The sequence below is a fragment of the Anomaloglossus baeobatrachus genome, chromosome 1, assembly GCF_048569485.1.
Source record: "Anomaloglossus baeobatrachus isolate aAnoBae1 chromosome 1, aAnoBae1.hap1, whole genome shotgun sequence".
Lineage (NCBI taxonomy): Eukaryota > Metazoa > Chordata > Amphibia > Anura > Aromobatidae > Anomaloglossus > Anomaloglossus baeobatrachus.
The window spans coordinates 466269029-466557386 of record NC_134353.1 but is presented as its reverse complement, the minus strand read 5'-3'; the positions used below and the strand labels follow the sequence as shown (position 1 = coordinate 466557386).

Below are 288358 nucleotides of genomic sequence, written 5' to 3'. Positions count from 1 at the left end.
CTCTCGCCCCATTCACTTGAATGGGTGCGAGAGAAAGAGTCTCACATTACAATCACAGCATGCTGCGATTGTTTTCTCAGTCCGATTAGGGCTGAGAAAATAATCGCCCATGTGTGCTGACACACAGGCTAGAATTGGTCCGAGGGGAATGCGATGTTTTATCGCACTCCACTCGCACTGTTTTTCTCGCCGTGTGGCTTAGCCCTAAGGGTGCGACCGCACTTTGCGTCTGACAAAACGCAAGTTTTATGGCTAATTGATGCTCAAGTTGCTTTTGCCTTTTTGTAGTATTTATCCAAAATAGTCATGAAAATGTATGCGTTTCCATTGCTTCTCTCCAGCGTTTTCAACGGGAAAAAGTTGCGTTTTGCTTTTGTCGTATGTGCGTTTATAATGCGTTTCCAAATATCTGCGTTTTTGATTTTTGCTTTTGGCACAATAAAGTTGAAATTGTTCTGTATCTCTCGCCCTCGTCATGTTAAAAAAAAAATACAAATAGTTCTCTACTGATGTCATTTCCTTCCCAACGCATGTTGGTTGTTACTTGGTTGTGTTCAAATCGTTTGCAACATGTCTGATAATCGATTGACGTCCAGGTTGCGCAGATCACAAAGGAACCGTTTATTATTGATTTTAATGTTGATGCATCGTCGGAGAAGATATCTGGTATTTTATTTTTGCTTTTTGTTTATTGTTTTATTTTAAACAGGTTTTTTATTTATGATAATGATAATTATTTTTTTTTATATTTATGTCAAATTGAATTTATAAAGCAAAATGAAAATATTAGATTGTGGGTGCACCCATTATTATCTGAGAGGCATCAAAAAGGGCATTTTAACGTCTTATATGCTGATTTGCGCAAGTGAGTATTGTTTGAAAGAAAATATTGTTTTTGTTTTATTGTGATTTAAAAATTTGATATTTGCAACTAACTGTGAAAATATTTTGTCATGTTTAACTTTAATAAATTTACATATTGTGGGTTTTTAATTTAATAATCTTTATGTTTTAAATTTCAATTAAATATAGGTATGAGGATAAATTGAGTTTCTGCAGATTACCAATCCAAGCCTTCGATAACTTACTGTCCCTAGTGCGAAGTCATATTAAACATGAGGATACTTTCATGCGACAGGCAATAAGTCCAGATGAGAGGCTCATTGTGACATTACGGTATAGATTTTACGTTTGTGTTTTTGAATTTTGTGTTAGAAACCTTTATTTTGATTTAAACTTCAAAATATTTTTTTTTTATAAAAAAATTCTAAAAATTAAAAAACATAACACATATTTGCATTTTAATTTAACCTTCAGGTTCCTGGCAACCGGCGAAAGCTTTGCATCTTTGAACTTGCAATTCCGGCTTGGAAAAACTACCATCTCAGAAATAGTCCATGAAACATGTGAAGTTATATGGAGAATCTTATCGCCAATAGAGATGGCAAAGCCAAATTTGGAAACATGGCTCCAGATAGCCAAAAATGTTAACACTGTTGCAAACTTCCCTAATTGCTTAGGGGCGATAGATTGGAAACATATTAGAATTTTTCAACCAAAAAAATCTGGTTCTATATTTTTTAATAATAAAAAATATTTTTCTGTTGTGTTGATGGCAGTTGCTGATTCATAATATCGTTTTATAGCAATAGATGTTGGCTCACACAGCAGCAATGGAGACTCACGCATACTTCAAAATTCACAAATCTGGAATCAATTGATTGTCAAAAATAATGATCTGCCCATGCCAACACCATTACCAGGAACTACTGTTCCAACACAATATGTTTTTGTGGCTGATGAAGCCTTCCCTCTACAGCATAATATACTCAGACCATATACACGAAGACATTTGGATAATCAAAAAATAATATTTAATTATAGACTTAGTCGTGCCCGAAGGTATGTTGAATGTACCTTCGGAATCATGACAAGTCAATGGAGGATTTTACATTCATCAATAAATTTAAAAGTAGATTCTGTTGTAAAAGTGGTTAAAGCATGTTGTATTTTACACAATTACCTAAGAAGATATAGGAAAGATATAGTGGATGGCCAGCAGCCAAATAACTTTCTCTCAGTTCTTTCAATGAGTGGCCGCCCAAATGTTTCTGGACTAGAAACGAGAGAAAAATTTGCAAATTATTTTGTTTCAAATGAAGGCTTATTACCTTGGCAAAATGCAACAGTTGGCATTGTTGACCCATGATTATATTTTCCGAACATTATTTTCAAAATGATAAAAAATTAATTGGCATAAAAATTCTTTTTTTGGTAAATAATAAGCTTTATTATGTTCAAAATCGATAATGGCAAATCTATTTTTTGAGCCTTTGCTACATTTGTAAATGATAATATATGATTAGTATCATTCTAAAATAGATGTGAAAAAGACAATTTACATCAAATTACTCAGTAAGATATTTTATGTCATATCTTTGTAAAATGCATTAATCATATAAATATATTTTTAATGAAAAACATGTTGGCATCTTTTTTCAAAAAACTTCATTATTAAATTATGGCTGTGAAAATACTTCATTTGTGAAAAAAAACAGAAATGACATCATTATGACGCAAACGTGATGTCTGACTATGGGTTAAATTTTGTTGGGGGTTTTGTATCAAAGGCTGTTGTACATTACTTTGAAACGGATGAACTACATTTTGTTCAAGATATCAAGGATGAATATGTTGGTATTGGCTTGGTTTATTGTAATTACTTGGGTTATTTATTTGTTGGGGCATTTGCACTATTTGGTTTTTTTTTGCAACAAAAACTTGATCATATAAATTCAGGACCTCAACACCAGTAGGGAATGCAATATTATCCTCAAAGTACTCCAACAAACGACAAATTGCCGTCATACATGCTGATTGTTTTTTTGGGCTATCAAGATTTCTAATGCGACTTGACATGCTCATTGAGAAATGATCTAAATAATCATCATTTGTGGTAGTTTTTAATATTTCTAAAGTCTGATTTGTTAGATGATCATTTATCATATAATTTTTCAATTGACTATTTTTTTTTTTATTGCTTGGTTTTTGATAATGCTTTTTTAATTTTTCAGCTATCGGCACTACTTCTTCAATTTCAGTTAGTAAATTTTCCTCCTCAGTGTCATTAGTTGGTTCCACATGGGCATTCAGATCTTCATTAGTTGCATTTGAGGCTTCTGAAATGCTCAATTGGTTTTCCAAATCAGGTGTGTTGTTGTTTTCTTTGCTATTTAAATTACCCTCGGTTCTGCAGATTTAAATGGAATTCACAAAAAATTTTTTATTTTTGTTCTAAACTAAAAAAGATTTTTTTTTTTTAAAAAAAAAAATAAAAATAATAATGTTTTGAAAAAACACATTTAAATTTAAAAATATACTTACTGTCGCAAATTACGTCCAAGACATAGAAATTTTAAGTCGTTATAATATATAAAGTTGGGCTTGACTGGCGATGACCCACTTTTTCCAGGATCATAACGAATCTTATTGAATCTATCACGGACCGAACGCCATCTTTTGCGAACATCAGTTTCTTTTTAAATTGATGATGCAATCAAAGATATGTGAGAAATTATTTAAAAAAAATAATAATCATTTAATTTTGTCGATAAGAAAATTTATATTGAAAAAAAACCCAAAAACATACCAATCTTGGTTTGAAGAGCTTGGTCAGCCTCATTCCATTGAGGATACAGCTCTTTAGAAATAATAAGCCAACAGTCTGCTCGCTTTAACTTTAAGGCTATGTGCGCACTTTGCTTTTTACCTGCTTTTTACCTGCTTTTTCAACTGCAGCGTTTAATGCCAAAATGGTTGTGTTCTGCTTTTCAAGCAAAGTCTATGGGATTTTGGTTTTCTTGTCCGCACTTTGCAGTTCAAACTGCAGCCTTTTTGTTGCAGAACTTTGGTCAAAAACTCAGCTTTGCAGTGCAAAACCCAAATGGCAAAAACAATTGTCATGTTTTTGTTTTTGCCATTTGGGTTTTGCCCTGCAAAGCTGAGTTTTTGACCAAAGTTCTGCAACAAAAAGGCTGCAGTTTGAACTGCAAAGTGCCGTCAAGAAAACCAAATTCCCATAGACTTTGCTTGAAAAGCAGAACACAACCATTTTGGCATTAAACGCTGCAGTTGAAAAAGCAGCAAAAAAGCAGGTAAAAAGCAAAGTGCGCACATAGCCTAAGGGTGGAAACACATCTATGCGAGTAAAATCGGTCCGACTGGGCTGAAAAAAACTCGGCTGATTTTAGTTCACGTTAGGTGCGAGTGCAACGCTAGTGCGAGGCTTTTTGCTCGCGTGTGCGACACGCGTGTGTTGCGATTGTGATGCGAGTTATCTGCAAGAGTTCACTTAATTTAAATGATCGACACATGGAATTTGCCTATTTAAATGTTCCAGCCCCCCACGTGGCTTTGGGTCTCATGTGTGCTTTGTATTCATCGCAAGACTCTGGATTTCGTTCTGCATTGAAGCATTATCCTATTGTCATCTAAAAAAGGAACAATGTCAAATCATTTGACATTCAATACGACAGAAAGAATATTACTTCATTGGGTACTTTCACGCCATTTTGGAACATACTATCATGAACCATCCCTTACATCTATGCGAAGATATTGGCTCCATCCAATTGTCCGTCGCCGTGCAACAAGAGGTCATTTTACCCGTCTTTATGAAAAATTACGCGAACACAGTGACAAGTTTTATGCCTACTGTCGCATGGATTTAACTACATTTGACTTCATCCTCACAGAAATTCGTCCTGATATAACCAGACAGAACACCCGTTTTCGAAAAAGTATATGCCCAGAGGAACGGCTATTGCTTACATTACGGTATTTATTTTTTTTTTTAGCAAATCATTTATAAATTTACATCACGATACAAATGATGCCAAATTTAAATTGATGAAATATATCAAAATGAATTAATCCATATTCTTTATATACAGATATCTCTCTACTGGACTTTCATATGCTGCTTTGCATCTTGAATTTTTACTTGGAAAGTCCACTATATGTTCGATTGTGTCAACAACCTGTGCAGCAATTTGGGATAACCTGCACAATACAATGATGCCTGAACCAACAGTCGAAATGTGGCTTCAAATATCAAAGGGCTTCACTAATAACTGCCAAATGCCAAATTGCATTGGAGCAATTGATGGCAAGCATGTCCGAGTTCGCAAGCCTCCAAACTCAGGATCGCTTTATTACAATTATAAACATTTTTTCTCTGTCGTTCTTCTGGCTGTTGCCGATGCGACATACCGATTTACTTTAATGGATGTTGGTGCCTATGGTGGTGCTGGGGATTCCCAAATTTTCTCACAATCCACTATGTGTGCACGTATGTTGCAATCTACTTTACATATTCCTTTTCCACAAATTTTAGAGGGTACTCAGGGACCTGCCATACCTTATTATTTTGTTGGTGATGAGGCATTTAAATTGTCAAGCAATATGATGCGACCATATCCCAGACGTACATTAACTCCTATGCGACGCATTTTCAATTACAGACTCTCGAGGGCCAGAAGGGTAGTTGAATGTGCTTTTGGGATAATGTGTGCTAAATGGCGAATACTGTACACACATATCCAGCTAAATGAACAAAATGTTATTAAAGTAATTAAAGCAATAGTAATTCTGCATAATGTGACACGAACAAAAGAATGTCTTGATGCAGTAAATCAAGATATTCCTTTTTTTCAAGATCCCCATTTGTTAATTCGTTCACAAAATGTTGATCAACTTTGGTCAGGGATAAGAGTGCGCAATCATCTATGTAATTACTTCAATACAGCTTCTGGATCAATTCAATGGCAACCAAACTTAAATAACGTTTAAAAAATATGATAAAAAAAAATTATGATGGTTAACCAAATAATGTTTATTTTTTATATTTTTTTTCCTTTAAAAAAAACATGAAAATCCAAATTTAAACTAATAAACGGTATCATGCAGATAATACTTCTTATCCAATAAGATACATAAGGTATAATTTTCAATTTTCCCTTAATAAACTGATTCTTGTTTTAAATAACAAATGTTTTGCTTCACCTATATGTTTTGGTATACATAAATGCATGAAGATATATTGTTTGGTTTTGTAACACAATTATTTGTTATTTTCACAAATAAATAACTAATGTTACACTCATAAATTCATGTATCTAGGTGTTACATTGGTAGATCGTTGCATCTGGCTTGCTGGGGTTTGCATCTTGTGGTCCTGATGCTGTTCAGGGCGTGTGCTGATTGGTTGAACTAGATTGTTGTCCTTGCTCGTGTAAGTGCTTGGAGTATGATGGCTGTATGCTGGTTCTGAGAAATTTCGTAATGAAATTTCTCTAGCATTGGATGATGCATGAGTATGGTCATAATGTTGTCCTCTTTGGTTAATATAATGTATATTTGAATGGATGTTTGGATTGTATGTTTGTCTTACTACATTATGGTCATTATCACCAATATTCATGTGTAGGTTGTGTGTTATTTCATTTGTATGTTCATATCCTGACATATTGTCGCGATTAGACACACAGACATTTGGTACGTGTGGTGGCTGTGGCAGGGTGTTTGATGTTATAGCATCTCTATTTGGAGTGGTATTGTCTAGTTTATTTTCTTCAGATAATTGCCAGCGTTCGATGTAATTGAAAATTAAATGTGGTGTATTGGGAGGGGTACATGCGTCAATTATGGTTTGCATACAGCTTCTTGCACGCAGCCTTACTCCACGTGGAATTTGACGCAAATATTGAGCAAGGCTGCGTGAAAATGCCTCCTCTCCATCGTCATTGATGGTTCGAGACAGGTAATCAAGTACCCCATTATCAACCTCTCTACGAGTATTGGTGACATTTTTTCCTTTGCGCCTTCTACCCCTGGTGTATGTTGGTGCCTGATGTGTCGAGATATCTAGTGCACTGTTTTGATTTGAGGTTTCAAAATCATCATCTTTTTCATTAGTTACATCATTTGTATTAAAATCATTGTTTTCCTGGGATCCAGCCACAATTGGTCCTGATGATGCTTCATTTTCAACTTCATGCATGTTATCTTGTACATCTCCATCCTCATGATTTGTCTCCCTTTGTGTGTCAGATTCTGATATTGTGTCTTTATCTGTCAAATTTGATTCAGTGCTGAAAATGTAATGTATGGAGACATTTTAATTTTTTGGACAAATTAAAACAAGGATTTTTAAAATTACTAAATTATGTTCATCACAATTAGTGCCATTTGTCATGCAGCGACATTATTAGCATTCTTTGTCTCGATGTGAAAATAATGTTTGCATGTGCTTGTGTTTGACGTTGAGTTTGGGTACAAAGATATTTTGGGCCAAAAAAAAAATAGCACTTGCGAAATTTATTTTCACAATGTCAACGAGATCGCTAACAATGTCGCAACGGCCTAATTACCAGTGAATGTTCATGATCTGAGCAATGTTTATTTTTGTTTACGATTTTTGGATTGTTTGACTAAAAATTATTTAACATCGATTTTTTTTTTTTTTTATAAAAGCAAATAAATTAATTTACAAACGCTATTTTTAACTATAAAAGAAAAAAAACACTTACGGACATAAATCAACAATTTGATGTAAGAAATTAAGGCGCTCATAATGTATATATGGCCTCTTATTAGATGCTGCTGAACCACTTGCTGCACGACTTTGCTTTTCCCTCCTGAATTGGTCCCGTACACTTCGCCATCTTTTTGTGATATCTGTAACTTTGTTTTTTTAATTTTTAGATTAGAAAAATAAATTAAAACAAAAAAAAATTAGATTTCACTAAAAACAAAAAAACCTCCAATTGTTTTAAAATAATCATTTTTACAATAAAAAATGGGAATTTAAACTATAAAAAAAAAAAAAAACTCACTCATTCGCAGTTGTGCATCTGGGGTACTATTGTTGAAATGCGGAAACATTTTGCGACAGATCCATAACCAGGAGGCATCGCGTGCAGCCCGGTCTGCATACGAATTGTCCCGCTTGTCCCATAATTCCGGACGTTCCTGAACGAGCATTATGAGCATTTCAACATTGATGTACCTAGCCATGTTGGATATGCATCCGTGGAGCAATTGCCATGTGCTTTTGGAGAGGTAATATACACAAGTGCTACATAATTAAAACAATGACGTGCGATGGCACAGACATGTGTTAATTAATTATTTAAAATAGGAGCAGCCCAACTCGCATATTTGAACGGTGTTGTGCGTGTGTGTGCCTTCAAAAAACACGCTTCCATAGGGAATCATTGAGACAAATGGTCTGAGAAACTCGCAAAAAAGCAGCATGCTGCGATTTTTTTCTCGGTCCGATTCAGACTGAGAAAAAAATCGCAAATGCGAGCAGAATCATTGACTAACATGTGTCCGATTCCGAAGCGAGTTTTTCACGCATTGCTCTACTGTGATAAACTCGCAAGTGAGAAGCAGCCCTAACAGCTAGTCTGGTGATGTAGGGTCCCATATGCAGGGCCCCATATGGTACCCTACATCACCAGACTAGCTGTTAAAGTTAAAAATAATTTACAAATAGCTATTTTATATAAAATTTGATTGAAAATTGTTTTATGCTTAAAATATAAATTAAACATAACATCTCACTGACATTATTTTTAAAATTAATTTATGATATTTTAAAATTAATAAAAAAAAAAAAACTCACCAGACTTATTAGCTTAGAAACGTCTAATTTGAGGCGCTTATACCAAGACATGTCACGATTTCTTATAATTTTTAACAAGACAAATGGATGTGCAATGCAGACGATGTGTTTTGGTCGAACAAACGATATTTTTATAGAAAAAAGGATGTGACGTTCAGCCATGATTAGCTGAGGTCACAAACAGGAGGCAAGTCCATGCGTTTCCTTTTTTGGGAAGGCATTTGATACACAATTATAATGCAGGTAAGATGCTGGAATTTCACTAATGACACAAACACATGCGTTTTTCATTGACCTCAATGTTAGCAAAACTGACCGAAAATGGCAAAAAAATTGACATGTTGCTTCTTTGAACGCATGGTTTTTGCCACAAAATATGCAAATTTTTACTTGCGTTTCGAAACGCAAAGTGCGGTCGGGAAAACTACTTTTGCCATTGATTTTAACCCCTTTAGCCCCAGGGCACTTTCCATTTTTGCGTTTTTGTTTTTTGCTCCCCTTTTTCCAAGAGCCGTAACTTTTTTATTTTTCCATCAATCTTGCCATATGAGGGCTTGTTTTTTGCGGGACAAGTTGTACTTTTAAATGAAATCATAAGTTTTACCATATGGTGTACTGGAAAACAGCAAAAAAATTCCAAATGCTGAAAAAATTGCAAAAAAAAGTGTGATGGCACAATAGGTTTTGGGATTTTTTTATTCACGGTGTTCACTGTATGGTAAAACTGATATGTGGGTATGATGCCTGAGGTCGGTGCGAGTTTGTAGACACCAAACATGTATAGGTTTACTTGTATCTAAGGGGTTAAAAAAATTCACAATTTTGTCCAATAAAAGTGGCGCACGTTTTGCGCCATTTTCCGAAACACGTAGCGCTCTTATTTTTTAGGATCTATGGCTCAGTGATGGCTTATTTTTTGCGTCTCAAGCTGCCGTTTCTACTGGTACGATTTATGCGCAGATGCTACGTTTTGGTCGCCTGTGATTGCATTTTGCGTAAAACTTGCGGCAACCAAAAAATGTAATTTTGGCGTTTGGAATTTTTTTGCCACTACGCCGTTTACCAATCAAATTAATTGATTTTATATTTTGATAGATCGGGCATTTCTGAACGCGGCGATACCAAATATGTGTATATTTATTTATTTTTAACCCTTTAATTTTCAATGGTGGGAAAGGGGGGTGATTTGAACTTTTAGGGTTTGGGGTTTTTTTTTATTTCTTAAAACTTTTTTTTTTACTTTTTTTTTATTTTACTAGTCCCCCTAGGGGGCTATAGCGATCAGCAATCCGATCGCTCTTATCTATCTGCTGATCACAGCTATTCAGCTGTAAACAGCAGATTCAGTCACTTTCTGTTTCTCTCTGCTCGCGGCCGAGGGAAAACGAAAGTGAAACTTCATAGCTGCAGGCGTCATCACATGACCCTGTGCTACGATGGCAACTACCGATAGTCACGTGATCACGCACATGACTTCCGGTGGGGGTGGCGGTAAGTAAAAAACATGGCCGCGCATATAGATCTTGCTGCCAGACTTTGGCAGCAAGATTTAAGGGGTTAATGGCCTTTTAACCCCTTAAAACCCTTTTAATGTTGAAAACATCTGATATGTGTGCCGACCGCCGCCGCCTGCCCGCGGCAGGGGGCGGGGCTTAACGGGACACGCTCCATGACGGATATATCCATCCATGGTCGTGAAGGGGTTAAAGGAAAATGGAAACGCATGCATTTTGGCATGAAAAAGGTGCTTCTGTAAACGCAACCAAAAAGCAATGGAAACGCAGGTCGAAATGCAAAGTGCGGTTGTAGCCTAAGGCCACGTGCACACATTGAGTATATGGTGAGTATTTACCTCGGTGTTTTTAAGGCCATGTACACACATTGATTATTCGGTGAGGTTTTACCTCAGTACGGTATTTGTAAGGCCATGTGCACACATTGATTATTTGGTACGTTTTTTTACCTCAGTATTTGTAAGGCCTCATGCACATGTTCAGTATTGGTGAGTTTTTACCTCAGTATTTGTAAGGCCACGTGCACACATTGGGTATTTGGCAAGGTTTTTACCTCAGTATTTGTAGCTTAAACCAGGAGTGGGTAATAATACAGAAGTCGTGCCCGTGTTTCTATGATACTTTTCCTCTGAATGTTCCACTCCTGGGTTTGGCTTACAGACAAAACACTAAAGTAAATTTTCACCAAATACTCAATGTGTGCCCATAGCCATATAGTTCAATTCCCCAGACCATGAAACATTGGTTTCTTCCCTTTACAAGAGAGTGTCAGCTGGTTGAGTAGTAAATCAGTTAATGGTGTTAGTAAGCTCTCCTCATAGATCAAAACTGTAACCTCTTCACCACCTCTGCACAATACCTCTTCAGAGCCACAGCCTAACAATAAATAGCATAAATGAGCAGAGAGCAGCCTGGATAATTTTAGTGTGCTGAGAACCTATGTGTCACTCCTGATTTAGGAACCCAACTATGGAGACCCCTATATGTTCTGTTGTTGTGTCTCTCAGTAATCACACTCAGTGGAGATCTTCAGGCTCTTTAATAGGTGGTATTGTCAGCCATAACATCTCTCTGCTGCCTGCACTCTGTGTGCAGTACCAGCGAGTTCCCACTTGCTTGTAAACGCATACAAGAAGAGAGACCCCTAGAGGCCCATAGGGGACATACAGCATATACATATTGCTACATCCTTTCTCTTTAAACAAGAATAACAATCAAACTTAATAAACACAAGTTAATCTGACCAAGTAAAAGAGAATTACAATATATACAGTTAGATATAATCCTTGAGGTGCGTAGGCTTTCTGATCATTCTGCCCGCCCTAGTAACATAAGAAGAGTCAATGTCCACCTCTGGTAGTTGTTCTGATTCTGGTAATGTGCCTTCTGATATTGCCTGTCTCTGGTTAACAGTCTCACCCTGATGGTCAGCAGTAGAGATGAGAGAACTAGCCGTGGTTCGGCTCGAGTTTGGTTCGCCGAACGGAGGTCTCGTTCGAGTTCGGTTCGTCGAACGTTCGACGAACCAGACTTGAACCTAAAGGATATAATGGGAGGCAATCACAAACACATAAAAATGCATGATAAATGTACACAAACAGTTAATAAACATTGCCATAACACTTACCGGTCCCCGCGATCCCTCCTGCACTCTGTCTCCTGCCGCTATTTCATCCGATGATCGCTGAATCCTCCCGGTGACCAGCACTGCCAGCAGTGATGCAGGACCTATCGTGACGTCAAAATAGCCATGTGACCAGTCACGTGGCTATTATCTCATTGGCTACAGACTGGTCACATGACTATGACGCTTCATGTAGGACCTGCGAGTGCATCTCTCCGGTACACGGTGCACATTTGTGTATCGCCGTGTACCGGCGACATGCTCTAGCACACGGTCGACTCCCCGTTCGGTTAGGGACCGGCTGACACAGCCGGTCATTAACGGAGATCACCGTTGCCATAGCAACGCAGTTAGTGGTGACGTCACCGCTAACCGCGGCTCCGGGAACACCGTTGCTATGGTAACGCGTCTGTCAGCGTTACCGCTGACAGCCAGCAGCACTGATCACTCACGGAGTGAAGACTGCACGCTGCTTCCCGTGCAGCCTTTACGAAGTGAAAGCTGCACGGGGAGCAGCAGCGTCTTCCCCCATGCAGCAGTGATGGAGCAGAGCTGCATTTGTTGAACGAGAAAGACAAAAGACCATGGATCGTGGAGGGCTGACAGGGGGTAATAAAGATGGAGTCTCTAATGTGTCTGTGTATTTATTTCTATTAAAGTATTTTTTCTCTGTGTGGTGTCTTTTTTTAACCCTTTATTGGAGATTCTTAATGGCCGGGTCAAACGTGCCTGACATTAAGAATCTCTGGCTTAATACTAGCTAGTAAAACAAAGCTAGTATTAACTCATTATTACCTAACAAGCCACCTTGCTTCAGGGCTGTTGGAAGAGCTGGATACAGTGCCAGATGATGGCGCTTCTATGAAAGCGCCATTTTCTGGGGCGGCTGCGGACTGCAATTCGCAGCAGAGGCGCCCAGAAACCTCGGGCTAACCTGTGCTGCGGATTCCAATCCCCAGCTGCCTAGTTGTACCCGGCTGGACACAAAAATGGGGCGAAGCCCACATCATTTGTTTTTTAATTATTTCATGAAATAAGTGAAATAATTAAAAAAAACGGGCTTCCCTATATTTTTGGTTCCCAGCCGGGTACAAATAGGCAACTGGGGGTTGGAGGCAGCCCGTAGCTGCCTGCTGTACCTGGCTAGCATACAAAAATATGGCGAAGCCCACGTCATTTTTTTGGTGGGCAAAAAACTTCTGCATACAGTCCTGGATGGAGTATGCTGAGCCTTGTAGTTCTGCAGCTGCTGTCTGCTCTTCTCCATACAGACAGACAGCAGCTGCAGAACTACAAGGCTCAGCATACTCCATCCAGGACTGTATGCAGAAGTTTTTTGCCCCCTGAAAAAATTATGTGGGTTTCGCCATATTTTTGTATGCTAGCTAGGTACAGCAGGCAGTTACGGCTGCCCCCAACCCCCAGTTGCCTATTTGTACCCGGCTGGGAACCAAAAATAAAGGGAAGCCCTTTTTTTATTATTTCATGAATTTCATGAAATAATTAGAAAACAAATGACGTAGGCTTCGCCCCATTTTTGTGTCCAGCCAGGTACAACTAGGCAGCTGGGGTTTGCAATCCGCAGCACAGGTTGGCCTGAGCTTTCTGGGCCCCACTGCTGCGAATTGCAGTCTGCAGCCGCCTCAGTAAATGGCACTTTCATACAAGCGCCATCTTCTGGCGCTGTATCCAACTCTTCCAGCACCTGCCTGCTATACCTGGCTAGCATACAAAAATATGGCGAAGCTCACGTCCTTTTTTTGTAGTTTTTTGGCAAAAAAAAATAAAAAATGCTTCCCTGGATTTTCCATTGCCAGTGAAGGTAACACCAAGCAGTGGGGGTTAGCAGCCAGTAGCTGCTTGGATTACCCCTAGCTAGCAATACAAAAATTGCAGCGGGAGCCCATATATATTTTTTTTAATTATTTATTTAAATAACTAAAAACAAAATGGGCTTCCCTGTATTTTGATTGCTGGACATCACAGTGCTGTAAAAATAAATCTTTAAAAAAAATGATGTATCGCTCCACGGTATTTTTGATTCTCAGCGCAGATAAAGCAGACAGCTATGGGTTGCCACCCCCATCTGCCTGCCGTTACCTTGGTTGGCAATCAAAATACAGGGAAGCACATTAATTTTTTCTATTTAAAAAATAGTTAAAAAAAAATGACGTTGGGTCCCCCCATTTTTGATAGCCAGCTAGGGTAAAGCAGACGACTGTAGCCTGAAAACCACACCTGGCAGCTTTACCGTGGTTGGGGATCCAATGTGGAGGTCCCCCACGCTCTTTTTTTATAATTATTTTATAAATATTAATAATTACACAATAAAAGTAGGGTCCCCCCCAAATTGGATCACCAGCTAAGGTAAAGCGGACAGCTGTGGTCTGGTATTCTCAGGGTGGGAAGGTCCATAGTTATTGGGCCTTCACAGCCTAAAAATAGCAGGCCGCAGGCACCCCAGACGTGGTGCATCCACTAGATGCGCCAATCCTGGCACTTCACCCCAGCTCATCCCGTGCCCTGGTGCAGTGGCAAACGGGGTAATAAATCGGGTTGATACTAGCTGTAAAGTCACCTGAGATCAAGCCCAGCAGTTTGTGATGTCATGGCGTCTATTAGATACCCAACATCATAAACTGTCAGTACTAACAAAAAAAAAATCGACAAAAGAAATTTATTTGAAAAAACAGTCCCCAAAACATTTCCTCTTTCACCAATTTATTGTAAGAAAAAAAATAAAGGGGTCCCACGACGACTCTGGACCGTCTAGAATATGGGGGGGAGACACTCAGGGAACGTATCCCCCATTTTCTAGGAGTGCGGACCCTTCATGTGAGGAGTGTGGGTGCAATGAATCTGCACTCACTCTCCCCGGGTCCACAGCAGCAGAGTCCATGTCGTAATGGTTGCTACCAAAGCTGCAATGCCCTGCTCATTAGGTAAGGGCATGCCTAATCAGGAGAACTATTCTACATTTCCAAATATTGGTATTTGCTGATATTATTGCTATTCCACCTACTATATATTGGTATATTGGGGATAGGATCTTGGAGATGGAATACCCCTTTAGGTCCAGTTATCCAGCTGAATGAATAACAACAGAGCTCGCTATTTAGATGTGTTTTCTTGTGGCGTATAACGAACTCTCATGTTTGGTAGTCGTTCAGCAGGGAAACTATAAAAGCAAATCCCTCCATTTGGAAATGTAGTATATAGCTCTCCTGATCAATTATGTTCCTTACCTCATGAGCAGGGCATTGCAGTAATAATAATAATTTATTCATTTATATAGCGTTATTAATTCCATAGCGCTGTATGTCTTTGGAGTGTGGGAGGAAACCGGAGTACCCGGAGGAAACCCACGCAAACACAGGGATAACATACAAACTCCTTGCAGATGGTGTCCTTGGTGAGAATTGAATCCAGGACCTCAGCGCTGCAAGACTGCAGTGCTAACCACTGAGCCACCGTGCCGCCCATTTAGCTTACAGATGCATAACCACCACTCACTGTGTCTGAACACAGGAAGCTGAGCTGACAGCCGCTCTGTGCATGCGGCAGCGTCTATTGTGAAGGAGAGGGCCGTGGGGGGATCAACGCTGCACAGGTACCGTGGGACACCAAGGAACACCGGTGGGGTTATAGGGGGTGACCTGGCAGGGCCTGGGGAGGAGTTTTCTGTCGCATGTGTCATGGCACATGTGACAGAAATCAGAGGAGTAGGGTGAATGCGGCCGGCGCGCTGCTGTGCGCGCGGCCATCTTGGATTTCTGGGAGGGCATCAGGGGGTCACTTTGGCGACACCGGGGGACTGGAGGGGACCGGGGAGGAGATATATCATGTTTGTTCATGCCAGATGGGAGATAAATAATTTTTTTACCGGCGCTGTCATTTACTGTAATGTGATCATCGGTGTACGGTGTATACCTGTGATCACGTGAGCGGGGACCGGATAAACCGTCCTGAATCATGATCTCCAGGGTCTCAGCTAGCCCTGAAACCCCGGAGATTTTCTGACGCTGGGGGGCGTTATTCACTTATTTCTGCCTGCTGTTTATAAACGGCAGATCAGAATAAGGCTACATTAACACGACCGATCCATTTTTGCAGTCTGCAAAAAACAGTCCGTTTTTTTTCACGGGTGCATCCGTGTGGCATCTTTTTCCGTTCTGTAGACGGTCCGTATGTCATCTGTTTGTCATCCGTGTGCCTTCCGTTTTTTTTGTGTACTGCAAAAAAACTGAAGGAGGGTAAATGCATAAATTTACCCAGGATCCATAGCTTCATCCTACATGAGGCGGTCACATGTTCACTCCAGTGCCATTTTCGACTGCTTTTCACAGCGTAGAGCGCTCTGGTGATTTTATTGTGCTTGTGCACTTCATATCAGTCTTTTCTGTCATTATAATGGCAGAAAGACACATAATGTCCCACTCTCCTGCATTTTGTAATTTTGCACCCTTTGGTGCCTTTCATGTGGCACTAAGGGGTGCTTAGCTTTGTATTTAGCCAAAAAAATGAAAAAAAAATGACGTAGGGTTCCCCCTATTTTTGTAGCCAGCTAGGGTAAAGCAGACGGCTGCAGCCTGAAGACCACAGCTGGCAACCTCACCTTGGCTGGTAATCCAAAACTGAGGGCACCCCACGCTGATATTTTAAATTAAATAAATAATTAAAAAAAAAAAACACGTAGGGTTCCCCCTAAAATTGGATCACCAGCCAAGGTAAAGCAGACAGCTGGGGTCTGATATTCTCAGACTAGGGAGGTCCATGGTTATTGGACTCTCCCCAGCCTAAAAATAGCAGGCCGCAGCCGCCCCAGAAGTGGCGCATCAATTAGATGTGCCAATCCTGGTGCTTCGCCCCAGCTCATCCCGCGCCCTGGTTCGGTGGAAAACGGGGTAATATATGGGGTTAATACCAGATGTGTAATGTCACCTGGCATCAAGCCCTGGGGTTGGTGAGGTCAGGCGTCTATCAGATACCCGACATCACCAACCCAGTCAGTAATAAAAAAAAATAGACGACAAACACATTTTTATTTGAAAAAATACTCCCCAATACATTCCCTCTTTAACCAATTTATTAGAAAGAAAAACAAATCCAGGTCTGGTGTAATCCAAGGGGTTTCCATGACGATCCACACTGTCCCAGTCAATGAAGAGCAGGATGTTCCCCATTGGCTGGGAGAGCAGTGCAGTGACCTGAGCTAACATCAATGGGTCAGCCCAGGTCACTGCAGGTCATGACAAGTGCTGCTGTCAGCGAGGTACATTACCTGCGCTGATCTCCTGCACTGCCGACAGCACCTGTCACTGAGTTCAATGACCACCGCCTTCACAGCCAAGTATCGCGAGAGGCCCGTGACGTCACCGCTAGTCAATCTCGGGTCGGAAGCGAGAGAAGGTGATGTGACAAGCGGCGGCCATGGAGGACAGTGACAGCGCTGAGGTCGGGACTTCATCACCGCAGGTAAGCCGAGCGGGACCATGTGTGCAGAGTGCCAGGAGGACATCAGTGTCGTGGACTGCATGGCTGGGGACGTGTGTGTGTGTGTGTGTGTATGTATGTGTACATGCCGCGGGCAGGAGGGGGCGGAGCGAGCTGAGTGGGGAAGTGTGGGCTTCCTGCACGTAACTAGGATAAACATCGGGTTACTAACCAAAGCGCTTTGCTTGGATACCCGATGTTTATCTTGGTTACCAGCTTCTGGCAGGCTGCCAGCGATGGCTCCTGCACACTGTAGCTGTAAAAAGCCCTGCTTTTTGCTGCTAGAACCGTTCTCGAACGTATCTAGAACTATCGAGCTTTAGCAAAAAGCTTGAGTTCTAGTTCTATCTAGAACAGCCCCCAAAATCACTCGAGCCGCGAACTGGAGAACCGCGAACCGCGTTCAACTCTAGTCAGCAGTCACTGTTGGTACTTGGCTTGGACTTGCTGCCTCGTTATCTTAGGTATCAGGATATTGTTCAAAAGGCCATGAATCATCTTGTTCTTGTGTTTTCCTCAAATATCTCCTATTTCTCCTTAGGCTTCTTCCGTCTTCTGTTACAATTTCGTAGGACCGAGGTCCTAGTTTCTGGACAACCTTTGCCTTTTGCCAGTGTTTGTCGTATTTGCTGCTTGGCTGCAGCCGTATGTTGTCATTCCTCTGGAGATCTGGCAGATCCTTTGCAGATTTATTGTAATAGAAAGCTTGCCTATCTTGATTTTTCATTAGTTGAGCTTTGATGTTTCCCACCAACTTTGGCTTTAACAGATGACTAGCGGTTGGTATGAGTGTCTTTGTACGTCTACTCATGAGCCTCTGTGCCGGACTGTTGTCTATGCCTTGGGTGGGTGTGTTTCTATGATCCAGTATAGACAGATATACATCAGTACCTGCCTGTTTTGCTTTTTTAAGGAGTCTTTTGGCCGTTTTTACTGCGGACTCTGCTTTGCCATTACTCTGTGGATATCTTGGAGAAGACGTCTGGTGTTCAAATTCCCATCTCTTGCTGAAAGTTTTAAACTCTTCTGAAGTAAACTGAGCAGCATTGTCAGAGAACACGATATCTGGAATGCCATACCTGGCAAAATGGGCCTTGAGTTTTCTAATCACTGTTCTCGTCCTTGTGTCCTGTAACAAATCAATCTCCCAAAAGTTAGATAAATAGTCCACTGTAATCAGGTATTCTTTGTCATTCCATGTGAACACATCTGTTCCAACTTTTGACAAAGGCCTCTGTGGAATTTCATGAGGTTGCAATGTCTCCTTTTGTTGCTTATCACTGCAGGATGCACATATTTCACATTGTGCTATATAGTTTTTAATGTGGTCATTCATTCCTGGCCAATAAATAGATTCTCTTGCTCGCCGTAGACATCCTTCCCTGCCTAAGTGCGAAGAGTGCAGTGTTTCCAGTATGTCTCTCCTGAGTGCTTCTGGTATAACAGCTCTGTCTCCTTTAAAGATGATTCCTTGCTGCACTGACTGTTCATCTCTTATGTGGAAGAATGGAGAAACTTCCCTAGGTGCATGCTGCTTGTATTTTGGCCAGCCCTGCAAGATGAAAGTCTTTAAGATCTGGAGTATTTTATCCTTCTCTGTACAAGTTTGTATTTGCTTAAACTTGTCTTTTGACACCGCCAGATAGTCACACATATTGATGGTTTCAATTTCATTCTCCTCATCATTTGTGACAGGTAGGTATGCTCTGCTTAGAGTATCTGCAATCAGTAAGTCTCTTCCTGGACAGTAACAGATGACAAAATCATATTTCTGAAGTCGTAACAGCATGCTCTGTAGTCTCTTTGGGGCATTTAGTAGTGGTTTCTTTGTAATGCTCTCCAATGGCTTGTGATCAGATTGCACTGTTACTCGTCGACCATAGGTGTACTGGTGAAACTTCTCCATCCCAAATACCACAGCCAGTAACTGCTTCTCAATCTGAGCATATCCCTGCTCTGTTGTTGTTAGGGCTCTGCTTGCAAACGTGATTGGCTGTCTGTTCTGCATTAGTGTACCTCCAAGGCCTTTTTCTGAAGCATCACATTATACCACGACTTCTCGATCTGGGTCGAAATACTTCAGGGTTGCTGCATCTGCAATAGCCTTCTTTACTGACCGGAAAGCAGTTTCCTGGTTTTCTGTCCATTCCCAGAGCACATCTTTGTGGGTTAGCTGTCTCAGTGGCTCACACATATCTGACAGATGCTTGCAAAACTTGGAGAGATAATTTACCATGCCCAGAATTCGTTGTACTCCACACACATCGGTTGGGGTTGGCAAATCTTGAATTGCTCTCACCTTTTCTGGATCCACTTTTACACCATTTGAGGTCAGAAGATGTCCAATATATGCAACTTCTGTCATTTTCAGTTTGAATTTTTCCACGTTCAGCTTTATTTGTTTTGCTCTACATCGGTCCAAAAATTGCTTCATCTTCTGATCATGATCCTTGATTGCAGATTCCATATCTTCGCCTTCTCCTACTATAAGGATATCATCTGCTATTGTTTTTACTCCAGGAAGTCCTTCCAAAGCCTGCATCAATTTCTGCTGGAACATCTCCGGAGCCGGTTTTAGTCCCATGGGCAGTCTCAGCCATTTATAGCGTCCAAATGGTGAAGAAAATGTTGTCAATAAACTTGATTCTTCAGTCAGTTCCACATGCCAGAATCCATTTTTGACATCACATACAGAAAATATTTTAGCCTTTGATAGATCTGGGAGAACATCCTCCAATGTTGGCATCGGGTAATGATTTCTTTTCAGTGCCTTGTTGAGTGGCTTCGGATCAATGCATATTCTTAACTTGCCTGATGGTTTCTGCACTATGATCAAACTGCTGATCCAATCTGTACTCTTCTGGACTGGTTCTATCATGCCTCTTTTCTGTAAATCTTGTAGCTCTACTTTCAGTGGTTGCATTAAAGCTACAGGCACCCTTCTTGTAGGTAATCTGGTAGGCTGCACGGTTTTATCAATTTCTAGCCTGTATTTACCTTCAAAACATCCATCACCTTCAAATAAATCAGCATACTCCATTTTTATTTTTTGAAAGTCCAAATTGCGCTCTGCATTTAGTTTGGGATTTGGTATATCCTGGGAAACTTCAACAGACATAATGTTCTGAGACTGTACTTTTATTAAGTCCATTGCCTGCACTGCTTTTACTCCCAGTATTGGTACATGGTTCCCACCATGCAGCACGGTAAATTCAGCTCTGTAACTTTTCCTGTTACATGGGTTCCGTATTTTGAGCTTACATGTCCCCATAGGTTTCAGAACACTTTTGCTGTATGACTCGCCCACCTCAGGGCTATGGGACACCCGGTGCCGGGCCGGACTAGTCCGGGGGTCGTCAGTGGTGGCGGGGCCCAGCTCCGTGGCCCTGGTGGGTGTCAGTTTAAATATGGCTGATGACTTGGTGATGAATAAAGTTTGTGTTCGTGACGCCACCTGTGGTATGCGGCTATTAAGCCGCCGCTGCTGTGTAAGGCCTCCGGGGTGATGATATGGCAGCAATGATGGTACTGCTCCCCACAGGTGGAGCAATGCCCCGGGGCACACTGTTGGAGCTCGTGAGAGTCTATGGTGTAATGGAAGGCTAAGCAGATAAAATAACAGAGACCACTCCAAGGGTGCAGTTTCAAGTTTTTTTTACTCACACGTCCTGGTATGCGCACACTTGTGCCCTCAGATGACTGGAACCCACTGTCAGGGACCTCCGCCGTTTCTGGGTGATTCTTGGAGTAAAAACCGGTACCTTTCTCTCTAAGGTGTCTCTATCTTCAGCTGTCTTCCTAAGCCTAGCTCTTTTAGGATGAACCTGCTCGGCCTCCACTACAGCCTCCAGGCTGGGGGATTACTTGTCGGATGATTATCCCCTTTCTAGAGGTTCTGCTGTGGGCTGTGGCCCGGGGAGTTTACAACTTTCCCTGGGCCTCGGTTTTTACTGTTTGGAGATAATTTTGCACTCCTCCGGTTTCTAGGGACCGTCCCCTGTTGCAGCTTGATCCCTCCACCGATGTTCCTGTGGAACAGGCCACCACAGCTCTACAGCTATCCGTGGCCCTGGAATCCCTTCTTCTCTCTGCTTGGTGTCACCTGGACCCTCTGAGTCCCAGGATCTTCACCAGGAAGCGTCTCTTTCTTCTTCTCAGCTCCTGACTGACTTGGAGCTCTCTTTCCTTCTCTCTTCCTTGCTTGCCTCCTGCAGACCTCCTCCTCCTTCCCCACTCTCTCTCTTTCTTCTGTTGCTTTCTCTGTGCGGACACTCTGAGCTCACAGAGCTCCTTTCTCTTTCACAGCTACATGCTGTCTTCTCACTCTCTCACTCTCTGAGGTAAACCGAAACTAACTTGGCCTTCCTTTCTCTGACTGCTCTCTGGTGGCTCCTCCCACCTCCCCAGTTGCTAAGCTGTACCCTATAGGAGCAGGGATGGGTCTTACGGCCCCTCCCAGCATGCAGCATGGGAGGGTTACTGCCACTGTCCCTGGTCCGAGTATGTACCTAACAATGGGTGTTGTGTAGATTTACCAGGGGACCGGTGTTCACTCCTTTCCTCACCCAGAATGGGGCATCACACCGCTGGATGGGGTGCAATGTCCTGTGGCGACGGAAGCCTCAGGGGCGCCACACTCCCCCACAGCGAATCCCAGCACGTCCTCGGGCTAAAAAACAACAGAAAATGTGGAAAGAAACTGCAAAAACATTTTTACATGCATGTAACAAAAACAATAAAACTTTTCTTCCCTTTATGGGAGGCACAGGTACTTGAACGTTGCAAACATTCTTATAAAGAAAAACTCTAAGTGTGCACTTCCAGTCCATTGCACGGTTTGGGCACATCCCCAATAATTCTGGTAGGGGGCACAACAGGTGCAACTATTTACATCTTGGCTACAACAAGTCCAGTAGCCTGGCAGTTCGTTCAGCTTTCTCAAGCTACAAAGGAAAAAACAAAACCAGCCACTAAGTCCAGTGGCCTGGTTACACAGGACACATTACACATTCACATTCACCGGGGACCACATTCCAGTTCCGTGGCCCGGTACACATAAACATGGGGGGTGACATCTTCAAAAAGTACAAGAGGCAGTAAGGCTGGAAAGGTGTCATCTTCAAAAAGCACATTAGGGCAGCACAAAAGGGACATCTTCACAAAGGATGAGGGGCTGACAGGGGCTATATACAGTTCAGCATCTCCTTACTTCTTTACATGTAGGGATTCTTCTCCGGCTCCCCACCTGGCAGCAGGTAGACAGCGGTCAGCACAGTCTGCATCTGCTGGTCTTGGCGGGCCGCGCCTGGCGGCGGCCTGTATTGGAGTCGCTGCTGTGACCGATTCTTGACGGGCCGCACCTGGTGTGGCTGCGGCCTGGGCTTGGCGGGCCGCATCTGCGGCGTGGATTGACGTCGCCGCTGCGGCGGGATCTTGCTGGTCCGAGCGGGGTATCGCTGCTGGGGCCTGAGCTGGATGGGCCGGGCTTGGCGTCGCTGCTGCGGTGTGGATGGGCGTCGCTCCGGCGGTGAAATCTTGGCGGGCCGCACCTGGCATGGCTGCGACCTGGATCGGCGTCGCCGTGCCGGGCGTCTCTCCAGGGACCGCAGGCATGGCAGCGGGGGTTGGGGCACTCGCGCCAGCAGGGGCAGCATGGGACTCACCCAGATCTAGGCCGGAGATGCTCTGCAGCAGGATCGGCATCGCTGGTGTGGACTCTGGATTGACGTGGGCATCACCCCCACGCAGGCCTCGCTGCACAGCCTTCTGCAGACTCCTCATGGCCAGCACCATCTCCTTCCCCCACACGGCTGTCTCCCGTCCGCTCTGCTCCTTCATCCTGTCAGCCATCCTCCCGACCTCAGCCTCCAGCTCAGCGGCGGTCACAGGCCTGATCCAGGTGAGCTCCTCCTGGCCTCCGCTTACAGGAGCCATTTTCTCTCTCCTCCGCTCTGCATAGCGGGCACTGCTTCGCGCTCTTTCTGGGCAAGGGGGCGGGGCTTCTTTTCGCACCCTTTCTGCTGGCATGCCCCCCTTCTTCCCGCGCTCAGTGGCTTCAATGGCGGCAGTTTCTCACAGTAGAACAGTCTTTTAACACCGTTTTGTCACACGGTTCTTCAGGCGCACAGTACCCGGTGGGACCGGGCACGAAATCCTGTTCGTGACGCCAAAATTGACTCGCCCACCCCAGGGCTATGGGACACCCGGTGCCGGGCCGGACTAGTCCGGGGGTCGTCAGTGGTGGCGGGGCCCGGCTCCGTGGCCCTGGTGGGTGTCAGTTTAAATATGGCTGATGACTTGGTGATGAATAAAGTTTGTGTTCGTGACGCCACCTGTGGTATGCGGCTATTAAGCCGCTGCTGCTGTGTAAGGTCTCCGGGGTGATGATATGGCAGCAATGATGGTACTGCTCCCCACAGGTGGAGCAATGCCCCGGGGCACACTGTTGGAGCTCGTGAGAGTCTATGGTGTAATGGAAGGCTAAGCAGATAAAATAACAGAGACCACTCCAAGGGTGCAGTTTCAAGTTTTTTTTACTCACACGTCCTGGTATGCACACACTTGTGCCCTCAGACGACTGGAACCCACTGTCAGGGACCTCCGCCGTTTCTGGGTGATTCTTGGAGTAAAAACCGGTACCCTTCTCTCTAAGGTGTCTCTATCTTCAGCTGTCTTCCTAAGCCTAGCTCTTTTAGGATGAACCTGCTCGGCCTCCACTACAGCCTCCAGGCTGGGGGGTCACTTGTCGGATGATTATCCCCTTTCTAGAGGTTCTGCTGTGGGCTGTGGCCCGGGGAGTTTACAACTTTCCCTGGGCCTCGGTTTTTACTGTTTGGAGATAATTTTGCACTCCTCCGGTTTCTCGGGACCGTCCCCTGTTGCAGCTTGATCCCTCCACCGATGTTCCTGTGGAACAGGCCACCACAGCTCTACAGCTATCCGTGGCCCTGGAATCCCTTCTTCTCTCTGCTTGGTGTCACCTGGACCCTCTGAGTCCCAGGATCTTCACCAGGAAGCGTCTCTTTCTTCTTCTCAGCTCCTGACTGACTTGGAGCTCTCTTTCCTTCTCTCCTCCTTGCCTGCCTCCTGCAGACCTCCTCCTCCTTCCCCACTCTCTCTCTTTCTTCTGTTGCTTTCTCTGTGCGGACACTCTGAGCTCACAGAGCTCCTTTCTCTTTCACAGCTACATGCTGTCTCCTCACTCTCTCACTCTCTCACTCTCTGAGGTAAACCGAAACTAACTTGACCTTCCTTTCTCTGACTGCTCTCTGGTGGCTCCTCCCACCTCCCCAGTTGCTAAGCTGTACCCTATAGGAGCAGGGATGGGTCTTACGGCCCCTCCCAGCATGCAGCATGGGAGGGTTATTGCCACTGTCCCTGGTCCCAGTATGTACCTAACAATGGGTGTTGTGTAGATTTACCAGGGGACCGGTGTTCACTCCTTTCCTCACCCAGAATGGGGCATCACACCGCTGGATGGGGTGCAATGTCCTGTGGCGACGGAAGCCTCAGGGGCGCCACATGTACATCACCAGTACCTTGTCCGTTGGCTCAATGGAAACCTGCTTGTTCAGCAGAGCACTTGGAATTACATTGCAGCTTGCTCCACAATCCAGCTGAAATCTAATGGGCTTCTCATCCAAGGAAGGTTGCATAGAGCTGCTTGGCATCCTTGACTATGGCTGCCTGATTACATTGACATTCTCTGTTGCAGGTTGCAGCTGTAGCCATGTAATGTCCTCTGCACTGTCAGTGTCTGGTGTCACAGTGTGGACCTGTCCATGCTGTTTGCTTGTTCCCAACCTGCAGACAGCTGAGAATCGATTCTTCTTGCCACATAACCTGCAGGTTTCGCCATATGCTGCACACTTGGTCTTGTCTCTCTCATGTCTCTTACCACAATATTTGCAGTGGATCGTGCTTATAGGGGAGCTTGGTCTTGTCTTTCCTTTCATAGATACTGCATGTACCTCATCATCATCATTATTATCACTGGTGCCTGCCATCATCTTCAGGCTGCGCTTTGTCAGCTCTGCAGCCCTGCAGATTTGCATGGATCTCTCTAAGGTCAGCTCTTCGTCTCTGAGTAAACGTTCTCTGAGTCGAGTGTCCATAATGCCACATACAATTCTGTCTCTTATGAGGCTATCCCTGATTTCCCCAAAGCCACATGTTGCAGCCAATGTCCTCAGCTCTGTCACATATCTGTCTACATTTTCACCATCCGCCTGCTGTCTTGTGAAAAACTTGTATCTCTCCACAGTCTCATTTCTCTTGGGGTCACGTGCTTATCAAATGCCTCCACAATGTCTGCTAGGACAAGGTGGTCTGTGTCTGGCAGTAAGGTCTGGGCTAGTTCTCTGCCTTTTTCCCCAATTAAGTAATAAAACAGCTTTACTTTACGTTTGTCATCACTGGGGGCCACTGTCAGATCCACATACAGAGTAAACTCCTTTTTCCAGTGTCTCCATGTCTGGGATAGATTACATTATGAGACATCCAGTTTCTGAGGGGGCTTCAGACCAGTCTCCATCTTGTATAATGACAGGAAATCTGTACTCACAGTTGCTATGATGTTCTGTACAGTCCTCGTCACACACAAGCTCTGAGGATTTGCAGATGTCACATGAAGGTTCTGTGCCCAGCTGCCACCATGTTCTGTTGTTGTGTCTCTCAGTAATCACACTCAGTGGAGATCTTCAGGCTCTTTATTAGGTGGTGGTGCTGCACACAAAAACGCAGCATGTCAATTATTTTTGCGTTTTTCACTGCGTTTTCCACCCATTGAGTTTAATGAGATGTTCAAAAATGCAATGAAAAACGCAAATTTCAAATATAGCTGCGTTTTAGTGCGTTTCTATGACTAAAAATTCAGCTATAAACGCAAGGGGTGGGTAGTAAAGTGACATGTACAGGAAGAGGATTCCTTCTGTCAGTAAACACAGAAGCATGAATCCTCCCGGTACCGCCACCGCTGCTGCTTTCACCTCCCGTAGCGTCATTATTCGCTCCCGTGCAACAACATGTGTGGGTGGGAGGTGGAGACAGCTGCGAAATCAAAAGTGAACAGTAGAAAAAAAAATGTCATACTCACCTGTCAGCAGACTCCCGGTGCCATGTCCGCTCCCAGCTCCTCTCCTGGTAACGCCGCTCCGGCTGTGTGCAGTGTCCCCGGGCACGTCCGATGGCTGCAGGATCTGGCGATGGATCACCTGATGTAAGTCTCGCGATGACGCCGGCGCCCAGCCGGCTTCACCTATCAGCTGATGCCGTTAGGAAACTTCATCCCTGATTACCGGCAGCTCCTACAGCGATTGGACGCGATCAGACTCCGCTCCAGGAGCTGGCGGTAATCAGCACATAAGTGAGTATTTTTTTTTTTTTTGCACTGATGCGTCATCTGATTGTATAAACAGCTTTTATACAATCAGCTGATGTGTGATGTGATTCACATCCTTGATCCTGACACATCATCTGATTGCTTTACCTTCCAGCAAACTGATCAGATGATATTGGATCCGGATTGGAAGGCGCGGGACCCTTGACCCAGGATTACTGCGGAGGGGGGTTCTTTATTTCAATAAAGATGGAGTCACTAATTGTGTTGTGTTTTATTTCTAATAAAAATATTTTTCTGTGTGTTGTGTTTTTTTTTATCTTTACTAGAAATTCATGGTGGCTATGCCTAATATTGGCGTGACACCATGAATTTCGGACTTAAGGCCAGCTGATAATATACAGCTAGCCCTAACCTCATTATTACCCAGCGAGCCACCCGTCACCAGGGCAGCTGGAGAGTTGGATACAGCGCCAGAAGATGGCGCTTCTATGGAAGCGCCATCTTCTGGGGTGGCTGCAGACTGCAATTCGCAGTGGGGGTGCCCAGAAAGCATGGGCACTCTGCACTGCGGATTCCAATCCACAGCTGCCTAGTTGTACCTGGCTGGACTCAAAAATTGGGCGAAGCCCGCGTTATTTTTTTAAAAAATTATTTCATGAAATTCATGAAATAATTAGAAAAAAATGGCTTCCCTATATTTTTGGTTCCCAGCCAGGTACAAATAGGCAGCTGGGGGTTGGGGGCAGCCCGTACCTACCTGCTGTACCTGACTAGAATACAAAAACATAAAGAAGCCCACGTCATTTTTTTGGGGGGCAGAAAACTCCTGCATACAGTCCTGGATGGAGCATGCTGAGCCTTGTAGTTCTACAGCTGTCTGCTCTCCTGCATACACTAGTGGAGAATGAAGAACATATTGAAGAAGGAAATGACATCAAACCTTTTTTTTTTTCAACAATCTTTAATGGCATTGTTCACTGATAAAAAACGCAAAAACCGCAGTGAGCAAAAACGCAGCAAAAAACGCACCAAATCGCAGTAAAAAACGCATAAAAACGCAGCGTAAAAAAAACGCAGAGTGTGAACCTAGCCCTACTCTGTCTCTTGGCCTCCTGGAGATTGGATTTTTGATAACAAATAAATAACAATGTTGCTTAATTTTACAACCACTTTGCAATTTTATCCATTTACGTTTGGCAACTTGTTTAAATTAGATAGTGTAAAAGCTGAAGGCTATCATAAACCTGCTGTTAACAGGCTGCACAGAAGCCATTTGGAATTTTAAGAGAACCTGTCACTTGCTATAAATACGTAATTTTGCTACTATTTTGAATCTGGCATTGTTTCTCTTTTGCTTCTGCACCTCTCCATTCCTGGAATGTGGCCCTCTCTTCCATGTTCAAGTGTAGCACCCCTTAAGCCATCAGGGTGCTACAAGGTTCTGCATCCACACCAAAATGCAGGGCCTACCCCCTAGGGACCCGGGAGACCAGTGCCGGTAACACACAAAAACTCCAGGTAATCCCAGTTTTCCCCAACAATCCCCCATTTAATGGTACAGGGCTAGGTTCGAACCCATGGATGGCCGCCTAGAGGTGGAGCCAATTCAGCCCACTAGTTGACCAGGTGGGAGGGGCGATAGTCAGATAGTTAGATAGTTTGAAAGAGTCGAGGAGTGAAGGTGGACAGGAGGAGATGTACTGACATGGGGTTAACAGTGGCCTAGTACCCAGGAGAGTAGTTGCCGGTGGAGTACTCCTGGCACTACGCACCGACTGGGTACAGGACCCTAGGACAGGAAAGAGCTCCAAGCTGACCTGTTAACACCTGCACAGCGAGGAGACCATCAAGGACCTTGCTGACTCTAAGAATCCGAAGACTCAGTAGCAAAGGGAGAACAGGGAACAGGACCAGAGACTCCAACCCCACAGGGTTCATGCTACCATCAGGCGGACAGAAGTGGACAAACCACCGGATGGGGACCCCCAGTTGCTTTACGCCACGGGGACCCATAAACAGGGACAGGTGCAGGGGAAAAAGGTACCGGATCACTACACTGGCACTAGGACGAAGGGGACCTGGAAGTGAAACCAGCCAGCCTCGGGCAACCAGTTACCATCAACCAGCAGTGAGTAAAAACCAGTTGCACAAAACCTCTATGTGGACTACCTTCTTCCGACGCCCGTCACATCACCCATCCTCTGGGGCCTCGCCCTGCTTGCGGAGAGCCTACCATCCAAGCTGCAATTAACACCAGCCCCAGTAGTGACATTCTGCAGCGGCGGCTCTATATATGTAGTCGCAACACCGCAAGTGGCGTCACGTATGAACACTAATCTAATCCCCTGTAAATAAAGCCCCTTTACAAATAGGGTCCAGGGCACGGAACCGGGCAACAGCCACCACAGTGACATCCCAAAGATAAACACTGCCCGGGACCGAGTACCCTATATCCCTGGGCGCGACACAAGTGCATCTCAATAAATTAGAATATCCTCAAAAAGTTAATTTATTTCAGTAATTAGTACAAAAAGGAACCACATATATTATATAGGGTTATTACACACAGAGGGATCTATTTAAGTGTTTATTTCTGTTAATGTTGAAGATTATGGCTTACAGACATTGAAAACCCAAAGTCATTATCTCAGAAACTTAGAATAATTAACACAAAACATCTGTAAGGGCTTCCTAAGCGTTTAAAATGGTCCCTTAGTCTGGTTCAGTAGGCTACACAATCATGGGAGAGATTGCTGACTTGACAGATGTCCGGAAGGCAGTCATTGACACACTCCACATGAAGGGTGTTATGCGCCGGAGGTGGTCTCCTGCACGGGTCAGGCTCCGGATGCCCTCTGCTTCTCATTTGCTCGAGGTTCCTTCTGCGGCTGCAGCCACTGCTCCGGCTAGGCGCCGGTCTCAACATCTGGCTCAACCTCGTCACACTCTGCAGGCTGAATCTGATTCCAAATGTAGAAAACGGGCCACTAAGGATGCACATAACGTGGCACCTTCTGATTGGCCGTGTGACATCAGCTGTTCTGATGACACAGTATCCTTGGATTTGCCGGTGGATGACACCCACGCTATCTGGGCGTGAGTTTGCTTGGGGCGGTGATTAGGTTTTATAAGGACGTCGTCGATGCCGGACGGTGATCAGTCTTTTTCAGCCTTATGGTGTGAGGGTGTCAGGCAGGTCGCTTCAATTGCGTCTTCAGTAAAACTGTGTGCGTTGGGTTAAGCATACTGCACTCTGAATAGAGGCAGGTAGTTTGAATTATACCTCTAATGTTGGTGTGTACGGTGGTTAAGCATGCTGTGCACCGTATATAAGCAGGTCGCTTGAATATGCATTAGTTTTCTGTTATTGCTTTTAGGTCTGTGTACAATTAGCACAGAACCTAGTGTGCTCTCTAATACTCAGCTTTGCTTTAATTTTCTGTTGTCCGTCCAACCCTCTGGGCTCTTAGCAGCTATATTCCATCCATAGCACAGTGGACCCCTGGTTGAATTTAGGATTGTTCACACCTTCCTTCCTAATCCGTAAACCCCGTAACAGACGGTAAGCCATAAAAGGTCATTGCTAAAGAAGCTGGCTGTCCACAGAGTGCTGTATCCAAGCATATTAATGGAAAGTTGAGTGGAAGGAAAAAGTATAGTAGAAAAAGGTTCACAAGCAATCGGGATAACCGTAACCATGATAGGATTGTTAAGCAAAGGTCATTCAAAAATGTGGGGGAGATTCACAAGGAGTGGACTGTGCTGGAGTCAGTGCTTCAATAGCCACCACACACAGACGTATCCAGGACATGGGTTACTGTGCCGCCCCCACGCCTGTAGAAGCTGGGCTGCTCGGAAACGGACCCACTGAGTGGCTCGAGGGATCCTCCGAACCCGGGATCACGCGGACACGCCAAATGAAAAGGGGGATGTAGTTGTACGGTCTTGGCCGTATTCAGTTCATGACGTCACCCACGGTGTCTGGTAAAGTGGGACACCACCGCTGCTGTTGTGGGACACCTGGGGGAAATGTAGTAGCAGCTGGATGTTAACCTCTCCGTGGGTATTGATGGTTGACCCGGGACCCAGTGTCTCTGTGCAGGGTATGGCGATTGCAGGGGCTTGCGCGCCTGGACGTACCAGGGGATGTTTGGTTACTCACAATTAAATGAATCACACAAGTCTTTTGGTAAACCAAGGTGCTGATGGCCGGCCGCCCCGGCCGGTTGTACTTTGGAACAGCCTCCTCCTGCAGCTTTCCCCCGGTCCACCACCGAACAGCAGGAGTCCCCAATGCCACCTTTGCTCATGGGTGGCACTGTCCAAAAGACTCTGTCTTCAGCTGCTGACGATGCTGGTATGTCTGCTCCTCCGGAACGGGCTCTGTCCTCCACCTGGGGCTCCGACTCCCAATGGCCTCTTCACTTTTAACTTGCAGGGGTGAAGACGTTCAACAAGAACGGAGCGCTGCATTATCTAACTTAACTGCCCTGCCACCCCCCACCTACTGTGCAGATGGCCTCCTCCGGGAACATGAGGGCGTTCAACAAGGGTGGCCGAGTTTTAACAGTTAACTTGCAACGTGAAACTTGCTGCGAGTTCTGGTCCCTTTAAGGCCGGTCACCTCCGGAGCACGCACTAGCGAAGTGCCCGGGCAAACCACAGCGCCGGCAAACTGGTATGATCACACCACCAACAGCAGACGGCGCTTCATCATCGGAGGTGGACTCTGCCTCCATCTCAAATACCTCTAGCATATGGTATGCCCGGAACGACAAATCCATTCTGCACCTGTTTCCACCGCTCCGCGGGATATACTCTGCTGTCGGGGTGCTCCTACTGAAGTTACTGTCGTCTGTCTCCTCCGACTCCGATCCCACGGCCACAAGATTCCTGGTCCGGTTGCCGCCTCCGCTGCGGCCGGTCGGACTGCCGGAGCCGACTTCATCACTGCTGGGTCCGCAGGCTCCACCGCTCATGCGACCAGAGCGGGAGCCACCATGTTTCCGTCATCTGCCACATCTGCAGGCGCCGCTACTTCAGCGGCAGGTGCTACTCCACCATCCGGATTAGGTGCGGACATCTTCCCGCTTCTCCCCCTTGGTCTTTTGCAAGCACTCCCTTGTGCGGCTGGTTAGTTTAGTTTTCAGCCTCAGGGTCTTCCTTCCAGCTGTGTTCCCAGGGGGTTGGGCTTCAGCTTTGCGCCCTTTCTCGGGGAGAAGACGCTGGGCTGTAGTTTTTTGCACCTAAAAATGGCATCAAAATGGCGACTTCTGGAAATTTTTCAACGTATCACCGCTGACTGGCAAAATCAAGGCGCACTTTCACCAGGTAGGTGGATGGGTTACAATCCTGTTTGTGACGCCAGTTTTTGGGGTGTGCCACCCCCATGGCTGTAGCAACCGGGCTGCTCAGATCCGGACCCGCTGAGTGGCTCGAGGGTTCCTCCGGACCCGAGGGTCACGCTGACACGCCAAATGAAAAGGAGATATAGTTGTACGGCCTTGGCCGTATTCAGTTCGTGACACCCCCCACGTTGTGTGGTGAAGTGGGACACCACCGCTGCTGTTGTGGGACACCCAAGGGAGATGTATTGGCAGCTGGATGTTAACCCCTCCGTGGGTAGGGATGGTTGCCCCGGGGCCCAGTGTCTCTGTGCAGGGTATGGCGATGGCAGGGGCTTGCGCGCCCCGGACATACCTGGGGATGTTTGGTTTCTCACAATTAAATGAATCACACGAGTCTTTTGGTAAACCAAGGTGCTGGTGGCCGGCCGCCACGGCCGATTGTACTCTGGTCCCCCACCCGGGCTGGTGGTCGCCGTCTTTTCCCTCTGCACTGTGTTTGCTTGTGTTGGACTTCCCGGTATAGAACACGGGAGTCCGCTCCCGGCTTGTTGTGTACCTGAGGAGCCATGCCCACTGACGCTGACCCGTGGGATCTATGGGCCCTGGCGGTTGCCCTATCCCTCTCTGTGGGTGGTTGTCTGCTTTTGGGACTTTGGTTGGGACAGGACCTATAATCCTGCCCTCAATTGGTTGATTAGCTAGGCCGTTGGTTCCGGTCCTGGCTTCAGGGTCCGAGTACCCCCTCTGTGCACGGTTTCTGGGTCGGGTCTTTGGTGTCGGTACCGACGGGCTCCAACCCTGTCCCGGTCCACCTCGGATCTCCAGCTGCCGTCTTCCCATCGCCTGCTGACGGAGACCACCGTCTGCCACCTAGCCAAGGTACCAGGGCTCCAACCCTGGCACCGCTCAACTTTAGCTTCTCCTCTGCTGGAGCTACACCTAGCCACAGCCTCCACTCCTCTCAACTTGAACTACAACTTCAATCTCTTTGTTTTCCCGCCCCGGGCTGTCTTGACCCCTAGGTGGGCGATTCCTAACCGCCTGTTCCCGCCCACTGGTGTGCCTGTCTTGCCCTGAGGGGGGTGACTAGGGTTTCAGGTCGGCTGTATGTAACCCTGTGAGGGATGGTGTTGTGTGGGGGCCTGCTGTGTGACTACCTGGTTTTGCCAGGGCGTCACACTACAACTGTCACATTCCTTGTGTCAAGCCTCTCATGATCAATAGACAACGCCAGAAGCGTCTTACCTGGGCCAAGGAGAAAAAGAACTGGACTGTTCTCTGTGGTCCAAGGTGTTGTTTTCAGATGAAAGTACATTTTGCATTTCAGTTGGAAATCAAGGTCCCAGAGTCTGGAGGAAGAGTGGAGAGGCCACAATCCAAGCTGCTGGAGGTCTATTGTGAAGTTTCCTCAGTGAGGGTTTAGGGAGCCATGTCATCTGCTGGTGTAGGTCCACTGTGTTTAATCAAGACCAAAGTCAAGTGCAGCCATCTACCAGGAAATTTTAGAGCAATTCATGCTTCCCTCTGCCGACAAGCTTTTTGGAGATGGAAATTTCCTTTTCCAGCAGGACTTAGCACCTGTCCACACTGCCAAAAGTACCAATATCTGGTTTAATAACCACTGTATCACTGTGCTTGGTTGGCCAGCAAACTTGCCTGACCTAAACCCGTAGAGAATCTATAGGGCATTGTCAAGGAGAAGATGAGACTAGAGATGAGCGAACCGGTCGCGGTTCGGCTCGAGGTCGGTTCGCCGAACGGAGCTCCCGTTCGAGTTCGGTTCGTCGAACGTTCGACGAACCGAACTCGAACCAATAGGCTATAATGGGAGGCAATCACAAACACATAAAAATGCATTATAAATGTACACATACAGTTAATAAACATTGCCATAACACTTACCGGTCCCCGCGATCCCTCCTGCACTCTGTCTCCTGCCGCTATTCCATCCGATGATCGCTGAATCCTCCCGGTGACCGGCACTGCCAGCAGAGATGCAGGACCTATCGTGACGTCAAAATAGCCATGTGACCAGTCACGTGGCTATTATCTCATTGGCTACAGACTGGGCACATGACTATGACGCGTCATGTAGGACCTGCGAGTGCATCTCTCTGGTACACGGTGCACATTAGTGTATCGCCGTGTACCGGCGACATGCTCTAGCACACGGTCGACTCCCCGTTCCGTTAGGGACCGGCTGACACAGCCGGTCATTAACGGAGATCACCGTTGCCATAGCAACGCAGTTAGCGGTGACGTCACCTCTAACCGCGGCTCGGGGAGCACCGTTGCTATGGTAACACGTCTATCAGCGTTACCGCTGTTACCGCTAGCAGCACTGATCACTCACGGAGAAAAGGCTAAACGCTGCTTCTCGTGCAGCTTTCACGGAGTGAATGCTCCACGGAAAGCAGCGTCTTCCCCCATGCAGCAGTGAAGTAGCAGAGCTGCATTTGTTGAAGGAGAAAGACAGAAGAGCAGGATCGTGGAGGGCTGACAGGGGGTAATAAAGATGGAGTCTCTAATGTGTCTGTGTATTTATTTCTATTAAAGTATTTTTTCTCTGTGTGGTGTCTTTTTTTCAACCCTTTATTGGAGATTCTTAATGGCCGGGTCAAACGTGCCTGACATTAAGAATCTCTGGCTTAATACTGGCTAGTAAAACAAAGCCAGTATTAACTCATGATTACCCAACAAGCCACCCGGCTCCAGGGCTGTTGGAAGAGTTGGATACAGCGCCAGATGATGGCGCTTCTATGAGAGCGCCATTTTCTGGGGCGGCTGCGGACTGCAATTCGCAGCAGAGGCGCCCAGAAACCTCAGGCTAACCTGTGCTGCGGATTCCAATCCCCAGCTGCCTAGTTGTACCTGGCTGGACACAAAAATGGGGCGAAGCCCACGTCATTTGTTTTTTAATTATTTCATGAAATAAGTGAAATAATTAAAAAAAACGGGCTTCCCTATATTTTGGGTTCCCAGCCGGGTACAAATAGGCAACTGAGGGTTGGAGGCAGCCCGTGGCTGCCTGCTGTACCTGGCTAGCATACAAAAATATGGCGAAGCCCACGTCATTTTTTTGGTGGGCAAAAAACTTCTGCATACAGTCCTGGATGGAGTATGCTGAGCCTTGTAATTCTGCAGCTGCTGTCTGCTCTTCTCCATACAGACAGACAGCAGCTGCAGAACTACAAGGCTCAGCATACTCCATCCAGGACTGTATGCAGAAGATTTTTGCCCCCTGAAAAAATTATGTGGGCTTCGCCATATTTTTGTATGCTAGCCAGATACAGCAGGCAGGTACGGCTGCCCCCAACCCCCAATTGCCTATTTGTATCCGGCTGGGAACCAAAAATAAAGGGAAGCCCTTTTTTTATTATTTCATGAATTTCATGAAATAATTAGAAAACAAATGACGTAGGCTTCGCCCCATTTTTGTGTCCAGCCAGGTACAACTAGGCAGCTGGGGATTGGAATCCACAGCACAGGTTGGCCTGAGCTTTCTGGGCCCCACTGCTGCGAATTGCAGTCTGCAGCCGCCTCAGAAAATGGCATTTTCATAGAAGCGCCATCTTCTGGCGCTGTATCCAACTCTTCCAGCACCTGCCTGCTATACCTGGCTAGCATACAAAAATATGGCGAAGCTCACGTCCTTTTTTTGTAGTTTTTTGGCAAAAAAAAAAAAAAATGCTTCCCTGGATTTTCCATTGCCAGTGAAGGTAACACCAAGCAGTGGGGGTTAGCAGTCAGTAGCTGCTTGGATTACCCTTAGCTAGCAATACAAAAAATGCAGCGGGAGCCCATATATATTTTTTTAATTATTTATTTAAATAACTAAAAACAAAATGGGCTTCCCTGTATTTTGATTGCTGGACATCACAGTGCTGTAAAAATAAATCTTTAAAAAAATGATGTAGCGCTCCGTGGTATTTTTGATTCTCAGCGCAGATAAAGCAGACAGCTATGGGTTGCCACCCCCATCTGCCTGCCGTTACCTTGGTTGGCAATCAAAATACAGGGAAGCCCATTAATTTTTTCTATTTAAAAAATAGTTAAAAAAAAAATGACGTTGGGTCCCCCCATTTTTGATAGCCAGCTAGGGTAAAGCAGGCGGCTGTAGCCTGAAAACCACAGCTGGCAGCTTTACCGTGGTTGGGGATCCAATGTGGAGGTCCCCTCAGGCTCCTTTTTATAATTATTTTATAAATATTAATAATTACACAATAAAAGTAGGGTCCCCCCCAAATTGGATCACCAGCCAAGGTAAAGCGGACAGCTGTGGTCTGGTATTCTCAGGGTGGGAAGGTCCATAGTTATTGGGCCTTCACAGCCTAAAAATAGCAGCTCGCAGGCACCCCAGACGTGGCGCATCCACTAGATGCGCCAATCCTGGCGCTTCACCCCAGCTCATCAGCTTCACCCCAGCTTTGAAAAAACAGTCCCCAAAACATTTCCTCTTTCACCAATTTATTGTAAGAAAAAAAAATAAAGGGGTCCCACGACGACTCTGGACCGTCTAGAATATGGGGGGGAGACACTCAGGCAACGTATCCCCCATTTTCTAGGAGTGCGGACCCTTCATATGAGGAGTGTGGGTGCAATGATCTGCACTCACTCTCCCTGGGTCCACAGCAGCAGAGTCCATGTCGTAATGGTTGCTACCAAAGCTGCAATGCCCTGCTCATGAGGTAAGGGCATGCCTAATCAGGAGAACTACTGTAGAGGAAGCTCTGCTCACTGGTATATAGGTGCTCAGAGGTAATAATAGATAAAATTAGTGAGTAACCTCGGCACTCTAAATCTCCCAGACTAAGTCAGTAAGTCACAACAGATAGTAATGCAAAATCACTCTTTATTGGTCCGTTTTAAGAAAAAAAATTTTTTCATAAGCATATATGTTTTTGTCCAAAACAAGTTACAAATGACGTTTCGGCCTGAGCCTTCGTCAGATTGGACTTATCTGCATGTAATCATGAAATATGACAATAATCAGTATCACATAAGAGTGAGAGAACAATAACATAAACTCGAACAATGTAGAAGTACAATTGGGATGCAGCAAAAAAATTGCAACACAGCAATAAATGAAACACATGATACAAATGTCATAATACAGTACATGGACAATATAGTAATGACAAATATGGTGTCAGAGTAGGCTTAGACAGCTCTGGTACGAAAGAGATGTCAATCATAAAGTAACATGTGCAGTAGGTGTAGAGCTACACTATGCATGGCAGAGCTAATGGGTAGACCGACCATAGAAAAAGAACGGAGAAAAAGTGGAGAAAAAGTGGAGAAAAAATTGAGAAAAAGTGGAGAAAAAGTGGAGAAAAAGTGGAGAAAAAATGGAGAAAATGTGGAGAAAAAATGGAGAAAATGTGGAGAAAAAATGGAGAAAAAGTGGAGAAAAAGTGGAGAAAAAGTGGAGAAGAAGTGGAGAAGAAGTGGAGAAGAAGTGTTTGTTCATGCCAGATGGGAGATAAATCATTTTTTACCGGCGCTGTCATTTACTGTAACGTGATCATCGGTGTACGGTGTATACCTGTGATCACATGAGCGGGGACCGGAAAAACCGTCCTGAATCATGATCTCCAGGGTCTCAGCTAGTCCTGAAACCCCGGAGATTTTCTGACGCCGGGGGGCGTTATTCACTTATTTCTGCCAGCTGTTTATAAACGGCAGATCAGAATAAGGCTACATTAACACGACCGATCCATTTTTGCAGTCTGCAAAAAACAGTCCGTTTTTTTTCACGGGTGCATCCGTGTGGCATCCGTTTCCGTTCCGTAGACGGTCCGTATGTCATCTGTTTGTCATCCGTGTGCCTTCCGTTTTTTTGTGTACTGCAAAAAAACTGAAGGAGGGTAAATGCATAAATTTACCCAGGATCCATAGCTTCATCCTACATGAGGCGGTCACATGTTCACTCCAGTGCCATTTTCTACTGCTTTTCACAGCGTAGAGCACTCTGGTGATTTTCTTGTGCTTGTGCACTTCATATCAGTCTTTTCTGTCATTATAATGGCAGAAAGACACATAATGTCCCACTCTCCTGCATTTTGTAATTTTGCACCCTTTGGTGCCTTTCATGTGGCACTAAGGGGTGCTTAGCTTTATATTTAGCCAAAAAAATGAAAAAAAAAATGACGTAGGGTTCCCCCTAGTTTTGTAGCCAGCTAGGGTAAAGCAGACGGCTGCAGCCTGCAGACCACAGCTGGCAACCTCACTTTGGCTGGTAATCCAAAACTGAGGGCACCCCACGCTGTTATTTTAAATTAAATAAATAATTAAAAAAAAAAACACGTAGGGGTCCCCCCAAAATTGGATCACCAGCCAAGGTAAAGCAGACAGCTGGGGTCTGATATTCTCAGACTAGGGAGGTCCATGGTTATTGGACTCTCCGCAGCCTAAAAATAGCAGGCCGCAGCCGCCCCAGAAGTGGCGCATCCATTAGATGCGCCAATCCTGGTGCTTCGCCCCAGCTCATCCCACGCCCTGGTGCGGTGGCAAACGGGGTAATATATGGGGTTAATACCAGATGTGTAATGTCACCTGGCATCAAGCCCTGGGGTTGGTGAGGTCAGGCGTCTATCAGATACCCGACATCACCAACCCAGTCAGTAATAAAAAAAAAATAGACGACAAACACATTTTTATTTGAAAAAACACTCCCCAAAACATTCCCTCTTTAACCAATTTATTAGAAAGAAAAACAAATCCAGGTCTGGTCTAATCCAAGGGGTTGCCATGACGATCCACACTGTCCCAGTCAATGAAGAGCAGAATGTTCCCCATTGGCTGGGAGAGCAATGCAGTGACCTGAGCTAACATCAATAGGTCAGCCCAGGTCACTGCAGGGCATGACAAGTGCTGCTGTCAGCGAGGTACATTACCTGCGCTGATCTCCAGCACACTGACAGCACCTGTCACTGAGTTCAATGACCGCCGCCTTCACAGCCAAGTATCGCGAGAGGCCCGTGACGTCACCGCTAGTCAGTCTCGGGTCGGAAGCGAGAGAAGGTGATGTGACAAGCGGCGGCCATGGAGGACAGTGACAGCGCTGAGGTCGGGATGGCGGGACTTCATCACCGCAGGTAAGCCGAGCGGGGCCATGTGTGCAGTGTGTGTGTGTGTGTGTGTGTGTGTGTACATGTGTACATGCCGCGGGCAGGAGGGGGCGGAGCGAGCTGAGCGGGGAAGTGTGGGCTTCCTGCACGTAACTAGGATAAACATCGGGTTACTAACCAAAGCGCTTTGGTTGGATACCCGATGTTTATCTTGGTTACCAGCTTGTGGCAGGCTGCCAGCGATGGCTCCTGCACACTGTAGCTGTAAAAAGCCCTGCTTTTGCTGCTAGAACCGTTCTCGAACGTATCTAGAACTATTGAGCTTTAGCAAAAAGCTCGAGTTCTAGTTCGATCTAGAACAGCCCCCAAAATCACTCGAGCCGCGAACTGGAGAACCTCGAACCGCGAACCGCGCTCAACTCTAGATGAGACACCAGTCCCAACAATGCAGACGAGCTGAAGGCTGCTATCAGAGCAACCTGGGCTTCCATAACACCTCAGCAGTGCCACAGGCTGATCACCTGCATGCCACGACGCATTGATGCAGTAATTCATGCAAACGGAGCCCCGACCAAGTATTGAGTGCATTTACTGTACAGACTTTTCAGTAGGCACCAACATTTCTGTGTTTATTAATAATAATAATAATAATAATTATAATAAAGTTTATTTATATAACGCCAACATATTCCGCAGCACTTTACAATCCGGTGGGGGGTTGTATAGACAAATACAAAACAAAATAGTACATAATTCAACAGCTACAGTAGGAATGAGGGCCCTGCTTGAAAGCTTACAATCTATGGGGAAGAAGGGGGACACAAGAGGTGAAGCACACTTGTAGATCTGGCCGGCCATTGTTATGCTAGTTAATTGGTTACATATAAAGATGAATGATGTGGTCTTTAGACAGTAACCTTTTGGGTGCCCTTACGTGCTATTGGTTGTATGTAGGTTGTGATGACAGACATAGGAGAGAAAAGGTTATGAGTAGAATTTAGAACAGGGGTGGGGAACCTTTTTTCTGCCGGGGGCCATTTGGAAATTTCTATCAACTTTCGGGGGCCGCACAAAATGACCTGCTATATTTGGTGAAACAATTAATTAACTGGGGGCATGCACATCACAAGAGGGTCTGGGGGCATGCACATCACAAGAGGGGCTGGGGGCATGACAATCACAAGAGGGTCTGGGGGCATGCAGATCACAAGAGGGTCTGGGGGCATGCACATCACAAGAGGGGCTGGGGGCATGCACATCACAAGAGGGGCTGGGGGCATGCACATCACAAGAGGGGCTGGGGGCATGCACATCACAAGAGGGGTTGGGGGCATGCACATCACAAGAGGGGCTGGGGGCATGCACATCACAAGAGGGGCTGGGGGCATGCACATCACAAGAGGGGTTGGGGGCATGCACATCACAAGAGGGGCTGGGGGCATGCACATTACAAGAGGGGCTGATGGCATGCACACCACAAGAGGGACTGGTGGCATGCACACCACAAGAGGGGCTGGGGCACAGACACCACAAGAGGGGCTGCGGAACAGACACCACAAGAGGGGCTGGAGCACAGACATCATGGGGGGGCTGCTCATAGGAATGGGGGGGGCTGCACACAGGAATGGGGGGTTGCACACAGGACTGGGGGATGGGCTGCACACAGGACTGGGGGATGGGCTGCACACAGGACTGGGGGATGGGCTGCACACAGGACTGGGGGATGGGCTACACACAGGACTGGGGGATGGGCTACACACAGGACTGGGGGATAGGCTGCACACAGGATTGGAAGGGTGCACACAGGACATTGGGGGGCACACTGCGCTGCGAGTTTCATGCAACTCTGGGGGAGAGGGGTTACAGAACTGGGGTGGGGAGGCACAAAGCACTGGGCAGGGCACATAGCAGCAGAGGGCCGGTGCTGGACTCACAGCAGCATCGCACTCACATCACTGGAGTGCAGGCGCCGGACACACAGAATCAGAAGGAGAAGGCAGGCACAGAGTTCTGGAGGGCAGGGGGCGGGCACAAAGCATCAGAAGAAGGCGAGCACAAAGCTCCGGAGGGCAGGGGGCGGGCACACAGCAGCGGAAGGAGAAGGCGGGCACAGAGCTCCGGAGGGCAGGAGGTGGACACACAGCATTGAAAGGAGAAGGCGGGCACAGAGCTCCGGAGGGCAGGGGGTGGACACACAGCATCAGAAGGAGAAGGCGGGCACGAAGCTCCGGAGGGCAGGGGGCGGGCACAAACCATCAGAAGGAGAAGGTGGGCACAGAGCTGCGGAGGGCAGGGGGTGGGCACACAGTATCAGAAGGAGAAGTCAGGCACAGAGCTGTGGAGGGCAGGGGGCGGGCACACAGTATCAGAAGGAGAAGGCGGGCACAGAGCTGCAGAGGGCAGGGGCGGGCACACAGCATCAGAAGGAGAAGGCGGGCACAGAGCTGCGGAGGGCAGGGGACGGGCACAGCATCAGAAGGAGAATACGGGCACAGAGCTGCGGAGGGCAGGGGCCGGGCACACAGCATCAGAGGAAGAAGGTGAGCACAGAGCTGCGGAGGGCAGGGGGTGAGCACACAGCATCAGAAGGAGAAGGTGGGCACAGAGCTGCAGAGGGCAGGGGGCGGGCACACAACGATAGAAGCTGTGAGGCTGCTGTGGGACCCGCCCACAAAGTAAGTCTTGATCATGTTGAGACTGGCCAACGGGAGAATACATTTTTATGCACAAGCAACAAAGTGTGGATTTAAAGGGCCGGCAGCCTGCAAAACTGCGGTGACAGCACAAGTACTGCCTCCCCCGGGAATCTGCCCGGGGGGCGCATAAAAGGTCATGGCGGGCTGCATGCGGCCCAAGGGCCAGAGGTTCCCCATCCCTGATTTAGAAGGTGGGACGGGGGAGAGTTAGGTTAGTAAGTTATTATGATAAGCTTGTCTGAAGAGATTTTTTTTAATGTACACTTAAAAACTTGGGGGCTGGATGGTAGTCACATTCTTTGGGGTAGTGCATTCCAGAAAATTGGCGCGGCACGAGAAAAGTCTTGGAGACAGGGGTGTGAGGTTCGTAATATGGAGGATGTTAGTCTAAGATCATTTGCGGAATGAAGGGGGCGGGTAGGATGATAGACAGAAATGAGGGATGAGATATATGGTGGTGCAGAGCTGTGGAGAGCTTTGTGGGTGAGGGATATGAGTTGTATTGTATTCTGTAGCTGATAGGTAGCCAGTGTAGTGACTGGCACAAGGTAGAGGCATCGGTGAAGTGGCTGGACAGGAATATGACCCTGGCTGCTGCATTCAAGATGGATTGGAGAGGGGAGAGTTTGGTCCGAGGGAGACCAATCAATAGAGTAATAGTAATCCAGGTGGGAGTGAATAAGAGCGACAGTAAGGGTTTTTGCAGTTTCGAAAGTAAGAAATGGTCGGATTCTGGAGATGTTTTTGAGATTGCAGGTGACAGTTGCGATTGAGTGATTGTATATGGAGAATGAAGGAGAGTTCTGAGTCAAATATGACCCCAAGACAGCGAGCATGCTGCTTGAGAATAATGATTAAATCATCGACGGTATTTGAGATGTCGGGTGTAGATTGGTTGATAGATGGAGGAAACACAAGAAACTCAGTTTTGGAGAGATTCAGTTTCAGATAGAGGGAGGACATGCTTTGAGAGGCAGCAGACAGACAATCTCTGGTATTTTGTAACAAAGCAGGTGTGATGATTGGAGATGATGTATATAATTGGGTGTCATCAGCATAGAAATTGTATTGGAAACCGAATCTGCTGATGGTTTGTCCAATAGGGGCAGTGTATTGAGAGAAAAGGAGAGGGCCCAAGACTGAGCCTTGAGGAACCCCGAAGGTGAGGGGGAGAGGAGTGGAGTAAGAGCCAGAAAAGGAAACAGTGAAGGAGCAGTCGGAGAGATAGGAGGAGAACCAGGCGATAGCGGTGTCCTTGAGGCCAATAGAGCGAAGCATGGTGAAGAGGAGTTGGTGATCCACAGTGTCAAAAGCAGCTGAGAGATCCAAGAGAAACAATAGGGAATAGTTGCCTTTAGATTTTGCTGTTAATAGATCATTTGAGACTTTGGTGATGGCCGTTTCGGTGGAGTGTAAAGAGCGGAAACCAGATTGAGAGGGAACAAGAAGTTTAAAATCATTTTCAGTTGGTCTTATATAATATTCTAATTTTCTGAGATAATGACTTTTGGGTTTTTATTAGCTGTAAGCCATAATCATCAACATTAACAGAAATAAACACGTGAAATAGATTCCTCTGTGTGTAATGACTCTATATAATATTTAATAAACACGTGAAATAGATCACTGTTTGTAATGACTCTATATAATATACACGTGAAATAGAGCACTCTGTGTGTAATGACTCTATATAATATATGTGTTTCCCTTTCTGTATTGAATTACTGAAATAAGTTCACTTTTTGGGGATATTCTAATTTATTGACATGCACTTGTATATGTCTCTGTAGTCGACTGGACAAGGACCTAAAGCCATAGAAGAGTTGAGTACTAAGCCCACTTGGCTAAAAACACTAGATACTACATAGAGGGGAGAGCAAACCATATATCATCAATAGAAAGAACAAAAGGAAAATATTCTCAGATTCAAGAGAACAGAGGCTTTTACAGCCGGTAAGACTATTATGTTTATGGCAAGTGACAGGTCCTCTTTAATCTCTTGGCTATTTTTCTGCTTTATTAATGGAGACCAAGAGTAGGTTCACTTTTTGCTCACCAAAGGTAAATCTACATTTCAGAACTAATGTCTATGGCTGTAATTATCTTCTCCGCTACCATATTTCATATTTCTTTAAAATGAATATTGGATCTCATCATAGGATAGAATGAATCACATAAGCATCTGTGCAAATGAGCCCTGAAGGCCAATTAACACAGAGATTATATGTCCATTGCGAACAATAGGCAATAAGCTCCACACGTAAATAAGACAAAATTGGATTTATTGCTTAGTAAATGGATTGAATGAGCATAAAAATGAAATAATTACACTGCTAGAATATCTCAAAATGTAAGTAGGGACAGAAATATATAATTTAGCTTTTTTAAAAATTAGTATACATAATAAGTTATTTAATCAAAGTAGAAAATTAAAGGCAGTCTGTCACACGGTAGATATATCCATGGAGATGCAGTGGTTAACTGTTGTGAATGTCATCCAAGTGGTTGCTGTTGTGGAGCTCCCTCTGGTGGCCATGAATGGTAATGAAGCTGAGTCTGAATCTGTGACTCAGACAGGTATTGGAGTTAATTGGGAATCCAGGAAATCCTATTGCAAATCAGCCTAGTGTATTTAGGAGAGCAGTTTCTGCCTGGCGGCCACCGAGGATGAATGTTTTCCTGCTGCTTCTTAAGATGGCTGGAAGTTTTCTCTTCAGTTTCTCCCATTTCTTCTGTGCCTGGATCTACTTCAGATACGTTTGCTGGTTTCTATGTTTGATTGCGGGAAATTGCACTTAAGGTTGTTTCTGCTTATTCCTTTTGGTTCTGTGTTTAGTTTCTTGTATGTGAGAATCTGTCTCTCTGCTTTTGTGAGCAGGGCAGTTCCTCTAGCAAGAAAGGGAGCTTGCTCGCTGTTCATGTTTGGATTATTTGCACTTTAGAATATTGTTTGTTCTGTGATTTTGTATCTTCCCATTATATCTGCAGTTCACTTTAACCCCTTAACGAACGCGGGTAGTAATATTACGTCCTAGCAGTCATAGTGTTACTGCCCGCGGTCTGCTACCGGCAGCATGCCGAGATCGGCGCATATCTCAGCTGATTTTCACAGCTGAGATGTGTGCCTGCTAGGTACGAGCAGAATCGTTATCTGCTCATGCCGTTTAACACCTTAAATGGCGCTGTCAATATGTTACAGCGCCATTATAACTTCATGGCGGTAAACATTTACTTACCGGCCGATACCGGAAGTCACGTGACGTAATCACGGTGGTTGTCATGGTAGCACAGGGTCATGTTATGACTCCTGCAGCTCACATGAATTACTTTCGGTTTCACTCGGCCCAGAGCCGAGTGTAGCAGAAAATGAGCATATCTGCTCAAAAAAACCCTAAAAGTTCAAATCACCCCCCTTTTGCCCCATCAAAAATTAAAGGGTTAAAAAAATAAAAATATACACACATTTGGTATTGCCGCATTCAGAAACTCCCAATATAAAATCAACTAATCTGATCAGTAAATGGCGTAGCGCAAAAAAATTCAAAATGCCAAAATTAAGTTTTTTGGTCGCCACAAATTTTGCGCAAAATGCAATAACAGGGGATCAAAATGTAGCATCTGTGCAAAAAGGGTACCGTTAAAAACGTCAGCTCGAGACACAAGACATAAGCCATCACTGAGCCATAGATCCCAAAAAATGAGAACGCTACGAGTCACGGAATATGGCGTAAAACATGCGCCACTTTTTTTGGACAAACTTTCTATTTTTTTTAACCCCTTATATAAAAGTAAACCTATACATGTTTGGTGCCCACGAACTCGCACTGACCTGAGGCATCACACCCACACATCAGTTTTACCATATAGTGAACACAGTAAATAAAATATCTCAAAAACCATAGGGCTAGCGCACTTTTTTTGCCATTTTTCTGCATTTGGAATTGTTTTGCCATTTTCCAGTACACTATATGGTAAAACGTATGGTTTCATTTAAACGTACAGCTTGTTCCTCAAAAAATGAGCCCTCACATTACCATATTGACTGAAAAATAAAAAAGGTACGTCTCTCGGAAAAATGGCAAAAAAAAAACGGAAAGCGAAAAATTGACCGGTCGTGAAGGGGTTAACGTGTCTGGCACAAGAGTACTTGATATATAGCGGGGGAAGAGCCAGTGGTCTTAGTAGTTTTTTCCTATCAGGAGTTTGGTATTTTTTGCAGGGTTTTTTTGCTGGCCGCAATCAGTTATCTGTCTGGTCCTGTCGTATCTAGTGAGTCGGGCCTCACCTTTGCTAATCTATATTTTCTATCTGTGTTTTGTGTTTTCTTACATCACCATCGCTACATGTTGGGGGCTTGCTATTCCTTTGTGGGCAGCTCCGAGGCAAGTTAGGATTCCTCATTTCTATCTTTGAGGTGTAGCTAGTTTCTCCAGCAGTGACGAAGTGTCTAGGTGTGTTAGGAACATCCCACTGCTACTTCTATTGTTGTCCGATAGATAGGGGATTGGGGTCAGCTTAGTTTCCAACTACTCTTGTGGTTTTGTTTTTTCATGATTAATGGGATTTTTTGTGATCGTCCACGGTTACCAGTTCATAACAGTTAACATTGTTTGTGTCACACAGAGTTTTACACAAAACTCACTGACTGTCATGGCGACATCAGACGCTGTTCACATTGCAGTCTCTGACACTGGGCCTGATGGTGTCTCTGGTGCTTCTGATCTACAAAGGCAGACTCGGGCATGGAAGAGCAGTGTCATAGACAGGCTAGCAAGAGATAACCTCTGCTCACCTGCTTGTTAGGCTTCTGGGATCACATATTGTAAGGAGGCCAATCACATCTGCTCCTCTCTATACCTATCTATCTATCTATCTGTTTATCTATCTATATACCTGTGTGTGTGTATATATATATATATATATATATATATATATATATATACAGTGCCTACAAGTAGTATTCAACCCCCTGCAGATTTAGCAAGTTTGATAAGATGCAAATACGTTAGAGCCTTCAAACTTCAAACAAGAGCAGGATTTATTAACAGATGCATAAATCTTACAAACCAAGAAGTTATGTTGCTCAGTTAAATTTTAATAAATTTTCAACATAAAAGTGTGGGTCAATTATTATTCAACCCCTAGGTTTAATATTTTGTGGAATAACCCTTGTTTGCAATAACAGCTAATAATCGTCTTTTATAAGACCTGATCAGGCCGGCACAGGTCTCTGGAGTTATCTTGGCCCACTCCTCCATGCAGATCTTCTCCAAGTTCTCTAGGTTCTTTGGGTGTCTCATGTGGACTTTAATCTTGAGCTCCTTCCACAAGTTTTCAATTGGGTTAAGGTCAGGAGACTGACTAGGCCACTGCAACACCTTGATTTTTTCCCTCTTGAAGCAGGCCTTGGTTTTCTTGGCTGTGTGCTTTGGGTCGTTGTCTTGTTGGAAGATGAAATGACGACCCATCTTAAGATCCTTGATGGAGGAGCGGAGGTTCTTGGCCAAAATCTCCAGGTAGGCCGTGCTATCCATCTTCCCATGGATGCGGACCAGATGGCCAGGCCCCTTGGCTGAGAAACAGCCCCACAGCATGATGCTGCCACCACCATGCTTGACTGTAGAGATGGTATTCTTGGGGTCGTATGCAGTGCCATCCAGTCTCCAAACGTCACGTGTGTGGTTGGCACCAAAGATCTCGATCTTGGTCTCATCAGACCAGAGAACCTTGAACCAGTCTGTCTCAGAGTCCTCCAAGTGATCATGAGCAAACTGTAGACGAGCCTTGACATGACGCTTTGAAAGTAAAGGTACCTTACGGGCTCGTCTGGAACGGAGACCATTGCGGTGGAGTACGTTACTTATGGTATTGACTGAAACCAATGTCCCCACTGCCATGAGATCTTCCCGGAGCTCCTTCCTTGTTGTCCTTGGGTTAGCCTTGACTCTTCAGACAAGCCTGGCCTCGGCACGGGAGGAAACTTTCAAAGGCTGTCCAGGCCGTGGAAGGCTAACAGTAGTTCCATAAGCCTTCCACTTCCGGATGATGCTCCCAACAGTGGAGACAGGTAGGCCCAACTCCTTGGAAAGGGTTTTGTACCCCTTGCCAGCCTTGTGACCCTCCACGATCTTGTGTCTGATGGCCTTGGAATGCTCCTTTGTCTTTCCCATGTTGACCATGTATGAGTGCTGTTCACAAGTTTGGGGAGGGTCTTAATTAGTCAGAAAAGGCTGGAAAAAGAGATAATTAATCCAAACATTTGAAGCTCATTGTTCTTTGTGCCTGAAATACTTCTTAATACTTTAGGGGAACTAAACAGAATTCTGGTGGTTTGAGGGGTTGAATAATAAATAACCCTCTGAATAAACTTTTCACAATTTAAAAAAAAAACCAAAAAACAAATAACATTCTTTTTTGCTGCAGTGCATTTCACACTTCCAGGCTGATCTACAGTCCAAATGTCACAATGCCAAGTTAATTCCGAATGTGTAAACCTGCTAAATCTGCAGGAGGTTGAATACTACTTGTAGGCACTGTATATATATATATATATATATATATATATATATATATATATGTGGCGCCCTGGACAAGCCAGGGGCCACAGAGAACAACACCAACGCACCCCACACTCCCGGTCAGGCACACCGAAGTCAGACAAAAACCCTTGTTGCCTTCCTCCAGGGGCTGATGTTCACACCAGGGGGTGGGCCAGGCGGTTGGCCCTGCCCACCGAGGAGTTCACAGTCCTGGAGGCGGGAAAAGTAGACAGATAGTTTTCGGAGGTGAAAGTGAGAGGAGTAAAGTGGCAGCTGAGCAGACTAAAGTTGGTCCGGGTGTGTGGCCCGGATGGATCAGCAAGGCTGGCAGACGGTGGTGACCATCTGCAGGAGTGGCCTATCGGAGTTTACCGTAAAGACCGTGGACGGGCGGTGGCCCGGCGGTACCGGACCGGTACACAAAGAGAAGTCAGCGCCATCTGGCAGGGGCTTGCGGACCCCGGCAAGGCTAGGAGTCGCCGTGAATTTGCCAAATCCGTTAGCGAAGGGAGCCTCCTGGGTTTCCCAGCAGCCAAGTCCTGACAGAAGGCAACAGTCCAACCGAGAGAGGGAAACACAGTCACCGCCAAGGCTAAAGTTCCCAGGGCCAGAGCCTGCGGGCAAAAGGGGCTCCTCCGGCCCATATCCAGGCTGGGGAGCGGGTTACCGGTGGGAACCCATTGGAACCGTTTACAGTACATAGGTGCAGGGAAAGGCAGTCACCATCAACCTGCCAGGAGAAACAACACCGCAGCCGTCTGTGGGACCCGTCCATCCAGCCGTGTGTTTTACCGAGAACTGTGTCCTCATCATTGGCTGAGTGAGTACCACCGTGCCGTGCGGCACAGCGCTGCCCTCGCGACCCTGCACCTCACCAGGCCCTGTAACCCGCCTGCCATCCATCCCTACCCCATCATTGGGCCCCGGGACAACCAACCCCCTACCCATGGAGGGGAGAACTAACAACAAAGCTGCTCCCTGTCACCGCTCCTGGGATCCCCGTCCAGAGCAGCGGTGGTGTCACCAATATCACCACAACCGTGGGTGGCGTCACAGACATTAACCAAATCCCCACAATCCAATCAATCTCCCTTTTCACTCACGGGCGAGGAACGCCGCTCGAGTCCCCGGGATCCGGACCACCGCTTGAGCCACCACCGAGCAGCGGCAGCCGCAGCGGCCGGACCCGAGCAGTAGGAGAGCGCAGCGTCCCCTCCTCCGCCCGCGACATATATATATATATATATATATATATATATGTATATGTATAATATATATAGATAGATAGATAAAATGCTATTATGTAATATATTTCTGCCACTTATTCCATGGTGCTTTACATATGAAAAGGGGTACACACAATAAGGACTAATGTTATAATCATGAACAATCCAAGGCACAGACTGGACCCTGCCCACAGGAGCTCACAGCCTAAGGTGATCTGGTCCCTTCTCTATAAGATCCTGCCTGTAGATCACCATCTTCATCATGACCAGTTATGATTAGCAGGTGAAGACATAGTCCATGGCTGTTCCTTATGCACCTGATACAAAGTGCCAAGCAATAACGAAACTGGAGCTGTAAATCGTAATATTACTGCTCGTTCCCTTCTTTCCAGCACACAATGGAACCTGTGTATACATGTACTGTGCATCCAGCCTACACTGTGTTCTATAGTCAGACCGTACTGTGGCACACTGTGGGCACTCTCCCCAGGAGAGGCTAGGTGAGGCTGGCTGTGGAGCCTCCCAGAGCTGGGAGGTGTGGGAGGAGAGGGATCCATATGGTTGGCTGGCAGGGCTGCGAGCTGTGTATATAACACAGCAGAGTCCCGGCCACTTGGGCAGACACAAACAGAACCCTGCTGCCTACAGATGCCAAGCAGGACTCTGACCTAGAGAAGTGGCTGCCAGACATAGCCAGCAGCATAGCAGTGGCAGCTCGGCACCCTGGCACCCTGCAGACCAGCGCTACAGGTGGGTGCAGACCCCGACACCCGCTCCTGATTCATCACAGTCCTGAATCCGTGGCCTCTATCATGGCTTCCCAATATCCCACACTTTACCTGGCAGCTGGGGCTTCACCCTGTATAACTGACCCACTGGGAACAGTGTGACATAATCTCATTATGCAGCAGTCACCTTCTATCTTCATCCATTTGCCTATTGTTGTATATCGCGCTGCAGCTCTGCTACATGCTATTTGCTCTATGCTATGACTTCACAATGAAGCGGATCTGAGTTTGTTATTTGGCACAACTCATCGTTCTAATATTGTGTTTCCTGTGGATTTACATAGGACTGCAGTCCATTTACTCTTAGTTTCTATCATCTTCATCCATTTGCCTATTGTATATCATGGTGAAGCTCTGCTACATGCTATTTGCTCTATGCTATGACCACAGTGAAGCAGATATGAGTTTGTTATTTGGCACAACTCATCACAGTATTACTGTGCTACCTGTGGATTTACATAGGACTGCAGTCCATTTATTCTTAGTTTCTATCATCTTCATCCATTTGCCTATTGTTGTATATCGCGCTGCAGCTCTGCTACATTGTATTTGCTCTATGCTATGACTTCACAATGAAGCGGATCTGAGATTGTTATTTGGCACAACTCATCGTTCTAATATTGTGTTTCCTGTGGATTTACATAGGACTGCAGTCCATTTATTCTTAGTTTCTATCATCTTCATCCATTTGCCTATTGTTGTATATCATGGTGAAGCTCTGCTACATGCTATTTGCTCTATGCTATGACCACAGTGAAGCAGATATGAGTTTGTTATTTGGCACATCTCATCACAGTATTACTGTGCTACCTGTGGATTTACATAGGACTGCAGTCCATTTACTCTTAGTTTCTATCATCTTCATCCATTTGCCTATTGTTGTATATCACGCTGCAGCTCTGCTACATTGTATTTGCTCTATGATATGACTGTTTACAGTGAAGCAGATCTGAGTTTGTTATGTGGCACAACTCGTCATAGTAATATTGTCTTACCTGTGGATTTACATAGGACTGCAGGTAGATCTGCTAATTCCTTACAGTCCATTTACTCTTAGTTTCCCACATAAAGCCATAATGATCAATTTGTATGCATGTCATGGATTTGTTCACAGGTCCTTCTATGAAGTATTATTATATTATTTCTGCTCATTAGCATTTTTTTTAATAATTGTAGGTGTAAGACTATGAGGGTTATTACAATGCGCAGACTGAAAGAGTTAACAGAAAAACACAGTTCTGCTCCATCTATAATCACATCATTGACAGCAGCCGAGGAGAAAATGCTGGAGCAACATTGATTAAAGTTGTCCATTGTGTATTAGTGAGCTTGGGTTGACAAGCCATCATTAGCCCTCCCTAATGGCCGGTCTTGTGGCCTGTGAATGGCAGGTGGGCACCGTACACTGCTGATATGGCGGACAGGTGGGGGCTGAGGGGAGATGGTGCCATTCACCAGAGCCAGCTTGGGCTACTTATCTATTATTTCTATTAAAAGGACTATGACCAAGCCTTGTTTATGGCCACTTGGCTGCATTGCCGTTGTATTGCAGTCCAGCTGCCCATAGACCTAATGACTCTCCCCAATTACAGGAGCCACAGGGATGACATGAAATGATATATTGCTACAATAAGGATTGTTTCATGGACTAGTGTTAAAAAAAGCATATTTTTTATTGGTTTATTTCCAGAGACCTAATAAGCACTAAAATCATCTTTATAGTTTACTACATTACTATGTGTGTGGTCAGTGTAATACTTCCTATCCAATTTACAGATTGTAATCTGAATGCTTTGGATTATTTTCAGATGATGGGTAAAACATCTTTAAAATAATAATTAGGCGTAAAACATAATAGACAATATAACAAAAGAAGATCTGTAAAAATGTTAACCAATTTGGATTCAAAATACCTAAAATTTCCCTGATTGCACAGTTATAAAGACATAAAGAAAAGATGGTGATCGAAAACCTAAAAGCAATGAAATTATGCAGACATTTTCCTGTTTAGGCTTTTTAACTCTATGTTTACTCCAATGCGTAAAAAGAAAATGAATGTCATACCGTGAAGATGAGAAAAGTACGGGAGGGTCAGAAAAGCGTTGAAGAGCTACATCTGGTACTAAAAAGAGTCCTTATCTTTAGAATATTAAAAGACTGTTATTGAAACACCTGTATATGCTTGATACAAGCACATTACAGCTAACGTTCCTATATGGCCATATTACATAACATAAGAACTGGCACTGTTTATCATCAGAGGGTTAACTTGAAGCTCCTGGGCCTAAATGTGAAATCTGAAACAATGTCTCATTCTCTTCTATGGTAAAGGAATCTTGGGCATTCTAAGATATCATAGCCCAAGGGCAACCTTAGGCTGTGATTCTACCTCTGCAGCCCCTATAGATATGCCCCAGGTCATCAGCAACTTAGAAACTTACATTTATCTATCATCATATTTCTACTTTATGTGCGGTGATGTAGACTATAGCCCCCATACACTTAACATTAGTCATCAGAACCAACATATCGGAGAAGATAAAGATTGGGCAGTTTCAGGTCATAGACCTCACCTGCTCACAGACTTGTCTATCTGCTGCTTTTTCCACTCCCCTCAATGAGAACACATGAACAAAACATTCAGTTGTTTTGGGTAGAGGTAACTGTTGACCAAATCAACATTCGGCCAACAGCTTTTGCCGGTTTAAATGACCACCCAAAAGCATGGGACCTTGTCAAGGAGGCTTCAATGCGGTTGCCAAGGTTTTTCACAAAAGTCTGCAGTCACTCTATGTGACTACAGACTTGTTAATCCTCAAATCATGCACTCTGAGAATTCTCTAGTGCTTGTGGCGAGAAAAGGCAGCAATGTGACTGCGAGAATGTGATATGCATACTCCAGGCCACATTCCGCCTACATGTGCATGGCTTCACACAATTTATTAATTTTGAGAGATGTGATGCATGTGTAGTGAAAATGTGTTCAGGAGTATGCATGTCATATACTCGTGGTCACAAGACTGCTCAGTCACATTGCCGTCACTGAATCCTCATAGGGCGTGCTGTGCGCGATGCGAGGGTTCATGGGTCTGCAATCATATAAGTGGCTGCAGACTTTTGTGAAAATCCTGAACAACCCCTTTAAGGAGCAAATTTTCTTTAGTATGTACTAAATCTGACAGTTTTTGAGTCATATTACAATTAGTACAATTTCCCATGCTCTATAATTAGGTATGTATGAGCAGAGATTTTTAATGGGCAAGAGTTGGTCACAGGTTTATTACTGAAGCTGGTCATACCTATTAGTTAACTGTCAGCTGATGATCTCAGGTGACTTCTCAATGTGTTCCATGAGAGAGCCATTGCAAGACTCGTTAGCTTGTTGCTGATCTCCTTGCTAATACAAAAGGATTGGCCATTGACATTCCAACGGCTGGATCTGTCTTCTCCCCGACATTATCTGTCAGGAAAGAAGTCAAATGGACTCCGAATTAAGTTGGGGTTTAGTCATGTTTGATCTTAAGTTAACCAAATGGAACAGTATTTTCTCTTGAATAGTTATTCCCTTCTTTAGAAGAGACTGCTGGAGATAACAGAGTAGATCACTCAGCTTTTTTCCAGAAGTCTCATAGATCATAAATGGAGAGGTGGTCCACATGCTCAGCCACTGCACCAAGCTGATGGGGCTCTGCAAAGTTCTACTCTTGTGGTTGAATTCCCACCAATCAGCAAGTTGTCATCCATTCTACAGATAGGGGATAATGTCCAAATATGTAAAAATAAACTTTTAATGCTCATAAATATAAAAGCTATTCCAGGAACAAACTTCAGTCAGACTCCTTGAATACAACTTGTCAACTAATACCAGCTGTGACTTCCACATAAAAACAAGCCATATAGAGACAAACAATCCATTTTAATGAGCACCTCTATTTTGCACTACTCCACTGTTTCTGCAACAGTTTTTCTTATTTTTTTTCGGTACCCTCCCATGCTAAACTTATCACCAAATCAATATGCTAATTTTACCTTCAATAAAATGGGTGTATACATCTAGGCTTGTACTCTGTGGGTGTTCCGTTTTCCTCCTCTACAGTATGACACAATCTAATCAAACACAGTCATATTATAGTGGGGAAAAGCAAACTCCCCAAGTTTAAGTCCCAGCTGCAGCCTGACCCAAATTGTTCTCATGAGATGAGATTTGTCTCACGTGAGCATGATGAGAACTCCACAGTTGCTGTGTTTTGTTTGGCCAATGTCGTAGATGAGAAAATTCATATGTCAACAGAGATGTTCTGTAGTAGACGCCCAGCTGATTGCACTTGGGCACACTTTATTACCGAGGAGAAGAACTTTGCAATGGAGGAACCTGAAAAAAGAGAACCTCTTCCAGAATTATTGAAACACTGGGAATTGGAATGGGTGCTCAAAAACTCAAGTGCAAATTCTTCTATGGCATGTTTTACAATATGGATAACCCTTTAACCATTAATACAAGATACCTCAACAAGTTCAAATTTCAAGAGGTACAGCAGCAGAAGAAGATGGCAAAAACAAAACTATACCATATTTACTTTAAAGGGACACTGATCCTAAAGTCTATCTTATCTACATTTGCACTGCAGGTGGATGTTATTTACTGTTGTCAGTGGTTTCAGGTTGGAGAGAAGCTGACTGTAGGGTTCTTCTGTGTGATCACTTTTGTATTCCAGAAAAGAATGTCTGGTATCAAGATTGCTAAGGTCAATATATGCGTGAGGATAAATTTGTATCATTGATGATAGAGCGAGTTGTTAATATTAAAGAGACATACTTTCATGTGTAACAATAAGGTTCTGAAACCTTGATCGTTTCTGACATTGCTCATTTTTTACTCTGTTCCTTCAGTCTCGGTCACTAATGAGTGGCAGATACCTGTGTACACGAGGGACTATAAAGCCATTTTTAGGCCAACAGAAAAAATGTAATTAACTGTATACAAGCCCATTCCTGATGATCATGCATTTGTAGCATGTGTTTACACCGAAAATAATTGCCAACCTTTACACGATTTTGTCATCAATTTTTTTTAGCCATATATAGTTGTCAACCACTAAGGACTCTTGGGCCCCAATTTATTATGACTGGTGTTTTGCACGCCAGGCTTAATAATGGGCATGCAGGAATAGGATGAGCATATTTCATTAAGAGGTACCGCACCAAAAATAATACTTTAGTCGGTGACATTTCTGGTGTAAGCTAATGAATTTGGGCGCTGACAAAACTTGCTAAATTTTTGTTGTGCAATCTTTTACAGCTGAATTCTGACGCAAACACCTTCATTAATCGGGCCCTTTGTTTTTACTTTAACATTTTCTCGATAATTTGTTAATATTAGATAATACTTTACATGAGAATCATCCCATGTAAAAGGCTGTAATTTTATCTTCCATGCCTTTAGTAATGACAACCTACATTAACATAATTATATGTTAGTAATATTAGCGGCTTTTCTTAACAGTCCCTCTAAGGCTTTGTTCACACTAATGTCACTATTTGTCTGTTGCATTTTTAACACTAGAACTACTGGACTCGTGACACCTATATAGAAATACATAGTGCAAAGTAGTCAAAATGACTACCTCAGTAGTTCTAGCGTTAATTAGAAGATAAACTAATGTAAAAAAGGATCCATTGCATAACTAGTGTAAATTGAAGCAGAATGGCCTTTTGCTTATTATGGGGTGCTTCTGGGTTCCACTATCTGTCTGATTTAGAATGAAAATAAAAGCACATAATGTAGAGCTTAACCCACACAGAAAGACCCTATAACAATCAATATGGTCCCTCTGCATCACTCATGCATTGGATCTGTTTTTTACATTAATTCCATTTGTCTGTTACTAGAAAAGGAACCGACAAGGGGAGTGTAGAAACTGCCAAAATACTGGTGTGACCAGAGCTTTAGGTTAAAGGAGTTATCCGACATACACTCCAAAAAAAATTGTAAGCTAATCTGTGCTGTATTGTCATATAAATCACCCCTACATTGTTATTTTTAGTTTTCTAACTTTTGTTCCTCTTGAATTCACCCTTTATTCTCTGCAGCACCTTGTTTACATTCAGCTCCAACAAACATGACAATTTCCTGTATTCTTGGTTGCCAAACCTCAGTCAGAGCTGGCACCACCCAGCCTCAGTGTCCAGAAACGCCCCCTGCCCGGCCTCAGTGTCCAGAAACGCCCCCTGCCCGGCCTCAGTGTCCAGAAACGCCCCCTGCCCGGCCTCAGTGTCCAGAAACGCCCCCTGCCCGGCCTCAGTGTCCAGAAACGCCCCCTGCCCGGCCTCAGTGTCCAGAAACGCCCCCTGCCCTCCCTCTGCACATTGAATCGCTGTCAGTATTCTGCCCGGCACCTGACCTCTCAGCATGTGACAGAGCAGAGATCCAGCTTCTCTCATCTGTGACACAGCAATCAGCTCACATCCCATCCACAATGGTAACAGAAAGAGTTGTTACATGTTCCTCACCCCTTATAGATAAATGAATACTGTGTAAGGCCCCTTTCACACGTCAGTGATTCTGGTACGTTTGTGCTTTTTTTTAAACGTACCGGAATCACTGACATACGCAGACCCATTATAATGAATGGGTCTGTTCACACGTAAGTGATTTTTCACTGCACGTGTCTCCGTGCAGCGTACCCGCGTGTGCGTGATTGCCGCACTGAGACATGTCCTTTTTTTTCTGGCATCACTGATGTTCCACGGACCACGCAGTGGTGTGGTCCGTGAAACACGTGCCAGAAAAAAACGTGCTTTTAAAATAAAAACATTTTAACTCACCCGGCGTCCAGCGATGTCCTCTGCAGCCCGTTCTCCCTGCTGCTTCTGAGCCGGCTCATTATTGTCGCGCATATTCATGATGCGCGACACAGCCGACCTGGAAGCAGCTACTGTGTGGCATCCGTTCCGTTCTGTATATGGTCCGTGTGTCATCTGCGTACCTTCCTATTTTTTTCATACTGCAAAAAAACGGAAGCAGCTAGATAGATAGAGGGATAGATAGAGACAGATAGCTAGAGGGATAAATAGAGGGATGGATGAATGAATCAAGGGATAGATAGAGGGATAGATAATAGATGAGAAAGACCAATATAATGTCCTACCCCCCCCTCGCATAGTCTAAGCTGGCACCCTTTAGTGCCTTTCATGTGGCACTAAAGGGTGCTTAGCCTTGTATTTAGCCAATAAATAAATAAATAATTAAAAAAAAAAACGACGTGAGGTCCCCCCTATCTTTTGTAGCCAGCTAGGGTAAAGCAGACGGCTGCAGACCACAGCTAGCAGCTTCACCTTGGCTGGTAATCCAAAACAGAGGGCACCCCACGCTATTTAAAATTAAATAAATAATTTAAAACAAAAAACGTGGGGTCCCCCCCAAATTGCATCACCAGCCAAGGTAAAGCGGACAGCTGTGGTCTGGTATTCTCAGACTAGGGAGGTCCACCGTTATTGGACACTCCCCAGCCTAAAAATAGCAGGCTACAGCTGCCCCAGAAGTGGCGCATCCATTAGATGCGCCAATCCTGGTGCTTCGCCCCAGCTCATCCCGCGCCCTGGTGCGTTGGCAAACGGGGTAATATATGGGGTTGATGCCAGATGTGTAATGTCACCTGGCATCAAGCCCTGGGGTTGGTGAGGTCAGGCGTCTATCAGATACCCGACATCACCAACCCAGTCAGTAAGAAATAAAAAATAGACAACAAAAAAAGTTTTATTTGAAAAAACACTCCCCACATTCCCTCTTTCAACAATTTATTGACAAGAACAATCCAATCCGGGTCCGGCGTAATCCAATAAGGGGGTCGCACGGCGATCCATACCATAGTCAATGAGACGCCCAGTCAATGAAGAACAAAATGTTCCCCATTGGCTGGGAGAGCCGTGCAGTGACCTGAGCTAACATCAATAGGTCAGCCCAGGTCACTGCAGGGGATGCCGAGCGCTGCCATCAGGAGGTTAGATGAGATCATTACCTGCAGTAACGATCTCCTGCTCTCCTGACGTCAGCGCTGTCACTGACTTCTATGCCCACCGCGTTCTATGCAGTATCGCGAGAGCCCGTGACGTCACTGCTAGTGACAGTCTCGGGCTGCCCGCGAGACGGGCAGAGAAGGCAGTGACCGCGGTGACGTCAGGAGGCAGGAGATCGTCACAGCAGGTAATTATCTCATCTAATCTAACCTGCAGCTACATGTGCAGAGAGCAGGGAGCCGCGCACACTGCTTAGCGCTGGCTCCCTGCTCTCCTAGCTACAGTACACATCGGGTTAATTAACCCGATGTGTACTGCAGCTACATGTCACAGTGCAGAGAGCAGGGAGCCGCGCACACTGCTTAGCGCTGGCTCATTGCTCTCCTAGCTACAGTACACATCGGGTTAATTACACGATGTGTACTGCAGCTACATGTGCAGACAGCCGGAGCCGGCGCTGGCAGCGTGAGAGCGGCGGAGGCTGGTAACGAAGGTAAATATCGGGTAACCACCTTGGTTACCCGATGTTTACCTTGGTTACAGCTTACCGCAGCTGCCGGCTCCTGCTCCCTGCTCGCTTCATTTCGTCGCTCTCTCGCTGTCACACACAGCGATCTGTGCGTCACAGCGGGAGAGCGACGACCAAAAAATGAAGCTGGACATTCAGCAATGAGCGGCAACCTCACAGCAGGGGCCAGCTCGTTGATGTCACACACAGCGACAGCGATGGGACGTCGCTGCAACGTCACAGAAAATGGTGACGTAGCAGCGACGTCGTTGTCGCTGTGTGTGATACCACCTTTAGCAGTCAGTGTCCCGCTCCCTGCCAGCCCCGCGACGTGAGAAGTGCGGGCATCCGCGGGGCTGGCGCGGGACACAGACTGATGCACATACACAGATGACCCATGATGACACTGACAGCGCGCACGGGGGGGGGCAGTTCCCAGGGCGTCAGGCAGTTAACATGATAAAGCGCTGGGGACACAGCGCTGACAGTGTATCTGACAGCAAGTGTTCCTTGCCTTATTGAACTGGACACTGAATCGGCTGGAATTCAGGGCGCACGTAGCTGGGCACAGGAGGCGGGGGAGGGAGACTACGGAGTGTGTGGGAGGTTGTGGGCAGAGTACGGGGTGCAGGGGAATGTGTGGGAGGGTGCAGGGAACGGGGGCGGTTACTCCACGCACTGTACAGCCCAGCAGGGAGGCGACATGCTGTTCCAGATTTGCATGTCAACATGGCCCTGCCCATGTAGACATGAAATGACCGGAAGCCGCAAAATCGCGGCAGGAGCGGTCACATGACCACTCTGAGCCGGGGGAGAGGGGATGACAGCGGGGCAGGTAAGTGGTCTCTATCTACTTACCTGCCCCAATGTAGCCCAATAGTGTAATAATGAAAAAAAGTCAAAAGAAGCCGGATAACCCCTTTAAGTTCGCACGCTGCAGTTTTGTGTTCACCACAAAACTGCACCCTATTGTCAGAAAAAATGCTGCCTTTGGTTACAAAAACGCATCAAAAACACATGCGTTTTCCATTCGTTTTTGACAATGCGTTTTTGAAAATGCTAATTTTTTTATTCAATGGGTGAAAAAATGGTGATGGGTGAATCAAACTGTAAAGGCACCTGAGTGCTTGGTCCAGAATTCTCAGGGAATCCGGATCTGGCACTTGGGAAATAAAAAAAATAAAAAAATAAAAAAGTGAACACGCTATACTTACTGAGTCACCGGCGCGGTTGTAACTGCTTATTTAGTTCCGGGGCCGCTCATTACCTTTATTTAATATTCACTGCTTCCACCGCCCACCAGCGTCTGTGATTGGTTGCAGTTGTATGCTCCCCACACTGTGTGACAGTGTGTCTGACACTTCTAATCACAGACCTGATCTGTGGATCTATAGAGTACAGTAAAAAAAAATGAATAACAAAAAAATTGAAGTAGGGTCCCCCATATAATGATACCCAGCACAGATAAACCATACGCCTACAGGCTGCAGCCCCAGGCCGTGTGCTTGTCTTGGCTATGCATCCAAATAGGAGGAACCACATGCGGCTCTTTTTAAAAAAAAATAAAATAATAATTTTAAAAAACGGCATGCGGCCTTCCCCCAATTTTGATATCCAGCAAAGATAAAGCCCAAGAGCTGGCGGCTGGTATACTCAGGCTGGAGAGACCCATGCTTATTGGGCTCTCTCCAGCCTAAAAATAGCAGCCTCCAGCCACCCAGTATTGCCACATCTATTAGATGGGACAATTCCAGCACTTTATCTGACTCTTCCTAATTGTCCTGATGAGGTGGCAATCGGGATAATAAGGGGTTAATGTCAGCTCATAGCTGCCACTAAGCCCTAAATTAGTAATGGGAGGTGTCTTTGAGACCCCCAATTACTAATCTGTAAGTGAAAAGAATAAACACAAACACCCAAGAAATTCTTTATTTGAAATAAAATACAAAAAAACCCCTCTTTCACCCCTTTATTAACCCCCCAAACACCCATGTCTGTCGATGTAATCCACATGAGGTCCCACGATGATTTCAGCTCCGCTACATATAAACTCACAGTGCGCAATGATTGCACATGACTGTCCGCTGTGTAATGAGATTGAGCAGCGATCAGCAGTGATGTCACTCAAGTTAGCCGCAGCCACAGTTGGAGGTTCCCACGGTCCTCCACTTGTGAACACAGGTAACTTGATCTCAGGTGACTTTAGTGATCTCACCTGAGCTCATTGAAATCCTCTGAGGTCAGGTTACCTGTGGTCACAGGTAGAGGGCCATGGGAACCTCCAGCTGTGGCCGTGGCTAACCTAAGTGACATCACTGCTGATTGTGCGGTGTTCGGTGTTGTGCAGAATTCAGATGTAGCAGTGCTGGAATCATCGTGAGACTTCGTGTAGATTACATCAGACATGGGTGTTTTGGGGTTAATAAATGGGTGAAAGAGGGTGTTTTATGTATTTTATTTGAAATAAAGGATTTTTTGGGTGTTTGTGTTAATTTATTTTTACTTACAGATTAGTAATGGGGGTCTTATAGACGCCTCCCATTACTAATCTAGGGCTTAGTGGCAGCTTTGAGCTGCCCTTAACCCCTTATTACCCTTATTACCACCCCACCAGGGCAATCGATAAGAGCCCGGTAAAGTGCCGGCATTGTTGCATCTGCAGGCTGCTATTTTTAGGCTGGGGGGAGCCCAATAAGCATGGGTCTCCCCATTCTGAGAATACCAGCCTGAAAATAACCAGCCTTTTTCTGATTATCAAAATTGGGGGAACCGCATGCCAGTTTTTTAAAGTTGTTTATTTAAAGAAATAAATATATACAGTACAGACCAAAAGGAAGTTTGGACACACCGTCTCATTCAAAGGGTTTTCTTTATTTTCATGACTCTAAAAATTGTAGTTTCACATTGAAGAGATCAAAACTATGAATGAAAACATGTGGAACTAAATGCTTAAAGTGTGAAAGAACTGAAAATATGTCTTATATTCTAGGTTCTTCCAAGTAGCCACCTTTTCCTTTGATTACTGCTTTGAACACTCTTGGCATTCTCTTGATGAGCTTCAAGACGTAGTCACCGGAAATGGTTTTCCAACAGTCTTGAAGGAGTTCCCAGAAATGCTTAGCACTTGTTGACCCTTTTGTCTTCACTCTGCGGTCCAGCTCACCCCAAACCATCTCGATTGGGTTCAGGTCTAGTGACTGTGGAGGCCAGGTCATCTGGCGTAGCATCCCATCACTCTCCTTCTTAGTCAAATAGCCCTTACACAGCCTGGAGGTATGTTTGGGGTCATTGTCCTGTTAAGAAATAAATGATGGTCCAACTAAACGCAAACCAGATGGAATAGCATGCCGTTGCAAGATGCTGTGGTAAGCATGCTGGTTTAGTATGCCTTCAATTTTGAATAAATCCCCAACATTGTCACCAGCAAAGCACCCCCACACTGTCACACCTCCTCCTCCATGCTTCACGGTGGGAACCAGGCATGTAGAGTCCATCCGTTCACCTTTTCTACAAAAACACGGTGGTTGGATCCAAAGATCTCAAATTTGGACTCATCAGACCAAAGCACAGATTTCCACTGGTCTAATGTCCATTCCTTGTGTTCTTTAGGCCAAACAAGTCTCTTCTGCTTGTTGCCTGTCCTTAGCAGTGGTTTCCTAGCAGCTATTTTACCATGAAGGCCTGCTGCACAAAGTCTCCTCTTATTAGTTGTTCTAGAGATGAGAAGGTGTGTCCAAACTTTTAATCTGTACTGTATATATTTATTTAAAAAAAAAAAAAAAAAAGAGCCTCATGCAGTTCCTCCTATTTTGATACACAGCCAAGATAAGTGTACAGTTGGGGGCAGCCACCTGTTGCCAAAGCTTTATTTGTGCTGGGTATAATAATATGGGGGGACCCTATTTTAAATGTATTTATATATTTTACTGTATGATAAACCCGCCCACCGGCATCTGTGATTACAAGTGTCAGACACAATGTCACTCAGCATGGGGGCACGTCTGACTGCAACCAATCACAGACGTTGGTTGGTGAGGGAGGCAGTACATATGCAATGAAGTGAATGAGCGGCCCCGGAAGTGAATGAGCAGCCGCGGGAGCGTACAGCCGCTCCGGTAACTCAGTAAGTATGAAGCGCTTGCTCCTACCCCTTTGTGCCGGATTCTGATCCCCATAGATTATATGCAAACTGGCATTCGGCCACATACCAGGGAATAATTCCCCGCTGACCCTGAGTTGACGGGGAATTGATCTGCAAGTCCTCCCATCACTAGTGAGAAACGCAGGGACAAAACGGCAAAAGAATTGACATGCTGCATTTTTGCGGTCACCACAAAGATGCAGCTAAAAACAGCTGCAACGTGTGCACAGCAAAATTGAAATCTCATACACTTTGTTGGGGAAGGAAATGCATGCAGTTTAGTGACCCAAACTGCACCCCAATATGCGGAAAAAAACGCAATATATGCATGTTGCACTTGTAGCCACTGTCATTAGTTTTTCTTAAGTTTAGATTGTGTATATAGTAATGCGTACAATAAAGTGCTGGACAGAAATACCAGATCATTTACGTCTTATACAAATCCAGTATATATAGCAGACGGTATATTTCAGGTTCGCGGAGAGATGGTGAAGCACAATAGTACAAGCACTGCACACTTGACAGATTTCTATGTTGCATTGTATTCATTGTTTGCTGCAAACTGTAGATCATTACTGTACGTTTAATGTTGGAAAGTACGATTTGTAAGTAGAGGCAAGTCAGCAAATCTGATCTATATAACATCATAGTGCAAGCGCTATGTACTAAAGTAGTATCAGTATTGATGAATTAGACGGGTGTGTTAGCCATATTCTGGCCCGCCTATTTTGGTGTTTGGCGTAAAATGCTAAAAGTAACATTTTTCAACATTTGAAGATATTTTGCACCAGAGAATTGGCAAAAAACTGTTGATGAATTAAGTTTTCTGGATGCCTTTAGTCATGTTTGTTTAATCAAAGGCATGAATCAAAAAAACGGACCAGGAAGGCGTTAAAGGGGTACTATCAAGTTTGGCAGTTATCCCCTATCTATAGCATTTCCTGATTGCTAGGGCCGATGGGACCCCTAGTGAACCTGAGAACCAGGGTTCTGAAGAGCCTGGTGGGAATGGAGCAGTGGTTGATCATGCTCACCTCTGCTCCATTCATTCTCATGGGAATGCTGGTGGGCAGCCGAGCGCTGTGCGCAGCTATTTCTGGTGGTCCCATTGAGCATGAGTGAAGCTACAGTGCACATGATTGACCACTGCTCCATTCCCACTTCTCTGGATCGGTAGGGTCACTGCCGAGTGACTGTTTCATGCAGATTTACATGGATTACTTATATATCTTAATACATGGCAGACTATAGAAAACAAGCTCTTGTGTCACCACTACCTTCGCACAGATTGCCAGCTTCTGAGCATTGCACTCAATCCTCTTGTTCGAATTCTTTATTATTGTCTTCCTCTATAATGTCTATTATTGTGTGTACATGAACCCTCTAAACTGTCCTTTTATATTACGTCTTGTGACTAAAAGGAGCCTTGGCGGCTGTCAGCAGGTTTTGCTTTTCTTACATTTCTTAGTATAAAATTAGATACAGTAGATGTTTGGTGCTATTTTAATACTAGTATGCAGTAAGCTTCAGATATCTTGCAGTAGCAATAGCATGCACATATGACAGGACATCGGCTGATTTTTCTGAATATGATATGTATAGAATAGATGCACTGTGCATTTAAGTATAGGTAGAGCTGTGTATGTGGAGTGTAATAAACTACCTGCAGATGTGCGGTATATATATTATATGTAAATGTGGCTTTCCTTCCAGAAAACCCTGCCAATTACACATGTTCTCCACACTGATATTTATGAGTCTTAAGCCTGCTTTACACCTTGCAATTAAGCATACGATATTGTATGCGATCGTACCCGCCCCCATCGTATGTGTGGCACGTTCAATTTGTTGAATGTGTCGCACAAACTAATAACCCTCCGTCACACGTACTTACCCGTCCATATGACCTCACTGTGGCCGGCGAACGTCCACTTCCTGGAGTGGGAGGGACGTTCGGCGTGACATCGACGTCACGCTGCAGGCGGCCAATAGAAGCGGAGGGGCGGAGATGAGCGGGACGTAAACATCCCGCTCACCTCCTTCCTTCCGCACTGCCGGCGGGAGCCGCAGGACGCAGGTAAGATCTGTTCATCGTTCACGGGGTGTCACACACTGCGATGTGTGCTACCCCGGGTACGATGAACAACCTGACGTTCAAGTTTTAGGAAATGAACGATGTGCATGCGATGAACGTTTTACCGCAATCGCACGTAGCTGTTACATGCTACAATGTAACTTACGATGCCAGATGTGCGTCACTTACGACGTGACCCCTCCAACACATCGTAAGATATATAGTAGCGTGTAAAGCGAGCTTAAGAGAAATCTATCCTGCCACTGGTGAGATTCAACAATAGAGGTGACAGTCCTGTAGTGGAAATGGGAAGAGCATTGGCTTATCCACACAATTATTTAGGGTCTCTTCTGCTGGACTTTCACATCTATGGCATCTATATCCTGGAAGAAAATCCTTTTTGTATGCAATAATTAAATTTTTTTATTACAGTAAATCTGTGGATGAATGCTACGTCTTTTAATTGTTAGGTGAGAACCTAGATTCGAATGAAGAAGTCACTAGTTTATTAATAGATAAAAAGATTATTCTTGTGCTCTGTTTACACAGAGCTTTCTCTGCAGAATTGGGCATGAAATATTTTAACTCATGGTAGGCCTGAAGATGAAGAGTATTACCGTCTCAATATTGGATTCTAATGACTGAGATATTTAGCTCAGCCTATTAGATGTTTGATAAGCAATTATAAAATCAATTTTTTTGTGACTTTTTTTTGTTTTTTGTGTTCGTTTGTTTACTTTTTGTATGGTTTAGAAAAAATAGGCTACTACTTAGAAACAATAAGTAAACAGACATTGGGGATAACTTCTAGGGTAGCAGCATAGTAGGTGCTATAAAGATTAGTAGCTAGCCTGCTTCTACTGTTAAAGGGAACCAGTCATCTGATTTATGCTGCAGGCAACATGAATTAAATGACAAGTAACTTTTAAAGATGCCTCATCGGTTAGGATGGAATTGGGTTTGTAATAACTGTCAGACATGATGAGTGCGAGAGAAAATGATAGTCCACAGAGGTAGGTGGATGAAAGAGAACATAATAATCCCAAATTTTCTATTTCCTGAATCTACATGCTGGTAATGTTGGGAGACAACCCTTATAAAGTTTTGCTGTTTGGCCTTGAGAAATAGATGAACAGCTTTTTGGGAAAGTGTAGTGGGTTAGTGATATTAGTACATCCTACAGGTTTCATAACCCAAAAGCTGGTGTTACACACCTCTCTGCTCTCAAGGCCTCGGCACCACTCCGTTCCTATATGGGTGTTGTTCTTTGCTGTGCCACATGTCAGAATTCACAAGCCACCGGTCGTTATTCAGTAACATCATCACACAAATCTTTTAAGGCCCACTTAAACATGTGTCTGAGTATTCATTTTTTTTTACACTCTTGTCACTGTAGCTTCCATTGTGTCTTGCTCTTCTTGTTTGTTTGCTGTTCAGCATAGCCCATTGTCCATATTCTTAGGCGGGCTTTACACGTTGCAACATCGGTAACAATATATCGTCGGGGTCACGACGTTAGTGTCGCACATGCGGCGCCGTTACCGACATCGCAGCGTGTAAACCCTAGGAGCGACTATCACCGGTCGCAAAAACGTCAAAAATCGTTGATCGATGACACGTCGCTCCTTTTCATAATAACGCTGCTGCTGCCGGTATGATGTTGTTTGTCGTTCCTGCAGCACCAGACATCGCTGTGTGTGACACCGCAGGAACGACAAACATCTCCTTACCTGCCCCCACTGACAATGCGGAAGGAAGGAGGTGGGCGGGATGTTATGTCCCACTCATCTCCGCCTCTCCGCTTCTATTGGCTGGCCGCTTAGTGACGTCGCCGACCAGGTATGTGCGTGAGAAGCTGCTGTAGCGATAATGTTCGCTACGGCAGCAATCACCACATATCGCATGTGCAACGGGGGCGGGTGCTATCGAGCTCAAACATCGCTAGCAATTGCTAGCGATGTCGCAGCGTGTAATGCCCACCTTAATGTTCCACTTGTCATCAGGAAAATCCAGCATGCTATGCTATTGTCCTCAGTTCATGTGTTCATACAGACTAGAGATGATTGAATATCACAAATATTCGGCAATATTCGGCTTCCCGAATATCCGACGAATACGTCGCCGCTATGCAAATATTCGATGCGCAATGTAAGTCTATGGGAAGCCCGAATAGTTGCTAATCGGCAACTATTCAGGTTTCCCATAGAGTTACATTGCGCATTGAATATTTGCAAATAGTCGAATAGCGGCGACCTATTCGGCGAATATAGGCATTGCCGAATATTTGCGGTATTCGATCATCCCTAATCCAGACCTGTGACTTAGTGAATACAACGCTTTAGGTGTCATGAGTGTGCCGCGTCCTGATGCAACCTCTGGGGGATCTGGGGTCAGGAAATCTCTGTTTTATCGATTGTAGGCCTCCTGACTGTTATCATGCTGAAGGGGTTAGGGACCCTTTCCTTGCTTGCTGAGGATTCTCAGCCTTCAGCTGCAGCTTGTTGTTATCTTTCCCTTCCACTATATCTACCCACCTCTGGCTCCACTCCATGCTGTATATAGTTAATCCCTATACTGACCACATTGAAGGAGTTTAACTCTGTATAGCTGAGGTGTCTGTTCCAATTGCAGCAGCAAAGTTCCTACTGCAGAAAATTTTATGTTTGTTTCCTTGCCTGTTTTGTCTGTACATTCCACTTGCGCTTCTGCCCCTTCACTCCCATGGGGGGAGGGGGAACATACAGATGAGTTGTATCTAGCAGTATAACAAAATACGGGACCCCAGCATCTTCGCTTTTAGATGTACTCCTGGGAACAGGGATAGCTTAGGGACCCATATATTGAGGGACAGCTCAGGTGTACACTAGTCCCTGCTTCCTACAATCTCTGGCATGACAACAGGTGAGCCCTAACAGCTAGCCATGTGAACTAGAGGCATATGGGTCAAAAAGACAGATTTCTACATGACCAGTTAACCATCTAATGTGTATGGTGACCTCCCCACTCTCCCAGATGTTAGGGAAGATAAGGGTCAGGCAACTGGCTTTCAACTGTCCAATCATTTTTTTTCTTACAGCAATAAGCCACCACCAGAGTATCTAAGGCTATGTGCACATGCTGCGTTTTATTGACGCTGCATTTTTGTGCGTTTTTGGCCGGTAAAAACGCACAAAAACGCACCCCCGGCAAAAAAACGCAGCAAAAAACGCATGCGTTTTTACCGCGATTTGGTGCGTTTTGGCTGTGTTTTTCTGCGTTTTTCCAATGCATTGCATGGGGAGAAAACGCAGAAAAACGCAGGAAAGAATTGACATGTCCATTTTTTTTTAAGCTCAAAAACGCAGCTTAAAAAAAAAAGTTGTGTGCGGACAGCAAAAATGAAAACTCATAGACTTTGCTGGGGAAGCAAAGTCATGCAGTTTTGAGGCCAAAAACGCACCCGAAAAACGCGCAGAAACGCCGCGAAAAACGCATTGTGTGAACTTACCCTAATAGTACTGAGAACTCATGCATGCCTTACCCACCTGGAGGGTGCATGTGTATGGGGGTAGGCGGGAGAGATCTGTTATCTGATCAAGCATTTAAACAACATCTATCTATTAGGTATGGCAAACCTAAGACAGCCTCTCCTGTATGGTGCTCATCCGGCTTTGATATACAGAGTTATTTTTCGTGTTTCAAGAAAACAGTAAAACTAAAGTTAAAGCATATTCACCTACCAGTTAAAGGTTCAGCTCTTCCATGATATATTTATAATTTGCCTCTTTGTGATAAAATATGTAAAATAGAAAAAAATTGTTCAGTGTTCTGACATCTAATCTCAAATACCATCTGTGTCTTTATCTCATTCTTGATGGGCTTGAGGCATAAGGATGTAAATCTTGTACTTAGAACCCACTATACTGTGAATTTTATAGTACCAGATTAAAGCAACACTGTTATGTTTTTATTGCACTGCTGGAGTGGTGCGTTAAATCTAAGTCCCATGACCACTGTCTGATATTCAACTTCTGGTGGCTTCACCTCTCACCACCGCTCTAGTCAATCTTGGTGATTTGTAACCTGCCGGTGCGGTCCAGTGTTTAATGGAGTGCGGTGGATGTCCCTCTTCAATGCATCTCTATGACAGCCATGTTCTAGCCTCCTTCTGTTTTTTAGAGATGCACTCGCCCGCCCCAGGGCCTTAGGTGACTCGGTGTCGGGCCGGACTAGTCCGGGGTAGTCAGCGGTGGCGGGGCCCGACTCCGTGACCCTGGCGGAGTCAATTTAAGTGGCAGTATGGGGGAGATGGTAATAAAGTTTATATAATATTCGTGACGCCACCTGTGGTATTTTGCGGCTATGGAGCCGCAGCTGCTGGATGGGACCTCCAGGGCTGGTGTTGTGGCAGCTGAGGTGTTTCTTGCTCCCCACAGTTGGAGTGGGTACCCCGGGGCAACCATTAGGATAAAGTCAATGCTGGATGTTGATGAGGTGAAGGGCTGACCGAGCACAGAAAGAAGTAGGCGACACAAAGGCTGCGGTTCAAGATGTCTTTACTCACTGTTTGTTATGCCCGCAGAGTGCCGGTTTCCACCATGATGGGCTCCAGGCGATCCCGAACTCCTCGGATCCCAGTGCCGGTTTTGACCCGGTGAATTCTTCTCCCATGCACCTCTCTGTTACTAGTGGGTCCCCGTAGCCTGTAGCTTTCGAAGGCCCCTGCTTGACTTTTTTGTATCCAAAAGTCCCGGTCCGTTCGCAGGCAGAGCGAACCTTTCAATGGGCTGTACCTCTGTACCAATTCCCAGGCTGTGCTTCAGACACAATGGTGGGCCGAGAAACGTGCAATCTTCTCTCCCTGTAGATTTATTAGGCGAGCCTGAAGCGTCCCCTAATCTAGGGCTCTACACCCTGATGGTGCTCGGTCCTATGAGTAATCACACTTTACTCCCCAGCGACCACACCCCTCTTTTCACCAAAGTCACTAGTGAGCTCTGACTGGAACTGAATGGGGACTGTCAGCTGTCCCCCTACTTCTCCTCAGACCGACTGACTGGACTCCCTCTCTGGACTTGACTCCTGACTCGACTAGTCTCAACTGTCCACTTTTCAAAACTAGCTCTGCCCATTATCTACTGACTCCTCCCTCTGCCAGGCCCCACCTCTACAGGACAGTGAATGTGACTTAAGACTCATAATAACTTAATAACCAAGTATACTGGTTGCTGCTTCCCAGCTTCAATGGAGTACCTGCCTTAAACCCTGTCCCATCTGGGGTGTGTCCCGACAGCTGGCGTGTGTTGAGATGTGATGTTGTGTAGAACCGACACTGATCACCTAGGAATTCAGGATGAGCACAGCACCTAAAATCAGGTGCCGTGACTTGTGATGTCTGAAGCCTCAGGGGCGCCACACTGAGACCTTGAGATATAAATTCTGACTTGCAGCCAGTCAGATGTTATTATCACAAGATTGTGCTGCGGGACTGGAGTGGCATTGGTAAAAAGTAAATCCGCTGGAAGGTGAGTATATGGCAGGGGACTTACATTTAAAGCGCCACTTCAGTGATGAAAAAAAACCCAAAATGCTGCCGTGGTACTTTAAACCCTTAACAACAAATGAGGTACGTAGCACGTCATGAGGAGGTGTCAGTTCCCACATCATGATGTTGTTGTATCCATCATGGCTTTAAACTGTCACTATATGAAAACATACAGTGACAGCTCCATACCCACAGTGGTCACTGACTGGCCAGAGATGCGGGGACCCATTTCAGTGGTCCTCGCTCTCTGATCACTGTAAACGGTAAGGCAATCTGACTGACCGATCACAGTATGATCGGCCGGAAGGTGCAGAAATGTCAACCCTCCCCGCACAATCTCCACAGGAGCTTTTCTCAGCTCCTGAAGTAACAGCCAGGGCCATTGTGCGCGCCACCCCTGGCGGATTAACGCTCTAGATGCCATAATCAAGGGTAATTGGGGTATTAAGACGGCTGTGAGAGGGAGGGAGCTTCAACAACAAAATTATGGTGAGCTGTAATCGCACCTGGAAGGGACACAGTGATTTTCTTGAGTGCCAGGTATGGTGACCTATTTGATCCAGGCATAGACAAGGTTAAACAGGCATTCTGTCAGAGTAGAGTGGTTAAAAGATAGGAAACAAAGAGTAATCATAAATGGTACATTCTCTAAATGGGCTATAGTCAGCAGTGGGGTGCCGCAGGGATCTGTGCTAGGACCGATTCTTTTTAATCTCTTTATTAATGACCTTGTGGATGGGGTTGATGGTAAAGTGTCAGTCTTTGCTGATGACACCAAACTATGTAGGATATTAAAAACTGACCTGGATAGTACAATATTACAAAAAGATCTGGATAAGATGTCAGAATGGGCAGATGCTTGGCAAATGAGATTTACTGTTGATAAATGTAAAGTAATGCACTTAGGACGGAGTAATCCTATAGCTGCGTATACATTAAATGGAAGTAAACTCGGGATTACAGAACAGGAGAAGGACTTGAGGATTCTGGTTACAAGTAAGTGTACAGCAGCACTCAATGTCAAGCAGCAGCTGCAAAAGCAAACAAAATTTTAGGCACTTGTAAGGCCACATCTGGAATATGGGATCCAGTTTTGGGCTCCACATTTTAAAAAGGACATTCAGAAGTTAGAATCAGTTCAAAGGCGACTAACTAGACTACTACAAGGAATGGAAGGCCTACCATATGATGTGAGGTTGAAAAAGTTAGATTTGTTTAGTTTAGAAAATAGACGTCTCAGAGGAGATCTCATTTATATGTATAAATACATGTGTGGTCAATATAAAGGACTGGCACATGACTTATTTCTTCCAAAGACAATACTAAGGACCAGGGGGCACTCACTGCGAATGGAAGAAAAGCGATTCCGGCAGCTAAATAGGAAAGGGTTCTTTACCGTTAGAGCAGTCAGACTGTGGAATGCCCTACCACAAGAGGTAGTAATGGCAGATATTTTAAGGGCTCATGTGCATGTAACTGCTGAATATTCTGCAGTGATTTGAAAGCACATGTGCGCATCAAATCGCTGCAGAAATACTGCAAAATTAATACAGTATTTTTATTAAAAAATGCCGATTTCATGCGCTATGGCTGCTGCTCCCACCATAGACAGAGTGGAATCTGCATCCATAGTGCATGGAATAATTGACATGCTCATTTTATGAGCGCACGGATTTGGGTCAAACTTTTAGCACCCAAATCGCTGCGTTCATAAAGCATCATGCGCACGTCTCATGCACAATCTTCATAGATTGTGCTGGGGACACAGGACGCATGCATTTACACTACAGTGCAATACGCAGCGTAAATGCATGTAATTACGCAACGTGCGCATGAGCCCTAACAGCTTTTAAACAAGGGCTGGATGATTTCCTCAGTACACACAACATTGTTGGTTATAAATGACTTAGTGACAAAATGTATAATTGGTGGAGGAAGGTTGAACTAGATGGACCTAGGTCTTTTTTCAACCTATGTAACTGTTTAATCAGTAGTAGATTATCATTAGAGGACTACTTGGCCTGCTGCCAGGTAGTCCAGCATATTCATGAATTCTGTATAATGCTAGATCTGCAGCAGAGAAAACATTGATTTTATCAAAATGACAGCAAAAAGCTCAGTAAGTGACGCATCGCTGGAATCAGGGTCTCTGTCTCTACGTTATGCTGCTCTCAAATGGGAGAGCAAAAATCTGGTGACAGATTCCCTTTAAATAACTATTTTGTGTGACATAACTATCTGGTTTAATCCTTTACGGCCTAGGATGCAGTGGTAGCTGTGCTGGGGAAGCTATGCTGGAGTGGCTGTGCTGGTGCTAGGGCATCTGTGCTGGTGCTGGGGCTGCTGCGGCGCTGAATGATCTGAGGCTGTGGGCGGTGAGGTCTTCGAAGAAATGATGCCTTGAGCTGGCGCATGCTCAGACTGAGCTCTTGGCTCAATGACAAGCCGAGATCTCATCTGCGCATGGGCCACCTCCGAGTGCCATTTTCCTTAAGTCCGCTGCTGAGAGCTCAATAGACTGGTGGTGGCGTGTGTGCAGATGAGACCATGAACTGCGAGCTCCAACCATGCATGCGCCGGCCCTGGGTGCTGTTATTTGAAGCCCTCACTGCCATAGGCCCTACACAGCCGCCGCAGTCTGTGCACAGCCGCCGAAGTCTGTGCACAGCCTCCCCAGCCCGTGCGCAGCCGCTACAGCCCATACACAGCCACCGCAGCCCATGCACAGCCGCCGCAGCTTGTGCACAGCTGCCGCAGCCCCTGCACGGCCTCCACAGACCCTTCACAGTCGCCGCAGACCCTGCACAGCCACCACAGCATTGCCCCTGCCTCCTGCTACCACTCTCTATCACCGCCCGGTAGGCTACATTCGAATTTTAAGACACACCCCTCACTTTCCTTCCAAATTTTTGCGAGGAAAAGTGCATCTTAAAATCCGAAACAAAAAGGTAGATTGCCAGCTTACCACAATCACATGTCTGGTATGATCACTGCAGGCTCTGTATGATCCGACACGGAGAAAGTGGGTGGAAGCACACATGGAGAAATCAGGGAACAAAAGAAGATTTTCATCCAGCGTATCATTCCAGGAACCAACTTTATATTTAAAACATAGCTTTTATTTTGCAAAATTTAAAATTAGCCATCATGCGTGTATCCGACAGACAGAAAGATGTCTTACTTAAGCTAGATAGCCTCAGACAACGCGTTTCAACGTATTAAATGTCTTCATCATGGCCCATAGTCCATGAGTTTTAAATATAAAGACGGTTCCTGGAGTGATGCGATATTCAGAAATGTTTGATCTATCAAAAAGTAAAATCACTTAATCTGATTAGTAAAGGGCATAGCAATAATAAAAATGAAATGCCAGAGTTACTTTTTTTGGTCACCATAACATTGCATTAAAATTCAATAACAGGCGATCAAAACATTGCATCTAACCAAAAATGGTATAATTAAAAATATCAGCTCAAGGCGCAAAAAATAAGCCATCACTGAACCCCAGATCCCAAAAAACGAGAAAGTTACAGGTCTCAGAAAATGACGATAAAATTGCAATTTTTTTTTTTGACAAATTTCTGAATTTGTTTTCACCACTTCGACAAAAGTAAACCTAGACATGTTTGGTATCTACAAACTTGTATCGACCTGAGGAATCATATTACCAGGTCTACTTTACTATAAAGGGAGAACATGCTAAATAAAATAAAGCAAAATACAAAAACAACGCTATTGCACTTTTTTTGCAATTTCACCGTACGTGGAATTTCTTACCCAATTTCCAGTACAATATGTGGCAGAATGAATGGTGTCATTCAAAGGTACAACTCGTCTCACAATAATACAAGCCCTCATATGGCTAACTTGACTGAAAAATAAAAAAAAATGTCTCTTGGAAGAAGGGGTGGAGTAAACAGAAAACTGAAAATCATCGGGTGGTAAAGTGGTTAAATGCATAAAAATTCAAAGTTTGAAAATTGTGAAATTTTCAATTTTTTTTCCAAGTTTTTGATATTTTCATAAATAAACACAAATCATAACCACAATTCATCACTAACATGAAGTGTAATTTATCATGAAAAAACAATCTCAGAATCACTGGGATATGTTGAAGCCTTGCAGAGTTATTAATACATAAAGTGACACTGGTCAGGTTTGGAAAATGAGGCTTGTCATTAACGTACAAAGTGGCTCTGTCCTTAAGGGTAAGCACACATGGCGTGTAAAACGGAGCGAGTGGAATGCAATTAAAAAATGCATTCCACCCGGAACCATGTTACTCCCATGAACAATTTTTTTCTCAGCCCTAATTGGACCGAGAAAACAATCACAGCATGCTGCAGGTGGAACCTGATTCGTTTTCACTCGCACCCATACAAGTCTATGGGTGCGAGAGAAACATCGGACTGCACTCGCATGACACCGAAGAGCAGTGCGATATACACATTAGCTGACAATAGAGGAGATGGGGAGATTAATCGCAGGATTGCAGCACATTATAATGACACTTGGCTTACACTCACAGCAGAGCAGAAGACGGGGGTCATTAGCATAACGCATCGAATGCTCTCCCATCGGATGCCATACACTCCTGTGTCCTTAGCCTAAGGGGTTAAATCTATACAACATCCAACACTCTCTTATCTAGGAATTGAAGATCTGTTATCTAGAACATAATCATAATACTCATAAATTTTCATTATCTTTTTTTTACCAAGTATATAAAATGAAAAAGCTTAAGTTGTAATATATGGTGGACAAGCAAAGCTTTTTACAAATTTGTAACTTTTTGAGAGCAATGATTTGCAATAAGAGCAAATACTCACCGTGCACACTTCCGGTTCTGTCCTTTCACCGCGCACTGACCTGCTCTGGAGGTAACTTTCTCTACATATAGTATACCATTGTACAGTACAGATACATATACAGTATATATACAGTACATATACTATACATCATGTCTATCAATTTGCATTTGTGGATACAGTAGTGTACTTTCTTTCTGATAACCAGTGCAGCACATTGCTTGTACTGTAATCAAATTCCCTGTGCAGTATTCCTAGCCCACATTTAGCTTAGTTCTGCACATGAGAATAGATTGGGGAGAATAGATTTGCGGTGTGTTTTCTTGTGTATTGTACTAGAATAAAGGTTGTCATATTTATACATTTTTTCTTTCTATAGTACCTACCGTACACCAACAATTTTATTGTAAGCTAAACGCGCAGTTTAATTTGTTTTATATGTTTTTCACTGTACAGTATTTTGTATTAGTACACTGTAATCATTTTATATGAATACAGCACATTATTTTGTATTACTGTAATAAATTTCTATTAATACAGTAAATATTTTTGAGTTGTGGAACGAAATGTCTGCATTTCAATTATTTCCTTTGGGAAAATTTGCTTTGATATAAGAATAACTTGGTTTAAGAGCATACTCTCGAATTATGCTCTTAATCCAAGGTTCCTGTATTTCTGGATATTCAGTTTTAGGCCTGCAACACACATCCGTTGAAAACGTGCGTGTTTGGTCCGTTTCCGTACATACCGGAGATACGACCAAATGTGCACATATGTTGTTCTATGTTAAAAGACACACGTGCGTGTTATTTGATCTTCCATGTGTTCGTGTGCATCCCACGTTTTTTGCTCCGTTTGGCACGGAAGCATGTTCGTTTTTGGGACGGAGCACGCACATAATGGACACACGTGGACACACGGACATAATGTTAGCCTATGGGAGTCCAAATAAAACGTTCCTTGCACGGATGTGTGGTTATATTGTCCGTGAGAAATGTCCGTGTGTGATGCAAAATGTCGTTACTACATGTCGGAAGACAGAGTAGCGGGATGAGAATGAACTCGGGTGAACTTCACCCGACTTCATTGTCATGCCGCGGCTCTGTCTGTGTGCCGTGTACTGATTAGCGGTCACCTGTGAAGGATTCACCGGTGACTGCTAATCCCCCGAGTGACTGAAGTGTCCCCCCCTCTCTCATACTCACCGATCCCCGGCGCTGCATGGTATTCACACTGCTTCGGCGGCTTTTTCTAATTTGAAAAAGCCGGCCGCTCCTTAAACAATCTCGTATTCCCTACTTTCCCCGCCCACCGGCGCCTATGATTGGTTGCAGTGAGACACACCCCCACGCTGAGTGACAGGTGTCTCACTGCACACAATCACAGCAGCTGGTGGGCGTGTCACTATGGAGTATAGAAATAAATAAATAATTTAAAAAAACGGCGTGCGGTTCCCCCCAAATTTAATACCAGCCAGATAAAGCCATACGGCTGAAGGCTGGTATTCTCAGGATGGGGAGCTCCACGTTATGGGGAGCCCCCCAGCCTAACAATATCAGTCAGCAGCCGCCCAGAATGGCAGCATACATTAGATGTGACTGTTCTGGGACTGTACCCGGCTCTTCCCGATTTGCCCTGGTGTGTTGGCAAATCGGGGTAATAAGGAGTTATTGGCAGCCCATAGCTGCTAATAACTCCTAGATTAATCATGTCAGGCGTCTCCCCGAGAAACCTTCCATGATTAATCTGTAAATTACAGTAAATAAACACACACAACTGAAAAATCCTTTATTAGAAATAAAAAACACAAACACATTCCCTGGTTCACCAATTTAATAAGCCCCAAAAAGCCCTCCATGTCCGGCAGAATCCAGGATGGTCCAGCGTCACTTCCAGCTCTGCTGCATGGAGGTGACCGGAGCTGCAGCAGACACCACTGCTCCTGTCAGCTCCATGCAGCAACTGAGGTGAGTAGCGCGATCAGCTTAGCTGTCACTGAGGTTACCCGCGGCCACCGCTGCATCCACCGCTGGATCCAGGTAACCTCAGTGACAGCTCAGCTGATCACGCGGCTCTCTTCATTTGCTGCGTGGAGGTGACAGGAGCGGATGTGTCTTCTGCTGCTCCGGTCACCTCCATGCAGCAGAGCTGGAAGCGACGCTGGACCATCCTGGATTCTGCCGGACATGGAGGGCTTTTTGGGGCTGATTAAATTGGTGAACCAGGGAATGTGTTTGTGTTTTTTATTTCTAATAAAGGATTTTTCAGTTGTGTGTGTTTATTTACTGTAATTTACAGATTAATCATGGAAGGTTTCTCGGGGAGATGCCTGACATGATTAATCTAGGATTTAGTGGCAGCTATGGGCTGCCAATAACTCCTTATTACCCTGATTTGCCAATGCACCAGGGCAAATCGGGAAGAGCCGGGTACAGTCCCAGAACAGTCGCATCTAATGTATGCGGCCATTCTGGGCGGCTGCTGACTGATATTGTTAGGCTGGGGGGCTCCCCATAACGTGGAGCTCCCCATCCTGAGAATACCAGCCTTCAGCCGTATGGCTTTATCTGGCTGGTATTAAATTTGTGGGGAACCGCACGCCGTTTTTTTTAATTTATTTATTTATTTCTATACTCCATAGTGACACGCCCACCGGCTGCTGTGATTGGGTGCAGTGAGACACCTGTCACTCAGCGTGGGGGCGTGTCTCACTGCAACCAATCATAGGCGCCGGTGGGCGGGGAAAGCAGGGAATGCGAGATTGTTTAATGAGCGGCCGGCTTTTTCAAATTAGAAAAAGCCGCCGGAGCAGTGTGAACGCCGTGCAACGCCGGTGATCGGGGATCGGTGAGTATGAGAGAGGGGGGGACACTTCAGTCACTCGGGGGATTAGCAGTCACCGGTGATTCCTTCACAGGTGACCGCTAATCAGTACACGGCACACAGACAGAGCCGCGGCATGACAATGAAGTCAGGTGAAGTTCACCCGAGTTCATTCTCATACCGCTACTCTGTCTGCCGACATGTAGTAACGACATTTTGCATCACACACGGACTTTCCACACGGACAACACAAACACATGTCAGTTAAGTTTCACACGCACACACGGACATTTCACACGCACATACGGCTAGCATACGGGATACATACGCAGGCCACACATACCATAAAAACGGACCTAAAAAACGGACCCGAAAAACGGCCCGTTTTACACGGACGTGGTTTTCACGGATGTGTGTTTTAGGCCTTATTGAAATTGATTCCCTACAATTTGCAGTGTTGAAAATCCTAAAGCCTGAAAAACATCTCCTGTGTCTAGCCGAATTTTTCACACAGAGGTGATCAATCTAGTATGGTATGTTTTCTACACATTTTGTTAGTGCCTGGTTCGCATAAAGCACCTCTGAGGGTTTTTTAGTAACTAATGTGTTTTACAGTAACAACCAGATTCATAATCTTTTTTTCATCAAAAATATATTACAAATAGGGGGTTATAATATTTTTATTAACACTAAAGTAAAAAAAACATACAAAACTTGTGCACAGTTTCATTTTGAATTTTTTAACTGAACCTAAACTATACATCTGTAAATCAAAAAGACTCACTTAAAAATCCCAGTAAAATACACACACGAAGAAAGTAGTGTGTGTATATAGTAAAATATAAAGTCTAGTGAATGAGAAATAAAGGCATACAGTGAAGGAAATAATTATTTGATCCCTTTCTTATTTTGTATTCTGCAAAGAGGAGTGGAGCAAAATTCCTCCTGACATGTGCGCAAACCTCATCATCAACTACAAAATGTCTGACTGCTGTGCATGCCAACAAGGGTTTTGCCACCAAGTATTAAGCCTTGTTTGCCAGAGGGATCAAATACTTATTTCTCTCTGCAAAATGTAAATAATTTTATATAATTTATACAATGTGATTTTCTGGATTTTATTTTGGATATTCTCTCACTGTCAAAATTAACCTACCCTTAAAATTATAGACTGTTCATGTCTTTGTCAGTGGGCAAACTTACAAAATCAGCAAGGGATCAAATATTTATTTCCTTCACTGTATATTAGAGGACCAAATGCAGAGCATCATCCATAGCAGAAGAGCAGGACTGGCGTTTGGGGGGGAGCAGACTGGGCAGTCGCCTAGGGTCCCATTCAGGAAGGGGGCCACCTACTCTTGCTGCCTTCCATGCAGTGTATAGAGGATGTACATCAGTGTAATGTACATCCTCTGTACTCCTGATACGTCTCTTTCTTTAACTCTTTCCTGACAGCGTAGAGTCAGAATTGGAAAAGGAGGGGAAAATGCAGCACAGCAATGCGCCAATGCCAGGTCAGGAAACTGCCAGCATTCCTTTTTTCCCCTCCTCCTTATCATAACTGACGCTTAACATGTGTATATATACACGCGATGAGCGGTAACTTGCCTCAATTTATTTGCGGTCACAGCTAGAACTTCCCATGGTCCTCCCCTTGTGATTGCAGGTAACCACACCTCCGGTGACCTCATTGAACTGAGTGACCTCACTGATTAATTGCAAGGGAAGGGGTGTAGGGATAGTCATCTATGTACTCAGGGAAGGTAAAAATAGTACAAATAAAAACTATGGCAACCAAACAGAGTTGCGCTGGTAAAATTCACACTGGTGTGTCCCTAATTCCTTCCCAGCCAGACAGCGGAGGTTGGCACCCTATAAGATAAAGCAACATGGTGCTCATCGTATTCTAACCCTATATATAACCAAAATATCCCTAAGACACCCACTGGGGGTCACTATAATGCTAAGTAATAAAAAAGAGAAAACAAACAAACATATCTAAAAATTTGTGTAGCTCATGCAGGCCCACGTCTTAAAGCTACAAACTCTGGATTCCGTAAACCTGTTTATTAGAGCTGATCGATCTGGCCAAAAACCGGGACCAGCGGATCAGCGGCAGATTAAATAAAGAGTCCGCTCCGCAATCCGGTGCCCATATAAGTCAATGAGGACCAGAATCCGGAGATTAAAAACAGTGGTGGAAGGGACAGGGGGGCAGGAGCATGCGTGGTATACTCACCGAGGCTGTGTCACGGCGGCAAACTCCTTCTGGGTCACGCTTTTCCCTTCCGGAGCCGACAATTCAATATTCATTGTTTTGCCCGCCCACCGGCGCGTGTAATTGGTTGCAGTTAGACGTGTCCCCACCCTGAGTGGCAGCGTGTCAGCTGACTGCAACCAATAACAGGTGTCAGGATGGCTGGTTGGCGGGGAAAGCAGTTCAAGTGTTTGCGGATCAGTATGATGAGTGTGTATGCAGACAGAAATACATACACGCTCCTGTCAGAAGTGTGCGCGGCTGTGCCGGTGATGCCTTGTCAGACTTACACAAGTCTTACATGACATCATCTGGCACAGCCTGCGCTCTCTGAACATGACGGGGACGTCGCTCCAAGGTATCACGCCCACAGGGGCGTGATACCACGGAAATATGCAGACGTCCATAGGGCAAGGCGCCGCCTCTGTGACCACATTCCCTGCTATTTACATACAAATTATGAAGGTAATAAAACTTTTTTTATTACTTTCATATTATACAATTTTACAGCACAGGAATGGGTAGGGAGGTGTAATTAGGACACACATGTGTCTGCTGATAGGTCAGAACGCATATTCTAGGTGACAGGTTCCCTTTAAAAAACTTGCTTTGTATGGGAAGCAAAGGACCAAGCTATATATGTGAAGTGAAACAAATGGCTGTGGATAGGGGCAGGGTTCTCAGACAAAAAGTGCACAGCTGCTACTAAACCCTAGGTTAGTGATGGCACAGGCGTCTATGAGTTTTCTTCATCACACTAACCTGTACATGACAGTAAATATGAACAAACACAGAGAAAAATCCTTTATTTGGAAAAAAAATACAAAAATGCACCCTCCATCACTACTTTATTAACCCCAAACACCCTGCAAGTCTGACGTAATGCACACGAAGTCCCACAAGACATCCAGCTCTGCTACATCTCACAGCTAGCAGCAGCCTTAGAGAATGACTGACAGCTGTGTGTAGCCTATGAGTGAGCCACAATGAGTGATAACTGCAGGCAGACGCTGTCACAGGCTGGGGGCGCATCTGACTGCAACCAATCACAGACGACATGACGGCCGGTGGGCGGGGAAAGCAAGGACAGCTGTGTGTATGCGATGAGCCTATTGCGCAGTACAGGAAGTAAATGCGCGACCCGGAAGCAGTGTGCCGCCATGACACCGAGTCTCGGTAAGTATGAAACGCTGTTTTAATTCTGTTTTTCTTTATTTTCCCCAGTGCCAGATCCGGATCGTGCACCTGGAAATCTTTGAAATCTTTGAGTCCGGATCCACTCAGCCCTACTGTTTATAAATCAAAGGATACAAAAGATATTAAACAGTCCTAATAGATAAAATAGCACAAAAATTCAAAACAGGGCACTGTTAAATACTGAATAGATAGTAAAAAAAAATTAAGATACCATGCTGCCCAATAGAAGGCACAAAATGAGATACAGGATGATAATGTCATTCAATAGATAAAGTACATACTGAGTCCTAAAAAGTCTGTTAACAGATGAAAACCAGAAAAAGGAATAGGATAAAAATTACTTCCTTTTTTCGTAGTCACAACATGGCCTCTACATTTTTTGACAATTTTAAAGAGAGGGACTCCTGCAGTGATAAAGCCTATGTACTAAGTGCAATGCCTAATAAAAATATAAAGGAGGAATTGCTATTGCCCTGGAAGACATGTAGAGGAGGGCCTTAGAAAACATGTTTTTGACAATTTTGAAAAGATTGGGACTCCTACACTAGCCTATGCACTAAGTGCAAGTGTTTAGTGTTTGGGCCTGTGGGTGGCTGCGTATTTCCTCTTGCATTCTAGCGCCTGGGGTAGGGACAGCTGCACACTGTGCAGGGACAAAGAACTGGTTTGGTTGCTGATGGTGGTTGCAAATGTGCAACGACATGTGCAGGGCAAGAGTCATCCGTGCCTGTGTCCTGGACAGGGGATTGGCAACCATGTAGCTCGGGGGAAAGGCTGTAGTGTCGTCCACAGACACTGATTGTGGACCCAGGCATTTAGCCCACCTACTCGGGTGCTTTTAATTAAATGCATTTAAACATGCTGATGGTTCTCAGCATGCTGATGGTGCTCAGGCTGGTAGTGGTCATTCCCCTGCTGATCTTGTTTTTTTTAATCATCTACACTTTCTTTATAATAGCGCCAGACTGGGGAATACCTAATCCTTGGCCTGGCAACGTGCCGTGTGTGTGTGTTATGGGGAACAATTGAAAGAAAAAAGTTTTTGTATTGTGTTAGCCAGTTGAAAAATGATTGATTGCTGACAGTGAGAGAAACAAAATTATAATCTTGTAGTTGTGATACCTTTTAATAGCGAACTAAAATAAAATAAGAGGATGTTGCAAAGCAAGCTTTCGAGACTTATCAGGTCCCTACATCAGATATGGTATAACAATATATCTGAAGAAACACATATATATACACAAACAGGGCAGAGGCATGGTATAATAAAAGGACATTTAAATAAACACTGAGCTTAGAAAGTGAATCCTTAATTAGCTTTGATTAGTGGTGTGAAAGTTTTATTGACCCAATATCCATGTTGGATCAGAGGCTTAGTGCCCTCGCAGTTTCTGGAGCAGACTCCTCAGATTTTCTAGTATGTCATAAATCCTCCTGACAGGTCGACTCCTGTGTGGACAGAGTTAACCATTGTAATGAATTTGTATTCTCAGACCCTTCAATGACTTTGTGATCTGAAGTTGCCTTTTAATATAACAACTTTTATGTGGTTTACGTTGAGTCCTGAAGTACAGAAATGTTTGCCACAGGTAAATGGGTTTTTTGACTGTAATTGTGTGACGGTGAGCCCTCATCCTTGCTCTCAGTCTCTGTCCTGTTTCTCCAACATAAAAAACCCCAATAGGACATATAGTACACAGGATTAAGTACACCACATTGGAGGAGGAACATGTGAATGTCCCAGAAATCTTATAGTCCTTCTGTGTGTTAGTGATCTGTATCCGGTCTTTGGTCTCTACATGAGTACAGGTTTTGCAGCTCTTTACATCGCAAGGATAAGTTCCTCTTGGTGTATCTGCTCATGATGTTTCTTTAATTAGGAGGTTGCCTGTACCATAGCAAGGGAGGATCTTTGAACATTGTTTTTAAACGGTCATCTTTGTGTAGAATATAGTCAAGTTTCTATCTGATTTTCTCAGTACCTCAAGCTGTGGGTTGTAGGTCACCACCAGAGGTACACGACTATTTTCCTTTTTGCTTGTATTGAAGCAGTTCACTTCTAGGGGTTCTTGTGGCTCTAATGATCTGATCATGAATGAAGGTGGAATGGTAGCCTTGGTTTAAAAATATCTTTTTTTAGATAGGTTAAGTGTTCATCTCTGTTTTCTGGGCTGGAACAGATACGATTATATCGGAGGACCTGGCTGTAGACAATGGACTTTTTGATATGTTTGGGGTGGAAGCTGTCCCATGTCCCATCTCAGGTATGTGCGACGGTCAATAGGTTTCTGATACACTGATGTCTAGATTGAGCCATTTTGAATTTTTATGGTAGTATCCAGGAAGTTGATTTGCGTTTTTGAGTGGTCCAATGTCAAGTTCATGGTAGGGTGAAATGCATTTAATTTGTCATGGCATTTTTGAAGTTCTTGTTTGGAATTGGTCCAGATTATTAAGATGTCATTGATGTAACGGAAATAGGCCAAGGGTTTGATGGAGCAGGATGCTAAAAAGCGATTTTCCAGTTCAAGGCTATAATCCCTGCCTAGATGCCTCTAATGCACTATCAATTCTCTAACAGCTAGCCTTACACTAAATGCAACTAACAGCAGTATTCTTCTGCAGTAGTATAGTTTATGATGCAGCAGCAAGGACTGTAAGGCAATAATCCCTTTAATACACTATCTCCACTTCAGCAGCTCTCCCTATCCTGCCTGGGATAGAGTGAGATGAGCAGTGCATCACCGTGTCTTATATACATGGCTAGGGCATTGTCATGATTGGCAGGCAATCCTGCATGTTTAGTGGCTGAAAAACATGTAGAGCGAGGACTTGAACATGGCGCTCGAGCACCAGGGCTACTCAAGCCAACATACCTGTGTGCCGCCCCTGCAGCGGTCGAACCACTCGGACTCGGGGGCAGTGTCCGTTCATGGCTCGAGGCTCTCCAGACCTGGGGGCTTAGGAACCACACTCTAAAGTAAAGAGGGATATTTTCAGCTGAGTTATAGTTCATGACGCCACCCGTGGTGTGCGATAACTGGGAGTACTGCCACTGCCGTTGGGAGTACCCGGGGTGATGGAATGGGGCAGCAAGGTGTCGTTACCCTCCACGGGTAGGGGTATGCCCCAGGACTCTGGATGATGATACGGGGTGCTGTGATGGGGAGATCACTCATGTACTCACTCAGTCAGTAAGCAGACGCTGACAACCGGGTAAAACAAGTCTCTGAGTGCCGCTGCTATTCAAAGGGAGCTCGTCTGGGTCCCGTCCCCTGCAGTGCTGCCTGACGGTCCGTGACCTGCCTCCTGGCCCAAAGTTTAAATTCACCGTAGTGGCCTGGTAGTCTGGAACTTGCCGGGCCCCGCTCCCCACTATGGCTAAGTGTGGGAGCCTGCTCTCAGGGCTCACGCTTTGGATTTTAGTGGGCTGCGTATATGGAAGGCCCTATCCCCCTCGTTGCACTAGTGCCCTGATTCTGGAGCTAGTGGGAACAGTCCATAAAGGCTCCTCTCTCCGCAGGTTAATTGCCGGGTTGCCTGAAGCTTCTCCCCGACCTAGGGTCCGTGTACCCCGCTGTGCCTTCGGTCCCGGACTGGTGATAGGACCAGGCTGCTGACCGTTCACATTAACAGGTCCAGGCACCTTGCCCCAATCCCCTGCGACCAGGGGTCCGACTCCTCTACGTCCAGACCATCGTCTGCAACCTAGACAGCAACTCTTGGGAGCCACCGCTCCCTGCTTCCTCCACTTCACTACTCCACTCTCTTTCTACTCTCCTCTCCTCTGACACTCCTCACCTCCCCTTGCTGACCCGTAGGTGGGCGACCCTATTCCGCTTAAGCCGCCCACTGGTGTGTCTTGTGAGTGTGGTGCAGGGTGTATCTAGGATTTGATTTGCTGTTGGAGGCAGCACTGTAAAATGGGGACCCAGAACCATGAGGGATTTGAATACTGCACTGAAGAGAGAGCATGCAGTACCCTGTGACGACCTGATAGTCCAGGGGCGTCACACCTGAACATGCCAATGCACGCTCGCTCATCACTCATTTGAATGTCAACAGATAGTTCATGCTGACTCTGATGCACCCTGAGCTTAAATTTCTTTGGAGCTTTATTAAGGTTGCTTATCCTTCATCCAGACTATTGTGCATTGTAACCTTTTATCAATTTTCCTCTGCTGTCCATGTCCAAGTAGATTAGTTACAGTGCCATGGGTTGCATACTTCTTGGACTTTTGACCTTGAGATTATTAATAGATTTTAAGAATTTTGGTTCTCAAATCCTCAGACAATTCTTTTCTCTTTCTGTTCTCCATGCTCATTGTGACAAACATGCTGTTTTGTGCCACACAATGCAAAGATTGAATTTTGGAAAGGTGCCACCTATTTTGTCAATTTTTGGGGCTCTCTGCAGAACTCTCTTTTCCTCTCCTGTCGCACCTCACCTCTCGTATACTCCTTCCTTCTTGGCTCTCAGTTCATCAGCATCCAAGAAGTATCTCTTACACTGTATATCCTAAAGCACTCTCTTATGCTAATACATATCTGCTAACATTCCTATGCTTTACATTATACAGTTATGATTATACTATAAAACACGCATTTTACAGTAAAAAGCAGTAAAATACAATATGCAATAAAACACTTAAAACTAGTCTCTAGTGGGCGCCGACCACTGCACTGCTCCGGCTCTGCTATATCCCCAGCTGTACACTCTAGTAGCAGCAGCAGCAGGTAAACATTAGCTTTAGTATTTATTATATGTACATCAGGAGGCACCGAAATTTCAGAACAAAAATTCTAAGAAAAAAAAAAATAAGGTCAACAATAACAATTTTCTTGATTAAAAATAATGACCACCAACCAGCAGTTTTTACAAAAGAAAGAGGGCATCACATGTAATGTAAACATGTCGAGATCAAACACACGTATTCTGCAAAAATGTAACGTGCAAAAATATGCAGGAGGGAAAAAATAGTATATAGGTACGAACAAGTCAGATATAGATGTAAAAGAGAGAGCCTAATCTTATGCATGTAAAGTATATTATATGCAAGTAATGAATGTCAGTACAACTGTGTAATGGCATGACCGTAAAGCCAGCACTATTGAGAAAGCACACAAAATGTAAAGAAAAATGAAAAAGAAGATATGCTCTAAGGGTATATGTAGGTAGCTGAACCTGACGAAGGTGACGCCGAAACGTGCGCGTCGGGATTGGCGCCACATGTACCCACAGTCCTCTCTGCCCAGGTAATTTCTCTCATGTTATTTTCAGGAGGTTATTTCTTTACCTTTTCCTGTCTACTACCTTGCTTTCTGACCCACCGCAGCAGCATATGCTATTTTCACTACTATACTATCCCCCTCTATACCATGTCTTGTGCCATAGCTATATAATCCTCTTGTTTACCATACCCTGTGCAACTCTATAACACATTAATAATATCAGTATTCCCCTTTTGCAATTCTTCGGTATATATATTTTCATTTGCAGGTTTCTGCAATATTGCTGCTTTATATACACTACAGTTCAAAAGTTTAGGGTCACTTAGATATGTCCTTTTTTTAAAGAAAAGCACATTTTTTTCTATGAAGCTAACATTAAATTAAACAGAAATACACTCTATACATTGTTAATGTGGTAAATGACTAATCTAGCTGCAAATGTCTGGTTTTGAATGCAGTATCTACATAGGTGTATAGAGGCCCATTTCCAACAACCATCACTCCAGTGTTCTAATGGTACATTGTGTTTGCTAACTGTGTTAGAGGGCTAATGGATGTTTAGAAATCCCTTGAAAACCCTTGTGCAAGTATGTTAGCACAGCTGAAAACAGTTTTAATGATCAGAGAAGCTATAAAACTGACCTTCCTTTGAGCTAGTTGAGAATCTGGAGCATTATATTTGTTGGTTCCATTAAACAATCAAAATGGCAAGAAAAAGAGAACTTTCATGTGAAACTAGACAGTCTATTCTTGTTCTTAGAAATGAAGGATATTCCATGCGAGAAATTGCCAAGAAACTGAAAATTTCCTACAACGGTGTGTACTACTCCCTTCAGAGAAAAGCACAAAGAAGCTCTAACCAGAGTAGAAAGAGAAGTGGAAGGCTCCGCTGCACAACTGACCAACAAGACAAGTACATTAGAGTCTCTAGTTTGAGAAATTGACACCTCACAGGTCCTGAACTGGCAGCTTCTTTAAACAGTACCCGCAAAACGCCAGTGTTAATGTCCATAGTGAAGAGGCGACTTCAGGATGCTGGCCTTCAGGGCAGAGTGGCAAAGAAAAAGCCATATCTGAGACTGGCTAATAAAAGGAAAAGACTAATATGGGCAAAAGAACACAGACATTAGACAGAGAAAGATTGATAAAAAGTGTTATGGACAGACGAATCGAAGTTTGAGGTGTTCGGATAACACAGAAGAACATTTGTGAGATGCAGAACTACTGAAAAGATGCTGGAAGAGTGCCTGATGCCATCTGTCAAGCATGGGGGAGGTAATGTGATGGTCTGAAGTTGCTTTGGTGCTGGTAAAGTGGGAAGTTTGTACAATCTAAAAGGGATTTTGAATAAGGAAAGCTATCACTCCATTTTGCAATGTCATGCCATACCCTGTGGACAGCGCTTGATTGGAGCCAATTTCATCCTACAACAGGACAATGACCCAAAGCACACCTCCAAATTATATATGAATTATTTAGGGAAGAAGCAGGCAGCTGGTATTATATCTGTAATGGACTGACCAGCCCAGTCACTAGATCTCAACCCTATTGAGCTGTTGTGGGAGCAGCTTGACCATATGGTACTCAAAAAGTGCCCATCAAGCCAATCCAACTTGTGGGAGGGGCTTCTGGAAGCATGGGGTGAAATATCTCCAGATTACCTCCGCAAATTAACAGCTAGAATGCCAAAGGTCTGCAAAGCTGGAACTGCTGCAAAGGAGCATTCTGTGACGAAAGAAAAGTTTGAAGGAGAAAATTATTATTTCAAGTAAAAATCATTATTTCTAACCTAGTCAATGTCTGGACTAAATTTGCTATTCATTATGCAACTCATTTGATAAATAAAAATATGATTTTTCATGGAAAAGACAAAATTGTCTGGGTGACCCCAAACCTTTGAACTGTAGTGTAATACATGGTAACACTCCACCCAGTGGTGTACTGTCAATAGAGGCAGGCCACGCCACTGCTATGGGACCCTGTGATGGCTGTCCGCTGTGTCTGCGATTTCACTCTTCTCATTCCCAGCACGGGCTGCCCGGTCACCAAGCAGCTGATTAAGGCGGCAGGGGGCCTGCACTGTTTGTACAGCTGCAGTACCGCAACACAGAGGAGCAGACACGCCCACACTGCACATCACGTGGCCTCTGCTGAAGAGGGAGTGGCCAGGCAGCATCTTCTTCCAATCAGAGAGGTGTTAGAGATGCCAGGAGAAGAACAGCCAATCAGGAGAAGGGGTGGAGCTTGTTCAGTACAGCGCGGGAGATTGAAAATATAGAAGGGCAGAAGGAGCACATACCTGAGCATTGCATGTAGAGAAAAGAGGCAGAAGGAGCAGAGAAAATGAGGAGAAGAGAGACCAGAAAGAATAGAAAAAGGATAGGATCTGAGCACAGCCAGGAGGACTGACAGGAAAAGCAGCATGAGGCCAGAGGCTGCCACTAATGAACTCTTACAGCACTGGAGCAGGTGAGTATAATAATGTACAAATGTCTGTCTGTAACACTACAGAAAGAAAGTGTCCTGTCACATCCTTGTGTGTGAACCCTGTACTGTGACATCCCTGTGTGTTAACCCTGTACTGTGATATCACTGTGTTAACCCTGTACTGTGACATCACTGTGTTAACCCTGTACTGTGACATCACTGTGTGTTATCCCTGTACTATGACATGACTGTGTGTTAACCCTGTACTGTGACATCACTGTGTTAACCCTGTAAGGTAACATCACTGTGTGTTATCCCTGTACTGTGACATGACTGTGTGTTAACCCTGTACTGTGACATCACTGTGTGTGTTAACCCTGTACTGTGACATCACTGTGTGTTATCCCTGCACTGTGACATCACTGTGTGTATTATCCATGTACTGGGACATCACTGTGTGCATTATCCCTGTACTATATGACATCACTGTGTGTTTTATCCTTGCACTGTGCAGTGATTTATTATGGTACCTAAGGCTATAAAGAGAGTCATAATCATTACTATTATATGGGAGAGACATCTGAAAATGTATAGTGTGTGTGTGTGTGTGTGTGTGTGTGTGTGTGTGTGTGTGGTGAGGGGCATGAAGGAGAACATCGCTACTTTAGGCCAAGTTCACATACTGCAGATTTTTGGGGGATTTGAGGTGTGAACCCACTGTACAGTGGCTTTTGCTCAGTAACAGGACGGTGGTTTTATTCAAATTGAGAAATAACGTATGGAACACCATTCTAAAGGCTACTTCACATGCTGCGACATCGCTAGCGATCTCATTAGCGATGTGAAATTTTGAGATCGTACATAGGTCATTTTACGCATGTGCGATCTCGACAGGTCGCACTTGCGATCTAGAATTTCACATCGCTAATGAGATCGCTAGCGATGTCGCAGCATGTAAAGTAGCCTTTAGGCTGTGTGCACACGTTGCGTTTTTTACCGCGGAAACGCTGCGTTTAGAACCGCAGCGTTTCAGTGGCAAATTGCATGCGTTCAGCTTTCCCAGCAAAGTGTATGAGAAAGCCGAAAAATCAGTGCACACGCTGCGTTTCTAAACGCAGCGTTTTGGATGCCAAAAATTGGTGCGGAAAGAAAAGCAGCATGTCACTTCTTTTGTGTGTTGTGGATACGTTCTCTTCCCCATTGAAATCAATGATGCGGGTCAGAACGCAGCTACAATGCAGCTCGCTGCTTTTTTGTTGTGGTCCGCGGGCTTTGTCGGCATACAGAACGCAGGCATTTACCTGGAAGTGAGGTCAAGAGGTTTCCTGTTGACCTCACTTCCTGGCAAAGTTCAGGAAAGCCCCCGGTGTCACCAAAGTGCCCACCCAGACCCCCGACCCCCCCTCCCGAAAATCCAACATGGCCGCGCGCACAGCAGCGCACCGGCCGCCCTACTCCTCTGTTTCTGTCGCATGTGCAATAACACATGCGACAGAAAACTGCTCCCCAGGCCCTGCCAGGTCACCCCCTATTCCCCCCGGTGTCCTCCGGTGTCCCCCGGTAACCCCCGTACCTGTCACAGCGCTGATCCCCCGCGGCCCCCTCCTCCTTCACAGTGTGCGCCAGTCACATGTGCCGAGCAGCTGACAGCTTCCTGTGTTCAGTGTGAGCTGCGCTGGCTGCTGCTGCTCGGCACTGCACAGCTGTGACCCGGGGAGAGTGGGTGCAGATTCTTTGCACCCACTCTCCTCAAATGGAGGGTCTGCACTACTAGAAAATGGAGGACACGTTCCCTGAGCATGCCCCCCATATTCTAGAAGGTCCAGGGGCGACGTGGGACGTCAAAAATGGATACTGCGGACCCAATTTTTTTTCTTTTCAATAAATTGGTGAAAGAGGATATGTTTTTGGGGAGTGTTTTTTCAAATAAATTTTTTTTTGGTTGTCAATTTTTTTTTGCTATTACTGTCAATTAGTTATGTCTGGTATCAAATAGACGCCGTGATATCACTAATTGCTGGGCTTGATGCCAGGTGACATTACACATCTGGTATCAACCCCATTTATTACCCCGTTTGCCACTGCACCAGGGCGCGGGATGAGTTGGGGCGAAGCGCCAGGATTGACGCATATAATGGATGCGCCACTTCTGGGGCGGCTGCGGCCTGCTATTTTTAGGCTGGGAAGAGTCCAATAACCATGGTTCTTCCCATCCTGAGAATACCAGACCCCAGCTGTCAGCTTCACCTTGGCTGGTGATCTAATTTGGGGGGGACCCCACGTGTTTTTTTTTTTTTTTTTAATTATTTATAAATAAAAATAAAAACAGCTTGGGGAGCCCTTCAAATTGATCACCTGACAAGATGAAGCTGTCAGCTGTGGTTTGCAGGCTACAGCTGTCTGCTTTACCCTGACTGGCTATCAAAAATAGGGAGGACCCCACGTCATTTATTTTAATTTTTTTTTTTTTTTGGCTAAATACAAGGCTAGGCACCCTTTAGTGCCACATGAAAGGCACTAAAGGGCGCCAGCTTAGAATATGCAGGAGGGGGTGGGACGTTATATATATGTTTGACATCCATTCACACATTTTAGGCTGTGTGCCCACAATCAGGGTTTGCAGCGTTATGGGCGCAGAGTGTTTTCCCTGCATCCATAACGCTGCGTTGTGCAGTAGAAGCACAGTGGAAGGAATTTTAGAAATCCCATGCCCACTGTGCTTCTCTTCTCCGCAGCATAAACCGACCTGTGGTGCAGCTTCCCGAACCTCAGCATGTCAATTTATACTGCGGAGACAAGAGTGTTCTCTGCAGGTAGCATAGCGTTCCACAGCAGCCTGAACCCAAATCGTGGTTATGGGCAGCTGCATTCTCCTGTGGACAACACTCACATCTCTGCAGGAAGGCTGACACTGTATACTAGACGTCGTGTCGCTGGATCATGTAGTCAAAAAAGCACCTGAAGAAAACGCATGGAAAACACATGAAAAACGCATGAAAAACGCATGGAAAACGCATGCGTTTTTGATGCGTTTGTTCCAAAACGCATTGTTTACAATTCTCCCCTCTGCCAGAGGGTGCGTTTTTTTCAGCGCTGAAAAAAACGCAACGTGTGCACATAGCCTAAGTCTGAACTGGGTGCAAAAACCTAAAAAACATGCACTATATAGAGAGAAGGGATGCACACCAGTGACTATGTAAAGGCAATACATGTAAAGCAGAAACTGCTGTGTGAATACTGGCCTGAAAAATATAATAGCTATATGTAAGAATGAAAATATGACAATGGTATGTACATAACTGCCATGAAATATGAATAAAGAGAAATTTAGCTATTGAATTGATCAATGCAACAGAGCCCCAACACCTTGTCACGGTATTCTCTTTATTCATATGTTCATGGCAGTTATGCAGATTCCATTGTCACATTTTCATTTTCACATATAGCTATTGTATTTTTCAGGCCAGTATTCACACAGCAGTTTCTGCATTACATGTATTTCCTCTTACATAGTCACTGGTGTGCATACCTTTTCTCTATATAGTGGTTATATTCAGACTCCATGTGGTGATGGTGTGGTGGCATTATTTTGCAATGTATAGTAGTATTATTGGTCTTGGTATGGTGGGTGCTGTTCAGTAACACTATATAATGTGTTATTTGGTAATTGTATGACTATTTTGTCACAGCATTACTCATCGAGTGTCAGGCCCTGCGGTGCTCAGCGACCGTCAGGCCTTGCGCTGACCAGCGACCGTCAGGCCTTGCGCTGACCAGCGACCGTCAGGCCTTGCGCTGATCAGCGACCGTCAGGCCCTGCGCTGCTCAGTGGATCGCACACAGTCACAAGACAGGAGCACAGGCACGCAGCACTGCTTAGACTGGTGCTCTGCAGACAAAGCCGCACCCGGTAATAGTCTACTTACTGTACTGGTAGATGTAGAGCCTGGCTAAGATAAAGATTAATTCATAATGTGTATATGCGCCCCCAGTAACTTTTATGCCCCCCCACTGGCTCCCCAATAACTTGTATGCCCCCCAGTAACATATATGCTGTTTATTATGTTGATATTTTATTGTATTTTTTTTATTGGAGGGGCCCATTCAGACTTTTGCTATGGGGCCCCATGATTTCTATGTACGCCCCTGACTCCAGCTACCTACATCTACACTTATAGCATATCTTCTTTTTCATTTTTCTTTACATTTTGTGGGCTTTCTCAATAGTGCTGGTTCTTTTGTCATGCAATTACAGTTGCACAAACAATCATTATACATTACTCTACATGCAGAAGATCAGCCTATTTTTTCCCTCCTGCATATATTTGTACCTTACATTTTTGCAGAATACCTGTGTTTGATCTCGACATGTTTTACATTACATGTGATGCTGTCCTTCTTTTGTTAAATTGCCGGTTGACGGTCATTACTTTTAATCAACAAAATTATTATTGTTGACCTAATCTATTTTTCTTAGATTTTTTGTTCAAAAATTTCAGTGCCTTCCATTAGTTTCCGTAGGTCCATCACATCAGTACAATCCACACACTACTAAGATATATTCACTTGCTTTATACACCTTATCCTCTATTTGTGTTGTGCATAGTTGTGTCTTCTTGATCTACTTCGATGTACTTGATGTACATCGTAGAGGTCTGACCACCTCCTACAGAGCCACAGCGTAGCATACAATTTTTATGGATACTTTGCAATTCTGTAGCATAGGAAATTGTAAGTGGTCCTGTAAATGATTAATTGTTGCTGCTGTAAAAAATGGATTGTGCACTGATGACAAGTGAGAAAAAAAACTATCCCACTTTTCTGGATGAAACGGTATATGTTCATGTAAACCTACTCTAACAGTGTTGTTACTATAATATTTTTCAGGATTGGGGGCCCCACTTTTAATTTTGCACAGGGTCCCAATTTGTCTAAAAGCCTGCAGAGAAAGACACTATTATAAAGCATATGTAGCTCTATAATATAATATAAAAGCAGTGCAAAAGTAATAAAACAATTCATATCAATGACAACAGTACAGGAGGTAGAGCCATGCACCTACCCATGAATGTCCTTCTTACAGGAATGGAGCCTTTGTGTAGAATACATATTATATATGCATACCATCTAATCAACACACCCCACCCAGACAACAAATCAATGAATATGTACAGTACATACCTATCCCTGTATACACTGGAGATAAAATTTAGAGAGCAACACACAATTTCCTAAATGTTGTAGTCATTGTGTCGTCCTAGGTGATTATATCCTAACATGAGTAAACTAACAGTATTTTAAGCTTATTTCATAAATTGAATTTATTCAAAAGCACATAATAAAAATGTAAATGAGATAAATGAAAATGAACACTGATCAAAATTAGAGAACACTTTCAGATACTTGCAAGTTATTGAAGATAATACAGCACGAATCATAGACGAACAGGGAATACTGGTATTTCTAAACATCACTATAATTAATACTGATTACTGACCCCTTAGTATGGAAGGCAATAGAATATGCTCCAACAGATATATGATATACACCGTGTATGAAACACGCAAGGGGACTTAATTCTCAAACTAGTATAAACTTTATTGTTAAAATTCAATATAAACAAATTTACAATGTACACAAAGTCCAATGTACATGTAATACAAAGTGCATAGGTATCGAAGGAGAGCTCAACCAATCACTCCCACAGTGTAGCAGGAATCAAGAACTACACAAAACCGCTACGTAGCATAGTTAGTAATCAAATCATTACATGGCCCCTACTTAGGGTAAAGCACACCAAAGTAAATACGTATTCGCATGCACTAATACTCAAATATACATATTTATAAATATGACCTACCCATTGTGGAGCAAAGGTTCTTGTTGCCAGCAACCAGTGGGAGGAACAGGGTCCCGAAATTATTGTTGTTAATTTGGCACCTGGGGCTAATTAATTTTCCTTAATTATCTGACAAACCCTTTGTAACTGGCAGCCTAACTTTCCAGTTTGCACTGACTTTGCAAAAATGGTGTGCCATTCCAAAGTGACTGAAACCCTCTGGCAGCAGGTTGTCCAGATGAAGGCCAAAGGGATGACCCTATCAGCAATAGCAAGATAAGTTGGTTATTCCAAGTCTGTGATTTTGAGAATATTGCTTCTTTACAACATCACAAACTCTTTCAAGTCTCCCAAGAAGGCTTGTCACCCTCAAAAGACAAATGCAAGAGAGTACAGGATAATGCAGACAACCTCCATGGGTAATTATTTCAACACTGCAGCTGAAATTGCTTGCCAGATCAGCACTGAACAAGGTATGGATCTGTCTCGTCATACAGTGTCACAATGTTTAAGAGCATTTGGACTGAAAGCCCACTCTGCAGTGACTAAACCTCTCATTAGCAGAAAGAATGAAAAAGAGCATGTTTTTTTGAACGGAAGGGAAGTGGTCCACAGTTCATTTTATTGATGAAAGCAAGTTTAATTTATATGGGTCTGATGGGAAACATGTTCGTCGAGAAACTGGAGAAAGACTGACCCCAAAGTATGTTAAGACGTCAGTGAAAAGTAGTGGAGGAAGTGTCATGGTTTGAGGAATGTTTTCAGCAGCAGGAGTTGAATTTCTCATATAGCTACATGGCAGAATGAATGCAAGTGTGTATCAGAACTTTCTTCAACAACATGTGGTTCCTTCCAACATGTGCGTTCTTCACTCAATCAGCCAGCAATTTTCAAACAGAGCAATGCCTATTGTCACACAGCAAAATGGGTAAAGCAGTTCTGTGAAACAGAAAACATTGAAACAATGAAATGACCAACCCAGAGAACAGATCTAAACCCAATAGAAAACCTCTGGAAAAACCTTGGTGACAAAGTTATGGTCAAGAAACCCACAACAGTCAAAGAATTGTGGGAGAGACTGGAAGAGGAGTGGAACAAAATCACACCAGAGCAGTGTGAGAGACTAGTGATGTCCTGTAGCCGCAGATGTGCTACTAAAGTCATTCAAAGCAAAGGCCTGTACACTTCCTACTGATTGGTGACTGTTGTTATAGAAAATGTAGTTATGTTTCTCTGTGCTACAGTCATTGTTGTTCTCTAATTATGATCATCATGTTTTGGGCAAAATAAAGGTATTATGTTGATAATCTTTGGATCTTTTGTAAAACACTGTTTTAGTGGCATGGTGCACCCTTACAAAAAACCTTCAAATGTTCACCAATGTAGATTAGATTATTTCTGAGAAAAGCAATTGATCGTACATTGTTCTCTAATTTTGATCTCCAGTGTTTGTAAACGCGGTGGACACAGACACAAGAGGGCCCCTGTGCAAGAACAATTATGGGCCCTCTGTCGTTTAATAAGTCCTCATAATGCTCAATTGAATCTGTTTTTGAGGTGGAAGTGAGAGGTCCTTTTACCTCCTGGATCCTGTGCACAGGTTGCACCAGTGGACTGTCTGTTCCTATATACATTACTCACAAAAAGATAGCGATGTTTGGCTTTATTTCATAATGATCCTAAAATACACTCTGGCCATTTCAGTTGAGCTTAATGTGACCTTCTCATGTCCAACTGTTCAATCTTTCAGTACTTTTTCCAGAACTTGTTGTTCTCTAACAAGGAGCTTAATAGCAAAATTCACAACAAATGTTTGATGAATTGGCCAATAAATTTGGGGTTCATTATGAGTCTTCAAGCAGGATGTTCTCAGACGGAAGAGGCCACTGAGCATAGAGTGTCTTCTGCAGTGTAATGCTCACCAGTGATGTTGGCAAGCGGGAGTGGACCCACAGGACCACGGGTGGGACCCAGGCCGGAACAGGTTCCAGGTGCCACTCCCAGGGCAGTGCCTTGGACTGTGGCAGCAGAGCAAAGCCAGGTGACAGCTGGACCAGGATAAGTTCACAGACAGGATGGGCACTGGCACAACAAACAGGATTGAAAAAGGGACAGAGGATAAACTGGAACATGAGCACAGATACAGGTAGGTATAGAAAGTCTTGCACAGGTCATCAGGCACAGGATATCGGGAAGGACTAAAGACATCAGCATATAGGTCATCAGGCACTCCAGCATACCTCCCAACCACCTGTCCCAGATTCAGTGGGGCAGTCCTGCTGTTCACAGCTCTTATCTCAGCTACTCTCCTCAGTGCGGTGAATAAATTAAGTCAAGAAGAGCAGTACATTATTTAAATCCTCATCTGCTTTGATTTCCCAGGACAGGGGTAAAACTCAACAGCTTTTGAGCTCTTTGTCCATAGGCAACAGCGCTATCATTGAGCCACTGCCTGCATAGAGAGGCATAGGAGGATTTGGTAATTTTGACCTGTATTGCAGGCAGAGAAGCCAGAAGCCAATTAATTATTCAGCTATATTGTGAGATAGATACATATACACTACATCTCCATGTAGCTGAAGGAAAAAGTCACATTCTTTTGTTACCATAAAACTACTATTAAAAAAATGACAAAAATATATTTTATTTTTCACCCACCTCCCTTGTAACCAAACCAGCAACTTTCAAACACATAACAGCAGCCTAATTGTCCTAGCTATTGATTGAGCCACCAGCTTTGACAATTTGAGATGAAGGATTTTACATAGATGAACCTGCATTGCAGCCTCTGATTACACAGGACACAGAGCTCCATTGTACAGAACAGTGTCTCTATGCCTGTATTCTAGAGGGTGAGGACATTTTTTTTTCCCTAAAACTTATTAAAATAATTATAAAAATAGAATAATGTAATTTTTTTTGCGTTTTAAAAAACAATAAACATCACAAATCAGCAAATAAAATCGACATATTTGGTGTCCCTGTAATTGTAACGACCCAAACAACACAGTGATCAGATTATTTATGGGGATCAGTAAATGGCAAAAAAAATGGCGCAATTGATTATTTTTCCTCTATTAAAACCCATAAAAAATGTAATAAAAATCTGTAGATCAGGAAACCCCGCTCGACATCTGCAGGACCTGGTGCCTAGGCGGGAGATGGAAAGTGACACACACATAGGCATCTGGGGACCCGCACTAAATGTAGTTAGCAGCACAGAGGAGAACACGACATATGTCTGTCTCTGTGTGAGTCTGCATGTCTCTGTCTCTGTGTGGTAATAGAAAGGGAGAGGGAGGGGGAAATTGGATCCAGCACCCACAAAATTATTTCTGAGGCATCCAGCCTGGTAAGCAGAAACTTATTTCCTTGTCTGTCTCTGTGTGTCTGTCTGTCTCGGTGTGTCTCTTGTGTATGTCTCTGTGTGTCTCTGTCTCATTGTGTCTCTGTCTCTGAGATGTGTGTGTCTCTTTGTGTCTCTGTGTGTGTCTGTGTGTGTTTGTCTCTGTGTCTGTCTCTGTGTGTATCTCTGTGTCTCTGTCTGTGTGTCTGTCTGTGTGTGTCTCTGCATCAATCTCTGTGGGTCTGTGTGTGTCTCTGTATCAGTCTCTGTGTGTCTCTGTGTGTGTGTCTCTGTATCAGTTTCTGTGTGTTTCTGTGTGTGACTGTTTTTCTCTGACTCTGTATGTCTGTGTGTGTATGTCTCTCTATGTGTGTCTGTCTGTGTCTCTCTATTTGTGTGTCTGTGTGACTCTCAGTGTGTGTGTGTATCTCTGTCTGTTTTTGTGTTTCTGTCTCTGTGTGTCTCTGACTCTGTGTGTCTGTCTCTGTGTGTCTGTGTCTCTGTGTGTGTCAGTGTGTTTGTATCTGTCTTTGTGTGTATTTGTGTGTCTCTGCATTAGTCTCTGTGTGTCTCTGTATCAGTCGCTGTGTGTGTGTGTCTCTGGCTCTGTGTCTCTGTGTGTGTGTCTCTGTTTCTGTATCAGTCTCTGTGTGTCTGTCTCTGTGTGTCTGTGTGTGTCCCTGTGAATGTCTGTGTGTCTCTGTGAATATCTCTGTGTCTGTCTCTGTGTGTCTCTGTGTCTATCTGTGTGTTTTTGTCCTTAATGATATCATTAACTGACAGATAAGCTGTCTTATACTAAGAATGTCCTTTGTTGCTTGTTAATAACCTGTAGCTCTCAGCTCCATTGACTTTAATGTAAGCAGGTTTTTTGATGAATAACTGTAAAGCATGGTGTTAAATTTTCCCCTCAAAACATAGTCTATGATGTTCCTTGAGTCAAATGAGACGTCTGTGCAAAATTTTGTGATTGTAAATGTGACGGTGTGGATTCCTTTAGCGGACATACACACATATACACATACACTCAGCTTTATATATTCAATTTTGTTTGACTTCCATGATTTTTTAGGAAAGCACCAAGTCTTCTAGGCATTGACTGAACTCATTGAATACATATTTCAACATCTCTATTCTTCCACTAGCCAGAACAAGTTCGTTTAGAGCCTTGCTGCTGAATAGAGAGTGATACTCAACTTCAGATTTGGCCAGGTCAGGATGGTGAAAACAGGCTGGGCCACTGGACTACTGGTGACATTTTTGCAGTAGCCATGCACTATGCCTTAATACCTTGTCTAACTATCACTACAAGCACAATTTATGTTCAATAATCGTGTTTCTGATGGTGATTATTGTTACGACAACATGGCCAATGATCAGTAATTATCTCTCATATTCCCCCCCCTCTTCTCTGAACAAACAGTTATATAATAATTGATCTGTGTAAATAAGCCTTTAACCCCTCCGGATTTTCTTTTCTGCACTCTTGTATTTCCTCCTCTATTTTCAAGTGACAACTTTTTTATATTTTTCTTTCAACAAAGCCATATGAGGGATTGATTTGTGTGGAACTTGTAGGTTTGAATGACACCATTCATTTTACAATATAGTGGAAATGATCCAAAAAAAAATCCAAGTACAAGTAATCCTTAATACCATACCATAATACCATCATAAATTGTTTATATCATGTTCAGCACGCTGTAAAAATGACCAGACAATATGATTCTACAGGTCAGTATGAAATACAGCGATAGCAAACTTGTAAGGTTTTAAGAAATTTAGGTAGGAAAATAATGTAGAAGTTAGTAAAAGCAAAAACAAAATTTGGTGTTTTTTTTTCATTTTTGAGACCCATAATGTTTCATTTTTAGTGTATGAGGTTCTTGTTTTTTACGTGATCAGCTGATGTCTTTTTGTTTTCTCCCACTTTGAGTAGTTACAATGATTTGATCCCTTTGAAGGGCTCTTTCAGACGTATATGTAAATTGGTCTGACCATAGACCACAATGAATGGACTGGCCGCGGCTCTCTTGACTGGAGCATCTCTGCCTCCTAGAGATATAAAGTTGTGACACTTGGGTCGGAAGACCTGCAGCCAATTTGTGCACTGCCATCTGTGCTTGGAACATCTGAATGAGCCCTAATAGCATTTTTTTGTTCAGTTGCCGAAAAAAATGCAATAAAAAATGCAATTCTGTCTTTTCTTTTTTTTTCTCTTTACAGCTATTTCTGTATGTGATTTTGATAGATTGGACGCTTACAAATACACGATTCTAAGGCCCCTTTCACATTGCGTTTTTCTCTACGTCCACAGGTCCCGTCGGGGCATCCGTCTGGACCGCCCCTCCCCCACTCTGCAAAACGTGCTCCGGACGCATGCGCCCGACAGGGCCATTCACTGTTATGGAGCGCACTGCGTTAGCGTGTGCTCTGTTTTGTGCAATTTTGTGCATATATACATTTCTGCAGACGGACACCCGAACGTAGGTGGTCTACGTTCGGGTGTCCGTCTGCAGAAACGTATATGTGCACAAAATTGCACAAAACAGAGCACACGCTAACGCAGTGTGCTCCATAACAGTGAATGGCCCTGTCGGGCGCATGCGTCCGGAGCACGTTTTGCAGAGTGGGGGAGGGGTGGTCCGGATAGATGCCCCGACGGGACCTGTGGACGTAGAGAAAAACGCAATGTGAAAGGGGCCTAAATAAAGTCATTTTTTTGCTATATTTTTTAGTCCACTTGACGAAACTGAATTTGCGATTATTAGATCTCTTGTTCTATATACAACAATTCTAAGTTACACAAAACAGCATATCGAATGTTGGGAAGGGGTTAATGGTGGTGTATTCAGGCCTAATGCCTAATGCTGTATGTACTGGAAATACTGCCTGCCTTAATCAGGAAAAATAAAAATTATTATTTACTATCTGACTTTAAATCTGGAGAACTCAAGTGATAAAACAAACACAAACCATGTATATGGAGAAGGGGGAAAGTGCTTGTCTAGCCGACTGTTTAAAAGAACCAGGGTACATGTTACTAATTGAGCTATATAAGACCTGTTTGTGCCAAATGACCAAAGGCAATAAATAATCCTATTTACAACCATACACTTAACTCCTTACAGTGCACATTAGCAAAATTACCAATGCCTTGGTGTGCTGATTACACTGTTCTACATATTTTCAAAAGTTATAACAGGAGAACAACGAGTATTGTGCAAAACAACGAATACATTTTATTGGACAAATATGTTAGTGGTGTAAAATTCAATATCTTAAAATCAAAAGTTACTAATTTTCAAACGTTGTCAGGTTCAGTTATGAAATGAGACAATTCTTTATCAGATTTGAATTCAGGAGGTCACAACCGTAATGAAAAGTTTTAGTTGGCTCTTGTGTCTGTGATATCAAAGAGTTTTCCTTTTACTGATACATATAATTAATGCATACAGGTTTCAGTACTTTGAAAAATTTCTATATTTGCAAATATAAAGATGCAGAATTTTGTTCATACCAATTTTCCGATATTTAGAGGAAACTTAGCAACAATTAAAATAACTCACAATATTGTTTAGCATGTTTTAATTAGAAACAGTTACAGAAATTACTACAAAATGTGGCCCTCATTCAGTGACAACTCTTGTTTGTTTGTTTCTTAGGCCCCCTTCACACGTCCGTGATACACGTGCGTGTTTGGTCCGTTTCCGTATATACCGGAGACACGGCCAAACGTGCACCAATGTTAATCTATGATTGTGGTCACACGTCCGTTATTTCATTATGTCCGTGTGTGCGTGTCCGTGATCCGTATGTGTTTGCGTTTGGCATGGATGCATGTCCGTTATCTGCACGGAGCACGCACACGTGGACACAATGAAAGTCTATGGGTATGTGCACACACGTTAGTAAACACGTATGCATCTACCTATAGTCCGTGTCCGTTTGGTGTTTTTATTTCTAGTGATGTCGGCTATTCTTTCTATTTCTGTGTATGTCCGTCAATCTCCCTGAGTCCGTCGGTCAGTCTCTCTGTCGGTCTCTCTGTCTGTCTGTCCCTCTCTCACAGTCTGTCGGTCAGTTTCCCCCCCTCTCTCATACTTACCGTTCCCCGATCTTCGGCGCAGCGCTGCACGGCATTCACACTGCTGCGGCGGCTTTTACTATTTTGAAAAAGCCGGCCGCCCATTAAACAATCTCCTATTCCCTGCTTTCCCCGCCCACCGGCGCCTATGATTGGCTGCGCGATCAGCTGAGTTGTCACTGAGGTTACCCGCTGTCACTGGATCCATAACGTGGAGCTCCCCATCCTGAGAATACCAGCCTTCAGCCGTATGGCTTTATCTGGCTGGCATTAAAATTGGGGGGACCGCACGCCGTTTTTTTTTAATTATTTATTTATTTATTTTACTGCACAGTATACACGCCCACCGGCTGCTGTGATTGGGTGCAGTGTGACACCTGTCACTCAGCGTGGGGGCGTGTCTCACTGTAACCAATCATAGGCGCCGGTGGGCGGGGAAAGCAGGGAATAGGAGATTGTTTAATGAGCGGCCGGCTTTTTCAAAATAGTAAAAGCCGCCGCAGCAGTGTGAATGCCGTGCAGCGCCGGTGATCGGGGATCGGTGAGTATGAGAGAGGGGGGACACTTCAGTCACTCGGGGGATTAGCGGTCACCGGTGAATCCTTCACAGGTGACCGCTAATCAGTACTCAACACAGACAGAGCCGCGGTATGAGGATGAAGTCGGGTGAAGTTCACCCGAGTTCATTCTCATCGCGCAACTCTGTCTGCTGTCAGCCGACATTTATAAACGACATTGTGCATCACACACACGGACATTACACACGGACATTACACGTACACATACACGTTAATTCCACACGCACACACGGACGTTCTGCACACAAACACGGCTAGCATACGCAATTCACACAGGTGCCACACGGACCATAAAAACGGACACAAAAACGGGACACGGACCCGAAAAACGGCCCGTAACACACGTGCGTGTTTTTCACGGACGTGTGAAGGGGGCCTTATACTCATTAGTTACCACTAGGGGTGGGAACCTATGGCTCGCCAGATGTGGCTCTTTTGATAGTTGCATCTGGCTCGCAGACAAATCTTTAATAAAAAAATACACCATATTTTCCGGTTTGTGAGATGCACTTTTTTTCCCCCAAAACTGGGGGAAAAATGGGAGTGTGTCTTACAATTCGCATATAACTTCCAGAAGCAGCAGTGGTGGTACAGGGTCGGCGATACTGTGGGCTCGTGGTGTCGCAGCAACGAGCACCATTGATCTGCCGGTGGACTATGGGCTGTTTTGAATCTCCCGCAGTTGATGAGATCGACTTCAAGAAAATGGCTACAGAGGCAGCGCGTGTGCAGATAGGACTCCACAGCCATTTTCTTGAAGTCCATTGTGTCAATCTGCGCACTCACTGAGGCCATTTTCTTGAAGTCAATCTTGTCAACTGTGGGAGATTCAAAGCAGCCCGTCGGCAGATCAATGGTCCTCACCGCCGCAATACCCCACAAGCTGGCAGTATCGCTTACCCCTCACAGCCGCACACTGAGCCACGACACCCCCTCTTCTGAGCCCGTCGGCAGATCACTGGTGCCCGCCATCATGCCACCCCACGAGCCCACAGCAGTATCGCCAACCTTCTGCACACTGACCCTCTTTAACCGCGACACCCCCTCCTCCGTGCCCGCTGCATCACCTACCCTGTCTCCTAGTACCTTCTGAGCTGCTCTACCACCGCCGCTCTCCCATAGTGAGTTAATATAAAAGGCATATTAATGGTAAGAAGTACTTTATTCATCATTGGTTATCAACAGCATAACAACATTATTAAAAATAATTCAGAGACTTATTGTACTTTAAAAGTGTTGGTCTTACATAAAATGCACACATTTACTTGTATTTAGTTTTAAACATATCGTCTGGCTCTCACGGAATTACATTTTAAAATATGTGGCTTTCATGGATCTCTCAGCCAAAAAGGTTCCTAACGCCTTGTTACCACTAAGGCCGGTTTAACACTTCCTGCATTTTGCCGCATTGCCAGATCTGTCACACTCCAGTACAGTGCAATACCGTACAATGGCATCGTGGCAAGCTTCGGTCACATGCTGTCATGTGACCGGAGCATGTGACCGGAGCTTGCCGCGATGCCATTGTACTGTATTGCACAGTACTGGAGTGTGACGGATCCCGCAAAACAGGGAAATGCCGGATGTGTGAAACCTGCCTAATGTGAATGTTTCCCATGCAGCCTTTTCTTTGCCCTACAACAAACAGAGAAACTCCTCATCTTGAAGAAGCTTACAAATCTGAGGTCCAATAAAGGCTCCTTCCTTTATCTTCACTTCACTCAACCTTGGAAATGTATCACTGAGAAACTTGAATGCTTTTGTATTTTTTTCCATTGTCTTTACAAAGTTCTTCATTAGGCTCAGCATGACGTGCTATGGTGGTAACAAAATTTTATGTGGTGAACAACTGCATGATACAGGATATTTATTTAGTCCCTGGCTTAAGTAAATGCTAGAGAGGCAAGTCTCTTTTAGGCTATGTGCACACGCTGCGTTTTTTTGACGCTGCGTTTTTGTGCGCTTTTGGCTGCTAAAAACGCGCAAAAACGCACCCGCGGCAAAAAACGCGGCATGCGTTTTTACCGCGATTTGGTGCGTTTTTGGCTGCGTTTTGCTGCGTTTTTGATCTCTGTGTTTTTCTGCGTTTTTCCAATGCATTGCGGGAAAACGCAGAAAAACGCAGGAAAGAATTGACATGTCCATTTTTTTTTAAGCTCAAAAACGCAGCTTAAAAAAAAGTTGTGTGCGGACAGCAAAAATGAAAACTCATAGACTTTGCTGGGGAAGCAAAGTCATGCAGTTTTGAGGCCAAAAACGCACCCGAAAAACGCGCAAAAATGCAGCGAAAAACGCACTGTGTGAACTTACCCTTAGGCCCTGTGCACACTTGCCGGTTTTTGCTGTGGATTTCCTGCGGTTTTGTTTCGCTGCAGAAAATGTTCATAACATCTCTGCAGTGAATCACCAGCAAAACCTGTGGGAAAAAAAAATGCTGTGCGCACTATGTGGATTTTGACAGCTGCTTGTTTTGCTGCGGGATTCCCGCAGCAAAAACAATTGCATGTCACTTTTCCGCACGTCGCTGCGGGATTTCACTCCATTGACTGCCATGTAATCGTGAAATCCTGCAGGGAATAATGCAGGCAGCAAATTCTGTGCGGTTCATTGCGTTTTCCTGCGTTATTCCCTCCGGTATTTCACGGTTTACCTGCGGTAATGTTCATCGCTGCCCTGCGGTTTGCAGGGAAGTGATGTCATTATGACAGGAAGAGGAAGCGGAGCAGAGAGTAAACACACACAGATCACAGACACAGACACATACATATAGAATACACATACAAATCAAACGGAAATATAGAAAAAAAAACACGAGGGCTCTGCTGTATTTTTACTGTCCAAGCCGAGGTAAGCACACAGCGGCGGCCCGGTATTCTCAGGCTGGGGAGGGCGAGGGGCAGGGTTAATGTCCCCTTCCCTCCCGCAGCCAAGAATAGCAGCCGCAGCTGTCCCGGGACTGTCGCATCCATTATGCGGCAGTACCGGAGTGTCCCCAGCTCTTCCTGTTGCCGTGATGCGGTGGCAGGCAGGGTAATAAGGAGTTAATGGCGGCGGATCGCCGCCACTAAGAAGTCCAGGCTTGATCATGGCAGCGTCTATGTGACAGCTGACATGATCAACCCGTAAGTAAAGTAAATAAACACACACACCGAAAAATCCTTTATTTTAAATAAAACACAAATAAGCCACCTCGTTCTCCCTTTTATTAACCCCTCCCGAAACACACAGTTCCGGCGTAATCCACGTCCTGCGATGCTTGCATCCAGCCGTGACTGACACTGACACAGCGCTGAATGCAACCTCGCAGAGAGACAGACTGCACAGAGGTAATTACAGGGCATTTCCCACGGCCGGTAATGTGAACTCACTACCGCTCGGGAGAAATGCAGCGATCTGTCCTCTGTCTATCCCTCTATCTATTCTTCTATCTATTTGTCTATTTATCTATCTATCTACTATCTATCTCAGAAGGAAATTATTTATTTTTTTCAATGTGCTTTATTGCATTGAATGCAATAAAACACATGTACCAACCCGCACGCGGCAAAACCGCGGCAATCCCGCTAACAATACCGCGGTAAAACTGCAGCAAACCGCGGCAAACCGCATGCGGTTTTCGGGTGCGGTTTGCCCCGGTTTTTACCCGTGGGTGCGGTAATCTTTCAGACCCTGCGGAATTTTCTTAAGAAAATTCCGTTTTCCAGTGCGCACAGGGCCTTATTGTAGTGATATTCTCTTGCACGCCTAACCAAGTAAGAGGGCCTTCAAGTGAACACAGAGGGGTCACAAATGTTGGTCATAGTTCAAGCACCTCAACAGCTATTTCATGTTCTCATAGTTCTCTTTCATGTGGACTGCCTAACCAACTGGAAGTGAAGGTAATGCCTTGCCATTATGCAGCAAGATGGCTTTTAGGCTTGTTTTGGATGAGTAGATGAAGAGCCTCTATTTCTCTTGATCATGATTTATCTTCAGAGCATCAATCACAAGCAATTGCTAGCGATGTCGCAGCGTGTAAAGCACCCTTTACTCTTGGGCAGATCCAAATCTGTAACAAGATCGTTCAGTTCACTTTGTGTTATAAGCAGGGCTGCTATCAGGCCATTACAATGATAACTGGTGTACGGGGGCCCGGGGCAATTACTTAGCTTTATGAAGCCCTTGAAGTGTCGCTTCAGGCACTGCACATAACTAAGGTGCAAGCAAAGCCTTTCTAGGACATCGCATGCAGATTAGCCATATGGTGCGAAGCAAGGTGAGTGGAGCAGAGCAGGGAGGCAGTGCGTCATCCCGCAGCCCAGTGTGATCAGGTCATCACTCTGCACTGGAGGGGGTGGTTATCCCAGGCCCATGACCTAGAGGGGCTCTCCTGGAGCTACTGCCACCCAGGGCCATGTTAAGACACCATTATTTTAAAAACTTAATTTCCCTTTGCTGGGTTAAGTAGCAAATCCGGCAGTTTTTTAAGGGGGAGTGTTTAATACATGAGCACTGCAGAGGTAGGGAAGCTCTAATCTTCTCCCGCCCAGATGGATGAAAATACCTGCAAGTGCTGGGACCTGCAATGACATCAAGCCCATGTGATCTGTATGGAAGGAGCCAAGAGATAAAGTAGACATGGTAGAAGATGAGGGCACATGTGACAGGTAATGAAGCAAAAGGAGGACATGTGGAGTGCAGGCTGTGACAGAGGGGTTCAAGATGTGGTGGGGGGTTAGAGTGTGAAAGAGATGTGCAGGGTGTGATGGGGGGCAGAGTGGGACAGAGGGGGGGCAGAGTGACAAAGGTGGGCAGGCTGTAACAGGAGTGCAGACTGTAAGAGGGCTGTAACAGAGGGGGGTTCAGGTTGTGTCAGAGTGATACAGGGTCACCAGAGGGGTGCAGCTTGTGACAGAGGGGTGCAGGGTGTGACAGAGGGGTGCAGAGTGTGACAGACGGGTGCAGAATGTGACAGGGGGAGCAGGGTGTGACAGAGGTGCAGACTATGCCAGAGGGGTTCAGGCTGTGACAGAGGTGGGGCACAGTGTGACTCGGGTGCAGAGTTTGATAGAGGGTTGAACGTTTTGACAGATGGGTGCAGGGTGTGACGGGCAGAGTGTGACAGAGGGGTGTAGGGTGTGACATAGGGGTGTAGGGTGTGACAGAGGGGGGCAGAGTGTGACAGAGGGGGGCAGAGTGTGACAGAGGGGGGCAGAGTGTGACGGAGGGGTTCAGGGTATGCTAGAAGAATGCAGGGTATGACAGGGGGTTGCAGAGTGTGACAGAGGGGGTGCAGGGTGTGACAAAGGTGTGCAGGGTGTGACAGCGGGGGGCAGGGTATGACAGCGGGGTTAAGGGTGTGAAAGGTGTGCAGGTTGTGACAGAGGGGGCAGAGTCTGACAAAGGGGAGGGCAGAGTGACAGTGGTGCAGGGTGTGACAGAGGGGTACAAGGTGTGACATGGGTAATGGATGTGACAGAGGGGGGCAGAGTGTGACAGAGGAGTTCAGGGTATGACAGAGGGCAGGCAGAGTGTGAAAGAGGGGGGGCAGAATGTGACAAAGGGGGGGGGCAATATGTGACAGAGGGGTACAGGCTGTGCCAGAAGAGTTCAGGTTGTGACAGAGGGCGCAGAGTGTGACATAGGGGTGCAGAGTGTGACAGGGGGTGCAGATTGTGACAGAGGGAGCAAAGTGTGACAGAGGGGGGCAGGCTGTGACAGGAGTGCAAACACTGCCAAAGGCGTGCAGGGTGTGACATGGGAGCAGGCTGTGACAGAGAGGTGCAGGCTGTGACAGAGGGTTGCAAGTTATGACAAAGGGGTGCAGGCTGTGACAGAGGGGTGCAGGTTGTGTGGGATTGGGGTTTGCAGGGTGTGTGGGATAGAGGAGTGCAGACTGTAACAGAGGGGTAAACATGGTTACCTGGTTAGGGGCTCATTCAGAAGTTTTGCCCCCCCCTTGAGTTCAACACCTAGCTACGCCTCTGCTGAGGGTGGTGGGGGCGGCCACCGTCCCCAGCTCCGGCCTTGATTCAGCTATATGCGTTGTAGGGCGCACATCCAGCTGAAATGCATTGCTGCTTAGAGAGAACGCCGTGTGACGTGGGATCAGGGAGGCTGACTAAATGTTTGTGTTTTTTTTCTTTTTGCAGCAGACAAATACGAGGAGAGGCCCAGGAAAGGGCCATATATACAAGAAGGAGAACATATATAGCAGGAAGGGGACAAAAACCAGGATGGGGGACATATATACCAAAATGTGCCCAGGAGGGGGATATACATAACAGGAGGGGCCCAAGATGCGATATACAGTGGGTACGGAAAGAATTCAGACCCTTTAAATGTTTCACTCTTTGTTTCATTGCAGCTAAATTAAATTAGAAGGTAAATTAAAAAAAGTCAATTTTTTTCTCATTAATGTACACTTTCCACCCCATCTTGACAGAAAAAAACAGAAATGTAGAATTTTTTGCAAATTTTTTAAACAAGAAAAACTGAAATATCACATGGTCATAAGTATTTAGACCCTCAGGTCAATACGAGTTCATTGACACCAAACATGTATAGGTTTACTTTTATCTAAGTGGTTAAAAAAAATAAATCTGCAATTTATCCAAAAAAAGGATGCTTTTTGGTGCACTTTTTGCATTATTTTCCGCAACCTGTAATATTCTCATTTTTTGGGATATGGTGCTTAGTGATAGCTCATTTTTTGTGTCTTGAGCTGATGTTTTTCGTGGTACTGTTTTTGTGCAGATGTTAAGTTTTGATCGCCTGTTATTGCATTTTACGAAAATTTGCAGCCACCAAAAAGCATAATTTTGGCATTTGGAAATGTTTTGCCGCTACGCCATTTACCGATCAGATTAATTGATTTTATATTTTGATTGGGCATTTCTGAATGCGGTGATAGCAAATATGTGTATTTTTTTTAACCCTTTAATTTTCAATGGAACGAATAGGGGTGATTTGAACTTTTTTATTTTTTTATTTTTTTAATTTTTTTAAAACTTTTTTTTAAATTTTGCTAGTCCTCTTAGGGGGCTATAAGAATCAGCAGTCTGATCGCTTGTGCATTTCTGTAGATCATAGCTGCATAGCTCTGATCTGTTGAAATGCTGCTTTCCTCTTACAGCTAGCGCTCTCCAGACAGTAAGAGGAAGTGAGTCATGATAGCTAAAGGAGTATGTGCTACCATCTCAACCATCAGCTCCACGTGATAATGTCATGTGACTTAGGATGGCGGCGGGTGAGTTTACTGCGACGGGCATTTACATCGCGCTTTCACATTTTCACAGCATGATCTAAGGGGTTAACAGGCGCAATTGGATAGCGGACCCACTGCCTGAAATCCGCACATGTCAGCTGTTCAAATCAGCTGACATGTGCAGAACTCACCGCCGGCTCACCCTGACACGTTCCATGACGTACCCAGCATGTCATGTGTCGTGAAGAGGACCTGAAAATCTAAACTTCAATTTTCATTTTTGGTTGTTTCACTTTAAATCAAAATAGTGTCATGCAGAGCCCAAATCATGAACATTCAGTAAGTGTCCAAATATTTTTGGACTTAACTGTATAAATTCATACACTACTGTTTGGGCACATGGCAGGGGTCAGAAGAGAAGGAATGCAGATTTTTCTGGAGTAGTTTTTGTGTGCCATTTCAAGAACCCCTAAGGTGCCAAAACAGCAATATTCCATACTAAATGATCCCATTTTTCAAATTACACTCAGGGATTTGATCTTTGAATATAGTCATTCTTTTGAGTCCTTCAATTTCTAGAAATTAGTGTCCAGTGGATGTTGTGTGAAAATGCTGAATGAAAATTGCAAATTTGCCATTTTAATGGCCAATACATAGTGCCTAGATTGTTCTCTAGAAACACATACCACATATATTGTTGAAGACATTGTCCACGACTTAGCAATTGAAGATCTATCTCAATATGAGATTGGTTGTAGTCCGACAGCCAAACAATTAGGTGAAATTTGCTCCAGTAGAGGCCAGAACTAAGTGATGTACAGGTGGAAAACAATGGATCCTCACTGATATTATATTGATGATTTATCCAACAAAAAGTTCAGCAATCATTAGGTCCTACTGTAGATTGCCTCATTTAAGTGGGTTCTCTTCCATGCAGCAATACCATACTTATAGATGTTAACTGTGGTTTGGGCATGCTCCAAGCCTCAGAAAAGGAGGCCATTAAAATTTTGGGAGCATAGAATTTCATGGTTTGTTTTTGGGAGCCATATTGCTTTTTCAGCGCCTATGAGCTACTAGGAATGTACAAAACCTTTATTTTTCTATTGATCGGAATAAGATTCTTTCTGCGATGGGCTGATATTTTTATTGGTATTATTTTTGGACACTTTTTATTCCGATTATTAAGAGACAAACAATTTTTTGTTACACAATTACAGTGCCTACAAGTAGTATTCAACCCCCTGCAGATTTAGCAGGTTTCCACATTCGGAATTAACTTGGCATTGTGACATTTGGACTGTAGATCAGCCTGGAAGTGTGAAATGCACTGCAGCAAAAAAGAATGTTATTTCTTTTTTTTTTTTTTTTTTTTTTTAATTGTGAAAGGTTTATTCAGAGGGTCATTTATTATTCAACCCTTCAAACCACCAGAATTCTGTTTGGTTCCCCTAAAGTATTAAGAAGTATTTCAGGCACAAAGAACAATGAGCTTCACATGTTTGGATTAATTATCTCTTTTTCCAGCCTTTTCTGACACAGCACTCATACTTGGTCAACATGGGAAAGACAAAGGAGCATTCCAAGGCCATCAGAGACAAGATCGTGGAGGGTCACAAGGCTGGCAAGGGGTACAAAACCCTTTCCAAGGAGTTGGGCCTACCTGTCTCCACTGTTGGGAGCATCATCCGGAAGTGGAAGGCTCATGGAACTACTGTTAGCCTTCCATGGCCTGGACAGCCTTTGAAAGTTTCCACCCGTGCCGAGGCCAGGCTTGTCCGAAGAGTCAAGGCTAACCCAAGGACAACAAGGAAGGAGCTCTGGGAAGATCTCATGGCAGTGGGGACATTGGTTTCAGTCAATACCATAAGTAAAGTACTCCACCGCAATGGTCTCCGTTCCAGACGAGCCCATAAGGTACCTTTACTTTCAAAGCGTCATGTCAAGGCTCGTCTACAGTTTGCTCATGATCACTTGGAGGCTCTGAGACAGACTGGTTCAATGTTCTCTGGTCTGATGAGACCAAGATCGAGATCTTTGGTGCCAACCACACACGTGACGTTTGGAGACTGGATGGCACTGCATACGACCCCAAGAATACCATCCCTACAGTCAAGCATGGTGGTGGCAGCATCATGCTGTGGGGCTGTTTCTCAGCCAAGGGGCCTGGCCATCTGGTCCGCATCCATGGGAAGATGGATAGCACGGCCTACCTGGAGATTTTGGCCAAGAACCTCCGCTCCTCCATCAAGGATCTTAAGATGGGTCGTCATTTCATCTTCCAACAAGACAACGACCCAAAGCACACAGCCAAGAAAACCAAGGCCTGATTCAAGAGGGAAAAAATCAAGGTGTTGCAGTGGCCTAGTCAGTCTCCTGACCTTAACCCAATTGAAAACTTGTGGAAGGAGCTCAAGATTAAAGTCCACATGAGACACAGATCTGCATGGAGGAGTGGGCCAAGATAACTCCAGAGACCTGTGCCGGCCTGATCAGGTCCTATAAAAGACGATTATTAGCTGTTATTGCAAACAAGGGTTATTCCACAAAATATTAAACCTAGGGGTTGAATAATAATTGACCCACACTTTTATGTTTAAAATTTATTAAAATTTAACTGAGCAACATAACTTGTTGGTTTGTAAGATGTATGCATCTGTTAATAAATCCTGCTCTTGTTTGAAGTTTGCAGGCTCTAACTTATTTGCATCTTATCAAACCTGCTAAATCTGCAGGGGGTTGAATACTACTTGTAGGCACTGTATATGCTGTTTGGTGTGCAGTAGAACTTTGTATAGAATTTTTACATTCTAACATTTTTGCACACTAGAATAGTTTTATACTGTATACTACTGTATATACTATACTGTATGTATATGAGTGTGAAGCATATAAGTTAAAGAGAACCTGTCATCAGGGTTATGCCTAGTGAACTAAAGGTATGCCCATAATGGCACTGGTATACTGGTTTAATACATACAATACATTCTGTGAAGAAATCATCATGGGTATAGGTATACCTTTAGTTTAATATGCATAATCTTGATGACAGATTCTCTGTAACTTATATGTTTCACCCTCATATACATACAGTATAATATATAGTATACAGTATAAAACTATTCTAGTGTGCAAAAATGTTAGACTGTAAAAATTCGATACAAAGTTCTACTGCACACCAAACAGCATATAATTGTGTAACAAAAAATTGTTTGTCTCTTAATAATCAGACTAAAAAGTGTCCAAAAATAATACCAATAAAAATATCAGCCCATTGCAGAAAGAATCTTATTCCGATCAATAGAATTCATTTTTTTTGGCAGTATGATGAAAAGCTATAGTTCTGTCTTCTTTTTTGTTTTAACAATATTCACCAGTTTTATAGGGTGTAAGCTATAGTATATACTGTATGTGCAGTGTGTATATACAGAATAATACAGTTACTAAGAATTAAATGGAGGTAGAAGTGGCACTGTGTAGTGTACAGTATATATACAAGGCAGGAGAAGTGGTACTGTGTATTGTATATATACATCACATTAGAAGTGGTACTGTGCAATGTGTATATATATATATATATATATATATATATATATATATATATATATATATATATATATATATATATATATATATATATATATATATATATATACAGAATAAAACAGATACTGAGAATTACACCCTCAAAAAGAAATTTGTATCCGCTCACTTGTAGCCGGAGGAGACCACTGCATCCAGGACTTGTGCAGGGAAAGAAAAGCTGGCAGTCTTGTACATAGAAAATCCAAAATTCCAGCAACAAAGTCCGAGAAGGTATACTTAAAAAATGTAGAATTTTATTTTAAGGCATATTAAAAAGTCCAAGCAAGGTACAGAGTGTTACAGAGAGGACGCGTTTCGAACAAAGCAGTTCTTAGTCTATCTCTCTAAGAACTGCTTTGTTCGAAACACGTCCTCTCGGTCACGCTCTGAACCTTGCTTGGACTTTTTAATATGCCTTAAAATAAAATTCTACATTTTTTAAGTATACCTTCTCGGACTTTGTTGCTGGAATTTTGGATTTTCTATCTACGAGAATTAGACCCTGTATACAGGACAGAAGAAGTGGTACTGTGCAGTGTATATACAGAATAATACAGGTACTAAGAATTACACCCAAATGGAAAAGAAAAACCAGTTCACCCTAATGCGTATAATGGATCCAGATCCAAAGCACAGTGCTTATGACTTGAGATGAGTGAACCCGACGTTTGGTGTTTGTACCGAACAGAGACTTTGCAAAAAAAACAAAACATACTTCGAGTTCGGAGTTTGTGTGCACTCATATGCTGACCACTCATGCGAGCATCGGTGTGCTCGAGTACGCTCAGTGCTCAGCCCAGTGCGAGTCACTTGCAGTGTTTGATCGGCTCACATTGGGGGTAACCACAGCATGATTTAATGTAGTGTACACAAAAGAAAAATAATGGAAAAACATCACTCACCCTCTCCCAGAAGTGATCTGTTTATAGTTGGCTGTATGTGGGCGGATACCCGAACTGCCCAATTAGTGACTTCCATTGGGGTTCAGGTTAAGTTCGGGTCCCAAACCGAACTTTATCTAAAGTCTGAACCGAACTTCCACGGCTTTACTCATGTCTACTTGTGACACCTGAAGTCGACAACAACAAAGAAACCATAGAAAATGCTTGTCCAGCAAATTGTGTCTGTGGTAATAAAATCAATCCTTTATTGATAAGTCCATAAAAAATAGCCATGCATGGATAGAGGAATAAAATACCAAATAGCTCCATGATCTTAATCATGGATTGATTTTTATTACCATGGGCATAAGTTGCTGGATAAGCAATTTTTCCTTAAGAATTACACCAAGTATACTGGACAGTAGAAGTGGTACTGTGCAGTGTGTATATATAGAATATTACATACATTGAGAATTACACACAATATACAGGATAGGAGAAGTGTTACTGTGCAGTGTATATATACTAAACAATACACATACTGAGGATTACATCCAGTATACAGGATAGAAGAAGTGGTACTGTGCAGTATATTGTGAGACTGTGACCGGGGTTATCTATGACGGCCGGTATGTCTCGCCCCGGTTGTGCTCACTCCATGATAGAAAGTAACTCCACTCCAGGGTTAATGCTGTTTCCCTACAGGCTGAAGGAAGGGTTAAAAGGAAACAGGAACAAGGGCGGGTGTGCCGGGTGTGAGGGAGTGAACACAACTCCCTGAGTTCTCTGCCGGAGAGGCACATGTGTACTGTTGTGGACTTTTGTTTGGATATTAAACCGTGTGCTGTGACCCTTGGTGCCTGGATCCCGTGTCTTCTGCTACGCAGCCGACCACGCTACCTCACATATGGTGGAGAATCGGCGGGCATGCCAGCCCGGTGAGGTGTAGCTTCCATTTCTGGTGACCCGGTAGCACATGTCCTGGATTCAAGCGGCTATACTACAGCCCAAACCCGGCGACGCCATGGAGGAAATACTAAAGCAGCAGCAACAGATCAATGCACACCTGCTCCGGTCGTTGGATCATCAGCAGCACTCTTTGAAATTGCAGGAACAAAGGCACCAAGAACAGATGGTTCTCCTGGCCAAGTCGATCCGTGCCGGACTGGCAGCAACAACCCCGGGACCGGGTGACGACGGCAGCGTCCGGAAAGCGGTGAGACAAGCGTTGCAAAAGATGACCCCGGGGGATGATGTGGAAGCGTTCCTGGCGGTGTTTGAACGGGTGGCTGAGCGGGAAAAGCTGCCGACCCCCCAGTGGGCTGAGGTATTGTCGCCCTATCTGACGGGGGAGCCCCAAAAAGCGTACCTGGACCTCTGTACCGAGGACGCCTTAGAATATGCGACCCTGAAAGCCGAAATACTTGCTCGGATGGGGGTGAATATCTATGTATGGGCTCAGCGGGTAAATCAGTGGTTCTATGAGGAAGCCAAACCCGTACGCTCCCAGGCCTATGACTTGTTGCATCTCGTAAAGAAGTGGTTGCAGCCTGACACTCTGAGCCCGGCGCAAATGGTGGAAAGGGTAGTAGTTGATCGTTTTGTGCGCACTTTACCCGTCACCATTCAACGGTGGGTAGGACAGGGCGACCCAAGTACCCTGGACCAATTAGTGGGCCTGGTAGAGTGGCATGTGGCTACGCAGGACTTGATACGGGACACTGAGACTTTGCGTACCGCTCGTCGGTCCGGCCCCTCCAAGCCTAGGGCCAAGGACCCACCGCTGACACCGGGGCAGGAGTCCGCTACCGTCCCGTCTGAGGCCGCGCCCTCCGTCCCTGAGGTCCGGAAGGCTATATACCCTAAACGACAACTCGTCAAGGGGGTTTCCTTCCCTATTAGATGTTGGCGGTGCCAGCGGGTGGGACATATGGAAGCCCAGTGTCCACTCACCACGGAGCCCATGGATTGTGGGGTTACCCGGCGGGGTTCAATGTATGCTCAGGTGGTGTGTACCGCTGACCTGGTCTCCCCAGAGACTGAGCCCCACTTGTGCCAAATACAGGTGAATGGATGTCCGGTTACAGGCTTGTTGGATTCCGGAAGCTTAGTGACCCTTGTGCGATCAACCTTGAGGGCTAATGTAAAGGCCACAGGACGTACCGTGGGGGTGGTTTGCATACATGGGGACCGCCAAGACTATCCCACGGGGATTGTCACCATCACAGCACCTTGCGGTCAGGTGCAACATGAGGTGGCACTTATTAACACTCTTCCCTATGACGTGATCCTAGGAAGGGATCTGCCCTATTTTTGGACTTTATGGAAGGGACCTCCTAAGTCCCCTCAGATATTGGTCAGTCCGGGACCTGAGCCCTACAATCCTGAATCTGGGACGCCTGCCGTAGGGGTCCCCATGATAGGGACAGAATGTGAACCCGATAGGTCGCCCCTAGAGGTATTGGCAGGAGAGGCTGAGACGGTCGAGCCCATCCCGGAGTTGGAGGCGTCCCCGGATACGTTTGGGACAGCCCAACTCCAGGACCCTTCATTAATACATGCCCGGAGTCGGGTGACAGTAGTTGACGGGGTGGCACAGCTGCCCGGTGCCCAGGAAAGGTACCCCCATTTCGCTCTTAAGCAGGATTTACTCTACCGGGTAGATGAAATACGGGGCGTGGGGGTAGAGCAGTTGGTGGTGCCCCAGCCGTATCGCCGGCGGGTCCTCGACTTGGCTCATAAACACCTGATGAGTGGCCACCTAGGGGTCAAGAAAACGCAGGAGCGAATATTGCAAAGGTTCTATTGGCCCGGGGTCTTTGGGGAGGTAAAACGGTTCTGCGAAACCTGCCCGGAGTGTCAGCTTACCGCACCCCTGACCCACTTTCGCAGTCCGTTGGTACCGTTACCCATTATAGAAATCCCTTTTGAACGGATAGGGATGGATCTGGTGGGGCCCCTCGTAAAGTCAGCTTGAGGGCACCAACACATCCTAGTGATCGTTGACTATGCCACCCGGTATCCAGAGGCGATACCTCTCAGACATACTGCGGCGAAGCTTATAGCTCGGGAGTTGTTTGCTGTGTTCTGCCGGGTGGGGTTGCCCAAGGAGATCCTTACGGATCAGGGGACCCCATTCATGTCAAAAGTAACCAAAGAGCTATGCCGGCTACTCCAGATCAAGCAGTTGCGTACGTCTGTGTATCACCCTCAGACGGATGGGTTAGTAGAACGATTCAATAAAACCCTGAAAACCATGCTCAAAAGGGTGATCTCCAAAGACGGGAAAGACTGGGATATGATGCTTCCCTATTTGATGTTTGCCATACGAGAGGTGCCACAGGCATCCACGGGGTTTTCGCCTTTTGAATTGTTATACGGGCGACATCCCCGGGGATTGTTGGACCTGGCAAAGGAAACATGGGAGCAAGAGCCCACCCCCCATAAAAGTGTGATTGAACACATTTTAGGAATGCAGAACCGCATAAGCGCGGTCATGCCAATTGTGAAGGAGCATTTACAGGAGGCTCAGGCCGCGCAAAGCGGCCGCTAAAATAGACAAGCCACCGTGCGGACCTTTAAACCCGGGGATCGGGTGTTGGTTTTAATCCCCACGGCGGAGAGTAAATTCCTGGCTCAGTGGCAAGGCCCCTACGAGATAAAGGAAAGAGTCGGGGTGGTCAACTATAAAGTATTGCAGCCCGGTAGGCGGAAACCCGAACAAATATACCATATCGACCTATTAAAACCTTGGCAGGAACGGGAAAGCCTGATGGTTGTTTTCTCCCCATCTCCCTCCTCTTCGGGTCGTTCACATCCGGCTCCAACGACCTCCGGAGAGGACGAACCGGAAGTAAGGATTGGAGAAGCCCTCACCAAGACACAGAGGCGAGAGGCCAGACGGCTGGTTCAGCAGAACCCCGATGTCTTCTCCGAGTTGCCTGGTAGGACCAGTCTGATACGACATGACATTGTCACCGAGCCTCACCTGAACGTACGCCTGAAGTCATACCGGTTGCCGGAGGCTCGAAGACAAGCCATATCAGAGGAAGTGAAGACAATGCTACGCCTGGGGGTCATCGAAAAATCCCGAAGTGAATGGGCTAGTCCCATTGTCCTAATACCAAAACCCGATGGCTCCTTAAGGTTCTGCAATGACTTTAGGAGATTGAACGAAATATCCAAGTTCGATCTCTACCCCATGCCCCGGGTGGATGAGCTGATTGATAGGCTGGGACAGGCGCGATATTTCACCACGCTCGACCTGACCAAGGGGTACTGGCAGGTGCCACTGACGGAGTCCGCCAAGGAGAAAACCGCTTTTGTTACGCCGGAGGGTCTCTTCCACTATGTTGTCTTGCCTTTTGGGTTACATGGCGCTCCGGCCACGTTCCAGAGGTTGATGGACTTGGTGCTGGAACCCCACCAGGCGTATGCATCAGCGTACCTTGATAACATCATTATTTACAGCTCTGAGTGGCAGACCCACTTGAAACAGGTACAAGCGGTGGTGAACGCGCTCCGAACAGCCGGATTGACAGCCAATCCCAAGAAATGTGCGTTGGGGCTCACGGAAGCCCGCTACTTGGGCTACGTAATAGGCCAAGGAGTGATTAAGCCTCAAATTAACAAAGTTGAGGCGATCCAGAAGTGGCCTAGACCCCTGACCACGAAGCAGGTTAGGGCCTTCCTGGGTATCGTGGGGTATTACAGGAGGTTTGTAAAAGATTTTGCGGGACTATCAGCCCCCATGACGGACCTTCTCAAAGGCAAGAAGTCCGTCATGGTGCGCTGGACTCCGCAGGCCGAGGACTCCTTCCGGGCCTTGAAGCGGGACCTGTGCGGACAGCCCGTTCTTGTCAACCCTGATTTCCGGAAGGAGTTCATAGTACAGACTGACGCCTCGGAGGTCGGCCTGGGTGCAGTGCTGTCTCAGGTAGTTCAGGGGGGGGAACACCCCGTCACCTTCTTAAGTAGGAAGCTCACCCCTCCCGAGCGGAATTATAGCGTAGTGGAGAAGGAGTGCCTGGCGATCAAGTGGGCCTTGGAGTCCCTACGCTATTACCTGCTGGGACGGCAGTTTCGCTTGGTGACGGATCACTCTCCGCTGGTCTGGATGAGGTCCGCCAAGGAACGGAATGCCCATGTTACCCGGTGGTTACTTTCTCTGCAGAACTTCCGGTTTACGGTTGATCACCGGGCCGGTAGGTTGCAGGGCAACGCCGATGCCTTGTCCCGCGGCCCGTGTTTGATGGTGGGAGTTCAAACCCGCACGCTTGAACTGAGGGGGGGGGTATGTGAGACTGTGACCGGGGTTATCTATGATGGCCGGTATGTCTCGCCCCGGTTGTGCTCACTCCATGATAGAAAGTAACTCCACTCCAGGGTTAATGCTGTTTCCCTACAGGCTGAAGGAAGGGTTAAAAGGAAACAGGAACAAGGGCGGTGTGCCGGGTGTGAGGGAGTGAACACAACTCCCTGAGTTCTCTGCCGGAGAGGCACATGTGTACTGTTGTGGACTTTTGTTTGGATATTAAACCGTGTGCTGTGACCCTTGGTGCCTGGATCCCGTGTCTTCTGCTACGCAGCCGACCACGCTACCTCACAATATATATACAGAATAATACAGATACTGTGGAATTCACCCAGTATACAGGACAGGAGAAATGGTACTGTGCAGTATATATATACAGGATAATACAGATACTGTGGATTTCACCCACTATACAGGACAGGAGAAATGGTAATGTGCAGTATATATATATACAGGATATTACAGGTACTGATAATTACAGCCAGTATACAGGACAGGAAAAGTGGTTCTCTGTAGGATATATACAAAATTATACAGATAGTGAGGAGTACACCCAATATAGAGGACAGGAGCAGTGGTACTATACAGTGTATATATACAGAATAACAGATACTGAGAACAAGGCAGGCATCACACCAGTGTATGGCAACTGTTAGGGCCAGGTGGACGGGCAGACCCAGGAGGTGGATCCACTAGGCCGAACACCTTACTGAAGGCAAGGGGTCCGGTAGCCGGATCACTACAGGTAGCAGGACAGTCCGTTCAAAAGAGTGGAGTGGAGAAGTCCCTGGGACCACGGAGTCACTGATGATAGTCCGGGTGACGGAGCTCAGGTTCGGAGGCCGAGATGTTGTCAGGCAGAGTCCGGAACCGATGGAGCGAGAGGACGGATCACCACAGGGAACAGAGATGGTACGGACTGACGAGATGGCAGACAGTCAGCGTTCGGGGTTCGGTAATCGTCAGGACCGGATGGCGAGGCAGGAGCGGCTCTAGAGGAGAGATAGGTAAGAATACCAGCAGACGCAAGGAGACCTGACTCCTAGCTTAGGAAACACGAAGAACAGGCCCCGCCCACTTGGACATTAAACCCCTTTATACCCTGTACCTGTGTGATCAATATCCTGTCAGTGGACGCTGGCCCTTTAAGAGAGGGTCAATGACCGTGCGCGCGCCCTAATGCGCATGCGCGAGGCCCGGGTGCCAGAAGCCAGGGCAGGGAGCGGTGAATAGGAAGCAGGGGAGCCGGCCTGGAGCAGAGCTGCCGACGGGCGCCGGGAGCGGGGACCGGGCCGCCTGGGGACCGCAGGTGATGGGGGCTGGAGGCTGTGGAGCGGGGGACGCCTAACAGAGGAGCCGGGGAGCGAAGCAGGGAAGCCGGGGAGCGTGGCAGGTGAGCCGGGGAGCAGGGCAGGGGACCCGGGGAGCGTGACAGCATCCGATAAGATAATAATGATGCTCGGCTCAGGCTCTCCTGTGAGTGTGAGCTGAGTGTCATAGAACTGTGATCTGATCTTGTGATTGGATCACAGGTGTAGAGGAAGGGAAGGGATTAATCTTTCCATCTCCTCCATTGTCAGCCTGTGCACATATCACACTACACTTGGATGTCATCTAAGTGCAGTCCAATGTTTCACTCACTTGCATAGATTTGTATGGGTGCAAGTGAGCTGAGACTCGCAGACAATCACAGCTTGCTGCAATTTTTTTTCCCCTCACTCCGATTAGGGCTGAGGAAAAATTTGCAGATATAAGATTCCTGATTGGTTAACATTTGGTCGAGTGCAATGTGAGATTTTCTCTGGCTAACATCAACTATACAGAACTCGAGAAGTGGTACTGTGCACTGTATAGATACACAGTGAGGGTAGAGTTATAGTTGCGCAAGAGAAATCGGTCTGATTCTCATGCCTGAGAGTCATACAAGCACTGTCCGAGTGTTAATCCGTGTACAATGTGAGTGCAATGCAAGTCTGCATTTTTTTTTTTTTTTTTTTTAAATGTGGTCTGTGATCAATCTGTATATAATCCATATGTGGTGCAATTTTCCTGCAATTTTGTGATTTGGATGCGATTTTCTCGCACAGCACATGGATGAGTGATCCATGTGAAATCTGTTGTTTTTCTTGCACCCATAGATACCTGTGCAATCGCAGCATGCTGTGATTTTTTTTCTCAATTCAATTGGAGCTGAGAAAAAAACACAGATCTGAGCTGACTCATTGATTAACATTGGTTGGGGTGGATTTTCTTGCATTGCATTCATGCGAGTCATACACCAGTGTGAGAATTACACCAAGTATATAGGACAGGAGAAGTGGTACTGTGTAGTATATAGATATACTGTACCTCACAACAATCCAAGATTCAGCAGGACTGTCCTGATTTGAGGGCTCTCTCCCGCAATCCTGCTGTTCACTGCTTTTATCCCGGTTCCTCCTCACAGTGCAGTGAATAAATTAACTCAGTTCAGTGCATAAGTTAAACACTCATCTGCTCTGGTTTCCCTGAGAGAGGCCTGGACTAGAACTCATGTACATAGGCAGCATCTCTAACATGGATCCACTGCCTGCTTTGAGAGGTATGGGATGATTTGGTAATCTTGACCTGTATTACTGGCTTACCAACCAGAAGCAGATTATTCAGTTACATAGAAATATAGATAGATATATACTGTACTTCTATGTAGCTGAAGGAAAAAGTCAGGTTCTTTTGTTCCCATAAAACTACTATAAAGAAATGAGAAAAAAAATACAAATATATATACATATATTTTTATTTTTCACTCAAACCTGGAATCAAACCAGCAACTTTTACACATGCAGGCAGCAGCCTTAACAGTTGAGCCCCAAGCTCTGATGGTGTCAGGGTAAAGATTTAATATAGTTCAAGCTGCAATGCAGCCTCTTCCTGCACAACAGATAGAAATAGAGATCCATTGTACAAAGCAGCATCTTTGTATCCTGTATCCTAGAAGGAAAGTAAAAGAGATTTTTTTTTCTTCTAATAAAATTACTAAAAGGATAAAAAAAAATAGAATATGCAATTTTTGTTGCACTTTGACAGGACAGATGAGTTTTCTGGAAACGGTGGTAAAACAATAACAAGATTTATTACCAAACTTGCCCCTGTTTGTATGGGGGAGAAAAAGAAACTAATAAAATAAACAGTTAAAATCAAACAATTTGTACAAGAGAAGTATGTTTCTAATTTTCTTACCAAGATAACAGCCACATATTCTTGGTCCCTGAAAGGGGATGTCTTCCCTGGGGCCAATAATGCCACCCCCTCCCCTAAATATGTCTGGATCTACACAGAGTTAGTTCCAAAGGGGAAGCCGTATTATGTGTCTATTCTCCTGGTTCACAATCTTATCCCTATTCCCAACCAATAAACTCCTCGGGATCCCAATATGACCAAACTCAGCTGTACAGCTAAGCAGTTTTCAACCCAAGTTTACTAACAAGAATAGCATATAAAATAATTAACCATTTTAAATTCTCATTTACAAGAAATACAAATACAGTCATATGAAAAAGTTTGGGCACCCCTATTAATGTTAACCTTTTTTCTTTATAACAATTTGGGTTTTTGCAACAGCTATTTCAGTTTCATATATCTAATAACTGATGGGCTGAGTAATATTTCTAGATTGAAAAGAGTTTATTGTACTAACAGAAAATGTGCAATCCGCATTTAAACAAAATTTGACCGGTGCAAAAGTATGGGCACCCTTATCAATTTCTTGCTTTGAACACTCCTAACTACTTTTTACTGACTTACTAAAGCACTAAATTGGTTTTGTAACGTCATTGAGCTTTGAACTTCATAGGCAGGTGTATCCAATCATGAGAAAAGGTATTTAAGGTGGCCACTTGCAAGTTGTTCTCCTATTTGAATCTCCTATGAAGAGTGGCATCATGGGCTCCTCAAAACAACTCTCAAATGATCTGAAAACAAAGATTATTCAACATAGTTGTTCAGGGGAAGGATACAAAAAGTTGTCTCAGAGATTTAAACTGTCAGTTTCCACTGTGAAGAACATAGTAAGGAAATGGAGGAACACAGGTACAGTTCTTGTTAAGGCCAGAAGTGGCTGGCCAAGAAAAATATCAGAAAGGCAGAGAAGAAGAATGGTGAGAACAGTCAAAAACAATCCACAGACCACCTCCGAAGACCTGCAGCATCATATTGCTGCAGATAGTGTCAATGTGCATCGGTCAACAATACGGCGCACTTTGCACAAGGCGAAGCTGTATGGGAGAGTGATGCAAAACAAGCCGTTTCTGCAAGCACACCACAAACAGAGTCGTCTGAGGTATGCAAAAGCACATTTGGACAAGCCAGTTACATTTTGGAAGAAGGTCCTGTGGACTGATGAAACAAAGATTGAGTTGTTTGGTCATACAAAAAGGCGTTATGCATGGAGGCAAACAAACACGGCATTCCAAGAAAAGCACTTGCTACCCACAATAAAATTTGGCGGAGGTTCCATCATGCTTTAGGGCTGTGTGGCCAATGCCGGCACCGGGAATCTTGTTAAAGTTGAGGGTCGCATGGATTCAACTCAGTATCAGCAGATTCTTGACAATAATGTGCAAGAATCAGTGACGAAGTTGAAGTTACGCAGGGGATGGATATTTCAGTAAGACAATGATCCAAAACACTGCTCCAAATCTACTCAGGCATTCATGCAGAGGAATAATTACAATGTTCTGGAATGGCCATGCCAGTCCCCAGACCTGAATATCATTGAAAATCTGAGGGATGATTTGAAGCGTGCTGTCCATGCTCAGCGACCATCAAACTTAACTAAACTGGAATTGTTTTGTAAACAGGAATGGTCAAATATACCTTCATCCAGGATCCACAAGCTCATTAAAAGCTACAGGAATCAACTGGAGGCTGTTATTTTTGCAAAAGGAGGATCTACAAAATATTAATGTCACTTTTATGTTGAGGTGCCCATACTTTTGCACTGGTCAAATTTTGTTTAAATGCGGATTGCACATTTTCTGTTAGTACAATAAACCTCATTTCAATCCAGAAATATTACTCAGTCCATCAGGTATTAGATATATGAAACTGAAATAGCTGTTGCAAAAACCCAAATTGTTATAAAGATAAAAGGTTAACATTATTAGGGGTGCCCAAACTTTTTCATATAGTTAAAAGTATAAATGGTGTGAACACTGCTTTAACAAGTAAGCGGTAGTTTGAGGTGCTAGTGAGGGGACCAAGGTCCAGACTATAGAATTTTAATTCAAAACACTGCAGTCTCATCAAGAAGAGGTAGAGGTAAAGAAATCAACAGATTCGTTTTTTTCTTATGCAAAAATATTGGTTTATTTATTTACAAATAATGCAAGTGGGAGGGACTAAGGGGACGTTTCGGCCCAGACATGGGCCTTCTTCACGCCAAGTCACACTCCATTCAAAGAAGAACTAGTTTTTTTAGAGAGTTATTGGTGCAGGGGTAGTGGTAATGAGGAATGAGGAAGTCCACCCTGGGTATACTGATTATGGTGGTCACAGAGTATAAGCCCTTACTGGTATTCTCAAATAAACCAATATTGCAGTATGACTTATAGAAGAGGGAGAGTTTTGTGGCTCGTAGTCCCTTGGATTTGCAGTGAGTAGTAAAGGTCATGTTATAGGATTTCACTTGGACATACAAGGAGCTTTTTTTCATCTGTGAGTTTCAAGATGTGTGCATAGGGGTGGATTGTAGATTCCTCTTAACGGCCGTCTTCCCAGACGTCTGCACCAAGCCACAGTCTGGGAAGACGACCGTTAAGAGAAATCTACAATCCACCCCTATGCACACATCTTGAAACTCACAGATGAAAAAAAGCTCCTTGTATGTCCAAGTGAAATCCTACAACATATGACCTTTACTACTCACTGCAAATCCAAGGGACTACGAGCCACAAAACTCTCCCTCTTCTATAAGTCATACTGCAATATTGGTTTATTTGAGAATACCAGTAAGGGCTTATACTCTGTGACCACCATAATCAGTATACCCAGGGTGGACTTCCTCATTCCTCATTACCACTACCCCTGCACCAATAACTCTCTAAAAAAACTATTAAAAAAAATTCTTCTTTGAATGGAGTGTGACTTGGCGTGAAGAAGGCCCATGTCTGGGCCGAAACGTCCCCTTAGTTCCTCCCACTTGCATTATTTGTAAATAAATACACCAATATTTTTGCATAAGAAAAAAATGAATCTGTTGATTTCTTTACCTCTACCTCTTCTTTATGAGAGTGCAGTGTTTTGAATTAACAAACTTTTTCATATGACTGTATTAACAATTTACATTTGATTAACATGCTCAGCGGGAAAATCCAATCCGAGCAGGAAGGTGCCTTGGAGAACTTCACCACGGACTGTGGTCTTTCTGAACTTCGCACCGCGATGAATACAGTTTGTGCCTCACTAACACCGTCCCATAGAGACCTGTTATTTAAGTTGGTCTAAACACCTAGCTAACCCTAGCTAAACTCATTGGAGCGGTCAAGGAGAATTTAAAATAGAACGAAAAACATGAGGTACCTCCTCCTTGTTTTGGCTATAGAGTGCTTTACCCTTCCACGGGCGTCGTGTCACATTTCACAAACTGGCCGGCTCTTTTCAATGATCTCCCGTTGTTGGTTTTCTTTCTTTTTCCACGCTCTGTACCAAACAGAAATTGAGAAATATTGACTCAGACGTCACCAGTCAAAGGAGCACCCTCAAAACACTGCTCGTCTCAGCTTCATCTCCGTGGTTACCAACCGACTTCTATTTACAACAAAACTTTATTTATTCTCTACTTGACTGACCGAGCAATGATGCAATAAAAGTATTTTATAAATCAAGCCGCAAAATTGTGTTTCCACTGCACAGTTCAGCTATTATTTACATCACAGTAGTCACAAAATTATCCCAGTATTGCTTTGTTAACTCTTAATAAAATTTAGAACAACAGTGAGTGTCGCTGACATCTAATGGCCAGATGTCATCATTACAGGTGTGCCTTTTCTTCATAGTCAAACCAACATGCATATGTCTATACACCCTCCAACATATATATATATATATACACAGAATAATACAGATATTGAGGATTACACCCAGTATACAGGACAGGAGAAGTGGTATTGTGCAGTGTATATATACAGAATACAGATACTGAGGATTACACCCAGTATACAGGACAGGAGAAGTGGTACTGTGCAGTTTGTATATATACAGAATAATACAGATACTGAGAATTATACCCAGTATACAGGACGGGAGAAGTGGTAATGTGCAGTGTATATATACAGAATAATACAGTACTGAGGATTACACCCAGTATACAGGACAGGAGAAGGAGTACTGTGCAGTGTATATATACAGAATAATACAGATACTGAGGATTACACCCAGTATACAGGACAGGAGGAGTGGTACTGTGCAGTGTATATATACAGAATAATACAGATACTGAAGATTTCACCCAGTACACAGGACAGGAGAAGTGGTACTGTGCAGTGTGTATATATACAGAATAATAGAGTCCTGAGGATTACATCCAGTATACAGGGCAGGAGAAGTGGTACTGTGCAGTGTATATACAGAATAATACAGATACTGAGGATTACACCCAGTATATGTGTCGCCCAGGGATAAGGGGTACTCAGATCCGGGCCAAAGGGTCACCTTTGTAGGTGTACGGTGGCGTGACCCGGTCTGTGATCCCAGGCTCCACAGTAAAAAGGGGATTATGTACAGGGGAATTGTCCGTGACGCCACCCGTGGGTTGTGGTGATGAGATGGTGGCACCGCCGCTGCCTCTGGGGACCGTGCCCGGGACTAGTAGTGTGGGGCAGCAAGGTGGAATCCCCTCCACGTGTAGGGCAGGTGTAGTCCAAGAATTAACCAAGTTGCTGGTAACTGTGTGTAATTCGGGTGTTTTTCTCTTGCCTGGTGTCTGTGTCTGTTTCTACTCCGTACACATGAAGCGGCTGGCCTATTCCTGAGGCCCTCACTGCCACTTCTCCTAGCCCCACACAGGGGCTGCTTTCAGAACTCTCTCCTCGTGCACTGCAGACTGACTGAAATTACACTGTGCTCTCCTCAAGCTCCTCTCTCCCCCTCCCCTTTCCTGAGGAGGGGGCGAGTGGGGCCTGATTGGCTGGTATGTATTGGTGTGGGAAACTCCCCAAGGGACAGTGAGATCTGCACCAGAAAGATGGATGCAGACCTCTGTGACACCCTGGTTTTGCCAGGGTGGCACATATACAGGACAGGAGAAGTGGTATTGTGCAGTATGTATATAGACAGAATAATACAGTACTGAGGATTACACTCAGTATACAGGACAGGAGAAGTGGTACTGTGCAGTGTATATATACAGAATAATACAGATACTGAGGATTACACCCTGTATACAGGACAGGAGGAGTGGTACTGTGCAGTGTATATATACAGAATAATACAGATACTGAGGATTACACCCTGTATACAGGACAGGAGGAGTGGTACTGTGCAGTGTATATATACAGAATAATACAGATACTGAGGATTACACCCTGTATACAGGACAGGAGGAGTGGTACTGTGCAGTGTATATATACAGAATAATAGAATAATACAGATACTGAGGATTACACCCTGTATACAGGACAGGAGGAGTGGTACTGTGCAGTGTATATATACAGAATAATACAGATACTGAGGATTACACCCAGTATACAGGACAGGAGAAGTGGTACTGTGCAGTGTGTATATATACAAAATAATACAGATACTGAGGATTACACCCTGTATACAGGACAGAAGGAGTGGTACTGTGCAGTGTATATATACAGAATAATAGAATAATACATACTGAGGATTACACCCTGTATACAGGACAGGAGGAGTGGTACTGTGCAGTGTATATATACAGAATAATACAGATACTGAGGATTACACCCAGTATACAGGACAGGAGAAGTGGCAACATGCAGTGTATATACACAGAGTAATGCAGATACTGAAAATTACACTTAGTATACAGTGTACACAGCTCCCCAGAATATACTGTAGTATTGCCCACACTGTATATAATGTATACACAGCTTCATGCAATATACTATAATATACTATAGTATATAGTGCTGTGTACTTATTATAGAGAGTGAAACTATGCCTATGTAGATAATTCATGTTGTGGAGGCCACACTGTGCACTATATACACAGCTCTTACACTTTACTACACTGCATACCTTTACATTTGTAAAATTGAAAACACCAAAATTGAAAACATGTGGAGTTATGGAAATCACAGGATGGAGATGTTACTGATCTGAAAATGATGAAAATATGTAAACAGCATTTTCAAAACATTTTAATTTAATAAGCATGTAGTTTGAGCTTTCTGCAGAAATCCCCAGCACTTGCAGCCTCATCTGCTATTAGTGATGTTACTAATGGTTATCTGAGAAATGTTCTGCCATGCTAAATGCACTTGGGCTAATCATCAAGATCCGCTGCTGGCAGCTCCTGTATAATTACTGAACAATGAGATCCTAGATGTGCTAGATGGAGACAAGTCCAGAGATGCTGCAGCCACGGGAGCACGTTTAGGCCACACACGCTGCTCACAGTAGTAAGAACAACATGTGTCCTGGAGTTGTCATGTTCAATAATGTCTCCAGAGTTAGCTTGTGAAATTGGCCCCACAACGAGTTCTACGTCCAAATCAAATTAAGTGTAATGCTGACCTGTTAGTGCACTTTGAATGAAGACTAGAGGGGTCTGGCTACAGCACCCAACACCATGATCTAAAGAGTAAAACCAATGTGACAGTCTCTCGTGAAGGCTGTAGCAATATGTTATATGCTGTATGGCCTCTAGGGGTCTCACTACTTGTATGTGTGCACCACCAAGAGGACAGAACTCGCTGGTACTGCAGACAGGGTGCAGGCAGCAGACAGATGTTATGGCTGACAACACCACTTGTAATAACCTGAATATATCCACTGAGGGTGATTTTTGAGAGACACAACAAAGAGAACATGGTGGCAGCTGGGCACAGAACCCTTATATGACGCACCTGCAAATCCCCAGAGCTTGTGTGTGAGACTGGGACTGTACAGAGCATCACAGCAACTGTAAGTACAGATTTCCTGTCATTACTACAAAATGGAGACTGGTCTGAAGCCCCTCAGAGACTGGATGTCACGTCATGTAATCTATCCCAGACGTGGAAATACTAGAAAAATTTTACTCTGTATGTGGATCTGAGGCCCCCCAGTGATGACAAGCATAAATTAAAGCTGTTTTATTACTTAATTGGGGGTAAAGGCAATGAAATAGCGCAGACATTATTCCCACACACTGACAGCCTCGTCCTAGAGATTGTGCAGGCATTTGATAAACACTGTGACCTAAAGAAAAATAAAATGGTGGAGATATACAAGTTCTTCACAAGACAGCAAAAGGATGGTAAAAATGTAGATAGATATGAGACAGAGCTGAGGACATTGGCTGCAACATGTGGCTTTGGAGAAATCAGAGCTAGTCTCATCAGAGACAGAATAGTGTGTGGCATCACAGACACTCGACTCAGAGAAAGATTACTGAGAAAGCAAGACATGACCTTAGAAAAATGCATGCAAACCTGCAGGGCTGCTGAGCTGACAAAACACAGCCTGAAGATGATGGCTACTGGCTGTGGTATTTGGGATGGAGAAATTTCACCAGTACACCTATGTTTGACGGGTAACGGCGCACTCTGATCACAAGCCATTGGAGAGCATTACAAAGAAACCACTACTAAATGCCCCAAAGAGATTACAGTGCATGCTGTTATGTCTTCAGAAATACGATTTTGACATCTGTTACTGTCCAGGAAGAGACTTACTGATTGCAGATACTCTAAGCAGAGCGTACCTACCTGTCACAAATGATGAGGAGAATGACATAGAAACCATCAATATGTGTGACTACCTGGCAGTGTCAATAGACAAGTTGAAGCAAATATAGACTTTCACAGAGGAGGATAGAATTCTCAAGATCTTGAAGACTGCCATCTTGTAGGGCTGGCCAAAGTACAAGCAACATGTGCCAAGGTAAGTTTCTCTATTCTTCCACATAAGAGATGAACGGTCAGTGCAGCAAGGAATCATCTTTAAAAGAGACAGAGCTGATATACCAGAAGCTCTCAGAAGAGACATACTGGAAACACTGCACTCTTCTCACTTGTGCAGGGAAGGATGTCTACGGCGAGCATGAGAATCTATTTATTGGCCAGGAATGAATGACCACATTAAAACCCTCTGTGTGGTATTTGTAGCCAAATCTTTTCTATATGGCAAAAGTGATATTTTGCTTGAATTATGTCTGAAAAATTAGTTTCTGAAAATTGTGCGTTAATTTTAAATTCATCATATTGGAATTAATGTAAAAAACAAAATTATCCATCTCTTGTGCAGACCCATCCCATATAAGTAGCAGGTCGTCTATAAAACAATCATACCACTTAATATGGGATGAGAAAGGACTGGAGTCTAAAAATAAATTCCTCCTCCCCCTGAGCCTTGTAAATGTTAGTATTGGAGGGGAAGAAACCTGCACCCATTGCTGCTCCTTTTTGCTGCAAAAAGACATTTCAATCAAAAGAAAAATAATTGTAATGCAACAAAAATTCTACCGCCATACACAAAACATTTTGCACAGGGACTGAGTACCTATTATACAGACAAAAATTTCATGCTAAATATGACTAAGCCAAATCGTGTGGGATGGATGGGTATAACCCAATAACATCACATGACAGCCAGGCACAAACATTTTCAAACTTTACTGAATCTAAAGAAGATATGACATGTCTGTTAGCTTTCAAATACCCATGAAGCTTCAAGACAAGCGGTTGTAGATGTAGATCTACCCAGTCTCACCAAGTCTTTCACCCAAGCTGCCTATTCCGGCAACGATGGGTCTTGTGAGTGGGGTGGAAATTGATTTTTATGTATCTTGGGGAGAGAGTGGAAAAAGGGAACAATAGGATGTTCAACATATAAATCCTCGGACATTTTATCTGTGATAGCTCCCATTTCCACTCCCTCCCGAAGAATATTTTGTAGAATTTTCTGAAATTTGCAAGTGGGATTGAAACTAAGCGGTTCATAAATTTCATTGTCATTCAACATGTCTAGATTTAATTTATGGCATAATCTTGCATAATCCCTCCACCTTTGTCCACTTGGTGGACAACTAGATCTTTGTTCAATTTGATGTGTTTTATAGCTTTTTGTTTGGTTAGAAAGGGAAAAGGAAACATTTTTGTTTTTTTCTCATGCAAGAGATTTTTATTTTTTATTTTTTTTTCTTCTCTTTATGCAAATGTCTTTTGTATCAAGTGGCTATCTGATAAGCTACCGGCCCTAAGAGGCAGGATAGGATATGAGGTAAAATACTGATTTTTTTTTCATTATGCTCATCCAATGAATAAGGATTTCTTATCCAAAGCTTGTCTGCTGCTAACTTTCTGTGATATATCCTAAAGGTTTTTTTACCTCATGCAATTTTCCATTGTGAGGATTTTAATGGTTTTGGAATAAAGTTTTTGATTTTTGTCAAGTTTTTTGGATGCTGAATTCATTTCAAACTAAATTTAGAAAATGTAGTTTCCTTATTTACATTCTGTATATATGTGTGTATATATATATATATATATATATATATATATATACATACTAGAAGGTGGCCCGATTCTAATGTATCGGGTAGTCTAGAATGTGTATGCAGGTTGGCAGATTGAATAATGAGGTAGTGAATGGACTGGATGGGTTAGGTTTAATTTAGTATTCTTATGTTTATTGGTTTTACAATGACAAACAACAGAAGGAACAGTTTTAATAGATGAGTCTAATGTTTAATGATGTCCATGGCTTGTAATGAAAGAAGGCCATGAACGGTGTAAAGTTAAGAAAAAATACACTGATGCTGTGATGTGGCCCAATGCTGGTATGTGCCCCAATCGTGGTACAGCCACCATTCTGACATGTGCCCCCATCCTGTGTGGTAGTGTGTGCGGGGGACAGAGTGCGGGGGGGTGGAGCCGAGCGGGGCCATGGCGCTGAGGATGTCAGTGCCAGGGACTGCATGGCTGGGGACAGGTGACTACCCAGGTGTGTGTGTGTATGTGTGTGTGTTCAGTGTATACATGCGGAGGGCGGAGAGGGTGGAGCCAAGTGGGGTAATGTGTGCGGGGGGCAGAGGCAACTGGTGGGTATGTGTCGGCTGGTTTGCCGGTGTGGGCTCCCGGGGGTGCAGCACTCACCTGGGAGTCAGGGCTCCGTGTGGGTGCGGGAAAAATGTCGGGTATCGTCCTGTCGGCCCATAGTTTGGGCTGTTCAGTCATCTGAGCCGTTGGTCGCAGGCTCTTTAGTGCGCGCGGTGTGACGACGGTTGTCACTGTAATGACGTCATTTTAAAGCAAGAGAGACAGAATAATGCAATTATATATATATATAGATTAGATAAACTCACCTGGTGGCTAATGAATTCTCACTCCGTTATTTCCCAATGGTCCAGAGAGTAACCAAGCACAGGGGTGGAGGGGGGATAGTAGGACTGCGTGCCGGGGACTGCATGGCTGGGGACAGGTGACTAGGTGTGTGTGTGTGTGTGTTCAGTGTATACATGCGGAGGGTGGAGTGCGGGGGGGGGGCGAAGCCGAGCGGGCTAATGTGGGAGCAGAGTTCGGGGGGATGGAGCCGAGCGGGGCCATGACGCTGGGGACGTCAGTGCCGGGGACTGCATGGCTGGGGACAGGTGACTATCCAGGTGTGTGTGTGTATTGTAAATAATTATATGAAATGAAACATCAATGATCCAAAATTATATAGCTTATTAAACTGCTAAGACAGGATCTGAAAACCGAATATGGGAAACCTCCCAAAAAATTTTTTTTTTTTTTCCTTCTTTTCCCCCCTTTTTTTTTTATTTTACTCCTTTTCTTTCTCTTAATAGATATACAGAAAATCTGTTCTCAGGTTAAATCCCTGCTCTAGTGTCCAGATCAAAAATCCATTTAGCTTCACGAATACTAACCTGTCTGTCCCAATTGCCACCCCTCCTTGTTTTATCTACTTTCTAAATGCCGAAACAGTGAACGTGAACCTCTAGAAAATGTTTTGAAACTGCAGATATTGAACTTTTGGCAGACTGGTTTAGGAGCTGTGGATCATATATACTGTATGTTCTGAAATCCGCTTTTCAAGGTTTCTAGTGGTTTTTCACGATTTATAGTTTTTTACATGCTACACATAAAACATTATATACAAAATGGCTGGTGTGACAATTGATGAAAATTGTAATATTATAATTTTTGCCAGTTGTATGTGAAGAAAGGAGTCGGGGGTGGCAGACAGCGGGAGCAGCGAAAGCGGAGCCGGGCAGGGGCCATGTGTGCGGGGGGCAGGGCTGAGCAGGGTCATGTGTGCGGGGGGAGGAGCCGAGCGTTGCCATGGCGCTGGGGACGTCAGTGCCAGGGACTGCATGGCTGGGGACAGGTGACTATCCAGGTGTGTGTGTGTGTGTGTTCGTTCGTTTAGTGTATACAGGCGGAGGGTGGAGGGGGTGGAGCCGAGTGCGGTAGTGTGTGCAGGGGGCGGTGGCGAGTGGTGGGTGTGTGTCGGCTGGGTTCCCGGTGTGGGCTCCCGCGGGTGCAGCACTACCAGGAAGTCGGGGCTCCATGTGGGTGCGGGGAAAAGTGTCAGGCGTCGTCCTGTCGGCCCGTAGTTCGGGCTATTCAGTTAGCTGAGCCGTTGGTCATATGCTCTTTAGCGCGCGCGGTGTGGCGATGGTTGTCACTGTAATGACGTCATTTTGGAGCAAGACAGACAGACAGAATAAGGCAATTATATATATAGATTATGCGGATACAGGCTGCTGGCTGTATATATATATATATATTTACATATATAAAGTGGAACCCTGGATTAAGAGTAACTTGGTTTGAGAGCAGTGCTTTGCAAGAAGAGCAAATGCTCACCATGCACACTTCTGGTTCCATCTTTTCAACACGCTCTGACGGTAACTTTCTGTACATATGTACTGTATACAGTATACAGTATACCATTGCACAGTACAGTATATACTATATAGCAAGTCTATCAATTTGCATTTGTGGATACAGTATTGTACTTTCTTTATGCTAGTCAGTACAGCACATTGTTTGTACCTCCTGCACACCAACAATTTTATTGTAAGCTGAAGTGCAGTTTAATTTGCTTTATATGCTTTTACTGTACTACACAATATTTTGTATTAGTGTACTGTAATTTTATATGAATACAGTACATTATTTTGTATTACTGTAACAAGTTTGTATAAATACAGTAAATATGTTTGGTTTGTGGAACGAATTGTCTGTGTTTCAGTTATTTCCTATGAGACAATTCGCTTTGATATAAGAGTAACTTATTATGCTCGTAATCCATATATATCTATATATACTATAGATGATACAAGCTGCGGATATATATAATATAGAGGATAGAACTGCTGGGTGCATATATATATAATATAGAAGATACAGGGGGCTGCATATATAATATAGAGGATACAGGCTGCTGTCTGCATATACAATCATGGCCAAAAGTGTTAGCACCCTTGAAATTGTTCCAGAAAATGAAGTATTTCTCCCAGAAAATTATTGCAAACAAAACATGTTTTGTCATACTCATATTTATTTCCTTTCTGTGTAGTTGAACAAAACAACAATACTGAGAAAAAAGGCAAATTGGACATGATGTTGCACAAAAATCTAAAAATGGTCCAGACAAAGTTGTTGGCACCTTCAACTTAACATTTGGTTGCACACCTTTTGGAATAAATAACTGCAATCAATAGCTTCTTACACCTCTCGGTTGAAATTTCGGACCCCTCTTCTTTTGCAAACTGCTCTATGTCTCATATTTGAAGGTGCTTTCTCCCAACAGCAATTTTAATATCACTGTACAGATGGTCAATGGAATTTAGATCTGGACTAATTGCTAGCCACTTCAGAACTCTCCAGTGCTTTGTTTCCATCCATTTTTCAGTGCTTCTTAAAGTATGTTTGTGGTCATAGTGCTGCTGAAAGACTCATGACTGCAAACCCAGCTTTCTGACACCGGGCAATACATTGCTACCCAAAATCCTTTGGTATTCTTCAGATTTCATGATGCCTTGCTCACAGTCAAGGCATCCAGTGCCAGAAGCAGCAAAGCAACCCCAAAATATCTTTGAACTTTCACCATATTTGATTGTAGATACTGTGTTCTTTTCTTTGTTGGCCTCATTGCATTTTTGGTAAAGAGTGGAATGATGTGCTTTACCAAAAAGTTATATCTTGTCTCCTCTGTCCACCAGACACTTTCCCAGAAGGATTTTGGTTTACTCATTTATATTTTGGCAAACTGTAGTCTAGCTTTTCATGTCTCTGTCAGCAGTGGGGTATTCCTGGGTCTCCTGCCATACTGTTTAATTTCACTCAAATATCGACAGATAGTTCGCTCTGACACTGATTCACCCTGAGCCTGCAGGACATCTTGAATTTCTTTGGCATTGATTGGGGCTGCTTATCCACCATCCAGACTATCCTATATGGCAACCTTTCATCAATTTATCTCTGCCGTCCACGTAAAAGGTGATTAGCTACAGTGCCATGGGTTATACACTTCTTGATTATGTTGTGCACCACGGACAAAGGAACATCAAGATCTCTGGAGATGGACTTTTAAGCTTGAGATTGAAGATATTTTTCAACCATTTTGGTTATCAAGTCCTAGCCAGTTCTCTTCTCCTCTTTCTGTTCTCCATGCTTAATGTGGGACAAACAGACACACAAAGATTGAGACTTCTTTTTTATTTGGTTTCAGGTGTGATTTTCATATTACCCATACCTGTTACTTGCCACAGGTAAGTTTGAATGAGCATTTCATGAGCAGCTCATGCATGAAAAAAAGTTGTTTACCCACAATTTTGGAAAGGTGCCATCAATTTTGTTCCCCCCAATTTTGGGTGTTTTGTGTGAAATTATATCCAATATCCCTTTTTTTGTATTGTTCCAATACACACAAAGGAAATAAACATATATAACAAAACATGTGTAATTGCACTTTTCTTGGAGAAATACTTCATTTTCTGTACAAATTGCAAGGGTGCCAACACGTTTGACCATAGCTGTATATAATATATAGGGTACGAGGTGCTTGCTGTGTATATATAATATAGAGGATACCGGCTACTGGCTGTGTATATATAGTATAGAGGATACATGCAGCTGGCTGTGTATATATAATATAGAGAATACAGGCTGCTGATTACATATATATAATATAGAAGATACAGGCTGCTGGCTGCGTATATAAAATATGGAGGCTATAGGCTACTGGTTGCGTATATATAATATAAAGGATACAAGGTGTTGGCTGTGAATATATTATAGAGGATACAGACTCCTGGCTGCGTATATATAGAGGATACAGGCTCCTGGCTGCATATATATAAAAAAAGTTCACCTGGAACTGAAACATCGCCACAGGCTTCATTAAAGCCTTTTGTCACTAAAAAGCTGGAGTGCGGCCTTTATTTTTATATTTTTGGATATATAATATAGAGCATACAGGCTGCTGATTGCATATACGGTGGGTATGGAAAGTATACAGACCCCTTTAAATTTTTCACTCTTTGTTTCATTGCAGCCACTTGGTAAATTCAAAAAAGTTCAATTTTTTCTCATTAATGTACACTCTGTACCCCATCTTGACAGAAAAAAAACAGGAATGAAGAAATTTTTGCAAATTTATTAAACAAGAAAAACTGAAATATCACATGGTCATAAGTATTCAGACCCTTTACTCAGTTTTGAGCAGAAACACCCTTTTGAGCTAGTACAGCCATGTACTATTTACTGTAAAGTAAAACAGAATTGTGTTTATGACTTTGAGCTAATATGACTGGGAAAAACAATAAAAATTATTTTAGTAATAAAAGAGAATGAATAGAATATGGTAAATGGTTGGTACCTGCAGATCTTGAAGATTGTTTGTGTTCCCTAAGGATCTGATGCAGATCGATATTGACGTACAGAGTTTCACTGGTAAGGGATAAACACAAGGAGGTATAAAATGAGTGTGAGGGAACCAGGCACCTGTTGGTAACAGGTGTAATGCACTGTCCGGATCCGTACTCACGGATTACAGCAACAGCATCAAACCCTGTTCACATTGCAGAGCATGAAAGGTAACCTGGGTTCTCTTATACGCTCAGCTCTGCCAGGTTTTGGCTGAGTTGTGTCCACTGTTCCCAGCTGTGTTAAGCTGGGTTCACACTAAGCGACAGCGACAACGACGTCGCTGTTACATCACCATTTTCGGTGACGTAACAGCGACCTTGTAAGTCGCTGTTATGATCGCTGCTTAGCTGTCAAACACAGCAGAAGCAGCGATCCTAACGTCGCTGTGCTACATGTGCAGAGAGCAGGGAGCCGCGCTTAGCGCTGGCTCCTTGCTCTCCTAGGTACAGTACACATCGGGTTAATTAACCCGATGTGTGCTGCAGCTACATGTCACAGTGCAGAGAGCAGGGAGCTGCGCTTAGCGCTGGCTCCTTGCTCTCCTAGGTACAGTACACATCGGGTTAATTAACCCGATGTGTGCTGCAGCTACATGTCACAGTGCAGAGAGCAGGGAGCCGCGCGCACTGCTTAGCGCTGGCTCCTTGCTCTCCTTGCTACAGTATACATCGGGTTAATTACCTGATGTGTACTGCAGCCACATGTGCACAGAGCAGGAGCCGGCACTGGCAGCAAGAGCGCAGGCTGGTAACGAAGGTAAATATCGGGTAACCAGGGAAATGTTTTCCCTTGGTTACCCGATGTTTACGCTGGTTACAGCTTACCGCAGCTGCCAGACGCCGGCTCCTGCTCCCTGCTCGCTTCATTTTGTCGCTCTCTCGCTGTCACACACAGCGATGTGTGTGTCACAGCGGGAGAGTGACGACCAAAAAATGAAGCTGGACATTCAGCAACGACCTCACAGCAGGGGCCAGGTCGTTGCTGGATGTCACACACAGCGACGGGACGTCGCTGCAACGTCACAGAAAATGGTGACGTAGCAGCGACGTTGTTATCATTGTCGCTGTGTGTGACACCAGCGAGTTAATCCTTCTCTGAGAGTCAGGTTGCTGATTACCATCCACAGCTGGTCTCTCCCTATTTAAGGCTGGGGAGTTTGTTAGGAAATCACCGAAGATAACATCTGCTTGTGCACTTGCAATTATCCGGTGCCCTTGGTGATCTTCTTTGGTGACGTCTATTCTGTTGCTAGTGTGGTGTGGACATGTCCCTTGGTGAACATTACTTCCACCCTTATATTTTATTTTCCCCTTGTGTCTTTATTGTCTTCCCCTTATGGTTGTTTGCAGAGTGAACAAGCTTCAGTTCATTCCCCTGTCCATGTCTTTTTGGGAGAGGGGGTTTATGGTGTCTCCTGCTCACGCTTGGGGTGGGGATGGTGTGGGAGGTTCAGGCCTCACTACCATCAATCTTACCTCTTAGTTGACGGTCAGCACAGGGATCCCAGTCTTAGGTCCAGTTCAGGTCTCACAGCTAACCTAGCCCACTCGTGACAGTAGGGCCATTTGATGAAATGAGTGTGAGGGAACCAGGGACCTGTTATCTTTGACAGTATGATCACACAAGCCATTAGGAGAATGAAATCCTATAATCCCAAATATACTGCTTCCAACCTTACTAATAAAGAAAAGCAGTCAATCAGGGCACTACAGAATAATAAGGACATTGCCATATGCCCCGCTAATAAAGGAGGAGGGATAGTGGAAATGAATACCCACATGTACCATATTGAATGACAGCATCTTCTCAGTGATTCCAAAACCTACCAAAAACATCACCAAGACCCCACTGCAACCTATGTTAAACAAGTAAGTGATTTAGCAAACTAGAAACTGAAAATCCTTAATAAAAAAGAATTTAATTTCATATATAAGAAAACTCCTTCAATTGCAGTCTTTTACCATATCCACAAGATGCACAAAGACCCCATCTCCCCACCAGGTAGACCAATCATTTCAGCGATAAACTGTCTTACAACCAATCTTTCACAATATGACGACCATCATTTACAAATATGTGTTATCCAGTTGCCCACCTACCTTAAAGATACAAGTCACATTTTATGTATTTTCTAAAATATTGAGTTTAAAAGCCATTATATATTAGACACCTTAGACATAAAATCTCTATATACAGTGATCAACCATGACAAGGGCTGCCTTTCCACATTTGGGGCTCTATACAATGAAAACCAAATTAAATTTATTATGGATGGCAGCCACTTCATTCTCACAAACAACTAATTTACTTACAATCATCAATTATAATTATATTTACAAACCTGGGGGACAACTATGGGGACCAAGTTTGACCATAACTATGCCAATATATATGTAAGCAAGTGGGAAGAATGTGCCATCTTCCCCAAGACATTTATTATCTGGCCTACAATTATGGCACCGCTTCATTGACAACATCATCTTTATTTGGGTCACTTGTAAGGGACCCCTTTCAACATCCTTAAGTGAACTCAATATTAAGGACTTTGGATTAGAATTCACCCCTAACACAAGGATTAAAAGCATACTTTTTTTAGACTTCACAATATACAAAGACATTAGCGAGCTAAGCGCACCAACAACTAAGGCTATCTTTCTGAAGCCAATCATTTAAAAAATCTTTTTATCAATAAAGGATATCAATTGGATCATCACAAGAACTCCATAAAAGAAGTAGGCCTAAGAAGCAAGCTATTGCAATATAAAAATACCATCGCTAGCAATCTGACCATCCAACAGCAGATATCGGTACTGTCCATCATAACTCAATTTCACCACAACCATAAAACATTTAAAAAAGGTTATTGGGAAATTCTGGCACATCCTAAAACAGGCCAATGGGGGAATTTTTACTACAACATTCCAGATTCATATATTGCAGAGCCCACCCCTGGGCAACCTAATTGCCCCCACAATAACTAAGGAAAAACACAACATGCACAATAGTCTACATTCCAGACTACAAGGCGGTTTCAAACCATTTGGCTTATGCTCCTGCTGTAGACAAACCGGAGCTAAAAGAACTCCTATAACCACTTTATCAAACTCTGATAACAATTTTTTTTTAAATTAGACAACACATCTCGTGCTCCACCACAGGAGTAATTTACATTATCCAATGCCTGTGTGGCAAAATATACATAGGCTGTGTAATACTATTGTATGTACTGAGGATTTCGATTGCGTTAGGGCAATGACAACCAGAGACGAGTTCTTGGTGCAAGACGTTTATAATATGCCACCGACAATATGTACATAAACGGAACAAAAACACAGTAGAACATAAACACAGGAAATACCTTCCAGGGTCGGAGCGAAAGGGAATTCCCGGGACCACGCACCGGACTCCCCCAGGGAGACCACCAAGAGCGAACCCCTATACAGGGACTGTCTGGCAATCACCCCAGAAGGCCTAAATGCGCAGCAGCCGGGACACAAAAGGGCAATAGGTATAGTCCAAAAATGTCCGTACGTGATGTGAGTCCAGAGTGGTTATGAAACGGAAGGAACCGGGCAGAAGTGCTGACCAAAGACGGCAGACGGAGTCCGGGCACAGCTAGATGAGACCAGGTGAAGTCCAGAGTCAGATTCGGTTGTTTTTCAAGAGGATCCAAATAACAATCAGGAACCAAGAGCAGCAGGGCAGGAGCACACAGGAAGCAGTATACTCAGGCACTGGACTAAGCTTAGGGGCGGCTTTTAAACAGATGGACAGGAAGTAGGGCAACAGAACAGAAAACTCCATGTTAACAAAGGGCAAGCTCTTTCAAAAGAAAACTGGAAATCCCGGAACTCTGACAGTACTCCCCCCACCAGAAATGGCCTCAGGACGGATCAGGGCCCGGCTTGTCTGGGTACCGCCGATGAAACTGAGCAACCTTCCGGGGCGCTCGAATGTTACCCACAGGTTCCCAGGAATCGTCCTCGGGGGAGTACCCCTGCCAACGTACCAGATACTGAAGCCGATGCCGATGGAGCCGGGAGTCAATAATGTCCTCAACCACGAACTGCTCCTGGCCGTCAACCATCACAGGCGGAGGAGGAGGCACGATACGACCATGAAACGTATTAGGGGAGACAGGTTTGAGTAGAGAAACATGAAAGACCGGGTGTACCTTTAAATGGTGCGGCAACCTCAGCCGACAGGCCACAGGGCTCACGATCCCGGTGATCTTAAACGGACCGATGAATTTCTGCCCCAGCTTCTGCGAAGGAACACCCAATCTCAGATTTTTGGTGGATAACCACACCGAGTCCCCTACCTTATACATGGGTGCCTGTTTCCAGTGAGTGTCTGCCGACTTCTTGTAACGCTCCTGAGCCGAAGCCATAGAGTCCTTTAAAACCTCCAGATTCTGTCATAGCTCCGTCAATCTGCCCTCCACCGCTGGCACCGAAACCGCCACCGGTGACCTAGGCAAAACATTCGGATGGTAACCCAAGTTAGCGAAAAAGGGCGTTACCTTAGTGGAGCTGCTCTGAGTGTTGTTATACGAGAACTCCGCCAAAGGAAGCAGCTTCAACCAATCGTCCTGCAGATGGCTGACATAACATCGTAGGTACCGCTCCAGGGTTTGATTAGTCCGTTCGGTTTGCCCATTTGTCTGAGGATGGTATGCAGAAGACAAACAGACATCAATATGGAGTGCCGAACAAAACCCCTTCCAGAACTTAGACGTGAACTGCACGCCCCGGTCAGAGATGATCTCATCTGGTACCCCATGCAATCGGAATATATTCTGGATAGCCAAATCCACTGTCTCTGCGGCTGAGGGAAGACCGGTACATGGAATAAAGTGAGCAGCTTTTGTCAACCGATCCACCACCACTAAAATGGTATTGTGACCGCCTGAGATTGGCAACTCCACAATAAAATCCATTGAGATGGATCCCCAAGGGCGAGATGGAACGGGTAACGGTTGAAGGAGTCCCGTAGGAGCCACACGAGGGACCTTGCACCGGGCACAAACCACACATGAGTGGACATAGTCTTTCACATCCTTTAAACAGGTTGGCCACCAGAAAAAACGACTCAGAAATTCTTGCGTCTTCTGTACCCCCCTATGACCTGCCAACACGGAGTCATGGACCAATTTGAGAACCCGAAGTCTGACGGCCTCCGGGACATAAATACGTCGCTCTCTCAACCACACACCATTCCGAAGAACAAGAGTCACATCATTCGGGGGGGCAGCAAGAAATACGTCACCATCATAGGCCAGCTTGATGTCCTTCCAAAAGTCCTGGTCCTGGATTACTCCAACGAAATTGGCATCAGATAACACGGTCTGAGACGGGGTTCCAGGCACGGAGTCCATGGCGTGGATTCGGGACAAGGCATCGGCTTTCCCATTACGTGACCCTGGACGGTATGTAACGATAAAATTGAACTGGTTAAGGAACAAGCTCCAACGGGCTTGCCGTGGAGACAGGCACCTGGCAGATTTAAGAAATTCCAGGTTACGATGATCTGTGAGAACTATCACTTGCTGTGCTGCTCCCTGTAAGTGGTGTCTCCATTCCTTAAAAGCTGAAATAATCGCCAACAATTCCTTGTCCGCAATGTCATAGTTCCATTCTGCAGGGGACAACCGGCGAGAAAAAGCACACGGATGCAAGAGACTCTTGTCCCCAGTCCTTTGGGAAAGGATAGCCCCTAATGCATAATCGGAAGCGTCGACTTCCACAATAAAGGGGAGTGCGGGATTCGGGTGTATTAGTATTGGTGCTGAGGTAAAACAAACCTTGAGACGATTGAAAGCTTCCTGGGCCTGGGCGGACCACACAAACTTCTGTCCTTTCTTCGTTAACAGAGTGATAGGACGGACGATCTCTGAAAAGTTACGGATAAAGCGTCTGTAAAAGTTGGCAAAACCGACAAAGCGTTGTACCTCCTTGATGTTTCCCGGTTCCGGCCAGTCTAGAATTGCTTGTATCTTGCCAGACTCCATGTTCAGTCCCTGAGGAGAGATGACATATCCTAAAAATTGTATTTTTGAGCAATGGAATTCGCACTTCTCAAGTTTAATAAACAGGTAGTTATCCCTCAGTCGGGTAAGTACTGTCTTGACGTGCTCCTGGTGTTCCTGTAGGGAATCAGAAAAGATATCATCCAGGTAAATCATCATGAATTGGTCTATTATATCCCTAAAAATATCGTTGACTAGGTGTTGGAAAGCCGCAGGGGCGTTACAAAGTCCAAAAGGCATCACTAGATACTCATAATGTCCATACCGACATCTGAACGCTGTTTTCCACTCGTCCCCGGGACGTATGCGGAGTAGATTATATGCCCCACGGAGATCCAATTTAGTGAATATCTTTGCCTGTTGAACTCTCTCCAATAGTTCAGGAATCAACGGTAACGGACACCGGTTCCGGATGGTTATCTTATTTAGTTCCCGGTAGCCGATACAAGGTCTCAGAGTCCCCTCTTTCTTTTTCACAAAAAAGATGGGTGCCCCTGCTGGTGAGGTAGAAGGGCGAATAAATCCCTTGGCTAGACTTTCATCGATGTAATCTTTTAGTGCTTCTAACTCAGGTGCCGCCAACGGGTAGACATGACCAAACGGGATCTCTGCCCCTGGGAGTAAGTCTATGGGACAATCATACGGTCTATGCGGGGGAAGCCGATCTTCTTTTCTTTTGTCGCATATATCAGCGAAGTCATGATAAACCGGGGGTAGAACAGGTACCTGTACAGTGCCCTCCGCATTCGGTGTTACTGGAACCGGTACAGTTGGACTAATGGTCGGACCACTCTGGGGTGGGAAGGATATTTCTTTAGTCTCCCAATCGATGACTGGATTTGTAGACCGCAGCCAAGGAATTCCTAAAATTATCGGAAAATGGGGAGAAGAAATTAACATGAAAACAAGGGTCTCCTGCTGACCTGGCTTCATCACACATTCTAGGGGCACTGTCTCCCGATCAACTGGTCCAGAAACTAATGGAGAACCGTCTACCGTCTCGATGGTAACCGGTGAGGATCTTTGTTGAGTCTGGATACCGTGTTTCCTGGCAAAAGAAGAGTCCATGAAATTTCCCCCTGCCCCAGAGTCTATCATAGCAGATGTAGGAATTAACTGTCCCTCCCACCGTATCTGAATGGGAAGCGAGCAATGGGTGTATTTCCCTTCTGAGTCCTTAGGTGAAGTTGACATTACAGTCAAGGGAAATACCGCATCCAGGTGTCCACTTGCCTCAGAGATATCGGACTCTGCGTCCGTGTTGTCACACTCTGCCATGGCTGCCAATACCTTATTTGGGCGATTTGGACGTTTTGGGCAGTCAATCAGAAAATGGTCCGATTGACCGCAATAGAAACACAAACGCTCACGGAGCCGGTGTTCACGACGTTCGTTGGTCTCTCGCTTTTGTAGAGAGTCCACTTGCATAGGAACATCCTCGGCCTCCCGTGGCGTCTTGAGAGCGGGTTCTCTAGAAGGAAACGCAAAGTTGGTTACCCGGTTCACAGCTGCCCATTTTTCCTGTCTACGTTCCGTCAAGCGGGTATCGATACGCACACAGTGTTGGAGAAACAGTTCAAAATCCCGTGGAGATTCGGAACGAGCTAACTCGTCCTTGATGGTACCGGACAAACCCTTTCTGAAAACTGACAATAACGCATTGTTTCCCCAGTCGGTGTCTACCAATAAACCTTTTGAACTCAGTGGCGTATTCGACGACAGACCGCTTTCCCTGATGTAAGGAAAGGAGAGCCGATTCAGCAGTAGCATGGCGATTAGGATCATCAAACATTTGCGCCATTGCTGTTAAAAAGTCATCCAGGTGATTTAAACGGATATCACGATTCTCTATCATAGGATTAGCCCAAGCCAGTGCTCGGGAGGTTAACAACATGATTATACATAACACTTTTGACCGGTCAGAACGGTAATAATCAGCATGTACATCAAAAAACAGTATACACTGGTTAACAAATCCACGAAACTGACTACGATCACCACTGAAACGAAATGGGGGTAACCTAGGCATACCGGCAGCTGATACGGACGTAGTGGGGGCGGCTTCCTGAGCCTCCACTCTGGTTTGCAAATCCTGAATAGCCGGACCCAGTACCTGATGATCATGGCCCAGCTGTACCTCCACATCTCTAAGCTTAGTTTGCACCGCCTCCATCTCCTGCTGTAATGAGTTAATCATGGAGAAGAGCTGATCTACTCGTGTCTCAGTCATTGCCCCAGCGAAATCCTTTTATGGCCTGAGTATAATGTAATACTATTGTATGTACTAAGGATTTCGATTGCGTTAGGGCAATGACAACCAGAGACGAGTTCTTGGTGCAAGACGTTTATAATATGCCACCGACAATATGTACATAAACGGAACAAAAACACAGTAGAACATAAACACAGGAAATACCTTCCAGGGTCGGAGCGAAAGGGAATTCCCGGGACCACGCACCGGACTCCCCCAGGGAGACCACCAAGAGCGAACCCCTATACAGGGACTGTCTGGCAATCACCCCAGAAGGCCTAAATGCGCAGCAGCCGGGACACAAAAGGGCAATAGGTATAGTCCAAAAATGTCCGTACGTGATGTGAGTCCAGAGTGGTTATGAAACAGAAGGAACCGGGCAGAAGTGCCGACCAAAGGCGGCAGACGGAGTCCGGGCACAACTAGATGAGACCAGGTGAAGTCCAGAGTCAGATTCGGTTGTTTTTCAAGAGGATCCAAATAACAATCAGGAACCAAGAGCAGCAGGGCAGGAGCACACAGGAAGCAGTATACTCAGGCACTGGACTAAGCTTAGGGGTGGCTTTTAAACAGATGGACAGGAAGTAGGGCAACAGAACAGAAAACTCCATGTTAACAAAGGGCAAGCTCTTTCAAAAGAAAACTGGAAATCCCGGAACTCTGACAGGCTGAACTATTCGCTCTCTGTCCACAAAAATAAAGGAGCACTTCAAACATATTCAAAAAGACATTATTGGCTACCCCCTCTCACGCCACTATCAAGATATACACATTAAGAAAAAAAAGGGTTCACATTTTTTGGGATCGAAATTATTCCAAAAAAATGTAGAGGGGTCAACTACATCAATAACATGTCCCGGGAAGAGTCTGAATGGATCTTTTACTCAACTCCTTAGCTCCTAAAGGCCTAAATCAGGACCTAGAACTTTTTGCCTTTTGAATTAAAAATGGCCTCCTGCCAATCTCAGGGATACTAAACATTCAATTACCATGGCACAGTATAACCCATATCAAATAGAAAAGAACAAAGAATGAACCTACTTCTTTATTCCTATGCACATCGGTTTTACAGACAATACAACAGAAACTATTAAAAACCACTAAAAGTGAAAATAAAAATATTAATGGGAGTAGTGAATATTAATATAATCACAGTAATATCCATAAGGAAACAATATTAATAATTTGCTCACAATCTGTTTTCAGTATAAACAATGACAGGAGATTTTTTAGTCGAACACACAATCTATAACAGTAATCCAAAGGAAGGAAGCGGCAGCTCACAAGGTAGGTGTCAAAGTGCTACTCATAGCGCGAAACAGGCTGTCGTCCGCTCTCCGTCCCTGCACTCCATCCTCTCCCCACTGTTCCCGAGCTTGTCTGCGATAGCAGAATAAAGTTGTTTGGCCACCTACCTTGTGAGCTGCTGCTTCCTTCCTTTGGATTACTGGAATTTTTTTCACGTTGTTCGCTGAGCACCACTCGATTTGGCATCATCAACCCAGGAACACATGAAGTCCAGAAAACAGCTGAACGCTCCAGAATTGTGAGTACGGCTCAACTGTATGGCAACATAGGCTGCAGTGCCCGACTTCCTTCCTTCACATTAACACAATCTATAACAGATTATACTGAATAAAACAAATTTAACTAAATGCAAGCATCCCCATTTTGGTTTTGTTCCTATTTTTATTTTTATACATCTACTTACATATAGATTTTTTATATATTTTGAAAATTCTCTCTGTATAATCTTTGTACAAACTTGTATATATTTTTCATTTATATATGTTCCACTTCAACATTATACGATTGTACATCTCTTATCTACATATTTTAATTTATTAAACAATAAAATATTTTAAATACCTTATTAACAGATTATCTAACCAACAGCTTCACTCTATTTCCCATGGCAATCATAAGGCTCCATTCCTAATCTGCTTGGTTTCCAATACAATTTTCCATCACCCGCTTTTTATACAACAGGCTCCTATAACCAATTAGTATCAGTGATGTGGGCATTAATTTGCAGCACTTAGACAGCTATTTAAAGATCATCCATAGGAGTGCCTATTATCCCTCATGAAGAAGGTCTAACTGCCTTTGAAACGCGTTGGATCGTGTTGCTGTTTTGCCCCTCACTGGCTAACCTCCTAGCGAGTAACGTCACCCAGTTTTCATCTTGTGCACGGTCAGTGGACGATGTGGTTTCCTGCTGGAACTCTCCTCCACATGCAATGCATTTTACCGCTCAACCCTAGCCGCCCACAGCTCTCATCAGACTCATGGTGCCTCTGAACACACCCTCATAAAATGCCTGATCCTGTGTATCTAGTGGCCACATAGCTGATCACCATTGTAAGGCAAGTGCACTTTCCTTATATATGTTTTTTCCTGCAGCAGCCAGACTCTCTAGGAATAGTAAAAAGCCTATAAACAGTTGGGTTATCTTTGTGCATTGACAGCCTGCAAACTTCTTCTGGGCACCGCATCCAATCTGGGCACCACACATTTTGGGCACCCCTACCAGACAGCCCCATGTGCCAGGTACCAATACCACTTTATTAATCTGATCTTTAATATCTAACACCTTTTTTACATTTAGTAACTGACTTCATTCCTTCTGGAAAATGTCTATTCATACAAACCCCCTGCCGCCGCACCAGAGTCCACAACCTAGGGGCAGCACAAGTCCTACCTCTACCTGGGAACCTAAAGGAAAGCCCACACAAATGGCCATTCTGTACCCAACAGGTCTCATGTTCCCTCACACTCCCTTCATATCGCCTTGTGTTTTTCCCTTACCAGTGAAACTCTGCACATCAATCTTGATCTGTATCCTCTCCTTAGGGAGCACATGAACAGTCTTTAAGACCTAGAGGTACCAATCATTAACCATATTCTATTCATGTCTTTTATTCCTAAAATTATTCTCATTGATTTTCCCAGTCCTATTAGTGCAGCAGTCATAAACACAATTCTAGGATAATGGTTAAGGCTAGATTTTGGGCTAGAATTAGGGTTAGCACTAGGGTTAGGGTTTCAGCTAGGGCTTGTACTAGAGTTGGAGTTAGGGCTTGGGTTAGGACTTAGACTACGGGCTATTGCTAGCATTTTTTGGGGTTAGGTTTTAGGCTAGGGTTAGGGCTAGTGCTAGTGGTGGGGTTAGGACTTTGGTTAGGACTTGGGCTAGATTTAGGTTTAGGGCTAGGTTTATAAGTGCTAGGACTAGAGTTACTAATAGGACAAGAGTAAAGGGCTACAGTTAAGGCTAAAATTAGTATTAGGGCTAGGTTTAAGGCTTAGGTTTTGGCTAGATTTAGGGTTAGGTCTAGTGTTAGGCGTAGAATTAGTGTTAGGGCTAAGGTTAGGGCTAAAGTTAGCACTAGGGTTAAGGTTATCATTTAACAAAAAATTATATATAAAATTAAAAATAAAAGAATGTAAAAAAATGCTGGTAGAAAAATATGTTTAGGCTTACTAGTAGTGATGAGTGGACCTGTGGCTATTTGGGTTTACCAAATTCGCACAGACTAAAAAAGAAGTAGGGTTTGGGAACCCAGACCTGAGCTTGACCCCGGATATCAAACCTTATACAAGTCAATGGCGACGAGAAATATTGTGCTGTAAAATGGTCCTAGTAAGGGCTAGGGGGCTATAAAAGGAAGCTAAATGGGTCTATGAGTAGGATAGTTATACATACTGCGTTTCCTGGAAGATAGCACTGCAGTCAGATTCTTTTCTGGGCCCGATCATTAAGCTTCATGAATATTCACTGTTTCACCCTCCCACCATTTGTGCCCGCATCTGTGATTGGAAGTAGACAACTTTGCGGTATGATTGTGTAAACAAATAAATAATTAATTTCAAAAATATTTTTTATAAGCATGGGTGAAACAGATGGCTATGGGCTGCAACCCCCAGCGGTCTGCTTTACCGTGGCTAGTTAACAAAAATAGATCTCATAATTTAAAAAACCAGTGAGGTGTTCCCCCTATTTTTGATAACCAGCCATGGTAAAGCTCTGCGAGGGAGCACTCTGAGGTTGTCGGTAAAAAATTGACAAAGGAGGTGGAATTGGGCAGGATGGGAGGCCCGTTTACGTTTCCGCCATGTGAAGGTTTGGTTGTTCTCTGCTGGGAGTGGTGCCAAAAACAGAGCCGAATAAATTTAGACTTATAAATCATTTGTCCTACCCAGAGGGTTCATCGGTGAATGATGACATTGTGCCCGAATTGTCGGTTGTGTATTATGTTTCATTTGATAGGGCTTTGAACTTTGTCAGGGCGGTTGGTCCTGAAGCATTGATGGCACCAGCTGATGTGGAGGCGGCATTTAGATTGTTGCTGGTTCATCTGGATAGTCAGCATTTATTGGGTTGTTTGTGAAACGGGGAGTATTTTGTTGATTGATGTTTGCCTAGGGGTTGCTCAATTTTTGTTCATATTCTGAAGCCTTTAGTTCATTTGTTTAGTGGGTCGTGCGGGGCGTTTTGGGTTGACTTCGATCATTCATTACTTGGATGATTTCTTCTGTGTCGGTCCGGCAAGCATAATGATTTGTGCGGGATTGTTGTTTTCATTACAGAAAGTGGTGGAAGGCTTTAGTATCCCTTTGGAGCTGGACAAGATGGAGGGTCCGGCGACGGTGATGCGGTTTTAGGGATCGAATTCGATGTGATGGCTTTGGAGTGTGGGCTTCTGGTGGAGAAGATTTTGATTTGAGGGCCACGGTAGCGGCGGTGAGGTCGGCAAAGAAAGTGCGGCTTAAGGTGGTGCAGTCTTTATTAGGTGTGCTGGTGGAATATAGTGTACTGTGTATCATACTGTGTAGACTGTGGGACTATCTACAGCTTCTCCATCCAATACAAGCATGGAAGCCAACATCAGAATGTTGATGGAGTGTCCCGGCAAATAGAACCGTAGACTATGCACAGCTGAGCAACATGGACTTAAGTGAGGTGGCCAAAGGTCTGTGTAGACCTCATGGCATACTCACTTATTCAGAATGAGGGAGAGGTTGTGATGGTGTGTGTATCATGCTGTGTAGGTTTGTATTTTACGCTTGGTTCACTGTCCATTATTTGTATTGCTTGTGTATACATTGTATTGTCTGTAGGTAATTACCCCCAATAGTGTTCCTGTCCCTACGTCTGGGGGCGCTGGCCTGGGATCCACCTACTGTAAACTCTCTGCTTACCTGGGGATTTGTCAGTCTGGCTGAGCAGGAGAAGAGAGAAAGACGAATATTGATCCTCTGAGTAGAGGGTGACAACCCAGTCAGACTGAGATACCCCGATTTGCCTGGAAAAGGACTGCTGGAGGATTGTGACTCATCCCCGGGACATTTATGCCATTATTGGAATATTTTACCCTCTGTGTAGTGCATTATTTGATGGACATTCTGGATTGCATGGAATAAATATGCTTTGGATTGCTCACTCATCTCTTGCTCTGTTGATTGTGTGATATGGGAGAAGGACCCCGTCACAACTGGTGGCAGCAGTGGGATCAACAGAGCACAGCCTAATGGAGACCCACCCACAGAGTGAGTAGAGAAACTGGACCGCATCCAGTCTAAAGGAGAGAGCCAAAAATCTGGGCCTGAACTACCAGGGACTGAATAAAGAAGCCTTAATTGATCTACTTGTGGGTGAGAGCCAGTCTACCTCCTCCCAGATGTCTGACGGACAAGCACTGGGGACGGGGATCCCTACCCCAAAAAGCCAGTGGTTGGTGTGGTTTGAAGAAGAGATGGTGGTTCTGGGCCCAGGTGTATCTCAGGAGTATAAGGAGGAGGCTGCTCGCCGAGCACAGAGGAGACAAGAAGCAATGGAGTCCGGCAGAGAGAGTAATATGTGTTGGAATGTAAACTCAGCGATGCGGGAGCCTGTACGGATCACCCGGGTAGACTTCAAGCCATTTGATGAGGCTTCCGGAGATGTGGAAGGGTTCTTCACGGACTTTGAGCAGCAGTGTGCTGTGAAGGAGGTTCCCCACTCTGGCTGGATGCGTTTGTTAATGGGACTCCTGAACGGAAGCCTGGCAGAGGCTTATTGCACCATTGACTCACAGCAGGACCGGGATTGCAACATTGTAAAGTGGACTATCCTGGATTACCATGCCATCACTCCAGACTCACATAGGGCACAGTTCTGAGATCTCCCATGCACCACGGGGGGATCATTTAGGATATATGCCCATAAGATGTCCCAGGCATGTCGGAGATGGCTGGAAGCGGAAGACGCCTTCACTGTGGAAGACATTATACAGGTATTTCTTATAGAACAATTTCTTTACAAGTGTCCCTCAGAAATACGGGAATGGGTCAGAGAGCTCACGCCACATACCTTGGATAGAGCTGCAGCCCTCGCTGATGAGGCCCTTACTATCCAACCGCAATGGATGAGGCTTCTGGACAGTAAGCCACAGTTTGATCCTCCTGTGCTTCAGCCCTCTCCAGTTATATCTGCACCTCCACCCAGCTGCAAGCTGTTGACAACCACAGCTCACAATCCTCCTGGACCCCAACAGTTCCGACCACGCCCTGTGGGAATCACAGAGAGATGTTATGGGAGCGGGCAACCTGGGCACTTGCCATCCAGTTGTCCCGCAAGGACTCGGAGGGACCCCCATGCACCTCCATCTTGTCTGGTACATTTTGTGCACTCTATCCCGCCTGAGGAAGAGTTACTACCACCTCCACCAGAGTGTACCGTTGATCCCTGAACCATAGATACCCCTGTTGGAGTGTATGGCCTCTGGCTTTGGCACCAGGTTCTCCTACTGCCTTTTCCAGAATTCACATTGGAAGGAGTATGACACAGCGCAGATATAATCGATGTGGGCAGCCTGGGCATTTGCAAAATACTTGCCCTTCTGGTCGATTGAGGAATGACCACCAAATCGACCTGTTCATTCTCTACAGCTAAACACAATGGGGGAAGAGTTCTCACCCCTTCAAGTTGACTTGCCTAATGACTCAGACACTTGTGGTCGACCACTAGGGGTTTATGGGGTGCGAGCCACAGCCCCAAGTTCCTCTTACCATCAAAGTAAGCACTTACAGGAGGTCGTGCAGGATGGACAGAGACTTATTGGATTTTGTGACTTCGGGGAATTTCTCACAATAGCTGATCCCCGAGTGGTTTGGCCAGAGGTGATACATCATAGACCAGGGATTGTTATTGAATTGGCTGGAGGACAAAGGAGGAATATCCCAAAGGCAACTGTAGATCTGGACTTTGGCTTTGAGGTCAAACAATGTGTGGTTGGGGTGATGAGCAGCCTGCCTGCAGATATTCTCCTAGGAAATGATGTGGAAGATCTACAATGTTGATTTGTGGGTGCAGGAAACACAGTTTGAGTGAAGGAGGACACAAAGGGAAGCTTGTTCTTCCAACCCTACCGCTGTACAAGGGACTATCTACAGCTTCTCCATCCAATACAAGCGTGGAAGCCAACACCAGAATGTTGATGGAGTGTCCCTGCAAATAGAATCATAGACTATCCACAGCTGAGCAACATGGATTAAGTGAGGTGGCCAGAGGTCTGTGTAGACCTCATGGCATACTCACTTATTCAGAAGGAGGGAGAGGTTGTGATGGTGTATGTATCATGCTGTGTCGGTTCGTATTTTACGCATCGTTCACTGTCCATTATTTGTATTGCTTGTGTGTACATTGTATTTTCTGTAGGTAATTACCCCCTGAAGTGTTCCTGTCGATAAATCTGGGGGGGCCTGGGACCCACCTACTGTAAACACTCTGCTTACCTGGGGGATTTGTCAGTCTGGCTGAGCAGGAGAAGAGAGAAAGACGAAAATTGATCCTCTGAGTAGAGGCTGGTACCCCAGAGAGACTGAGACACCCTGATTTGCCTGGAAAAGGACTGCTGGAGGATTGTGACTCATCCCCGAACATTTATGCTATTATAGGAATATTTTACCCACTGTGTGGTGGATTATTTGATGGACATCCTGGATTGCATGAAATAAATATGCTTTGGATTGCTCACTCATTTCTCACTCTGTTAATAGTGATGAGCGAGTACGCTTGTCACTACTCGGTACTCGCACGAGTATCAATGTACTCGGGCTACACGCGGGTACCGAGTAATCTCGCGATACTTGTGCTGTACTCGTGGTCTTCATCCCTGCATGTTGGCGCTCTTTTGAAAGCCAGCCCTCATGCAGGGATTGGCTGGCAGACCACTGCAATGCCACAGCCCTGTTAGTTGTGGAATTGCAGTGATTGGCCTGCCCGCACAGCGTGACCGAGCCTTTATACCGGCGGGCGCGCTGTGTTCTGCACACAGCCATCCAGACAATCAGTGCATGGAGACTGTTGCTGCTTCAGGGAAAGGTTTGCGGCCCTTTATAGTTATTTCCGTAGCAGGGCTGCAAACAGTGTGACCAGAAGTCCTTCTCAGGACTATTGTAGTTGTATACAGGCAGGCAGGGTATAGCCAGGAGTACAGGAGCAGAGTCCTTCTCAGGACTATTGTTGCTGTATACAGGCAGGGCAGGCAGGGTATAGCCAGGTCGGAATACAGGCTAGTGACCAGAAGAGTCCTTCTCAGGACTATTGTTGCTGTATACAGGCAGGCAGGCAGGGTATATAGCCATTCCTAGTGGTGACCGTATACTAGCCTTCATCATATCTGGGGCTGGTGTACACAGTCTAAAATAGTCCTGATAGTGTCAGACTTCTCAGTAATTGTCGCTCCTAAAAACCTGTTAGGTTCTTATTGCGTCCGTGCTTGCATTTAAAAACCGCATGTGTGTGGCAGTCGATGTCAGCGTACAGGTGCACTTGTGTGCGTTTTTCACAAACTAGTATATAACGCACAAGTCTAGTGAATAATACACGTCAGCAGTGTCTGATAGTGTCAAACTTCTCAGTAATTGTCGCTCCTAAAAACCTGTTAGGTTCTTAGTGCGTCCGTGCTTGCATTTAAAAACTGCACATGTGTGCCTGTCGGTGGCAGCGTCAGGCTCCACATTGTCCCTGGATAGAGACGTGCATGATGGCCTGTAAACCTGAAGTTCCCATTGTAAGGAAGTGGGTCTATTGTAGTGTAGCCTTTAGGCAGGGCAGCCAAAAATTGGGAGGCTCCACATTGTCCCTGGATAGAGACGTGCATGAGGCCCTGTAAACCTGAAGTGCCCATTGTAAGGAAGTGGGTCTATTGTAGTATAGCCCTTTGGCAGGGCAGCCAAAAATTGGGAGGCTCCACATTGTCCCTGGATAGAGATGTGCATGAGGGCCTGAAAACATTGTTCCAATTGCAAAGGAGCGGGTCTCCTGTCGTTGTAATGCCCATTCTGAAAGAATGGGTGAAAAAATGAACCACTGGGGGTATACCTGAAACAACGGCCTAACTATTGTAACGGTCATCATGGTGGCGCATGAGGAGAAGGAGGAGCAGTCCAGCGATTAGCCAAACTCCAGTGTGTACCCATGGGTGAGTGGAGGTACATGGCAAATTCCCGTTACAAACTTTAAATTCCGCTCTCATTTGCTGGTGGTGTGGTGAAGTCTGGCCCAATCCAACCCTTGTTCATCTTGATCAGAGTCAGCCTGTCAGCATTTTCAGTTGACAGGCGGGTGCGTTTATCTGTAATGATTCCACCTGCGGCACTAAAAACACGCTCTGACAAAACGCTAGCGGCAGGGCAGGCCAGGACTTCCAAGGCGTAGAGAGCCAATTCATGCCACGTGTCCAGCTTGGATACCCAATAATTGTAAGGCACAGAGGAATGTCGGAGTACAGTTGTTCGATCTGCAAAGTACTCCTTGAGCATCTGGGCAAACTTAGAATTTCTTGTGGCACTACCCCGCACCTCAGGGGCTGTGGTACGTGAGGGGCTGAGAAAACTGTCCCACATCTTAAAGACTGTTCTCCTACCTCTGGCGGATTGGACTTGTGCCCCTCTCGGCTGTATGCCTTGGTTGTCCACTGATTCCTGACCCATGCCGCTAGCGTTTTGTGAGGGGAATGCTTTGCCTACTTCCGTGACTATGACCTTCCGGAACTGCTGCATTTTGGCTGACCTCTCCACCTCGGGAATAAGAGACATAAAGTTCTCCTTGTAGCGTGGGTCTAACAGTGTTACCAACCAGTAATGATTGTCGGCCAAGATGTTCTTAACACGAGGGTCACGAGACAGGCAGCTTACCATTAAGTCAGCCATGTGCGCCAGACTCTTAACAGCCAGGACTTCAGTAGCCTGACCAACACGATGACTGAACATGCTGTCCTCCTCCTCCTCCTCCTCCTCATCTACCCTGTCCTCTGGCCAGCCACGCTGAACCGAGGATATGACTGGTGTGCATGTCATATCCTCAATTTGGCCGCAGAGTTGCGCCATGTCTTCATCCTCCTCCTCGTCATAGTCCTTCACTGCACGTTGTGATGAGACGAGGCTGGGCTGTGTGTTATCACCCACACCCACTACTGTTTCTTGCTCCAACTCATCGCGCTCCGCCTGCAATGCATCATGTTTGTTTTTGAGCAGAGACTGTTTTAGAAGGCAGAGAAGCGGTATGGTGACGCTAATAATGGCGTCATCGCCGCTCACCATCTTGGTGGAGTCCTCAAAGTTTTGGCGGATGGTACATAGGTTGGACATCCATCTCCACTCCTCAGGTGTTATGTGTGGAGTTTGACCCATTTCCCGACGGCTTAGGTGATGCAGGTACTCAACAACTGCCCTCTTCTGCTCACATATCCTGACCAACATGTGCAGAGTTGAATTTCAACGCGTGGGGACATCACACACCAGTCTGTGAGCCAGAAGATGCAAACGGCGCTGAAAGCCGGCAAGGCCGGCTGAAGCAGTAGGTGACTTTCGAAAATGTGCAGACAGGCGGCGAACTTTTACCAGCAGATCAGACAGCTCTGGGTATGACTTTAGAAACCGCTGAACCACGAGGTTGAGCACATGGGCCACGCATGGAACATGTGTCAGCTGGCCTCGCCTCAAAGCCACCACCAAGTTCCGGCCATTGTCACACACGACTTTTCCTGGCTTTAGGTTCAGAGGTGTGAGCCAGTGATCTGCCTGCTGTTTCAGAGCTGTCCACACCTCTTCTGCATTGTGGGGTTTGTCACCTATGCAGATTAGCTTCAGCACAGCCTGTTGCCGCTTCGCCAAGGCAGTGCTGCAGTGCTTCCATCTTGGGACTGGTGTGGAGGGTAAAGTGGATGAGGATGCGCAGGAGGAGGAGGAGGCTGAGGAGCATGACATTCCGGAGCTGTAGAGTGTGGGTGAAACCCTGACTGAGGTAGGGCCTGCAAACCTTGGCGTGGGAAGGACGTGTTCCGTCCCTCGCTCAGACTGGGTCCCAGCTTCCACAATATTAACCCAGTGTGCCGTCAACGAGATGTAGCGGCCTTGCCCACAAGCACTTGTCCACGTGTCTGTGGTTAGGTGGACTTTGGCTGAAACAGCGTTGTTCAGGGCACGAGTGATGTTTTGTGACACGTGGTTATGCAATGCGGGGACGGCACACCGGGAGAAATAGTGGCGGCTTAGGACCGAGTAACGTGGGACAGTTGCCGCCATCAGGTTGCGGAATGCTTCTGTCTCCACCAGCCTAAAAGGCAACATTTCCAGCGCAAGCAGTCGCGAAATGTTAGCATTTAGAACTGTGGCATGTGGGGCGTTGGCAGTGTATTTGCGCCTGCGTTCAAAGGTTTGCTGAATGGATAACTGAACGCTGCGCTGGGACAAGGATGTGCTTGATGATGGTGTTATTTCTACGTGGGCAACTGCAGGTGCAGGGCCGGAGGAGGCTTGTTCGCGGGCAGCATGGACAGGGGATTGGCTCGCATGCACAACAAGCGAAGATGTAGCAGTGACATCAGCAAGCACTGCTCCTCGACTCTGTTGTACATCCCACAAAGTCGGGTGCTTGGCTGACATGTGCCTGATCATGCTGGTGGTGGTCAGGCTGCTAGTTTTGGTACCCCTGCTGATGCTGGCATGGCAGGTGTTGCAAATGGCCTTTTTAGAATCATCTGGAGCCAACTTAAAAAACTGCCAGACTCGGGAAGACCTAAGATTTGTACAAGCATCCTTGTGTCGTGTTGTTGTGCCGGGGAACGGTTGCCTGACTTCTGCCTGGGGCCACCACCCTGCTTCTTACTGCCTGTTGGGATGCTACGCCTCCCTCCCCCTGTGCACTGCTGTCCTCGCTCTGCATATCCTCCTGCCAGGTTGGGTCAGTTACTGGATCATCCACCACGTCGTCTTCCTCTTCCGCACCCTGCTTCTCCTCCTGACTTCCTGACAATTGTGTCTCATCATCGTCCACCCCTTGTTGAGACACGTTGCCAACTTCGTGAGAACGTGGCTGCTCAAATATTTGGGCATCTGTACATACGATCTCGTCATGACCCACTTCAACAGGAGCTGGCGAGAGGCCAGAATGTGCGAATGGAAACGTGAACAGCGTGTCCAAGTGTTGGATCAGTAATGTCCATGGACGTGTACTCAGCCTGGTGGTAGGAAGGAGGATCAGGTTCTGAAATGTGCGGTGCAGTATCACGGCTACTGACACTTGACCGTATGGAAGACAGAGTGTTTGTGGTGGTGCCAATCTGACTGGAAGCATTATCCTCTATCCAACTAACAACCTGTTGACACTGGTCTTGGTTCAAGAGCAGTGTACTGCTGCGGTCCCCAAGAATTTGGGACAGGACGTGCGAGCGAGTAGATGTGGCCCTTTGTTGTGGCGAAATTAGAGCTTGCCCACGACCTCGGCCTCTGCCTGCACCACCATCACGTCCACTTCCTTGTTCGTTGCCAACGCCCTTGCGCATTTTGCAATGCTGTGCTGATGTGTATTCACTAGACTTGTGCGTTATATCCAAGTTTGTGCAAAACGCACACAAGTGCACCTGAACCCTGCCACCAACAGGCACACACGTGCGGTTTTTAAATGCAAGCACGGACGCACTAAGAACCTAACAGGTCTCTATCCAGGGACAATGTGGAGCCTCCCAATTTTTGGCTGCCCTGACTAAGGGCTATACTACAATAGACCCACTTCCTTACAATGGGCACTTCAGGTTTACAGGCCATTATGCACATCTCTATCCAGGGACAATGTGGAGCCTCCCAATTTTTGGCTGCCCTGACTAAGGGCTATACTACAATAGACCCACTTCCTTACAATGGGCACTTCAGGTTTACAGGCCCTTATGCACGTCTCTATCCAGGGATAATGTGGAGCCTCCCAATTTTTGGCTGCCCTGCCTAAGGGCTATACTACAATAGACCCACTTCCTTACAATGGACACTTCAGGTTTACAGGCCATCATGCACGTCTCTATCCAGGGAAAATGTGGAGCCTCCCAATTTTTGGCTGCCCTGACTAAGGGCTATACTACAATAGACCCACTTCCTTACAATGGGCACTTCAGGTTTACAGGCCATTATGCACGTCTCTATCCAGGGACAATGTGGAGCCTCCCAATTTTTGGCTGCCCTGCCTAAGGGCTTTACTACAATAGACCCACTTCCTTACAATGGGCACTTCAGGTTTACAGGCCATCATGCACGTCTCTATCCAGGGACAATGTGGAGCCTCCCAATTTTTGGCTGCCCTGCCAAAGGGCTATACTAAAATAGACCCACTTCCTTACAATGGGCTCTTCAGGTTTACAGGCCATCATGCACGTCTGTATGCAGGGGCATTGGTGAACCTCAAAATTTTGGAGTGCCCTGGCAAAGGAAAATACTACAAAGACTCACTTCCTCAAAATGGGCACATTAGACTCATGAGGCCTTCATGTACGTCTCTTCTCAGGGACATCGGAGTGCCACACAATGTTTTCACGTAAAATCTTTCATGTAATCTCAAAAAGTAACATACACCAACTCTATCCCACTATTGGGTATGTGCCCTTAACATTTCCGCCATGAAAATTCATTTTGGTGTAATTTTGGAAGTTTTCTGGCGAGTCCGAAAAAATGGCGTAAAACTCGGATAAAATTGTTCACAGCTGTGACTTTTGAGTGATAAATGCTTCAAGGGGTCTTCTCCATGCTGTTGCCATGTCATTTGAGCACTCTTCTGAGACTTTTGTGACATTTTTAGGGTTTCTACATGCTGCCTGGGGGTCATTTCATAAAAATACTCGGGTCTCCCATAGGATAACATTGGGCTCGGTGCTCAGGCCGAGTACACGAGTATCTTGGGATGCTCGGCCCGAGCCTCGAGCACCCGAGCTTTTTGGTACTCGCTCATCACTATTAATTATGTGATATGGGAGAAGAACCCTGTCACAATAGAGAAGCTGAATTTTGCATGCAGAATCATGCCGATGGGGTGTATTTTTGCTAGGTGGTTGGCGTCGGCTATGGCAGGGGTGAAGTCAATGGCTCATTTTGTGCGTGCCCCGAGGGGGATTAAGGAGGATCTCTTGGTTTGGGATGTTTTCTTGCTTCAATTTAATGGTCGTATTTTTTGGATGGATAAAGTTGTGCCCAATGGGGTGCTACAGCTGTATACGGATGCGGATGGGTCGGTGGGTTTTGGTGTGATTTTAATAGACTTTGGTGTGCTGAGAGTTGGCCTGAAAAGTGGCGCCAGGATTGTGAAAAACTTGGCCTTGCTGGAGTGTTTCCGATTGTTGTGGTAGTAGAGCTGTGGGGTCTGGAGTTTTCTGGGTGAAAGGTTTGCTTTCATTGTGTCAATCAGTCGGGGCTACATGTGATCAAAAGTTTGTCAGCAAAATTGGGCCTGTGGTTGCTTATTTGCGGCATCTGGTGCTAAAATGTTTACGGTTGAATATTCACGTGGTGGCTAAACATGTACCGGGGGTTGAAAATGGAGAGGCTGATGCTTTGCCTCGTCTTCAGTTTAACAGGTTCCGGGCTTTAGTGTCATGGACAGATGAGGTCAGAGCAGGGTGTCCGGAGAGCTTTTGGAGTCTGGTGAGGCGGTAATTGCGAGGTGACTTGGTGCTGGTATGTCAGAGTATGGGTTGAATGGCAGATGTTGTTGGGAGCAATATTTACAGAAGGGCAGGAGGATCATTTGGTGGCGTTGCTGGCATTTGTGGGTAACAATTTTGTTACTGGTCGGTCAGCATTGGCAGTGGCGCATAGAATGGCGGCCCTTTGGTTGAAGGTTAAGGGCAAGCAGAATGTCTCCAAGGATTTCTGAGTGAGGCAGGCCTTGAAAGGTTTTCACAAGGGAGCGAGTGGCAAGGATACTAGGCGGCCGATCTCTTTTTTATTGCTATAACGGTTGGTGGATTGCTTGCGGTTGATATGTGTGTCGGAGTATGAGCAGACTATTTTCAAGACGGTTTTTGTGTTAGCCGTTTATGGGGCTTTTCGAATTGGGGAGTTGGTTAGCCCATCTAGGGTTAAAGGTGGCGGTTTGTTGTTGGAGGATGTGGCAGTAGTGAAGGAGAGGGTTGAATGTCGCCTTCGTCGTTCTAAGAAGGACCAAGTAGGTTGAGATAGACTGGTGGTAATGTATGCAATTTCGGGAGATGGTTTTATTTCAGTGCGTGTGGTTGGCATGTTTTTTGGTTGCCCGGAGGGGTTGCCCGGGTACATATTATGTTATAGGGATGGTTCCCTTTTTGTCGTGGTATCAGTTTGTGGCAGTGCTGCGGAATTGATTGCTGCAAGCGGGGGGAGCGGCCGGAGGATTATGGGTCGCACTCCTTTAGAATTGGGGTGGCCACCAAGGTAGTGAGACAGATTGGAAAATGTGAGTCCCCTCATTTCTGTCGGTACGCTCGGCCCCAGCTGTTATCCCAGTAAGGGACGGCGGGGGTAAGAAGATTATGGGGATGTGGCTGTTGTAATTTGTGACGAGTAGTTGGTTTAGTAATTTGGTATGCTTCTGTTTTGTTGTGGGCGTGTGCCTAATTTGGATATTAGGTGGTTCGTTTGTGTTTTGGGGGGCCCTTTGGGCCTATGCACGTCCGGACGATTGTCAACTGGGTCATGTAGGAGGTAATGACTTTGGAGTTCGGGCGTATCTGGATCTGATACGTGATATTAAGGATCGATTTGTTGCATATAATTGTGGCATGGTCCGACATTGTGGCCCGGTTGGTGTGGAGAGGGGCTCGATCTGTCCAGTGGCTCAATCGAGCCAGGGTGAAGGTGAACAAGATGGTGGCTCCAATTTATAAAACAGAAATGGAGGTATTGCGGTGAGGCACTTGGATTTGGAGATACCAAGTTGGCAATATCGGAGGGGTGATGGGGTGCACCTTAATGACATTGGTTCTGATTTGTGGGTGTTAGGCTTGCGTGACGGTGTTGACAAGCTTTGGTGTTTGGCGGGTCCAGGCCACGTAAGGGGTCACATGCCCTGTCCTTTGGCGGAGGGGGGTAGGTCTGGTCCAGAGGCAGTTTGAAGGGATTGGTAACTGGACCGAGAGTCACTGTCTTGGTATGGTGGTCCGGGTTCTGGGAAGTTGCAGGCATGGGGTTCTGCAAAAGGTAGGGGTATTAATCCGTGGGTGATTAATACCTCATCTCTGGGTCGGTGTGTTGGAGCCAGGGATATTGGGGTAAGAAATGGTTCCTGGACTGGGCCTACCCAGGGTTATATACTGTTTTGGTATTACTGTGTTACTTATTGTTATTTGTTGGGGTCGCCCGTTGGACAGCGCCCCCTTGTATTTGAATGTAAATATCAGGTAATAAAGGCTACTGTGGCCAATTTGAACCAAGTCGCATGCAGTCCATGTATTCTTTACAAGTGGTTTGATGGTGTAGTAACACAGGCATCACGACTAGAGAATCCTTCCTCAATGGTCATGACCTTAATAAGCTGCAATATTTTTTTTATACAACTCTGTAGTTGTGCAAAAATATTGCAACTTTTGGCATTTAGATGCAATTTCCGGTGAACTATACCAATATGGAAGTAGTGCCAATGGGGCATGTTCACTAAAGTGGCATATCTTACTCCAGAAACGTATGCTAGTCTCTATCACTTGCTGGGTACCAAATTTACTCTGCCTGTCTTAATGAATTGTCTCAAGTGTGCTAGCTTGGCACAAGTAGCCATACTGCATTTTTTTTTGCAATCCTTTTTGTGAAGGGGTAAATACGGTAATTGTTTTTAAAAATGCTAAAGAAAATTGACCAAAGTCCCGACATTAAACTGTGGCTGTCTAACTCACAAAGTGTGTACTTCGCATACAATTGTTTTTTTACACATCCGTTTTACTAGGCAAATTTTACATTTTTACACGCCACAGTGATATAACACCCTGTTGCAGGTGCTGGAGTTGGGGATGTGCATCTACCTAGCATTTCTTATTTTGTCATTTTTGGAACCATTACTGAATTTTGTTGAAATAATAAAAAAGTAGACATTTACCTGTGCATGCGCACCTATTTTACTAGTCTAATTTGACAAGCCTCACCTATACTGTTGCCTGCTGACACAGTTTGCTCTGCTTTCGGTATGTCTGCCTATCTACCTACTATTTCTTTTTATAAACTTTTTTGCGAAGGTTGAATAATTGAATTTGAAAAGATTGCCAAAGTTCATTATAATGTTGAAAAAAAGGTATAGTAAAAACAAAGTGGCAATGTAAAATAGAAAATCCCATACCATTACTCCAGGTAAAAACTTACACATTTATGGAAAGTAATAGGTTTTCTTTGAGATCACCATCACTAAACAGAATTGGATATTATGACAAAGTATTTTTTCCATTAACCATTCTGTGTAAAATAAACCACAATTTATTTATTTTTTTTGCAGGTACTTCAGTTTGTATCCAGTGTCAACACAATTTAAATTTCTCATCATATAAGAAACAATGTGGCTGTTGGAGAGGATCCGAGGCACAGTGGATCATAGCAGTGGTCGACAGACAGGAGAATCTGGGGACAAACAGTCAAAAGGTGGATCATACAGCAATGTTCTGACTCCAGACAAGATTCCTGATTTTTTCATCCCACCAAAACTTAGTAATGTACCAGCAGAAGGTGGAGCTGAAGGTGCTTCAGTGGGTGAAGGAGTACAGTCTAAACCTAATATTGGGACCTCTGCTTCTGAGCAAAACTTGTCAGGTAGACGTCCACAACGTAGCCCTCGTCTACCAACCAAAACTACTTCAGAGAGCAGAAACCTTGTGAAAGCTGCTAACCGGCATATTATTCAGATTGAAAGTGCAGATGAGTGGGCTTCAGAGGAAGACTTGGGTACAAATGCAGACCCACAATCTCAAACTGCCATGTCACTTCCGTATGTTCCAAAGGCTCAGACATCATATGGCTTTGTGACTCTGATGGAAAGTCCACATACCCGTCGTAAAGAGTCTCTTTTTCACAGTGACCAGGGTTCTCTTTCCCCATGTCCATCACAGTCTAGTTCACCAAGTTCTCAGAGACGAAGTGGAACGGAAGGAGGATCCCAGCTAAATACTTCAGATTTTGGAATGTCTTTGATGAATCCATACCGGTATTTTAGTGGTGGTGAAAGTGATACCTGCTCGTCAGCGGAGTCGTCACCATTTAGTTCACCTTTACTTTCTCGCTCAGTCTCTCTCCTGAAAATATTCACACCAGACACACAGTCAAAACTCATTAAACTCAAGCACTCAGTAGCTAGAAACAGCTCACTATCTACAGATGAGTGCAGTTCTGCTGACACTAGTCCCAGCATGCCTAGAAGAAGAGTAAGAGGTGCCAAGGGAGCTGGCATAGGTTCTGGACAACAAGGTGTGCTACCTTTGGATCTTCTACAGAAGGAACACAATGTAGGACTCAGTAAAGGAGGCAGTATGAGACTATCAGCAGAGTATGATCCATCTAATGCCCGTCTTCGAGTACGGTTAATAGCAGCAGAGCATCTCTTTGACAAGCTTTGTGATCTGAAAGGAGTGAATTGCTGTGTGGTTCTCTATCTGAATCCTGGTAAAGTTCACCGCCAGAGAAGCACTATTATCAAGAATAGCCGAAACCCAGTGTTCAATGAAGACTTTTTCTTTGATGGATTGGTGGCTGGAAGTGCTAAAAAGATGTCACTTAAACTAAAGGTGCTGAACAAGGGAAGCAGCCTAAAAAGAGACACTCTTCTTGGAGAAAAGGAGATCCCACTGACCTCACTTTTGCCCTTTCTTTGAAAATGGATTGGCTAAGGTTGAATGCATGGTGTGAGAAAGCTGCTTGTGCTCTGCAGTGGAGAATGGATGTAGCTATTAGGTACCAGATGAAGTACCATCCTGTATATGATGGAGCAAAGCCCAGCACAGCACTGCACTTGAATGCAGAGGGTAACACTTCCATGCCTACAAAAACTTGCATGCCTCCATTCAGAAAATGGCATAGCGTTGAGCTTCCACTGCGGTATTGCACTGCAGAGCACTGTAAATTATTACAGCAACTTCAAGCTTTAGGGATCTTCATGTTTTGACAAATCAAACCCACATCATAGGCTTGAAGAAAAGTAAACTCAGATGTTAAAGAAACAATAATATATCTACAGAACACTAGTGCTAGATATCAAAGCCTGCAGACATCTCCTGCTTGTACAAAGAGACTTTACATTTACAATACGTTCTCATGGGCAAAACTTGGTGATTATCTTTTAGACAAAGGAGCACATTAAATATAACCTCTTGTTACAGCTGCCATATGTACTCATATTAAAGGCATGTGTTGTATGGCTGCACGAGTTGAGATTCATTCTGCGTGCTTGCATAGCAACAGTAGGCATACACCACATGTGCTTTATATGAATCCAGTTTTAACTGAATAAATTGGCAGCTTAGCCTCTGGTTATATAATATTACTTATTTTTATATTTTGTATCTTAGCAGTAGCTAACATGCAGGAATTGAAACTACAAGGCACCAAAAGTTGACCAGAGACTTTGTATCGCGTCACACCCAACAGGAAAGGACCTCTCGGAGCTTGTCACTATGGACCTATAAAAGGCACTTCTCTGGAGGATGACTTGATTTCTGTGTGTTCTGCCATGTATAATGCAGAAACATATAGTATTATGGGATAATGAATCTCTCATACAAATAATAGATGCTTCCAAAAATCCCACAGATGTCTGATGTACGTTTCAGCATCTGGATGGACAGAAGACCCAGCAATCTTCCTTTAAGCAATTGTTCTATCCCTTTGCATAGACTACATCCTTGGTTTCAGCCCTCCCACACAGAAAGAAATGTTTGCTCTTATGTGTTCTTTCTGTTTCACACCAAGAATTTAAGAAGATGCAGCGTGAGTATCTACATCATACACACACATTCTGCAGATGGTAAATTCAAAAGGTCAAACATTCCCATATGTGAAATGAGATTCGTGAAAAATGATGAACTCATATAGCACCACAGCCTTTAACTCATTTATAATAAGCTGAAAATCGAAAATCCTTGTTTGAGAATGGGTAAATGACTACTAGATAGAAATTTGGCCAGCTGGGGTCATGTACAAACATGGAAAAATGGACGTTCCTGTTTACCGTAGTTTTTTTAGCCCTTACTTATAGAACAGTATTATGTTACTTAAAGATGAACTGTTACTTGTCATAAATTTGTCTTTTTTTTAACCTCTTTATAGTTTTTGATATCCAACTGGCCATAAGAATCCCATAGAGCAGTGTTGAGGGCCATACCCACTTGCAAAAAAAACTAGATTTACATACAGGGAAAAGAGGCTATATCTCACAAATGGAGAGGCGTGGGAACAAAAGAAAATGTACTCGAGATATGCTCCAAGAGGACGGCTGCATTTAAATCTGGCAAAAAAAATTACATATTTATGGTGAGTGACAGATGTTCTTTAAAGTGGTTTTCTGTTTTCACAGTTCAATGGAGCAAAGCCTTGAACTGTTGGAAAAAAACAATCAACGTGACTTCCAACTATCCCTTCAGCGGCGCCTATCCGCTGCTCCCCATTGGTCTTTGTTAACATGGCTGCAATAGTGAGGTCAAGTCAATAGCATGTGACCTAAGGAGCCAATCACTAGGCTCAGCAGTTATGTCAAGGTAGACAAAATGAGAACAATGAGCCCAGTGATTGGCTGCGACAGTCTTGTGCCATAGATATGACATCACCTCTGAAACCTTGTCAACAATAATCGGGACTAGAGGTGCCAGAGCTACTAGGAAAGTGGAAAATGTCTTTAAAAATGTTCCACATTGAGGTGGGTTACAGGGAAAAACTGCTTCAAGAAAAATTAACCTCTGTTATCATGCTCCGTTCCGTTTACTTAAGCTAAAGGCTTTATCACTTGGTCATTAATATTGCTGTGACTAGGTCGCCCATGCATGGCAGTCCAGCACACCTCCTCCTGTGATTGACACCTCACTGTCAATGTACAATATCTATTGAGAGCCTGTTCTGGGCAAGGACAATACTCTGGGCTCAGCTACACAATTAAAGTAAAAATTCAGCTTGTGTCAGAACAGCTACATCAGATAAACTAAGTGATACATTGTTGGATTCAGAATCTCCTTGCCTACATCATGCTGCTCTCAGATGAGGTAGCAAAAACCTGCTGACAGATTTGCTATAATAAGTAATATACTGAGCACTGGTTTAATATGTTTTATGAGAGGTGGCAGTATACTTTTGAAAATTGGGCTTTCCCTCACTTATTAATAGTTCCAAATAATCTTGAACTACCTTCTAAAAATGGTGACTGTGACAAAAAGCTGCATTTATGATAACAGCTGCTATCAACAGTCACTTTAGTAAACACCGATGAGAAGTCTGCCTAAAATCATTCCAGATTTCCTCAAATCTGCAGCCCAATCAATGTCCGGACCAACAGATGGCAAACTATTGATTATGCATAGACAAAACATATTGAAATTCCTAGAATTATGCAGTCTGTATTCAGAGGCATTATTAGAACCTTAAAAAAATCTTCAGTCAAATTATGGTGTTTAAAGATAACCTAACAGTATAGAAATGTTACATAACCTATGGACAGACGAAGAAGCTGAGCAGATTCATTACAGTGGTTGCCAGTTTATCTGAGCATCTTATTCCATCAGCCACGACAGTGGTCTGTGGCTGCTGCATGACAGCTAAACAAAAGAAGAGCCACAGATCTCGGTAGGTAAGAGGCCATATTGCCGCCGTGGCCGATGGAATGGGATTTGCAAATCAACTGACTCTTACATAGGTTTGTGGGCAAAGATTCAGAATAATGTGTTTTGTTCTTTGAAATCTTGGAAGCATCCAAAAGTGCTGCAAAAACATTACAGCTTTACCGAGGTTGCTGCTAAAAAAAAAAAATCGCAACGTGTGAACACAACCAGTTATCCCATCTATGCCTGACATTTGCAAAACAAAGACATTTTACAATTTTACTGGTTCATCTTAACAAATATTATAATCTTTATTTTGGCCTGGAAATGTTCATCAGGAGAGAAGGTTGTGAATTTTCAAAGTATTAATTTTCCCATTAACTGGTTCAAACTTGGTCTCACAAAGGAATGTGGTTTTACATTTTTCCAGTTTGTATATGCCTCGCTGTATCCAAAGCAGTATTAATAAACTCTATGTAGGTACTTACATGTGAAAATGGCCAAATAAGCTAATTTGTATTCAATTTGTAAGGCAAAATGTTTAGATTTTGGGTTTTTTTTACATTCGTACCAAACAAGTGGATCTGAAGCTGCAGTGATTGAAAATATTCTATCAATTTGCAAAAATTAGAAATTTTGGGTGGTTATCCTAAGAGAAAACTCTGTTTTAGGGCTCTTACAAACATCATTATTTTTGCTGATAGATCACAACCCATTACAATCACTGTGCCTTTTCACATGTCCTTTTTTTGAGGGGGAACCAATTGCCCACCCACTCCCCCCACTTTGATCCTTGTTGCGAATGAAGTTCTCTAAAGCAAGTCAATATTCCTGGGAAAAGAAACAGATAGCATAGGAATTTCATTTCTGTGATGTTCATATTTTACTGATTAATGTTTTTCATGGGTAGCTAAAAAGGTTTGTTTCTTGGTCTGGAGAAAAATAGGTCCAGCAAGCATGGTAAAAAGTGAAAAATGGAGCAAAAATCAGTGAAGCATGTTAATATAACTTGGAACGTTCTTCACGTATGAGGAAAAAACTGATTTGAGAAACCTGACTTGGTAATAAATTGAATAATTTGGTGTTTGCATACATATCAGACTCCATGCAGCCTATTGAATCTTGCTGGAAGGCCTCATTTAGGGGGGTGTACTGTACCTGGTTAACAATAGTCTTCTACATGTTTTGACCCATTGAAGTGTTTAAATATTCTGTACCCCGTTCAGTAAGGTTCTAGCAGCAGCATGAATATGACGATAAACCATGGGCAGCGTGAATCAAAGCCTGGCTGCATGATGGCACTATTCACTGAAATGTCCTGCGCTGCCGAGAAGCCATAGTTTGAAGAGCAGACAGAAACAAGACTACTCCGAATTCTCTATTCTATGTGGGTACATTTGGAGAGACCGGTCAATCATCTAGAGTAGTGGATGGTAAAGATGGCCAGAGGCAGTTGCAGCCTAGTCTCTTCTTTCTCTATGTTGACTAGCCAGATCTTTACACTGTATTATCTCTAAAACGGCGTAGTGTTTCAGAGAAACACATGCCTGGCTGCACCTATAGTTTGGGCAGCATGAATTGAATGATAAGTTCCCTTTATTTCTGCATCCACAGCTCCTTCTGGGGTTCCCTAATGCCGGAGACCTCAGTTCTCTGCAGTACACGATCCACCTCCCTTTGCCTCTACTCTTGGGTAATGTGTTCCTGGTTGGAGGACATACATCATTTAAAGCAGACAGGGAAGTTTTGTGGAGGACACTGCAGGGAAAGTACCAGCATTAATACAGAGCAGAAAACACTTGAGGGAGTGATGTGTAGGAATAATACTTTACTTTCTCATTTATGCTGCGTATATATACTTAAGGGTCTACAGCTAAGTCTACCTATCTCCACTCTACTGTAGATCTATCAGCAGCGTTACAGGGTCAAAACTACTGCCTCCCTTTAATTGTCTATAGAACACCTGGAACACCCATAGTTTGGTTCTATAAGCCAGTAAGGGGTCCATTTTGTTTAATAGAGAATATGAGTAGTTAGACATGGGTACAATATGCATGTCTAAATGAAGTCTGAGTTTCTTTTGTCACTTTTTTTTTCTCGTGGTGTTTGTTGCATCAATATCTTAAAAATGACTCACATGGTTCAAGAATTTTGCATGAAGTCAAAAGTAGTGTTTATTTTTGTCTTTAACCTTTCAATGACTTTTAATTAAAAAAAAATACACATTTTGCACTAAAATATGTGATGTACATAAAATCAGACCAGGCAGTGATTGAAGTACCGTACTTTTGTGACTTTTCAAAAAGTTGCAAATGATGGATCAGGGAAAAAACATCTGTAAACCCTAAACGTCGAACACATATACAAGGGACAATATAACATACACCTCAAAAATGGTGAAATAGATGACTATGGCACAAATAAAAGAAAGAGGGCACAAAATTCAACAAAAAAACAGGTGCAAATGCAATAATGAATCAGACCCTATGTCTGTACAATCCCATTCTTCATCTAAGGACACAGCAGATGGATCCATTCCTTTCCTTTAAATATTCCAAATTAAAACATTTTACTGATCAGTGAATAAAAGTTTAGAGACGTTTGTTTTTTATTTTGTTTTTTTTATGTAATCTATTTGTTACTAGCAGTTATTATTGATTTGTAGCTTGAGTACCCATTGATAGCCTAGCAATACTTTGTAATCTCATTACGGACACTTAAAAATGGATTTGTAAATATAAATTATGTTATGCATGGATATGTATTTGCATTAATGTTTCTAAATTTACTTTCCTGTGTTTACATGAATTTTGTTTCGGATTATTATTCAGCGCGGATAATCATGTTAGCCTGGGATCTTCACTCCGCTGCTGTAGGAGAATATATAAAACACATCTGCACATACAACCATGACTGTGTAGTTCTCATACTGTATATATATATAAAGTAATATAAAGCTTCTCCAAAATGAACACTATGGCAATTGCTTACAAATGACATCTCCTGTTTCCAATGATGTTGAATGTTATATAGGCCCGTTTCACACATCCGGCATTTCACCAGATGCCGGATCCGGCACGCATGCAGTACAGTAGATTCATTTACAGTGGAAGCGCGACACCATGCGGTTGTGTGCTTCATACACCACTGTATTTGTCCGCATGGTGTTGCGCTTCCACTCTAAATGAATGCACTGTACTGCATGCGTGCCGGATCTGGCATCCAGCGAAATGGCGGATGTGTGAAACGGGCTATAGGGGTTTATCAGTTCTATGGAAACCAGGGTCTTGAAATTGTCATCTGCAGTTGACATACCTTTGGCCCCTTGTAAATCAAAAGAATGACTGGTGATTAAAGGATAAACATTTCCTATACAAATAATTAGTAATCTTTCCCGTCTCCTTCAATCTTTATAAAGGTTTCTGTATTAGGTATTACTACTATCTGTATAGTATTTCTATATTATATAAAGTATTCCTGATTACAAATCTTCTACATTTTGTATCTCCAGTTCCCAAATGTACCTATACTTCTTGTTTGTTATAAAGTACAGGAATATATCCTTCCATCTGTTCCTTGCTAATGTGCTCAGCATTAGCAGGTGGTAGTGGCGGGACTGAGGAGAGCAGGGCTACAGAATCAGGTTAGACAGGTTTTGTTTTATGGTCTGTAACCAGAGACACATAAACAACAGAATATTTGTAATTAAGAAAATGTATAAGTTTACTGCATTCACCTATTTAATTTTATATTTTTATTAGGGTTTGGAGCAACAAAAAAGACACGAGAATACTCATTAATGGGGGTGTCTACGATTAAAATGGGGCTGAGTTGCAATACCCGACACAACCCATTGTGACAGGTTCTTTCTTAAAGAAAGCAGCCATTTTTTTTTTAATTCTGTCCTACCCCTTTAAGTCATATAGAGTTATATGTGATATGACTAGTTCATAATTAAAAAAAACCTTTGCTATCAAAAATAATTGAGTGTCTCTCAGAAAAAAACTAAGTGGTGACATATTACACATCGTAGAAGCCCACACAATATTAAAAGTGGAAGCAAAAATCAATTTTGACAGATGTGGTTCTCTCCATTCAGTAATTATAACTGTCTTTTCTGAAGCCTAGGAGGAGATAAGTAGCGTTACAAAGCGCAATCATTTCATTGTACTCCGCATATAAATAAGACTCCGTCGATATAGACAATGTGGATTATAGCAAGATGCAAAGGTCACAGCAGAAACCATTATTTATACAGCAGAATGTAAGCTTGAATGGGGCCTGTGGCAAATTTATATATAGGGATGAGCTTGTGATTACCTACAAGTCCCTCTATAATGTACAGAAAGGGAGCGGCTCTTCTGAAACATGTAGATATACAGTATCTTAGTGTCATTGGTCAAATTTTTGTTGTAACCTTCCATTTTAAAGTGTTTCTTTGTGCACTGCGCTGTATCTTCACTTTCTAATGAATTGTAGTGAAATATTGTTACATGTGTTATGGAAATGAGCATATTGGATTTATGAATCCATTTACTTGAATGATTACTTATGTGTTTATTATATATCTCTTCTTTCATTGTCTTGTGGAACAATATGGTGCATGTCCCTGCTGTTCCAGACATGTGATGGTAATTTATTTTGGTAGGTTGATTCACCCAATCTAATATATATGACGCATGTACAATTGTGGTTTGTAAGTGATATCACCTACTTATTTCTGAATGCCCTGTAGTAAATAATAGAGAACACATTTCCTGAAAAATCAAAAATGTGTCCCAGCCATTCTGGTTGGAATCCAGCAGGTGTGGCTACGAAAACAGCGCAGAATGGTAAAGCTATGCTTTATGCTGCGAGTTATGGATGCAACATAGCTCAGCAATAGCGATGAGTGCTCGGTACTCGTAAAGAGCAGTTGGATGCTCAGATGGGTGTGACTTGAGTTCCCGAGTATAGTGGAAGTCAATGGGGAACTCAAGAATTTTTCCGGGAAATATTCCAGAAAATGCTGAAGCTCCCATTGACTTCCATTATACTTGGGTACTTGAGTCGCACCCATCCGACCATCCAGCTGCTCGTTATGAGTACCGATCACCTGAGCATGGCTCACTCATCACTACTCAGCAAATCTCACTGTTTGGCCGGTGTCACACTTGCGATTGCCTCGCGTGTACCTCGCACGAGTCTCGTGGTACATCACCCATCATGGACTCAGACTCTCCTCACAGGAGTGAGTTGGTTGCATGCATCTCTATGCAGCTGAGACATTCCTGTGAGGAGAGTGTGAGTCCGTGACGTAAACGTGAGGCAATCGCAAATGTGACACCGGCCTTTCTGTAGCTTCACCTCAAGAGGTTCACATCTGAATGCAGTTATTCCTACCTCAGATGTGACAGGCTGGGATGGGAATAACCCTTTAAGAATGGTTAACATTTCAAGGGGTTCCTCAATGCTCTTCTTTGTAGATGTGATTAGGCCGAATTATTGACTTTTTTATGCTTTTTGTATACATCCCTGCACCTTTTAACTAGATAGCATTTGTATGGTGTCATATTATATAGATTTCCTTTACCACAAGTGATGCTGCTAGAGGAAAAAACCTCTGTAGGACAGATTCCAGTGTTATTCTTTATGTCAGATTAATACAGAATCCAGCAAAAAGAAAACTCAATTTGATTCCACTTGAAATGGAAACATGTAAGTCTAAGTGCGCAGTATTTCAACTCTCTATAAGCCCTGTTTCACAAGTCAGTGAAAAACACACACGTTTTTCACTGACTTGTTAAAAACGCCTATCTCCCCCCGTGTACTGTGATTCACGGCACACGTGGGTTGTCCATGTGCAGTCTGTGATACGTGATCCGTGATTGCACATGGAGATAACTCACCTGTCCCCGCTCCTGCTGTCCGTGGTGCTGAAGTCTCTGGCTCTGCAGCGTCCGGCCACCGCTGTCTCTCACCTCTGCAGCTACTGCTGGGTCGGCATTGGCTGCATACATGAATATGCATGCCAGTAATGAGCTGGCCAGGAAGAAGCAGAGAGCAGCTGCCAAACACAGCATTGCTGGAGAATGCGAGTTGGAAATTCTTTTTATTTTCAGTGTCCATGTTCTTCTGGTACATGTTTCATGGATCCCACCACTGTGTGGTCCGTGGGACATCAGTGATGTCAGAAAAAAATGGACATGTCTCCGTGCGGCAATCACGGACATGCGTGTACGCTGCATGGAGACACGGTCAGTGAAAAATCACTGATGTGTGCGTAGACCCATTGATTATAATGGGTCTGCGTATGTCATTAATTCTGGTACGTATAAAAACTGTCACATATGTACCAGAATCACTGATGTGTGAAACAGGCCTAACTTAGAGGTTATGCAGATCTGTAATATACTCATGTGGTTGATCCCTAATAATAGCATTTATAGTATTAGTAACTTCTTGTTGTTATGTTCTTCATATTAATATACACTGTTAAAGTGAACCTTTCAGCAAGATTTAAGCCCACTGCTTATATGCCCATGTTGTTCTTTCAAAGACAGGACTAGCAATACCTTTCCATGGATAGTCCAATCCTCTGTTACTGAAAAATTAGCATTTCAACTAATATGGAAATGGCTATGGTAGATCTGAAGCCTCTGTCACTCCAGCTCTATTTCTGTCAGTCACTGCCTCCTCCTGCTTGATTGATGGTTTCTTTGCCTGAAGTTACACTGTATAGAAGCCATCAGCCAAGCAGGAGAAGGTAGTGTGTAATGGAAATAGAGCTGGAGTGACAGAGGCTTCAGATTGTCAGCCTCATTTACATATGAATTCAGTTTCTTAGTATTTGAAAGAGCTACATGTGCACATAAATATTTTCTGGTGTGAAATCCTGCTGACAGATTCCCTTTAAACTCTTTGCATCCATTTCAAGGCATGTTATTCTGGTTTCTCACACTATAGATATATGATACTGTACTTAAAATGATTAATCAATAGTAATAATTTTTACTTTATAAATTCTCCTTTGTTTACTTGCCAAAAACAAATTAGTAATAAGGAATTCTGCAAACAAGACTGCAGACTATATAACTGTGTTGGAACCAAAGTCACCTTTAAATATGCACTTACTGTCAATTATACCCTGCATTAAATGAAAACAATGCGACGATGATGTAGCAATATAAATAATTAATAAATCATGACAGCATATGGAGTGTTTACAGTAAGTAAATTAACCAGAATCAGGGCGTAGGCACACAATGTCTTTTTCAGGCGGAATCCACCTGAAATCCACATAAGGCAGCGCAACACCACTACTAAAAATGAACATAGTGCATGCACAGCCATGTAAAAATGACATTGCTCTGCACATGTTCAGTCTTTTGACATTTCTTTTAACCGCTTCAGAAAGCCACTGGTGCCACAAAAAGCAATGACAAAGCTGTCAAAAAGCCACTTCAGGAGAAGTGCTAGACTGCTATAATCTTCCTCAACTGGTCTTGCCTAAAAACAACTCTGCAGCTTCCCCGGCAGGAGAAAGACATAGAGCATACATACAGTATGAGCCCTCACATAGCCCCTATATACAGTATGAGCCTTTACATAGTACCCTATATACAGTAGAGTATGAGCCCTCACATAGCCCCTATATACAGTATGAGCCTTCACGGAGTACCCTATATACAGTAGAGTATGAGCCCTCACATAGCCCCTATATACAGTATGAGCCTTCACTGCGTACCCTATATACAGTAGAGTATGAGCCCTTACATAGCCCCTATATACAGTATGAGCCTTCACTGAGTACTCTATATACAGTACAGTCATGGCCAAAAGTTTTGAGAATGACACCAAAATTATTTTTTCACATGATCTGTTGCCCTCTGGTTTTCAATTGTGTTTGTCTGATGTTTACATCACATACAGAACTATAATTGCAATCATATTATGAGTACCAAAAGGTTATATTGACAGTTAGAATGAGTTAATGCAGCAAGTCAATATTTGCAGTGTTGACCCTTCTTCTTCAGGACCTCTGCAATTCTCCCTGGCATGCTCTCAATCAACTTCTGGACCAAATCCTGACTGATAGGTGTCCATTCTTGTATAAGCAATGCTTGCATTTTGCCAGAATTTGTTGGTTTTTGTTTGTCCACCCGTCTCTTGATGATTGCCCACAAGTTCTCAATGGGATTAAGATCTGGGGAGTTTCCAGGCCATGGACCCAAAATATCTATGTTTTGTTCCATGAGCCATTTAGTGATCACCTTTGCTTTATGGCAAAGTGCTCCATCATGCTGGAAAAGGCATTGTTGGGCGCCAAACTGCTCTTGGACAGTTGTGAGAAGTTGCTCTTGGAGGACATTCTGGTACCATTCTTTATTCATGGCTGTGTTTTTAGGCAAGACTGTGAGTGAGCCGATTCCCTTGGCTGAGAAGCAACCCCACACATGAATCGTTTCAGGATGCTTAACGGTTGGCATGAGACAAGACTGGTGGTAGCGCTCACCTCTTCTTCTCCTAATAAGCTGTTTTCCAGATGTCCCAAACAATCGAAAAGGGGATTCATCTGAGAAAATGACTTTACCCCAGTCCTCAGCAGTCCACTCCCTGTACCTTTTGCAGAATATCAGTCGGTCCCTGATGTTTTTTCTGGAGAGAAGTGGCTTCTTTGCTGCCCTCCTTGAAACCAGGCCTAACTCAAGCAGTCTCCGCCTCACAGTGCGTGCAGAAGCACTCACACCAGCCTGCTGCCATTGCTGAGCTAGCTCGGCACTGCTGGTAGTCCGATCCCGCAGCTGAAACAGTTTTAAGATACGGTCCTGGCGTTTGCTGGTCCTTCTTGGGCGCCCTGGAGCCTTTTTGGCAACAATGGAAGCTCTCTCCTTGAAGTTCTTGATGATGCGATAGATTGTTGACTGAGGTGCAATCTTTGTAGCTGCGATACTCTTTCCTGTTAGGCCATTTTTGTGCAGAGCAATGATGGCTGCAGGTGTTTCTTTAGAGATAACCATGGTTAACTGAAGAGAAACAATGATACCAAGCACCAGCCTCCTTTTAAAGTGTACAGTGGTGTCATTCTTACTTAATCATGACTGATTGATCACCAGCTCTGTCCTCATCAACACCCACACCTGCGTTAATGGAACAATCACTAAAACAATGTTAGCTGCTCCTTTTAAGGCAGGAATGCAGTGATGTTGAAATGTGTTTTGGGGGGTTAAAGTTCATTTTCTTAGCCAATATTGACTTTGCAAGTAATTGCTGTTAAGCTGATCACTCTTTATGACATTCTGGAAATATGCAAATTGCCATTAGAAAAACTGAAGCAGTAGACTTTGTAAAAATTAATATTTGTAGCATTCTCAAAACTTTTGGCCATGACTGTAGCGTATGAGCCCTCACATAGCCCCTATATAGAGTATGAGCCTTCACTGAGTACTCTATATACAGTAGAGTATGAACCCTCACATAGCCCCTATATACAGTATGAGCCTTCACATAGACCCTATATACTGCAGAGTATGAGCCCTCACATAGCCCCTATATACAGTATGAGCCTTTACATAGTACCCTATATACAGTAGGGTATGAGCCCTCACATAGCCCCTATATACAGTATGAGCCTTCACTGAGTACCCTATATACAGTAGAGCATGAGCCCTCACATAGCCCCTATATACAGTATGAGCCTTCACTGAGTACCCTATATACAGTAGAGTATGAGCCCTCACATAGCCCCTATATACAGTATGAGCCTTCACTGAGTACTCTATATACAGTAAAGTATGAGCCCTCACATAGCTCCAATATACAGTATGAGCCTTCACATAGACCCTATATACTGCAGAGTATGAGTTCTCACATAGCCCCTATATACAGTATGAGCCTTCACATAGACCCTATATACTGCAGAGTATGAGCTCTTACAAGGCCCCACATAGCTTGTCTTATTAGCCTCATTCAGACATCCATTTTCATGTACCGTACATGTTCTATCTTTATTTTTTCATGATAGAACACATACTCATTATGGACAATGGGGTTGTTCACATGTCAGTGGTTTTATTTTTGCAGACCATGTGTCCATGCTAAAACAAATCTGAGAAAATGACAGGCAGCACATGGATGGCATTAGTGTACAATTTCAGTGGGTGATTAACACTGTAATGGATAGGAGAAGGTCTGTAAAGTTTTTTTTATCTATTTATTCATTTAGCCATAAGTGAAAATCACTAACAATACACTGATGATAAAACCAGTCACACTGACCACACTTTGATGACTCTCGTACTATCTTTATGTGCACATGAAGAAACACGTGAGGCCTAAGATAGAGACAATGTCTCCGATTCATCACAATGTTTGTACCAGCTTTCTGCCAAGAAAACACTTTGAAAATTGACAAAGTTTTGTGACATGATGCATTTTAATGCAAGTCACATCTCCACCCTCTAAATTTATTACAAGTCATGCCATAAGGCTAGGTGAAAATGACTAAAATCAGGAAACCAAAAACTTTGGATCACACTTGGACCAATGTGATTGTATGGGGCAGTGCACAAATTAGATTTTTTTCAAGGCAGAAAAATCACTGCATGGCTGAGTTGCCTCCATAAAATAATCACATTTCACCATACCAGTCAATGTGTGCAGAAAAAAAAAATCACTCTGCACTCGGATGACATCCTAGTGTGGTCGATTTTCTTGGACAGACAAAATGGAGACGAAAGAGATTTTTTTTTTTTCTCCACATCCGGGAAAATCATATCATACTCTGATCAATCTCTAATTCATCCAATTTTCTCAGCTGAGAAAAAAATGGTTGTCTGACCCTAGCCTTAATGTTACTCCTGTCCCTGATTCTCTTGATGAATTTGATGCATCTTAAACCAGCACACCCTTTCATTAAGCCTGGTGAGTACAACACCAGCCCTAAGGTATTTTTTCCCATAATCTTTTGTCTTTTAAAGGGAACCTATCACTAGATTTGGGGCCTATAAACTGCAGCCACCACCACTGGGCTCTTATATACAGCATTCTAACATGCTGTATATAAGAGCCCAGGCCGCTGTGTAGAACATAAAAAAACACTTATAATACTCACCTAGGGGGTTGCTCCGGTGCAGACTGGTCGGATGGGTGGCGCTTTTCTCCGGGACTGGCGCCTCCTCTTCGGCCATCTTCTCTTTCATCCTTCTTTTGAAGTCGGCGTGCATGACGTGTCCTATGTCATACACACTCTCCGGCACTGAGGTCCTGCACAGGTGCACTTTGATCTACCCTGCTCTGGGCAGATCAAAGTATTGTAGCGCGCCTGTGCAGGACCTTAATAGCGGCCTGTGTGCATGACGTAGGACGCGTCATGCACGCCGGCTTCAGAAGAAGGAGGCCCAAGATGGCTGAAAGAGGAGGCGCCGGTCCTGGAGAACAGCGCCACCCATTTGACCAGTCTGCAGCGGAGTGACCCCCTAGGTGAGTATTAGAAAGTGTTTTTTACATTCTACACAGCGGCCTAGGCTCTTATATACAGCATGTTAGAACACTGTATACAAGAGCCTGATGGTGGTGGCCGCAGGTTATAGGCCTAAATCTGGTGACAGGTTCCCTTTAAGATAAACATACTGTATAGAAGGCTTTACTAGAACAAGCACACAGGAAAAGCTGGATGGGATCAGACATCATGGCCAGCTGTCCCAATAGGCTCTTATCTTTGATTGATTGCCTTCACTATCATTTATTAGGGTAAATTCACACACAGCAGGTTTTTACTGAATTTTTGGGTCTATATCGTGGCTCTATACTATTACAGTAATATATTCGAGATACTTTCTCTTAGAAACAATGCTTTTAGAGGAAAATACTTCCATAATACAACATGCTATGATGTATGTCATTATTTTTCTCTTTTGAAATCACACAGAATCCAACTTAAACTCTTCTACATGTTTCCTTATGTATTCATAGGCATACACTTTGCCTTGAAACAGTATTCATAACCTTTTCACATTTTCCACATTTTTTCAGGTTGCACCCACAAACTTAAAGGTATTTTATTGGGATTTTAAGTGATATACCAACACAAAGTAGTAATATTTGTGAAGTGTAAAGGAAGGGATTCATTAGTTTCCTAAATTTTAAAAATATCAATCTTAAAATTGTGATTTTATGCATTTCTATTCATGTCCTCTAAATCAATACTTTTTAGGACTACCTTTCATTGCAATTATGCTGCTAATTTTCTTTTGTATTTGCTTACCAGATTTGCACAAATAGAGGCCGCAATTTTTGCTAATTTTTCCTTGCAAAATAGCTCTATCTCAGTGAGATTGGATGCAGAGTGTCTGTGAACAGCAATTTTCAAGTCTTGCCACAAATTCTCAATGGGATGTAGGTCTGGACTGTGACTGGGCCATTCAAATACATGGCTATGCTTTTATCTAAACCATTCCATTGTAGCTCAGGTAGTATGTTTAGGGTCATTGTCCTGCTGGAAGGTGAACCCATGCCCCAGTCTCCAGTTTTTTGCAGCTTCCAACAGGTTTTCTTCCAGGATTACCCTGTATTTAGCTCCAGCCATCTTCTTATCAACCTTAACCAGCTTCCTTGTCTTTGCTGAAGAAAAGCATCCCTGCAGCATCATGCTGCCACCACTATGTTTAACAGTGGGAATGATGTTTTCTGGTTCATGTGCAGTGTTAGCTTTCCAGCACACATACTGCTTTGCATTTAGCCCAAAAGGTTCTACTTTAGTCTCATCTGATCAGAGCTCCTTCTTTCACATGCTAGCTGTGATCCATACATGTTTTTTTTGCCAACTGCAAACAGGACTCCTTATGGCTTGATTTCAAAAATGACTTTCTTCTCGCCAATGTTCCATAAAACCCAGAGTTGTGGAGTATTTAACTAATAGTTGTCCTATGAACAGATTCTCCTACCTGGGCTGTGACTCTCTGCAGCAATTCCAGAGTGACCATCGGCTTCTTGGCTACTTCTCTAATTAATGCTCTCCTTGCTTGGGATGTCAGTGTAGGTGGATGGCCATGTATTGTAAAGATTGCAGTTATGACATACTCCTTCTATTCTTAGATGATGGATTGAATAGTGCTTTGTGGGATTTTCAGAGTTTGAGCTATTTTTTTTTTTTATTACCTAACCCTGCTTTACTGTTTTCCACATTTTTATCCCTTACCTGTCTGGTGTTGTTGGCTTTTCAAGATCCTTAATGTTCGCAAACAAACCTACTGAGGTCTTCACACAATATTAAGAATAAATTACATACAGGTGGAATACATTTGCTAATTAGATGACTTCTCATGGCAATTGGTCACACTCAGCATTTTATTTAGGGGTGTCAGACTAAAAGGGGCTGACTAGAAATATACTTCATAATTTTCAATATTATATTTATAGAATATATAGATATAAATATAGAAAACCATGTATTATTATTTCTTTTACACTTCAAAATACTTGCTACTTTGTGTTGGTACATCACAAAAAATCCCAATGAAATACATTTCCGTTTGTTGGCTTAATGTGGAAAAGTGTGGAAAAATTTGAATATTTTTTAAGACACTGCATAGTTAAATTAGGGCACCATGTAACACTATTATACTTCTATACATGAGGCTTTCGACTGCCTTTAAACATTGCTGCATTGTGAGCTTTTGCTGTAAGTAGAACAGAAGAATTTTCACTGCGATTTTGGAAAAAAAAATAATGCAGTCGCAAGTGCAGCCTTAGTCACTTACAGAACTAACAATTGAAACACGTTTATCACACATTCCCTTTTGCACTAACCTGTTAAATAGGGCTTTACAAGGAGCTTTGTTCATACTTATGAACCCAGCAAGACGTAGGACGTAGCAATAGAGAATCCGGCTTTCTGTGATAGTAAAGCCATCCCTCTATGTTGTCACTAATGCACTTAATTGACTCCTCATGAATGCTGGACACTTTTGTCCCAATGTTATTTGGGTATCTAGAGAGGGGGTTTATAACCTCCTTACACAGTGTCCCTCTGTCAAATGGGGGTATATCTTCTTCCTAATAAGCCACTGTCATTTTTAAGCTTTCATAGAAATTTTGGGATTGTATTATACAATATATACATCTATATTGAATGAAGAAATAAATACTATCTAAAAATGTGTTGTATGTTTCTATATAATGAAAAGTTGCAATTTTTTTTGTGCAATAAATAATATTTCTAAGAATGTATAACTGTGGTGCTTGTTCATTTAGTGTGATTTGTTATTTCCTAATCACAATAACAAATGAAAACTTGTCTAAATTTCCAGGGAAAATAAATCACTATTATCCTGAGTGACCCCCAAGCCTCCTGCAAAGATGGTTTTCATTACTCACTGGAGCATATAGATAAGATAACCTCTATTCTTCTATTAAGATACCTATGCCCAACCCAACAGTCTCACTATCTCATTGCCTATGGGTTCATCTTGTAGCTCTTTCATGACAGTGTAATGGGGTGTAAGGCTCAGATGCCCCACACCTGCAAAACTACTGTGTATAAAATATAATGTTTAACGTTTGTGTTATGTGTAATGTGTTTAAACGGCCACTAGATGACCACAATGTGTAAGCTGCTTTCCTGGTACTCCCGGTCTAGAGGGAGTTAGTGAAGGTGGGTCTTACTTTGAAAAAGAGTAGAAGTCAGTTAGGTTGAGGAGAGTTCCTGAGGGAGAGGAAAAGGCTGTGTCTGTGAGAGGCGTAGTGGAGGAAAATGACAATAACTTTAATTTGACGTGACCTTCTGGGTCGAATCCAGGTGCTGGACATGCAATGTGGCCCAGGTGGTGGCCATTTCCTGGCAGATACCTAACAAATCCCCTCAGTCAGCGGAAGGCCAGTGGGCTCTTGAGAAAAGAGTAGGTCCTGACTGACCGGAAAGACTGTTGATGTTGATTCTGCCATAAACAATGAGGCTGAAGAAGAGGATGAGGAGCTTAAAAACCCCAACTGGTGTCTGAGTACTAGGGAAGTGGTCAGCCGGCAAAATCTACAAATTAAGAGTGACTATGGTTGCTAATAGCAGCAACCGAAGAGGAAAGCTGGAGTGTATGTCCAAAGTACGGTATTTATTAAGGATGATGTCCCCAGTAACTAGAAAGCGATGTGCCTGCCGCTGGCGAGATGTTACAAGTAAACAGATTTTTTGTTCAGAAAAGACTGTGTCTGTGTGTGGCATTTGAGGGCACTGGGACCTACTGCAACCGGCAGCTGGGAAGCGATCCTGAAGATGGAACAAGCCCTGTCCTCTGGCCTGCAAGTAAGTGCCCCGCACTACAAGTCCCAGCAACACTTCCCCTGCACTAGAGGGCTGGACGCAGTGCAAAGATCTGTTCCAGGGCTGCGCTGCAGCAAACCGGCAGTATCTGTCACAACTACCACCGCACCCCACTGCCCATCTAACAACAGGTTGTGCATGTGCATTAGGTAATAGCTAGAGATGAGCAAGTATACTTGTTACTACTCGGTACCCGCCGAGTAGTACAGTATTCGGGCTACTCGTTAGCGAGTATCCTTGCAATTACTCGTTAGGAGTAGGGAGTCCAATGTAAGTCAATGGGAAATGTGAGTAATAGTCTGCTGGACCATACAAAGCGGTCTGGTGGCTGAGTAAAAGGCTGAAATGGATGCATGATTGTTTAAAAGCCGGGCGGTAAAAAGCCGCTGGCTTTTTTAAGTAATCAGCTGATGCAAGATCCCCTCCCGGGTCCTTCACTCCCTGGTGCTGCGTTCCCCCTCCCCAGTGCCCAGTGCTTCGCTCCCCGCTCCATCGTGCTGCGCTGCCCGGTGCTTCGCTCCCTGCTCCCTGGTGCGATGCACCGGGCAGCAGGGAGGAAAGCAGCGGGGAGGGAAGCATCGGATAGGAAAGCTGTCAGTGAAGTCTCTCTCTCTCTCTCTCTCTTTGTCGGTTTCTCTCTGTTGGGCGGTCAGTCTCTCTGTCGGTCTGTCTCTGTCGGTCGGTCTCTCTCTTGGTCTCTCTCTCTGTCGGTGTCTCTTTCTCTGTCGGTCGGTTGGACTCTCTCTCTCTCTCTCTGTCGGTCGGTTGGTCTCTCCCTCTCACCCCCTCTCTCAGACTCATCGATCACCGACATGGCCCTGCATGGCTGCCACAGTGCTTCGGCGGATTCTCCTGCTTTTGAAAATGCTGGCCGCTCATTATTCCATCTCGTATTCATTGCTTCCCCCGCACACCGACGCCTATGATTGGTTGCAGTCAGACGCGCCCCCACGCAGCTGTCTCACTGCAACCAATCACAGCCGCCGGTGGGCGGGTCTATATCATGCAGTACAATAAATAAATAAATAATTTAAAAAGAATGGCATGCGGCCCCCCCAATTTTGATAGTCAACCAAGATAAAACAGACAGCTGGGGGTTGGTATTCTCCCCCTGGGGGTGGCACATAGTTATTGCCCCTCCAGGGTAAGAATAGCAACCGGTAGCCACCTCAGATTTGGCGCATCCATTAGATGTGCCATATTTGGCGCTTACCCAGCTCGTCCAGCTGCCCTACATATTACATATTGCATATTACATTAGGTGTAATGAGCGGCTCCGGAAGTAGAGGAACAGCACTGCGGACAGCAGCGGGGAGCCAGATAAGACTTCACCGTCAGCTTTCCCGTCCGATGCTTCCCTCCTCGCTGCCTCGCTCCCCTGCCTGGTGCTTCCCTCCCTGCTGCCCGGTGCTTCGCTCCCCTGTTGCCTCCCCGCCCAATCCTCAGTTAGGACTGGGCGGGGAGTGCAACACCAGGGAGTGGGGAGCGAAGGACCTGGGTGGGGAGCGTGCATCAGCTGATTGCTTAAAAATGCTGGCGGCTTTTTACCGCCCGGCTTTTAAGCAATCATGCATCCATTTCAGCCTTTTACTCAGCCCCCAGACCGCTTTGTAGGGTCTAGCAGACAATTACTCGCATTTCCCATTGACTTGCATTGGACTCACTACTCATAATGAGTAACCAAGCATTTTGACCTACTCGTTACGAGTATAGCGAGTCTGAGTATTTCACTACTCGCTCACCCCTACTAATAGCCTTCTTCTCCAATAAAGCCAAGCAAGTGCAGAAGTACCAACCAGTACATATTTGATATGATGGACACTTCCTACCTAGAAACACCCTTGTATACTGTCTTAAAGAGAAACTGTCTATATTACCTATAGAACCCAATAGAAGCTAAGTTTTAATTTTTTAAACAGCGTTCATAAAATTAATTGGATGATTGGATGCTATGGACAGCAACATCACAAATGGAGAATTATAAAGTTTACACAGCATATTAGGGACAGGCAAGAATTAGATTTATTGATATTAAAATTGAGCAAAGCACAATGAGGGCTATTGATCAGAGTGTTTTCGCTAGCAAACTTGCATAAACCACTTTGAAAAGTCACAAATTGTTTTGCCTGTTTCAAGCAGAAAATAAGTGGAGCTTTGGAGGAGCTGTGGTGGAATGAATATGGCTTCATATGGCTATGCACACCTATACAGTTCATCAGTTGTGCTGGTGCTTCTTACTAGAGATAAGCAAACCCAAGGTTCGGTGTTCGGTGTTTGTACTGAAAACAGACTTTACAAAAAAAAAAGAAAAAAAAGAGAGTTCAAATTTGGAGCTCTGGTGCTTTACTTATGGAAACGACTTGCGCAAGCAGTGCTGTGCTTGGTGCTCATCCTAGTGCGAGCCACTTGCAGTGTTTGAGCGTCACACACTTCAGTTAACATCATCGTATGTAGTGTGCACCTCCACCTCCAAAAAAAATGGAAAAACCTTGCTCGTCTGCCCCCAGAAGTGATCTGTTTATGGCTCACTGCATGTGGGCGGAGAGCCGAACTGCCCAACTAGTGACTTCCTTTGGAGTTCAGGTAACGTTCGGGTCCGAAACCGATCTTAAAGTTTGGCTGAACCTGACAAATGTTCCTGACTGGAGTAACATTTCTGATGAGGCATATGGAATCCACACCATTTAAAGGATGTGCAAATTAATTCAAGACCCTCTGTCAGGGGCAGCCAGAGAGATCACACAGATATCCCACTGCTGCCACCAAATTGTAATGAATAGAGATGAGCGAACCGGTCGTGGTTCGGCTCAAGTTCGGTTCGTCGAACGGAAGTCCCGTTCGAGTTCGGTTCGTCGAACGTTCGACGTTTCTGCATAGGAAACAATGGCAGGCATTCACAAACACATAAAAACACCTAGAAAACACCTTCAAAGGTGTCCAAAAGGTGACAAACAACTCACAACACAACACAAACACATGGGAGAGTGACAAGGACATATACTCATGCGAAAACAAAAGAGCTGGACAAGGAAAAAGAGGAGGAGACACAGATATAGGCATGGCACTCCCTTCCAAAATCATGTAAAACACCGCAAGGTGACTCCAAGCAGAGTCTCCCTTTTTTCCAAAAATTGGGCCCCACACACACCCACCCCTTCAGTGGCAGCAGTTGTGCCCCAGTTGTACACTTCACAGCTAGATTTGCATCAAGCACATTCAAAAATATGCCATACTTAACCGTCCCCAGGAGGACACCGGGGTAGGTAGCTAAGTCTTTCCTGATCCCAGCTCTGTTCATCTTGGATCATTTTTAAAAACAATGTAAGCAAGGGTTACTCCAAGCGGAGTCTCCCTTTTTTCCAAAAATTGGGCCACGCAGACACTAACCCCTTCAGTGGCAGCACTTGTGCCCTAGTTGTACACTTCACAGCTAGATTTGCTTCAAGCACATTCAAAAATATGCCATACTTAACCGTCCCCAGGAGGACACCGGGGTAGGTAGCTAAGTCTTTCCTGATCCCAGCTCTGTTTATCTTGGCTCCTTTTAAAAAACAATGTAAGCAAGGGTTACTCCAAGCGGAGTCTCCCTTTTTTCCAAAAATTGGGCCCCACACACACCCACCCCTTCAGTGGCAGCAGTTGTGCCCCAGTTGTACACGTCACAGCTAGATTTGCATCAAGCACATTCAAAAATACGCCATACTTAACCGTCCCCAGGAGGACACCGGGGTAGGTAGCTAAGTCTTTCCTGATCCCAGCTCTGTTCATCTTGGATCATTTTTAAAAACAATGTAAGCAAGGGTTACTCCAAGCGGAGTCTCCATTTTTTCCAAAAATTGGGCCACACAGACACTAACCCCTTCAGTGGCAGCACTTGTGCCCTAGTTGTACACTTCACAGGTAGATTTGCATCAAGCACATTCAAAAATATGCCATAATTAACCGTCCCCAGGAGGACACCGGGGTAGGTAGCTAAGTCTTTCCTGATCCCAGCTCTGTTCATCTTGGCTCCTTTTAAAAAACACAGCAAGCAAGGGTTACTCCAAGCGGAGTCTCCCATTTTCCCAAAATTGGGCCCCACACACCCACCCCTTCAGTGGCAGCAGTTGTGCCCCAGTTGTACACTTCACAGCTAGATTTGCATCAAGCACATTCAAAAATACGCCATCCTTAACCGTCCCCAGGATGACACCGGGGTAGGTAGATAAAGTCTTTGCTGAACCATGACTTGTTCATCTTGGCTCCTTTTAAAAAACACAGCAAGCAAGGGTTACTCCAAGCGGACTCTCCCTTTTTTTAAAAAGTTGGGCCACACAGACACCCCATCAGTGGCAGCACTTGTGCCCTAGTTGCAAACAGGATGTTTTGATTTGCATCGAGCACATTCCAAATCCACAAGCATTTACTCTCCCCAGGATGACACAGGGGTAGTAAATTCCTTGTGGATCCATGACTTGTTCATTTTGATGAACGTTAGTCTGTCCACATTGTCACTGGACAGACGCGTGCGCTTATCTGTCAGCACACACCCAGTAGCACTGAAGACACGTTCAGAGACAACGCTGGCAGCTGCACACGACAAAATCTCCAAGGCGTAACTGGAGAGCTCTGGCCATTTTTCAAGATTTGAAGCCCAAAATGAGCAAGGCTCCATTTGCAAAGTCATGGCATCAATGTTCATTTGGAGATACTCCTGTATCATCCTCTCCAGCCGTTGACTATGTGTCAGACTTGTTGTCTCTGGTGGCCTTGCAATGGACGGTCTAAAAAAATTATGAAAAGATTCCATAAAATTGCTGTTACCAGCACCAGATACGGTGCTACTTGTACGGGTAGACTGTTGAAGATGACGAGACCATCCCATGTTTGTCAAGTTACAACTGGGAGATTCACTCCGTGCAACACGGTTGTTTGGTGGAAAAGCCGAGCTAAGATCGAGTAACAGCTTCTGCTGATACTCCTGCATACGTGCGTCCCTTTCTATGGCTGGAATTATGTCACAAAATTTGGACTTGTACTGGGGATCTAATAGTGTGGCAAGCCAGTAGTCATCATCATTTCTAATTTTGACAATACGAGGGTCATGTTGGAGGTAGTGCAGCAAGAAGGCGCTCATGTGTCTTGCGCAGCCAAGCGGACCAAGTCCACGCTGTGTTTATGGCATAGAGGTGCTAACCGTTCTTTCTTCCTCTGACATCTCTCCCCAACCTCTTTCAACTGAAATTTGACCAAGGTCTCCCTCATCCGCTGAGTCTTCCATGTCCATGGACAGTTCGTCCTCCATTTCTTCATGTTCTCCTGCACCTTCCTCAACATTTCGCCTGCTACCATGCGCCCTTGTTGATCCCTGTCCCCCATGGTCCCATGCCTGCCGCATTGGTGATGATGAATGTCTGGACCTTGGTGATGTTGTTGTGTCTTGCGCATATGAATCCTCCTGTAGTTCCTCCCCTTCCTGTTGTCCCACCCCCTGACTCCGAATAGTGTTTATCGTGTGCTCGAGCATGTAAATGACTGGAATTGTCATGCTGATAATGGCATTGTCAGCGCTAAACATATTCGTCGCCATGTCGAAACTGTGCAGAACGGTACATAGGTCCTTGATCTGAGACCACTCCATCAGGGTGATCTGCCCTACCTCTGCATCTCGTTGGCCCAGGCTATACGTCATGACGTATTGCACCAGGGCTCGGCAGTGCTGCCACAGTCGCTGTAACATGTGGAGAGTCGAATTCCAGCGTGTCGGCACATCGCATTTCAGGTGATGAACCGGCAGGCCGAAAGACTTCTGGAGCGATGCAAGTCGCTCAGCTGTGGCGGTTGAACGGCGGAAGTGAGCAGACAGTTTTCGTGTCCTGGTCAGAAGGCCATCTAGGCCGGGATAGTGTGATAAAAATTGCTGGACAACAAGGTTCAACACGTGAGCCATACAAGGCACGTGTGTCACCTTGCCCAGGCGAAGGGCCGCACCCAGGTTCGCAGCATTGTCGCACACGGCCTTACCAGGCTGCAGGTTGAGTGGAGACAACCATTTAACAAACTCAGTCTCCAGAGCTGCCCACAACTCAGCCGCTGTGTGACTCTTATTCCCAAGACATGTCAAGCTAAAGACCGCCTGATGCCGTTGCGCTCTGCTGCCAGCATAGTAATGAGGGGTGCGTGATTCCTTCTGCGCAGTGAGAACGCTGGTGGCCTGACCAGGCAGGCTTGGGGTGGAGGTGAAGGACCCAGATGAGGTGGAGGAGGCAGAAGCAGTGGTGGAACTTGGACAGACAGAGGATTGACACACAAGTCGTGGGGACGGCAAGACTTGTGCAGCAGACTCTTCACCATCTATCACCATAGTTACCCAGTGCCCAGTCAGCGACATATAACGTCCCTGTCCATGCTTACTGGTCCAAGTATCGGTGGTGAAATGCACCCGTTGACACACAGAGTTTCTCAAGGAAGCGGTGATGTTGTGTGCGACATGCTGGTGTAGCGCGGGCACACCTTTCTTAGAGAAGTAGTGGCGACTGGGCATCTGGTACTGGGGCACAGCGACAGACATAAGGTCTCTAAAATCCTGTGTGTCCACCAGGTGGAAAGGCAGCATTTCGGTAGCCAAGAGCTTACAGAGGGATAAAGTCAACCTCTTAGCTTTGTCATGGGTCGCAGGAAATGGCCTTTTATTTGTCCACATCTGAGGGACAGAGATCTGGCTGCTGTGTGTAGACTGTGTTGAGTAGAGTGTCCCTGGAAAAATGCAGCTTTGTGAGGAAAGTGCAGGCGTAGACATGATGTTGCCTTCATCCAACGTTGGTGCTATCGATGTCTGAGAGAGCTGTACACACGCACTTGTTTCCCCTTCCAAACCAACTGACTACCTACCAAGCAAACTGCTTGTTGCGGTTACAGTGGTGGAAGCTGTGCGTGGAAAACCAGGTGTGACAGCTGTCCCCACAGTCCTAGAAGATGTGTCCCCACAGTCCTAGAAGAGGAAGAGCGCGCGGATGCACTAGAAGGGGCAGGCGGTGGATGGTTCGCTCCGCTAGGCCGCATTGCAGCACGGTGAGCTTCCCACCGGGACATATGATATTTATTCATGTGACGATTCATGGAAGAAGTTGTCAAACTGCTGAGGTTTTGACCTCTACTAACAGAATCATGACAAATTTTACAGATCACATAATTTGGGCGATCTTTTGCTATGTCAAAAAAGGACCAGGCTAGGCAAGTCTTAGAGGACATGCGACCTGTTGATCCACCCCGACTAGTGCTCAGAGGCAGAGTGGTGGCTGAGGATGCAGTTGTAGACATGCTACCAGTACTCCGACTCTGTCCAGGAAGGCGCAAGGTAACTTCGTCATCAGTTGCATCCTCCTCCACCACCTCTGTTGACCTCCTCGAGTGCCTGACTGTGGGTTGACAGTAGGTGGGATCTAGAACTTCCTCATCAATTGTTGTGTTTGCACTCCCCTCACCCTCAGACCGAGCCTCTTCTTGCCCTGACCGAATATTTAAGTTGTCATCCCAATCTGGTATCTGCGTCTCATCGTCATCAGTATGTTCCTCATTGTCTATAACAACAGGTGTTACAGTTGGTGAAAAAGGGTCAACATTATGCTCAGAAACTTGGTCCTCACGGACTGAATCAGAGTCACAAAGGTTCTGGGCATCACTGCAGACCATTTCCTGGTCTGTACTCACTGTAGCTTGGGAGCAGACCTCTGATTCCCAAGCTATAGTGTGACTGAACAGCTCTGCAGACTCAGCCATCGCAGTTCCACCATACTGTGCAGGGCGGATGGAGACTTCAGAGCTGGGAGAAAGCAAGTGTGATTGGGATGACAACTCTAAGGACTGGTGTTTTTTGGATGCGGTAGTTGAGGTGGCGGAGAGGGCACTTGTTGGACCACTTGAGATCCATTCAAGCATTTTCTTTTTTTGGCCATCATCTACCTTTGTTCCAGTTGTCTGTGTCCGTAAAAAAGGGAGCACATCGGATTGTCCACGGTAAGTAGTAGACATCTTACTTTTGCTGGAAGATGGTCTATCTTCAGCAGATGTTAATGGAGCTTTGCCACCTTCCCCACGGACAAACCCTTTTTTTCCTTTTCCAACACGCCTCTTACCCTTTCCACCAGCATCTGTCATTTTGCCACTCATTTTGATTGCGACAAGATTGTGCACTTAAAATGTGGTAGTAAAAATTGAGAGGTGGTGTAGATTGCAGCGGTGGTCTAGCTTTATTAACAACAGAATAAACAACAATAATTATCACTGACAATGCAACTACGGCCCTTAAACTGGCAGCAGTGTTTGCTAGTATAATGGCTTAGTAACAATGAGTTTGAGTGTGCAATGCAGGCAGAGGTGCTGCAAATATATTTGCACTAGTGGGACAATACAGAAGTCCAACAGCCACTTTTATGATGCCACTAAGTTCACTCAGTGTTTGCTAGTATAATGGCTTAATAACAATGAGTTTGAGTGTGCAATGCAGGCAGACGTGCTGCAAATATCTTTGCACTTGTGGGACGATACAGAAGTCCAACAGCCACGTTTAGGATGCCACTAAGTTCACTCAGTGTTTGCTAGTATAATGGCTTAGTAACAATGAGTTTGAGTGTGCAATGCAGGCAGACGTGCTGCAAATATCTTTGCACTAGTGGGACGATACAGAAGTCCAACAGCCTCTTTTATGATGCCACTAAGTTCACTCAGTGTTTGCTAGTATAATGGCTTAGTAACAATGAGTTTGAGTGTGCAATGCAGGCAGACGTGCTGCAAATATCTTTGCACTAGTGGGACGATACAGAAGTCCAACAGCCACTTTTATGATGCCACTAAGTTCACTTAGTGTTTGCTAGTATAATGGCTTAGTTATAATGAGTTTGAGTGTGCAATGCAGGCAGAGGTGCTGCAAATATCTTTGCACTAGTGGGACGATACAGAAGTCCAACAGCCACTTTTATGATGCCACTAAGTTCACTCAGTGTTTGCTAGTATAATGGCTTAGTAACAATGAGTTTGAGTGTGCAATGCAGGCAGAGGTGCTGCAAATACCTTTGCACTTGTGGGACGATACAGAAGTCCAAAAGCCACGTTTAGGATGCCACTAAGTTCACTCAGTGTTTGCTAGTATAATGGCTTAGTAACAATGAGTTTGAGTGTGCAATGCAGGCAGACGTGCTGCAAATATCTTTGCACTAGTGGGACGATACAGAAGTCCAACAGCCACTTTTATGATGCCACTAAGTTCACTCAGTGTTTGCTAGTATAATGGCTTAGTAACAATGAGTTTGAGTGTGCAATGCAGGCAGAGGTGCTGCAAATATCTTTGCACTTGTGGGACGATACAGAAGTCCAACAGCCACTTTTATGATGCCATTAAGTTCACTCAGTGTTTGCTAGTATAATGGCTTAGTAACAATAAGTTGTAGTGTGCAAAGGGCAGGAGGGTACAGTTGCAGGGTTGTGGGTCTCTGGGTAGAGGAAAGGAAGCCTGCCTTTCTATCCCTCCTAATGGGGATATGCAGCGAGGAAATCCCTGACCTTAGCTACACAGACGCTGTCATCTTGTGTAGCTGTTAAACTCTGTTTTCACGGACGTGTCACCTATGGCTCTGACCCTGCCGGTATGAGCCCTTAAAAGGACTGATAGAAAGTGCTATCCCTATGCTGTACAGCGCTGTGTATGGAGCATACACAGCAGTATCGGCGATAGGAGCTGCGTCAGTGATGACTGACACCAAGGACGCAGAAGGCAGATAATGGCGTGCTAGAGGAAAATGTCCGGTTTTATAATGCAGGGACATGTGACATGGACATCCTATCACACATGCCGTTGCTTCTCTGGCTAAAAGTCCACTTAGCTGTGTGTGTGTCTGGGATTGGCTGACATGCTGGCCCGCCCCACTACACGCGCGCGCTTAGGGAAGGAAGACAAGGAAAAAAAAAATGGTGATCGCCATTATCCATACAGCAGTGATCTGAATGCGCTGTTCCCGCACACTATACACTGAAATTTCATAATAGTGTGAGTCACAGAGTGACTTACACTATTACAGCGGAAAGCCAGCTAGGAATTAGCTGGTCTTTTTGCTGCTAGAACCGTTCTCGAACGTATCTAGAACTATCGAGCTTTAGCAAAAAGCTCGAGTTCTAGTTCGATCTAGAACAGCCCCCAAAATCACTCGAGCCGCGAACTGGAGAACCTCGAACCACGAACCGCGCTCAACTCTAGTAATGAACAATACTCCACTGCCTGCAACCATCAGGGTAATATGTAATTGATTGATGATTAGTGGATGAAGCCACGGCTGCTTTTTTCTACTAGGCCAATTATTGGGCACATTCACAGTGAATGTTCAGTATATACACACACGTTTCCAATACATGAAATATATATGTACTTTGGTAGGGTCACTGACAAGCTCCACAATAACCCCCAAAATATAGCTGACAACATCAATCATTTATACAGACGGACTGGACACCCATTACTGTTAACAGGGGATTAGTGGACCCAGACTTTAAAAGTCCATATCTGCGTGGTTTCAAAGGTACTCGGGATTCCAGCTGTCTGATACAGATCGAGCACTTGAGAAATGAAAAAAAGAATAAAGGAATAATAAAGAAAATAAAAGTGAAGTGAGTTCTTCATACGTACCGAGGCTCTGTCATGGCATCAAGCTGCTTCCAGGTTGTGAATTCACTTCCGATGCCGCGCATTATCTTATCGCATATGCACTGCTTTCCCTGCTTTACCCTTCCACCAGCCGTCCTGGCATCTGTGATTGGTTGCAGTCAGAGGTGCCCACAGCCTGTGTGACAGCGTCTGACTGCAACCACTCACAGACCCTGTCTGCTGGTCAGTATTGAGGTCTCAAATAAATAAGACAATTGGAGTAGGGTCCCCCCATATTATGATCTGTCTGCAGTCACAATGGGCAGTCATGCTCTATGGCCACTCGCAATGACTTGGATGTAGCAGAGATGAATCGTCGTGGGACCTCATGTGGATTACGTCAGAACTTCAGAGGTGTTTTGGGGTTAATAAAGTGATGAAAGGGTGTTTTTGTGTCTTTTATTCCAAATAAAGGATTTTTTTGGTGTTTGTGGTTTATTTGCTTTTACTTACAAATTAGTGCTGGGGTGTCTTATAGATGCTGCCATTACTAATCTAGGGCTTAGTGGTAGCTGTGGGCTGTTCTTAACCCCTCATTACCCCAATTGCCACAGCATCAGGGCAATTGGGAAGATGCAACAATCTTGGGCATCTACAGGTTGCTATTTTTAGGCTGGAGGAGATCCAATAACCATAGACCTCCCCAGTCTGAGAATACCAGACCCAGCTGTCAGGCTTTATCATGGCTGGGTATCAATATTGGGTGGGACTGCATGTCAGTTTTTTAAATTATTTATTTAAATAATAATTAAAAAAATGCATGTTGTTCCTCTTATTTTGATACACAGCCAAGATAAACGAAGGGCTGAGGCTGCAGCCCGTAGCCATATGCTTTATCTGTGCTGGATATCATAATATTGGTGGGACCCTACGATAATTCTATTTATTTATTTATTTTTAGACCTGAATACTGACCCACAGACAGGGTCTGTGAGCGGTTACAGCCAGCGTTGTCAAACAAATAAGAAATAACGTTTGGAACTCCATTCTATGTCTGAACTGGGTGAAAAAACCTAAAAAAAACATCACTATGGGGAGATAAGGTATGCACACCAGTGACTATGTAAGGGGAATACATGGAATAGCAGAAACTGCTGTGTGAATACTGACATGAAAAATTCAATAGCTATATGCAAGAGTGAATATGTGAAAAATGGAATCTGCATTACTGCCATGAATATATGAATAAAGAGAAATTTAGCTACTGAATTGATCAATGCAATAGAGCCCCAACACTACGCCAAAGTATTTCTCTACGTTGGGGTCCCTAGCTTGTGTGTGTCCTCTCATGCAGTTAAAAAACTTACCGTGTATGGGAAGCTGAGACCCAGGCTATACATACGATGTGGATTGGCAATAGGTGTGTGTGGGGAGGGTTCCCAAACGAAAAACAACTAACAAATAAGAAATAACGTTTGGAACTCCATTCTATGTCTGAACTGGGTGCAAAAACCTAAAAAAACATCACTATGGGGAAATAAGGTATGCACACCAGTGACTATGTAAGGGGAATACATGGAATAGCAGAAACTGCTGTGTGAATACTGACATGAAAAATTCAATAGCTATATGTAAGGATGAAATGTGAAAAATGGAACCTGCATTACTTAAAAACTGCATGAGAGGACACACACAAGCTAGGGACCCCAACGTAGAGAAATACTTTGGCGTAGTGTTGGGGCTCTATTGCATTGATCAATTCAGTAGCTAAATTTCTCTTTATTCATATATTCATGGCAGTAATGCAGGTTCCATTTTTCACATTTCATCCTTACATATAGCTATTGAATTTTTCATGTCAGTATTCACACAGCAGTTTCTGCTATTCCATGTATTCCCCTTACATAGTCACTGGTGTGCATACCTTATCTCCCCATAGTGATGTTTTTTTAGGTTTTTGCACCCAGTTCAGACATAGAATGGAGTTCCAAACATTATTTCTTATTTGTTAGTTGTTTTTCGTTTGTGAACCCTCCCCATACACACCTATTGCCAATCCACATTGTATATATAGCCTGGGTCTCAGCTTCCCATACACGGTAAGTTTTTTAACTGCATGAGAGGACACACACAAGCTAGGGACCCCAACGTAGAGAAATACTTTGGCGTAGTGTTGGGGCTCTATTACATTGATCAATTCAGTAGCTAAATTTCTCTTTATTCATATATTCATGGCAGTAATGCAGGTTCCATTTTTCACATTTCATCCTTACATATAGCTATTGAATTTTTCATGTCAGTATTCACACAGCAGTTTCTGCTATTTCATGTATTCCCCTTACATAGTCACTGGTGTGCATACCTTATCTCCCCATAGCGTTGTCAAACAGGCTGGGGGTACGTCTGATTGAAACTAATGACAGACACCAGGATGGTTGGTGGGCATGGAAAGCAGAGAAAGCAGTGAATATGCAATGAGATAATGTGCAGCATCGGAAGTGAATGTGTGACCTGAAAACAGTTTGCCACCATGACACGGAGCCTCGGTGAGTATACCGCACATGCTCCTAACCTTCTATCCCTTCAATCACCATTTTTAATAACTTGATTCTGGTCCCCATAGACTTATATGGGAACTAGATTCTGGATCGGAACCAGATTTTAAAAAAAAAATTAACAGAGACCCGCCGGTCCTGGTTTTCTGCGAGTTTGCTCATCTCTACTGTTAACATATGCCATCATGAGGCTTCAGGGTTTATAGAGCAAGAGGAATGACGCTATTAAATTTTATATATTTAATCTGAAAAGTAGACAGTGTTTATAAAAATATGCCAAAGATTTTACAAAGGGGATAAAACAATCAAGTATATACAATTACAGAACATGAAGTACGGATTTTGCACAAAACGCACGTGAAATTATTTAGAAGTGAGATAAAAAAAAAGCTTCATTGTAGTCAGACATGTATAGAATATTATACCTAACAATTTATTGAAATGTCATTTTGCAACTTTATTGGAAATTAATTCTTGCATATTTTCCTTTTCTCTTCAAAGCTTCTTTTGAAGCCTTTTCTGTTATAGAAGACCTACGGATCTTCTCTGTGAAGCATCCAGCAGTAGTTCCCCCATCATGTTCACATTCCATCTACCTTGATATCGTTGTTCCATATTCTTGATATCTTGATGAAATCTTTTTCCTTGCTCTTCGCAGTCAGCACCAAGATTTTCAGGAAAGTCGTCCAAATGGGAATGCAAAAAAAGGTAACTTCAAATTCATCAGACAACTTGAGGCTTTGAAACGTTTCAGCATGTTCTCCATGAAGGACTGAAATTTTGGATCTTTATTGTTACCTAGTGTTTGCAATAAAAACATTTAAAACTTGAAGGGTCCCCCCAAAATAAGAGGTATTCCTATGGAAACATACACCATAATTTAAAGATAATAATTGTGACAGCAATCGTATGTATAATAAACACTGCTGAGTATATCAAAGTGAAAGTGTGCACATGTAAAATGAGGTAACAATAAAGACGTAGGTATATCCAATGACATGTGCACATACAGTACAGACCAAAAGTTTGGACACACCTTCTCATCCAAAGAGTTTTCTTTATTTTCATGACTCTGAAAATGGTAGATTCACATTGAAGGCATCAAAACTATGAATTAATGAATGAAATACTTAACGAAAAATTGGGAAACAACTGAAAATATGTCTTATATGCTAGGTTCTTCAAAGTAGCCACCTTTTGCTTTTATTACTGCTTTGCACACTCTTGGCATTCTCTTGATGAGCTTCAAGAGGTAGTCACCGGAAATGGTTTTCACTTCACAGGTGTGCCCTGTCAGGTTTAATAAGTGGGATTTCTTGCCTTATAAATGGGGATGGGACCATCAGTTGTGATGTGTAGAAGTCTATGGATACACAGCTGATAGTCCTACTGAATAGACTGTTAGAATTTGTATTATAGCAAGAATAAAGCAGCTAAGTAAAGAAAAACGAGTGGCCATCATTACTTTAAGAAATTAAGGTCAGTCAGTCCGAAAAATTGGGAAAACTTTGAAAGTGTCCACAAGTGCAGTGTCAAAAACCATCAAACGCTACAAAGAAACTGGCTCACATGAGGACCGCCCCAGGAAACGAAGACCAAGAGTCACCTCTGCGGCAGAGGATAAGTTTATCCGAGTCACCAGCCTCAGAAATCGCAGGTTAACAGCATCTCAGATGAGAGACCAGGTCAATGCCACACAGAGTTCTAGCAGCAGACACATCTCTAGAACAACTATTAAGAGGAGACTTTGTGCAGCAGGCCTTCATGGTAAAATAGCTGCTAGGAAACCACTGCTAAGGACAGTCAACAAGCAAAACAGACTTGTTTGGGCTAAAGAACACAAGGAATGGACATTAGACCAGTGGAAATCTGTGCTTTGGTCTGAGTCCAAATTTGAGATCTTTGGATCCAACCACCGTGTCTTTGTGCGATGCAGAAAAGATGAACGGATGGACTCTACATGCTTGGTTCCCACCGTGAAGCATGGAGGATGAGGTGTGATTGTGTGGGGGTGCTTTGCTGGTGACACTGTTGGGGATTTATTCAAAATTGAAGGCATACTGAAACAGCATGGCTACCACTGCATCTTGCAGCGGCATGCTATTCCATCCGGTTTGCGTTTAAGAAAGGGAGTGATGGGGTGCTACGCCAGATGACCTGGCATTCACAGTCACCAGACCTGAACCCAATCGAGATGGTTTGGGTTGAGCTGGACCGCAGAGTGAAGGCAAAAGGGCCAACAAGTGCTAAGAATTTCTGGGAACTCCTTCAAGACTGTTGGAAGACCATTATCGGCGACTACCTCTTGAAGCTCAGAGTGTGCAAAGCAGTAATCAAAGCAGGTGGCTATTTTGAAGAACCTAGAATATAAGACATATTTTCAGTTGTTTCACAATTTTTTGTTAAGTATTTCATTCCACATGTGTTAATTCATAGTTTTGATGCCTTCAATGTGAATCTACAATTTTCAGAGTCATGAAAATAAAGAAAACTCTTTGAATGAGAAGGTATGTCCAAACGTTTGGTCTGTACTGTATATATTTATCAGATCAATAAAGGATTAAAGAAAATCTAAGGGCAATATAAGGTCACATCAAGAACATGGGTATAGAAACAGACCATCCCACATATATACTTGTATATAACCATATCAGCAGGAGATCAATCATGACCAAAAAGCAGGTAAATAGTAGCAGTGAGAATAGGTGAATAGAGAACAAGACCATACGTTATGCCAAAAGTGGCTTCCTCAGGGGTCAAGTAATGAGTGCACCATGATGGATATTTATACAAGTAATGTACATCACACTAAATGCACTACAGGTGTATACAAAAATACTAATAGAAATATAGCCAGGTATAATACCTTATAAGGAGCAGTCCACAGGCAGCATATGTGTAGTGTTGCCACCTGGTACCATGCGCATTCCAAGTGTGACACAACCCAGTGCATGCTGCTGAGTGTGGATAGCACAACGCGCACCTGGAAGTGCAGATCACACAGTCACCGGGCAAGTAGTGCAGAGCTCATGACCAGGGAGCATGGTGTGCATTCTGCTTGCAATGGGCCGTGCTTGCAAGCTTACAATGTATGGGGAAATAGGGGGACACAAAAGGTAAAGCGTGCTTGTAATGTCAGGTCGATTAAGGAGCGCAGATGGACGCATATAGAGATAAGGGGATAAATGCCCAATAGATAATCGCTCCATAAGACCAGGGGATGACTGCAAAAGAGGAACCCTACATAAGAGGTGGTCATAGACATGCATAATCATATACATATAGTACAATGATTACATGAAATGTATAATTGTTTATGAAGAAAAAAAAAAGCCAGCTCAACTCAAAAATGGCATGTATAAGATGTGCACTGCACTAAAAATTCCAAACTGTACTATTTTAAAATTTGAGATTTTTTGGCAAAAAAATTGCAATTTCTTGAGCTGCTTCGCCACGTCACAGAAAATCTGTTTGGGGCAGTCCTACTCTAAAATATTTTTATAAAATGTGCCATACGGCCTCACATATGAAAAAGTAAAACTGTTTATAGTAGCACTTTCCTGATGCTTTTCAATCCCGTACCCATGACTGAATCATGGCTGTGGGCTGGACAGGCCCAAGCAAATGCTGCTTGAAATAAATAGCTTGCAGACAGGGCCTGATGCCTGAATGTGAACAGACACCAATTGCCAAAATCAAGACAGGTGGAAAAACAAATCAAAACAAATAATTGTTTATATATAATATAATGATTACAAATAAAGATCAAACAGTGCAAAAGCACAAAATCCACTACATGTTGCCACATGTTAACATTACATACAGTACTAAGTACTGTAATAGGAACAGAAAAATATACTGTATAAACAATGAGGCAAGAGGTAGCATGGAAAATGTGGGTAGCGTAAAGAAAGGGGGGTGGGGTTATCAGGTAACCATCATAAAAAAATAGTCAGTAATCTCAAAAGGTTATACATATATGGAGACAAGCGCAAAAAGATAAATAATATGCATACAGACATAAAAAGTAGATGAAATAAGGATTTGTGGGGATAAAACATATGTAGTGAGCCCCGGACCAAAGGAATTTGTGGCCATGGCTCATTCACAGGTATCCCTCAAAGATTTGTGGTGTTTGAGGGTCACTAATGAGAAAGGCAACAGACAAATAGATGTAATAGAACCTATTGCTTATAATAGCCAGTAAATAGCAAATTCTCTTTGTTGCCCCTTTGGGGTCAGACAGTTCAACTTGTAGATCCATTAGGATTACAGTCTTAAACAGGCAATATAATATGGCCCCCCCGAATGGTAGTCTGGACATCATGACCTAGTAAAACAACCTCCGTATCTCGAATCAGCTTACAGCCTAGTTCCCTGAAATCATCTTTAAGTACCTTCCACCTATCTCTAAAGGTACCGTCACACATAACGAGATCGCTAGCGAAATCGCTGCTGAGTCACGGTTTTGGTGACGCAGTTGCGATCTCCCCAGCGATCTCGTTATGTGTGACACCTACTAGCGATCAGGCCCCTGCTGTGAGGTCGCTAATCGTAGCTGAATGGTCCAGGCCATTTCTTCAAAGGCGATGTCCTGCTGGGCAGGACACATAGCTGTGTGTGGACCTACAAACGACCTCATTGACGACAAGGAACTCAGACACAATAGGCGTGCATTATCGGTCACCTTTTCCACACCCTTCAGTTCCGATTGGTGGCCGCTAATGCATTGTAGTTGGGATCGTAGTTGTGACTCCACCCGGATCGTAGTTGTGACTCCACCCGTATCATAGTTTTTACTCAACCCAGATTAAATAAAGGTGTATTGTGCTAACTAAAGTGTTGTCATGTACTATGCTAACTGATGTACTGCAATGTTTTTAGCTGCCCATATAGTGTCACATATAATGTGCTGCCATGTTTTTTGCAAAGCAATGCTGCGCCATGCAGTGTGCTAACAGATGTGCCGCCATGTAGTGTGCTAACTGATGTGCTGTCATGTAGTGTGATAACTGATGTGCTGTCATGTCTTTTGAAAAGCAATGTGCCGCCATGTAGTGTGCTAACTGATGTGCTGTCATGTCTTTTGAAAAGCAATGTGCCGCCATGTAGTGTAATAACTGATGTGCCGCCATGTAGTGTGCAAACTGATGTGCTGCCATGTTTTTTGTAAAAAGCAATGTGCCGTCATGTAGTGTGCTAACTGATGTGCTGTCATGTCTTTTGAAAAGCAATGTTTTTACAGTTAGCACCTGTTCACATTTGTTGGATGTGCGGGTCAGTTTTTTGATATTTCTAGTGAGTCTTTTTCTGACAGAGCACTCCGCCCTAAGACCTGGCTATGTTCATAACCATTATAGCAGGAGCCTAGCTGCCCATACATGGAGGTTTGTAGTCCAAATAGTGTCATTTTTCCCAGATACGGATGTTTTTAACCTAGATAGTGGCATTTAAGTTAGGTTCCCGGATTACAGAGCTATACCTTGCCGTTGGTTTCCGGGCTTACATGCATTGGCATTCCATAAAGTAAATATCTCTCTTTTGCAGTAATACAGTGCCATATTTTCCCTTGTACATTTTTGGCTTTTCAGTGTGCAACTGTATGCATTTATAGTTACTATGTTTTTTTAGTTAGCACCTGTTCACATTTGTTGGATGTGCGGGTCAGTTTTTTGATATTTTTAGTACTAGGACCTTCTGTCCACAGGCAAATTCTCAGAGTCGGGAAGTCCGGTCATAACATCGTTTTTGCCCTTCCTGAGCCACTTCTAAATTCCCGTGGGCTAACGCCATGAGGTGCCTCATCCTTTCCCTAAACTTTTTAACATAGTCCTGTATGGGAACCTCTTCTGTTGGAAAGGTGCCCTCCCAACTCTCTCGTACCAACTCTAGGGGCCCTCGTACTTTTCGGCCGTACAGCAATTCGAAGGGGGAGAACCCAGTGGAGTCCTGCGGCACCTTCCGGTAAGCAAAAAGGAGCTGCTGCAGGTTTTTCTCCCAGTCCCCCCTCAGACTCTACATAACGGCTAATGAGCTGTTTAAGCATTCCGTTGAAGCGCTTACACAATCCATTTGTTTCAGGATGGTAGGGGGTTGTGTGCATGGGGCGGACTCCATGTTTCTCCCACTGGCTCTGAATCAGTTCAATTTGGAACTGAGCCCTCTGGTCAGTCAATACTTGTTGTAAAAACCCTATCCGACTAAAGATGTCCAGTAGAGCTTGAGCCACGTGCTCTGCATCTATGGAGGTTAAGGCAATGGCTTCTGGGTAACGGGTGGCAAAGTCTACCAGGGTGAGGATGAATCTTTTTTCACTGCGGCTGGGGATGGCTAAGGGGCCTACTATATCAATGGCAACTCTCTGGAACGTTTCTCTTATCAAGGGCATGGGTTGGAGTGGGGCACGACATGGGGCTCCCCCCATACGTTGGCACACTGGGCAAGAGGCTCTGTATTTTTGCACTTCTTGAGTGACCTTTGGCCAGAAAAAAACTACGCAACAGGCGGTCCCTGATCTTTTTGGCCCCCATGTGCCCAGCTGCAGGAACAACAGGAGCTAAACGCAATAGTTGGGGTCGGTATTGCTGGGGTACCACAAGCTGATGTACACAGGTCCAGGGTTTTTCTGGGCAGGAAGCGGGCTTTTCCCGATATAAGAGACCTTTTCCCATCTATACACCTCCCCCTAATTTCCTCCCCCAAGTTGGGCGGCCGCACTACGGATAAGCTCTAGGGTGGGGTCTGTCAGTTGGGCTTCCTTGAATTCCTTACGATCTATCTCCCCACAGTCAATGGCCACAGTTGAGTTTGATGTACTCACATTCGTTGGCTCTCATGAGGAGGCTGAAGATTGAGGAGGAGGGTTCTCCTCGGATGGGTTGGTAGAAAGACCTGCACCAGGATGGTGATTGGCTTGGCTGCGGGTGATGGCGGTGACAAACTGTCTGGAGAGTCCTTGTCCTGGTCATTTCCCAAAATAATAGGGGTGAGGAAGTCGTCTATGAGCCCCACTTCAACCTCCCCTTGGTCAGTTCCCCAGTCCAACTGCACTCGTGCCAGAGGGATGTTCGAGCGCTGGCCCCCAGCAAGGGAGATGGTCACTTGGCGGCCAGGTAAATGATGTTCTGTGGGAACAATATCTGGGCTGACCACGCTGATGGAAGATCCAGTGTCTCGAAGTCTCTGAACCTGTATCTCACCGACCTTGACCATCTGGACGTGGCGATGGAGGTTGGTTGGTGTACGGTGTCTGGCCTGCCGTAGGGTGTGGACTGGGTAAACCAATTCCTCAGCTATTGGTGTTTCTCGGGAGTAGCATTCCTCAGGTCTCGTTGGTTCATCTCGGCATATGTTGACTGGTTGGACTGGCAGACGGGCTCCAGGTATGGGGCCCTGACTTTGAAGACACTCTTTGGCCATGTGTCCAAGGCGCCCACATGTATAACAGCGCCATGGGTTAGACAAGTCACCGGCTCTGTTGATAAACCTTTGTCTTGTTGGGGCTTCTGTGGGGTAAGGAGTTAGTCCAGAACGGGAGTCTAGAGGTCCCTGGGATGCATGGTTGAGGGAGCCCCTGGGATCGGTGGGCCTATTGGGCCTCCAGCTGGGTCGCTTGGCTGTAAATTCGTCAGCCAGTCGCGCTGCTTGCTCTGTGGTGTCGGGCTTCCTGTCAGCTACATAGTCTCGGATTTCTGGGTCCATCTTCTCCAGCAGCTGTTCGAGCACCATCATATCCCGGAGGGCAGCAGCGGACTGGGCAGCCCGACCATCGAGCCAGCGGTTACAGTGTCGTCGGAGTTGACTGCCAAATTCGACGTACGAGACACCCTGGCGAGACATAGTCCTGAACTTAGTACGATGTCTCTCGGAGGTTATGGTAAAAAAAAACAACAAATTGCCCTTAATAATTCCGTAGTCCAGGCAGTCCTGATGCCCAAGTGACCGGAAAGTCTCCTGGGCCCGGACAGGCAAGCTTGTCCACAGATATTTGGACCACTCAGCTGTGGGCACCTGGTGCATATGCATTAGCACCTCAAAGTTTTGCAAGTGTTCATCTATCACAGTGCTGGAATCATTAAACACTGGCACGTCCCTGTAGCGAAGATGACTTCCTTGGTGGTGGTGAATCCTGGAGTTAGGTGCTGATGGTAAGGAAATTGGAACTCCCAACATTAATTGCAGAACACCAGCCCTCTCTTCCCTTGAAGCTTCAGGCCCCAATGCAGTCAACAATTCCTTTACTAAGTCTGCTTGGGCTTTGTTTGTTTCCAGACTGTCACTGGGTCTAGGATGAGACACACAGTTTGCATCCTCTGGTACCACATCGGCGGTGTCCTCTTCATCCTCTGCATCATTCTGGGTCTCCCAGTGGACCAATTTCCGGATCAAGTGTGACCGAGTGTCAATATTCTTGTATACAATCTTTTGCATCTGGCACAGATCCTGTAGCATCCATTTACTGCTGCGGTCGTAAACACCAGTCCTCTGCAGCTCCCTTGGAAAAACCAGACTGACTAGTATCCCACCACTGCCAACAATTGTGGAGACATGGGGGTCAGTGGGTGCTCTCGTCTGCTGGCACGGCTGCCTTTAGAAAGAAAGCATGGCCCAGGGCTCATCCCAACTGAATGCCCAACTTCCGACCGTGGGCGGAACACTACTCAGACAACACAGGATGAGGGAATCACAATATTAAGACTTTATTGGATCCCCAAACAATTAACGGCATATGGCACATAACCAGCAAAACCCTAAAATGTAACCGGTAACAGTTTCTCACCCTTCCGTTGGCTCACCAGGGATTTAGAATGTCCGTGCCTCAGAGCTTCCAGGGCTACTTACTCCAATCCAGCAGCACCCCGCGTTTGGCAGGCACCCACCGAGAATGGAATAGCGCCAGATTTTTGAAGCTGGCTGAGGGCCGCAAAGTCTGCAGTCTGGTGACTGTATTGTCCCAAGCTGTATTCCTTCCTTAAGTAGTCCTTAATATTACAGCCAAATCCTTGCATTCGATGCTGAAGTCCATGTAGTGTTATAATCCAGGTTCAGCTATGGCTTGCCAATCGGATGCGCAGGTCCTAGATTGGTATCATGTAGCTAGAGTCTACCTGGACAATGGACAGTCCTCCTTCTTATACCCCTGAGCTCTCCATTCAGACCATTGGGATCTTCACGATTGGTGGATAAGACTAGAGATGAGCAGTGTTCAAAGCGAACCTTTCACCAAATTCAAATTCGAGTTGTTTTGGGCGATGTTCGAGTCGTTCGACGAAATTGAACAATTTGCTTCATGTTCGAATTCGAGTTACCGTTCGATAACGGTTCGATCACCAAAAGCGTAGCTAGTTACCAGCTGGCTTTTCACTGTAATACTGTCAGTCACTGTTATTAATGATTTTATCAAAGTTCAGCGTATAGTGTGCGGGGGGGGTGGGAGCGTCGGGGTTTAGATCAGTGCTGCTGAGTGCTTAAAGAGTGGTGGGGCGGGCCAGGCTGTCAGCTAATCAAAAACACACAGACAGCAAAGTGGATTTTTGCCAGACAAGCAAGGGCATGTTTCATTGGCAGTGCATGTCACATGTTCTTGCCCTATAAGACCCGGCCATCTTCCCCATCGGCGCCATTAACTCAGTGCTGCAGGTGTGTGTCAGTCATCACTCCCGCTGCTGCTGCTGTGAGCGCTATAAAGTGCAATCGAGACATTGGTTTAGGGATTAGGGACTAGTTTTAATTTCAGGCCTTTTCAGGGCTAGATTAGAGCAGTTCATAGCCATTTTTGCTAGGCAGGTCTGTGCCAGCGCTGTGCAAGTGTTTTTCACAGTGTCTGTCTAAATCAGCTCAGGCAATTCTTTGGGGCATAGTATCATTGTCTGGGATAGTCAGTGACGTTCCTCTGCTGTCAAGAAAGCTACCCCACCTCTGCATTCTACACCACCTCTCCATTTCTGCTATGCAATTTTTCTGCAAAAGTGCAGGCAATTCTTTGGGGCATAGTATCAGTGTCTGGGATAGTCAGTGACGTTCCTCTGCTATCAAGAAAGCTACACCACCTCTTCATTCTACACCACCTCTCCATTTCTGCTACGCAATTTTAACTGCAACAAGTGCAGGCAATTCTTTGGGCCATAGTATCATTGTCTGTGAAAGTCAGTGATGTACCTCACCTGTCAAGAAAGCTACACCACCTCTCCATGCTACACCACCTCTCCATTTCTGCTACGCAATTTTAACTGCAAAAAGTGCAGGCAATTCTTTGGGGCATAGTATTAGTGTCTGGGATAGTCAGTGATGTACCTCAGCTGTCAAGAAAGCTACACCATCTCTCCATTCTACACAACCTCTCCATTTCTGCTACGCAATTTTTACCGCAGGTAGTCCACCCAATCTGTGAGGAAGGTGCAGGCGTAGATATAATGTTGCCTTCATCCAAAGGTGGTGCTCTCGAAGTCTGAGAGAGCTCAACACCAGCAGCTGTTTCCACTTCCAAAACAACTGACAACCTGCCAATCACGCTGCCTGTTGCGGGTAAAGAGGTGGAAGGTATGCGTCCAAAAGCATGAGTGACTGCTGTCCCCACAGTCACAGAGGATGAAGAGCACATGGATGCACTGCACTTGATGGGGCAGACGGTAGTTGCCCCACCCCGCTAGACCGCATGGCAGCACAGTGAACTTCCCACTGCGACTTCTGCTTCATTTAAAGTAATGTAAAGTGTGGGCTCCCCAGTATACAGAAAAACCACGCACCAGGAAAAGGACTCTAGGCAGTTGGGTTGATAAATGATTGTTTAACTTTACCAAAACAAACATTAACAACCATGCATAAAACAGAAAGACTATAACAATCTATTCACAAGTCCAAAAGCCTACACCCCTATGCTGTGCCACTGTAATGGCAATTTATACCCCCTTTTCACCAACCTTTGACTAACCAAGGGACTGTCTAAACAGTCGCCTAATACCTGGTAATCCCTCTGGGTAGCAGGAGTGTGTGTATGTGTGTGTGTGTGTGTGTGTGTGTGTGTGTGTGTGTGTGTGCGAACACGACCTACCAGTGGCGCAGCACAAGAGCTTACAACTTATCTACCTAAACATAGACAAAACCCATTAACCCCCCGAATACCCTTGTTTGCTGAAGCCTCACAGTTAAGGCAAACCACACAGCTCAGCAACACAGTCCTAGAAATCTTGTAAAGCAACAGTCAATGCAAACGTGTCGCTGTCCCTTTAGGATTTTAACTGTAACTGACAAACTGACAGAGCAGAGGCAGCAAGTCTTATTGTCTATATAGTCGGCCTAAGCAGAACAGATATGTTTTGTTACCAAAACAAAGTGTTGCATGCACGCAGTCCTGGCTAGGCCCAGCCTACCGTACCCGGGTACTGTGGTGTCCAGATGCCATAAATACAGACTTGACGATCCTCTCACAGTAATCAGTATAGCCAGCAACTGAAGAATGCCGGTCTCCGGCACAGGATGCTGCTCACATGCGTTACAGTCCTCCTCACCAAACACCAACACGAGTCTTCTCACAATCCACCTAAGTGTTTCTGCGGCGGCTCCTTTCTGTTATGCACACCTTTCGCTTTTCCTTCAGCTCACATGCAGATCGGAGGAGGTGCTGTAAGTCCACAGCCTAAGACCGTTTTGCTTTTGCTATAGTGACCAAACAATCAAAGGCAGATGAAAAACAGCGGCCCCTTGTGGGTGGTCAGCAACAATGCATACAAAAGACAGTAAATAAGCATTCTGCATTTACAGTGAAGGTAATTTATACACTCTTACCCTTTTACATGTGAATAACAATGCATACAATGAACGGCAAATAAGCATCTTGCATTCACAGTGGATAAAGGTCATCAATAGAGATGAGCGAACCGGTCCCGGTTCGGCTCGAGGCCGGTTCGCCGAACGGGGGTCCCGTTCGAGTTCAGGTCGTCGAACGTTCGACGAACCAAACTCGAACGTATAGGCTATAATGGGAGGCAATCACAAACACATAAAAATGCATTATAAATGTACACAAACAGTTAATAAACATTGCCATAACACTTACCGGTCCCTGCGATCCCTTCTGCACTCTGTCTCCTGCCGCTATTCCATCCGATGATCGCTTAATCCTCCCGGTGACCTGCACTGCCAGCAGAGATGCAGGACCTATCGTGACGTCAAAATAGCCATGTGACCAGTCACGTGGCTATTATCTCATTGGCTACAGACTGGTCACATGACTATGACACGTCATGTAGGACCTGCGAGTGCATCTCTCCGGTACACGGTGCACATATGTGTATCGCCGTGTACCGGCGACATGCTCTAGCACATGGTCGACTCCCCGTTCCGTTAGGGACCGGCTGACACAGCCGGTCATTAACGGAGATCACCGTTGCCATAGCAACGCAGTTAGCGGTGACGTCACCGCTAACCGCGGCTCCGAGAGCACCATTGCTATGGTAACGCGTCTGTCAGCGTTACCACTGTTACCGCTGACAGCCAGCACTGATCACTCACGGAGTGAAGGCTGCACGCTGCTGCACGATTGTAGTGAGGATTGTAGTGAGGATGAGGTTCCCCAGCCCCAAGTGATGAGCTGGTGAATCTCATCCTTCCTCACTACAATCGTCACTACTACTACACTAGTGAGGATGAGATGCCCCAGCCCCAAGTGATGGGCTGGTGCACCTCATCCTTCCTCACTACAATCGTCACTACTACTACACTAGTGAGGATTGTAGTGAGGATGAGATGCCTCAGCCCATGATGGGCTGGTGAACCTCATCCTCACTACAATCGTCACTACTACTACACTAGAAAGAAAGAAGACAGAAGAGCAGGATCGTGGAGGGGTGACAGGGGGTAATAAAGATGGAGTCTCTAATGTGTCTGTGTATTTATTTCTATTAAAGTATTTTTTCTCTGTGTGGTGTCTTTTTTTTAACCCTTTATTGGAGATTCTTAATGGCCGGGTCAAACGTGCCTGACATTAAGAATCTCTGGCTTAATACTGGCTAGTAAAACAAAGCCAGTATTAACTCATGATTACCCAACAAGCCACCCGGCTCCAGGGCTGTTGGAAGAGTTGGATACAGCGCCAGATGATGGCGCTTCTATGAGAGCGCCATTTTCTGGGACGGCTGCGGACTAACCTGTGCTGCGGATTCCAATCCCCAGCTGCCTAGTTGTACCCGGCTGGACACAAAAATGGGGCGAAGCCCACGTCATTTGTTTTTTAATTATTTCATGAAATAAGTGAAATAATTAAAAAAAACGGGCTTCCCTATATTTTTGGTTCCCAGCCGGGTACAAATAGGCAACTGGGGGTTGGAGGCAGCCCGTGGCTGCCTGCTGTACCTGGCTAGCATACAAAAATATGGCGAAGCCCACGTCATTTTTTTGGTGGGCAAAAAAATTCTGCATACAGTCCTGGATGGAGTATGCTGAGCCTTGTAGTTCTGCAGCTGCTGTCTGCTCTTCTCCATACAGATAGACAGCAGCTGCAGAACTACAAGGCTCAGCATACTCCATCCAGGACTGTATGCAGAAGTTTTTTGCCCCCTGAAAAAATTATGTGGGCTTCGCCATATTTTTGTATGCTAGCCAGGTACAGCAGGCAGGTACGGCTGCCCCCAACCCCCAGTTGCCTATTTGTACCCGGCTGGGAACCAAAAATAAAGGGAAGACCTTTTTTTATTATTTCATGAATTTCATGAAATAATTAGAAAACAAATGACGTAGGCTTCGCCCCATTTTTGTGTCCAGCCAGGTACAACTAGGCAGCTGGGGATTGGAATCCGCAGCACAGGTTGGCCTGAGCTTTCTGGGCCCCACTGCTGCGAATTGCAGTCTGCAGCCGCCTCAGAAAATGGCATTTTCATAGAAGCGCCATATTCTGGCGCTGTATCCAACTCTTCCAGCACCTGCCTGCTATACCTGGCTAGCATACAAAAATATGGCGAAGCTCACGTCCTTTTTTTGTAGTTTTTTGGCAAAAAAAATAAAAAATGCTTCCCTGGATTTTCCATTGCCAGTGAAGGTAACACCAAGCAGTGGGGGTTAGCAGCCAGTAGCTGCTTGGATTACCCTTAGCTAGCAATACAAAAAATGCAGCGGGAGCCCATATATATTTTTTTTAATTATTTATTTAAATAACTAAAAATAAAATGGGCTTCCCTGTATTTTGATTGCTGGACATCACAGTGCTGTAAAAATAAATCTTTAAAAAAATGACGTAGCGCTCCGCGGTATTTTTGATTCTCAGCGCAGATAAAGCAGACAGCTATGGGTTGCCACCCCCATCTGCCTGCCGTTACCTTGGTTGGCAATCAAAATACAGGGAAGCCCATTATTTTTTTCTATTTAAAAAATAGTTAAAAAAAAAAATGACGTTGGGTCCCCCCATTTTTGATAGCCAGCTAGGGTAAAGCAGACGGCTGTAGCCTGAAAACCACAGCTGGCAGCTTTACCGTGGTTGGGGATCCAATGTGGAGATCCCCTCAGGCTCTTTTTTATAATTATTGTATAAATATTAATAATTACACAATAAAAGTAGGGTCCCCCCCAAATTGGATCACCACCCAAGGTAAAGCGGACAGCTGTGGTCTGGTATTCTCAGGGTGGGAAGGTCCATAGTTATTGGGCCTTCACAGCCTAAAAATAGCAGGCCGCAGGCACCCCAGACGTGGCGCATCCACTAGATGCGCCAATCCTGGCGCTTCACCCCAGCTCATCCCGTGCCCTGGTGCAGTGGCAAACGGGGTAATAAATCGGGTTGATACTAGCTGTAAAGTAACCTGACATCAAGCCCAGCAGTTTGTGATGTCATGGCGTCTATTAGATACTCAACATCATAAACTTTCAGCACTAACAAAAAAAAAAAAATCGACAAAAGAAATTTATTTGAAAAAATAGTCCCCAAAACATTTCCTCTTTCACCAATTTATTGTAAGAAAAAAAATAAAGGGGTCCCACGACGACTCTGGACCGTCTAGAATATGGGGGGGAGACACTCAGGGAACGTATCCCCCATTTTCTAGGAGTGCGGACCCTTCATGTGAGGAGTGTGGGTGCAATGAATCTGCACTCACTCTTCTCGGGTCCACAGCAGCAGAGTCCATGTCGTAATGGTTGCTACCAAAGCTGCAATGCCCTGCTCATGAGGTAAGGGCATGCCTAATCAGGAGAACTTCTGTAGAGGAAGCTCTGCTCACTGGTATATAGGTGCTCAGAGGTAATAATAGATAAAATTAGTGAGTAACTTCGGCACTCTAAATCTCCCAGACTAAGTCAGTAAGTCACAACGGATAGTAATGCAAAATCACTCTTTATTGGTCCGTATTAAGAAAAAAAAAATTTTCATAAGCATATATGTTTTTGTCCAAAACAAGTTACAAATGACGTTTCGGCCTGAGCCTTCGTCAGATTGGACTTATCTGCATGAAAAAGTGGAAAAAAAGTGGAGAAAAAGTGGAGAAAAAGTGGAAAAAAAATGGAGAAAAAGTGGAGAAAAAGTGGAGAAAAAAGTGGAGAAAAAGTGGAGAAAAAGTGGAGAAAAAGTGGAGAAAAAGTGGAGAAAAAAATGGAGAAAAAGTGGAGAAAAAAATGGAGAAAAAGAGGAGAAAAAGTGGAGAAAAAGTGGAGAAAAAGTGGAGAAAAAGTGGAGAAAAAGTGGAGAAAAAATGTAGAAAAAGTGGAGAAAAAATGGAGAAAAAGTGGAGCACCCTTTGGTGCCTTTCATGTGGCACTAAGGGGTGCTTAGCTTTGTATTTAGCCAAAAAAATGAAAAAAAAAATGACGTAGGGTTCCCCCTAGTTTTGTAGCCAGCTAGGGTAAAGCAGACGGCTGCAGCCTGCAGACCACAGCTGGCAACCTCACCTTGGCTGGTAATCCAAAACTGAGGGCACCCCACGCTGTTATTTTAAATTAAATAAATAATTTTAAAAAAAAACACGTAGGGGTCCCCCAAAATTGGATCACCAGCCAAGGTAAAGCAGACAGCTGGGGCCTGATATTCTCAGACTAGGGAGATCCATGGTTATTGGACTCTCCCCAGCCTAAAAATAGCAGGCCGCAGCCGCCCCAGAAGTGGCGCATCCATTAGATGCACCAATCCTGGTGCTTCGCCCCAGCTCATCCCGCGCCCTGGTGCGGTGGCAAACGGGGTAATATATGGGGTTAATACCAGATGTGTAAGTCACCTGGCATCAAGCCCTGGGGTTGGTGAGGTCAGGCGTCTATCAGATACCCGACATCACCAACCCAGTCAGTAATAAAAAAAAATAGACGACAAACACATTTTTATTTGAAAAAACACTCCCCAAAACATTCCCTCTTTAACCAATTTATTAGAAAGAAAAACAAATCCAGGTCTGGTGTAATCCAAGGGGTTGCCATGACGATCCACACTGTCCCAGTCAATGAAGAGCAGGATGTTCCCCATTGGCTGGGAGAGCAATGCAGTGACCTGAGCTAACATCAATGGGTCAGCCCAGGTCACTGCAGGGCATGACAAGTGCTGCTGTCAGCGAGGTACATTACCTGCGCTGATCTCCAGCACTGCCGACAGCCCCTGTCACTGAGCTCAATGACCGGCTTCACACCAAGTATCGCGAGAGGTCCGTGACGTCACCGCTAGTCAGTCTCGGGTCGGAAGCGAGAGGTGATGTGACAAGCGGCGGCCATGGAGGACAGTGACAGCGCTGAGGTCGGATGGCGGGACTTCATCACCGCAGGTAAGCCGAGCGGGGCCATGTGTGTGTGTGTGTGTGTGTGTGTGTGTGTGTGTGTATGTATGTGTACATGCCGCGGGCAGGAGGGGGCGGAGCGAGCTGAGCGGGGAAGTGTGGGCTTCCTGCACGTAACTAAGATAAACATCGGGTTACTAACCAAAGCGCTTTGCTTGGATACCCGATGTTTATCTTGGTTACCAGCTTCTGGCAGGCTGCCAGCGATGGCTCCTGCACACTGTAGCTGTAAAAAGCCCTGCTTTTTGCTGCTAGAACCGTTCTCGAACGTATCTAGAACTATCGAGCTTTTGCAAAAAGCTCGAGTTCTAGTTCAATCTCGAACAGCCCCCAAAATCACTCGAGCCCCGAACTGGAGAACCTCGAACCACGAACCGCGCTCAACTCTAGTCATCAATACACCCTCACCCTATCACTTCATATCCATGTGACGGTTCATGGACGAAGTACTCAAACTAGTGAGTTTTTGGCCTCTACTTAGAGATTGTTGACAAATCTTACAGATGACATGAGTTGGGTGATCCTTTGCGATGTCAAAAAAGGCCCAGACTAGGCAAGGCTTACAGCCCATGTGGCCTGCAGAGCCACCACGAGTTCTCCTCAGAAGCAGAGTTGTGGCTGAGGATGCACTTGTTGACATGCTTCCAGTACTCCGCCTCTGTCCAGGAAGACGCAACCTAACCTCGTCGTCAGTCGCATCCTCCTCCACCGTCTCTGCTGACCTCATTGACTGGCTGACTGTGGGTTGACAGTAAGTGGGGTCTCCAACCTCATCATTACCTTGTGTGTTCTCACTCCCCTCGTCCTGACTCCTCAGAGTCAACCTCTTCCTGCCCTGATCGAATAGTAAAGTTGTCTATTATGATCCGGAACCATGGAAGACCACAACAAATCATTGGTAAAAGGTGACAAGAGCATTGGCAACTAATCTGGCCGCCATCCCCTTACTAACCATCAACACTAGAAGTAGCCGAGGGGTGAATTAACATGCTGTGCACCGCGAACCCAGCCGGAGAACTAGCTATCCTAAAGGAAGGAAAGATGAATAACTCTCTGCCTCAGAAAATAGACAAAGAATAGCAAGCCCCCCACATTCAAAGACTGCGGTGATATAGGAAAACACAACACACAGATAGATTATAGGATTAGCAAAAGGTGAGGCCCCCACTGACTAAAATAGGAAAATACAGGAAAGGGGCTGATGGTGCCCAGAGAAAAACCCTGCAAAATTCCAAATTCCTGATAGTACAAAAAGGCCCTCGTGCGATCTGAACTCCATCCTATATCAGGTGCTCTTGTCATACCAATGAACAGAAAACAAGAATCATTACAAATTCAAAAAGCCACAAACACATGGACTTAAAGGAGCTATACTCCAAACATAACTGCAGGGAGTTTCCCAGCTAAGCAACTGAAAGGGAAAATCCCTGCATGTAAATAAACAGAAAACAACCACAGCAAATGACAAATTCAGATAAGAGTAAAAGAACCAACCAACAAATAAAGAGCAAAGCACTTATCTGGGGTAGATGTGGTGTGGAGCAGAATGATGCAGGCTGGTGAACAAAGACCAACTGACATCCAGCATAGCCTGCTAGCAGACCAGGAATTAAATAAGCAGAGAGTTAGCAATGGAAACGCCCATTGCTCAACACACCTGGTCTATGTCCAAACCATTCCTGGCCACAAGAGGGAGCCTCCCAGCAGCCAAAGCATAACTGACATTCACAACGGTACCCCACCCTTGAGCCCCCCCTTGAGGAGGGGTCACCAAACCCTCACCAATGCCTCAAGCTGCCCCGAGAGGAACCTGTGGTGATACACAAAATTACAGAAAAAGGGGCATAGCAATGTGGTAGAGCTAGCTCTAATGTTAAGGGCAAATTCAGCCAAAGGCAAAAACGAAACCCAGTCATCCTGATCCGCAGAAACAAAACACTGTAAATAGGTCTCCAGGGTCTGGTTATCCCTTTCAGTCTGACCGTTGGTCTGAGGATGAACAGTTTCCCTGTAGGACATCTCTCAGGTTTATCCCCCTGAAATTCCGCCAGTGCCAACCGTAGATCAGGCGAAATGGCCGAGAAAACTACACCATCATTCAGTATAGTAGATGGCTCGACAACCTCCAAAGAGTAAGCACCGAAACTCCTGGAAAGATGAATAACTCTCTGCTGCAGAAAATAGACAAAGAATAGCAAGCCCCCCACACTCAAAGACTGCGGTAATGTAGGAAAACACAACACACAGATAGATGAGAGGATTAGCAAAAGGTGAGGCCCCCACTGACTAAAATAGGAAAGGACAGGAAAGGGGCTGATGGTGGCCAGAGAAAAACCCTGCAAAATTTCAAATTCCTGATAGTACAAAAAGGCCCTCAGATCGCACGATCTGCACTCCGTCCTATACCAGGCGCTCTTGTCATACCAATGAACAGAAAACAAGAATCATTACAAATTCAAAAAGCCACAAACACTTGGACTTAAAGGAGCTATACTCCAAACATAACTGCAGGGAGTTTCCCAGCTAAGCAACTGAGAGGGAAAATCCCTGCATGCAAATAAACAGAAAACAACCACAGCAAATGACAAACTCAGATAAGAGTAAAAGAACCAAACAACAAATAAAGAGCAAAGCACTTATCTGGGGTAGATGTGGTGTAGAGCAGAATGATGCAGGCTGGTGAACAAAGAACAACTTATATCCGGCATAGCCTGCCAGCAGACCAGGAATTAAATAAGCAGAGAGTTAGCAATGGAAATGCCCATTGCTCAACACACCTGGTCTATGTCCAAACCATTCCTGGCCACAAGAGGGAGCCTCCCAGCAGCCAAAGCATAACTGACATTCACAACAGTTGTCATTCCAATCAGGTATCTGAGTCTCATCAGCATGTTCCCCAATGTCTCCACCAAGAGGAGTTACAGTCTGTAAATGAGGGTCTACATTATGCTCAGAACCTTCTTCATCTGGGCCTGGATCTGACTCACAAAGCTTCTGGGCATCTGTGCACATATTTTCCTTGTCTAGACTCACTGTAGCTTTTGAGAAGACCTCTGATTCCCAGGCTATAGTGGGACTTAACAGCTCTGCAGACTCCACCATTTCTGTTACCCCATACTCAGCAGGGCGGGTGGAAACTTGAGAGCTGGTAGGAAGCAAGTGCGATTGGGGTGACACCTCAGAGGAATGGAGTATTTGGGATATTGAAGTTGAGGTGGAGGAGAGGCCACTTGATGGAGCACTTGAGATCCGTTCAAGCACTTGCTCTTTTGGTGCCTCATCTACATTTGGTAGCGAATGTCGTGTCCGTAAACAAAGGGATCATATCAGATTATCCACAGGAAGAAGTAGACATCTTATTTTGACTGGAAGTTGGTGTTACGAATCTGTGCCACCGTCGCCGCAAGCAGCCTGCTGCGGTTCCAGACTGTGCCATTCTTGAGGCTAAGTCCTCAATTTGGGCTACTGAGCATGCTCCCACACTTAGTGTGAAAAGCCTCTCTGCACAGGTACTTGGACTCCGTGCCGTGTCTAAGTCCTGTGTTGTGCCTACTGAGCATGCTCAAGCTGATAGTCTGTTTTCTGAGACTGTTGTTCAGGCTACTGAGCATGCTCAGGCACTTAGTGCATCAGAGGCTAGCTCCGGTAAGGACCCCACTGGCCATGTCCATGAGGTGGCAGGCCCTGATAGCTCAGAGGGCATCAGGTGTAATGATGATGTGGCCACTCCGGACTGGCTCGCAGAGGCCTGCCCCTATGACTTGGCACCTCATCATTTTTCGTCAGACGATGACTGGTGAGGTGTTTGGGGTGTGGCTGCTGATAAGGCCTTAATTTAGGTTGATGCAATCTAATCATGCATCCCTCTTAAATCCCTCTTAAACTGTCTGTAGTCCAAATTATGAGTCACTCGTGGTAGCATGCATAACCACTATCTTTCACACACACCAGAGAGACGTACTCGGATATGAATAGAAAGCAATAAACAGAGCAGTGGCTGTAGCTGCTGAAACAAAAATGGGGAACTGGGTGTCGGCTGGACTAAAATGGCGTCTAAAGATGAACTATGTAGTGTCTGAGTTAAAACGTCCACTAAAGATAATTACCGATAAGAAACAGCCGCTAAAAGAGGAAGTAGGTGTTGGCCAAAAATGGCGTCTGAAGAGTCCTGGGAGGGAGTGACATGTATTGTGACATCTACATTCAGGAGGTATTCAATCTGTCACCGGGAATATGGATTATATAGGGACCCCTGGGCTGACCCTGTAACTAGGGACCCTGTACTCGCCCTCATCTCGACGGTAGACCTGATGGTGGTCAGGGCCGAGCCTCCAGCGTATCCCTATCTCCTGTCAGACCCTGATAACTATCCCCATACCATACCCCACCCAGGGCTGAGTGACAGAAAGAAATCTACATTCAGAACAGAAAATAATTTCACAGGACTGAAATAGAAACTAACACTTCCCTGTTTTTTTTTTTGTTTGTTTTTTTTTTCAACTCTCCTACGGTGTTTCACACCAAAAACTGCGTACATTATACATAAAACATCTTCCAGTGTCACTTGGGTGATAAGGTACACGCACCCTCACTGTAATCCTGCAAACCTGGCTTCATTACTGGCCAGAAAGAATCCCCAGCTTTAATCTGGGTGAGCCTATACAAATCAGTTCTGGTGGTGGGGTGAATCATTGTTAAATCATTGTCATCTTCCTGACACCCCTCGGTGTCTTCTGCTGCTCCAGCAACAAATAGGCCAGTGGCCTTGGGACTGAAGTTGGCTGGAAAAGGGAACTAGGTGCGGCCCAACCTGAAATGACGTCTGGGCAGGCTAGGGAGGGCGTTTGGTGGGCAGGGGGACAACTACACAAGTCCAACCCTCTGGGGACGACTTATTAGGAGGGGGGGCGTTGTTTCCTAATGGGCTTGGCCACTTCCTGAGGTGCCATTTTCTGATCTGGTGCAATATGCAATATAGAAATATCTTTTAACATCTTTTGACGTTCTATACCATGCCTCAGCATCCATAAGGAGATCTTTATCTTTCAAGATCCCTCGCTTATTTAACAAAACATCTTTCCATTCCTGCTCCTCTAATCTCCCTTTCTTGGCAGTGATTCCTGCCACCTTCAAGAGCGACTTCATATTTTTAACATACTTCCTTCCTTCTCGTTCGCTTACTAATTCTTCTGCCGTTAACTTGACAGGTGTGGACTGATTAGACCCCATGCTTCAAGGGTACACGACTTAAAACTAACACGTCAACCTGGATGTCTGATGCTCTACCGACTGAGCTAGCCACTTTCTCTCCTAGACCAGCGACTATACACATCCACAGAATACACAGAATTTCTACCTCAGTCCACAAACCACAACACAAACGGGTTGTCCTACCAGGAAGTAGTGTCACGCGGGTGATAGAAACTAAGTTCACCCTCACTATCTCTTACTTCATGTACTAGTAACCTCTGTTCACACTATATACACCTTATTTGAACAAATCCGTCCAGAACATCAATACTCAATGATTAAGCCTAAACTCAAGGGTTTTCCCCAGTATATTCAATTCCTAGGTAAGAATACACTGACATCCACTAAAACAAGACCAATGAGTACAACTTCAACTCACTGCTTAGCAGGAACACCGTACCAGGTAACAGCCAGGGTCAGTCCCCCACTTTTGTAACTTTATACAAGACTGCACCTGTACATAGAAAACCCTTCCAAATCTTCTATCCCCGAAGATCAGGTCCGTCCAAGGCCTTATCAAACATCAACTATCGACCGGACACGTCACACACACCAGTGTATACACCATATACGTAAACAGTTAAGTTTTCCAAATTTCTCCTTCACTCATAGAAGAGACAGGTTCAATATATCAAAGTACGTTCCCGTGACACAACTTCCTCTTTTTCAGCCAGCCTTGCTGCAAACACAGTGATTAGAGCGATACATACCAGCAAGTACTCCACCTGCTGCAAATAGACAGACATCTCAACAGGTAGACACAGGTCAACACAATGACATAACAATAAGGACACTATATACACCATCCAGGTGGCTGATCTCACCTGCAGATATAACCATATATCTCCATATATGGAGCGTATATAACAACTTCCTCATTTTCCCTTGCAGTTAAGCCAGAGAAAAATAAAACATAGAACTTCTGCTTTTCTCCTAGAGCAGACAAAAAACCTCAAACCACATTACATTTCATGTGATTTACAATTACATTACATAAATTACAGACAGCGTAAGGTGAACCTGACCACCTTGGTGTGAGATCTCTTAGGACGGCTTATCTCATGCGAGATGGCGGTCATTAGGTGTCTAGACTGGGACAGCCCAACCCCCCCTTCGAAATCCAAGTACACGCAGGAGGTTTGCAAGGTGAGATTATACAAATGTTCTCACCTGCAGCTGGAGTTGCGCAATTCTCCACCTCTCGCGTAGTTGCCTTTCGACTGAAGGTGTCAGCACGGCCGTCCGCCATCCAGAGCTCCGTCCTAAGGTTCGTTGGGTGCCAAATGATAAGGCCTTAATTTAGGTTGCTGCAATCTAATCATGCATCCCTCTTAAATCCCTCTTAAACTGTCTGTAGTCCAAATTATGAGTCACTCGTGGTAGCATGCATAACCACTATCTTTCACACACACCAGAGAGACGTACTCGGATATGAATAGAAAGCAAGACTGATTTTAATACGGAAGTTGTACGGATATATATAATCTTATTGGCTAGATGCCAAGAATACGTAACACGTCTCCTATTGGATAAAGTAGAAAAGCTTATTCTGTGATATACAATTTACTGTAATGTGCTTGGTTCCTCATTTATATTAAGCAATGTCAGCGTGATTCACTGGTCACAAGAATAGCCCAGACTGTCTGAGTTTGATGTCCAAATACAGAACTAGGTGGGATGCACAGTCTGAAACAGCATCTTAAGTCTTGTTCTTTATGGATATCTCCATATAATTCTTATATACTTATATACTCATAATCGCATCCCTAACACTGCCATGAGGTCATAACTGAAGTGGCAGTTACGGATAGGCCGCTGGTTATGTCACTGATGATGTGGCACTCTGCTATTGGCTCCTGGAGGTGCATTGTGGTCCACCCAGGGTTAGGGCGGACTTAGGTAATAAAAGGGTCTGGAAACAATATGGAGGTGTGCAGTCTTCTATTATGCTCAGACAGAGCACACCTCCATGTGTTGAACCCATTGCGGCTTTAGGACAGAGGTGGGCAGGGATAGGGCGTCAGTGCTGGATGACAGCAAGCTTGTTAACACGGCATGGTTACGGCCAGCTCCTGTCCTACCAGTCCTGCTAGTGCAGCCCAGTGGCATTAACTGGGCTGCTGCTGCGCCTGCTGTCCACAGGTGTGCACCCTACGCACACGGACAGCGTACTTCAGGGCCCCTGTGTTGTTAAAAGGGAGTTCCTGGGCTGAGTGTGTGGACCCTGTGATGCTAACAGGGTTCACAGTGTCCTGATCCGAGTGTCCTCTAACTCGGGTCAGACTCCTATTAGTTTCAGAGCCACCCAGATCTGTATCCAACGCCTAACCTTCAGGTTGCCAGCATCTCCTTTTCCATCTGGGAGCACGGTGGACCCCGACTGGCGATTGGGATATATACCACCTTAGCCTAATCTGCCAGTCCCCCCGTAACAGATGGTGTTTCTTCAGCAGATGTTACTGTTGCTTTACCACCAATCCCAAGGGCACAAACTTTTTTCCCCTTTCCAACAGCATCTGTCCTTTTTCCACTCATTTTGTATATGACCAAATTTGCAACTCAGCAAACTTATTTCCTACTCAATGCCGTCTCAGCACAGCAGCCAGCCCCCGGTCCCTCAGATGTGGACAAGTAAAAGACCATTTCCTCCTAGCCATAACAAAGCGGTGAGATTCATTCTGTGCACCACTGGTGTTTAGTAGAAAAGCTGATCTTAAATTGTGTAACAGCTTCTGCTGATACTCCTGCATATGTGCGTCCCTTTCTATGGCACAAATTATTTTGCCAAATTTGGCCACAGACACCACTTAAGTGGCATCAATTTTCCCACAGTTGCAAAATGTTGATTTGCATGAAGCACAATCAAAAATCCACAAGCCTTTTCTCTCCCCAGGATGACACAGAGATTGAAATGTCCTTGCGGATCCATGACTTGTTCATCTTGATGAACGATCATCTAAAACACAGCAAGGGGACTCCAAGCAGAGTCTCCCTTTTTTCCAAAAATTGGGCCAAACAGACACTACTTCAGTGGCATCACTTGTGCCCCAGTTGCAAACTGGACATGTTGATTTGCATCAAGCACATTCAAAAGTACACCAGCCTTAACTGTCCCCAGGATGACACCGGGGTAGGTAGCAAAGTACTTGCTGAAACATGACTTGTTCATCTTGGCTCATTTTTAAAAATCATTGAAGGGAGGAGGGGATGGGAAACAAACCAGCACTGATGTCTGTAAAATTCTTCTTTATTTGTTACAAAATCATCTTAAAATCGAGATGGAACAATCCTTCCAGAAGCCCCAATTCCGCCTTACGCGTTTCAGAGAAAAAAACTCCTTAATCATAGGCAAATGTGCCTATCACATTTGCCTATGATTAAGGAGTTTTTTTTCTGAAACACGTAAGGCGGAATTGGGGCTTCTGGAAGGATTGTTCCATCTTGATTTTAAGATGATTTTGTAACAAATAAAGAAGAATTTTACAGACATCAGTGCTGGTTTGTTTTCCATCCCCTCCTCCCTTCAATGATTGCTACACCTGTGGAAGCCAACCACAGATACCATGTACTGGCCCGAATGGACGTCTAGATCTTCAGACTGGTGAGCTGAAAAACATCTATTTTCTTTGTGTTTTTTCTCATTTTTAAAAACACACCAAGGGGACTCCAAGCAGAGTCTCCCTTTTTTCCAAAAATTGGGCCACACACCACTTCAGTGGCATCAGTTGTCCCCCAGTTGCAAACTTGACAGGTTGATTTGCATGAATCACATTCCAAAATACACCAGCCTTTACTCTCCCCAGGATGACACAGGGGTAGTAAAGTCCATGTGGATCCATGACTTGTTCATCTTGATGAACGTTAGTCTGTCCACATTGTCACTGGACAGACGTGTGCACTTATCTGTCAGCACACACCCAGCAGCATTGAAGACATGTTCCTAGAGTACACTGACTGTGGGACACAACAAGATTTCCAAGGCGTAAGTGGCGAGCTCAGGCCATTTTTCTAGATTGGAAGCCCAAAATGAGCAAGGCACCAGTTGCACAGTCATGGCATCGATGTTCATGTGGAGATACTACTACATCTGTGTCTCCTCCTCCTTTTACTCGTCCAGCTCTTTTCTTTCAGCATGAGTATATGTCACTTTTCCATGTATTTGTGGTGTCTTCTGAGTTGTTTGTCACCTTTTGGACACCTTAGAGGTGTTTTCTAGGTGTTTGTATGTGTTTGTGTTTGCCTGCCATTGTTTTCAATGGGGTTCGAAGGTGTTTGTCAAACATTCGACGAACACACCCGCCGTTTGACGAACCGAACTCGAACACTAGGGGATGGCCCATCTGTAGTACAGACTGCACTAGCAATTTTGTTAAAGAAGACAGACGGAGAAAAACCGCTCACCACTGCAGAGACAAGCTTGTATAGGTCCTCCAGGTAAATCCCATGGAGAGCACGGATCACGGCAGCAAGCCAAATGGACAATAGTACAAGGTAATGGAAAAGATCCAGCTGAACTCCAACAGATAAATAAAAATTCTTCTTTATTTCGTCTTGGATTAAAAAATTTTCATGTTACAGATAATGACATCGGCTTGTACACACTGGTAGATGGTGGATAATTACCACACTACGCGTTTCGGCGGGGCGCCTTCCTCCTGTGGTCAAGGACGCTGTGACGTCGGAAACGTTTCTTCTGTGTGGTTTACACCATGCCATATTTATGGCTTTTTTACTGCTGCTTCAATAAAGACACAACATTTTTTTTTTATTCTACAATCGGACTGGATGCTGGATTATTTTCCTTACCTGTTGCAACCAATCACAGAAAACAGGACGTCTGGTAGGTGGGGAAAGCAGTGCATATGAAATCAGCCTAATGTGCGGCACAGGAAGTAAATGCGCAACCTGGAAGTGTTAAGGAGAAATTCTACAGTTTCGGAAATCTTCTTCCTAAGAGTGAATGTCTGCTGAAATCTCAAATTGAAGGTCACTGAGCGCCGGCAGAGAAATTCAGACCACACAAATACTGCTGGTATAAATTACTTTCTCAGTGAAAAAGAGGTGCACATGTGACATACTTTATTTTTACAAACCTTTTTATAGAACAGTAATAGGTGAATTTTTTAACAAAATTCCTCCATATGCCATTGGTTATATTAAAAGCATATGCAGAAAGCATGTGATATTTGCCCATATTTAGGACTTCCTCTCCAGTGCCTCCTGTTTTCCACCATAACTCACAGGGTTTTTGTCATGTAACTCGCACTCATAAATTTGGGCTCATGCAGATGCAGCCAGTCATTGTTGTCAACATCTTCACTCTGTTCCCTTGTCTCATGACATCAGCTGCTGACCTTGGTGTACACATGCTTACAGGCTCTATCTTCTTACTCATAAAGAAAAAGAAAGCTTGGTTATAGAAAAGAATATAGAAAAATATATTGTATTCTCACAGAACCAGTGTGCCGCCATGACGAAGCTTCAGTATGTATGAAGCGCTCACTTCATTCTTATTTTCTTTCTTTTTTTTTTTAATTTCTTGAGTGCCGAATCCGGATGAAACACCCGAGTACCTATGAAACTGCGCAGATCCGGACTTTTACAGTCTGGGACCGCCCATCCTTAATCAACAATAATACGTGGATAGAACCAGAACCGGTCTTTTAAATTTTTCTAAAGGCAATTCAAATTGCTAACATGCAGTGTGTACAGACTGCACTAACAATTTTTTTAAGACCACCAATAATACGTGGATACAACCAGAGCGGTGTTTTAAAGATTTTTCTAAAGGCAATTAAAATTGCCAACATACAGTGTGTACAGTAAAAATGCTTATTAATGTGCTGGCCTATGTAATTTGGAGCACGCAGGAAGACCTTTGGATACCTCACTGGCAACTGTTTTTCATGCACTACACGTACCTGCAATCTCTATTTCTATGATTTCTTGTGCAGATTTCTGACCCAACACCTTTCCCTACAGTGCATGTCCCTATTCTAAACTATCGCTGTCCTATCTAGCTAAACTGGCTAGCATTAAATCCCTAATCTCACTGTCTACCAGAAACACCTTCCCTGACGAACAACAATCAGAAAATTAAGCCCACGCAAAATGGCCGTTATTTATATGCAAACTGACATGTGACTTAGCAAGTCAATCACAGAAGCCTTTCTGTCTCCACCCTTGGAGAATGTTTGCTGCTGCATAATTGGCTGCAGGAACATCAGCAGATAAAGTGACAAAATAAAAAGAAATGGTGCCGCGCACATCTGGCTTCTCCCGCTCCAGAGTTCCCACCTCTTCCACTGATTTTTCACATCAAACAGCACTACAATCCTATCCAAAACCAGAAAATCCTATTAAAAAAGCATTTTTGGAAACGTGGCCAACATTCGGGAGCGGCAAACAAACATAAACTAACATTACCAACTTTTGGGGGAAGGGCTCAGGTTTGCAGGGCCAAACAAACAAGGTCAGGCTCGTATCAAATCTGACTTTGGCGAACCTTTATCGAACATCTTTAGTCTTGATATTTAAAAACCTTTCAGGCAGACAACAGGATAGCAGGATAGTGGCATCAATCCCCCACCATCTCCACATAGTCTGCTTGAATACCAGTAAAGTATGGTCCATGCAACACACAGAATTTGGGCTGGCATTTTAATTTAAAAAAAATCAAGAGGTGCATGAGTGACAGGTGTAGGCCTCTTGCTCACAGAAGCTTGGCACTACAGACAAAACACAAATTGGAGACCCTGCTTGTTTTAATTAAGGTCAGTCAACAGGAAATGTGGCAGCAATTAACACAGACTACGAATAGTCCAACAAAGCAGCATGGATGTTTGGGACTGACCCTGTAACAAGGCCTGAACCAACATTTCTGCTTTCACCAGAGACAGCGAGAAGACACAATTTGGAGTCTTGATCTTTACAAAGCCTTCAGGCTGACAGCAGGGCAGAGGCATCAATTCCCCCCTCATTTCCCCATAGTGTGTTTGCACAGCAGGGAGGTATCGTACATGCAACACACAGGATGTGGCCTTGGTGTCTCACAGGGGTCAAAAACACCAGGCATTGTCACTTCCATAACAGCTGGCTCTCAGTCTCACTAATTGTAGCAGGTAAGTGGAGGTTATGTGGTTGGACACATGTGTGAGAATGGTTTTTACAATGATGCAGGAGGAGAAAGAAGCAGCAGACATTGTTGATTTGGCAGCTGGTGGTTCGGTAGGCTCGGCAGTATGCATTTTAGTGCAGTAAGATTCCCACAGTAAGGCATGTTGCTTGTGCATGTGCCGGTTCATGCATGTAGTACTCAAATGATTTTAATTATTGCCTCTACTGACTCGTTTACAATGTTAGCTGATAACGAAAGTTGTGTCATCCTTTGCAGTCTCAAAATTGGCCCAGGCTAGGTCATCCTTCTTGCAAACTGCAGACCCATGACCGCTGCTGGCCATAACCACAGTTGTGGCTGAGGATGCTGTGCTTCTCATGGTCGCATCAGTACGTGTTTGTATTGGAATTCCAAACTTAACATTCTCAGCTTCCTCCTCTTCCTTATCTGTTGAGTTACACAGCTGCATGCCTCTGGGTTCACACCAAGTGGGATCTACAACTTCATTGTCAGGTTCTTTTGTTCCACTCCTCCTCTTCCTGACCTGGCATCATATAACAGTAGGTGTCTGCCTCAGGTATCTGAGTCTCATTATCATCACCTCCACCCCCGGGGGTTAACATGAGTTGATAAGGGTCGGGATCCTGCTCGGACCCTTCTTTGTCCAGGCCAGGATCCAACTAAAAAAGATTTTTTGCATCAGTGCAGATGCTTTCCTCCTCTTGAGTCTGGGGTTCTTTAGAGCAGAACTCTGATGCCCATGGGATACAATCTATGAACAGCTCTACAGACTCACCCATGTGTTGTTCCCCACAGTCAGTTTGTCGTTTAGAGATTGTTGATGCAGGGGAAACCAGTGTAATTGGGTTGGCCCCTCTGAAGTATATGAACTGTTTGTGATGTTGAGGTGGAGGAAGAGGAGAGGCTACTTGATGCAGCACTTGCCATCACCTCTAGCACATGCTGTTTATCAGTCTCATTTGGATGTTGAAATAATATGCGGCTACCAAAGAAATCTAGTGGAGTAGGCTATACAGTAACATAAGTTGTTCTCATATCTCTTGGGATGGGATGCTCCAGTGTTGACTCACTAGAGCTTTGACTAACAGAATTTCCCAATGTACACGTCGAACATGCTACCTATTCACTCTTCCACCTCAAACCTCATTGTGATTAACCACTCATGGTTTATGTAACCTTCCCCTTTCAAACAGATGTTTTGCAACCCTACGGCCATACATGTCAGATACCTGACACAAAAGATAAATTACTTATTTGCTGCCTGAGTTGGCAATATTGTGAAAGCACTGAAATGTACCAATAACTTCAAATATGGTTCACTACACAATTTTGAACAGACACTGAAAACTGCCAAGACCTTTTTAGCTACTTCACTAGCAAATTTACAGCAGGCAGTACTAACTAAGGCTATGTGCGCACATTGCGTAGTGTCCATGCTCAAAATTCTGCAGCGATTTGGCAGTGCATGTGCACTTCAAATCGCTGCAGAAACACTATGTAATGGATGCAGTGTGTCTGCATAATAGATGCCGATTTCATGTGCTCTGGATGCTGCCTCTCCCATAGACAGGGTGGGAGTAGCATCCAAAGCGCATAAAATAAGTGACATGTTGCTTTTTTGAGAGCAGCGATTTGGATCAAAATTTCAGCATGCAAATCGCTGCGCTCTCAAACACAACATGCGGATGGATTATGCACAATCTTCATAGATAGGGGACGCAGGACGCATGCGTTTACGTTGCAGTGCAATATGCAGCATAAACGCATGAGATTACGCAACATGCGCACATAGCCTTACAATACTTACAAATGTGAATGACTGCATAATTTTAAGCAGGCAATGAAAAGTGCCAAGATCTTTTTACCTAGTTCACAAGCAAATATACAGCAGGCACAACTAAATAACAATACCTAGAACACTTTTTAGTTAAGAGAGAAAGGCATCATGGATCCTGAAGTTAGAAAATAGACATCCATGTGGTTTTAATTTGAAAACACATTTGTTTGTTCTCTTTTAAAATTTTCCATGTCTGCAAAATTGTAGGTTTATGCCTTGCAGGTTTTTTTGTTTATAATTTTTTTTTGCGGGGGCATTTTATTTTATTTTCTGTGTCATTATTTAGTAACTTCTAGGATGACAGCATTTACTATGTACTCTGTAATGATGATGTATCTGTTTTTCGATCCACAATCTGTGAGTAAAGCGGGCTTTACACGCTACAACAAATCTAACGATGTGACGGTGGGGTCACGTCGTAAGTGACGCACATCCGGCATCGTTAGTGTTGTTGCAGCATGTGACAGCTACGTGCGATTGCGATTGAACGTTCATCGCATACACGTCGTTCAAAACCTAAAAATTGAACGTCGGATTGTTCAATGTTCCTGAGGCAGCACACATCGCAGTGTGTGACACCCCGGGAACGATGAACAGATCTTATCTGCGTCCCGCGGCTTCCGCCGGAAATGCAAAAAGAAGGAGGTGGGCGGGATGTTTACGTCCCACTCATCTCCGCCCCTCCACTTCTATTAGCCAGCTGCCGTGTGACGTCGCTGTGACGCTGAACGTCCCTCCCACTCCAGGAAGTGGATGTTCGCCGCCCACATCGAGGGCGTATGGAAAGATAAGTACGCGTGACAGCAATTAATCGTTTTTGCGACACGGTCAACAAATTGAACGTGTCGCACATACGATGGGGGCGTGTCACATCGCATACGATATCGTATGCAGAATTGAAAGGTGTAAAGCAGGCTTAAGACTGTCAGATTTCCTGCATCTAATTGTTTATTCTATATTACAATAGTTTACCTTCATTCAAGCAACGCTCGTCTGTTAGTATGTACTTTAGATTCCGCTACACACTCATAATGAGGTGTTTCAATATTTCATTATTATTTCCATTCCAGTGGACTATTTATAATAATCCTTGAACTTAGGTTTGATGATTTTTTGTTTTTATATTTATTTACCTTGTTTGGATGGTCTATGAGCTTTCACATACCTGGACGAACTTTGCCTGCTGATCCATCCTATGTGATGATATTAAAGACACCTTGTTTCAATATCCATGAGCTTTCCTGGACTAGCAATGCCTGCTAATCCCTCTACTTGGAGTAAATATACTCAAGACACTTTGTTTGAATACCTATAAGCTTTCCTGGATTAAATTTGCCGGCTGATTCATTATCTTGAATGTCTATGAGTTTTCTTGGGCAAATTTTGCCTGCTGAGTAATCTACCTCATGATACTGAAGACACTTTGTTTGAATGTCTATGAGGTTTCCCTGACTGAATTTGGCCGTTCATTTATTATTTGATGTCATTGAAGACCGTTGTCCTGTGTTTGTCCATGGCTTTGAATAGATACCCTGTGTTAGTTTAGCCACTTTTATAAACCATTCATGGACTTTTTTATTATTTATTTGGCCTTTTTTGAGTTTTCTATTTATTGAATTAGATGTGCTTTTTATATTTGCCCGTTTGTACTGCATTTGTATTTTTCCCTGTGTGTTTATTATTGTTATGGATATATAATGTGGATATATGTTGTAGACATACACAGATAAATGCATTTATGTCTACATATACTTTTTTTGAAAAAGGTTTTGTTTTCTATAATTTTTTTTTTTTTTCCATTAGAACAATGATTCCAACTACTGTTTGTTTATACCAACTATGTTCCCTGGTGATGTAATGGTTAATATTGGTTGTAAGAGTTTTCTCACTTTTTGTGTATTTGTCTAATTAAGCATTTAATATCTAATGCTTTCTAACATGTAGAGATATGTTAGGATTAAGAGTGGTTTTCTACTCGAAACGCGTAGACCTCTGTCTACACTGCTGTTTTAACGTTTTGGTTTTTTTAATGGATTTTTAAAAAAGTTTTGCTTTTCAATATACTCTTTATTTGGATGCTGCTAAGACTTTCTTTTTTTATCACTAACTAACAATACCTATAAATGTGATTGACTGTGTAATTTCGAGCAGGCTATAAAAACTGACAATACTCGAATGTATAATCAATTTGTTCATTTATTTCAAAGATTGGATAGAAAAAAAGTCCGCATGAGTGAGACGTTTCAACCGAACCCGGTCTTCGTCAGACAGGACTTATCTGTACATGAACAGGAAAGCAAAAGTTATTAACTGAAATTCTCAGGTACGATGTAATAAAAATCATAGAGGAGGAGAACAATAGGAGGCAACACATGGGGGATACAAAATTACAAAATAAATCAAATATGAAGACCTCCGTGGTCAAAGGATTGGTGATATCTCTCAGTGAAGAGAAGTTGCAAATGCAGGAGAGTGTGTAGCTGGAAAAAGTAAATTAATTACCTCAGTGCAAAAGAAGGATTACTGGGTATACAGTTAGAGATGCAGCACAATAGATGGACATGGATCCTTGTAATGAGGATCTGCGAGGTAAGGCTTGACGTACTGACCAAGGGAATAGTGGGACAATCTATTGTAGCCATTATTTGACAATACGAAAAAAGGGGGTATTCCCACCATGTGAAATCCCTATCATAAAATTAATGATGTGACTTACTATTTGCAGGAGGGGGTCATCAAATATATATCATCATGATAAGGTACAAAAATCAAAATCCTAAACGGACATAGGAACGGTCAGCTACAAGTGCCCTATTCAAGATAAATGTAGTCAGTGTCAGAGATCATATGACACATTGTATACGTAGAGTGGGTAAGACATACCTATGAGGCCAGAGGGAAATGCCAAAAGAATATAGTGCTAGAGGCCTGGTGCTGTAAGATAAATAAATTCAGTTGGTAAGTAAGGTGGTCTAATGTAAGACAAAAGACTAATGTGAGAGGATGACAGAAAAAGTATAAATAACATACCACTATTGTTTCATTGTGGCTGTGAGTACCAGGCACCCATAGAAATAATGGTGAGTATATGGCAGGTATGTTGGCTTAATAGTATGTGGTTCCGGTATGCCTGTATAGAAGTGGGATAGGAAGTAACAAGATATAAAGGTAGTACTTAATCAGACTGGTATAGGGCAGGATAGAATCATGGCATACCTGAAGAAAAACCGCCTCTGGCTGTAATGGGAAAAGGAGATCCCCCACGGGTATATGCCTGCACCAAAAATGAAGGTGGTATGAGTCAAATTAGGGACATATAGAACTGTTGTGCTGCATCTCCAAAGTACTTACCAAAGCGCGCGTATGTGCAGAGGGATAAGCTCCGTGGGACTCACAGTGAGCAAGGTGACTGGGGGGAGTATATAACAGGTTACCTATTAGGGAGGAACCGCCCCGTCTGTTGCAGGAAGTGTGTGAGTGGAACGCAAGTGACGCTGTATTCCGTGCGTCACGTGTCCACTGACACACCCCGGGTCACATTGCGTAACGTCACTTCCGGTTAGCGCTACTAGGGATCCAGTGAGTGTGGCGCGCATGAACGGAAGTGGGGTGTGGGAACGCTAAATGGAGCCCTTGCTCCTGGTGTCATGTGACCACTGGTGCAACTCCTAAAGTGTAAGCGTAACATCATATCCGGTATCCATAGAAAATAAGGTAGTATGTGAGAGGAGTGGTTTATATTAAAGGGGCGCTTCTTTCTATATAACGTAGGTGGAATATCAGTGAGCGACTAATGCTACTCCAGTGACTTCATGACTCCTAGGCAGATGACAGTGCTCAAGTGAGTGCACACTCAGTAATTCTGCAAAAGAGAGAAAAAAATATTGTTACTACCCTGATAATCATCAGTAATATAGGAATAGTATGTATCATCCAACCTGCATTGCAACTCTATATTAGTAGAAATGTTTAGACATACATGTATAGTAAGAAGAACATGTAAATAAATAGAATGATAGAAATAGTAAGTAATCCGTAGCCATAGTATTAGTATTCCACAAGAAATATAATAATAACCAATATGAAATAGGAATCCTGTTCAGTCAGGATAGCGGAGGAACAAATAAGTTCTCATAGATAGATGCACTTAGTACTGCTGACCGCTGATGAAAGGAGCTGTCATAGGTATTGCATGAACACTTAAATAAAGAGAACTGAGTGGTAACTATGCAATTAATGGGGTCCTGATTCGTACCTACGGTTTAACCTGTAGGGCTCCATTGTATTGAGCGTAAGGATCCACCTGGCTTCCACTTCCCGCAAACGTTTAATCCTGTCACCCCTTCTACGGATTACGTCAACTTGATCAATAACTTGAAAACGTAATTGTGAGGTAGTGGCCCTTTGATATGAAGTGCTGGGGGATTGGTAATAAGACTCGTCCACAACGGATGTCTGACTTGTGTTTATTTATGCGGTCTTGGATATGCTGGGTAGTCTCACCAACATATCCGAGACCGCAGGGGCATTTTATAAGATAGATCACATATGTACTATTACAGGTGAAAAAACCTTTTATCTGGAAGATTTTTCCAGTTCTGGGATGTGTAAAGGTGGCACCTTTTATGACATTAGAACACTGCGCGCATCCCAGACACGGGAATGTGCCATGTTGCTGTGTGTTAAGAAACGATTGACGCAATTTCTGAAGATTCGATCCAACATCAGCACGGACCAAGTGGTTCCTAAGGTTATTAGACCGTTTAAAACAGGATAGGGAATGGTTTTTAAACTCCTTGATTTGTGGATAAGCCGTAGATAAGAGGGGCCAGTGTTGTAGTAGAATAATGTGTTTCAACATAGGCGAGATAACGTAAACATAAACGTAAACATCCCGCCCACCTCCTTCCTTCTGCATTGCCGGCGGGTGCCGCGTGATGCAGGTAAGATATGTTGATCGTTCCCAGGGTGTCACACACTGCGATGTGTGCTGCCCCGGGTACGATGAACAATCAGCGCCATTGAAATGAAACGATGATATGGAACTGAGCGACGCGTACACGACTCATGATTTGTGAGCGATACTGCGTCGCTCAGAGGTGTTACATGAGATGACGTCGTGTACAATGCCGGATGTACGTCTTGAAATCCGTGTCCCCAACGATGCATCGCACGATAGTTTGTCTCGTGTAAAGCACCCTTTTGGCCACTACTCCCACTATGAATATTGTTTTGACATTGCATATTTTCTGCACTTATTAGTTAACCCCTTCATGACTGGGCGATTTTCCACTTTTCATTTTTGTTTTTTTTTTTTGCTTCCCTTCTTCCAAGAGCCATAACAATTTTCAAATTGTTTAATTTTCAATGGAACAAATGGGGGATGATTTGAACTTTTAGGTTTTTTAATTCTTTAATTTTTTACAACTCTTTTTTTAACCTTATTTTTTATTTTACACGCCCTCCTAGGGGGCAAAAAGGATCAGCAGTCTGATCGCTCATTTATTTCTGTTGATCAGAGCTGCACAGTTCTGATCAGCAGACATGCAGCATTCCTATAAGGCTATGTGCGCACATTGCGTCGTGTCCCTGCAGAAATTTCTGCAGGGATTTGACAGCACATGTGCGCTTCAAATCGCTGCAGAAACACTGCGTAATGGATGCAGTGTTTCTGCAGAAAAAAGCCGATTTCATGCGCTCTGGATGCAACCTCTCCCATAGACAGATTTGGAGCTGCATCCAAACCGCACGGAATAATTGACATGTTGCTTTTTGGAACGCAGCGATTTGGAACAAAATTTTGGCATCCAAATTGCTGCGCTCTCAAACGCAACGTGCACATGGATTATGCACAATCTCACAATCTTCATTGTGCTGGGGATGCAGGACGCATGCATTTACGCTGCGGTGCAATACACAGCGTAAATGCATGAAATTCGGCAACGTGCACACACAGCCTTAGAGCTGCTCTCTTGTGGGCTCTATGTCATGATAGTGAAGGAGTTATCACATGACCCATTGCCACCATGGCAACTTTTGGCTCCTCGTGATCGCATCACAAGGCCTCCAATGGCGGTATAGAAAGGCAGTTTTGATAGCATGATCTAAGGGGTTACCAGGCGTGGGTGGATTGCAGATCCACCTGAGCCTGTTAGACACACATGTCTGCTGTTCAAATCAGTAGACATGTGCAAGGATCGCTGCCGACTCACCGCAGCAGCCGATAGTGATAACCCTGACATGATCTAGGACATACCAGTATGTCGTAGGTCGTGAAAGGGTTAAATTAGGTTACTTGCATTTTTTTCATTGCGTTTTTTAGTTCATGTTTTACATGCTTTTTTTTTTTGCTTCTTTAGACATTGCGGTTTTGGTGTCTTTTTGGTGTGTCATGTTTTATATAAAATCATGTAAAGGCCAAGTAGAGTACTACAAATCCCTCACCAACTAGTACATGCCCTGTAATTAGCCATTAGGAAGTTGTAGCTGTTCTCAGATAGTTGAAGGAATGTTGTATGTTGTGTGTGTGTGAATATAACAGTGGTTGTAAATGTATGTCCATTGGTTGTAAATTGTATGAAATGGTGAGATAATAAGCTGCTAGTAGTTACAATGATAATACAAATATAATACATTGATATAGTAGTTATTGAACTCCACTGAAACAGTTTATAGCTAAGAATGCAGCATATTTCTTAGTTCATATGCTCACAATAAGGATGTAGCTTACACAATCATAAAACTTCACAGCAAACAACATGAATCTTAATATAAATAGGTACCGTATATATATCTTTAGCTTTTATTTTTTCCATAATTACTAAAACAGAAGCAGTCTACAGCATATACTGCTATAATGATATCCCAATAGGATTCATTAACAAGACCTAATGTTTATGGACCAAGATCTCATTGGGCACCATAATTCACAACACTATGGCTCAGGAACTATTAACACGCTGGTTTTTGTGCACTTTATTAAAACTAAGTGCAAGTGCTATTTTGTTCCATTTTTGCGGACAGGAATTGGCTATTCAAATCTATGGGGATCTGTTAAGAATGGATGAGAAATGGAAGAAATCCATTTTCAAACCATTTGCATCCATTTTTTTAAATTGATCCATTGCTAAGTGACAAATAAAAATATTCAGTTTTTAAAAACGTAAACAATAGATCCAAAAAGGAAACAAAATGGATCCCACATAGAAGAAAAGTAGTCAGTTTTATGTGGATAAAATAAAGCAGAAACTAATGTACCCTCAGGCTGATTTGTTCTCAGGCTGAATTTACAGGTCCATATTATAGAGTCCATGGATAGACAACATTTCTGATATGACTGTTGGTCGCCCCAGGTTTTGCAGCCTGAGCATGGGCGGTATAATATGGACACTTGAATTGAGCTTGCTACATTATGCGCAACCTGGTTTTATATTGTGAATATATTTGCGCTCAACACAACAAGAATAACAATCCCATCAGGTATGATCATATGTAATGATTACATGTGTGTCATGTAAGTGACAAAACAATGTAACTATGTTTATATGTTTGAATTACTACAAGAAATAAATAAATATATATATATATATATATATATATATATAAAAATATACAGTGCATATATCTATATATATAATTGCCTTATTCTGTCTGTCTGTCTTGCTCCAAAATTCTGTCCTTACCGCGACAAGCGTCTCATTGGCCGCTCGCCTCGCCTCCGCCCCCCCGCACGGATTGGCCGCTCGCCCAGGCTCCGCCCCCCACACGGATTGGCCTCTCGCCCCGGCCCCCTGCACGCATTGGCAACTCGGCCACGCCCCGCTCCCCTCACGCATTGCACGCTCGCTCTGGCCCCACCCCCCACACGCATTCCATGAACCGACACGGAGCCCCGACTCCCAGGTGAGTGCTGTACCCCCGGGAGCCCACATTAGCGTACGCCGGCAACCCAGCCGACACATACCCTCGCATTGCTGAAGTTGCCAGCGTACGCTGGTGTGGGCTCCCGTGCGAGCGGGGGTGGGGTACGCTTGTGACCATGGTACACATTGAGTAATATTGTGTAGCATGGTTACCAGCGTACACCGGCTCCCAGGTGAGCGCATCAAGGTCCTGCAGCGGCGGAACACACACACACGCACACACATAAGAACAGACACACGCACACACATCAGATCACACTCACTCTCACACACACCTCACACACACATCAGATCACATCCACACACTCACAACTTCCAGTGATATCGCTTGCTTCTCGGCGGCGATACTGTGCGTGCAGTGACCTTCCAGGACCTGCCAGAAGATCACATGGCCAGAAGCATGTGATATCTCCGGATGTTGTGAGTGTGAGCGCGTATGTGCAATATCGTCAATGTGTGTGTGCGTGTATGCGATCGGGTGTGTGCGTGTATGCGATCGGGTGTGCGCGTGTATGCAATCGGGTGTGTGTATGTATGCGATCGGGTGTGTGCGTGTCGGCAGAAGGCAGAGGAACACTGCGTGCAGCACAGCTGCTGGGACCGCACACAGGAGGGCACAGGCAGAAGTGGGGTGTGAGTGTATGCGATCACATGTGTGCGTGTATACTGTCTGATGTGTGACTGTGGAGCACGATGGGGGGTGCACAGCATGCGGGATGGAGTACGATGGGGAGTGCGCAGCATGGGGGATGGAGCATGATGGGGAGTGCACAGCATGGGGGATGGAGCACGATGGGGGATGCGCAGCATGGGGGATGGAGCACGATGGGGAGTGCGCAGCAAAGGGGATGGAGCACGATGGGGGTGCGCAGCATGGGGCATGGAGCACGATGGGGAGTGCGCAGCATGGGGGATGGAGCACGTTTGGGAGTGCGCAGCATGGGGGATGGAGCACGTTTGGGAGTGCGCAGCATGGGGGATGGAGCACGATGGGGAGTGCGCAGCATGGGGATGGAGCACGATGGGGGTTGCGCAGCATGGGGGATGGAGCATGATGGGGGGTGCGCAGCATGGGGGATGGAGCACGATGGGGGGTGCGCAGCATGGGGGATGGAGCACGATGGGGGGTGCGCAGCACGTTTGGGAGTGCGCAGCATGGGGGATGGAGCACGTTTGGGAGTGTGCAGCATGGGGGATGGAGCACGATGGGGAATGCGCAGCATGGGGGATGGAGCACGATGGGGAGTGCGCAGCATGGGGGATGGAGCACGATGGGGAGTGCGCAGCATGGGGAATGGAGCACGATGGGGGGTGCGCAGCATGGGGGATGGAGCACGATGGGGGGTGTGCAGCATGGGGGATGGAGCACGATGGGGGGTGCGCAGCATGGGGATGGAGCACGATGGGGGGTGCGCAGCATGGGGGATGGAACACGATGGGGGGTGCGCAGCATGGGGGATGGAGCACGATGGGGAGTACATATGTCGCGGGCGAAGGAGGGGACGCTGCGCTCTCCCACTGCTTGGGTCCGGCTGCTGCTGCTCGGTGGTGGCTCGAGCGGTGGGCCGGATCCCGGGGACTCGAGCGGCGCTCCTCGCCCGTGAGTGAAAAGGGGGGTTTGATTGTGGGGATTTGATTTTGTCCGTGAAGCCACCCACGGTTGTGGTGAGGTTGGTGACACCACCGCTGCTCTGGATGGGGATCCCAGGAGCGATGGCAGGGAGCAGCCTGGATGTTAGTTCTCCCCTCCGTGGGTAGGGGGTTGGTTGTCCCGGGGCCCGGTGATGGGGTAGGGATGGATGGCAGTCGGTTTACGGGGCCTAGTGAGGTGCAGGGTCGCGGGGGCAGCGCTGTGCCACACGGCACGGTAGTACTCACTCAGCCAATGATAAACACAGAGTCTCCGGTAAAACGAACAGCTGGATGGACGGGTCCCACAGACGGCTGTGGTGTTTCTCTTCCCGGCAGGTTGATGGTGACTGCCTTTCCCTGCACCTGTGTAGTGTAGACGGTTCCAAGGGGTTCCCACCGGTAACCCGCTCCTCCAGCTTGAAGGTTGCTGAAGGAGCCCCTTTTGCCCGCAGGCTCTGGCCCTGGGAACTTTAGCCTTGGCGGTGACTGTGTTTCCCTCTAACGGTTGGACTGTTGCCTTCTGTCGGGACTTGGTTGCTGGGAAACCCAGGAGGTTCCCTTCGCTAACGGATTTGACAAATTGCACGGCGACTCCTAGCCTTGTCGGGGTCCGTAAGCCCCTGCCGGATGGTGCTGGCTTCTCTTTGCGTACCGGTCCGGTACCACCGGGCCACCGCCCGTCCACGGTCCTTACGGCTCACTCCAATCGGCCTCTCCTGCAGACGGTCACCACCGTCTGCCAACCTTGCTGTTCCGTCCGGGCCACACACCCGGACCACTTTCTGTCAGCTCCTCTACCACTTCACTCCTTCCACTTCAAACTCTAAAACTCAACTCTTTCCTTTTCCTGCCTCCAGGACTGTGCACTCCTCGGTTGGCGGAACCAACCGCCTGGCCCACCCCCTGGTGTGAGCATCAGCCCCTGGAGGGAGGCAACAAGGGTTTTTGTCTGACTTTGGTGTGCCTGACTGTTACGGGGGGCTGTCTGATAAAAACCTAAAGGAGTATCAGACAGTCAGGGTCCACCGTGCAAAGACTCTGCTGCAGACTATGGCAGAGTGCAATACCTCTGTTAACTCACAGATGGATATAATAAGTAAGTAAAGCAATTCCTCCCTTACTTGGAGGGTGTGTGGAATGATCTCTGTTAATAATCACAGAGACAAAGGCAATGTGTGCGAAATGGCACCTACCTAGGTCCGCTCTTCTAGTGGTGCAAAAGAGACGAACAGCAGCGTAAGCCGCACAAAGCTCCTACCTGCGTTCGCTCCACTAGTGTGCGAGGACACGAACCACTAGATATGGTACCTGCCTAAGTCCGCTCTTCTAGTGGTGCAAAAGAGACGAACAGCAGCGTAAGCCGCACAAAGCTCCTACCTCTGTTCGCTCCCCTAGTGTGCGAGGATGCGAACAACTGCCAGACGCAGTATAAGGAACGTTACCCTAGCGGCAACGTCCACCTACGAGTCGAACCACAAGGCCCAGCCAGACCATGTGCCTCAGGCACCTGCCTATGTCCGCTCCCCTAAGAGGTAAGGATACGGACAGCAGCCGAAGCTGTAAGGTATAAGAACGCTACCCTTCCGGTAGCGCTCACCTAGCATAGACAGAGGAATGCCTAGAGGAACGCGCACAGAGCATCTACTCTTATGCATGAACCAAGAGGACTGAGCGCCATGCGGCGTGTGTCAGGGTCTTATACAGACTCTGTGCCTCATCCAAGATGGAGGACACCAGAGCCAATCCGCTGCCAGAACGACAGGAGTGACGTCATGCTGGCCTATCACTGAGCAAGGCATCACAAGCACATGACCAGCGACCAATCGGCATAGAAGGTGTCAGAGACATGTGACCTCGTGTCAGCGATGATGTCACCCGCACATGTGCAATGGCTCCAAGATAGGACTTAGGCGGGCTTTGCACGTTGCAACATCGGTAACAATGTGTTACCGATGCTGCAGCGATAGTCCCGCCCCCGTCGCACGTTCGATATATAGTGAAAGCTGCCGTAGCGATTATTATCGCTACGGCAGCTTTACACGCACATACCTGCCGTGCGACGTCCCTCTGGCCGGCGACCCGCCTCCTTCCTTAGGGGGCGGGTCGTGCGGCGTGACAGTGACGTCACACGGCAGGCGGCCAATTGAAGTGGAGGGGCGGAGACGAGCAGGATGTAAACATCCCGCCCACCTCCATCCTTCTCATTGCAGCCGGCGGCAGGTAAGGTGAAGTTCCTCGCTCCTGCGGCTTCACACACAGCGATGTGTGCTGCCGCAGGAGCGAGGAACTACATCGTACCTGTCGCTCCCCCGGCATTATGGAAATGTCGGAGGCTGCAGCGATGATACGATGACGACGATTTTGCGCTCGTTCATCGTATCATCTAGGATTTACACACTACGACATCGCAAGTGACGCCGGATGTGCGTCACTTTCGATTTGACCCCACCGACATCGCACCTGCGATGTCGTAGTGTGCAAAGCCCGCCTTAGTCTCTGGCGCTCGCACATGTGCAGTAGCAAGAAATCTGGACTTAGTCTCCAGCGCTCGCACATGTGCAGTAGCAAGAAATCTGGACATAGTCTCCAGTGCTCGCAGCAACCGTAACAGTACCTCCCCCTCAAGGGCCCCCCTCCCGGCGACGCAGGTAATCGGCAACTAAGTCGGGAGCATGGACAGCCTCCTCAGGCTCCCAAGAGCGATGTTCCGGTCCGTAACCCTCCCAATCTATCAAGAAGAACCTGCGCCCTCTAACCATCTTAGAACCAACTATGGCTCGTACCTCATAGCTAGAGCGAGAGGAATCAGAGGCAGGAGAGTGCACTTCACGAGCGTGAGGTAAAATAGCCGACTTTAGCAGTGAGACATGGAATTTGTCATGAATCCTAAGATGGACGGGTAACTTCAATTGGTAGACTACAGGATTTACCTGTCGAAGAACCTCATAAGGACCCAGGAAGCGAGGAGCAAATTTGACAGAGCTCACTCTAAGTCTCACGTGTTTTGCAGAGAGCCACACAAAGTCCCCTGGAGAAAAGACAGGAGCCGGGCGACGAAACCGATCGGACACCGTCTTCATACGGTCCTTAGCTGCTTGGATCGACTCTTGAGTCCGATCCCAAACCTCTCTGGCATTAGTTGTCCAGTCGGCCACAAGAGGAGGAGGTGCAGCAGCAGGAAACGGTACCGGTACCCTAGGGTGTTGCCCATTATTGAGTACGAACGGTGTCTGCCCAGTGGCCTCAGCCAGCGAATTGTTAAGGGCAAATTCTGCCCAGGGTAGGAGGGAGGACCAGTTATCGTGGTTCTCAGCAACAAAGTGTCGAAGGTATATAATCATAGATTGATTGGTACGCTCAACCAAACCATTGGTCTCCGGATGGTACGCCGAAGAGAGATTCAACTCAATTTGCAGAAGGCTACAAAGATCTCGCCAGAAACGGGAAGTAAATTGAGGGCCTCTATCACAAATGATACGATCTGGCATCCCGTGAAGCCTAAAAACATGCTTGAGGAATAGTTTGGCTAGTACCCTGGAACATGGGATTCTCGATAACGGTACGAGATGAACCATCCGGGAGAAATGGTCCGTAATGACCCACACAAATCTATGTCCCTGTGAACATGGAAGATCACCCACAAAGTCCATGCCTACCACCTCCCATGGTCTATCTGGCACTGGTAAAGGATGCAAGAGCCCAGCCGGTCTCTGCCGTAATGGACGGTTGCGAGCACACGAGTAGCAGGAACTGACATATCTCTTGACGTGGCTGGCTAAGTGTGGCCACCAATACCACCTCTCCAGTAACTCTCGTGTCCGCCTAATACCAAAATGCCCACCCACCTTTGAGGTGTGGGCCCATGACAGTATATCATTCTGTCGATCAGGCGGAACAAAGGTCTTGCCCGGTGGGATTTGGTCTAACGTCACAGGGGAGAGCGTATGAAAAACCCTGGAGGGAAGGATAAGACGAGGTTCGTCAATCTCTTCCTGGGTAGAAAGCATAGAGCGAGACAGGGCGTCTGCCTTGTTATTCTTACTCCCAGACAGATAGTTGATGGAGAAGTGAAAGCGGGAGAAAAACAAGGACCAGCGGGCTTGGCGAGGATTCAGACGCTGAGCGGTTTGTAAGTACGTCAGATTCTTATGGTCTGTATAGACCTGGAAAGGATGTTTCGCTCCTTCCAGCAAGTGACGCCACTCCTCCAAGGCTAATCTCAAGGCGAGCAGTTCCCTATCCCCAATGGTATAGTTTCTCTCTGCCGGTGAAAAGGTTTTCGCAAAGAAGAAACACGGCCTTTTTCTACCTGCACCGTTCTTTTGATACAAGACCGCACCAGCACCCACTGAAGAGGCATCAACCTCTAAGAGGAAGGGCTTACTCTCATCGGGTCTTTGAAGAACGGGAGCAGTTGAAAAGTGTCTTTTTACTGCCTCAAAAGCCTGAGATGTCTCAGTAGACCAGGCTTTGGGATTAGCACCTTTCTTAATCAAGGCCACCAAAGGGGCCACCAAAGTAGAAAAATGGGGTATGAACTGCCTGTAATAATTTATAAATCCTAAGAAGCGTTGCACCGCCTTCAAGGAATGAGGTTCGGACCATTGCAGGACAGCAGAGAGCTTCGCAGGATCCATAGCCAGGCCCTCTTGTGAGATAATGTAACCCAAAAAAGGCAATGAGGACTGCACGAATACACATTTCTCGAGTTTAGCAAACAATGAGTGCTCCCTTAAACGGGAAAGGACACGAACGACATCCTGGCGATGAGTCTCCAGATCAGGAGAAAAAATCAGGATGTCGTCCAGATACACCACTACTGAGGATAACAGTAAATCCCTGAACACATCATTTACGAAGTCCTGAAATACTGCGGGTGCATTACATAACCCAAAAGGCATGACGAGGTATTCATAGTGACCGTCTCGGGTGTTAAAAGCGGTCTTCCATTCGTCACCCTCTCGAATTCGTACCAAGTTATACGCACCCCGCAGATCCAACTTCGTAAAAACTTGAGCTCCTCTCAGTCTGTCAAAGAGCTCCGAAATTAAAGGTAATGGGTATTTGTTCTTTACTGTGATTGCGTTGAGACCTCTGTAATCTATGCAGGGACGCAAATCACCCTCTTTCTTCCGAACAAAGAAAAACCCAGCTCCCGCGGGAGAGACAGACTTACGAATGAACCCCTTCTCTAAACTCTCTCTTATATAGGTCGACATGGCCTCCGACTCAGGTATCGACAAGGGGTAAACCCTGCCTTTAGGTGGAACCGAACCTGGGATAAGGTCTATGGCACAGTCATACGGCCTATGGGGTGGAAGAACCTCAGCACCCTGTTTGGAGAACACGTCAGCGAAATCCAAATAGGGTGTAGGTATGGGAGAGAGATCAGTAGATGCAACCGCAATGACCTTAGGTGGTAAGGGAAGACATCGGGACTGACATTTCGAACCCCAACTAATAATTCTGTCAGACTCCCAGTCAATGTGAGGAGCATGAGTCCGAAGCCATGGGAGACCCAGAAGGATGTCGTCTATACCCTCAGGCAAAACAAGAAAAGAAATCTCCTCTATGTGACCCTGAGACAGGGAAAGGCGCAAGGGAACTGTCCTCAATGTAATGGAGTCAGACAACATAGTTCCATTAACAACACGGACAGGAATAGGCGCCTCTAACATGATAGAGGGAATATTGTGTCCCTTTACAAATCCTGAGGACACAAAAGTCCCGTCAGCTCCGGAATCCACAAAAGCCATAATAGGCCATGTATTCTCAGATAACGAGAGCTGACCTGGGATACAACACTTAGAGGGTGCAGAAGACGTCTCTAGTAACCCCCCTCTAATGGTTACTAGGCCAGGGAGTTTCCCTGATGACTAGGACACATGTTGGCATAGTGCCCAGCCTGACGACATATGTAACATATAGGAGGACCAGACTTGCGTAATCTGGAAGACGTATGACCTAACTCGATAGGAGTGGGAGATGTTTCAGATGCTGAGGAAGATGGTAGTGGACCCTCAACAACTGGAATAGCCCGATGCTTAGGGCGTGAGGAAGAGACCTCGAGTCTACGTTCCTTATGGCGTACATCGATCCTCGTTGCTACTGTGATCAAGTCCTCCAGAGAAGCAGGGACTTCACGAGTAGCAAGAGCATCCTTGACATAGCCTGCCAACCCTCTCCAGAAGATAGGAATCAACACCTTCTCTGGCCAATCTAGTTCTGCCACCAGAGTTCTAAAAGCAATGGCATAAGAACTAGTGGATACCGAACCCTGAGATAGATCTAACAGTCTCAGGGCCGCATCATGGGTAACCTGCGGACCCATGAATACCGCCTTAAGAGCATCAAGAAAGTCTTGATGTCTCAGAGTAACCACATCAGAGCGCTCCCATAGGGGAGTCGCCCATTCTAAGGCTTTGTCCTGAAGTAAGGAGATGATAAAGCCTACTCTGGACCTCTCCGTAGAGAAGCAAGAAGAGTTGACCTCTAGGTGTATCTGACACTGACTAATGAAACCACGACATGATCTGGCATCGCCAGAATATCTGTTTGGCAGAGCAAGTCAAGGATCATGTGCAGATGTCACCATGGTCTGAGGTTTATCCTCTATACTCTTGAGCCGTGACTCAAGTACTTGTATGTAACGGTGTAACTGCTGATATTCTGCCATAACTGCCAGACCCTTGGCTCAGTCCTAATGTTACGGGGGGCTGTCTGATAATAAAACCTAAAGGAATGTCAGACAGTCAGGGTCCACCGTGCAAAGACTCTGCTGCAGACTATGGCAGAGTGCAATACCTCTGTTAACTCACAGATGGATATAATAAGTAAGTAAAGCAATTCCTCCCTTACTTGGAGGGTGTGTGGAATGATCTCTGTTAATAATCACAGAGACAAAGGCAATGTGTGCGAAATGGCACCTACCTAGGTCCGCTCTTCTAGTGGTGCAAAAGAGACGAACAGCAGCGTAAGCCGCACAAAGCTCCTACCTGCGTTCGCTCCACTAGTGTGCGAGGACACGAACCACTAGATATGGCACCTGCCTAGGTCCGCTCTTCTAGTGGTGCAAAAGAGACGAACAGCAGCGTAAGCCGCACAAAGCTCCTACCTCTGTTCGCTCCCCTAGTGTGCGAGGATACGAACAACTGCCAGACGCAGTATAAGGAACGTTACCCTAGCGGCAACGTCCACCTACGAGTCGAACCACAAGGCCCAGCCAGACCATGTGCCTCAGGCACCTGCCTATGTCCGCTCCCCTAAGAGGTAAGGATACGGACAGCAGCCGAAGCTGTAAGGTATAAGAACGCTACCCTGCCGGTAGCGCTCACCTAGCATAGACAGAGGAATGCCTAGAGGAACGCGCACAGAGCGTCTACTCTTATGCATAAACCAAGAGGACTGAGCGCCATGCGGCGTGTGCCAGGGTCTTATATAGACTCTGTGCCTCATCCAAGATGGAGGACACCAGAGCCAATCCGCTGCCAGAACGACAGGAGTGACGTCATGCTGGCCTATCACAGAGCAAGGCATCACAAGCACATGACCAGCGACCAATCGGCATAGAAGGTGTCAGAGACATGTGACCTCGTGTCAGCGATGATGTCACCCACACATGTGCAATGGCTCCAAGATAGGACTTAGTCTCTGGCGCTCGCACATGTGCAGTAGCAAGAAATCTGGACTTAGTCTCCAGCGCTCGCACATGTGCAGTAGCAAGAAATCTGGACTTAGTCTCCAGCGCTCGCACATGTTCAGTAGCAAGAAATCTGGACTTGGTCTCCAGCGCTCGCAGCAACCGTAACACTGACCGGGAGTATGGGGTGTGTTGGTGTAGTGCTTGTGACGTCCTGGCTTGCCCAGGGCGCCACACACACCTCCCCCCAAAACACACACACACCGCCACACACGCACCTCACAACACCACACACACACTGGGAACCACAAACACCGCCCTACACAGACAACGCCGCACACACACAACACCCAACACACAAACACCGCGGCACACACAAATATACGCACATACCGCACAACACACACATTGCACAAAACATACCTCCCACCAAAACACACACACACCCACACAAACCGCGCAACACACACACACAACGCTACAGACACACAGCGCTCCACAAACAATGCAACACACAACGCAACACACAAATAACACCGCTCTCACCCCCCGCCACACCCAGACAACACCCAGAACATGTACAGCGCCCTACACAAACACTTGGTAACTACACACAACAACATCTATATATATATATATATATATATATATATATAACAAAAATCATACATTAACTACACAATACGTAAATTCTAGAATACCCGATGCGTAGAATCGGGCCACCTTCTAGTATATATATATATATATATATATATATATATATATACATACACTGGGCTTTGATCCAGAGAGCTATTCTGAATTTTCCCCTTGGATCAACATGTTAGGCTATAGATTGAACGTGACAGACTTATCTGATGAATCCTTTATGAAAAAAATCTGATAAAACTGATATGAAAATCACTCATGAATCTCAATCTGTTTTTCTCCTATGTAAAATAAACTAACTTCTGAATGGGGGGGTGTATATTAATTCATTTTGCAGCTGTTACAGTGGATTTCACCCCTAATAACCAAAGACTGAAATGTGCAGTTTACCTGTACCATAGCTATACCTCCCAACTATTGAAGAACGGAAAGAGGGACAAATTATGCAGCGCACATAGCACAGTGAGGCAAAATTTGACCACACCCCAAGCCACACCCAATTGTCAGTGAGGGGCGTTTACCAGATGCCCAGGATTGTTCGTTCATTCATTCATAGTTATAGTAGCCAGAACTTTCTCATATGTATATAAGCGCCACTATATGACATGTTGCTTTTTTGTGTCTATAAGGCCGTGATCACATGCTGCATAAATCCTGTTGGTTTTTGTTTCTGCAGGATCTGCACCAAACTATACAATAACAATCTTCTCTGATTATTGCATCTTTGCTGCATTTTTTTATGCCTTTTCCCCAATATTTCTTGCACTTTGGTGCAGATGTGAATCTGCATTTTTAATTGTTTTTATACCACAGAAAAGCTTTCATTCTGCCCTTATAAAAGTATCTGCAGTTTTTCCATACGTTTTTTTAAGCTCCACATAGAAACCTCTAGATAATAAAAAAAAAAACGTGTCAAAATCGCAGATTTCAGCGGCGTCTTTTCATAAAATCACATCCACTTTGCTTGGACAATTAAACACAGCAGAATTTATGTGCAAAAAAAAAAAAAAGAAAAAACTCAACATTTACACTACATGTGAACACGGACTAAATGTCCAGGCAGAGTGGATGAGATGTCATGAAATCTCCGGCCACTTAGCATCTAAGGCCAGAGTCACACTTGCGAGTGCCTCGCGTGTAACTCGCACGAGTCTCTCATTGAATCACCCGGCATGGCTGCACGCTCTCCTGACAGGAGTGTCTCAGCTGCATATGTGACGCCCTGGACTAGCCAGGTAGTCACAGACATACCAACATACACCCCCCCCACCCTAGACAGTTACAACAGTCAGACAAAAACCCTTGTTGCCTCCCTCCAGGGTCTGATGTCCACACCAGGTGGGGCGGAGCCAGGCGGTTGGCCCTCCCACCGAGGAGCTCACAGGCCTGGAGGCGGGATAAGGAGACAGATCGGTTTAGGAGGGGAAAATGAGAGGAGTAAAACGTCTGCGTGTGCCTGGGTAGGAGCCCAGGCACTGACAGCAAGGTTGGCAGATGGTGGTAGCCATCTGCAGGAGTTGGTGGAACTCTGCAAAGCCGTAAGGACTGGGGCTGGGCGTTGGCCCACCGGTACCGAACCAGGTAGCGGAGTGAAGCTAAGCAAACACAGGCAGGGCCATCGGACCCCGACCAGGCTTGGAGCCACCGTCAATAGTCAAATCCGAGTGTGACAGGAGCCCCAGGGGTTCCCCAACAACCAAGTCCCGACAGAAGTCAACAGTCCACACCGTGAGGATATACAGCCACCTCCAAAGGCTAGAGATCCAAGGGCCAGCGCCTGCGGGCAAAACGGGCTCCTACGGCACCTATACGCCGGGGAGCGGACTACCGGTGGGCAACCACAGGAGTCAGAACATTTCTAACAGGTGCAGGGAAAGACAGCCACCATCAGCCGTCCGAGGAGAGCACAACAACACTGCAGCCGGCTGCGGGACCCGTCCATCCGGCCGTTTTGGTTTACCAGAGACTCTGTCAGTAATTGTCTGAGTGAGTACACCAGTGCCGTCCGGCACCGCGCCGCACTGTCCCTGCAACCCTGCACCCCAGCCATCCAGCCTCCCCATTACACCATCGGGCCCCGGGATCACCAACTGTTACACCTTGTGGCGAGGAATGAGACAGTCTCCTTGCCTGCCACGAGCGCTCCTGCTCAGCAGCGCCGAAGGTCTGCCAGACTGCGCAGAGTGTAGGAGAAACCTCCTCAGAGAGGCAGCACGAGGGTGACACCTAGTGGTACTCCTGTTGCAAGAAATGAGGCGGTCTCCCATTCCTTGCCTGCCGCAGCTCCTCCTGCTCAGCAGCCTCGAAGGTCTGTGAGGTTGCGCAATGTGCAGAGGTTTGCTGTTCAGGGAAGCAGTGAGACTCCCGTTATCTCTACACATTGTGAGACCGAGGATCCCGCCTCTATTTCCCAGAGGCAGGAGGGTGAGCATGTGCTATGCTTGGTGGATCCTGATTCGCCCACTGATGTCACACGGCTTGATGACAAGGCTGGTTACGTGGTGAATCCTGACTGGCCAGGCTGGGATGTCGTGGATCCTGATTGGGTCAAGTCCGTCATCTCCGCCTCGCGCCCGCCCTTGGCTGGAGCTACACCTCCTTAAAAGCTCCTCCTGCCATCATGGCGGCGCGCAACCGTCCTTCTATGTTTGGATGTCTGGCAGCGTGCTGCCACGCCACTGCTCAGGCATTATCGTCTTCTGTGGGCTTGGCCCTTGCTGCTTAGGCAGTACCTGGTTTGCAGGCCGTGTCCCTGCCTTGCTGCTCCGGCAGTAGCTCCCTCAACAGGCCGTGTTCCTGTCCCAGGTGAGCTCCTCGAGTTTCCACCGGACTCACCTGGTTATTGAAAGCACACGTGCATGGGCACCTCTGTGCTACCCTCGTGCCATATTCTCGTGACTTCCACTGGCACACGTGCGTGGGCACCTCTGTGCTTCCCCGTGCAACAGGTACACCGAGCTGTGTGATCCCTGCCATACAACCCACACGGGTTAGGGCAGACCGGTGTACATAGATCGTCTGTGACATTCCAGACGATCGCTAGCAGCAACCCGCTCACTCTTCACCCACCATAGCAGCGGTCCCTTACACCGCACAGTGGACCTTGACCGGCGGAAGCTGTCCATTCCCCATCTTGGCACGCTTCCCCGGGTCCCCCTCGTAACATTACGGTCGCGCCAAAGGTCTGGCTATGGCTGAAGAGCAGCAGCAGTTGCTGCGTTATGTGCAGCAGTTGGAATCACATTTGGCAGCAGTGGAGCAGTCTTCCTCCGACAAGACTACTCTGACGACAGACGCCACCCAGGCGGCTACCCAGGCTGTGCTATTGGGCAGAAGGTCTCCTCGCCTTGCGCTTCCAGAGCGCTTTAGCGGGGACAGCTCCGAGTGCCGTGGGTTTATAAACCAGGTCACCACCTACTTAGAGCTGTCCGCGACTCTTTACGCTACCGAAAAGGCGAAGGTAGCCTTCGTCCAGTCCCTGCTCACAGGGAGAGCGCTGAAGTGGTCCACGCCGTTGTGGGAGCGCGGAGATCGTGTGGTGAATAACTTAGCATCTTATCTTGGGGCCATGAGAATGGTGTTCCTCGGGCCTCAAGTCACCCACGACTCCGCGCTGCGCCTCCTACGACTTCGGCAAGGGTCCGCTTCAGTCGGGGACTTTGCCGTACACTTTAGGACACTTGCCGCAGAGCTGGACTGGCCCGATAAGGTCCTTGTCCCTGTGTTCTGGGAGGGCCTGGCAGGGTTCGTCAAAGACGCACTGGCCACGCGTGAGGTGCCTGCTACTTTAGAGTCCTTGATTGAGGTTGCCTCTCGCATAGACATCCGCCAGGCGGAGCGGAGGCTCGAGGTCTCTTCAGCACCCACGTCCTCACGGCCTAAAAAGCGTCTGGCTCCCGTCTTCCACCAGACAGGTCTCCCAGCCAGCTCTGTAGGCGACTCCGTGGAGTCAATGGAGGTGTCCAAAGCGGTCTCCTCTACCCCAGGTTCTCGGTCTGGTGTCATCTGCTTTTCCTGTGGGCAGAGGGGACACATAGCTACCCGATGTCCCAAACCGTCGGGAAAAGACAGCGTCTAGTTTCCATCAGAGGGGGGTTCCTAGACGCTGCTTCTCCCTCTAGGTTGACTATCAGCGCCCAGTTGCAGTTTGGCACTGCTCTCTTCTCTGCTCTGGCCTGCCTGGACTCAGGCGCTGATGGCAATTTCATTTCGACCTCCCTGGCAACCCGATACTCAGTTCCCCTGGTTCTCTTGCCCAAGCCACTCAGGGTTCGGGTAGTCAACGGGTCCCTACTAGTCGATCCCATCACCCAGATCACCATCCCTCTCAGGATGGAAGTACCACCAGGACACCATGAGCAGGTGTCCTTCCTGGTGCTTCCAGAGGGGACGGATGAGATCCTACTGGGTCTCCCCTGGTTGAGACAGCATGCTCCTATACTCAACTGGGCAACAGGGGAGATCTCATCCTGGGCAGGATCCTGTAGGGAGCACCTCGTGACTACCGAACCACCCGCTACCATTAGGTCGGTTGGGTCCTCAGGGAATACAGGGGAGCCAGGTTTACCGACACCTTACGAGGCCTACAGGGACGTCTTCTCCAAGAGGGCCGCAGATACCCTTCCTCCCCACCGGCCATACGATTGCCGAATAGACCTGAAGCCAGGCTCCGAGCCCCCTAGGGGCAGAGTGTATCCCCTCTCTGCTCCAGAGACGGAGGCTATGTCCAAATATATTCAGGACAGCCTGGCAAAAGGGTTCATTCGCAAGTCTATTTCACCGGCCGGTGCGGGGTTCTTCTTCGTGCAAAAGAAGGATGGGGATCTACGCCCTTGTATCGATTACAGGGGATTAAATGCAATCACGATCAAAAACAAATACCCTTTGCCCCTCATTACGGAGTTATTTGATCGATTCCGCGGGGCAAAGATCTTCACGAAGCTGGATCTATGCGGGGCGTATAATCTACTGCGAGTCCGAGAGGGCGATGAGTGGAAGACCGCCTTCAACACCAGGGACGGTCACTACGAGTATCTCGTAATGCCCTTCGGACTCTGCACTGCCCCCGCCGTATTTCAAGACTTTGTGAATGATGTTTTCCGGGATTTGTATCTTTCCGTGGTTGCATACCTGGATGATATCCTTATCTTCTCCCCCGATCTTGCCACCCATCGGAGGGATGTCATCCGAGTACTTAAGAGGCTCCGCACTCATTCGTTATATGCTAAGCTAGAAAAGTGCGTTTTTGAACGTGAATCCTTGCCGTTTCTGGGGTATATCGTGTCCAGTCAGGGGTTAGCAATGGATCCGGGGAAGTTGGAGACAGTGATGAAATGGCCTGAGCCCCGCTCGCTGAAAGCGATCCAGCGTTTCTTGGGGTTTATCAATTATTATCGCCAGTTCATTCCCAACTTCTCGACGGTGGCAGCACCCATCATTGCCCTTACCCGCAAGGGCGCTAATCCCAAAGCATGGACACGGGAAACGGTAGAGGCATTTCACACTCTCAAAACTTACTTCTCCAGAGCTCCCATCCTTCATCGTCCAGACATCTCCAAACCCTTCCTACTAGAGGTAGACGCCTCTTTGGTCGGTGCTGGTGCAGTCCTGTACCAGAAAGACGAACGAGGAAGGAAGCATCCATGTTTCTTTTTCTCCAAAACCTTTTCTCCGGCCGAGAGGAACTACTCCATAGGGGATAGGGAGTTACTGGCGATGAAACTAGCATTGCAGAAATGGCGGCATCTCCTGGAGGGTGCGAAGCATCCATTTGAAGTATTTTCCGATCATAAAAATCTCACATACCTCCAGACAGCACAATGCCTGAACCCAAGGCAGGCCCGTTGGTCCTTGTTCTTCTCCCGGTTCTGCTTTATTATCCGCCACCTGGCCGGTGAGAAGAACGTACGGGCCGATGCCTTGTCACGTTGTATGGTTGTGTTGGAGGAGGACGAGGAGGAGCCTCGTCTTATACTACCCCCGGACAGCTTGAGGATGGTCACTCCCACTTCTTTGGACCAGGTGCCACCTGGCAAGACCCTCGTTCCCCCTGAACTACGGAATGAGGTGCTATCGTGGGCCCATGCCTCCAAGGTCGGGGGTCACTTTGGGGTCAAAAGGACCAGAGACCTTGTGACTAGGCACTATTGGTGGCCGAGACTACCCCAGGACATACAGGAGTATGTGGGAGCCTGTATTTCGTGTGCACGGAATAAGCCGTCCCGGCAGAGACCGGCAGGTCTTCTTCACCCACTGCCAGTGCCGGATCGTCCCTGGGAAGTGGTGGGAATGGACTTCCTGGGAGATCTGCCCAAGTCAGCAGGTCACAAGGTCGTATGGGTCATCACGGATCACTTCTCTAAAATGGTCCACTTGGTGCCTCTCCCACGACTCCCGACGTCACGTGCTCTCGCCACCTTATTCATTAGGCATGTATTTAGGCTGCATGGCATGCCTGACAAGGTGGTGAGCGACAGGGGTCCCCAGTTCGCGTCTCGCTTCTGGAGAGAGCTCTGTAAGCTCCTGTAGATAGAGCTGAACATCTCCTCCGCATACCATCCCGAAACCAATGGACTGGTAGAGAGGACCAATCAGACCTTGGTAACGTACCTCCGCCATTTTATCTCCGCGCACCACGACAACTGGGCTAAGCTCCTTCCTTGGGCCGAATTTGCCATTAATAATTCGGTCCATGAATCCTCTGGTCAGACTCCATTCCTGCTCAATAACGGACAACATCCCCGAATCCTGGTTCCGATGCCCATTACGTCACCCGATCCTAGAGTGGAGGATTGGGCGACCGAGGCCCGGGAGATCTGGGATAACACCCAAGAGGCCCTTAAGAGGGCTAAAGACCGGATGGTGACAACGGCTGATGAGCGCCGCCGCCCTGCACCATCCTTCGCCCCTGGTGACCTAGTGTGGCTGTCCTCTAAGAATGTTAACCTACGGGTACAGGCAGCCAAGTTCGCCCCTAGGTACCTGGGTCCGTTTAAAGTACTAGAGCAGGTGAACCCGGTGGCATACCGACTCCAGCTCCCTCCACGCTGGGCTATAGCCAACACCTTTCACGTGTCCCTTCTGAAACCCGTACGACTTAAGTTCTCGGGGTCCCTGACGCCTCAAACCGACTCCCCGCCCGACGACTCTGAGGTGGCGAAGCTTGTGGAGACAAAAGTCATACGGGGCAGGAGGTACTACCTCGTGGAGTGGGTCGGCCGTGGTCCGGAGCATAGATCCTGGGAATTGGAGGATCATATCCACGCCCCGGGTTTGATAGCGGCCTTCGAGCACGGGTAGGGGGGGGGGCCTAGACGGGGGGGTAATGTTACACCTCGTGGCTCTCCTGTGGCAAGAAATGAGACAGTCTCCTTGCCTGCCACGAGCGCTCCTGCTCAGCAGCGCCGAAGGTCTGCCAGACTGCGCAGAGTGCAGGAGAAACCTCCTCAGAGAGGCAGCACGAGGGTGACACCTAGTGGTACTCCTGTTGCAAGAAATGAGGCGGTCTCCCATTCCTTGCCTGCCGCAGCTCCTCCTGCTCAGCAGCCTCGAAGGTCTGTGAGGTTGCGCAATGTGCAGAGGTTTGCTGTTCAGGGAAGCAGTGAGACTCCCGTTATCTCTACACATTGTGAGACCGAAGATCCCGCCTCTATTTCCCAGAGGCAGGAGGGTGAGCATGTGCTATGCTTGGTGGATCCTGATTCGCCCACTGACGTCACACGGCTTGATGACAAGGCTGGTGACGTGGTGAATCCTGACTGGCCAGGCTGGGATGTCGTGGATCCTGATTGGGTCAAGTCCGTCATCTCCACCTCGCGCCCGCCCTTGGCTGGAGCTACACCTCCTTAAAAGCTCCTCCTGCCATCATGGCGGCGCGCGACCGTCCTTCTATGTTTGGATGTCTGGCAGCGTGCTGCCACGCCACTGCTCAGGCATTATCGTCTTCTGTGGGCTTGGCCCTTGCTGCTTAGGCAGTACCTGGTTTGCAGGCCGTGTCCCTGCCTTGCTGCTCCGGCAGTAGCTCCTTCAACAGGCCGTGTTCCTGTCCCAGGTGAGCTCCTCGAGTCTCCACCGGACTCACCTGGTTATTGAAAGCACACGTGCGTGGGCACCTCTGTGCTACCCTCGTGCCATATTCTCGTGACTTCCACTGGCACACGTGCGTGGGCACCTCTGTGCTTCCCCGTGCAACAGGTACACCGAGCTGTGTGATCCCTGCCATACAACCCACACGGGTTAGGGCAGACCGGTGTACATAGATCGTCTGTGACATTCCAGACGATCGCTAGCAACAACCCGCTCACTCTTCACCCACCATAGCAGCGGTCCCTTACACCGCACAGTGGACCTTGACCGGCGGAAGCTGTCCATTCCCCATCTTGGCATGCTTCCCCGGGTCCCCCTCGTAACAACCAACCCCCTACCCACGGAGGGGACAACATCCTAGCTGCTCCCTACCATCTCTCCCGGGATCCCCGTCACCAGCAGCGGTGGTGCCATCATCACCACGTCCCATGGGTGGCGTCACGAACAATCTCCCCCACCCAAACTATCCCTTTTCACTCACGGTTGAGGAGCGCTGCTCGAGTCTCCGGGTCCGGCCCACCGCTCGAGCCACCGAGCAGCAGCAGCAGAAGCCCCGGATCCGAGCGTGGCGAGCGCGTCCCTCCGCCCGCGACACATAGACATACATGCAACCGACCCGCTCCTGTCAGGAGAGTGTGAGTCCGTGCCGGGTGATTCAATGAGAGACTCGCGCGAGTTACACACGAGGCACTCGCAAGTGTGACTCTGGACTAAAGATGCTGCTGAATTGTGCAGTTTTTGTGGTTTGTTTTTCTGTATAGGCTTCTTTTAGAGCATAAAAAAATGCAAGTGAAAAAAAAAGTGCTGTTGTATGTTTAATCGCAGAATCAATGCATCAAAACCCGGATTTACATCTGTACCAAACATGTATCAAATATCATGGAAAACGCATAAAAAATGCAGCAAACACGTATAATCAGAGATCATTGTTGTTGTGCTCGTGGTACGGATCCTGCAGAAAAAAACGCAGCATTTACACTATGTGTGAACACGGCCTCAGCGATACATTTTTATTATATTTTTATGGGTTTAATAGAGAAAAAAAATCAATTGCTCCATTTTTTTCACTGTTTACCGATCCCCATAAATAATCTGATCGCTGTGTTGTTCAGGCTGGTATGATTACAGGGACACTAAATATGTTCATGTTACTCGCTGATTTGTGATGTTTATTATTTTTTTAAAACTAATTAAAATTACATTATTTTTATTTTTCAATTTGTTTTTAGTAATTTTATTAGAAAGAAAAAAAAAATATTCAAATGTACAACTTATCCAGACAAAAATATGCCCTCATACATCTGCAAGAAGATAAAATATAAAAGGAAAAGACGAAAATGCAAAAATGGAAATTTGCCACTTTAGGTAGGAGTTAAAGAGAACTTGTCAGCACAATGTTGTAATGTACTGTAAAGTCATAGCTGTAATAATGACACTAGTACAGATTCAGTTTATACCTTTGTTGTTCCTCTTAAATCACTATTTGAAGTTTTCTGCTAAATAGATTAAGGGGCACTTTGCACACTGCGACATCGCAGGTGCGATGTCGGTGGGGTCAAATTGAAAATGACGCACTTCCGGCATCGCATGCGACATCGCAGTGTGTAAAGGCTGGATGATACGATTAACGAGCGCAAAAGCGTCGTAATCGTATCATCGGTGCAGCGTCGGCGTAATCCATGATTACGCTGACGCGACGGTCCGATGTTGTTCCTCGCTCCTGCGGCAGCACACATCGCTGTGTGTGAAGTCGCAGGAGCGAGGAACGTCTCCTACCGGCCTCACTGCGGCTTCCGTAGGATATGCGGAAGGAAGGAGGTGGGCAGGATGTTGACATCCTGCTCATCTCCGCCCCTCCGCTCTGATTGGCCGCCTGCCGTGTGACGTCGCAGTGACGCCGCACGACCCGCCCCCTTAACAAGGAGGCGGGTCGCCGGCCACAGGGACGTTGCACGGCAGGTGAGTGTGTGTGTGAAGCTGGCGTAGCGATAACTTTCGCTACGCCAGCTATCACCACATATCGCTGCTGCGACGGGGGCGGGGACTATCACACTCGGCATCGCAGCATCGGGCTGCGATGTCGCAGTGTGCAAAGTGCCCCTAAGAATCGGAGCCAGACTCTACACTAGGTCTTCTCCTCCCTATCTGTGTTTCCCTACTATTTCATTATTTTACAAAATCACCTTGACAGGTTCGCTTTAACTCCTTCATCCCCAGGCAATTTTCCTTTTGTCATTTTCGTTTTTCCCTCCCCTTCTTCCAAGAGCCATAACTTTTTTATTTTTTTGTCAATCTTGCTATATGAGGGCTTGATTTTTTGCACGATGAGTTGTGCTTTTGAATAAAACTATTAGTTTTACCATATAGTGTGCTGGAAAATGGGAAAACAAATTCCACGTTTGGTGAAATTGCAAACAAATTGCAATTCTACAATTGGTTTTGGGGTCTTTTATTCATCCTGATCACTATATGGTAAAACTAACATGTTAGTATGATGCCTCAGGTCGGTACGAGTTTGTAGATACCAAACATGTATACTTTTACTTTTATCTAAGGGGTTAAAAAACGTTCAGAATTTTGTCCAAAAAAAAAAATGCGCTTTTGTCGCCATTTTCCAAGACCCATAGCGTTCTCATTTTTTGGGATCTGTGGCTTAGTGATGGATTTTTTTGTGCGACTTGAGCTGACGTTTTTATTTATGCTATTTTTTAGCAGATGTTATGTTTTGATCACCTGTCATTGCATTTTAAAACTTTTGTGGAGACCAAAAAACGTAATATTGGCATTTGGATTTTTTTCTTGCCTTGCCATTTACCGATCTGATTAATTGATTTTATATTTTGATTGACTGGCCATTTCTGAACACAGCAGTACCAAATATGTGCTTATTTTTTAATTTTTTTATTATTTTATTTTCAATGGGGCAAAAGGGGGTGATTTGAACTTTTAGGGGTTTTATAACATTTTTATTTATTTTACTAGTTCCACTAGGAAACTTTATCACTGTACAGTCTGATCCCTTGTGCATTTCTGCTGATCAGAGTAGCATCACTCTGATCAGGAGAAATGCTCATCTCCTGTGGAAATATGTCATACTAGCGTTAGTGGCCATCAGCTGACCCCGTACTACCATGCAACCAATTGGCGCCTGTGATGGCGTTACAAGGCCACCAATGGTGGTGGGGAAAAGCATGATCGCTGCTGCGGGCATTTAAATTGCACTGTCATTATTTGACAGCGCGATCTAAGTGGTAAGCAGGTGCTGGTGGATCTCTGATCCACCTTCGCCTGTTAGCTGCACATGTCTGCTGATCTGATCAACAGACATTTGTGTGGATTACCACAAGCCACCGGAGCCTGCCCATAATGGGAGAACACGATCTGGTTCATATATATACAGGAAACGTCATGAAGGGGTTAAATGTTTGACCACACCACAATGCAACATGCACCTGTACTTTATCACTTCAAATCATCCCATATTTTTACCAAAATACGTCCATATAGGTGCCCATATACATTTAAGCATAACTACCAACCAGCTAGATACAGCGGGACTGTTCCAGATGGTCAGGGCTATGTCCCAATTTCCTCTTACACCTCATTCACACTTCAGTATTTTTGATCAGTATTTGTATGTCAATGTCACCAAATTGAGAACAAGTATCCATCTTTTAATTCTAGCTTTTCTCTGTAAGTTCCACTCCTTACTTTGGCATACAAACACTGGTGCAAAAATACTGACGTGTGAATAAAGCCTTAGGCTGGAGTCACACTGGCATATGGCATCCGATGTGAGAGCATCGGATGTGATATGCTAATGATCCCCGGCTCAGGCTTTTCTGCGAGCCGAGTTTCATGCGACTGTGACCGGATCTTGCAATTGTGTAACAGCTGCGAAGCTGAGGACGGGCGTTGCGGAGGAGAGGGAAGGGTTAATCCCCCCATCTCTTCCATTGTCATCCTGTGCGTATATTGCACTGCACTGGGATAACATCCAAATGCAGTCCGATGTATCTCTTGCACCCATCCACTTGAATGGGTGTGAGTGATACAGCTCTCGCATAAAATCGCAGCATGTTGAAAAGCTGACTAACTGCTCTCCCTCATTGACTAACATTGGTCAGAGTGCAATGCGAGATTTTCTTGCATTGCACTTGTGACGCCCTGGACTATCCAGGTCGTCCCAGGTAGACACAACAACACTACGCACTCCTTCCCAGTTAGGTAACATCAGTCAAACTTAAAGCCTTGTCACCACCCTCCAGGTTTGATGTCCACACCTGGGGGGGTGGGGGCAGGTGGTTGGCTCCACCCACTGAGGAGTTCAAAGGCCTGGAGGCGGGAAAACAGTGTGGGGAGTCGAGCTGAGAAAGGAGAGAGTTGAGGTGGGAGTGAGAGCAGACAAGTTCACGGGCAGTCCGGTGTCCAGGCACAGGAGTCAAGATTCAAACACAGAGGTGCAGGAGAAAAGCGGTCACCATCAACATATCCTGGGAAAAGCTGCAGCTGGCTGCGGGCCCCGTTCATCACTCCGTTTGGTTTACCAGTGACTCCAGTGTTTTGTGTCAGAGTGAGTACACCAGTGCCCTCTGGCACCGCACTGCACCGCAACCGCCGGACCCCGGGACCACCATCCCCTACCCACGGAGGGGTCAACACCTAGCTGCGCTACTACACCGCTCCCGGGGGTCCGCATACCTTCACCGCAGCGGTGGTGTCCACAATCACCACAACCCGTGGGTGGCGTCACAAACTATCATTTCAAACCAAACACCCAAATCCCCGCGTGTAGCGCCAACTCCCTTGCAGAGCGACATGACCCCCGGGTCCGTGAGAGGCTCGAGCCACCACCCGCAGCGTGAGCACGGATCCGAGCGCCTCGGCGGTCGCAGCCGAGCCGGCGGGGCGGTACACACTCATCCGTTTTTCACACTCAGGTGAGCGTGCCCTTACTCTGAGTTATGTCTCTTCCACAGGGAATAGAGTCAGCATCTATACTCAGCACAATTACATCAATTAAACAAACAATTCTCATATTTTGTTGAGTCTGTTCTCACCAGGAATCAAACCCACAACCTGGATCATGGTAAATAGCAGCAGAAGCTTTAAGCCAAAATCTGCATACATTTGTATATGTCAGTAGATCTTGTTGACCTGTTTTCTAGAGGGAAAAGAAAAGTCAGATTTTTTTCTTACTGTGGAATTACTAAAAAGTAATGAAAAACAATTACAATAATGCAATTTTTAATGCAATTTCTTTTAAAAAACAGAATAAACATCACAAATCAGTAAATACTAAACACTATGTATTGCATATTGTAATGATACTTACCCGTGTAATACAGTGATCAGATTGTTTACGGTGATTGGTTAATGGTATGATTGATTCTTTTCTCCATTAAATCCATAACATTTTTAAGAAAAATGTAACGTTGAGGCCGTACTTACATGTAGTGCAATTACTGCAGTTTCTTTCTTCTGCTTTTTTTCTGCAAATTTTCTTCAGCTGCCCAGACCATGTAACGCCATAACAATCTGATCTCATTATTGCTTTTTAGCTGTATTTTTATGCATTTTCTTACTTATTCAAAGTTTTCTTGGTGCAGATTTGAATCAGCATTTTTATATACTTTTTTAATAGTGCAGAGAAGCTATGATTCTACACTTCACCCCTTCACCCTGGGCGATTTCCCATTTTTCGATCAGATTAATTTACTTTATATTTTGATAGATTGGACATTTGTGGACATGGTGATACTGAATGTATTCTTTAATTTTTAAACTGTTGCGGATTTTTTTTACATTTTTTTTTTAATATCAGTAACATCAGCAGATCCTGTGGCTCAAAGGTTTAACTGCTACCGGCAACAGTAGAGGCTTTGCGTTCAAGTCCGAGGGACAGTCACAAAAAAAGAGAAAATGGCATTTTTCAATTGTTTTAGTATTTTATAGAAACAAACCAATGTGCTTATTTTTTTACCTCTAGAGTACAGGTACATAAAAATACACTTGCATGTAAAGATGTATCTCTATGTACCTGTATAATCTGCTTCTGGGTTCCCTAATTACACTACTGGTGAGGATTACTAAATTTTCCTATCTCTCAGTTGTGTCTGTGGCTCATTGGTAGAGCTGCTGCCTAAGGACAATGAGTTCCCCAAGAGAAGGCAATTTTTTATTTAGTTTATCTGTATGCAGAGCTGTGATGGCCCCGGCGAGGTGGAGCTATGCATCTAGAGAGGAGGTCGTGACTGAATCCTGCAATAGGGACAGTCCCGCTGAATCCAGGAAGGTTGGGAGCTACGGCCATGGGTCCCTATGACCTCCTGTCAGGGTTGAAAGAAATGGTAAATGTGGTGTGGCTAGGGAAACAATTTGTACCTCTTTCTGTTCTCTAAAAATTGGAGGTATGCCTTAATCTAATCAATATATTTGGAGTTTCTGCAGCAAGCACTTGGAATTCTATAGTCCCTATTTAGATATATTCATCTGTCAGCAACAGATCGGCTATTTGTGAACATACCAAAATTAAATTTAGGTGTGTTAATCAGAATGAATAAAATCTAAGGTTTAATTTAATATGAAAAGAAATAGGAAAGCACCAATGTAATTGTGGCCACTGGTGCACTTGCTCTTTCAATCTGTTGCTCTGTATCTCTCCGTGTCAGACATTTTCTACAGCTGAAATGATATTCCCAGTGTGAACCAGCAGGATGTAAGACTCCACTGACTAATGAATGGTTACCCAGGCTGCTCTGCGAACAGATCAAACATGCCTTGTCTCTGCCATCATTGAGGTCAGAAGGTGGTCTAGCTAAATCGGATTCTTGTGCTTAAAATACTGTTTTATCCGCACAATGATGTGGATTCTGTGCTAGCCAAAATCAATTCTTCTTATTATTACTGAACCTATTTCTGTATTACGATCTGCACATCAAATGCAGGTTTAGTTCTTCTTCTTTGTCACTCTGTTTAACAATAAGAATACATTTGCATCTTACTGAGTTTGTCTTTATGATGTGTTTTTTACATATACACAATAATATTTGACCACCCACACAGTCAACCCCTCTGAATTTAGCATACATTTACTGGCTTGCAGAAAACAATTGCACATTTTAGTCTGCAGGGGTACAGATTCACAACACCGCCTATGTTTTAGAACTCAAAACATTGATGCAATTAAAAATTACTGGTGTAACCACATTTTATTTGATATGAGTGCATTTACCAGGAAGAAGGATACCTGCTAATGTATGCCACTTATGTTTTCTTAAGGAATCTGTAGCCAATTCAGTTTTGGAAAATCATTGTGCACATCCCATAATGCTCAATGCACAGGAACTAGCTCACTCCCTAAACAAATTTCACTTATGACGCTTCATATCAGGGAGGAGGCAGAAGCTGCAGCACTGACTGCAGCCTCTGCCCACTTATGACGCTTCAATTGTGTATCCATTTCATGCACTGGGAGTCCCATATGAGTCATCATCAAAAAGGAAGCAGGGAAAAAAATAGAATAGCAGTTAGATAGTGTAGTTAGGGAAGGATAGGAAATTTTGAATGCAAATATATAAGAAAGTAGTTTAGATTTTGGCACTAAATAGATAGGGAATTAGAATGAAAATTACAGTGGCATTCAGACCACCTCTTTAATGATATGCAAAGGATGAATCAATATAAACAACATTTTAAAACATTTCAAAGGATTTAGTATTGAGTATGGGCGTCATGTGCAGAAATACACATACTAATGTGGCACCCCTGAGGGTCCAGTCCCCACAGAGGTACTGCACCTCAGCCAGAGGTGTGGGACCCCATTCCCTGGTAAGGAAGAGCACATAGACCACAGTACACACGCACTCTTACATATGGTGTAGTATAGCTACACCACTTCAGGCCATGGTTAGGGGGAGATTGCTCCTTTGGGAGAGCACAGTCCTGGAGCTAGTCTGGGAGTAGGGTTAGTTTGTGGGTCAACACTTACAACAGAGTGCAGAACGACGTAGGATGCAGAGGGGAGAAGTCCTGAGGACTGGAGCTGGAGGAGCTTGTCATAGGACAAGGAGGAAGAAAGTGAGAAGAGGTCCTAGAGCCACGGGATGTAAGAGATCCACCCAACATACCAGTGTGGAGGGACTTAGCTGCAAAGGGGACCGGCCCCTAGACTAATGGATAACAACCAGGCTCAGGTAGCAAAACCGGAGGTTGAGGTAACTTCATGTGCCGAATCCACAACCACATGCATGTCCACTGAAAAGGTGACCACACAGGGCCAGGGGATTAGGCAGAAGAGCCTCCCAAACAGTGTCCATGGACACCGGCTTAGGGCACTGTGTGTGAGACGCAGAGCAGGAGGGCAAAGCCAGCGTAGGAAGACAACCAGGAAAGGAACACAGAAAGGGACACCAGTCTTGTGCCTCCGAATTACCTGGGGATTGGCTGGATCTCACCACCACAGAACTCAGCACTCCAAGGACAGCATTTGACCGTCCGGACATGATAATCTGGATCTGACAACTGTGAGTAAAGAACTAATGACTGCAGCCCGCTGTATCCTGGACTCATTGCCTGCACCACCATCCCCGCGCTATTCCAATATCCCACTGGCTAAGAACTGCCTATGGTTGCCCTGGAGTTCCAGCTCCACCTGTGGGGAGCTGTACCATCTCAGCTGCGTCTCCACAGCGGTCCAGTCTAAGCAGCGTCAGCCATACCTGCCCGAAGACCACAGGTGGCGTCACGACATATCCCCTGTAAATATAATCCCCTCATCATTTTTAATGACACCGCCAGGGTCTCGGAGTCGGGCCCTGCCGCCGTGACCTCCTGCACTGAACCGCGGCCTGGTTCTGAGTGCCTCCCAAACAGGCCTGGTGGAGCGTGTAACTAACATGCTATCAATGTGGTTATCAATGGTTGCTTGAGGTCCACTGCGGGCAGCCTTCATTGCAATTGTTGACCATGGACATCCTAGATGTGCTCAATGGGAGACAAGTCCAGTGAAGCTGCAGGCCATATTAGCATGTTTAGGCCCTGCAGGCTGCTTACAATAGAATGAGCAACAGAAGACCTGGCATTGTTGTATTGAAAAACAGATCCAGAAACACTTTCTAAAAACGAACATATCACTGATTGTATGACCAAATCAATGTTATACTGAGCTGTCAGTGTACCTGGGTGAAGATAAGAGTGGTCTGTCCAATATATATTTCATCACTCCACAACATAATCCCAAGAGTAGGAATGGTGGGCCGTTCCATCATGGAGGCATGTTAGCTCCATCATGGCATTGCCCATGTGATCTTGTCATATTCAAAGAAAGACATATAGTGATACAATGTCATGAATAGAACAGAATGAATGTCACATGCCAAGCATAATGCATCAAACAGTGTATACACAAACCATGAGAAGGTGTTTTCACAACATTCGGCTACGAGCCAGGTAACCAGTTACAGATATGCATTGACCTCATGTCCCCACTTTCAAAGGTTATCACGGCGCAGAGCGAGATGGACGGTAATAGTGGGTAGAGAAAAAGGTCTATCTTCAGCGTTGAGTCCTGCTTTCATTTTGCATTCAATGATAGCTGGAGATTGGTCTGGATACCGCATGGTCAACATGATGAAGAGGCCTTATGGAATATCACACAATTCCTATTCCCAGGATTATGGCGTGGGGTGGCATAATTTACAGGAACCAGACCGATCTAGTCTTCATTTCAGGTACACTAACAGTCTGGCAATACATTTAATTTTGTTGCGGAACCAGTGGTATGCCCATTTCTTCAAGATTTCCCTTGAGCTGTTTTTAAACACCACAACAACAGGCTGCATATTGCTTTTTCTACTTTGAGCAGTCTGCTTAGCCTAAATGTGCTACCATGGCTTGTAAAATCTCTGGACTTGTCTCCCATCCAGCACCCAATTTTGCTACCCAGCCAAGATAAAGCCTGACATCTGGGGCCTGGTATTCTCAGGCTGAGAAGACCCGTGTATACTGAGCCCCCTAACCTAAAAATAGCAGCCTGCAGCCACCCAGAATTGTTGCATCCATTAGATATGACAATCCCAGCACTTTACCTGCCTCGGCACGGTGGCTCAGTGCTTAGCACTGGAGCCTTGCAGCGCTGGGGTCCTGGGTTCAAATCCCACCAAGGACACCATCTGCAAGCAGTTTGTATGTTTGCGTGGGTTTCCTCCGGGTACTCCGGTTTCCTCCCACACTCCAAAGACATACAGATAGGGACTCTAGATTGTGAATTAATAGCGCTATATAAATGAATAAAATTATTATTATTACTCTGGTGTGGTAGCAAACGGGGTAGTAAGGGGTTAATAACAGCCTACAGCTGGCACTAAGCGCTAGATGAGTAATGGGGAGGGTCTATGAAACCCCTCCATTAGGCTGCTTTCACACATCAGTTTTTTGGCATCAGGCACAATCCGGCAAAAAAACTGATGCGAAGGATCCGGCGAAAAAACAGATCAGTTGCATCAGTTTTTTTCCATCAGTTCCTTCAGTTTTTTGATAGATCCGGTGTGATACTGAGCATGCTCAGTTAAAAAAAAATGGATCCGGCGTCCGGATCCGTTTTTTTGCCGCATTACGCCGGATCCGGCGTCCATAGGCTTCCATTATAAAACATGCCGTACGGCACCGGATCTGACGTGATCCATTTTTTTTGCCGGACACAAAAACGTTGACTTCAACGTTTCACCCGGCTGCCGGACAAGTACATTTTGCCGGATCCGGCAAAAAACGGATGAAACGCAAGACCATCCGGCGCTAATGAAAGTCTATGGGGGAAAAAACGGATCCAGTGTCAACAGACACCGGATCCGTTTTTTCATGTTTTTGCCGGATAGTGCGTGATGGCAAAAAACTGATGTGTGAAAGCAGCCTTACTAATCTGTATGTGAAAGTAAAGAAACACAAACCCTGAAATACCCTTTATTTGGGATAAAGGACCAAAAAGCACCCTCTTTCATTCCTTTATTAACCCCAAAACACCCCTGAAGGTACAACATAATCCACACAAGGTCCCATGACAATTCAGCTCTGCTACATCTGAAAATTCAGTGCGGGATCATGGAACATGTCCGCGTGCTGTAACTGCAGGCAGAGAATAAGCCGCGATCAGTGGTGACTTCACTCAGGTTAGTTGTGGTCACAGCTGGAGGTTCCCACAGTCCTCCACCTGTGACCGCAGTTAACCTGACCTCGGGATACTTCATTAAACTCAGTGACTCCACCTGTGGTCAGGTTAGTTGCGGTCACAGTTGCAGGACCGTGGAAGGGGAAAGCATTGCATATGCATGAAGGCTATTGCGCAGCCCTGGAAGTGAATGAGCAGCCACAGGAGTAGGTACAGCTGGGCCGGTGACTCGGTAAATATAGCATGCTTGCTCCTATCCCCCTATCCCTTCTACCACCATTATTAATTGCTGGCTTCTGGTCCCCATAGACTTATATGGGGACCAGTGTCCGACCAGATGCCCGGGTTCAATTCCGGCCAGAAACAGATTATTTTTTTAATCTGGTGAGATCCACTGGTCCCGGTTATCTGCGAGTCCACCCATCACTATTTATTTACATTTATGTAATTCCACAGCTTTTCCTTCATGTTGGAATTTTAATGTTAACAGTGTATATACACAACTATGCAAAGTAATAACATCCTTTTGTATATGCTATTCCAGATTAGTATCTGGTTGACAGTTAGGCTGGGGTATCTGTTACAAATTTTTAATTGGTTTATAGGATTTTAAAGATACATTTCTAAACCTACCCATTTATACCATCATTTGTCTGCAGTAAATTGCAATAAATGTACTTAAACTGCAAAACTTAGTCAGAAATGTGTATAACAGAGGAAAAAAAAGAGAAGGGTTATGATGCCGCGCCAATGATCACTTATGGAACCGTAAGATTAACGTATCTTTATTGGCATAGGTCTACGCGTTTCAGGAGCTCTGCTCCCTTCCTTAGGACTGTAAAGAACCAAGAAACATCAAATCTAAAATTGTGCATGCTGACATACATTAAATAGCCATATTGACGTCACAAGGACCATCCCTCTTGAAAAAAACGAGCGGGAAACGAGACTGCAGTGAAACATGACGTACTAAAAACATTTGCATGTCTACAAGACATTGATATATGTATATAAAAATCATATAAAGAAATAAACAAAATAAACCAATATGCAATCAATAAACATTAAATTCGATCAAAAATTGTGATGTATAATAAATAGAAGTGTACTATATTTAAGGGTAAGTCCCACTAAGCAAATGCGTGGGGGCCAGAACTCACCCATTTTTGTGACAGTGCAGAACATTAGAAACTACCAGAGAGATACACCATAGCCACCACGGCATGTGTGAGTTTTCTGTTTCAATAATGAAGAGTGGGACACCTTTATTAGAGAATAAAAATATAAGAATGTGGGTGAAATAACCCATAAAAGAATGTGAAAACGAGTGAATATGTGTATATTGTTTAACTAAAACCGAAGTAACATAAGTGAGATTGGTATGTGAAATCGCTACAGATCTTCACATACTGATGGCGGTTCACAGGAGTTCAATAGCGTGAGAAAAAATGAAACCGCGCCTGCGTCAAGGATCTGTATCAGGAGCCGACAGGTCACAGAAGTTCAGAACTGTGGGAAACTAAAACAGAGCGCATGCGTCCCATCCGAGTCAAAAAACCAGTGTCCGTGCTACTATATAGAAGCACCCATACATATGTAGAAAATGTACGGGATCAGGTGAAAGTGAAAATCATATTTACAAGTAATGATGCATCTAATCAAACCTGTAGTGATGGATTTGATTAGATGCATCACTACTTGTAAATATGATTTTCACTTTCACCTGATCCCGTACATTTTCTACATATGTATGGGTGCTTCTATATAGTAGCACGGACACTGGTTTTTTGACTCGGATGGGACGCATGCGCTCTGTTTTAGTTTCCCACGGTTCTGAACTTCTGTGACCTGTCGGCTCCTGATACAGATCCTTGACGCAGGCGCGGTTTCATTTTTTCTCACGCTATTGAACTCTTGTGAACCGCCGTCCGTATGTGAAGATCTGTAGCGATTTCACATACCAATCTCACTTATGTTACTTCGGTTTTAGTTAAACAATATACACATATTCACTCGTTTTCACATTCTTTTATGGGTTATTTCACCCACATTCTTATATTTTTATTCTCTAATAAAGGTGTCCCACTCTTCATTATTGAAACAGAAAACTCACACATGCCGTGGTGGCTATGGTGTATCTCTCTGGTAGTTTCTAATGTTCTGCACTGTCACAAAAATGGGTGAGTTCTGGCCCCCACACATTTGTTTAGTGGGACTTACCCTTAAATATAGTACACTTCTATTTATTATACATCACAATTTTTGATCGAATTTAATGTTTATTGATTGCATATTGGTTTATTTTGTTTATTTCTTTATATGATTTTTATATACATATATCAATGTCTTGTAGACATGCAAATGTTTTTAGTACGTCATGTTTCACTGCAGTCTCGTTTCCCGCTCGTTTTTTTCAAGAGGGATGGTCCTTGTGACGTCAATGTGGCTATTTAATGTATGTCAGCATGCACAATTTTAGATTTGATGTTTCTTGGTTCTTTACGGTCCTGAGGAAGGGAGCAGAGCTCCTGAAACGCGTAGACCTATGCCAATAAAGATGTGTTAATCTTACGGTTCCATAAGTGATCATTGGCATGGCATCATCACCCTTCTCTTTTTTTTCCTCTGTTATCTGCCATCGGGTGGCTGCAGCCGGGATCATTGCTATACATGCGAGTAAAGGGGTTGTGACTTGCACAACTATATCTGGTGAGTATTCACTCCCCCCTCCTTACCCCACATTATTGGGGTAATACCCTATCTGCGCTTTTTGTCCACAGCTTCGTACATTCAGAAATGTGTATGGAATAGTAGTAATAACATGACAGTCCCAGACAATTAGCAGTGTGGAATGGAAGACAACAGAAAAAACTTTAGTTGATCAATTTGGAAAAAATAAAATATCAGTTGAATAAGATCACAACAGTTAGGTGGGCTTTACACGCTGCGATATCGATAACAATTTATCGTCGGGGTCACAGTGTTGGTGACACACATCCGGCGACATCGCAGCGTGTGACACGTATGAGTGACCTTAAACAATCGCAAAAGAGACAAAAATCGTTGTTTTTGGAGAGGTCGTCCAAAAACCGTTGTCTCGTACGTTACAATGTTGTTCATCGTTCCTGCGGCATCACACATCGCTATGTGTGACACCGCAAGAGCGACAATAATCTCCTTACCTCCACCGGCAATGAGGAAGGAAGGAGGTGGGCGGGATGTTACGTCCCGCTCATCTCCGCCCCTCCATTTCTATTGGCTAGCCGCTTACGCCGCAGTGACGTTGCTATGACGCCGAACGCACCTCCCCCTTGAAGGAGGGATTGTTCGGCGGTCACAGCGACGTCGCTGATAAGGTTTGTGCGTGTGACGCTGCCATAGCGATAATGTTTGCTACGGCAGCGATCACCAAATGTCGCACGAACGACGGGGCAGGTGCTATCGCGCACGACATCACTAGCTATCGCTAGCGACGACGCAGCATGTAAAGTACCCCTTAGAAGGGGGTTGTTCCCCCTCCCCTGATTGCCACACTGCAAGCTGTAGTGTTTTTATCCCTACTGCTGGACGGCTCAGTTTTCAGCATTATAGAACACATTTGTCCATATTTTTATTCGCAAACAGGATTTTTTTCTGTGGTAGAAAGCACTGAGCAATCACACTTCAAGCCACCTATCAAGGTGCTCATCTCTGTAAACTTTGGGGAAAACAATGCCAGATTCAGCACAGAGAAAAAATCATTCTTATTATTCTTGTAATTGAAATGCTGAAAAAAAATGTATATTCATCTACATTATACTAAATGAATACATATATGCTGGAGTATTAAAAAGTTATACTCCCAACTAATGATTGGCACAGATATAGCGACTGCCCTCAGCTGATCAAAAGTATAATAGTTTTAAATTCAAAATGGTCTATGATGTTTTTCTTATAAGAATGTGGCAAAGAGGACATTGATTCTATGTTCTTGGCCCCGTTATCGCTGCTGCAGTAACTTGTCAACCTGAAAAACTCAATACTACAAAAATTCAATATGTGACTTATTACATGCAATTATGTACAAATGTATAAAAGAGATGAGAATCAATCAGTTTCCTAATTACATCTCCATATTGGCACTAAACTCTCAGTCCAGCTATTTGAATGGTATGAGCACATCATTGACAGCATTCTGATGCAGCCAGTGGGATGCTTTTATCCCAATAATTCTGATAAACAGGGAAAGACATACCGTAAGTAAAGTCAATATCATAACAATGCTACCATGGGAACATCCTACATTTATATAAATGTAACAAAGGTAGAATGTGTTTCAGATCATTTTAAGTGTAAGTGGCATACCAGCCTGTCAGCTCGAGTTTATCAAAAATGTATTAATATTTAGATGTGGCTAGAGGAATTTGTCTTAGTCTGCATTGCAACGCTTGCATAAAAACAATGGTTTTACTGGTTTTGGTTAGTGTGGCTATTGTGGGCAGAATGATCGCAACCAGGCCCTGGCTTGCAGGGGGCCCACCAGCCCCAGCCAATGCTTCAGCTGGATGTTCATCTGAGTCTGCACATCCAGCTAAAATGCATTGCGGTGCAGAGGCCCATTGGATCCCTGTTCTGCGATACATGCTGCAAGCCAAACATAAGCTGGCAGCTTTTATCTGTGTCCCAGTGACTGAAGGCGGTGCATGGCAATGACATCATGTGTCGCAATATCACCGACACCGATGAAAGCTGCAGGCAACTATGCGCTGGCTACACAGGAGGATGCTGTGGGAGCCAGGGACAAGGAGAACAATATTATTGTTTTTTGCATTAGACAGAATGGAGACATATTTACTAGGAGGGGGACAGTAGATACCAGGAAGAGGACAGGATATACCAGGAGGGGGGCAGTATATAACAGGAGAGGCCCAGTAGGAGGACAGTATACACCAGGAGGGTCCCAGGAGGGGGACAGTAGATACTGTGGCGCCTCTGACCTGGTCAGGCACTAATGAGTACTGCAGCCATGCTGGGTCAGTACAAACAGGTAATCCCAAAGGCTTAGGGTGTGTACGCACAGACACAAAGTAACCAGAACACACACACAGCTTAGAGGGGACCCCTGGTCAGACCCAGGAAGGGGGCGTAGCCCTCGCGTCCCAGCTTGTGGTGGGTAGTGGAACTGGAGCTAGGGAGTTGTGCAGTGGCAGTCAGAGGAGTAGGAGTGGAGCAGCCATGCCTGAAGGGTAGAGCTGAAGAGCAAGTCACTGTCAGACCCTGCACCTGTAGTGGCTGCTGACGGGGGAGGACATTACCACCAAGTCAGACTGAAAGAGACCCGAAGAGAGATAGAGAGCAGTAAGGAGTTGAGTACGAGGACTCCTGGTAATGAATGCACACATGGGGAAACAGGTCCCCAGAGCAGAAATCTATTTACTGGAGCTGCTAAATCCTGCAGGCGGTGGGGACTAGAGGTACCACGCCAACCAATACAGAACCCGCAGCATCAACAGCAATGAGGGGGCCCATAAGGAGGATCGAGCCTTGAGCCACCTTATCCTTGGCCCACGCTGTCAGCAAACGGGTCAGAAATGGGAGAAAGGCAGTAGCGACTTCCCTGGAAGCACCCCACGATATACTTCAAGTCAGGGGTGGTCCGAAAGAAAGGTGCAGGAAGGCGAGTCAGCAGTCACCCCTATATCAGCCTGAGGGATACCTGGTTCTACCTGGTTCATCATAGCATCGCCCGGGTTGCCTCACTCTACCAGCAAAAAGTGAGTAAAAACCCTGAAAGACATTGCTGTCTGTGTGTGAGTTCTTCTGCGACCTGTGGTACTACACACTTACACTGTATTACGGTTGCTGTGGCTCTGAGGACTATGTCCAGATTTCTTGCTACTGTACATGTGCAAGCGCTGGAGACTGAGTCCTATCTTGGAGCCATTGCACATGTGCGGGTGACATCATCGCTGACACGAGGTCACATGTCTCTGACACCTTCTAAGCTGATTGGCCACTGGTCATGTGCTTGTGACACGTGGTCACATGTCTGTGACACCTTCTATGCCGATTGGTCGCTGGTCAAGTGCTTGTGACGCTTTGCTCGGTGATAGGCCAGCGTGACGTCATTGCTGTCATTCTGGCAGCGGATTGGCTCTGGTGTCCTCCATCTTGGATGAGGCACAGATTCTATATAAGACCCTGACGCACGCCGCCCGGCGCTCAGTCCTCTTGGTTCATGCATGAGGGTAGACGCCCTGTGCACGTCCCTCTAGGCATCTCTCTGTCTATGTTAGGTGAGCGCTACCGGCAGGGTAGCGTTCTTATACCTTACAGCTTCCGCTGCAGTCCGTATCCTTACCTCTTAGTGGAGCGGACATAGGCAGGTGCCTGAGGCACATGGTCCGGCTGGGCCTTGTGATTCTACTCGAAGGTGGACATTGCCGCTAGGGTAACGTTCCTTATACTGCGTCTGGCAGTTGTTCATATCCTCGCACACTAGGGGAGCGAACAGAGGTAGGAGCTTTGTGCGGCTTATGCTGCTGTCCATCTCTTTTGCACCACTAGAAGAGCGGACCTAGGCAGGTGCCATAACTAGTGGTTCGTGTCCTCGAACACTAGTGTAGCGAACGCAGTTAGGAGCTTTGTGCGGCTTACGCTGCTGTCCGTCTCTTTTTGCACCACTAGAAGAGCGGACCTAGGCAGGTGCCATATCTAGTGGTTCGTGTCCTCGCACACTAGTGGAGCGAACGCAGGTAGGAGCTTTGTGCGGCTTATGCTGCTGTCCATCTCCTGGCACCACTAGAGGAACGGACCTAGGTAGGTGCCATTTCACACTCACTGCTTTTGTCTCTGTGATCTTTAACAGAGACCATTCCACACACCCTCCAAGTAAGGGAGGAATTGCTTTATTTTCTAATTATATTCCTCTGTGAGTTTAACAGAGGTATTGCACTCTGCACTTGTGCTATTATTTTTTACAGTGGCACACTTATATACCCCTTATCCTCTGCCATAGTCTGCAGCAGAGTCTTTGCACGGTGGACCCTGACTGTCTGACATTCCTTTAGGTTTTATTATCAGACAGCCCCCCGTAACATTAGGACTGAGCCAAGGGTCTGGCAGTTATGGCAGAATATCAGCAGTTACACCGTTACATACAAGTACTTGAGTCGCGGCTCAAGAGTATAGAGGATAAACCTCAGACCATGGTGATATCTGCACATGATCCTCGACTTGCTCTGCCAAACAGATATTCTGGCGATGCCAGATCATGTCGTGGTTTCATTAGTCAGTGTCAGATACACCTAGAGGTCAACTCTTCTCGCTTCTCTACGGAGAGGTCCAGAGTAGGCTTTATCATCTCCTTACTTCAGGACAAAGCCTTAGAATAGGCGACTCCCTTATGGGAGCGCTCTGATGTGGTTACTCTGAGACATCAAGACTTTCTTGATGCTCTTAAAGCGGTATTCATGGGTACGCAGGTTACCCATGATGCGGCCCTGAGATTCTTAGATCTATATCAGGGTTCGTTATCCACTAGTTCTTATGCCATTGCTTTTAGAACTCTGGTGGCAGAACTAGATTGGCCAGAGAAGGTGTTGATTCCTATCTTCTGGAGAGGGTTGGCAGGCTATGTCAAGGATGCCCTTGCTACTCGTGAGGTCCCTGCTTCTCTGGATGACTTGATCACAGTAGCAACGAGGATCGACGTACGCCATAGGGAACATAGACTCGAGGTCTCTTCCTCACGCCCTAAGCATCGGGCTATTCCAGTTGTTGAGGGTCCACTACCATTTCCTCAGCATCTGAAACATCTCCCACTCCTATGGAGTTAGGTCATACGTCCTCCAGACTACGCAAGTCTGGTCCTCCTATATGTTACGTATGTCGTCAGGCTGGGCACTATGCCAACAAGTGTTCTAGTCGTCAGGGAAACTCCCAAGCCTAGTAACCATTAGAGGGGGGTTACTAGAGACGTCTTCTGCACCCTCTAAGTGTAGTATCCCAGGTCAGCTCTCATTCTCTGAGAATACATGGCCTATTATGGCTTTTGTGGATTCCGGAGCTGACGGGACTTTTGTGTCCTCAGGATTTGTAAAGAGACACAATATTCCCTCTATCATGTTAGAGGCGCCTATTCCTGTCCGTGTTGTTAATGGGACTATGTTGTCTGACTCCATTACATTGAGGACAGTTCCCTTGCGCCTTTTCCTGCCTCAGGGTCACATAGAGGAGATTTCTTTTCTTGTTTTGCCTGAGGGTATAGACGACGTCCTTCTGGGTCTCCCATGGCTTCGGACTCATGCTCCTCACATTGACTGGGAGTCCGACAGAATTATTAGTTGGGGTTCGAAATGTCAGTCCTGATGTCTTCCCTTACCACCTAAGGTCATTGCGGTTGCATCAACTGATCTCTTTCCCATACCTACACCCTATTTGGATTTCACTGACGTGTTCTCCAAACAGGGTGCTGAGGTTCTTCCACCCCATAGGCCGTATGACTGTGCCATAGACCTTATCCCAGGTTCGGTTCCACCTAAGGGCAGGGTTTACCCCCTGTTGATACCTGAGTCGGAGGCCATGTCGACCTATATAAGAGAGAGTTTAGAGACGGGGTTCATTCGTAAGTCTGTCTCTCCCGCGGGAGCTGCGTTTTTCTTTGTTCGGAAGAAAGAGGGTGATTTGCGTCCCTGCATAGATTACAGGGGTCTCAATGCAATCACAATAAAAAACAAATACCCGTTGCCTTTAATTTCGGAGCTCTTTGACAGACTGAGGGGAGCTCAGGTTTTTACGAAGTTGGATCTGCGGGGTGCGTATAACTTGGTACGAATTCGAGAGGGTGACGAATGGAAGACCGCTTTTAACACCCGAGACGGTCACTATGAATACCTCGTCATGCCTTTTGGTTTATATAATGCACCCGCAGTATTTCAGGACTTCGTAAACAATGTGTTCAGGGATTTACTGTTATCCTCCGTCGTGGTGTATCTGGACGACATCCTGATTGTTTCTCCTGATCTGGAGACTCATCGTCAGGATGTCGTTCGTGTCCTTTCCCGTTTAAGGGAGCACTCTTTGTTTGCTAAACTCGAAAAATGTGTATTCGAGCAGTCATCCTTGCCTTTTTTGGGCTACATTATCTCATAAGAGGGTCTGGCTATGGATCCTGCGAAGCTCTCTGCTGTCCTGGAATGGTCCGAACCTCATTCCTTGAAGGCGGTGCAACGCTTCTTAGGATTCATAAATTATTACAGGCAGTTCATACCCCATTTCTCTACTTTTGTGTCCCCTTTGGTGGCCTTGACTAAGAAAGGTGCTAATTCAAAAGTCTGGTCTACTGAGACATCCCAGGCTTTTGAGGCAGTAAAAAGACACTTTTCAACTGCTCCCGTTCTTCAAAGACCCGATGAGAATAAGCCCTTCCTCTTGGAGGTTGATGCCTCTTCAGTGGGTGCTGGTGCGGTCTTGTATCAAAAGAATGGTGCAGGTAGAAAAAGGCCCTGTTTCTTCTTTGCTAAAACCTTTTCATCGGCAGAGAGAAACTATACCATTGGGGATAGGGAACTGCTCGCCCTGAGATTAGCATTGGAGGAGTGGTGTCACTTGCTGGAAGGAGCGAAACATCCTTTCCAGGTCTATACAGACCATAAGAATCTGACGTACTTACAAACCGCTCAGCGTCTGAATCCTCGCCAAGCCTGCTGGTCCTTGTTTTTCTCCCACTTTCACTTCTCCATCAACTATCTGTCTGGGAGTAAGAATAACAAGGCAGACGCTCTGTCTCGCTCTATGGTTTCTACCCAGGAAGAGATTGACGAACCTCGTCTTATCCTTCCCTCCAGGGTTTTTCATACGCTCTCCCCTGTGACGTTAGACCAAATCCCACCGGGCAAGACCTTTGTACCGCCTGATCGACAGAATGATATACTGTCGTGGGCCCACACCTCAAAGGTGGGTGGGCATTTTGGTATTAGGCGGACACGAGAGTTACTGGAGAGGTGGTATTGATGGCCACACTTAGCCATCCACGTCAAGAGATATGTCGGTTCCTGCTACTCGTGTGCTCACAACCGTCCATTACGGCAGAGACCGGCTGGGCTCTTGCATCCTTTACCAGTGCCAGATAGACCATGGGAGGTGGTAGGCATGAACTTTGTGGGTGATCTTCCGTGTTCACAGGGACATAGATTTGTGTGGGTCATTACGGACCATTTCTCCCGGATGGTTCATCTCGTACCGTTATCGAGAATCCCGTCTTCCAGGGTACTAGCCAAACTATTCCTCAAGCATGTCTTTAGGCTTCACGGGATGCCAGATCGTATCATTTGTGATAGAGGCCCACAATTTGCTTCCCGTTTCTGGCGAGATCTTTGTAGCCTTCTGCAAATTGAGTTGAATCTCTCTTCGGCATACCATCCGGAGACCAATGGTTTGGTTGAGCGTACCAATCAATCCATGATTATATACCTTCGACACTTTGTTGCTGAGAACCACGATAACTGGTCCTCCCTCCTACCCTGGGCAGAATTTGCCCTTAACAATTCGCTGTCTGAGGCCACTGGGCAGACACCATTCGTACTCAATAATGGGCAACACCCTAGGGTACCGGTACCGTTTCCCGCTGCTGCATCTTCTCCTCTTGTGGCCGACTGGGCAACTAATGCCAGAGAGGTTTGGGATCGGACTCAAGAGTCGATCCAAGCAGCTAAGGACCGTATGAAGACGGTGTCCGATCGGTTTAGTCGCCCGGCTCCTGTCTTTTCTCCAGGGGATTTTGTGTGGCTCTCTGCAAAACACGTGAAACTTAGAGTGAGCTCTGTCAAATTTGCTCCTCGCTTCCTGGGTCCTTATGAGGTTCTTCGACAGGTAAATCCTGTAGTCTACCAATTGAAGTTACCCGTCCATCTTAGGATCCATGACAAATTCCATGTTTCACTGCTAAAGCCGGCTATTTTACCTCACGCTCGTGAGGTGCACTCTCCTGCCTCTGATTCCTCTCACTCTAGCTATGAGGTACGAGCCATAGTTGGTTCTAAGATGGTTAGAGGGCGCAGGTTCTTCTTGATAGATTGGGAGGGCTATGGCCCGGAACATCGCTCTTGGGAGCCTGAGGAGGCTGTCCATGCTCCCAACTTAGTTGCCGATTACCTGCGTCGCCGGGAGGGGGGCCCTTGAGGGGGAGGTACTGTTACGGTTGCTGTGGCTCTGGAGACTATGTCCGGATTTCTTGCTACTGCACATGTGCAAGCGCTGGAGACTAAGGGGCACTTTGCACACTGCGACATCGCAGGTGCGATGTCGGTGGGGTCAAATTGAAAATGACGCACTTCCGGCATCGCATGCGACATCGCAGTGTGTAAAGGCTGGATGATACGATTAACGAGCGCAAAAGCGTCGTAATCGTATCATCGGTGCAGCGTCGGCGTAATCCATGATTACGCTGACGCGACGGTCCGATGTTGTTCCTCGCTCCTGCGGCTGCACACATCGCTGTGTGTGAAGTCGCAGGAGCGAGGAACGTCTCCTACCGGCCTCACTGCGGCTTCCGTAGGATATGCGGAAGGAAGGAGGTGGGCAGGATGTTGACATCCTGCTCATCTCCGCCCCTCCGCTCTTTTTGGCCGCCTGCCGTGTGACGTCGCAGTGACGCCGCACGACCCGCCCCCTTAACAAGGAGGCGGGTCGCCGGCCACAGGGACGTCGCACGGCAGGTGAGTGTGTGTGTGAAGCTGGCGTAGCGATAACTTTCGCTACGCCAGCTATCACCACATATCGCTGCTGCAACGGGGGCGGGCACTATCGCACTCGGCATCGCAGCATCGGCCTGCGATGTCGCAGTGTGCAAAGTGCCCCTAAGTCCTATCTTGGAGCCATTGCACATGTGCGGGTGACATCATCGCTGACACGAGGTCACATGTCTCTGACACCTTCTAAGCTGATTGGCCACTGGTCATGTGCTTGTGACATGTGGTCACATGTCTCTGACACCTTCTATGCCGATTGGTCGCTGGTCATGTGCTTGTGACGCTTTGCTCGGTGATAGGCCAGCGTGACGTCATTGCTGTCATTCTGGCAGCGGATTGGCTCTGGTGTCCTCCATCTTGGATGAGGCACAGAGTCTATATAAGACCCTGACGCACGCCGCCCGGCGCTCAGTCCTCTTGGTTCATGCATGAGGGTAGATGCCCTGTGCACGTCCCTCTAGGCATCTCTCTGTCTATGTTAGGTGAGCGCTACCGGCAGTGTAGCAGTCTTATACCTTACAGCTTCGGCTGCAGTCCGTATCCTTACCTCTTAGTGGAGCGGACATAGGCAGGTGCCTGAGGCACATGGTCCGGCTGGGCCTTGTGATTCTACTCGTAGGTGGACATTGCCGCTAGGGTAACGTTCCTTATACTGCGTCTGGCAGTTGTTCGTATCCTCGCACACTAGGGGAGCGAACAGAGGTAGGAGCTTTGTGCGGCTTATGCTGCTGTCCGTCTCTTTTGCACCACTAGAAGAGCGGACCTAGGCAGGTGCCATATCTAGTGGTTCGTGTCCTCGCACACTAGTGGAGCGAACGCAGGTAGGAGCTTTGTGCGGCTTACGCTGCTGTCCGTCTCCTGGCACCACTAGAGGAACGGACCTAGGTAGGTGCCATTTCACACTCACTGCTTTTGTCTCTGTGATCTTTAACAGAGACCATTCAACACACCCTCCAAGTAAGGGAGGAATTGCTTTATTTTCTAATTATATTCCTCTGTGAGTTTAACAGAGGTATTGCACTCTGCACTTGTGCTATTATTTTTTACAGTGGCACACTTATATACCCCTTATCCTCTGCCATAGTCTGCAGCAGAGTCTTTGCACGGTGGACCCTGACTGTCTGACATTCCTTTAGGTTTTATTATCAGACAGCCCCCCGTAACACACTGAGCCCCTGGGGCCAGCCTCACTCTCGGGAGGCGACAACATCAAACTGCATTTACCATCAGCCCCAGACGCTCTCTAAACTGCAGTGGCGGTCGCCTCCTGACCGCAATTACCGAGAGTGGCGTCACGATTCCCATTGAAGTTAACCTGACCTACCTGTTACCGGAAGATTCCCAGCATGTGAACACCCTGAGGTGACATGCAGGTGAGCGGGGCCTTCATAATACCAGGAGGGGGAAAGTATATACTAGGAGGAGCCGAGGATGGGGACATACTTACCAGGATGGGAGGCATATATACCAGAATGAGGGCCATTTTTACGAGGAAGGAGTCCAGGATGGGGGACATTAAAACATAGTGGGGCAACTTGTATGTTTTTATAGGATTTAGAATGCTAAATGAATACATAGTATACATACATCTGACCAACATAAGAGGGGGCCCAGGTCCAAATTTTGCACCAGGGCCCATCGAACTATAGTTTTGACCAATGTAGATAGGTAACAAAAGTCTGTTCGGGTAATTTTAGACCCCACAGCTGGATTATTTATTTTTTTCAATGTCCATATCTTACTGGCAGACTTTTCGAAACAAGCAACCAGAAGGATTCTGACTATTGTGGATATTATTTAATCCATGGCTACACCCTCTCACAAACCACAAACCTACCAAACATTCCAGGGTTCTCTAGAACATTAACGGCCCCTTGAACGTCTCTGTGTGTGTGTGTGTGTGTGTGTGTGTGTATGTGTGTGTGTGTGTGTGTGTGTGTGTGTGTGTGTCATGATGTAAGGGGGCCTGGGGCTCAGCTACCCTATAGGTAAAAATGTTTTTACTGTATAATTTTTGCTGCAGCCACTAAGTGGCTACTGTGCAGTGACTGCTTTGCTGGTAAATTCGGGTTAGCTAGGGTTAACTGCAGGGAGGAATTAAACAAACAAAAAGGGCAAGCAAGCAGGAAGATGTGGGAGAGTCCCGAGAGAGGCAGAAGCTGTGTCTGTGGGAGGCTTAGTGATAAGGAGTCCAGTAAGCAGAATTTGGCCAGACCTTCAGGTCAAATCCTGATCCTGGACACACAGGGTCCTAAGGAGAGGGAGGAAGATCGGGCATATGTTGCCGAGTTCTGCACCCTTAGGAGTGGGATAAGTCAGTGCAGTCTGAGTTGCGTCCATCTATCCTGGAAAATACCCAAAGAATCTCCTCAAAAGGCAGAAGGTCAGTTTCACTCTAAAGTGAGCAGGTTTTGAATATCAAGGCTAAGGCTACATGCGCACGCTGCTTTTTTTCCTTCTTTTTTGCTGCTTTTTTGGCTGCAGTTTATTTGTCAGAACTTTCTGACATTTGACTTCCCAGCAAAGTCTATGAGAAGTCAGATTTGTCATGTGCACGTTGCAGTTTATTTGTCAGCGTTTAATTTGTCAAAGGTTTGTGACAAATAAAATGCAGCATGTTCATTCTTCCTGCGTTTTTGTCAACATTTGTCACAAAAACGCAGCAAAAACGCAGGGTGTGAAAAACGCACCAAAAACGCACCGAAAACGCACCAAAAATGCACCAAAAACACACCTAAAATTACATGCGTTTTTTGTGACATTTCCAGGCTCTCTCTGACAAGGTGCAGTTTTGGCTGCAGTTTTGGATGCAGTTTTGGCTGCAGTTTGTGAACACAAAATGATGCAGCGTGCGCATGTAGCCTAAGAAGTGCTGTTGTGATAGACCTCTTCACTAGCTAATGCTAAATCCCTGTCGGTGGGACAAAGTGTGCTTAAAGGACTTTTTGATTTTGGCAGTGCACTATGACATTAGAAGAGAGGATGAGGAGCTTAATGGAGGCCCGAGTACCAGGGAAGCGTCGACCTGTAAAATATATCTACTGACTGTTGCTAATGGAAACCTGTTTGTTTGTGCCTGTTAGTATGTGTCCACTGTGAGCGTCATGAAGTTTGCTGTTTAGATTTTAAAAGTAAAGTGAGGCCGTACTGGGCCCAAGCCATTAAAGGGAGGCCGACATGACAGGGTTAGGTGGGAATTATTCAGAAATGAAGTGTTTGTGGTTAGGAAGGGGTTAAAATGTCAGGGAGTAAATCTATGGGTTTGATTAGGCATTTGGGGCGTAGTTTGGAGGAGGGGTGGCGTTAATGGGGGGGTTTATAAAGCAGGGTCCGTTAGGGAAGACAGCCATTTTAGGCACGATGAGGAAACAATCTATGCATGCCTGTGCCCTGAAATAACACCCTGGGCCTGGCACCGCATCAAGAGCCCCTCGAGGGTCCCTGCAGGCCAAGGCGCTGGCTGGCTTGCTGCCTCTCGGCGTACCCGGCCTGGGAGTAATCCAACTGCACGGCGGGGCCCACAATGGAGGGAGGTGTCGGCCTCCCTCTCATCACCTGCGGCGATGGATAGACGGGGATCAGGAAAGGTAGGTCCCCAGGCTTCGGAGGGACCCACTCGGAGGTCACAGGCCTGGGCCTCTCAGCAGAGTTCTTTGAACGTGCAGCAGCAGGCTGGCCCCGCCCCCAACATGCTCAGCATGGAGGCATCCTCAGCAGTATCTAGTTGGTAGGAGCTGGGCCTTGATTGTGCATCACAGCAGAGTTCACAGAACGGGCAGCAGTCTGCTGGCTCCACCCCTGCTGCACCCAGCATGGTGATTCTCTCTGCAGGATCCAGCCATCAGGTGCTGGGCCTTTCACCCTGGATGAACAGCACTGTGATTCCCGGCCAGCAGGAGTTAGACCCCTCCCCTCAGCTCCACAACATGTCAGCCTCCACTGCAGAGAGCAGTGCATCACAGACCTATGGACCTGGGTAGCATGTGGGTGGCCCAGGCTCCAATCTTGAGAGCATTGGTGTGCTCGCAACGAGCCCCCCTCCAGGCTGCGGGGAGCTGCATCAGAAGATTGACAGCAGCAACAGCATTCCGGACCAACGGCTGCTGGTTTCACAGCCCCCAGGCAGCCAGGTGAGACCCCCTTTAATTTTTTATCTTACCCTTTAACACCCCCCTTGTAGTTAGTGGTATAGAAGGCATTTCAGGTGGGGGGCTTGGTAGTGTAGATACTTCAGCAAGCATTGTTGACCTTAGGGAGATCAACATATCCACTGCGGAGACACCATCATGTGTTTCTCAACGCAGTGATTCTAGAGCATTGCCCCCTGGGAGGTATGCAAATAAGAAAGCCGCGGTCAGGTCTTTCACCGGGAAGGAACAACCACGGGATGGGCAGTCTCCTTGACTGGAGACTGCCAGTATAGGTGGTCTCCTTGACTGGAGACTGCCCTTCCTGTGGTTGTTCCTTCCCGGTGAAAGACCTGGCTAGTTTCCTGCCAGCGTTGAGAAACACGTGATGGTGTCTCCGCGGCTTTCTTATTTGCATACCTCCCAGGGGGCAATGCTCTAGAATCACTGCGTTGAGAAACACGTGATGGTGTCTCCGCAGTGGATATGTTGATCTCCCTAAGGTCAACAATGCTTGCTGAAGTAGTCTTTTACTAGGCATTGCCCCCACTAGCCAGATTCCTACTCCACACTGATGAGGGGCAAATACCCCGAAACGGCTGTCTGTGGATGGATACCATGTTTGGTATAGGTGGTCTCCTTGACTGGAGACTGCCCGTCCCGTGGTTGTTCCTTCCCGGTGAAAGACCTGGCTAGTTTCCTGCCAGCGTTGAGAAACACGTGATGGTGTCTCCGCGGCTTTCTTATTTGCATACCTCCCAGGGGGCAATGCTCTAGAATCACTGCGTTGAGAAACACGTGATCGTGTCTCCGCAGTGGATATGTTGATCTCCCTAAGGTCAACAATGCTTGCTGAAGTAGTCTTTTACTAGGCATTGCCCCCACTAGCCAGATTCCTACTCCACACTGATGAGGGGCAAATACCCCGAAACGGCTGTCTGTGGATGGATACCATGTTTGGTATAGGTGGTCTCCTTGACTGGAGACTGCCCGTCCCGTGGTTGTTCCTTCCCGGTGAAAGACCTGGCTAGTTTCCTGCCAGCGTTGAGAAACACGTGATGGTGTCTCCGCGGCTTTCTTATTGGTAGTGTAGATACACTGGCACGGGGGCTGCGGGCAGTAGCAGCCATATTGGGTTCAATGGGAGCACAAAGAGGGTTATCTCCGGCGACGGCATTTACAGGTAGCGGAAGCTCGGATCTGCAGACGGCGGGGGTCGAGGGTTTCTGTTTTGGGGCAGGGGGATGCGGAGTTATAGTTACCTGAGGTTAGTACTGCGGGGATTGGCATGGCAGTGAAGAAAATGAGGATGCGGTGCGGCTCGATGATTCTGCAAGGGGGAAAGCTTATGTCTGCTTTGAAAGGCCGCTGGGGGCCCATCTAAAACAGGAGACTCGGGAGAAAATTTGGAGAGGAGAATATGTTGAAATTTTTTTGCTTCTGCCGCTGGAGCGTTTTAACTTAGATAGGATTAAAAAAGACGATGGCAAAAAGAGGATGAGGACAAGAGAAGGTATCATCTGATCCCACAGACTTTCTCCAATTGGCTGCAGGCATTCGCTATTTTGGCAAATGTAATAGGGGAAAAGGCACCGGAGAGCTGTTCTGCTCTTTTTTTGTTACATGGACACGATCAGTGAGGCATATAGGGTGTATGGGGGTCAGGTGTGGATGCGTTATGACGAACAATTTCGTCACCGCAAGGCAGTGCGTCCTAATATTCGTTGGGACCATAAAGACGTTAGTTTATGGATGAAGGTTTCTGCCCCCATTAGACCAGGTCAAGGGGAGCAGTCCTTTCCAGGGAGCGGAAGACCCTCCGTCCAGGCGGGACACACAGTGGCCATGCAAAAAGGACTGTGTTTCCTATTCAACGAAGGAGCATGCAGGTTCGGAGGCAAGTGCAAATTTAAGCAAGAGTGTTCCTCCTTTAATGGGGGCCATAGTGTGTCCAGATGCCCCAGAGGAGGGAGGCAAAAAGGCGGAGATTGTTTTGAGAAAAGGAGTGACGTCGGTGCAGCTGGCAGAGATGCACTAATTTCTAAATAGGTACCCAGACCGGGCAGCTGTAGTTTTGTTAGAAGAAGGTTTTAGATATGGTTTAAAAATTCCATTTGTTGATAAGAAAGTTTGGTTTGTTGCAAAAAATTTAAGTCGGCTTTAAGGTTCCCCGACGTGGTGTCAGAAAAACTGTTGAAAGAGGTTTCATTAAGTCGCATGGATGGACCATTTGCGGCTGCGCCCCTGCCGATTCTTAGGGTTTCACCGCTGGGGGAGGTACCAAAAAAGGAGCAAAATAAATTCCTGTTGATTCATCGCCTGTCTTTTCCACGGGGATTGTCGGTAAATTATGGTATTGATCCGGTCATGTGTTCCGTGATGTACACGTCCTTTGACACTGCCATTGAATGGGTGAGGTTATTCGGAAAGGGAGTGTTAGTAGTAAAGATGAGCGAACCGGCCGTGGTTCGGCTCGAGTTCGGTTCGCGGAACGAAGGTCTCGGTCAAGTTCAGTTCGGCGAACCGGTTCGGCGAACCACTCGAACCGCATAGAAAACAATGGGAGGCAATCACAAACACATAAAAACACCTAGAAAACACTCTCAAAGGTGTCCAAAAGGTGACAAACAACCCACAACACAACACAAACACATGGGAAAGTGACAAGAACAAATTCTCATGCGAAAACAAAACAGCTTGAAGAGGAAAAAGAGGACGAGACACAGATATAGGCATGGCATGCCCTTCTAAAATCATGCAAAACACTGCAAGGGTTTCTCCAAGCAGAGTCTCCCATTTTTTCCAAAAATTGGGCCACACAGACACCCCTTCAGTGGCAGCACTTGTGCCCCAGTTGTACACTTCACAGGTAGATTTGCATCAAGCACATTCAAAAATACGCCATCCTTAACTGTCCCCAGGATGACACCGGGGTAGGTAGCAAAGTCTTTACTGAATCATGACATGTTCATCTTGGCTCCTTTTTAAAAACACTGCAAGCAAGGGTTACTCCAAGCGGAGTCTCCCTTTTTTCCGAAAATTGGGCCACACACACACCCACCCCTTCAGTGGCAGCACTTGTGCCCCAGTTGTACACTTCACAGGTAGATTTGCATCAAGCACATTCAAAAATACGCCATACTTAACCGTCCCCAGGATGACACCGGGGTAGGTAGCTAAGTCTTTCCTGATCCCAGCTCTGTTCATCTTGGATCATTTTTAAAAACAATGTAAGCAAGGGTTACTCCAAGCGGAGTCTCCCTTTTTTCAAAAATTGGGCCACACACACACCCACCCCTTCAGTGGCAGCACTTGTGCCCCAGTTGTACACTTCACAGGTAGATTTGCATCAAGCACATTCAAAAATACTCCATACTTAACCGACCCCAGCATGACACCGGGGTAATTAGCTAAGTCTTTGCTGAACCATGACTTGTTCATCTTGGCTCCTTTTAAAAAACACATCAAGCAAAGGGTACTCCAAGCGGAGTCTCCCTTTTTTCCAAAAATTGGGCCACACACACACCCACCCCTTCAGTGGCAGCACCTGTGCCCCAGTTGTACACTTCACAGCTAGATTTACATCAAGCACATTCAAAAATACGCCATACTTAACCGTCCCCAGGATGACACCGGGGTAGGTAGCTAAGTCTTTCCTGATCCCAGCTCTGTTCATCTTGGATCATTTTTAAAAACAATGTAAGCAAGGGTTACTCCAAGCGGAGTCTCCCTTTTTTCCAAAAATTGGGCCACACACACACCCCCACCCCTTCAGTGGCAGCACTTGTGTCCCAGTTGTACACTTCACAGGTAGATTTGCATCAAGCACATTCCAAATCCACAAGCATTTACTCTCCCCAGGATGACACAGGGGTAGTAAATTCCTTGTGGATCCATGACTTGTTCATTTTGATGAACGTCAGTCTGTCCTCATTGTCACTGGACAGACGCGTGCGCTTATCTGTCAGCACACACCCAGCAGCACTGAAGACACGTTCAGAGACAACGCTGGCAGCTGGACACGACAAAATCTCCAACGAGTAAGTGGAGAGCTCTGGCCATTTTTCAAGATTTGAAGCCCAAAATGAGCAAGGCTCCATTTGCAAAGTCATGGCATCGATGTTCATTTGGAGATACTCCTGTATCATCCTCTCCAGCCGTTGACTATGTGTCAGACTTGTTGTCTCTGGTGGCCTTGCAAAGGATGGTCTAAAAAAAATTATGAAAACATTCAATAAAATTGCTGTTACCAGCACCAGATACGGTGCTGCTGGTACGGGTAGACTGTTGAAGATGACGAGACCGTCCCATGTTTGTCAAGTTACAACTGGGAGATTCACTCCCTCCACCTGCACGGTTGTTTGGTGGAAAAGCCGAGCTAAGATCGAGTAACAGCTTCTGCTGATACTCCTGCATACGTGCGTCCCTTTCTATGGCTGGAATTATGTCACAAAATTTGGACTTGTACCGGGGATCTAATAGTGTGGCAAGCCAGTAGTCATCATCACTTCTAATTTTGACAATACAAGGGTCATGTTGGAGGTAGTGCAGCATGAAGGCGCTCATGTGTCTTGCGCAGCCATGCGGACCAAGTCCACGCTGTGTTTGTGGCATAGAGGTGCTAACCGTTCTTTCTTCCTCTGACATCTCCCCCCAACCTCTTTCAACTAAAATTTGACCAAGGTCTCCCTCATCCACTGAGTCTTCCATGTCCATGGATAGTTCGTCCTCCATTTCTTCATGTTCTCCTACACCTTCCTCAACATTTCGCCTGCTACCATGCGCCCTTGTTGATCCCTGTCCCCCATGGTCCCATGCCTGCCGCGTTGGTGATGATGAACGTCTGGACCTTGGTGATGTTGTTGTCTCTTGCGCATATGAATCCTCCTGTAGTTCCTCCCCTTCCTGATGTCCCACCCACTGACTCCGAATAGTGTTTAGCGTGTGCTCCAGCATGTAAATGACTGGAATTGTCATGCTGATAATGGCATTGTCAGCGCTAAACATATTCGTCGCCATGTCGAAACTGTGCAGAAGGGTGCATACTTCCTTGATCTGAGACCACTCCATCAGGGTGATCTGCCCCACCTCTGCATCTTGTTGGCCCAGGCTATACGTCATGACGTATTGCACTAGGGCTCGACGGTGCTGCCACAGTCGCTGTAACATGTGGAGAGTCGAATTCCAGCATGTCAGCACATCGCATTTCAGGCGATGAACCGGCAGGCCGAAAGACTTCTGGAAGATGCAAGTCACTCAGCAGCGGTGGTTGAACGGCGGAAGTGACCAGACAGTTTTCGTGCCCTGTTCAGAAGGTCATCTAGGCCGGGATAGTGTGTTAAAAATTGCTGGACAACAAGGTTCAACACGTGAGCCATACAAGGCACGTGTCACCTTGCCCAGGCGAAGGGCCGCACCCAGGTTTGCAGCATTGTCGCACACGGCCTTACCAGGCTGCAGGTTTAGTGGAGACAACCATTTATTAAACTCAGTCTCCAAAGCTGCCCACAACTCAGCCGCTGTGTGACTCCTATTTCCAAGACATTTCAATCTAAAGACCACCTGATGCCGTTGCGCTCTGCTGCCAGCATAGTAATGAGGGGTGCCTGATTCCTTCTGCGCAGTTAGAACGCTGGTGGCCTGACCAGGCAGGCTTGGGGCAGAGGTGGAGGACCCAGACGAGTTGGAGGAGGCAGAAGCAGTGGCAGAACTTGGACAGACAGAGGATTGACACACAAGTCGTGGGGACGGCAAGACTTGTGCAGCAGACCCTTCACCAACTATCACCATAGTTACCCAGTGCCCAGTCAGCGACATGTAACGTCCCTGTCCATGCTTACTGGTCCAAGTATCGGTGGTGAAATGCACCCGTTCACACACAGAGTTTCTCAAGGAAGCGGTGATGTTGTGTGCGACATGCTGGTGTAGCGCAGGCACACCTTTCTTAGAGAAGTAGTGGCAACTGGGCATCTGGTACTGGGGCACAGCGACAGACATAAGGTCTCTAAAATCCTGTGTGTCCACTAGGCGGAAAGGCAGCATTTCGGTAGCCAAGAGCTTACAGAGGGATAAAGTCAACCTCTTAGCTTTGTCATGGGTTGCAGGAAATGGCCTTTTATTTGTCCACATCTGAGGGACAGAGATCTGGCTGCTGTGTGTAGACGGTGGTGAGTAGGGTGTCCCTGAAAAAATGCAGGTTTGTGAGGAAAGTGCAGGCGTAGACATGATGTTGCCTTCATCCAACGTTGATGCTATCGATGTCTGAGAGAGCTGTACACACGCACTTGTTTCCCCTTCCAAACCAACTGACTACCTACCAAGCAAACTGCCTGTTGCGGTTACAGTGGTGGAAGTTGTGCGTGGAAAACAAGGTGTGACAGCTGTCCCCACAGTCCTAGAAGATGAAGAGCGCGCGGATGCACTTGAAGGGGCAGGCGGTGGATGGTTCGCTCTGCTAGACCGCATTGCAGCACGGTGAGCTTCCCACTGGGACATATGATATTTATTCATGTGACGATTCATGGAAGAAGTTGTCAAACTCCTGAGGTTTTGCCCTCTACTAACAGAATCACGACAAATTTTACATATCACATGATTTGGGCGATCTTTTGCTATGTCAAAAAAGGTCCAGGCTAGGCAAGGCTTAGCGGGCATGCGACCTACTGAGCCCCCCCGAATAGTGCTCAGAGGCAGAGTGGTGGCTCAGGATGCAGTTGTAGACGTGCTACCAGTACTACTCCTCTGTCCAGGAAGGCGCAAGGTAACGTCGTCGTCAGTAGCATCCTCCTCCACCACCTCTGTTGACCTCCTCGAGTGCCTAACTGTGGGTTGACAGTAGGTGGGATCTAGAACTTACTCATCAAGCGTTGTGTTTGCATTCCCCTCACCCTCAGACCGAGCCTCTTCCTGACGTGAACCAATATTTAAGTTGTCATCCCAATCTGGTATCTGCGTCTCATCATCATCAGTATGTTCCTCATTGTCTATAACAACAGGTGTTACAGTTGGTGAAAAAGGGTCAACATTATGCTCAGAAACTTGGTTCTCACGGCCTGAATCAGAGTCACAAAGGTTCTGAGCATCACTGCAGACCATTTCCTGGTCTGTACTCACTGTAGCTTGGGAGCAGACCTCTGATTCCCAGGGTATAGTGTGACTAAACAGCTCTGCAGACTCAGCCATCTCAGTTCCACCATACTGTGCAGGGTGGATGGAGACTTCAGAGCTCGGAGAAAGCAAGTGTGATTGGGATGACAACTCAGAGGACTGGTGTTTTTTGCATGCGGTAGTGAGGTGGCGGAGAGGGCACTTGTTGGACCACTTGAGATCCATTCAAGCATTTTCTTTTTTTGGCCATCATCTACCTTTGTTCCAGTTTTTCGTGTCCATGAAAAAGGGAGCACATCGGATTGTCCA

General features: G+C 45.3%; 1 protein-coding gene across 1 annotated transcript; it reads left to right on the top strand.

Annotated features, from left to right (window-relative positions):
• Nucleotides 1-50140: 50140 nt before the first annotated feature.
• On the top strand, nucleotides 50141-171646 carry C2CD4C (C2 calcium dependent domain containing 4C). Its single transcript, XM_075314514.1, has 2 exons — nucleotides 50141-50289; nucleotides 164277-171646. The coding sequence occupies exon 2, from the start codon at nucleotides 164335-164337 to the stop codon at nucleotides 165640-165642; it is 1308 nt and encodes a 435-aa protein (XP_075170629.1). The 5' UTR covers nucleotides 50141-50289; nucleotides 164277-164334; the 3' UTR covers nucleotides 165643-171646.
• The last annotated feature ends 116712 nt before the right edge of the window (nucleotides 171647-288358 follow it).

What these genes read in the sequence shown, in the direction of transcription:
- C2CD4C (XM_075314514.1), top strand. Translation starts at nt 164,335, where the DNA reads ATGTGGCTGTTGGAGAGGATCCGAGGCACAGTGGATCATAGCAGTGGT.